At 42.0% G+C, this 288,127-nt stretch overlaps 16 protein-coding genes and 1 long non-coding RNA gene across 23 annotated transcripts in view; 8 read left to right on the top strand and 9 right to left on the bottom strand.

Annotated features, from left to right (window-relative positions):
* LOC112576490 (BTB/POZ domain-containing protein kctd15-like) overlaps positions 1-2,686 on the bottom strand; it is an 18,579-nt gene extending 15,893 nt beyond the window's left edge. Inside the window, exon 1 of the mRNA XM_025258958.1 lies at positions 2,501-2,686. The gene's annotated coding sequence lies outside the window, so the exon portion shown is untranslated. The remainder of the gene's footprint in view (positions 1-2,500) is intronic.
* A 21,523-nt stretch (positions 2,687-24,209) lies between these two features.
* On the bottom strand, positions 24,210-35,387 carry LOC112553152 (small nuclear ribonucleoprotein-associated protein B'-like). The gene is made up of 5 exons (XM_025220181.1): positions 35,233-35,387; positions 33,937-34,200; positions 29,155-29,386; positions 26,874-26,978; positions 24,210-24,585 (listed from the first exon to the last, which is right to left on the bottom strand). The coding sequence occupies exons 1-5, from the start codon at positions 35,233-35,235 to the stop codon at positions 24,548-24,550; spliced, it is 642 nt and encodes a 213-aa protein (XP_025075966.1). The 5' UTR covers positions 35,236-35,387; the 3' UTR covers positions 24,210-24,547.
* Positions 35,388-45,236: 9,849 nt separating this feature from the next.
* LOC112553255 (somatostatin receptor type 3-like) lies at positions 45,237-96,450 on the top strand. The gene is made up of 2 exons (XM_025220355.1): positions 45,237-45,309; positions 94,186-96,450. The coding sequence occupies exon 2, from the start codon at positions 94,201-94,203 to the stop codon at positions 95,278-95,280; it is 1,080 nt and encodes a 359-aa protein (XP_025076140.1). The 5' UTR covers positions 45,237-45,309; positions 94,186-94,200; the 3' UTR covers positions 95,281-96,450.
* LOC112553256 lies at positions 63,297-70,743 on the bottom strand. The gene is made up of 3 exons (XR_003096998.1): positions 69,315-70,743; positions 69,157-69,231; positions 63,297-63,560 (listed from the first exon to the last, which is right to left on the bottom strand). It is a non-coding gene; the product is annotated as an uncharacterized LOC112553256 (long non-coding RNA).
* LOC112577287 (uncharacterized protein F54H12.2-like) lies at positions 71,901-73,365 on the bottom strand. Its single transcript, XM_025260337.1, has 2 exons — positions 72,272-73,365; positions 71,901-72,117 (listed from the first exon to the last, which is right to left on the bottom strand). Exons 1-2 carry the CDS (start codon positions 73,363-73,365, stop codon positions 71,901-71,903), a joined length of 1,311 nt encoding a protein of 436 aa, XP_025116122.1.
* Positions 96,451-101,352: 4,902 nt separating the features above from the next.
* LOC112577285 lies at positions 101,353-141,710 on the top strand. Its single transcript, XM_025260336.1, is given in 9 exon segments — positions 101,353-101,881; positions 110,704-111,414; positions 128,958-129,213; positions 137,087-137,184; positions 138,082-138,144; positions 138,146-138,199; positions 139,287-139,363; positions 139,621-139,707; positions 139,895-141,710. Coding segments are annotated over 8 exon segments (1,428 nt in total). The 5' UTR covers positions 101,353-101,881; positions 110,704-110,718; the 3' UTR covers positions 139,992-141,710.
* Positions 139,527-154,042, bottom strand: LOC112553466 (cysteine desulfurase, mitochondrial-like). 2 transcript variants are annotated; one of them, XR_003097055.1, is made up of 13 exons: positions 153,812-154,042; positions 153,042-153,130; positions 151,426-151,542; positions 151,089-151,226; positions 150,718-150,816; positions 150,380-150,473; positions 148,666-148,800; positions 145,236-145,393; positions 144,926-145,031; positions 144,592-144,673; positions 144,017-144,100; positions 142,980-143,130; positions 139,527-142,814 (listed from the first exon to the last, which is right to left on the bottom strand). XR_003097055.1 is itself a non-coding variant. In XM_025220686.1 (13 exons), exons 1-13 carry the CDS (start codon positions 153,921-153,923, stop codon positions 142,751-142,753), a joined length of 1,368 nt encoding a protein of 455 aa, XP_025076471.1. In that variant the 5' UTR covers positions 153,924-154,042; the 3' UTR covers positions 139,527-142,750. The 2 variants fall into 2 exon arrangements, 1 of the variants encoding a protein (XP_025076471.1); XM_025220686.1 differs by having other exon boundaries at positions 142,980-143,069.
* A 65-nt stretch (positions 154,043-154,107) lies between these two features.
* Positions 154,108-160,918, top strand: LOC112553467 (GMP reductase 2-like). Of its 2 annotated transcripts, none has more exons than XM_025220687.1 (7): positions 154,108-154,238; positions 154,765-154,884; positions 155,713-155,796; positions 157,049-157,222; positions 157,537-157,725; positions 157,910-158,112; positions 158,393-160,918. In XM_025220687.1, exons 1-7 carry the CDS (start codon positions 154,152-154,154, stop codon positions 158,589-158,591), a joined length of 1,056 nt encoding a protein of 351 aa, XP_025076472.1. In that variant the 5' UTR covers positions 154,108-154,151; the 3' UTR covers positions 158,592-160,918. The 2 variants fall into 2 exon arrangements, with proteins under 2 accessions (XP_025076472.1, XP_025076473.1); XM_025220688.1 differs by lacking the exon at positions 154,108-154,238 and adding an exon at positions 154,331-154,490.
* Positions 160,919-161,398: 480 nt separating this feature from the next.
* Positions 161,399-182,964, bottom strand: LOC112553464 (rhophilin-1-like). Of its 2 annotated transcripts, XM_025220684.1 has the most exons (15): positions 182,348-182,947; positions 175,185-175,300; positions 173,915-174,043; positions 172,650-172,725; positions 172,157-172,359; positions 171,092-171,200; positions 170,311-170,460; positions 170,006-170,101; positions 168,026-168,182; positions 167,719-167,838; positions 167,417-167,537; positions 166,761-166,911; positions 166,281-166,430; positions 165,814-165,998; positions 161,399-165,513 (listed from the first exon to the last, which is right to left on the bottom strand). In XM_025220684.1, exons 1-15 carry the CDS (start codon positions 182,408-182,410, stop codon positions 165,333-165,335), a joined length of 2,007 nt encoding a protein of 668 aa, XP_025076469.1. In that variant the 5' UTR covers positions 182,411-182,947; the 3' UTR covers positions 161,399-165,332. The 2 variants fall into 2 exon arrangements, with proteins under 2 accessions (XP_025076469.1, XP_025076470.1); XM_025220685.1 differs by lacking the exon at positions 161,399-165,513 and having other exon boundaries at positions 165,857-165,998; positions 166,281-166,447; positions 182,348-182,964.
* Positions 182,965-184,751: 1,787 nt separating this feature from the next.
* LOC112576609 (zinc finger protein 883-like) lies at positions 184,752-187,693 on the bottom strand. Its single transcript, XM_025259190.1, has one exon. The coding sequence runs from the start codon at positions 187,206-187,208 to the stop codon at positions 185,340-185,342; it is 1,869 nt and encodes a 622-aa protein (XP_025114975.1). The 5' UTR covers positions 187,209-187,693; the 3' UTR covers positions 184,752-185,339.
* Positions 187,694-188,283: 590 nt separating this feature from the next.
* On the top strand, positions 188,284-206,918 carry LOC112576610 (type 1 phosphatidylinositol 4,5-bisphosphate 4-phosphatase-like). Of its 2 annotated transcripts, none has more exons than XM_025259191.1 (8): positions 188,284-188,421; positions 193,270-193,451; positions 194,797-194,903; positions 195,458-195,557; positions 198,170-198,219; positions 201,124-201,214; positions 202,260-202,314; positions 202,648-206,918. In XM_025259191.1, the coding sequence occupies exons 1-8, from the start codon at positions 188,331-188,333 to the stop codon at positions 202,731-202,733; spliced, it is 762 nt and encodes a 253-aa protein (XP_025114976.1). In that variant the 5' UTR covers positions 188,284-188,330; the 3' UTR covers positions 202,734-206,918. The 2 variants fall into 2 exon arrangements, with proteins under 2 accessions (XP_025114976.1, XP_025114978.1); XM_025259193.1 differs by lacking the exon at positions 188,284-188,421 and adding an exon at positions 191,664-192,433.
* A 2,289-nt stretch (positions 206,919-209,207) lies between these two features.
* LOC112576980 (NEDD8-activating enzyme E1 regulatory subunit-like) lies at positions 209,208-238,127 on the top strand. Of its 2 annotated transcripts, XM_025259888.1 has the most exons (20): positions 209,208-209,311; positions 210,928-211,031; positions 211,646-211,706; positions 212,405-212,435; positions 218,418-218,489; positions 219,050-219,129; positions 219,541-219,650; positions 219,955-220,064; positions 220,436-220,498; positions 221,177-221,240; positions 221,438-221,529; positions 223,433-223,492; positions 224,930-224,990; positions 225,972-226,120; positions 226,579-226,620; positions 228,595-228,634; positions 229,337-229,423; positions 230,183-230,322; positions 235,834-235,904; positions 236,861-238,127. In XM_025259888.1, the coding sequence occupies exons 1-20, from the start codon at positions 209,253-209,255 to the stop codon at positions 237,018-237,020; spliced, it is 1,656 nt and encodes a 551-aa protein (XP_025115673.1). In that variant the 5' UTR covers positions 209,208-209,252; the 3' UTR covers positions 237,021-238,127. The 2 variants fall into 2 exon arrangements, with proteins under 2 accessions (XP_025115673.1, XP_025115674.1); XM_025259889.1 differs by lacking the exon at positions 226,579-226,620.
* A 742-nt stretch (positions 238,128-238,869) lies between these two features.
* LOC112576749 (zinc finger protein 58-like) lies at positions 238,870-245,803 on the top strand. The gene is made up of 2 exons (XM_025259426.1): positions 238,870-242,972; positions 243,822-245,803. The coding sequence occupies exon 2, from the start codon at positions 243,842-243,844 to the stop codon at positions 245,630-245,632; it is 1,791 nt and encodes a 596-aa protein (XP_025115211.1). The 5' UTR covers positions 238,870-242,972; positions 243,822-243,841; the 3' UTR covers positions 245,633-245,803.
* A 185-nt stretch (positions 245,804-245,988) lies between these two features.
* LOC112576748 (sodium-dependent phosphate transport protein 2B-like) lies at positions 245,989-258,702 on the bottom strand. Of its 2 annotated transcripts, none has more exons than XM_025259425.1 (9): positions 258,541-258,702; positions 258,068-258,251; positions 254,053-254,181; positions 253,231-253,374; positions 251,375-251,505; positions 250,643-250,819; positions 249,766-249,902; positions 249,404-249,534; positions 245,989-246,931 (listed from the first exon to the last, which is right to left on the bottom strand). In XM_025259425.1, exons 2-9 carry the CDS (start codon positions 258,240-258,242, stop codon positions 246,066-246,068), a joined length of 1,890 nt encoding a protein of 629 aa, XP_025115210.1. In that variant the 5' UTR covers positions 258,243-258,251; positions 258,541-258,702; the 3' UTR covers positions 245,989-246,065. The 2 variants fall into 2 exon arrangements, with proteins under 2 accessions (XP_025115210.1, XP_025115209.1); XM_025259424.1 differs by lacking the exon at positions 258,541-258,702 and adding an exon at positions 258,463-258,481.
* Positions 258,703-264,324: 5,622 nt separating this feature from the next.
* On the top strand, positions 264,325-271,024 carry LOC112553437 (rhophilin-2-like). Its single transcript, XM_025220648.1, has 5 exons — positions 264,325-264,544; positions 264,720-264,876; positions 265,064-265,183; positions 265,365-265,485; positions 270,737-271,024. The coding sequence occupies exons 2-5, from the start codon at positions 264,753-264,755 to the stop codon at positions 270,792-270,794; spliced, it is 423 nt and encodes a 140-aa protein (XP_025076433.1). The 5' UTR covers positions 264,325-264,544; positions 264,720-264,752; the 3' UTR covers positions 270,795-271,024.
* On the bottom strand, positions 268,904-271,504 carry LOC112553436. Its single transcript, XM_025220647.1, has 2 exons — positions 271,155-271,504; positions 268,904-269,975 (listed from the first exon to the last, which is right to left on the bottom strand). Exons 1-2 carry the CDS (start codon positions 271,498-271,500, stop codon positions 269,722-269,724), a joined length of 600 nt encoding a protein of 199 aa, XP_025076432.1. The 5' UTR covers positions 271,501-271,504; the 3' UTR covers positions 268,904-269,721.
* A 3,239-nt stretch (positions 271,505-274,743) lies between these two features.
* Positions 274,744-278,623, top strand: LOC112577283 (uncharacterized protein K02A2.6-like). The gene is made up of 2 exons (XM_025260335.1): positions 274,744-275,254; positions 275,388-278,623. The coding sequence occupies exons 1-2, from the start codon at positions 274,744-274,746 to the stop codon at positions 278,621-278,623; spliced, it is 3,747 nt and encodes a 1,248-aa protein (XP_025116120.1).
* The last annotated feature ends 9,504 nt before the right edge of the window (positions 278,624-288,127 follow it).

The following is a 288,127-nucleotide window of genomic DNA, read 5'->3' as shown; positions in this document are numbered from 1 at the left end:
GTGGTGTCAGTGTGTGTGAGGGTGTGTGTTGTTTGTGAGGTGTGTGGGTTAGTGTGTGTTGTAGTGTGTGTGTGAGTGTAGGGTGTGTGTTAGTGTGTGTTAGTGTGTTTAGTGTGTGTGTGTGTGAGTGGTGTGTGTGTGTGTGTTGTGTGTGTGTGTTAGTGTGTGTGTGAGGTGTTAGTGTTAGTGGTTGGTGTGTTGTGTTTTTGTGTTGAATTGTGTGTGTGTGTAGTTGTGTTGTGTGTGTGAGTGTGTGTGTGTCTGGTTGTGGTGTGATGTGGTTTGTGTTGTGTGTGTGTGGTTGAGTGTGTGGTGTGTGTTTGTGTGTTTTTAGTGTGTGTGTCCTGTGAGTGTGGTTGTTGTAGTGTGTGTAGTGTGTGTGAGGGTGGTGTGTGTTAGTGTGTAGTGTAGTGAGGTGTGTGTGATGTTGGTTGTGTGTGTGTGTGTGAGGTGTGTGGTGTGTGTGTGTGTTAGTGTGAGGCTGTAGTGTAGGGTGTGTTGAGTGGGTGTGGGCTGTGGTGTGAGTTGTAGGTGTGTGTGAGTGTTGTGTGTGTTAGTGTGTGTGTGTGATGTGTGTGTGTGAGGTGGTGTGTGTGTGTGTGATGTGTGAGTGTGTGTGTTGTGTGTGTGTTAGTGGTGTGTGTGTGTGTGTTAGTGTGTTGGTGTGTGGTGTGTGAGTGTGTGTTGTGTTAGTGTGTTGTGTGTGTGTGTGTTGTAGTGTGTGTGAGGGGGTTGTGTGTGTTAGTGTGATGTGTGTGTGTTGTGTGTGTTGTGTAGTGTGTGTGTTGTGTGTGTGTGTGTGAGTGTGGTGTGTGTGTGTTAGTGTGTGTGTGTGTGAGGGTGTGTTGTGTGTGAGTATGTGTGTGTGTGTGTGTTAGTGTGTGTGTTAGTGTGTGTGTGTGTGTTAGTGTGAGTGTGTGTGTGTGTGTGTGTGTTATTGTGTGTGTGTGTGTGTGTGTGTGTTGTGTGTGTGAGTGTGTGGTGTGTGTTGTGTGTGAGGGTGTGTGTGTGTGGTGTGGTGTGTGTTGTGTGTGTAGTGTGTGTGTGAGGTTGTGTGTTGTGTGTGTTAGTGTGTGTGTGAGTGTGTGTGTGTGTGTTAGTGTGGTGTGTTGTGTGTGTGTTAGGGGTGTGTGTGTGTGTGTGTTAGTGTTGAGTGTGCTTGTAGTGTGTGTGAGGGTGTGTGTGTTAGTGTGTGTTAGTGTGTGTGAGGTGTGTGTGTGTGGTGTGTGTGTGTCGTGTGTTAGGTGTGTGTGTGAGTTAGTGTGTGTGTGTTAGTGTGTGTGTGTGAGGGTGTGTGTGAGGGCGTGTGTGTGTGTGTGTGAGGGGTGTGTGTGTGTGTGTGTGTGTGTGTGTGTGTGTGTCGTGTGTGTGTGTGTGTGAGTGGTGTGTGTGTGTGGTGTGTGTGTGTGTTAGTGTGTGTGTGTGAGGGTGTGTGTGTGTGTGTGTGTGTGGTGTGTGTGTGATGTGTTAGTGTGTGTGTGTGAGTGTGTGTGTGTGTGTGTTAGTTGTGTGTGTTCAGTTGTGTGTGTGTGTGTGTGTGTGTCAGTGTGTGAGTGTGGTGTGTGTGTGAGTGTGTAGTGTGTGTGTTTAGTGTGTGTGTGTGTGTGTGTGTAGTGTGTGTGGTGTGTTGTGTGTGTGTGTGGCTGTGTGTTCTGGTGTGTGTGTGTGTGTGTCAGTGTGTGTGTGTTGTGTGTGTGTGTGAGGGTGTGTGTGTGAGGGTGTGTGTGTGTGTGTGTGAGTGTGTGTGTTAGTGTGTGGTGTCAGGTGTGTGTGTGTGTCAGTGTGTGTGTGTGTGTGTGTGTCAGTGTGTGTGTAGTGTCGTGTGTGTGTGTCAGTGTGTGTGTCAGTGGTGTGTGTGTGTAGTCAGTGTGTGTTAGTGTGTGTGTGTGTGTGTGTCAGTGTGTAGGGTTGTGTGTTGTAGTGTGTGTGCTGTGTGTGTGTGTTAGTGTGTATGTCAGTGTGTATGTTAGTGTGTATGTCAGTGTGTGTGTCAGTGTGTGTGTGTGTGTATGTCAGTGTATGTGTCTGTGTGTGTGTGTGTGTCAGTGTGTGTGTTAGTGTGTTAGAGAAGTAAGAGCAGCCAAGTGTGACAAACATTGAGGGGATCAAACCGTTACTGTTGGACTGTAGGGTGACACCACCGCTGTGGCCGCGGCTCACTCACGCTCTGCAGGGGCCAGCACTCACTCACTCACAGTCGCCACTCACTGCAGCCACTGCACACAGACTGACATCTAGCAGCTCTTGACTCGCACACACACACAGACACACAGACATACTGACTGACAGCTCTTGACTCGCACACACAGACACACGCACACACAGTCTCCCTGTGTCAACCCAGTTGGTGTTCAACTTGTAGAAGTTGACGACTGTCACCCAGGCAACACATTTTCAGGGTTAGCCGAGTGGAGTGGAGGAGGTGTGAGTGGAGTGGAGGAGGTGTGAGTGGAGTGGAGGAGGTGTGAGTGGAGTGGAGGAGGTGTGACCGAGTGTTTACCTGTGCAAGGGAGACAATGCTGCAGGTAGTTATCAAAAGCTTCAAAGGGCCGACAGTGTTGCCGCTCGTACTGTCCGTGGTGTGTGGCAGGCGGCCTCAGACCACACCACACCCGTCCTCCGCCACCTCCACTGGCTGTCAGTCCCCCACTCTCATTGATGACAGGATGGTCACCCCGTGCTACCCTGGAGGTCACCACCCTGTCCCTGTAGCAAGACAGACCGTTGAGCAAGACTCGATGTTGAAGTGAGGCATGCGAAGAGAAAGTACTGAACCTTACAAGAAATAAAATACTACAAAGTTACATTTAACAGTTGAGAAACAAATGAAACTTTTAGGTTCAAATTATTATAGCTTGCAAGTGATGTGGATAGTGGACTATTTTTGTTTGATATCACTGCGCGAGTGGGTGTTTGATCGTCTGCTAAACAGTAGCTACACGTCAAATTTAAATAAAAATAACATGAAAAAAGCTAGACAATGTGTGCATCAAGCTTTATTATTGGTTTTGATAAAAATAATACAGCGATAATGTCTGCTAATCCATTCAGCAACACTAGACGATCCATACATGAGCACACCTCGCTTCAACGGCGAGTCTCGCTCAACGGTCTGTCTTGCTAACCCAGCATTTACCTGTAGGAGCTCCTGACACCTGGCCACCCGAGTCGGTGTCCGTGGTGTGAATGTCTTGTCCTCCTGTCTGTGGTGTGAATGTCTTGTCCTCCTGTCCGTGGTGTGATTGTCTTGTCTTCCTGTCCGTGGTGTGATTGTCTTGTCCTCCTGTCTGTGGTGTGATTGTCTTGTCCTCCTGTCCGTGGTGTGATTGTCTTGTCCTCCTGTCTGTGGTGTGAATGTCTTGTCCTCCTGTCCGTGGTGTGATTGTCTTGTCCTCCTGTCCGTGGTGTGATTGTCTTGTCCTCCTGTCTGTTGTGTGAATGTCTTGTCCTCCTGTCCGTGGTGTGATTGTCTTGTCCTCCTGTCTGTGGTGTGATTGTCTTGTCCTCCTGTCCGTGGTGTGATTGTCTTGTCCTCCTGTCTGTGGTGTGATTGTCTTGTCCTCCTGTCTGTGGTGTGAATGTCTTGTCCTCCTGCCTGTGCCAGCATCGCATGGCAACAAGTCGCCAGACCTTTCTTCTCCTCGCGTCCAACTGTTTGGAATTTCTCACCTTTCTCTTCCAACTGTGTTCCGAGCGTTCAAATCCCGCCCCAGGATCCATCTCCTCCACAAATCTCTGGCGTGATCAGGTGCTGTTCCCCTCACTCCTCAGTTCGTCATCTTCATCCACACTCAGGCTTCACCTTTGCCGTGGTGCCGTCCGTTAGCTGACTCCTGCGTCTCTGTTGTACGATTGACTCTCGTGTTTGTGTGTGAACTGTGTGATGTAGTTGACTGACTCTTGTGTTTGTGTGTGAACTGTGTGATGTATGTGGTTGACTGACTCTAGTGTTTGTGTGTGAACAGTGTGTGATGTAGCTGACTGTCGGATGTTCACAGCGCCTTTAAGGACTAGCTGAGTATGAGTGTTTACGCTCTCTGAAAACACTGAAAACGAAAACAATTCAAACTTTGAAGTAAACAAGCTGTACAAATGTAAAATGCAAGCCGTTTCGCACGGAAGTGTTCGTCTGCTGCTCGGCGTCTCGGAGAATCTCGCGCATGCGCGGTGATTGATGACGCGTACTGAAGGGAAACAAGCAGCCTATCGCGAGACTCACAAATGAACTTACATTTCCTCCAATAACAATTAATGAATACTTTAAAGTATTGCTGGACAAGAACAGTAGAGAGCGAGGCGAAAGACGTGGAAACCACGTGGGCCCAACTCTGGGGCTGCCCTCTACAGGGTCTGCTGACGGTGATGTTGTGGCCCCTATGCTCCTCGTGGAGTGACAAGAACTCAACTAAGCTAACTTCAATTATTGCCTATTGTATTATCTCCAGGCATTTTGGGGCGGCTATGCCTTTCAGTGATAAGCAAGCCACCAGTGATTAGCAAGCCACCAGTGATAAGCAAGCCACCAGTGATAGGCAAGCCACCAGTGATAAACAAGCCACCAGTGAAAAGACAAGCCACCAGTGATAAGACAAGCCACCAGTGATTATCATGCCACCAGTGATTAGCAAGCCACCAGTGATTAGCAAGCCACCAGTGATTAGCAAGCCACCAGTGATTAGCAAGCCACCAGTGATTAGCAAGCCACCAACAAGCTGCTGGTGAACTTCAGTGGAAGGTCACAATGCACGTGCAACAAAAGGTGTCCCAGTTGCCAAGTCAGTTAAAGATCCAACAAGATGTCAGACAATTATTTTGTACTAGCTTATGTTTTCAAGGAAATGAGGCAAATAATTAAAATTTTGTAACAATTTGCATTACACAATCAGGTCCACTTCGAGATTTATCTTCATTTATCAATCGTATTTTTGGCTGCTAATGTTTTAACTGCTGGTCACAGTTTCTCATTTCATAGGAAGCTAGCATCACTGACTGCTGTGTAAATTTGTAAGTAGGGAGAGTATATTCATTCCTTTAGGTATAATGAAAAGAGCTTTCATTATTGTAATCTTTATTCCAGGCCAGTGTTCAGTTTAGATTATGTCCATATGGCAAGATACCTCTACAATCTACATGGTTAAACCTGAGTGCCTCATAATTATTCAAAACACTTGGCTGACTTGCATTGTGTTTCTCTCACAGACTACATCAGTGAACTAATGGAGGAAGTGCATTTCTGTGACACCATGGCAACATGACACCAGGCAGAGTATGTGGCATGGGTCCCACCTCCACAAAGCCAGACTGCGCAGAATGTGCAGACAGAACAACTGTTGCATGCCAGCCCCAAGAAGGAACTGGAGGGAAACCCTTTCTTCATAGACCTACGGACAGTGAATTGTTTCTGATCCCTGTATGCACCTCTCTGCATCTGACATTTGATTTTTTAACTGATTTTCCAAACTGTTTACTTTTCCAGTTTGTGTTCTTAGTGATGTTAATTTGTTAAAGAATGAAAAAAGCATTTGTTATATAAGTTTTCTTGTATTAAATATGAGTTTCAAATCTTTTTAGCTCTTAATTTCATTTGACTTGCAAAGTTAATCATCTACAGCACACTAAGCAAAGGTTTTCTTCACTACAAGCCACCTACCCACACACACAGTTTAACAAACACTTCACAGCATGCCAATTTGCTAAATAAATAAAATTAAAAGGAGAGACATATATGTAAATTTAAAAGTTAGGAATGTAAGACAATTGTGTAGGGACTAACACAGTCACACATAACATGGGCTACTGCATAAAGTAGAATGAAAACAAAACCGGAAACAAGTGTTGTGAGCCTGAGGGACAGAAATTAGAACAGTTGTCAGGAGCACGAGTTTCAAGAAGCAAAGTTCGGATACCGATGTAAACAACAAATTATTTTTGATGTGCCTTTTGTTTACCTTTCTGTTTGTGTCTCTGGTGTGTCGTCGGTCGTCTCTGTTGGACACTAAGGGCTCGTCCCCCTGGGGCTGGCCATGTGTTGTATCAGGGACATGATGAACAAGTCAGCACTCCAGTCACCCAGGATGACGTCAGGAGAGCCACATCCGGTCAGCAAGTCGCGCATGACCGGTGTTTGCATGGCGGCCTCTCCACGCATAGAGAAGTAGCGACTCAGCGTGGGTTTCGCGCATAAAACACACTTGTAGTGACAACCATGGTAACCGTCGGTGTCAGGCAGGTAAACAGTCACAGTCTATCACGACATTGAGTCAGTGACTGTAGTGTGGAGCTGGCTGTGAACACCGAGCACACTGACTGGTGTGTAGTGTGTAGTGTGTAGTGTGAACACCGAGCACACTGACTGGTGTGTAGTGTGTAGTGTGTAGTGTGAACACCGAGCACACTGACTGGTGTGTAGTGTGAACACCGAGCAACTGACTGCTGTGTAGTGTGTAGTGTGAATACCGAGTACATTGTAGTGTGTAGTGTGGAACACCGAGCACTGACTGTGTGTGTAGTGTGTAGTGTGAACACCGAGTACATTGTAGTGTGTAGTGTGAACACCGAGCACACTGACTGGTGTGTAGTGTGTAGTGTGAACACCGAGTACTGTAGTGTGAACACCGACACATTGTAGTATGTAGTGTGAACACCGAGTACATTGTAGTGTGTAGTGTGAACACCGAGTACATTGTAGTGTGTAGTGTGAATACCGAGCACACTGACTGGTGTGTACTGTGTGGTGTGAATACCGAGCACACTGACTGGTGTGTAGTGTGTAGTGTGTAGTGTGAACACCGAGCACACTGACTGGTGTGTAGTGTGTAGTGTGTAGTGTGAACACCGAGCACACTGACTGCTGTGTAGTGTGTAGTGTGAACACCGAGCACACTGACTGGTGTGTAGTGTGTAGTGTGAATACCGAGTACATTGTAGTATGTAGTGTGAACACCGAGCACACTGACTGGTGTGTGTAGTGTGTAGTGTGAACACCGAGTACATTGTAGTGTGTAGTGTGAACACCGAGCACACTGACTGGTGTGTAGTGTGTAGTGTGTAGTGTGAATACCGAGCACACTGACTGGTGTGTAGTGTGTAGTGTGAATACCGAGCACACTGACTGGTGTGTAGTGTGTAGTGTGAATACCCAGCACACTGACTGGTGTGTAGTGTGTAGTGTGAACACCGAGCACACTGACTGGTGTGTAGTGTGTAGTGTGTAGTGTGAACACCGAGCACACTGACTGGTGTGTAGTGTGTAGTGTGAACACCGAGCACACTGACTGGTGTGTAGTGTGTAGTGTGTAGTGTGAATACCGAGCACACTGACTGGTGTGTAGTGTGTAGTGTGAACACGAGTACATTGTAGTGTAGTGTGAACACCGAGCACACTGACTGGTGTGTAGTGTGTAGTGTGTAGTGTGAACACCGAGTACATTGTAGTGTGTAGTGTGAACACCGAGCACACTGACTGGTGTGTGTAGTGTGTAGTGTGAACACCGAGTACATTGTAGTGTGTAGTGTGAACACCGAGCACACTGACTGGTGTGTAGTGTGTAGTGTGTAGTGTGAATACCCAGCACACTGACTGGTGTGTAGTGTGTAGTGTGAATACCGAGCACACTGACTGGTGTGTAGTGTGTAGTGTGAATACCGAGCACACTGACTGGTGTGTAGTGTGTAGTGTGAATACCGAGCACACTGACTGGTGTGTAGTGTGTAGTGTGTAGTGGGAACACCGAGCACACTGACTGGTGTGTAGTGTGTAGTGTGTAGTGTGAACACCGAGCACACTGACTGGTGTGTAGTGTGTAGTGTGTAGTGTGAATACCGAGCACATTGTTGTGTGTAGTGTGTAGTGTGAATACCCAGCACACTGACTGCTGTGTAGTGTGTAGTGTGAACACCGAGCACACTGACTGGTGTGTAGTGTGTAGTGTGAATACCGAGCAACTGACTGCTGTGTTGTGTGTAGTGTGAATACCGAGCACATTGTTGTGTGTAGTGTGAATACCGAGCACACTGACTGGTGTGTAGTGTGTAGTGTGAATACCGAGCACACTGACTGGTGTGTAGTGTGTAGTGTGTAGTGTGAATACCGAGCACATTGTTGTGTGTAGTGTGAATACCGAGCACATTGTTGTGTGTAGTGTGAACACCGAGCACACTGACTGGTGTGTAGTGTGTAGTGTGAACACCGAGTACATTGTAGTATGTAGTGTGAACACCGAGCACACTGACTGGTGTGTAGTGTGTAGTGTGTAGTGTGAACACCGAGTACATTGTAGTGTGTAGTGTGAACACCGAGCACACTGACTGGTGTGTAGTGTGTAGTGTGAATACCGAGTACATTGTAGTATGTAGTGTGAACACCGAGCACACTGACTGGTGTGTAGTGTGTAGTGTGAACACCGAGTACATTGTAGTATGTAGTGTGAACACCGAGCACACTGACTGGTGTGTAGTGTGTAGTGTGTAGTGTGAACACCGAGTACATTGTAGTGTGTAGTGTGAACACCGAGCACACTGACTGGTGTGTAGTGTGTAGTGTGTAGTGTGAATACCCAGCACACTGACTGGTGTGTAGTGTGTAGTGTGAATACCGAGCACACTGACTGGTGTGTAGTGTGTAGTGTGAATACCGAGCACACTGACTGGTGTGTAGTGTGTAGTGTGAATACCGAGCACACTGACTGGTGTGTAGTGTGTAGTGTGTAGTGTGAACACCGAGCACATTGTTGTGTGTAGTGTGTAGTGTGAATACCCAGCACACTGACTGCTGTGTAGTGTGAACACCCAGCACAGTTCATTCTGCGTGTGACGCGAGCTGTCACTGCACCTCTAAGGAATGGACAAGAGACAAGAGACAAGAGACAAGAGACAAGAGACCAGAGACAGAGACAAGAGACAAGAGACAAGAGACCAGCTGCCATTCCTGCCGATGGCGAAGCAAAGCAAAGTAGTCGTGTTGGACGTGAGCAAATCACTAGAACACAGTAGAGATGCTCCAGACCCTCAGTAGGTGTCACTGCGCGCGTGCATGGAGGGGACAAGTCCACGTCACCTTACAAGCGCAGTTACCCTCGCCATGTCGCCGACTGCTCTTAGAGAACGTCGTGGTTGTCATGGAAACCGGCAACAGTCATCGCCTTCCTTGTTATTGCTCACTATAACACACACACACACCTGCTGTCGCCAACTTTGGGAGTGGGGTGGGGTTGACCTGTCCCCCTATGACCACCCGACATTGAGTGACGTCACAGTGTCCCTGGTCTTGTGAGGGATTCTGGGATGCTGCAGCGAGCAGACGAGACAGCAAGAGAGAGAGAGAGGGAGGGGATCCGTCCCCCTCCACAAAGAGAGTGAAGAAGACGAGAAATGAAAGAAAAGGCCATGGTTTATATCTTCTTCACATTTTAATTGTAAAAAATGAGCTGAAAACTTGAAATGAAGTCGGTGACAGTGGATTTGCTGTTGCCTGTCGTCTTGGCGGCCAGCAGGTGGTTGGTAGAGCGCGAAGCTAATGTATATTACAAGGGAAGCGCGACATTTCGGGTGCAAGCATCGCCAGCCCACGTGACTCGCTGCCCCCGGGGTATGCGCGACTGGGTGTACAGTCAGTCAATAGCCCGCCAAATCGCCTGTGTCCTCACTCACTCCCAAATTTTTCTTCTTCCCCTCCTCACAGTTGCCTCAGGCCAGCCTCGTGCTTAATTTTTTTCTGCCGAGAAAAGAGGAAAAAGGCTTTTCTCTTGGGTGGGGGGCAGGAGGAGTGTGTGTGAGGGGGGAAGGGCAAGGCGCGAGACACATTTCGGAGAGCAAGATGGAAGGGGAAGGAGAGGGAATGCAGAGTTGGAGGGGTTTGATATTTTCCCCACGTGCCTTGTGATCAATCAGAAGCACCGGCTGCGTGTAGCCCGGGGCTGCGAGATGCCCGGATATTGAAGGGCCCCCAAGCCATTGGGAATAGGGAGGGCAAAGGCGGTTTTTTCTTTTGGCCTGGGGCTGACAGATGCCCGGATATTGAAGGTGCTGCAAGCCACTGGCAATGTGCTGGGTGAGGGTGAATTCGAGGTATTTGGACAGGACAACCTGTCAGCCTCGTGCACAGTGTGGACGACCACCCGGCGGTGTTAGCCGGCCACTAGACCTGGACAGTCGGGTGGACCGCGGCTCGTCAAACGTGTGAAGATGTGTGACATACACATTTACAACACGCCTGTACAACATCGGAAACACACACTCATTTCACACACGCTTAGTGAAACCTTTGAACACACACCAAAGCCCGCCTTTAAACGACCTTTACAACAGATTTTTGAACTGCTCGTGAAACATGTTTGTGACACGCATTGGAAACAGTCTGCAGGCTTCCTGGACCGCAGCGTCTGCAGACCGACAAAGTGGAGGGAACTGGGGGACACCATCTTCAAGCTCAGGGCAGACCTCACCGTCCTCACCCTTCATATTGTACAGCAGCCTTCGTGCCACAAGGTCTTCTGCTTTCTCAAATGATCATACATCAATTATTGACATTATTACAAATTTCATTCCTTTTGGTCGCGAAGGAGAAGGAGTGCCGTCCGTTGTAGTTACGGGTCCTGGACCACCCTGACAGTCTCACTGTTGCCAAGAATGGCAGTTCGTACCCACCCTGAGATCTGCTGAATGAAGGGACAAACACACTCTTCTTTTTTCTGTTCATCAGCGCATTCATCCTCTCCACCCGGACTGACAGGATGTGGCCCGAACCTCTCAGTCGCTACAGTAGTGGTGTGCTGAAGGTGTGCTCACGGTCCAGCACGTGCACAACTTTCACACAAATCCCTCATTGAGCTCAGTGCAGGGAACGCAGACAGAAGTCTCGTGAGGTCACGTTGATACACACAGACACCTTATTTACATACCAACCCCTCCCCCAGCCGAGGTGTTGACAGCTTCAGTGTACAACGCTGACGTCAGAGCTGTTGTTGTCTGTAGGCGGGTATCCTGACAACGGCGAGGTCTGGGTACTCATCGGCATTTCGGGAAACTTGTTCTAATCCTGTGACCAGTCGTTGAATAAATAGATAAATAAATAACTAAATAGAGAGATGGTTGTGACTTGAGTGCTGGCAGAAGTCAACTGCACTGACTACAAGAGAGAGTGGTAGAAGTGGTCAGCTGAGCAATGTGTGTGGTGACGTCAGAGCTTCTTGTGCAGCATAGTTCAAGGGTCAAAAGTGTCTTGTCGCGTTGCCTGCTTGTAGCAGGATCATCAGACAGGAAATGCAGACCTGAGTGGACATGAAGTGACCCGTGAAGGGACATGGACGAGAGGCACAAGCACGGCGTCGGTCGGACCGTTCACGGGGCTCAGCAGTCGAGTGAGATGTAACCCCCTGGTAACCATGGCTACACTACAACCATCCTACAGGCAAGCATGCGAGAGACAGGGGGCAAAGGGCGAGCGCGCGACCAGAGACAGGAAGTGAGTCTAAGACGAGGCTCTTTGTCGTCACCAGGTGTCGCAGTCAGTCCCTCCCTTTCCACTCCACATCCCACCCCCCATGCTACCCCCAAGCTGCAGAGTAAGAAGAGGGTGAGCGTGGCCGGCGGGTGGGCCGCGTGGACAGAGATATTGAATGACCAATTTCCAAGAATGATCAGCAAAGTGTGGGCACACCGAGACTGGCGGCTGTGGTAGCGCTCTTCATTATCATCACAAAAATACAAGGAAGCCGACTTGTTAGTCCTCCTTCCTCCCCCTCGGGAGACAGTGGCCGACAGATCGTGTTTGATCTACGCAAACCCATTAAGAGGCTTGAGAAGGTGATGGCCACGAGCTAGCAGTCAGGTGGCCATTTATTTCGGGTCGTCCTCGCCAGGCGCAACTTACCGGGGATAGCGAGTCGCTCATCTTTTTTCTTCTTCTTCTCTAAATTCACTCATTAAAACAGCTGGGCTAAAATAAATGCATGCTCTAATTTCAGCCCTGCGGATCACCGTCGGAAATGATCACACCACCCCTCCCCCACCCTCCCCCATCCTCCGCTCAACCCCCTGGCGCCTTCCTTGAGTGGAGAGTAGCTCCAGGGCCTGTAATCACGGAGACCCTCTCCCCCCGAATCTTGCAACGACTGCAAGCAGATGAGGCTGAGGGCAGAGGTCACGGGCACCCGATCTCAAGTCCTGCGTCGCTCCTTACAAATGGAGGTACGTGTCGGCTGTCACCGGGCTGACTGACCTTTGACACGCGGTGTGGGCCTCCTGTCTCACACACGGGCCTCCCGTCCCCCACACGGGCCTCCCGTCCCCAACACGGGCCTCCTGTCCCCAACACGGGCCTCCTGTCCCACACATGCCTTGCATGACAATGTTACAAGAACTCCTCGCATTTTCCTCCCATTCATTCTTACTTCCCTTGCTAGTCTTGCGCTGCTCGCCCCTTGAAGGAGTTGTCGCTGTTGCCATGGATATGCTGTTCTCGCCGTTTCCCGGACGCAACAGAGGCACGAGGTGTGACACGCACGTGCTACAGACTCGCCAGGTGTCCTTCCCTCAGTGTCGTGTGTCGTGTAGAGCTGTGGTCGCGTGATGTTGTCGTTGTTTTGCCGGGAGAAACAGTAGGAGGTGCGATGCTCACAGGTGGACACACCTGTAGGTCAGCCAATCAGAGGTTAGCGGGGAATTCAAACTGTTTGTTAGAGACCAGCTTCAACGGCTTGCCTTTATTTCAGGTATCGGTGTATCGGTAGATATGGGCGAAATAAACCTCACCTGTAAATGTCAGCCTTCAAAACCCTTCGTTAATTAATTATCCGCTAGGATGTGCACAATCAACAGTGTACTACGTCACGCCAACAGTGTATTACGTCACGCTAACCGTGTACTACGTCACGCTAACAGTGTACTACGTCACGTTGGTGCACTATTCACAAGATTGCCCGCAGTCCACACCAATCAGAGAGAGAGTTCAAGTTATCCGGACGCTGTAGATAACATGTTCACAGCCTCAGGCTCAACGGAACTGGTGACATTCACAGGTGTGATCACACACCAGCCTGCAGGTGAGCCTACTGACCACCCACATGTAAATACTAGGAGACAACACTCACAGCACTTCATCAGAAACTTGTCTCACCCCCATCTCTGTCTCTCTATAGAAAGCACAAGGAGTGAGTTGGAAGCCGCAAGGACTTTCCTGTCTTTGTTTAGCACCAGAGGGAAATGGCGTGTGCCCCCCTTCACCCTCCCCTATGCCCCCACTCACTCGGATGTGCGCACAGCTACCCCGGCGTGTAGTCGGGTGGGAGTCTGTAGGCTGCGGTCCTACCCCGCACACCCCTCTTGTTTTCCTCCCGTCTCCTCCTCTCACTCCTGTGTCTTTGTAGAAACGAGCCCTTAGTGTCACGTGACAAACTCTACATGCACGTTACTGCACTATCCATGTTACTTACAGACAGTCCGCTACTATCCCCACTACTATCCGGAGTAGTGTCCACGCCACTTGACTGTCTACATGACTGTACTACCCACAGAAGTGTCCACGTCACTTTACTATCCACATCCTGTAGTATTCACGTCACTCTATCCGTAGGTTGCTGTCCACACTACTATCCACGTTACTGTCTGCACTGCTGTCTAGATGATGTTACACACTGGTACATAACGCATTACATTACTGTTCACGTTACTGCACTCTCTACGTTACTTTCCGCGTTACGTTACGTTACGTTACGTTAGTAGGCGCATTATTACCCACTTTATTTTATTATCCACTATTGTAATAGTAATATTACTGTCCACGTTACGTTACTAGGCACATTATTGCCCACCTCATTGTAATAGTAATATTACTGTCCACGTTGCTAGACCCAGTACCTTATAATCCACACTACTTATCCGCATTTACTTCAACATTGCTTTGCTCTCCACTTCTGTTATCCACTGTACCTTACTATCCGCACTGCTATCCACATTATTGTACAATCCATGCTGTTAGCAACGTTGCTATCGCCGTTACATTGTGATGCACATTACTATCCACATAGCATTACTATCCACGTTGCTATCAATGCTGCTGTAAGCGGCTGTCAGTCTCGGCGCTGCTACCTTCATTCCTCTCCACATTAATTTACTATCAGCACGACTATCCACTTTGATAGCTATTACATATCTATCCACGTCACTTTGCTCAAGTTGCTACTTACATTACTGTCTCCGCTACTTTATTATCCGCATTACCATCTACAGTCTACACTACCATCCACATTACACGTTTTCATCAGTATAACTACTCGGCCATTTTGATTTGACACGAAACTGGAAAGCAGCTTGCGGTGAAAAAAACTTGGAAATGTTTTTAAATTGATGTGATTTGTTTTTGGTTGTTGTTGTTGTTGGTGATGGTGGTGGTGGGGGGTGGTGCTGGTGGTGGGGGTGGGGGTGGGGGGTAAAGGCTGCTGTGGTGCGTGGAAGACACGAGCGGGTAGAGACAGAGACAGCGAGGCTGATGCAGCTGCTTGAATCCCCTAGAGACAGATGGCAGGGGTGATAACTCTGGAGACCATCGGAGCCGGTTTCCGGGCAGCAGCTTCATCAACGTGTGCCTGTGGGCAGTTACCTAATCCTCCCGATGCCAGCCCCGCCATCATTATCACCAGCAGCGACCGGCGGCTAATGGTGGCGGCCGCCGCCTCCGGAAACACAGCCTCGCGCCAAGCGAGTTCCGGCAAAAAGCACAGCTGCAGCCACGTGACCACAGACAGCCTCAAGAGCCAGGTAAGACGGCAACAGTGCACGTCACATTGTAGACAGGCACGTCACATCGCCACACACAGGCACGTCACATTGTCACACTAGTAGGCATGTGTCTTGTAGATATGTGACATGTAGACATGTGACTTGTAGATATGTGACATGTAGACATGTGACTTGTAGACATGTGTCTTGTAGACTCCTGTGTGTCTACTGTGTGACAGGAAGGATAGTGCTTGCTACTCCTGTGTGTCTATTGTGTGACAGGAAGGATAGTGCTTGCTACTCCTGTGTGTCTACTGTGTGACAGGAAGGGTAGTGCTTGCTACTCCTGTGTGTCTACTGTGTGACAGGAAGGGTAGTGCTTGCTACTCCTGTGTGTCTACTGTGTGACAGGAAGGATAGTGCTTGCTACTCCTGTGGTGTCTACTGTGTGACAGGAAGGGTAGTGCTTGCTACTCCGTTGTCTACTGTGTGACAGGAAGGGTAGTGCTTGCTACTCCTGTGTCTATTGTGTGACAGGAAGGGTAGTGCTTGCTACTCCTGTGTGTCTACTGTGTGACAGGAAGGATAGTGCTTGCTACTCCTGTGTGTCTACTGTGTGACAGGAAGGGTAGTGCTTGCTACTCCTGTGTCTATTCTGTGACAGGAAGGATAGTGCTTGCTACTCCTGTGTGTCTACTGTGTGACAGGAAGGGTAGTGCTTGCTACTCCTGTGTGTCTACTGTGTGACAGGAAGGATAGTGCTTGCTACTCCTGTGTGTCTACTGTGTGACAGGAAGGATAGTGCTTGCTACTCCTGTGTGTCTACTGTGTGACAGGAAGGATAGTGCTTGCTACTCCTGTGTGTCTACTGTGTGACAGGAAGGGTAGTGCTGGCTAACATGAGCAATTTCAAGATAGGTTTAACTCTTAGAATGTGAGAACTTGAGCATTCAAATCCCAGTGAATCTCCCCAGTTTTTCTGGCAAAGCAGCGCCCGGTAATCGTGGTAACATCACACGGCGATTGTTATTGTTATTTAGAAAAGATGTTTGTCAGGCTGCAGTCGCACTGTCTTCAGTGGGCGACGTGTTGACTATCTGTCACTAGACCAGTGCTGTTTGTAACAACCATCCATCGTCTACCCTTCATTTGTAAGCCACCCTCCCCATTATTCAGGGTGGTCGGGTGACGTAGCGGTTAGCGCATGTCACTAGTACAGAGAGGATTGGTTGTCGTGGGTTCAGGTCTCGTCTCGGGCACTAGACTGTTTTTGCATGCTTGAGGCGGTGTTGACGGGGCTGACTGCTTTGCTGACATAGAGGTCTAGCTGCTGACTCGGCGTAAAACACGCAGGTCGCCCTCACACCCTTTGTTTACACAGGTGATGATGACAGGTAAACATACAACTACCTCCACACAAGCCAGGCTGCACTCTCCACAGCTGTTAGCTTTGGTGCCTTGTAGGCTAGTGTCGGCAGTCGGCAAGCGATGTTCTGTCTACGACATCATCTAACGTCTGTCTCAAACATCGTCAGCACTTTCACGGTTAGCACGTGCTCCTCCTCATGCATAGTCTCCCCTGTGTCTGGAAATTACAGAGAGAGAGAGCGTGAGTGAGTGAGAGAGAGTGTGCGAGAGAGAGAGAGAGAGCGTGCGAGAGAGTGAGAGAGAGTAAGAGTGAGTGAGAGTGAGAGGTGAGAGAGAATTTTGCACATGAACAGTTGCGTGTTTGGGAAAGGCGAATGAGAGGGCGAGGGGCTACTTGAGGAATATGTGGGAAACAATGCTTGCTTAGTAATCGATGATGATGATGATGATGATGACGACGACGACGACGACAATGAGGACGACGACGATGATGATGTTTCTGCATCGCACGATTCCCATATAGACTCAACACACTTTACAAGTGTGATACACACCAATGCCACAAGCGTGCAACACACACACACACACTAACGCACACGCACTCACTCACGCACACACACACGTACTCACTCACATTCACACACTCACACACACACTCACGCATGCACTCACACACACACTCACACACGCACACATTTAATGCACATCTGTAGTCACACACACACACAGCAGTACAGAGGCGACATATTCACGTGCTCATCGCTAGAACGAAGGAGTATTTAAGAAACAGCGAGAAGAGAAGAGACAAGGGCCAGAGCTGTCACGTGACGCCGCCATTAGCGTGACGTGTCGGTGACCAGTCCAGTGTCGGACAGACTGGACTTCCATGGAAACGGTCTTTCCGCCTGCAACACACACACATAGCTATGTAGACAGAGAGAGACTTACACAGCCACTGGCTGAAGATGATCTCGTCTGTTGCTACAAGGTGCAGTGGTCTCAGACGAGAAAAAAACAAACAACGAAGACGGCGATGTTGTCAGCAGCCCATCAACATGGCGGCCTCAGTTTCTGGAAGACAAAAAGTGAAAGACGGCCTGGCACTAAGTCAGCCTTCGTGGAGCAAAAACTAGAAAGTAAAAAGTGTGAGGTTGGGGGGATGGGTGTGTGGACAGGAGCATTGTGACTGGCGATGCTAGAAATCAAGGGTGACATTACAGTCCGCTGATGACAGCAGCATGTCACACAAGTGTAGGCAAAAACGCGCTCTTGCTTGTGGCGACACCTTCAAAGGGAAGGGAGAATTGTTAGTGTAATATTCTCACTGAAAGACAGGAGACGCCGCCTATAGTATAGATTTTTACACCCAGCCTACCCCCGGGCCAAAGTGTCCATTAAATTCAAGTGACGTCACCAACGGTTTTTGCCCGCCTGAAGATGGCCGCAGGGCAAAGAATGGAGATGGATCGCCTCGACAATAGACTCCTCTCTGCCTCGCAACTTTTTTCTCTCTTTTTTTTTTTCCGGCGGAGCCAACAAGGAAAAATAATCATGGACCGCATTCATGCATAATTATCGCCAAGATGCAGAAACGTACATTCGCTGGCAAGACCCCGCCCAGCAGACGGAGGCTGTAAACAACAGAAATAAACTAGTAAACACAGGTGACCGTCGGGTGGACAACAACCACGAGTCTTGGATCGTCAGCAGATTGTAGATGACTACAGGCAAGACTGATGCTCCCTCCACATCTCCCCCACTGCAGGCTGTCCTGACACCAGCCACAGACACCACTGACACTCGCACAGCATCCTGCTGCCACCCACCAGGCATCCTCCATGTCATGTCTACACTAAAGGCGTTCACGTGACATTGGCACAAACAACTGAAGGTGTTGACATGACATTGGCAAAAACAACTGAAGGTGTTGACATGACATTGACAAAAACAACCAAAGGTGTTGACATCCTCGCGAGTACGTTCCAGCTTCCAGGTGTGTTGTATCTGACACTGACACGTGTGCAAGGTGTGCTGTATCCTGACACTGACACGTGTTCAAGGTGTGCTGTATCTGACGCTCACAGGTGTGCAAGGTGTGCTGTATCTGACGCTCACACGTGTGCAAGGTGTGTTGTATCTGACACTGACACGTGTGCAAGGTGTGCTGTATCAGACGCTCACACGTGTGCAAGGTGTGTTGTATCTGACACTGACACGTGTGCAAGGTGTGCTGTATCAGACGCTCACAGGTGTGCAAGGTGTGCTGTATCTGACGCTCACAGGTGTGCAAGGTGTGCTGTATCTGACGCTCACAGGTGTTCAAGGTGTGCTATATCTGACACTGACACGTGTTCAAGGTGTGCTGTATCTGACGCTCACACGTGTGCAAGGTGTGCTGTATCTGACACTGACACGTGTTCAAGGTGTGCTGTATCTGACACTGACACGTGTTCAAGGTGTGCTGTATCTGACACTGACACGTGTTCAAGGTGTGCTGTATCTGACGCTCACAGGTGTGCAAGGTGTGCTGTATCTGACGCTCACACGTGTGCAAGGTGTGCTGTATCTGACACTGACACGTGTGCAAGGTGTGCTGTATCTGACACTGACACGTGTTCAAGGTGTGCTGTATCTGACGCTCACAGGTGTGCAAGGTGTGCTGTATCTGACGCTCACAGGTGTGTTGGTGTGCAAGGTGTGCTGTATCTGACACTGACGCTCACAGGTGTGCAAGGTGTGCTGTATCTGACGTCACACGTGTGGGTGTGCTGTATCTGACACTGACACGTGTTCAAGGTGTGCTGTATCTGACGCTCACAGGTGTGCAAGGTGTGCTGTATCTGACGCTCATAGGTGTTCAAGGTGTGCTGTATCTGACTCTCACAGGTGTGCAAGGTGTGCTGTATCTGACGCTCACACGTGTTCAAGGTGTGCTGTATCTGACGCTCACAGGTGTTCAAGGTGTGCTGTATCTGACGCTCACACGTGTTCAAGGTGTGCTGTATCTGACGCTCACAGGTGTTCAAGGTGTGCTGTATCTGACACTGACACGTGTTCAAGGTGTGCTGTATCTGACGCTCACAGGTGTGCAAGGTGTGCTGTATCTGACACTGACACGTGTTCAAGGTGTGCTGTATCTGACGCTCACAGGTGTGCAAGGTGTGCTGTATCTGACGCTCACAGGTGTGCAAGGTGTGCTGTATCTGACGCTCACAGGTGTGCAAGGTGTGCTGTATCTGACGCTCACACGTGTTCAAGGTGTGCTGTATCTGACGCTCACAGGTGTTCAAGGTGTGCTGTATCTGACACTGACACGTGTTCAAGGTGTGCTGTATCTGATGCTCACAGGTGTGCAAGGTGTGCTGTATCTGACGCTCACAGGTGTTCAAGGTGTGCTGTATCTGACTCTCACAGGTGTGCAAGGTGTGCTGTATCTGACGCTCACACGTGTTCAAGGTGTGCTGTATCTGACGCTCACAGGTGTTCAAGGTGTGCTGTATCTGACGCTCACACGTGTGCAAGGTGTGTTGTATCTGACACTGACACGTGTGCAAGGTGTGCTGTATCTGACGCTCACACGTGTGCAAGGTGTGCTGTATCTGACACTGACACGTGTGCAAGGTGTGCTGTATCTGACACTGACACGTGTTCAAGGTGTGCTGTATCTGACGCTCACAGGTGTGCAAGGTGTGCTGTATCTGACGCTCACAGGTGTGCAAGGTGTGCTGTATCTGACGCTCACAGGTGTGCAAGGTGTGCTGTATCTGATGCTCACAGGTGTGCAAGGTGTGCTGTATCTGACGCTCACACGTGTTCAAGGTGTGCTGTATCTGACGCTCACAGGTGTTCAAGGTGTGCTGTATCTGACGCTCACAGGTGTGCAAGGTGTGCTGTATCTGCTGTATCTGACGTTCACAGACTGACCATCGAGTGCCTTATGATCGTTGGAGCAGCAGAAAGATCACACTGACAGCTTCCAACTTCCAAACGGATTTTACATCTACCTCTGTTACCGGGGATTTCATTATCATTTTCTGCATTCCATTGAAGTTTATTTCTTGTGAAAGTTGTAAACCCTTTTCTCAAATGCACCTTCCTGCACACATAAAAAGCACACAGCAAATTGTAAGATCGAGATTTTGAAGACATCGTTAGGATTCCTAGTGTCAGCAGATAAGATAAAAAGACATCCCAGCAATCCTGGAAGCAGATGTAACAGTCAAAGGTCAAAGTTTTGACAAGCAATAAAAACAAACCAACGTTTATGCCTTTTAAAACTTCTTCTCAAGTTTTTATTTCAATCACAAATAAAGAGAGTTTTGTAGGCTGAAAGATGCACCCAGCTGGTCCGAGTTATAAACAGAATCTGGGTACAGCATGCACCATAGTGCTTTGACTCAAGAATAGAAAGAAAAACAACTTCCAGTAACATTTTGTCTAACCTGTAAGGGTTGCATACAATAATAAGTCCATACACGTTACATTTTTTGCAGCTTAAATATGAATGTTTTGTTCAGACCTTAAAAACATCAAGTAATGTGCACCCCCAAAACAACATACATAATGTATTGCTACACAGGGAACTTGCTGTTACCATGGTAACTGTATGTGTGTACTTGCACTTTGTCACAAATAAAATAAGGCAATGTATCCACTGCAGCTGTGTCAGGGCTGACAACTGTATCAGTTGCAGAATATGGAGCAGACAGGAGGAGATTAAAACAGAGAGCACTGAGAACAATTAAAATGTTTTACTGGTGAGTATTTTTAACCAAAGCTCACTGTTTCTGACTAGCCTTACTAATGTTGGATGCTGTATATCCAACACATATTGTTCCATCTGTGCTTTGCCAAGATACCTGCTTCCTCATGTTTTAGCATCCACACCTGTTTTGCTTCCTGTGTGCCATGGCACTGTGCGACTGTCACTTCAGCAGCATCCAGCTTGGAAACACAGTTGTGTATGGTACCCTTCTGGAATATTCTCAGCTTACAATGTCTGGCCTCCTACATTTACCTCTTGGAAGACCATTGCTGCATTTGCTAAACCTAGATGGACATTCTGTAAACTTCCATCAGTCTGTGTTCTACTGGTATACGTCTTCAGCAAACTGTAATCAGTAAAGTTTGTAAATACTGGTTTGGTGGCCATGCTTATAAAAGAAAAAAGAGCATTTTTGTTTTGGCCATCATAGGGAATATCCTTTCAGAAGAGCACCACCTGCCAGTCCTGTGGTTTCTATACCACTGTACCGCTTGCTTGCTATGAATAGCAACACCGTGTTGAGTTTGTGTTATCAATACTGTTTTTAAAGCAATTCCTCCCACTTCTTTCCCCCGCTTACATCAGAAACATTTGTTTTTATTTCTTTTACTTTATCCACCACTGCTTTGCCATCTTCCTTCAAACATGGGCTTCTATGTCGCTCACGCTTTAGTGTGCCACCCTGTATATCAAGAGACTGTATTTAGTGTGTCACCATGACTGTATATCAAGAGACTGTATTTAGTGTGTCACCATGACTGTATATCAAGAGACTGTAATTAGTGTGTCACCATAACTGTATATCAAGAGACTGTATTTAGTGTCACCCTGACTGTATATCAAGAGACTGTATTTAGTGTGTCACCATAACTGTATATCAAGAGACTGTATTTAGTGTCACCATGACTGTATATCAAGAGACTGTATTTAGTGTGTCACCATGACTGTATATCATTAGACTGTATTTAGTGTGTCACCCTGACTGTATATCAAGAGACTGTATTTAGTGTGTCACCATAACTGTATATCAAGAGACTGTAATTAGTGTGTCACCCTGACTGTATATCAAGAGACTGTATTTAGTGTCACCATGACTGTAATTAGTGTGTCACCATAACTGTATATCAAGAGACTGTATTTAGTGTGTCACCCTGACTGTATATCAAGAGACTGTATTTAGTGTCACCATGACTGTATATCAAGAGACTGTATTTAGTGTGTCACCATGACTGTATATCAAGAGACTGTATTTAGTGTCACAATGACTGTATATCAAGAGACTGTATTTAGTGTCACCATGACTGTATATCAAGAGACTGTATTTAGTGTCACCATGACTGTATACCAAGAGACTGTAATTAGTGTGTCACCATGACTGTATACCAAGAGACTGTATTTAGTGTCACCATGACTGTATATCAAGAGACTGTAATTAGTGTGTCACCATGACTGTATATCAAGAGACTGTAATTAGTGTGTCACCCTGACTGTATATCAAGAGACTGTATTTAGTGTGTCACCATGACTGTATATCAAGAGACTGTATTTAGTGCCACCCTGTATATCAAGTGTCACTCTGTTTATCAAGAGACTGTATTTAGTGTGCCACCCTGTATATCAAGAGACTGTATTTTGTGTCACCCTGTTTATCAAGAGACTGTATTTAGTGTGTCACCCTGTTTATCAAGAGACTGTATTTAGTGTGCCACCCTGTATATCAAGAGACTGTATTTTGTGTCACCCTGTTTATCAAGACTATTTAGTGTCACCCTGTATATCAAGAGACTGTATTTAGTGTGCCACCCTGTATATCAAGAGACTGTATTTTGTGTCACCCTGTTTATCAAGACTATTTAGTGTCACCCTGTATATCAAGAGACTGTATTTAGTGTGCCACCCTGTATATCAAGAGACTGTATTTTGTGTCACCCTGTTTATCAAGACTGTATTTAGTGTCACCCTGTTTATCAAGAGACTGTATTTAGTGTGCCACCCTGTATATCAAGAGACTGTATTTAGTGTCACCCTGTATATCAAGAGACTGTATTTTGTGTCACCCTGTTTATCAAGACTGTATTTTGTGTCACCCTGTTTATCAAGACTGTATTTAGTGTCACCCTGTATATCAAGAGACTGTATTTTGTGTCACCCTGTTTATCAAGACAAGGCGGGGGATGGGTGGCCTACACGTGACTGTTGTGGCAAAGGGTCAACACGTACAACTGGGGTCATTGTTGTTTTTCTTGCAATCCCCACTTGTTTTGTCTCCCACCGTCGTGTGGGAGCACGCTGACTAGACCAGAGGTCACGTGAACAAGCGCGTTGCTGTGGGAGTTGTGTGTGTTGGGGGAGGTTGTGGGGCCTGTCTTGGTGGCCTTGGGCATCATGGCAATGACAGTGGCCTTGTGCTCGGGCCCTTCCCCAGTGCGCTGGAGGCTGAGTGACCGCGGGTACAGCGACCAGTGACCGCGGGTACGGTGCCACTCCCCTACCCTCACCACGACTCGCTAATTCGAGCCACACTCCGGGACGTGGCGGTGATGCCCTGGGGTCGACCCACACGCCCAGTGGTGCAGAGACAGGAGCCACAAAGGGGAGGGTGTGTGCTCGGTCGGCATCTCGCACACCACACTCCACCCACCCACGCAAAGTTTTCATTTCAGTCGGCTGGAAAAAAGCAGGATTAACAGACTGAAGTTCGTTTACAGTGTAGACAACACGTGAGGCGACGTGTAATAAGGCTAACACACGACACGCTGGAAATAACCATCGGTCAGTATGCTGTTGCTTCACTACAAGTTGAAAACGATCAACAGGTCAGATGTTTGCTAGGACTGACCACCTGAGAGCAGGTGGCGTGTAGTCTTCCCCTGCCAACACCGCTAGTCACAGTTCACACACCACGTGGTCTGTGCTGGACACGCGCGACTCCATCTTGTTCACAAACCCTGTGGAAGAAAACATTTAAAATAAAAGTACAAGAAGTTGCCACCCAACCCATCCGCAAAAATAAATTGTCTCGGCTGTAGCAGACCGGCGCGGCGACGTAGAAATGACGTGTCACTTGCCCAGCAAGTCCTGCACCTAGTCCAGGTGTGGTATCATCGGGCCCTCCTCTCACCTGTGTGCAAAAAGTCTCTACAAACCACAGGTGTCCACACAGTAGGAACGAGAGGTGTGCACGTTGTTGGCCGTCTTTACCAGCGGACTACACACTGTAGATGCCACAGTGAACTCTACAGCGAGTTCTACACGATCGTCTCACAACACTCACACTTCTCTACTCCTGCCTCTCCAGAAACCACACGTCACACCACCACCACCACCACTCACACCGTAGAAAAGAGGTGAAAACAACCGGGAGTAAACATCTCTCTTTAATATAAACATTGAAGGTGTAGGAAAAAACGTAGATTTTAATGACAAAAACTGCAGGCGATGTGAACAAAGTGATGACAATGGAAATGTGGAGTCGATGAAGTCACAAGCTGTCCCCCTCCCCTCCCTGCTTGCTGCCCAACAGTGAGTTCAGTGTCAGCAACACCCGATCAGCAAGACCGCAGGGCGAACAAGGGCGAGTCCGGCAGCCGATACAGTTTAGTCGGCACCAAGCTCCTCGCCTCCTCCAGCCGCCCTCCTCGTCAAGCGCGACTCTCACGGTCAGACAGGGGTGAGGTGATGAGTGAGATGAGGTCACGTCTACATGGGTGGCGGCCCACGCATGCCTGGTGGCATTCCTGGCAAGACACAAACACAACATCAAGTCCTGGAGAGTCAACTATCATCAACAATGGTTTCAACAGGCGATCACGATGACGCGGGGTGAACATCACGTGGGATGTGCTGTTGGCTAACAAGGCTAAGATGCAGGACAGGAGGACACTACGTGACTACACCATGATGCACATCATAGGAAGCGCGTGTTTGGCGGCACAACGCACCAACAACACAAGTGCCGCCAGAAAGGTCCAAGGCTGCACGCTGTGCTCACCTAGCGGACACCCGACACCTCCCCTCTCCACGCACCCCGTCACAGCGGCTCCCTGCCCCTAGGGTAAGCAGGCCCCACGCGGCAGCAGCAAGAGGAAAGAAGAGGAGACCGGAGGTAAATGGAAGATTGCCGGACGGGCTTGGGCTGGTAATAACAGGCAGCTAGCTATCTGGCCATTATGCCTCTTCACCGCGGCTAACAACACCTGCCCTGGGCCCGCGGCCCACCCACCCCTTCCCCGCGCTCTCGCATACACCCGGCCCCCTCAGGGCACACGGGACAAGCGCGAGGAGGGTAGCGGGGGAGGTGGGAGGTAGCTGTGTTATTACAAGGACCGAGGGCGCCCTCAGGCGGTGAAGCTGTGCGGATCAATACCCGCCTGATGAAAGCATAATCGCGCGCCCAGCCACAGCCCGCGGGGTAGGGACAGCGGGCAGCGGCAGGAGAGGACTTATTAGGGAAACAGCGCCACCTCCCTATCCCCAGGCTGCGCTCTGTAGTCTCCACCCCTTCCCCCCAAAAAACCCCTACACTTCCTAGAGTCTACCTACAGCACACACTTATGCAAGCCTACCCTTCTCCGACAACCAAAACTTTTTTGAGCCACAGCAGCCTCTCTCTCGGCCAAACTTCCAGCAGACATTCAGCAAAAATTCATACTATCTCTAAAGGAAAGGTGTCGGAGACACATTTGCATACCCACAACTACGACTGTTCCCTAACCTTTTATTTTTTAAGGTCTCGGAGGAGCGAGGTGACTCCCTTTTCTTGGGGCCAGCTTTAGATCAGGGCGGTGCCCATCTTCATTCCCTTGCTGCCTCACCTTCCCCGACCCTCTCTGGAGTCAGGTACCCATTCCTGACAGATGGGTGAACTGGGTCGTTAGCTTACACCAAATGGATATGGAATGAGCCTATCAGTTCGTATGCCAACGCTCTAACCATCCAGTAGGCAAAAAAAATAAAGCAACACCCCTACCCTTCTAAGGAAAAAATTTCACCCTCTTTCATTCCCTTTCTACAGTCATACATCAATCTCATTAAACATCTTAATTTATTCTCTGAAACTACCTAACAAGAGTAATGAGGCAATAATTTGACCAATGAAGGGGGTGGAAGAAACCAGTCTACAGTACCATCCAATAGGGCAAAACCTCACTGTGCGCATTTCCAATGCATAAAGACATAAGAATAATAAAAGCAAAATTTGTAAAGCGTATACTCACACTCATAAGGAGTGTGACTATGTGTCATTTTATAAATTGTTACATTAAGATTATACAATGTATATTGTCTTTGCCAATTTCAGCTCTTAAATTCAATGTTGCATATGCAGGTCTAGCCAAAACATCCCCAGCCAAACCGACCTGACTCCTCTCAAATACAATCTAAGCTATAAACAAAGCCAGAAAGCAAATTAAATAAAGAAAACCCCAACCAACAAAAGCCAAAAAAAAAAAAAAAAAAAAAAAGCCAAACAAACCAAGGGTGGTCTGATAGATAAGCACCAGCCACAGAAATAATAATTTTTTCAACCGGAAACTGTTTTCCAAAATCATTGTGAACCATAGCCCATTAAAAATTGAGAACAAAGAAATACGCATATTTGATATGTGCATTCGGTTCTCAATGCTTTTATAAAACTACTTTTAACCCCCTCCCCTCAGATTTGATCCCAAATCAAGTCTGACTGTTCTTGCCCAAACACATCAGGATCGGCAGCTGCTGTTTTGTCTTTTTACACCAGCATTCTTTTCTGTCATCTGATAAAATCTTTAGAACTGTACAGTTACATAACAGTTATCTGGTTTTTACAACTTTTATTTTTACTTAACACTTAGGGAAAGTCATTGAAAGCAAATACCTAACCCACAATGACTCGTGTATTATCCCAAAATCAATGGTTTGAGAAGTTTATCACCAGCGAACAAAGCAAGTGTTATACGTTGGGCCATGACCAAAGCAGGCATAAGTCAGTGAATATAGCAAGTGTTTATTGTGAGCAAGGACCAAAAACCTATCAGATAATACTCACCTCTCATCATACCAGGCATAGGTCCCCGAGGGGGCATAACTCCTCTGCCACCCGGCCCAGGAGGTCGCACACCACCCATCATCATTGGAGGTCCCCGCGGAGGTCCTAGACAACACAATATCATATAACAAAGCTACCATCACAGCTGAAAGCAGCACAGGGTTCCCAGGGACAGGGATGGTGCCGAGTAAGGACCTTATAAGGACCTTTCATGCATTCGTAAGGACCTAAGTGACAGTCATCAATGCTTAAGTTTTTCTCTTGTATGGTCGGAAAGATGTATTATTTATGAATCTGTGGTCTTCTCTATGTTCTCAAATACATGTATTTCTAGTAATAAATAATCAAAGAGTTAATTTTGATGCCTGTCTTCCACATTTAGATTAGATAACTTAAAAAGTGTCCTTAGCGCGCTGATAACATACACCGTTAATGTTCCAAGTTTTCTAGAAATCTAAGTAATAATAATTGCAAAACCTGAAAGCCATTCTTTGGTGTAATACAAAAGTCAGTTCATGTCTCTCTCTCGCACACACACTCTAACGGGAAGAGAGAGAGAGAGAAATAGAGCTATGCACAGTAGTACTAGAAGATCAAGGTTCAAGAAAGAGTAAGTTTCTAAAGACCTTTTGAAAAAAGAGTGTTTTTTGCGAGTACGGAAGGGCAACTAGTGTTGTACAGATGTGTAGACCAAACATGCGGCGAAAAATTGTCGGTATTTTGTGCCAAAGTCGACTCCGAAAATAAATTTGTGGTAATATTTTATCGATATAAGGACTTGTAAGGGTCACAGAGAAAATGTAAGGACCTGTATGAGAATTTGTAAGGACCGCATGGCAAATATAAGGACTTATAAGGCCTTATGGCGAAAATTCAATATGTAAGGACTTATAAGGACCTTGTAAGGACCTGGGAACCCTGCAGCACTTAAATGTAAAACTGACAAGTATTTAAATCGTATCCAAATAAGAAATAGTTTACAGAAACAATACTTTACAAGTATTGCAAACAGCACTGAAATGTAACATTAGCTATGAGTATTTAAATGCATCCAAATAAGAAATACTTCTTCAATCCTGTGTTTTGGAGAGATCAAATTACAGGCCACTGTTCTTAATATCACATTAACTTAAAAATCCTTAATAAATAGTGCAGTTGTACAACATGCTAGCTACAGCATCAGGCCTTCAAAACTCTTAAGGGAGAGAAATCATATTCAACAATTTTAAAACCCATAACTGGTTACCTCCCTTTAGATGTGACTAACAGTTATCCCTTGACTGATGGAAGAAAACGAGATGAGGGGTGGGGGTGGGGAACTGGTGTTTTACTCTAAGCCAGCAACTAAGGCTATAGCATGGTAAGAGATGAGATGAAAAATGTTCCACTTTCCTCTGTTACATGTACAAAAAAACACCATCTAACACAACAAAACACTGATTAGTTTTAACTAATCACCCTCTTACTCATTGTTTGCCTTTGATACAAATTGCAAAACATATTTTGCACCTCAAAAAAAGGTGTCTGATACAGAACAAGTAATTCACTAAGGAAAGCACAAATCTGCTATTATTTCATCTACTACCAATGAAAAGTGATGGGACTGAACACTTAGAATGGTAGTGGTGGCCCAAAGTACAATGTGCTCCAATATTCACACCTATTAATCTACAACAAAAACCAACTATCATTGACACACGGTTTTAAAGCACATTAAAAAAAATATTTCAGTGGTATGATCTGCAATAAAATATAGTTTTTGTTTTATTGGACTAAATTCATATGAAAAATGATAACTGTATGGAATGTAGAGAGTTCCTGTCCTAAATTGGGATACAAGGCAGAAATAAACAAATATATTCGTGCAAATATAAAAGCATAAAGTGCCAACCAATGAAATATTTTACTACAATATAAATTATAGTACCTACTGTTGTCTTTTAGGCTGTCAACGTACAAACCCATGTCAAATCAAACAACCAGCAAAAACATATCTCTTGACCAACAGACACATTTTTTTACTTTCAAATGTAACTAAATTCCTGATTGGTTGACTAGTTTAGCCCTTTAACTCATTCAATACAGACTAATCAACACCACGAAGCAGTAGCTATTTGCAGGTGTGAATTCTATAGGAAGAGTTAAGGCAAGTAATCAGTAGTAAAACAATCACAGAAAAAAAGCTGACAGTTTCTTCCCTCATATATTCATTTATTTACACACATGAAAGAAACCCAGTGCTTACTCTCTCTTTAAGAACAAAGTACAGAAAAAGTCTTACCTCCCATAGGGGGCATGCCTCGAGGCATGGCAGGTCTTGCTGGTGCAGACACTGTAGCACGACCTGCTGGAGTCATCATCTGTTGCGATGGACCACCCACACCTCGCACCGGACCTTGTAAGCCTGGAGCACCAGCACCCATTCCAGCACCTGCTGGCACACCACGACCAGCTGCTCGCCCCATACCTGAGCCCCCTGCTGTTCCCGCAAGAGGCACACGTGCTATTCCCTCCTGCACAACAGTAGTTTACAAATATACAGGTGACCACACTGATTTATATGACAATTTAACACATACAAGATACTGGTCTATGCACATACTTTTCTCCACAGCCTGCAGCAAGACTTTTAACAAATCTCCCACTACTGCGAAAGACTAGGTAATGTGACTGGACACAGACTTGTGTGCACCACTAGTAACTTCCACTAAAACACAAGCCAAACAACAGTCAAAAATCCGCTAAGCCAGAATTTAAAGTCTGAGGTCCACTTCAACAAGTGAAAATCTAGGCTTAAAAGCTTGTTCCACTGTAAGTTGATAAATGTAATACAAAAATAAATCTGAGTAGGTAAAATGAAATATTGACATTTTCATTAAAAAAGTACAAGTATTTTAAAAACAAAGAACACCTTAAGACATATTCTATACTTATTGGCTTTTTTGTGAAACCTGATAATCTAAGGATCGACACATTGATTTTGTGGTATCTCAAAGTGTTTTAGTGATATCTGCAGTCAAATATGATACCCTCAAGAAAACACAAAAAGGAAATAAATTTTCAATTACCAATAGCAGCCACAAAAATTCCTAAACCAAAAAAATCAATATGCTATCATATAGCTTATTCGTCTGTACACAAGATTACAAATTTTTATTATTTTAGCATAAGCCTGCCTAGAGATAACCACCTTAATCTGCCTTGATGAGAAACTGCATTAAGAAAAGTTTTTCCAAGGCATTTAACATGTAGTATATATATATCATTAAAATTGTGTATATAATAGTAGGTAATATACAATTCCACTAAAGCAAAAAGTTTCACAAAATATAGGTAGTAATCATAATTATTACCATGACATCGAAAGACCATTTAAGGTATGAAAAAAAATGGGCGTGCACTGCTTCATCCACTGCATTAACACTATTTCACTTTAACTGTATGCAAAATCGCATAATTCAATTGTTATCAAAATCTTAACAAAGGCTGACATTTTAAATTTTTATTTAAAATTTTTAAATTCAATGCATTACCTAAAATAGACTACCACTTTACACCTGATGTAAAGATGCCATTGTTATTTATTTCCATGTCATCAGTACCAAGTGTTTACAGTAAACAAACCACAAACAGAAAACTTTTATAACCTGAATACATCCTGCCGAATAAATTGGCGATAAAAAAATGGTTCAGAAACCAATGTCATAAATAAAAGCTCATGTTGTGTATGTGGCTGGAGGAAACTAAACCAAAATAATCTGTATGCTAATGAAAACAATCACGTTGCCATCTTTTAATATCTGCATTATTACAATTTAAGGCCAGACACCGGTCGAAAAATTGTCAAAAATTTTTCATTTTGGCCATTTTCAGATTACTTCATACTGTCAAAGTTCATATTTTGTTCTATTCACTCGCCAAGTGGTTTTTCATAGAATAATCTAGAAATATGTCTATTTTGTCAATGAAAACATCTACTTCTATCCTATTTACTTTTCCCGAGCGCAGAATTAGCGAGAATAGAGAATGTTTGAGACATAGCAACACACCTCGCCACGTGGGCAACTGTGTCACATCGTATATCGGTCGAAAGGTCATGACATGAATTTTCAAACAAAGGCTGAGTCAAAACCCTTAGAAGGCCCCAAGCTATGATACAAGCTCTTTTCTAGACGACACAAAGGGTCGGAAACTTCCTTATATGGACGCATGCGTAACATACTTTGCATATAGCCAATCAGAATTCACTAATGCCGACCTAGACGGGGTCATAGGGCACACGAACACGCTTCGGCTGTGCTCGGGTATCCCACAAGGCAACTGTCATGGCCTCCGGATGTATAAACAAATGGAGACAGCAAGTCAAAGCTAGTTCTGGGATATTTTCTTTTCTAAGACATTAACGTTGATATTAAATGTTTATTGTGCCTGTCAGACGCTCATTTCTTCTCACAATACCACGTGCAAAAAAATAAAAACCACGTGGACATTCTTAGACCGTCGAAGCAGCTAAAAAAAGTAACTTAGTGAACCGAATTCGGCTGTCGAAATCACCATCAGTCATGTGGTAAGCGAGCTGAAAATAAAGCGAAGTTTTCATTTCTGCTGCAAATCTCGGTAGTAATCAGGACTAGATGCAAACATTTACACATTTGAGTCAATTTGCAATGCTAGTTATTTATGTACTTTGTCAGGAATGTAGGGAAACAGAGCTTACATCATTTGCACAGAAAACAAAGGTTGGGTGGGGGTTGGATGGTCTTACTCCAACCAAATGTAACAAACAGAATGTGAAGACAATTATGTATAGCATTCCCAACAAACAATGAAAACTGCTATCTAGTCAAGTTTGTAGCCATTCAGTGTCTAGAGAGCACATCATTGTCAGCCCCCTAAAAGGCCAGACAGCTATAGTGCTTTTCCCAGAAATCTTTGACAGAAAATAAGATACCCCCTAGCCACAAAAATCAACCATCTTTAATCCATGTGACTACAGAGGTAATTCATAAAATAATCCTAGCATACAGAGGAACAGAACATGAGCAGCTGCTTAAATTCTGGTGCACCAGTGATGTATCTCTAGATTTCATGAATAGGTTATTCTTATTCCTATTTGTCCCCAGTGGAGCATAGGGCTGCAAGAATTGGTTATACTCCCCTATAAGCTTTTGAAATAATTTCTTTAATTGATGTTCATCCCATCACCCTGCAACTGAAGGCTAAGAAAGATGAGAGTGTTTCCTACTAATGCTGCTACTTCAGTAGATGCTCGCAAAAATTGGAAGCAATATGCGACATCATCACTAAATGTTAGAGAGCAAAAGACCAAAGATGGCAAAAACCATGAAGCTAGTGGACACTGAACTTCTATATAACTAACTAAACCTATAACTGTGTTGCTCAATGTTTGCAAACACCATTGTTTTTATTACTGTGTACTTCTCTGAAGCCTAGTCAGCAGTTGGGTACACAACACAACCATGTTGACTTTTCTAAAAGTGAATAAAATAATTAATTTTATTAGTAATGTTAAAGTTATATGTAGTAACACATTGAAAGATGGTTATACTTTTCATTCAGCAGGTAAATTACATGAAAGGCTTAGATAAAACAAAGTTACTAAGCTTGATATTTCTGCTCGCGCTTTTTCCGTTCATTGTTTTTGTTACAGTTTGTTTACTTAAAATCCCTATAACTTTATATTGACATGTGATACAGGCCTAAAATTTGAATGAAGTTTTCTTCATACATATGTAAACATTTCAGTGAGAGCTTTTTAAAAAATATTTAGTGGTTTAGTAGTTACTAAGCTTTCACTTTGTTTTCCTTCGCCTTTTCAGTTTCTTGTTTTAGTAAGCTTGTTTAGTTGAAATAACTTTATATTGGCATGTGATACAGGCCTAAAATTGGGTTGAAGTTTTCTTTATTCATATTTAAACATTTCTATGAGAGCTTTAAAAAAAATATTGAGTAGTTTAGAAGTTACTAAGCTTTCAGTTTTTCTTTCCGCGATTTCTCAGTTTCTTGTTTTGGTTAGAGACTGTTTACTTCAAAAGCTAACTCCTTCTTTTTGACAAGAGATATAGATCTGCAATTTGGTTGAGCTTTTCTTCATACAAATTTAAACATTTCTATGATAGATTTTTAAAAATTACTTAGTAGTTTGGTAGTTATACCGTTTTACATCAAAATTTCTTAAAATTTAACACACTTTTTTACAAAAAAAAAAATTATAAAAAAAACTAAGAGGAATTCGCAAATTCTTTATCATAGAAATGTAGATCTGTCTTTTAGGTAACTATTTCAAAAAGAATTTTGAGTCTACTCACAAAATTGAAGAAGTTTTTAGCTTTTAAAATTGTTTGTTTTGGCGCCATTTTGGATTGTTTCCATGGCAACCGATAGCGCGACGAGTGCAGTAAAACCAGTTTTTGAAACTTCATTCAAGGGCTAAATAGCTGATACAAAAAAATCCGCGCTATCCCGTGAAACAAAAAAAATTTTTTTTCGACCGGTGTCTAACCTTAAACCTTTGAAAAAAAGTTTTTCAACAAGAGATAAGATTTTACTTTCTTAAAATCATCAGAATCCATTATGACTTCACATTGTGATTTTGCTTTGGCATGTGCTACTTCTCAGCACTCTTTTTATTAATTATATAATTGGTGCATTTTGATTTTGGGACTTCGAGGAATATTCCCATCAAAGACTTATTATTTTCATTTACGAATCAGAGAAAGTTTGTTAAACTCTGTGTCCATCACTACCGAGTTCGAGAAAATCAAACTTTAGCCATTTTGCTGATGATAGGTGGGAATGAACTGATCAGATCACTTTTGAAAATTTTAACAAGAAATTACCAAATAAGCCAAGAGCAATGACCAACTCAAGGACGACCCGGGAAAGATAAAAATAGCCCAAGCCTTTTATTCATATATCAAGTTAGGGGAGAGAAAGCAGATTATAATGACGAACATCTTTCTTTTCTCTCTGCTAGCTGCTTCCCTTTATATCTTGACCCTTGATGTTTCACTTATAAAAATGTCAACTGTTAGTAACAAACCTCTGCTGAGGGTGGTCCTTCCACTGTCATAGAAACTAAATGCTCTCCTCGAAGCAAGACCAAGCCTAAGACTCTTTTCTCTTCCCTCTCACCACTCTTAGCTGTCTTGGGCTTTATCTTACGGAACTCATCACAGTCCCCAAGAATAAGGTTCATGTGTTTGTCAAATGCTTTGAAGGTTCCAATAAATGTCCGTCCATCCTGCAGTGTGCACCTCATCCTATAGTTGATGTGCTGCAGCATCTTAGAGCTGCGTCCGACCGTCTGCAGCAAAAGAGATTAAGTTAATGAATGCATGCAGCAGAAAGTATACGAGATGTATACCAATACTATCCTCCTCACTGTAAATACACATAGTAACAGTGAGTACACACCAATCAAAGACAAGATTATACAAATCACATTTCTTCCAGAACATATTTACCCTGATCCCTATCCTAATTCAATTATTGATAAAGCCATAATTAGGATTCTACAATAATTTCAGGGTTAGAATTACAATGTAATGGATGTTATGTTTCATTTGCAAGAAATCTCCTTTTCCACACTTCATCTAAATCATTGCCTTTAAAAAAAACCATCACATCTAAAGTTGCTGTAAGAATCAGGTGGAAACAAACCTGCATTCAGTTTTAACTTGCTGGTCACTGGTGATTCTAACCTTTATAGCATTATGGTAAAGATTAGGTGTTTTATATTTTAAATATTGTATTTTATGTGTTATGCATCTGTACAACAGAATGAGAAAATAAACTAAAAAAAAAGTTAGGTGCCAATGTTGTTCTAATAATTATCAGTTATAGTATAAACAAATTGTCTTCTGAAAGTTATGGCTTCATCTTGATATTGTTTAGGAGGGTGAGTGGCTGATAAAAATGAGTGATGAGATTTATTGTAATGGTGAAAGGGTGAGTTGCATTGGGAAAAATAAAATGTCACATAACCGCATTGATGTGGTGTGAAATGAATAGTCGGTGACCTAGGTCCTAGGACCTGCGTACAGCCAATACAGACAGCAACGGCTTTTATTGTCCAACGCTTGTGATCCCAACTGCCAAAAATATTCTCATTCATAGTCACAGCAGTGTGTGAGCCCATTCAGTGCTTCAGCTTCATCAGTCAAGACCGTGTGTGCACATTTGTGTGAGGGAGCCAAACTGAGGCGCCAAGTCGCTGTGGGCTCACACTCGCTGTCAGCAAGGCTCTATTTTTAAAAACAACAGAACTGAAACTAGCCACTCGTCAGAACAAGAAAAGCGATGTTTACGATCAAATTTGCTTTATATATGAGCTTACCATTTTTGCTGCGTGGATGTAAAATCTATCGATAAAATATTTCCAGATAGACCATCGGCTTTGTTGATTATTTATAACGTCAGCCCTACGCTTTCTCACCACCGGAAGTAGCCGGCAAGACGGGACTCAAGGGCCGTAACTAACCACGCGCCGCCTTCCCTCCCCTTGTCGGGGCAGCTCATCAGACGTGTTTGTGATTAACTCACTGCTTTCAGTGCTGAATGCGCGCTGACAACAACAACAGAACAATCACCACATCGACAGTGTGAAATATAACATTCTAGTATTCTATATGAGATACTTATATACAGAGATGATCACAGATTTCTATGCTTAGACCGTGCATTCAGCACCAACGCCATGACAAATCCTGCTGACTATAAAGCACTCTATCATTAAAACCGTTATTTAAAATAAGCTTCATTATTTAAAAGATATTCAGACCAGGACCCAACTGCTGCATTTTAGTGTTACACTGTTCTTCTCAGAGTTGTCGGTAAGCTTGTGTGTGCCTTTATGGAGAGTGGATCTACTGAGCACGGAGCCATATATGATTACCTGTGTTAATGTCTGTGTGAGCACAGAATTATATTCCAACAATAAACATCCGAGTAGGTCATCTAAATTTGTACAGATTTTCAAACATACATAATAGACAATGAATTTGTGTTTCTTTTTTGGCATAAAAATTCGGCGTTTTATTTCGTTTTTGTCTGAAAATGTAAACTGCGTCGTGTAAGATATTTAGCAAAGAATTATCTCTCACCCGTTAGTATAACGTTCACCCTTTGTTTGCTAACCATAGGCTAACGTACATCACTTGTTTGATTGAATGATTATTATAATATTTCTGACATTTTTGTCCTGTTGCTATTGTGCCTTTTTCATATTTGCACACATGAGTGCGTGTGCCAGTGAGTCAGTGTGTATGTTGGGTGGGTTGATGGGGAGGGGAGAGGTGGAACTCTGTTCACAAGAATCATGGGGGCGAGTATGCTTCCATCTATGCTCCGTGTGTGTGTGTGGCAGAAGACGAGAGGTAGGAAAACAAATGGAGGAGCGTGTAAAGGAAGGTTTTTGTGTATAGACAGCAAATAAAGACAGGTAAAGATTGATTTGTGCATGTTGTCAGTGATGTTTCACCGGTCTCAAATAACATCTTCAAGTAAAAACGCTTGTCGAACGAAAATTGTATGAAGAGGCTTGTACACCAAGACCGAATGTCTGCTATCTGATTCTGACGAAACATAATTTTTCTGCAAATATATATATATATTTTTAGAATGCAAGTTTCCTTGCACTTAGCTCTGTTTTGCTGAGTTCTCTGAAGATGTTTGTATTTCTACAATGTTTTGAGTAGACCCACGTACAAATAATTTGTGTTATCTAGAACTCATGCTCACATTTGGAGAAAATCATCGAGCATCATCACTGTCTGCTTGTCGTCTCCCTTCTCAACTGAACACCAAGGCTTCGGTCTCTTGTAGGCAGTACATCGGACCGTGGACACCACAGTTCTGTATCGACTATGTGTTGCTAATGTCATGGGACACTGACGAGAACACGCTCAGCATCAGTCAAGTCTAGCCTCATACCCTGGGACAATCCACATGACATCCTAACTCAGCCAGTACTTAGTGGCGGTCTACATCTTGAACTGTGTCATCAAGCCTGTCGTCGTCGTTATCGGCCTGCCGTCCAATGTCATCAACTGTGTGGTGTTCTGGCGCGAGGGACTAGGGGACCGCATGAACGTCTGTCTCTTTGCCTTGTCCGTGGCTGACTTTTGTGTGATAACCATCTCAGCGGCTATTAGCCTAAGCTATTACTTGGAAAGGCTCGATCCTGCTACTTGGAATGGTCTTTACACTTACTTTCAAGCCTTCGTATCTGGAGTGGGTCGGGGGTTCCGCACTGCCTCTGGATGTATCACCACGGTGATAGCCGTGGAGCGCTGTCTGTGTGTCGTGTTCCCCCTCAAGGCGGCCTCTGATCCGCACCCGCACCATGGCGGTGATGATGGTCTTCATCCTTTGTTTCTCTCAGCTGGCCTTTTTCACAATTCCCGCAAGAGCTGCTGTACTTCAAGTTAATGACAGCTCGGTAAAGTTTGCAATAGCCGATTCTCAACTGTTCATGAGCAATCAAGCCTTTTTTAAAATTGTAGAAAACATTGTGATGATGAATGTCATCCCCATCGCCACATTCGTTGTCGTTGCCGTGTGCACCGCCCTGACGGTGGTCAAGCTGAGGGCCGCCATGACCTGGCGGAAGACGACCAGCTGCAGCAGTGAGGGAGGTCAAGGGCAGCACACGGCACTGACCAAGATGCTGGTGCTGGTGTGCTGTGTCTACATCCTCACCACCATCCCCTGGCTCATCTTCTACCTCGCGACATTGACGGAGAATGAGTTTTCTGCGGCGGGGCGATATTATAATTTATACATGAACTCTATGGTCACAGTCTTTAACTTCCCTTATGTCAACAGCTCCCTCAGTGCCTTCGTCTACTTTAACAGGTCAACACGATTCCGAAAATACATCTTAGTTTTATTTTGCAGCTCTTGTCACTGCAGCCAAACGGAAACTAGAGACCGCCTGTCAACAACAACAGAAGGGAGAAGGAACGGGAAAGCAACACGAGGCTGATAAAGTACCAGAGCTTGTCTTGTTAAATTGTCGGCTGGCTTTCTCAAGGTGTGACCAATCCAGCCCCACTTCCGCTTCTTGATGTCTTGGCTGGCAGGTTTTTGGTTGGTTCTCTCCCACAGGTCTGTATTGGAGATCTTCTCGGGCCATCTGATGTTGAGGATGCGGCGCAGACAGTTATTGATGAAGGTCTGTATCTTGTTGGTGATGGCTTTTGTCACCCGCCATGTCTCAGATCCACACAGAAGGACTGACTTTACATTTGTGTTAAAGAAGCGGATCTTGGTGTGTAAAGACAAAGCCTTGAAGTTCCAGATAGGTTACAAGGGTGTGGAATGCAAGCCTGGCTTTGTTTATTCGGCTTCTGACATCTTCATCTGTACCTCCGTCTTTGCTGCTGACTATGCTGCCAAGTTAGGTGAAACGGTCAGACTCTGTAATACATTCTCCATGTAGTTGTAGTGGGGCTTCTTTCTTTGTGTTGACCCGCATCACCTCCGTCTTCTTGATGTTGATGGTCAGGCCAGTCATTGCTGCTTCTTCTGCGAGCCGAGTGAGCTTTGTCTGTGCTTGTTGTTGCTTGTGGGACAACAGGCTGATGTTATCCACAAAGTCAAGATCCTCAAGCTGCCTGGCGAAGGTCCACTGAACGCCCGTGTTGCTGTTAGAGGTTGTTCTTCTCATGATCCAGGCTATGTCGATCAGGAAGATTGTCGGTGAGAACAGACAACCTTGCCTCACTCCAGTCCTCACTGCGAAGGGGTCAGACAGCTTTCCCTTGTGTATCACCCGGCATGTCGAGTTCTCATACAACTGCTGGATGATGGCAATGAACTTTGGTGGAAATCCGTAGTGCTGCATCCGTTTCCAGATGGTTTCTCTGTCTATGGAGTCAAAGGCCTTCTCAAAATCTACAAAGGTTATGTAAAGTGGTGACTGCCATTCGATGGACTGTTCGATAATAATTCGTAGAGTAGCGATTTAGTCGGTACATGATTTTCCTCCGAAAGCCTGCCTGTTCTTGCCTCAGTCTCTTGTCTAGGGCATTCTTCAGTCTCTCCAGGATGATTCTGGTCAGCACCTTGCTAGGAGTTAACCCATCCCACTCCTTGTGCCAGCTTTGACGAGATGGTCTCTGTCAAGGGAATGAGATCGCTGCTGTTTGTACTGATGTTTCTTGAAGCCTCTCTCCTCAGCCATTATCTTGACAGACCCTCCCTAGTGTAGAATCCAAGGGTGAGTGTCACGGACCAGTCCGTGCCTCCAGTGTTTCTTCACCTGAGTATGGTAGAAGGAGGTGGAGGAGAGCAGGGTGGAGTAGCCCGCCCTGTGTGTCGCCCCTCTGCCATGTAATTGTCAACAGTGTAAGAGAGGACGGATGGAAGGTTGAGGGCGTGATTGTCCTGTTATAGTTGGAAATCGTGGGTCTCTGGACACCACGTGTATTTCGGGCACCACGTGAGTTGTGGACCTCGTGAGCGAGGCATGAAGTGCTCACCCTGAGTGGGGTGTGACAGGAGTATATATAGACGAGAGTTGAAAGCCTAAGGGGGGCGATCTTTGGATTAACACAGACGGTGTGTAAACGTGAAGAAGCTGTTGTGGAAGTTGCTAGCGGGAGCAAGGTGTGTCGTGAGACAAGAAACGAGTGGGACCAGAGAGTCTCGCTGCAGTCTCCAAGAAGCTCTGCGATTGTCTGCGGAGAAGTGAACTCTACTGCTGTGTGCGGGGAGTGAGGCGCCGGGCTCGAGACGGCTAGAGGTTGGACAGCCGGAGTCGGTGCGACGACGACGACGACGACACCTGCAACTGGAAGGATGGTGGCCCGAGTAGAGGAACCCCCCCCCCCCATCATCCCAAACAGCTAGAGAAGGCCTGTCTTCAGCATCTCTACTGCTGAGTGCGGGGAGCGGGGACAAGAGCCGCCGAGAGGAAGTCAGCAGAGACCTGACTACACTGAAGTAGATGCCGAAGGACTGATGCACCATCGTCACCCACGTGGAGGGAACAGCGAGTCATTCATACTCCTTTGAAGAATGATGAGGGTAAGAGCCCATGTTTGAACTGTTTAAGAAGACAGAGAAACTGTGAGAAGCGAACTTGTAGAGCGGGACATTAGTAGTAAGTAGTGGTGCATGTGCACCCTTAGTCCTGGATTTGTGTTGCCGAATATTGGTGCACGTGGACCTTTCGTGTGATTTGAAAGGTGCTCTTTAAGACGTATCTTCACCAGTGCCTTGTTATTGACAGATTGTCGTAGCTACCAGTGGATTTAAGTTAACAATAGTGGAAACTGCTGTTTTCATGTGCATGCTTGTTTATGTGTTTATGTGTATTAGTAAAAGAAATGTCCCAACCTGAAGTGATCTCTTGTCGTTTTCCGTAAAGAATGCGTCAGGTCAGGTGGTGACAGTGTTTGTACAACCTGCAAGTGTTGTCAACAAGCAAATGTGACTTTTCTTCACGCTCTGATGCCATGGAGATGTGTTGTATAGGGTCATGTGACACATGTGCTGACCAGACCCAAAGTCGGACTTAATCAGTTTTATCTTAATATTGAATTTTAGTCACGAAGACCTGAAAATGGCGATAGATGTGTTTGGTTTATTAATACATCTTGAAAATACATTCTGCTGGCAGGGTTAGTGAGCTGTGACAGGTCTGGTATTGTGTCGTGTGTGTGCGTGTCTTGTGTGTGTCGTGTGTGTGTGTCTGTGTGTGTCATGTGTGTGTCATGTGTGTGTCATGTGTGTCATGTGTGTGTCGTGTGTGTGTCATGTGTGTGTGCGTCGTGTGTGTGTCATGTGTGTCATGCGTGTGTCATGTGTGTGTCGTGTGTGTGTCACGTGTGTCATGTGTGTGTCGTGTGTCATGCATGTGTCGTGTGTCGTGTGTCACGTGTGTGTCGTGTGTGTGTCGTGTGTGTGTCGTGTGTGTGTCTGTGTGTGTCATGTGTGTCATGTGTGTCTGTCATGTGTGTGTCATGTATGTGTCGTGTGTATGTCTGTGTGTGTCATGTGTGTCTGTCATGTGTGTGTCATGTGTGTGTCATGTGTGTGTTGTGTCACTGACAGGTGACCGGGTGTGTTGTTAGTCTGACCACAGTGGTGTCTGCCTGAGTCCGCGATGCAGTTGTGTGCGTCCATGTCTCTTGTGTGTCCTCTCATTCTTTCTCTAAATAACCTGCAAAGTATCCAGTCTCGTGTAAGATGCTAAGACACACACGCGGCGATGGTTTAAAAGTGTTTAAATAAAAAAAGACATTGGAAAATAATTGTTTTACACACGAGGTATCCAACGCGACCTCAAGAGTCCGTGGAGCATCTGACGATGGCTTTGGGAAGGTCGGATCGATCGCTCTTTAAATTTCAAGTTCGTTCTTCGCTAGAGACATCGGAAATCTTTGCTAAAGTAGATGCATTTCCATCCCAGAAAGACATTTTTGAAATGATCTGAGAAATATTGAAAGATGAGAGTTACACATCTCGTCTTCCTACCTCTGATGATGCTGACTTTTCTTTGTCTGTTTGACATCCTCTCCATCGAGTTTCTAGTCGTCAGGCTCGTTTGCGGACACATGTCTTGTGTTTTCTTCCCCACAGGCTGGTGCTGGAGACCTTCACAGGCCATCTTCTTCCCAGACAATGGCGTAGACATCGGTTGGCCACTGGTGGTGATTAGGAAAAAGAAGACAATGCTACCAGTAAGACACTATCAAGACATTGCTACAACAAGATACCATCAAGACATTAATAATATCGAGGTACTATCCAGACATTAATAATATCGAGGTACTATCAAGACATTAATAATATCGAGGTACTATCAAGACATTAATAATATCGAGGTACTATCAAGACATTAATAATATCGAGGTACTATCCAGACATTAATAATATCGAGGTACTATCAAGACATTAATAATATCGAGGTACTATCAAGACATTAATAATATCGAGGTACTATCCAAGACATTAATAATATCGAGGTACTATCAAGACATTAATAATATCGAGGTACTATCCAGACATTAATAATATCGAGGTACTATCCAGACATTAATAATATCGAGGTACCATCCAGACATTAATAATATCGAGGTACTATCAAGACATTAATAATATCGAGGTACCATCAAGACATCAACACTATCAAGATACCATCCAGACACCATGGTGGTGTGGTGTGGTCAGCATGTTAGCACGTGCAGCAGTTATGAGCACTTCCGCCTCATGAGGTGTGGTGAGGTGAGGTGTGGTGAGGTGAGGTGAGGTGAGGTGAGGTGAGGTGAGGTGAGGTGAGGTGAGGTGAGGTGAGGTGAGGTGAGGTGAGGTGAGGTGAGGTGAGGTGAGGTGAGGTGAGGTGAGGTGAGGTGAGGTGAGGTGAGGTGAGGTGAGGTGAGGTGAGGTGAAGTGAGGTGAGGTGAGGTGAGGTGAGGTGAGGTGAGGTGAGGTGAGGTGAGGTGAGGTGAGGTGAGGTGAGGTGAGGTGTGCAGTGGTGTTAGTTGCGATAATGGTGGTAGTGACAGTGGTGACAGTGGTAGAGGCAAGTAGAGCTAGCATGTGGTAAATCCCATTCAAGCCCGAATGTTATCAAATAACAACACAGTGTTTAGCATCTCGTCTTTGAAGGAAATCGTTGATAATTAGCGACTTCTCCTTCACCTCAACCTGACTATTATCACAGATGTACTGTTTGTTTCCGCATCGACTGTGACGACGACGTGAGGTGGGCTGGGATGTGAGTCCTACCATCACAAGGCTGTCATCAAGGCTGATGTAATTACAGTCAAACCAATGAAGTGTCGATATTTTTGTAGAAAATGTCAACATTACTGTGAAAAGTAGGTGGCGCCTAACGACATTTGAAGTGAGACTAAAGGAGTAAAAATGTGTGAGAGAGAGAGAAAGAGAGAAAGAGAAAGAGAGAAAGAGAAAGAGAGAAGAGAGAGAGAGAGAGAGAGAGAGAGAGAGAGAGAGAGAGAGAGAAATAGTTGTTCAGGCTAACACACTCCCACAACTCTTCCTAACCTGAGATAAAACCCTCCACACCTGCATGTGACATTGTAATACAAACAGAAGACAACAACGGCTCTCTGTCTTTTTGCCGTTTTCCAGTCTGGAGAGACTTTGTCCTGCTACTCTCGTCTGTCCATCGTCTCTATCTTGGTCCTGCTACTCTCGTCTGTCCATCGTCTCTATCTTGGTCCTGCTACTCTCGTCTGTCCATCGTCTCTATCTTTGTCCTGCTACTCTCGTCTGTCCATCGTCTCTATCTTTGTCCTGCTACTCTCGTCTGTCCATCGTCTCTATCTTGGTCCTGCTACTCTCGTCTGTCCATCGTCTCTATCTTTGTCCTGCTACTCTCGTCTGTCCATCGTCTCTATCTTTGTCCTGCTACTCCCGTCTGTCCATCGTCTCTGTGTCAGGCGATGGCGGTGAGCTGTGGGTGTATGGTCAGTCCGCCCAGTCAGACGGTGCGACTAATGCGTGCATCACAAAGTGACGGTTGAATGAAGAGTAACACAGACACGGACACGTGTGTGTAGAGGTGTGACCGACACAAAGTACACACGCAGCCATCAACATGTGGACAACTGTCAGGGCACGGCCGTCACTTGCAATGGAAGGAAATGAAAGACCTGTGGGAGTTATTAGAACGATTTGTGAATAGCCGATGTGTTCTCACAGGGTTAGTCTGTAATTTGTGTTTGCAGTCATTAATGTGTAATTACATAATGCCCTCGCTTGCCGTCATTAATGTGTAATTACATGAAACGTTGCGGAGGACACACCTGAAGGTTTTGGAGGCTGTGGGAGGTTACCTGTAATCACACTTTCCTCATAATTATGTCGGGTAGTTTCCACCCACACACCCGGTTGCCCGTGCTTGTCTGTGCGTGCGTGAGATCATGGGCGTGTGCTGCCCACGTGTGTAAATAACAACATGCACGTGGCCATGTGGTTCGCTGTGCGTGCGTGCGTGAAAGCCAGGGCGTGTCCACGATGGTGGAGCACAAGACCGAGATAGGAGAAAGATGAATGAAGTCTGCTATTGACCGACAACTCTTGCTGCTATAAAAGGGAGATAAATTGTGTGAGGAGGTCACTGTGGTAGTTGACTTCAGTAATACATGCAGCAGGTAAATATTTGTTTGTATGTCAGGTAGGTCACTGTGGTAGTCGACTTCAATAATACATGTAGCAGGTAAATGTTTGTATGTCAGGTAGGTCACTGTGGTAGTTGACTTCAGTAACAGCAGGTAAATATTTCTGTCAGGTAGGTGAGGTCACTGTGGTAGTTGACTAACAGCAGGTAAATATTTCTGTCAGGTAGGTCACTGTGGTAGTTGACTTCAGTAACAGCAGGTAAATATTTCTGTCAGGTAGGTCACTGTGGTAGTTGACTTCAGTAACAGCAGGTAAATATTTCTGTCAGGTAGGTCACTGTGGTAGTTGACTTCAGTAACAGCAGGTAAATATTTCTGTCAGGTAGGTCACTGTGGTAGTTGACTTCAGTAACAGCAGGTAAATATTTCTGTCAGGTAGGTGAGGTCACTGTGGTAGTTGACTAACAGCAGATAAATATTTCTGTCAGGTAGGTGAGGTCACTGTGGTAGTTGACTAACAGCAGGTAAATATTTTCTGTCAGGTTAGGTGAGGTCACTGTGGTAGTTGACTAACAGCAGGTAAATATTTCTGTCAGGTAGGTGAGGTCACTGTGGTAGTTGACTAACAGCAGGTAAATATTTCTGTCAGGTAGGTGAGGTCACTGTGGTAGTTGACTAACAGCAGATAAATATTTGTCAGGTAGGTGAGGTCACTGTGGTAGTTGACTAACAGCAGGTAAATATTTCTGTCAGGTAGGTGAGGTCACTGTGGTAGTTGACTAACAGCAGGTAAATATTTCTGTCAGGTAGGTGAGGTCACTGTGGTAGTTGACTAACAGCAGGTAAATATTTCTGTCAGGTAGGTGAGGTCACTGTGGTAGTTGACTAACAGCAGATAAATATTTCTGTCAGGTAGGTGAGGTCACTGTGGTAGTTGACTAACAGCAGGTAAATATTTCTGTCAGGTAGGTGAGGTCATTGTGGTAGTTGACTAACAGCAGGTAAATATTTCTGTCAGGTAGGTGAGGTCACTGTGGTAGTTGACTTCAGTAACAGCAGGTAAATATTTCTGTCAGGTAGGTGAGGTCACTGTGGTAGTTGACTAACAGCAGGTAAATATTTCTGTCAGGTAGGTGAGGTCATTGTGGTAGTTGACTAACAGCAGGTAAATATTTCTGTCAGGTAGGTGAGGTCACTGTGGTAGTTGACTAACAGCAGGTAAATATTTCTCTCAGGTAGATGAGGGCCTTTTCTTCACGAATGTCGACTCCAAGGAACTTACCGTCTTCATAGCTTTCAAACAACTAGCTTTCATTGAAGTAAGAACTCTTGTACTTACTCAAACATCTTTCTGATTGTACAGTGTACTGTACAGTGTACTGTAGTCTTGTGACACGTGTACTGTACAGTGTACTGTAGTCTTGTGACACGTGTACTGTACAATGTACTGTAGTCTTGTGACACGTGTACTATACAGTGTACTGTAGTCTTGTGACACGTGTACTGTACAGTGTACTGTAGTCTTGTGACACGTGTACTGTACAGTGTACTGTAGTCTTGTGACACATGTACTGTAAATGTACTGTAGTCTTGTGACACGTGTACTGTAAATGTACTGTAGTCTTGTGACACGTGTACTGTAAATGTACTGTAGTCTTGTGACACGTGTACTGTAAATGTACTGTAGTCTTGTGACACGTGTACTGTAAATGTACTGTAGTCTTGTGACACGTGTACTGTACAATGTACTGTAGTCTTGTGACATGTGTACTGTAAATGTACTGTAGTCTTGTGACACGTGTACTGTAAATGTACTGTAGTCTTGTGACACGTGTACTGTACAATGTACTGTAGTCTTGTGACACGTGTACTGTAAATGTACTGTAGTCTTGTGACACGTGTACTGTAAATGTACTGTAGTCTTGTGACACGTGTACTGTAAATGTACAGTAGTCTTGTGACACGTGTACTGTACAATGTACTGTAGTCTTGTGACACGTGTACTGTAAATGTACTGTAGTCTTGTGACACGTGTACTGTACAATGTACTGTAGTCTTGTGACACGTGTACTGTACAGTTTACTGTAGTCTTGTGACACGTGTACTGTAAATATACTGTAGTCTTGTGACATGTGTACTGTACAATGTACTGTAGTCTTGTGACACGTGTACTGTACAATGTACTGTAGTCTTGTGACATGTGTACTGTACAATGTACTGTAGTCTTGTGACACGTGTACTGTACAGTGTACTGTAGTCTTGTGACACGTGTACTGTACAGTGTACTGTAGTCTTGTGACACGTGTACTGTACAGTGTACTGTAGTCTTGTGACACGTGTACTGTACAGTGTACTGTAGTCTTGTGACACATGTACTGTAAATGTACTGTAGTCTTGTGACACGTGTACTGTAAATGTACTGTAGTCTTGTGACACGTGTACTGTAAATGTACTGTAGTCTTGTGACACGTGTACTGTACAATGTACTGTAGTCTTGTGACACGTGTACTGTAAATGTACTGTAGTCTTGTGACACGTGTACTGTAAATGTACTGTAGTCTTGTGACACGTGTACTGTACAGTGTACTGTAGTCTTGTGACACGTGTACTGTACAATGTACTGTAGTCTTGTGACACGTGTACTGTAAATGTACTGTAGTCTTGTGACACGTGTACTGTAAATGTACTGTAGTCTTGTGACAAGTGTACTATACAATGTAATGTAGTCTTGTGACACGTGTACTGTAAATGTACTGTAGTCTTGTGACATGTGTACTGTACAGTGTACTGTAGTCTTGTGACACGTGTACTGTAAATGTACTGTAGTCTTGTGACACGTGTACTGTAAATGTACTGTAGTCTTGTGACACGTGTACTGTAAATGTACTGTAGTCTTGTGACAAGTGTACTGTACAGTGTACTGTAGTCTTGTGACATATGTACTGTACAGTGTACTGTAGTCTTGTGACACGTGTAATGTACAGTGTACTGTGGTCTTGTGACACGTGTACTGTACAGTGTACTTAGTCTTGTGACACGTGTAATGTATAGTGTACTGCGACAGCTGTAATGTAATGTGTACTGTGGTCTTGTGACACGTGATGCTGGTGGTTGATAACATGCTGATGGTGCTGGTGATACCCTAACCCTACTTACCCCGTCCTGCAGGCTGTCATTACCTGGCGATTTGTTCCCTTTCCGTTGTTGATGAGGGAAACCACGCGCGACTGTCAGTCTTCCATTTCCCTCGTACAAAGGCTAATGTACACAGACGACTGTGGAGACGACTTCAGTCTGTCAGCAGACAGACAGAGAAGTGCAACCCTCCTCTAGAGACTGACAGACATTCTAACGCACGTGGAATGGAGACCAGCACTGACAAGAGTCAAGTCACTGCCACTGATGACAGGAAGGCTGACATGATGACATGTACGCCTGACAAAGGTCAACAGCTGTAAGTACTCGTGTCACCCTGTCTGCACCATCACAACACAACAGAGTCTATGGCTGGACAGGGTCTGGTGCAGCCATAGCATCAGGTTCGCTGACTACTACATCTACAAGCTCTGCGTAGTACTCCTCCTGCTCTAGGATGTGACAGGTGAACTCTACTTACCGATTCAGGCACTAGAGAAGAAGTGTTTTGCAGAGGCTGCTCTGGATCGAGAAGATAAAACCAAAGATGTTGTAGGAAGGACGGTTGCCACTCGTAGGACACCAGCAACCGCCGCTTGCAACATTCAGGCGATGTCAGCAGGTGTGGTGTGGCCACGTGACCCGGCAAGGAACTTTGCTGAAGACTACCCTTCAAGACAACTTGCAAGAACTGGCTTCCGAAGGTGAAGGGGTGGACCTGCTGACTATCTGCCATCACAGGTCTTTCGGTAGACGTATGTTTGTCTCTGCCACCCCAGCTGACACATGCATCATTGTAGGCTTGTAGTCAGCAGTCTAAAGAGGAGACTTATCATCAGCATTTACTTTTTTTGGAGAAGGCCTTCGGCGCCATCCTCTTGTTACCTGAGGTCGCATTTCTTCAGCGCAGGTATCTTTAGTCGTCGTTTTCCTCCTGATGTCTGTGTCGCCTAGTGAGTAAGTGACATTGATAAATACTCTCTTTTTCGTGTGACAAGCTGATGTTTTGTCTGTTGTAGGTATTTCTTAGCTGATATCAACGCTTTTGTGTGAGTATGCAACAACCGTATGTATATCCATATACAGTGATACCTCGGTTCTCGAACATAATTCGTTCCGGGAAGACGGTCGAGAACCAAATTGTTCGAGAACCGAAGCAATGAAACCCATAGGAAATAATGGAAACTGGATTAATTCGTTCCAAGTCCCAGAAAATGCCTATTTACTGGCCTAATTTGTATATAATATGTAGAAAAACATGAGTCTCAACAAGAAATAAGAAATAAAAGTGTATTTATTAAAACAAAACAAAAAATAAAATGTACTGTACAGTACAGTAAATTGTGTTTCATTTACTGTACCTGTACCAAACTTTATGGCAGGAGGGAATGAATGTGGAGGGAGGAGGGAAGGGGGATGGTTATTGTTTTGAAGGGGAGTCCTCTTCAATAAAACCAGAGGGTAACTGCTCTTCGGGTGTTTCTGTTCTCTGTATCTTTTGTTGAGGAGAATCAGAATCTTGCTCTGCAGTTGCTTGTCTGATTTCTTTACGGAAGAATTTGTCAATTGTTTGCTGTTTTTTTCTCCTTTGCAAAATTTTGCGGAAAGTGGACATAACATTGTCATTAAAAATGTTAACTGCTCTATTTGGTACCACTTTATCAGGGTGATGTTGTTCAACACAATTTGCGATTTCTGCCCATTTTGCACACATTTCATGACTCTCTCTCTCTCTGCACTCACACTGATGACGCAAGCAAGGCGCGCTGGCAGAATGAACGCCATTCGGCTCAACTCGGCTCATCTCGGACTTTCGGATGTTCGAGTTCCAAATATTTGTTCGGATTCCAAGACAAAATTTTCTCGAATTTCCTGGTCGAATACCGATTTGGTCGAAAGTCAAGGCGTTCGAGAACCGAGGTATCACTGTATACTCTCTGTTATACTCATCTTTGCTGTTTATCGTCCTGTCAGGAGATGTGTTGACGGAAGTGGTAGCGCCTCGTCTCAGTGGATACCGAGTTTTCACAGGTGCTTTTCCTAGAAGTCTTAGTCTATGCCAAAAGCCAGACCTGTCCATGAGGGCAGCTGCGTGCAACAGGGAGATGGCCCCCAATCAGAGGAGAGGACGAGGCGGCCGGTCTCAGAGTTGAGACAGGTACGGTGGGGCAAGGACGGGAAGAATATGGGGGCCTGGTGTGGCCATCTTGTAAACACACAGACAGCCAAGCTCCAGGGCTCCGGTGCATAGGCGGTCTTAACTCGAGTTAAGACCGCAGTTAAGCCAAGCACGCTGTCTTAACCTAAGACGCCTGCTAAGCGCGGTGCATGGGCGGTCTCAACTCGCTAAGCAAGCGGTCTTAGTCTTAAAATTTAAGACTGGTCCCCCCCAGGCTTAACTCCTTGCTTAGCCGCGACACGCTGCTTACGCATGACCGTACGGCGGCTTTCGTAGTAACAGTGGCGCTTGATCGTGTTGTTTACTGAGTTGCCCTGCGTATACCATTGACAGATACAGATTTTTCACTACTTCAGCGATCCATCAAATCAATTTGAAATGTATGACGTCGATTTGTTTCATCGTTTTCGATTCCGTCGAGCGAACATAACAGTGGAAAGTGATTTCGACCATCATTTTCAACGAAAAGGCAGATCTATTCCGCCTTTGCTGCAGGTAAGACCATAGTCACCACCACTACATAAATATATAATTAATAAGTGTAATTGACAGCATTACGTTAAAAATATTTAATAATGTTAGCATGACTTCAAAATATAATTACATAACAAAACAATGGCGTATAACTTAAGACGGTGTTGACGACAGTGGGTGATGTTTGTTGTTATTATTGCTGCTCTCAGGTAAACATGAGACCACAAAACCAATATATTTTTGGAAAGGATAAAACTTGAACTTTGCAATAAAAGTAATGAAAATTTTCTACTTTCACTCTGGTGACAGCAATAATCCAAGAAAATTCACAGTTTGCTATACTTGGCTCATATGAGCAGAGGCACAATTCTGGCCCATCCACTGTGCTCCAAGTATTGTTTTAGAGTATTATTAACCTTAACATTATTAAAAAATTGATGTCATTGTATTTAAGTAAAACAACACAGAATAAAGTAGCAGAGCACCCAGAAACTCCGATATAGTTTGATTTAATACATGTTTATCAATTTGACAGGCAGTTCCTTGCAGTATGTCTCAAGATGTAAGCATGTGGCTCAAGAGGTAAATAATCATAATAGGTTAATGTTCACATCGTCCTTTTTAACTAAAAATGGACAGTTTCGTTGAGATGTGAGTACTAAAATATATAAATCATTGGGGTCAATAATGTTTCCTATGTCTTTTGCAGGTGATGGTGGCATTACAATTTTATGCAACAAGGCATAATGCAAGTTGTAGTGGCTGACACTTTTGGCATTGACATGGGATGAATATTGGAGACAGTGGCTACCCGCTGACTGATTGGCTTAGTATCCCCTTTTTTAAAATGCATACACTAGAGCCAAGGAAAAGCTCAACTGTGCCCACAGCTCAACAAGTGACACCATTGAGAGAACCAATGATGTTCTCAAAAATTGGTTCCATTTTCTTTTGGGACAACTACGGTAAGTACTGTCTTTGCTTTGTCAGGGTTAAAATGCACAAGTTTTGCTTGTGGGCTGGTTAGTATGTGTCTTTACTCCATGTTGTAATATATTGCACCCTTTTGTTTGCATCATGGTTTAGAAATACATAAACTCCTCCCCTTTAATATCCAGTGCTCCAGAATATATTGTGTGACTTCAGATACATCCCTGCCAAAGCAGCAAAAATCATCAGGTGTTCCATTGTGCTGTCATAATTTCTAACTGAATGGTCACAACATTTATTATTCAATTTGACTTTGGCTGAATAGCAGCTTCCGCCTCAACCAGTTGGTGAACACTTTGAGCAGCCGGCATTACCAATTCATTTTCCATCTGTTTTTCCATGTAGTATTTGTTACCTCAGCCTGTGCCAGATTTATTTTGATTTCCATCAATTGCGATTCTTTTTTAACACGATCAAGTTCACTGTCCAGGAGATACAAAGTTTTTCTTTCTGTAATTTTTGTTGTGGATTCTTTTGTATGATCAGGTATTTTGTTTTCTTCAGATGACTCAGTTGACGGATGGAATACTGGCTGCTTGGTACATCACCTGCTTGTTATCTTGCTTGTTATTCTTTGTGATGAAAAGTAACTATAAAAAGCAGTAATGTTGATATTTACTACATGCTGCTAGTGGGATTGTGAAGGACATGTTTTTCTCTTTAGAGTTAATATTTAGCACTTTTCACTGGACCCAGGTATAGCTATTTCAGAACTTTATAACATGCAACTGGTAAAGAATGTAGACACTGCACTTCCATGTCACTCAGAAGCTGAATCAGTGTCTACTGGAATCTAAACTGTAGAACACTGGTACTGTAACATGTATTAGACTTGTAGTGAACTGGTTAAATGTCCAAATTGACTGTGGATGTACAGACAAACCTGCTGTGTACCTCCCAAATTATGTCCATAGTCTATGTTTGGCACTTGAATTAAATAATTTATAATTTTAAGCCAGCTTTGGAAGTAAAGTACAAAAAATATTGGCGCTTTTCCTTAATATTTATGTTTTGTTCAAACTTACCATCAGGAATATCTATGTGATATAAAGTACATTTTTAAAATTTCCCATTGAAAACATCGTCTGAAATGTTCAATTCCTTCTTGCTTGTTATGCAAAAATAATACATTCTGCATATACTTCTAACAAAAGCATTTCCATTATTGAATTAGAAAGATGGAACTGGGGTGTTCTACATAAGTACACTATTGCACCTCCTACATATGTCAATATTATTTTATTACTCTCCCCTATCATAAAAGATCTTCTGGAGGAACAGCCTAATGATTCACCACTGTCAGAAAAACTAAATGAGAAATGTACCTAGTCATTTAAAATAAAATGTATTTCGAGATGGAAAAATTTTATTTTCTAAACCGGCTGTTGTGTGCTGACTATCGCGCGGCCTTTGCATTTGCATTTCTTATCTCGGTATCTAGATCTTTTTTCTGCGGATGACACACGACGTGGTAAAAATAAGTCTACACAGGTAACAAAATGACTAACCTTCGATGTTTATGCGTCCATCAGTTGTCTGCAATCATCTAAAATAGTTTTATCACTTTCTCCGTTTATCACTGTGTTTCTGGTGGTTGCCCCCGCGTTGTGGATGTTTTTGACGACTGCGAGATGAAATTGTGAAGATTTTTAAAATTGTTCATTTCTTTCTTTATTTCATCTTTTTCTTTTTCTGGTAAAGCCTCTTCTTCTCCCTGGTAACCTCCTCGATTAAGACTAATAGTTCGCTGTCGCACATCTCTACTTCGTTTCAACCATGGTATGCAGACGAATTTCGCGGCTCGGCTCAGCACCATCGCTGTAGCGCAGTTTTCATTGGTGGAATATACGGTTGGCAAGGCCGCTCCCGGACGAATTTATTTATATCGCTGACCTCGACCGCCGCGCTGACCTGACCCGGTTCTCAGCTAAGCAAGGGGCTGAGCTCGCTCATGCAACAGGCTTGAGACCGCGAACTTAGCCAAGACGAAAAGCGAGTTAAGCAAGGCATCTTAAGACGAAAAGTTAAGACCGCCTATGCACCGGAGCCGGGCCGGGGTTAGCAGGTCCACCTTTGGAACAATATGTTACATAATATTTGCTTTGTTCAGACCCAACCGGGGAAAGGAGGTGATACAACGGGAAACCAATGAAACCGTTAGGTGTGCGTTGTGAGGGACATCAAGATAAGGTACAGGCTTCCTCTCTCAGTCTCTACCTGTGGTTATGTATTTCTTACCTGTGTATTATGAATGTTCTTATCTGTGTACTACGCATGTGTCTACCTGTGTTTTATGTATTTTCTATATTTGTATTACCCTGTTGCATTTTTTCTATCTATTATGTATTTTCTATCTGTATTATGTATTTTTATCGTATTTGTGTTATTTTCTATCATGTATTATGTCTATCTATCTGTGTATATGTTCTATCTGTGTATTATGTATTTTCTATCTGTTTTATCTTTGTTTATAGTATTTTCTATCATTATGTATTTCTTCTCTATCTGTGTATAGTATATTATTTTCTATCTGTGTTATTATGTATTTTCTATCTGTGTATCATGTTTCTATCTGTGTATGTATTTTCTATCTGTGTATTATGTATTTTCTATCTGTGTATTTTCTATCTGTGTTTCTATCTGTGTATTATGTATTTTCTATCTGTGTATTATGTTTCTATCTGTGTATATATGTATTTCTATCTGTGTATTATGTTTCTATCTGTTGTATTATGTATTTTCTATCTGTGTATTATGTATTTTTCTATCTGTATGTATGTTTCTATCTGTGTATTATGTATTTCTATCTGTGTATCTATGTATTTTCTATCTGTGTATATCATGTATATTTTTCTATCTGTGTATTATGTGTATTATTTTCTATCTGGTTATTATTTTTTTGTGTGTTATTTTATCTGTGTATTATGTCTATTAGTGTATTTTCTATCTGTGTATTTATGTTTCTTATCTGTGTGTATTATGTATTTTCTATCTGTGTATTATGTATTTTTCTATCTGTGTATATGTATTTTCTATGTGTGTATTTGTTTCTATCTGTGTATTATGTTTCTATCTGTGTATTATGTATTTTTCTATCTGTGTAGTTATGTTCTATCTGCTTTATGTATTCTATCTGTGTATTGTATTATGTCATTTATGTTTTTCTAATCTGTGTGTTTTCTATCTGTGTTTATGTATTTCTATCTATCTGTATTATGTATTATGTATTCATCTGTGTATAATCTATCTGTGTATATATGTATTTTCATCTTGTGTGTATTTTCTATTGTGTATTATCCCCTGTGGGACCCCGGGGTATGCTTGCCTTAGCAAGCATTCAAGAATAGGTCCTGCCATCCGCAGCAGGATGTCGTAAGAGGCGACTAAGGTGGACACCTCACCTAGAGGTAAATAGGTTGTGGTAGGGCTAACAACCACACATGTAAAAAAAAATCCTGTTTACAGAAACTAAAACCAGAGAACTCGTCACAGATGGCGAAGGTAATGAGAGCACACCAGGAGACTGGACTAATGACGGACGACAGCCAAACCCGAAAGGGAGCTGGCGCCCGACAGCGGATTTACTGAAGCCGAGGCAGAAGTTGAGGGTGGGGTGCTGGAACGTCCAGACCTTGTACCAGACTGGCAGGATGCTCCAATTAGTCAAGGAGTTTGACAACTACAAGCTTGGACATAGCTGGGAGTCAGTGAGGTCAGATGGACCGGCACGGGAAGAGGAGACTAGCGTCAGGACATACCATCTTGTTCTCAGGAAGATCAGACGCTCAGCACTCTGAAGGAGTAGCTCTACTCCTCAACAAGAAAACGGAAAGGCACTGCTGGAATGGAAGCTTATGGGACCCAGGCTTTGAGAGCAAGATTCCATTCCAAGTACACCAAGCTGACAGTGCTAGCCTGCTATGCACCAACAATGACTCTGAGGCAGAAGACAAGGATGCTTTTTACGATCAGCTCCAGGCAGCCTCAGAAAGCGTTCCAGCCCACGACATGTTGCTCATCATCGGCGATCTCAATGCCAAGGTGGGAAGGGACAACACCTGCAGGGAGCATGTCATGGGCAAACATGGAATCGGAAAGCATCAGATGACAACGGAGAGAGACTGGCAGACTTTTGGTGAAGAAAACAACCTACTGATTGGAGGCACACTCTTCCCACACAAAGACATCCACAAGGCAACATGGACATCACCAGATGGGATCACAAAGAACCAGATAGACCATGTCATCATCAACCGAAAATGGAGGAGCTCACTTCAAGATGTTAGAGCTACAGAGGAGCAGACATTGCAGTGACCACACTCTTGTGATAGCCACAGTTTCTCTGAAGCTGCGTCGATCACGAGGAAAACAGGCACGTCAGCAGAGAGTGGACTCCGGCAAACTGAAAAATCCAGCCACCGAAAGGGCCTTTGCTATGGAAGTAAAGAACAGGTTCCAGGCACTAGGAGACCAACAAGAGATGACCTTAGACGACTTCAATCGAGTCTTACAGGAATCAGGAGAGAAAAATACTGGGCTTCCAACGGAAAAAGAAAGAACAGTGGATTAGAGAAGAGACATGGAGGAAGATAGAAGAGAGAAAGTCAGCCAAACAAAGAATCAAACAGCACCAGATCTGAAGCCTGAAGGAACAACACAGACAAAGATATGCAAAACTGAACAAAGAGGTAAAGAGGATGACAAGAACCGAAAAGATATCACATAGAGAAACTGGCAGATGAAGCAGAAAATGCAGCAAGTAAAAATGACCTGAAAGACACTGTACAAGATAAACAAACAGCATAAACAACGGGTTTAAGAACAGTGATGTGCCAGTGAAAGACGTGAACGGTAATGTCGTCGAGGGAGAGGCAGGAAAACTACAGCGCTGGAGGAACATTTTGAGTCGGTTCTGAACAGACCAGATCCCCTCAGCTTGCAGACATCCAGCAGCAGCTATAGACCTTGACATCTGCACAGACCCACCAGCCTGGAAGAAGTGACAGCAGCAGTCAAGACAATGGAAGAGCGGCAAAGCACCAGGGCAGATGGAATAAACAGCAGAGATGTTGAAAGCAGACGTGAATGTGACACAGCTCCCAAGCTGACTGAAATCTTCAGGCAAATTTGGGGAATCAGGGCAGGTCCCTGTTGCGTGGAAGACAGGGCTTCATCTTCAAGTTACCAAGAAAGGAGATCTTGGAGACTGCAATAAATTGGAGGGGCATTACACTTCTTTCCCTCACCAGCAAGGTCTTCAGCAAGATTTGTTTTGTCAAGACGGACGGCAACTCTGAGAAAGACCTCGACCACAGCAAGCATGGGATTTCGCCCTGGGCGATCCTGCTGTCCGAACACATCTTCATTCTGCGACAGATTCTGGAGCAGAGCAACGAATGGAACACACCGCTGTACATCAATTTCATCGACCTGGAGAAGGCTTTTGACAGCATCCACCGCGAGTCTTATGGAAGATCCTGAGGCATTACGGAGGTCCGCCTGCAAAACTTGTTCAGGTCATTGCAATGCGCTGTACAGCGATAGTCAAATCCCAGGTTGTCTGTGACACGGAGCTCACAGACCCCTTCAACGTCAGTACCGGGGTGAAGCAGGGCTGCATTCTGTCGCCGTTCCTCTTCATCCTGGCCATGGACTGGATCATGAAGACTTCCACCGACACCGAGAGGAGAGGGCTCAAGATGGACCATGACTATGACAGCAACAACAACGCTGGAAGACTTGGACTTTGCTGATTGACATTGCCCTGCTGTCACACCGCCACCAAGACATGCAGGAAAAAACAAAGCGCTTCTCAGAAACAGCTGGAAAACCTTGGCTTGAAGGTCAGCAAAAAAAGACTAAACAGATTATGAGAGTGAACGCCAGAGTCCAAGACAGCATCAAACTAAATGGAGAAGAGATTGAGAAGTTGACAGTTCACCTATCTTGGTCCAAAATGTCAAACACTGGGGGATGCGGAGGTGGAAGATTCGAGCCGACTGGCGAAAGCCAGTCAGGCCCTTTGCCTCACTCAGGAGCACATGGGAAGGCAAAAAAAACATCAGCCAGAAGATCAAGCTGAGAATCTTCAAGTCAAATGTGATCAGCACCCTCCTTTACGGATCAGAATCTTGGAAGATGACCAAAAACCATCCAGTAACAAGCTTGACGTTCTTCCAAAACAGATGCCTCAGGCGCATACTAACAATCTTTTGGCAAACACCATCACCAACGAAGAACTCCACCGAAGAAGTGAAGCCGAGTCCATCACCAGGGCAGGTTCAACGAAGGCGTTGCGATGGATGGACAATGGTGCTCCGCCAGCAGACAGCAGACCTTTCCAGAGTCGCCCTACGAGGACTCCAGACGCCGAAGAAAACGAGGCCGCCCAAAGGAAACTTGGAAGAAGAACAGTGGAAAGGAGATGAAGGAAAGGGCTGGACATGGGGTCACCTAGAGCGGGTTCCAGCCGACGACATCGGTGGCGGACTCTGGTTGAGGCCTTATTGCAACCTGATGCAATCTGTGTTCAAGGAGTTTATGATCTTGTTATTACGATTTCTATCTGTGGATCTGTGTCTTTATGTTCTATCTTTTATTATGTATTTTCTATCTGTGTATTATTATCTAAGTGTGTTATTATGTTTTATCTGTATGTATTATGTATTTCTATTTTTGTTATTGTATTTTTTATCTGTGTAATGTATTTCTGTATTCTGTGTTATTTGTATTTTCTATCTGCTGTATTATGTTTCTATCTATCTGTGTATTTGTATATTATGTTTCTTATTTCTGTATTATGTTTCTATCTAGTGTATGTATGTTTCTATCTGTGTATTATGCTTCTATCTGTGTATTATGTATTTTCTATCTGTTATTATGTTTCTATCTGTGTATTTATGTAATTTCTATCTGTGTCATGTTTCATTGTGTATTAGTATTTTCTATTCTGTGTATTTATGTTTTCTATCTGTTATTATGTTTCTATCTTGTATTATGTATTTTCATATCTGTATTATTAGTCTATGTTTCTATCTGTGTATATTATTTTCTATCTGTTATATATGTCTTTTCTATCTGTGTATTATGTATGTATTTCTATCTGTTATTATTGTTTCTATCTGTGTATTATGTTTCTATCTGTGATATGTATTGTTTCTATTGTGTATTATGTTTCTATCTGTGTATTATGATTTCTATCTGTGTGTATTTCTATTGTGTTTATGTAATTATTATTCTATCTGTATTATTGTTTCATCTGTTGTATTATGTTTCTATCTGTGTATGTATTTTCTATCTGTGTATTATGTGTTTCTATCTGTGTATTATGTATTTTCTATCTGTGTATTATGTATTTTCTATCTGATGTATTATTCTATCTGTGTATTTATCTGTATTGTCTGTGTTTATTCTATCTGTGTATTATGTATTTTCTATCTGTATTTGTTTTATCTGGTATTATGATTTCTGATCTGTATTATGTAAGATTATATTTCTATTCGTGCTATTAATGTATTTCTATCTATGTATTATGTATTTTTCTATCTGTGTATTATGTATTTCTATCTGTGTATTATTGTTTCTATCTGTGTATTATTCTATTGACTATCTGATTGTATTATGTATTCTTTTCTCTATTTTAATCTGTGTTATGTATTTTTCTATCTCTTGTTATTATGTATTTCTATCTGTGTATTATGTTTCTATCTTTTCTATCTGTGTCTTATGTGTTCTATCTGTGTATCTATTTTCTATCTTATTATGTCTATCTGTGTATTTGATCTGATTTATTATGTCTATCTGTGTATTTGTATTTTCTATCTGGTATCATTTGTGTATTATGAGGAGATTTTTATCTGTTTTTTTCTATCTTGTATGTATTTTCTATCTGTGTATTATGTATTTTCTATCTGTGTATTATGTTTCTATCTGTGTGTATTATGTATTTTCTATTGTGTATTATTATTTCTATCTTGTTATATTATGTATTTTCTATCTTGTGATTATGTATTTTCTATCTATGTATTTCTATCTGTGCCTATATGTATTTATCTGTGTGTATTCTATTGGTATTATGTATTTCTATCTGTGTATATTATTCTAAATCTGTGTATATGTATTTTCTATCTGTGTATTGTTTCTAATCTGTGTATTATGTATTTTCTATCTGTGTATTATTCTATCTTGTATTATGTATTTTCTATCTTGTGTGTTATAATTCTAGTATGTTTCTTATCTGTGTATGTATTTCTCTATCCTGTATGTTATTTTCTATCTGTGTATATGTAACTCTATGTTTCTATCTGCTGGTTTATGTGATTCTATTTTCTTGTGCTATTATGTATTTTCTATCTTGCTGAGTTTATTTGTTCTTCTTCTGTGATTGATTGTTCAATATCTGTTGTATTATTGTTTCTATCTGAGTATTAGCTATTTTCTATCTGTGGTATTTTCTATCTGTGTATTGTTATTTTCTGTGATTATGGTATCTATTCTGTATTTTTCTGTGTATTATGTTTCTATCTTGTTATTATGTCCTAATCTGTGTATGTATTTCTATGTATTATTATTTTCTATCTGTCATGTATATAAATATGTATGTATTTTCTATTCTGTGTATTATTATTTTCTATCTGTGTATTAGTTATTATATCTATCTAGTGTTATGTATCTGAGTGTATTTCTGGTATTATGTTTCTGATGTTTTCATATCTGTTGTATGCTACTTTCTGTCTGTGTATTATGTATTTTCTATCTGTGTATTCTAATCTGTGTATTATGTATTTCTATCTTGTGTTATTTCTATTCTTTTATTATGATTATTTTTCTATCTTGTTTTGTGTATTTATTTCTGGTATTATGTATCATGTGTATTTCCTATTGTTTATGTATTATCTGGTGTATTATGTTATTTTCTATTCTGTGTGTATTATGTTTCTATCTGTGTATTATGTATTTTTATCTGTGTATTAATGATATTTTCCTATCTGTGTATGTTTTTGTATTAATTTTCTATCTGTTGTATTTTCATTGTTGTATTTTTATCTGTGTATTTTTCTATCTGTGTATTATGTATTATGTTATCTGTTTATATGCCTGCTAATGTGGACGCGTAGGTGACGAAGCTTTGTCAAGGCTTGGACCCTTTAAAAAAAACAATAGTCGTTGTTGTTGTCTTGCAGGCGTTAGGTGTGATCATGAACAAACACAAAGGTCTGTGAAGTGTGACTAAGAAAGCCTTCTACTGTGGAACTATCCAAACGATTCTTCTCACTCGCAGCCAGTAAACTGTTGACAGGAATACATCCTTCAACTATATCATTCAAGCCTGTCACCTCGCTGTCGGCTGCCCCACCAATGTCATCAGACTGTGTGTGTGTTCTGGCGCAGGGACTTGGGGACCGCATGAGACGTCTGTCTCTTTGCTCTGTCCGTGGTGGGACCTCTGTATGATAAAGTCTGTCCGCCGTTCAGTATAACTATTACATGGAGCAGAGCGATCTTGCCAGATACGATGGCATTTACTCTACTGTCAAATCTACCTGTCTGGGTCGGTCACGGGTTTCGAACTGCCTCTGGCTTCATCACCATCGTCATAGCCGTGGAAGCGCTGTGTTGTCACCCTTTCCCCCTCAAGGCGAGCCTCTTTGATCAGCACTCCGCACCATGCGGGTTCACATGGCTGTCATTGCCGGTGACTCCCAGATGGCCATTTTTCCACGGTTCCCCTACGGCTCAACGTAGTTCGAGTGACCAACCAGCACCACAACGGGTAGGAATTAATCAGCTCTGATATGTACCTCCAAAATCAAACTTTTCTTCACAATCTTCGAAAAAACATTTATCAATGAATGAACGTAGTGCCGCTAGCGGACATTTATTATCATCTGCGTGGGCACCGCCCTGACGGTGGTCAGCTGAAGAGGCGCCATGACCTGCGGAAGACGACCAGCTGCAGCAGTGAGGGAGGTCAAGGGCAGCAGATACGGCACTGTGACCAAGATGCTGGTGCTGAGTTGCTGTGTCTACATCCTCACCACCATCCCCTGGGTCATCTTTCTACCTCGCAACTTTGACTGGGGCCTGAGTTTTATTTCAAATCTATTATTATTATACATGACCTCATCGTCACGGTGTACTAACATCCCCTACATCAACAGCTCTGTGGGCTTCTTTGTCTACTTTAGCAGGGTCCACGCGGTTTTTCGACAAGATGTGAACACCTGTGGTCGTTGGTGCAAAAGCACAGGTAGCGCGGCGACAGGAGCGGACACTGTTTGTAAGACACTCACCCGACCTGTAGAAAACTTCTTTACTCAAAGTTTTGTGGCAACAACAGGAAGCATGCTTTGGTCAGGCGGTGGTGAGGAGCCCATCTCTTGTTGACACGATTTACTTGTGACCGATGAACGCAGCTTAATCACTTACAAGGCCTTCAAACGCTCGACTGACTTATGTCCCTTGCACTTGAAATAACGGATCGTCGCGGTTTGCACTTGTACCTGACTTATGTCCCTTGCACTTGAAATAACGGATCGTCACGGTTTGCACTTGTCCCTGACTTATGTCCCTTGCACTAGAAATAACGGATCGTCGCGGTTTGCACTTGTACCTGACTTATGTCCCTTGCAAGTGAAATAACGGATTGTCACGGTTTCACTTGTCCCTGCAGTAAGTCCCACTGCACAGCAATGAATAGGAACTGCACGACTTGACACAGAGGCCGCCATCTTGTTCCTCTAGTGATGTCAACATCGACACACGATGACAGGCTTGATGATAGGTTTGCCGTGTGCTGTATGTGTGACTCGTGTTGTCAGTGGTCAGTTATGTCAGGTGAGGTGAGGTGTGAGGTGACGTGTGAGGTGAGGTGAGATGTGTGCAGTGTGAGGTGAGGTGAGGTGTGAGGTGAGGTGTGAGGTGACGTGTGAGGTGAGGTGAGATGTGTGAAGGTGAGGTGAGTGTGAGGTGACGTGTGAGGTGAGGTGAGATGTGTGAGGTGTGAGATGAGGTGTGATTTGAGGTGTGAGGTGAGGTGTGAGGTGAGGTGTGAGGTGAGGTAACGTGTGAGGCCGTGACTAGCCTTCACTGAGTGGTGTTGTCAGTGGTCCATTGTGTGAGGTGTGATGTGAGGTGTGAGGTGAGGTGTGAGGCCGTGCCTTGCCTTGACTGAATGATGTTTTTCACGAGTGACAACAGCCATCTACAGCTTCCTTCCTTTTTCTTCACACTGTTTCTTTCTTTACTTTTTTCACTCCTTCTGTAGGTCTTGTGTCATCTGTGGCCGTGCGTTTCATGAGGTTGACCTCTTTCTTTCCCTTTGGTCTGTCTGAAAAACGGAATGGTTTATTCTGTAAATGGTACCACTCACACCACACCACTACACTACACTACACACCACTACACTACACATCACTACACTACACACCACTACACACTACACACTACACTACACCACTACACTACACACACACACACTACACTACACACTACACTACACTACACACCACTACACACACAACTACACAACTACAACTACACACCACACACTACACTACACCACTACCACTATACCACTACACACTACACATACCACACCAACTACACACACACCACTACACACCACTACACACACTACACTACACACCACTACACACACACACACCACTACACACCACTACACTACACTACACTACACACACTACACTACACACTACACTACACACACACCACTAACACACTACACTACAACCACACACACCACTACACTACACACCACTACACTACCACTACACTACACACCACTACACTACACTAACACACCACACACTACAACCTCTACACTACACTACACTACACACCACTACACTACACACTACACTACACTACACTACACTACACTACACACCACACACTACACTACACTACACACACACACCACTACACTACACACCTACACACCACTACACACACTACACCACACACCACCACTAACACTACCCACTACACTACACTCACACACTACACACTAACTACACCTCTACACTACACTACACTAACAAACACATACCACTACACTACTACACCTCTACAACTACACACCACTACAACTACACACCACACACCACTACACTACACACCACACACCACTACACTACACACACCACACCCACACTACACTACACACTACACACCACTACACACCACACCACCACTACACTAACACACTACACTACACTACACTACACACCACTACACTACACACCTCTACACTACACTACACTACACTACAAAACACACCACTACACTACACACCTCTACACTACACACCACTACACTACACACCACTACACTACACACCACTACACACTACACACCACTACACACCACACACCACTACACTACAGTATGTTCTACCGGCGTGTAAGCGGCTCCGGCCTGAGATTGTGGTGTACTTAATTCATACTTAGATGTCTGTCTGTCTCTCTGTCTGTCTGTCTGTCTGTCTTTCTTCTCTCTGTCTCTCAGTACACGCGCGCGTTCCTTTTGTGTGTGTGTGAGCGAGAGATGTCGGGTGGGTGGGTGAGGATTGTGAGGTGGAATGATTTATTTAGTCTTACTTACCCATGTTTGAGCCAGCGTGATTGTCTTGATTACTAACCTGACCTCCTGAGTATCCTGCATCAAGTATCCTGAGCCAGTGGGATATCCGTGATTATCAGCCTCGTCTCTTGTCGTGTCTGTCGTCCAGTGGGAGGCCAGCTATGGCGGCGAGGCGGTCTTTACACACAACTGTAAACAACAAACAAAGTCAGTAGGGTGGAGGCAGGTGTCACGTGGTACTGACATGTCGGCCTGAGTGTCCGTCAGTGCCCACTTGGCACACACACAAACACATCGCTAGACTTTTATTCTGAGCCCGCCTTCAGGTCACAGGTCATCGGTCAAAGCTCGGGACATTTTGCACTCACATCAATCTGTTCCTGTTATGACAGACTAATAATCCATTTATTTTAATGATTATATAAATCAGGCGAGTATTTATTTTTGAAAAACGACTTAAAACTAAATTAGTAAATTAGTAATCAGTAATTCTTAATTCGGATTGTTTGGTTTAAGTTGAAGCCCGTGACAACGAACGTAGGACTGACTTCACGAAGAAAGGAATTATTTATTTGGTACTTAATTTATATTACTGTACTATAAGCTGTCGTGGTCATAATTAATATAATGTGCCGTAAGCTGTTCATGTTGTCTGAAGCCAATGACATGGCTGAGGCCTGACACAACTGTCGACAGTGTATCGTGTCACTGTACATGTCAGTTGTCAGGTGGCACACGTGTAGTTACTTCAGTTTGACGCTTTGGCAGCAAGAAATAACATCAAAGCTTCCCACCTGTACAGGTGCATGCCTCCAAAATGCCAATATATTAAAAAGTTGGTCGTGTGTATTAACCATGTAGAAACATAGTCTGTAGACACAGAGTGTGGATGAGAGCATGAACAGCGCACTACTGATCATCGTGACACCAGGTAGCAGGTAGCACCATGTAGAAATATCTGTAGTGACAGATTGCTTGCTTGAGACTGGCGACTTGTACCTGGACACATGATTTAGCATTTCCCACCTATCTATATACTTCAGCTAATTGCTTGCGAACACTAACCACCAGCAAATAATTCTACACGCCTTGTCACCACCATGTCACCACCATTACAACATAACAAGAGGCTACAGAATCTGTAGAACAGACTGGACAGCAAAAGCAACAATTTGAGTTGGCCGTTACCTTGTGTATGAATGTTACAAGACCATGGCCAATATTCTACCAATTACTGCAAATAATCCAGCAAAGCGTCCATGGCACACAAGATGCAAATAACGAGAGTGCTACACACACTTTCATCACCGAGAAATTAAACAGTAATTAGCATTATCGTGAATAGGACTCAGTATAATGTCTCTCCAAGTTCTCGTAGTCAACATACTGGCACTGTTAATTATTGCCCCCTAGTTGTTGTTTTTGGAAAGGGAGGGCCGCCACCTCGCGGTGACTTGGCACTGTCAGGATGGCGATCTTGGTGAGTGGTGAGTGAAGGCAGGGTAGGAGTAGTATAGGCATGTTGTTTTCATGCCCCATTTGGGGAGCCGTTTTGGGGAGCCATGACGTCACAGCCGCCGGAAGTCGCATGGGGGCGGCCATCTTGTCGACCATCTTGCCGGAAGTGGCATGTAGGCGTCCATTTTGATGAGGTCATATCCGCGGCTGCTATCTTGTCGGCCATCTTGCCGGAAGTCCCTGTGGGTGCGGCCATCTTGATGAGGTCATATCCGAGGCGACCATCTTATCAGCCATCTTGCCGGAAGTGGCATGGAGGTAGCCATCTTGATGAGGCCATATCCGTGGCGGCCATTTTGTCATACCCCCTCATCTTGTCATACCCGAGTGATTGTTGCTGAGAACCCCACCCTTGTTTTTGTATTTGTGGAAAATGTATTGAAAGAGCCCGTTTCGTCAAAGCTTAGAAAAGTATAAACTTTAATAAACTTTGTCCACCAGTCGCCACGAGGAGGCAGGGCTTTTGTTTGACTGGCAAAAAATGTGTTTGACGCACAAAGAACAAGAAAAACTTTTATCACAGCTTTGAAGATATCGCAGTCTAAACGGGAGCAGCAGTCTCAAATATCTAATGGTACGGTAGTCACCCCATCGTCAAGGACCTTTCGCTTGATGTACAGATAGGACAATGAGTTTCGGTGTTGTTGGTAGGTAATCATAGATTTACCATCAGTTTTAAAACCGGTGTTGCATCCACCGCTGGCTTGCTGTGTCTGTAAAACCTGTTTGAAATGGCTGTGGTCAAGTTGATTTTGGTGTTTGTTTAGCCCCTTGGTGCTGAGTTTTTGCGTGTCACCGAAACAAATGTAAGTTTTGCTGCAGAGAGCCACGATGCCATCGCCTGTGTACTCGGTTTTAAACAAGCTCGGCGTGCGTTTGTCGTTGGAGACAGGCAGGACAGGCAGAGGGGTCCCAGGGTTTGTGGTTCGTTTTGCTGTGCACAAAGTCTTGGTGATGTTGGTCGCATGCTTGTCCCGGGAACCATTGCGTGTATTCTTGAAAAAACCGTTGTTGCAATTTGGGACGGACGGCATCTTCGAAGCGAGGTGCAGCCAAAGCCATGTAGAGCGAGTCCGTGTCCATCTCGCACAGCTGAAAGTTGCTGCGGTCTACGTACTTGTCCACGCAGTCGTAGTAAAACTGAAACATTCTCAGCTTGGCGTACTGGTAGACGAAATAGCCAATTTGCAAGGGGAGACCCCAGTTGATGTTCTTTTTGGCCATCTCTACCTCGTACAAGTCTTCCGTCAGTTTTTGAAAGCGACTGTCGTTTATCAGTTTTTCGCAGTCAGAGTCACCGACGTAGTAAATGTCGCAGTGCCTGGCGATGTTGGTCAGCGTCTTGCCGTAAGCACTGTTGCCTAACAGTTTGAACGTTTCGCTCAGAATGTTTTTGGACGGATCACTGTCTCCTTGGCGTCGCGCGCTGGTGACCATGTCGCCAAAGGCCTTAAAGCAAGGTTTGGGTTGGTATTCTATCACCAGGTACACGGCAGTGACTTTGAGACCATTGTCAAGATACCATTTCAACAAAGGGGTCGCTAGTAAAACTTTGTTGCCGACATAGCTGCCGATGAGCGTTTTTGTGGAACCGGTCAACAGTTTATATTTTTCCGCGTACGCTCGCATGAAAGGACCAATGTCGGAGCGCGTGACGTGAATGTTTTTGAAGATGGGCGTCATCTCGCTAAACCGCTCGCGCAACGCCTCGGGGACGTGAAGGTCGCACTGCACCAGGCCAAACAGCGTTTCGTCTTTTACGGCGGCTAAAATGTCGTTTTCGGTGGGATATCGTTTGGAACTGTAGGAGGGTAGCTTTTTACAGCGTATAACGGTGGAGATTTGGGGGTTGGTCTTTTTTTGTCTTTCCCAATCGCACTCCCACATTTCCTGCACAGCAACACCGACGACGTTTTGTAAGTACGCGGTGATCTCGCGCGTTTTTTCCCGCAACTCGACGAGTGGCTTTTTGTTAAACGGGTTGATGGCACGACCGCGCGTGAGGGAGCAGTTTTCGTGTCCGTGAAAAAGACAGCCGTGAAACTGATAGACGGTCTGCTTTTCCGAATGCCACCCATCGACGCGAATTCGCCTTTTCCCTAACTGTTTTTCTTTGGAATTGAATTTATGACGAATGTGAATGTTTTTACAAAACATGACCCACTCTAACCACTCGCGACTCTTTTGACCGTACACGTCTCTTTTTTCTCCCTTGAAATTATTCTCTTTTTTACGGATGATCGGGTGTTCCGTTGGCATGTTTTGGCATAAAGCCCAGAGATACAAGGCGTTGGCATCGAAGCCCTCAATGCTTTGTACGGGTTTGCTGAGGTTGTTGCGAATAAATGTCTGAGATTTCTCGTGATGGCGGTGAAAAATGATGGAGGGACCGCCTGTGATGTTGTCGCGAAGCAGCGAGCGGATGTCTTTCGTTTTGTCATCAAAAAGAGAAAAGTAGACGTCGGAAGGCAGAGTTTTGAAGAGATAGCGCAGTGTGATGCCGGGAGCCGAGATGGCGTCTTTCGCCATGTCTACACCGAGAGTAGCGTAGAACGTGATCTGCTTGTCGAGCGCTTGCAGAAAAGGCACAACGTCGAGGTTGTTGTACCACATCAGAAAATCTGGCAGACGTCATGTTGCGAGTCTCCCAGACCTGTTGACAGTAGGCGTACTGCTCGTCTGTGATGTTGCTCTGTTTGAGGGTCGAATAAAACGCGGCGTGGGGAGGGAGTTGCTGTTCTTGTAGTGTGTCGAGAGAGGTGACGTATTCGTAGGGGAAGAAACCTTTTTGCTCTGTGACGTTGTAGGCAGCCAAGTACTTTGCGTAACTAAATCCCGGCGCGAGAAAATTGACGACGTCTACAAATTTCAGCTTTTGGGTGCAAATGCACAAAAATGCATTGTGACGCTTCACCACAAACTTAAAAGGGTTTTTTGTCTCGTCAGCATCGTCATCGTCTGCTTCTTTTTCGCAAAGGACAAACCGGTGAACGAGGTAGGGTTTGATGACGTTGATGTCATATTTCCCCGAGTTGAACCCTATCACCGGTAGCTGACGCAAGTAGTCGTCGAATCGGGCTTTGAGGGCGGCGGTGGGAATTTGAATACTGTCAGGAGTTGTTTTGTTGTTGTTCGACAGCATCTAGCTCTGTAAGCACGTCACTAAATCGCTCGCATAATAAAAGATAAGACCGGTCCGAAATTTTTTCTAGATGATCGACCATGCGATCGATCAAGTTTTGAGAGTCGCCGTCGCTGACGAAACAAACCGGCGACTCAAAATCCGGAACGTTTTCATCAAACTGAAAGACGTCGATATTTACTTTAAATTTATCTTCTAAACTCGGCAGATCTAGCAGGGTCACTCCTGGAAAGTCAGAAAAAGAAGCAGACGAGGACCATTGGTTGAACAGTTCTCGCGCAGGGATCTGTAACGTGTGTACGTTGGCGCCACGGTGTAATGCGAGGGCTCTAAAAAATTAAAGATTGTCACGGTACGCCTGTCTGTTGTTTTGGTCTGTTTGAAGTGTATGCAGGCTTTTGTTATTTTGTATGTATTCGGGTAAAGCATCATCTGTACAACAACCGATAGGAAAGTCGGCGATGGGATTGACATAAAAGGAGGTGGACATGATGGCCTCCACCGCAACCTTACTGTCGGGACGTTCGTTTTGGGCGTGCTCCAACGCGTCGTGGTCTTGAACTTGATTTACAAAGTCCAAAAAATCTTGTTTGTTAGAAATCAGACGGGGGCTTTTTAGTGCTCTGTGGTTGTTGGCAGAGGCGTGAAAAAACGATAACTCATTTGAAGTTTTATTTTTTAACAAAAAGGAGTGGGAAAAATTAATTTTAAAACGCTTTTTTTTAGAATGAAAAAGATCCACGAGACGTTGTCTCCATAGGGGAGTGGCATTGGGAGCCCAAAAAAACGTAAACACCGACTGATGTTTCCCGTACCGTTTATGTGTTTTGACTGCGCTCCAGTTTTTGCGATACACTGTTCAACATCAGGGGGTAACTGTGATAAAAGCTCATCTTCTTCTAACCGACCCTGCGCCTGGGTTTTTTGCTTTTTAGGTGGTGGAGGCGGAGGAGCCGTCAAATCATCTTTTTCTAACCGACCCTGCGCCTGGGGTTTTTGCTTTTTAGGCGGAGGAGACGTCAAAGTAGCCGAAGGCTGAAGGTGGTGAACCTTTTGCACATGGCGGCCAAGATGTTCTTTGCGTGAAAAGGTTCGAGAACACAAAGAACAAGGAAAACCTTTTACCTTTTCGTGTATCGCTTTGACATGACGATTCAGGTTCCTGACCGCCGTAAATTTCAAACCGCATATACGGCAAATCTGAAAACAAACAAACAAAAAATCCATCATGCATACTCATTTTTAAAATATTTAGAAAAAAACCCACTTAGGTGTCAACTTACGTTTTCCATGGTTGCTGAGTGAGAGAGGTGTTAAATAAAAGTGATTTGCTTCTCGAATGAATGGATCGAGATAGTCTAAGTGACTAAATAGGATGCTAAAGGCGAGCTGATTGGTGGTTCGCCAAAGGCAGCTTTATGTGCTTTGTGATTGACGTGGTAAAAAGCTGAATGACAGATGAGTGCCAGAGGGGACATCATACAGCGGTAATTAACGTGTCATCTGGGTAGCATCAGCAGTCTGTCAGCATCATTGACCTACATTAATCTTAAAGAGGTGAACGACCGCTACTGCCAGCGTGGTACCATTCACACCAAGAGAGTTGTGAGGACTAGTGTTGGGTTGGAGGTTGTTTTTATTTTAGCCTTCTTCGTCAAAAGCTCACTCCCAAAAAAAAAAAAATTCAAAGTGAGCCTTTGTCCAGCAGTCACCACGTGGAGGTGAGGCTAAATCGACTGCCAAAAAAAAAAAAACAAAAAAAAACAAACAAACAAAAAAAAAAACAAAATAATAAAAAAAAATAATAAATAAATAAAATAAATAAAAAAGGGGTAGCAGAGGGAGGAGGCTAGAAGTCGAAGGGTTCGTCGAAAATCTTTTCTAGTTGGTCTTGAGTGAGACCATCAAACTCTTCGGAGGAGGAGGAGGGGAAAAACAGCTTTCTTTTTACTTTGTTTGTCTTTTTTTCCTCCTCCTCTTCTGGCTCTAGCCGCCTCTTTCGTTGTGGTGGTGCCACCACCGCCGACGACGTAGAAGGTTGCGGCGAATCAAGTAAAAAAACATCATCGTCGCTTTCTTCTTCTTCCGCCTCACTTAAAACGATAACGGTTGTTGACTGGGCGACGTGTTGCTTTTCAGCCTCGAGGAGCTGGTCTCTTATAAAGGGAAAGACTTCCCCAGCCAAAAATTTGCTGTTCATCTTCCCTAAAATTGTTTCCAAGTGAATATCTACCGCCTCCTCAAACGTCATGGATATGCACGGGTACTGGTGCTGCGATGGGTGATTGGTGATGCACCCGTTACAGTATTTCGCTATGGCCTCGTTGACCCTTTTGATGAGACTTTGGAGAAAACTTGGATTAGACATTTTTTTTTCCCTTGCTATGCGTTGGAAAATCAACAGGGACTAGAAAAGCTGTAAAGTCGGTATATATACTATAGTCGAAACCCCCAAGTTTGTTCGGGACTGGCTGAGGGTCAAAGAGGCGTGGTTTACATGCTGAATGACAGATGAGTGACAGAGGGGACAGCGGTCTGCCAGCATAATCGGCCAACATTAATTTTTACACCTCATCACAGTTGATCTTAATGGCGGTAATTAACGTGTCATCTAGGTAGCATCAGCAGTCTGCCAGCATCATTGGCCTACATTAATCTTACAAAGGTGAACGACCGCTAGTGGTTTGACTGCACTCCTCTCACAGACCAACATTTATCCATCATACACACACACACACACAGACACACTAAAAACTGTTGTAACATTTAAGACATCGTTTTATTCAACAAGCAGTCTAAAAAAGAAAAAAAAATTGTGGTACGCTTGTACATTCGGTAAAAAGTTTTTTTCTGCTTAGCTTACTGTTTTTACACGTCTCTGTTTTGTCGATCGGGTTTACACACACACACAAAAGTTTTTCATATTGTGTCGTCGTTGCGAGGCTTTTTTTCCCGGACAAGGTTGCGGCGAGCGAGACTTTTGGAGCACACACAAAAGTTTTTTTTTTTACACTGTTGGGTCATCTGGAAAAAGCGCATCGTCGTCTTTTTCTTCTTCGTCGTTGTCGACGCGAAGCTTCTTGGGTCGTTTTGTCTCACCAAGGTTTTCTGTCTGCCTGCGATAGTCGGTGGTCAGTTTTTTGTGGACCCTCAGCAAATTTTGAAATTGCTGCGCATCCATCGCTACTCCCTTTTGGGTGGGCAAACGTCGTCCCTCTTTGCCGTTGATAGGAGCCGTGTAGTGTCGAACGTGAATTTTGACGATGCCTTTCCACGTACGCACAGAAGCAAAGACGTCTTTGCCGAGCGGATACATCGTTGAAGAAGCATTCTGGTCAACAGGAGCCATGGTGGATGTGTGGTGTACAGACGTGCAAAAGACGGGTTTTTTTATAGCGGCTTGGAGAGGGTTGGTGAGTGACGTAGGTGTCGAACCATTCTGTAAACGAGGCGATCATTGGTCCGGAGGTTTATGGCGTGAAACGGGGCTAAGAGCCTGTGGAGACTTGCACCGCGACTTTTCATCATCACAAAATATAGCACATACAGTCCGCAGGCTGAACTCGTCAAGTCTTGTAACAGACGATCGTTGTAACGACTTCGGATGCTGTGAGTTTCGATAAAGTGGTTGATGTCACGATGACGTGGAGGAAGACCAAAACTGTCAAAGTACTCGGCTTTACCAAGTCCGTCAAACCACACGGCTACCCAGTGTTCTCCCCTTTTAGAGGCTGTGTCGGTGTTGATGATGAAGACACTTGGACGGCGAGGAGAGAGGTGAGTTGGCAATTTGTTTCTAGGGTACACACCTTTAAACACTCGTCTAGCATGAATGTCCGAGCCTAAGATGGCTGCAATCTCACGCGTGTTCATGCTGAAAAATCTGTCAGCACCTGACGACTGCGGTCAATTCCAATCATGCTGTCGAGTTCACCAAAGACAATCACATGAACAGGGTTGGCTAAGGGGTCGCTAAATTTTAGCTCCAGTCGCAGCGCACCGCTCTTGACCAGCTCAAACTGGTCTCCGTCCACCAAACTGGGTGACAAGTCAAACGCGTAGAGGGTGTAGCCCAGCGCAAAGTCCCTGAAGCAAAAAAGGCAAAACGTGTAGCGCGCACTCACAGACACACACACACACACACACACACACACACACACACACACACACACACACACACACACACACACACAGAGTCACACTCACACACACACACAGAGTCACACACACACACACATACCTGTATTCGATGTAATTGCCCGAATCTCGTCCTGTATGACCGGTAGCCGTCATCAACCCATGATAAGCTCTGACGTGGTGTTGATTTTCAAAGTCGGGCATCAGCTGTTTGGCAGGCACTTGACGTCCATCCATGTACAGACAAACAAAGGACAGGTTGTGTGTTTTAAAGTTGAACGGGTTCGCCTTCAATTTTCCATTAAAGGCGGCGGTATCCACTAGACCGATGATGATGCGCGTGGGAGATTGACTGAGAAACAGGTTGTCTTGAACGTGTGACAGTTGTCCTCCTGGAATAGAAAAAGTCTTTTGCACCACCCTTTTCATGGGGTACTTGGCCGTTCCCTTTTCTAACGCCTTTTCGTGTGCGAGCGACACTGCAGGGTTGAGTTTGGCCTTGCGGACAAACAGAGAAGCGTGTGTGATGGTGCTGCGATATCCTCCGTCTTCATTGTGAGCTATCAAGTTAAAAGCAGCTTTAGACGGGATCAGTCTGATCTTGACGTCCACCCCTGGTAGCATGTAGCGTTCCTGATGCATAATGTCTGCGTGGAGACGACCCATCATGTCTATTTCCTTGCTTTTAGCACTCATGTCTCGCCGAATCTTGAGGCCAGCATTTGCGTCTCCCTGCGTATCATCTAGGTGGTTGGCTGAATCTCTGTAGTAAAGGGCAGCCGTCAGATGTCCTCTCTTGGCATCAGAACCAAAGTTTAGCGTCGCCTCCAGGTAAGCTCTGTACGGGTACGTGTTGTCGCTAGATGTGATGAGAGTGTCGTTTAAACTAATGTCGACTTGAGAAAACAGACTGTGCAACCAGTAGTTGATGGGAGCGACGTCTTTACCGTCGGCCAAATCTGACCCATCAGCCTCGGTGACTTTGGCTCTGACGTGCAAAAAGGTGTTGCTGAGGTCCAAGTAGTCTTCTGTGGCGCCGTTGATAGAAAATTCGATGGGAGCTCCTGACGAGATGGCACTTAGCGGGTAATACTCTACAAAAGAACCTTCCTCGACAGCCGTTTGCGTAGGAGGGACGGAAAACAAGTCTAGTCCGGAATGTACGCTCTCGCAAGATTTAGGGTGGATGAGAGCCATGTTAACCAAAGATGTCTGCCCTACTGCTCGTCGTCGTCTTTTTCTTCTTTTCAACACGTCGTCGGTGAAATGTCGGTTTTATACGTTTTCGGGCAGGTTCGCCAGGGGGCGCACCAGATCCTGATATTGCACTGACTGCTTGGTTAAACAGACGCTTGCCTGCTTCTTTCCCTCGTTCTTGTATCGCCGTCTTAAAATTTTGACCAGACATCATGTCCTGGGCAACCTGAACGCCGGTGTGTAGACCTTCTTTCAACAAAGCTTTTCCTCCTCTTTTGACAAGCGGAACAATCATGCCTCCGACGCTGCTCAACAGACTCCCGAGTCCTCTTCCTCGCATGTGACGCCCACCGGCAAACACAGACAAGCCATGTCCGACCTGAGAGCAGTAGTAGTCCTCGTAGATGTTAGGATTGCTATGATACGGTGTGTAACGTACCATCCTCCTAGAAGTGGGTCCTCCGACGAAAATGAAGCGTCACGATGGTACTTCCGCTGCTAAATGAAAACTCTTTCCCCGTGTCTGTCGTTAAAAGGATTTCCACCGAATTAAAATTTGACCGGCTGAGTGTGATGTAGTGAGGTTTTTCAAAGATATAATGCACGACGTCTTGCGTCTTGTCGGTCATGGGCACTATGCGCAGAAGCGGGGCCATGACGTCACCCACGGCGCGCGGACTGACCAGGTCGCAGTAGATGTAGGCACTCTTAAAATTTTCGTTGAGATCCACATTCGTTGTCGAATAATAGTCTCCTTTTCCTAAAAACGTGTTTGTTGAAAATCCCAACACTCGCTGTAGCGCTGGACTCAGCCGAATCATCGTATTTTCCTCGTACAGCTTGATGTGCGTGCTCTTGGAGGCACGTTCGTACTCGATCCACAGGCGTTTTTCTTTGTTCGAAGGGTCCGAAGCACGATGAAAGCTTTTCTGACAAACAGTGTTGAAAAACCGCACAAAATACTCGCTCGAATCGTACAGTCCACCTGGAATTTCGACTCGTTTCTTATCTGGTGACCTCTCTCTGGCTCTTATTTCATTTTCAGAAGGCAGATGAGTAATAAATTCGATCCAAAAATCTCCCTTGGCCACTTTGAGGTACGAATTGGGAAGTTGAATTTCTGATAGTCCTACCTCAAAGTCTCGCTCCAAGTCGATGGTCTGCGGAAGTTTAGTAAAATAGTGACTAGCAGAGTTGTCTGGATAATATTCCATCGAGCTGTTGCTGGGTAGGGTGAGATAAAACATGTTGTTTTTAGTGGTTGAAAACAGCAGGAGGCGGAGGGTCGATAGCAGGGTTGGGAAGCACGTATCCGAGACAGCTACTGAGCAAAGCCACCCACAAATTGTCCGCTCCGTGTCCACGTGTCAGATTAAAGAGCGAGACGCCGACCACGACATAAATAAGGATCATTTGGCAAAAAAATACAATTTCTCTTCGAGGAATTCGACGTCCCATGATGCGCCACAAGCCAGTCGGTGGTCGTGGTGGTGATGGTGGTTGTGGTGGTGGTGGTGGTTGTGGTGGTGGTGTTGTTGTGCCTTCCATCAGTACCGGGTGAGCGACGACTGCGGAATCCAAGAATTAAATGAGGCATCGTAACCGTACCATTTGACTAAATACTCCTTTCTTCCTCCTGCCCCCACACGCTGCTTTAAAATCTCCTCGATTCGATACGCGTCTTTTGCACCGACCTTTTGTAGTTCTTGGCTGTAAAACGTTCCGCGCAGTTCGTCCCCGTGGTCATCTTTTAAGACATAGGTGGTGGGTTCGGAATCATAGATGCGACTGATGGTAAAGAGTTCCTCTGTCCATGCCGGGAGGTAACCTTTTTTAAAATTTGACCTCGCCTTGCTGATTCGTACGCGGTCTCCTGGTGTCAACGGTTTTGTCAGACGCTGCTGCTGCTGCTGCTGCTGCTGCTGCTGCTGCTGCTGCTGCTGCTGGTCACCGTACAACGTCTGCCACACGTCTTCCTGGTTATCGACATCGACTTCTACAGGTGCTCTTTTGATGCTGCGATGATAGGAGCGATTGTAGGCCTGTACAAACGGCGTTAAAACGTCCTTGTATCTGAGAGTGTTTTTTCGGGTAAAATATCGCCATAGCTTTTCTTTCAAACTGCGATTAAAGCGCTCCACAACGGCAGCTTTGATGTCTTCGTTTTCAGTCACAAAAAAGTCAACGTGAGCTTCTGTTAAAAATTTTTGAAACGTTCGATTTAAAAACTCGGTTCCTTTGTCCGTTTGCAGCTTTCTGGGTTTGCGACCCTTAGAAAAATGCGTCGAAAAGCATCCACCATCGTAGGACCTGTCTTGTTTTTGAGCGGTTCCACCCAGGCAAACTTGCTAAAAACGTCGATGCACGTCAAAAGATAGGCATAGCCATCGTTGTGCTGCTTTAGTCTTTGCACGTCGATCAAATCTGCTTGCCATTGGTGATCGATTCCACCTACGATGATACGCCGGCGTACAAAAGAGCGACGACTGGGTTTGTGCAAGGTGTACGTGTCTTGATGACTCAGCCATTCTTTGACGACCGTTGGTTTTAACTTGGTGACGCGCGCTAAGCCCGCAACACCTCCAAAAGCACCCGGTTGCCGTGGTGTGTAATAGTGTTGTGCCAGTTTACCCATCGCTTACAACGTTTCCCAGGTCGGATGTTCTACATGTCTCACCGGTTCCTCTTTTTCGGTAATAAACTTCCACCGGTCAGGATGGCCGACCAAGTCTTGAGAAACATTCATTCGACGCAGAGCTTTGGCAAAAGTTTCCCAGCCTCGCGGGCTTCTAGCACGTTTTCGTTTTCTGAGAACATCATTCACTAAATCTACGAGGTTGGAGTTTTTGACGGTCTGTCCTTCATACAAAATTTCACCCCGCTCGTTCCAAGTGAGCTCTGGGTTTCGTTTAAAGTGCTGCAACAGTCGCTCGGCCTTTTTCTTCATCGATTTTGGGACGCTTCCCAAGACCTCTGCCTCTACGGGATCTTCTTGCACAACCGGTGGTGGTGGTAGTGGTGGTGACGGTGGTGGTGGTGGTGGTGGCAGTGGTGATGGTGGTGGTGATGGTGTCATTGGTTCTTGCCGTCTCACATCAACCATCCCTAAGGGTCTGTTTCTGTACTGTCCAAACCTGCTCAAAAACCGCCACAACGTTTGCTGATAGAGATTTGCTTTGTCGTGTAAACTGAGATCCGTTCGCTCCAAAATATCGCGCATCTGTGCATCCATGTCTGTCAAACTTTGACCCATGGCATCCAAAACGGGTGGTGGTGGTGGTGGTATCATTCGGGGATCCATCAAAATCAGTTTTTTGGTGTGTTCCATGATTATTCGTTAGAGGTAAACGCTCCCACCAGTCCTCCCAAGGCGGCCAAAATGGGTTTTAAAAGAAAAGAAAGAAAACCTGCTTTTTGAAGAATCTGCTTTCGGCGTTTCACAGAAGTATTCCTGCGTGCCAGGAGCCGCAAGTCCTCTTTGTACTTGCACAGTCGCTTTTTCTGAGCCGGAGTGAGATGAACATGTCCTTTTAAAACGTTAAGAGAACACTCGCTGATGGCCTTGATCAAGTCGGGGGAGGCTCCTTTCAGCACTTCTTTGATGACCTTTGGTTTAGCACCGCACAACAGCTTGAGCATCGACATATTTCGCTCGATTCGTGCCGACATGTTTATTTTTGAACGTACACCACTTGTTGCTCCGGTGGAAAAATGTTTGTTCTTAAGCGTAGATGATCCGGTGTTTCCTGTCGCAGACCAAACAGCAAATAACCATGAGGCGCCGATGTCGCGTCCTTAAAACTCTCCTGCACATATTTAAGTTTTCCAGGGTACATCTGTTTGGCGAGGTGGGTGATCTGAGAAGCGTCCCTGGGGTTTTTAAAGACGACCAGATAATGACTGTTTAAACTGATGGTCCTCTGCTCTTTGTTCTTTCCAAACAGGTTTTGCACGATATACATGATGCTCAAGTTGCGATGATGAGAACCTTTGGTAAATAGCTTAGTCACACGTTGGTCGTTGCTCAGCAGTTGACACTCCACCTGGACCGCTACAGCATTTTGGATAAATTTCAGTCGGCGTACAGACCCAAGCACAGCTGTGAGACAGCCTTCTGTCTTATGAACGATCTTCTGTGCAGGGCGGATGCAGGGAAAGTGACTCTTGTGGTCCTCCTTGACCTGAGTGCGGCCTTCGATGTCATTGATCACACCACTCTACTAACTCGTCTCCAGATGGAGGTGGGCATTGGTGGTTCCGCCTTGCAGTGGTTCCATTCCTACCTCAGTGATCGCACACAAAGGGTGATGGTCAATCAAGCTTCTTCAGTGACAGTTCCACTGCTGTGCGGTGTCCCGCAGGGCTCTGTTTTGGGCCCTGTTCTATTTTCTATTTACACATCTCAGCTTGGTCCTCTCATTGAGAAGCATAATGTGAACCGTAAGATGTTTGCAGATGACACCGAACTCTATTTTTCATTTAGTACTGACAGTGAGTCGGTGCGTGAGGCAGCTTGTGCTGTAGAAGATTGTTGTTTAGAGGTCAAGTCATGGATGCTGAGGAATAAACTCAAGCTTAATGATGAGAAGACAGAGGCGATGCTATGTGGTTCCAAGCTTAGCCTTAGCAAAGTCTCTCTCGACTCCATCCAAGTGGGTCAAGCTAGAATCCCCCTCTCCAGCTCCGTACGGAACCTTGGACTCTATGTCGACAATCTTCTCACTATGTCTGATCATGTCAGTTCTGTAGTCAAGGCATGTTATTTCCATATCCGCACTCTTGGACGACTCCGACCCAGTCTTAATAAGAAGACTGCAAATGCAGTTGCTGTGTCCCTCATCGGTTCTACTTTAGACTATGCCAACAGCTGCCTCTGGGGGATTTCAAAGAGCGAGTTGTCGAGGCTACAGCGAGTGCAGAATACGGCTGCGAGGATAGTTGCAGGAAAGAAAACAACTGACCATATTACTCCTGTACTTCGTGACCTACATTGGCTTCCTGTGGAGAAGCGAATTGAGCATAAATTGTTAACCTTAACCTATGGCTGTCTTCACGACCTTGCGCCTGTCTATCTGCAAGAACTCATTCGCTGTTACCAACCTCAGCGGAACCTTCGTTCAGCAGCACACTTCAGACTTGAACGACCGAGTGTTCAGTCAGGGAATGCTAATAAGAAGACTGCGGGTTTCAGATCCTTCTCCAATGTAGCCCCGCTTTTGTGGAACTCGCTTCCCCTCTCGACCAAGGAGTCTGATAGTATTGCATCTTTCAAGAAAAATCTTAAGACTCACTTGTTTAAACTTTTTTGAAGTTTTCATTTGACCTGCAGTTTGGTGGCTGCTGGGATCACCGCGCATTGAGCGCATCTTTGTGATGCGGATACTAGCGCGCTATAAAACTACATCATCATCATCATCATCTGTTTCGCTCATCAAGTCATCGATGATGATCAATCGGTGCTTATCACCTCTCCAATCGTTTACGTTAGGTAACCCTTCTACAAACGTCACTCCCTCTAAGCGTTGATATCCCTCTTGCCATTCGCCGTAACACCACACCACCTCATCAGGGGGAGGAGTCATCATATCTTTCACATGATTTAAAAAGCGAACCACAAAACACGTTTTTCCGCTGCCGGTAGGCCCCGCTACGACGCACGTGAAAGGATGCTTCCACCTCGGATCCATCAGTGCGGTAATAAAACAAACACGCGACACTTTATCGACCCGCCACCGCTCACCCAGGGGCGAGTCACTCTCGGTATGGGGAGGTGTTTGGGGGGGGGGGATGACAAGATGACCACCTCCATGCCACTTCTGGCAAGATGGCCGCCACGGATATGACCTCATCAAGATGGCCGCCTCCATGCCACTTCCGGCAATATGGTCGACAAGATGGCCGCCACGGATATGACCTCATCAAGATGGCCGGACCCACAGGGACTTCCGGCAAGATGGCCGAGCCCATGCGACTTCCGGCGGCTGTGACGTCATGGCTCCCCTTCCGGCTCCCCAAATAGGGGGTGAAAACAACATGCCTATACTACTGGTAGGTGTCGTCTGATTATCCCCCCTTTTAGTTTCCATGCTTGTACTCTCAGTTATCTGCTCTACTTTTCATATTAAACATACTTGTACTCTTTATTGTCTCCCCTAGTTCTCATATTGAACATATTGTCCTCCTAATTATCTCCCCTAGTTCTCATATTCGACTGGATGCAGTAAACTCACATCATTCACGCGTTTGTCAGTGGTACTGAGTATACTCACAACAACACCAACTGTGGTCATGTTGTGATGGCGGTTGATCATTATCCCCAAGTCCACGGTTTGTCCAAATCATCGTACTTAGTGGAACTTCTCCTTTCGTCTCCATCACTGTGGCTGCTTGGAGTACTCTGCTCTAAACCATGTTTACTTTTCATGTTTATTTACCTGTCATAAGAGAAAAATCTATCAATCAGAACAAATCGAACAAACAGCATTACCTTTTCTTATTCCTTTTGGTACCTCGGTGATACATAAACCATCACAAGACACCTCCGTCTTTGTCAGCAGCAAATGCAGTTATTTTATTCTGATTTAGTTTCTGATCCTTTAGTTCTCTCTCTCTCCTGACCTTCACTATGTTTGCTGTGGCTGACCACCACCAGTTGTCCACTGGAGGGCGACAGTGGGTGGTGCCTGTGGTTTCATGGTGCCCACATGCCCTCGCCATGGACATCTTCGTGTTTGCACTGTGGCTTGTGGCTGTCATGTCAGCAGCTGGCTCTTGTCACCATTTCTTCATTAGTAACTAAGTGCAAGGCCGGAATAGCACACTGACCATCGTGGGTGGTCTCCGAAGGGACGCAGGACTTTCCGCAATAACTTAAGTAACTCAGCTACTACAGCGTGCACTCGTGGACAAGGAAGTAGTCTGAGAGAGAGAGAGTGAGTGACAGACAGACAGGACGAACGAGCAAGGCAGTCACGTGGTGGCTGGCACCAACGCACATCTAGCGACGTCTCTCGCGTTAGTTTGGTCCGCACTGTAAGTTATACACTGACACTAAACACTTGACACTGTATACAGTACATTATACACTGACACTGTACACTTGACACTGACACTGTATACCGTACATTATACACTGACACTAAACACTTGACACTGTATACCGTACATTATACACTGACACTATACACTCGACACTATATACAGTACATTATACACTGACACTGTACACTCGACACTGACACTGTATACCGTACATTATACACTGACACTGTACACTCGACACTGACACTGTACACTTGACACTGACACTGTACACTCGACACTGACACTGTATACCGTACATTATACACTGACACTGTACACTCGACATTGACACTGTACACTTGACACTGACACTGTATACAGTATACTATATACTGACACTGTACACTCGACACTGACACTGTATACAGTACATTATACACTGACACTGTACACTCGACACTGACACTGTACATTCGACACTGACACTGTACACTCGACACTGACACTGTATACAGTACATTATACACTAACACTGTGACTCCATACTGACACTGTACACTCGACATTGACACTGTACACTTGACACTGACACTGTATACAGTATACTATATACTGACACTGTACACTCGATACTGACACTGTATACAGTACATTATACACTGACACTGTACATTCGACACTGACACTGTACACTCGACACTGACACTGTATACAGTACATTATACACTAACACTGTGACTCCATACTGACACTGTACACTCGACACTGTATACCGTATATTATACACTGACACTGTACACTCGACACTGACACTGTATACAGTACATTATACACTAACACTGTGACTCCATACTGACACTGTACACTCGACACTGACACTGTATACAGTACATTATACACTAACACTGTGACTCCATACTGACACTGTACACTCGACACTGTATACCGTATATTATACACTGACACTGTACACTCGACACTGACACTGTATACAGTACATTATACACTAACACTGTGACTCCATACTGACACTGTACACTCGACACTGACACTGTATACCGTACATTATACACTGACACTGTGACTCCATACTGACACTGTACACTCGACACTGACACTGTATACCGTACATTATACACGGACACTGTACACTCGATACTGACACTGTACACTTGACACTGACACTGTATACCGTACATTCGACACTGACACTGTACACTCGACACTGACACTGTACACTTGACACTGACACTGTATACCGTACATTATCCACTGACACTGTACACTCGACACTGACACTGTACACTATACACTGACATTATACACTGACACTGTACACTGACACTGTGCGCTTGACACTGACACTGTATACCGTACATTATAAACTGACACTATACACTATACACTGACATTATACACTGACACTGTACACTGACACTGTACACTATACACTGACATTATACACTGACACTGTACACTGACACTGTACACTGACACTGTGCACTTGACACTGACACTGTATACCGTACATTATAAACTGACACTGTACACTCGACACTGACACTGTATACCGTACATTATACACTGACACTATACACTATCTAGTAGTCCGTACAGACACTGTACATCGTACATTATACACACTGTACACCGTATAGTATACTCTGACACTATACACACTATAGTAGTCTATACAGACACTGTACACTATATACTGACAACTGTACACTCGATACTGACACTGTACACTATACACTGACACTATACACTCTATAGTAGTCCTTACAGACACTTACATCGTACATTATACACACTGTACACCGTATAGTATACACTGACATTGTATACTCGATACTGACACTACACATCGTATAGTATACACTGACACTATAAACTCTATAGTAGTCCGTACAGACACTGTACATCGTACATTATACACACTGTACACCGTATAGTATATACTGACACTATACACTCTATAGTAGTCCGTACAGACACTGTACATCGTACATTATACACACTGTACACCGTATAGTATATACTGACACTATACACTCTATAGTAGTCCGTACAGACACTGTACATCGTACATTATACACACTGTACACCGTGTAGTATACACTGACATTGTATACTCGATACTGACACTACACATCGTATAGTATACACTGACACTATACACTATATAGTAGTCCTTACAGACACTGTACATCGTGCATTACACACACTGTACACCGTATAGTATACACTGACATTGTATACTCGATACTGACACTACACATCGTATAGTATACACTGACACTATACACTATATAGTAGTCCTTACAGACACTGTACATCGTGCATTGTACACACTGTACACCGTGTAGTATACACTGACACTATACACTCTATAGTAGTCTATACAGACACTGTACATCGTACATTATACACACTGTACACCGTATAGTATACACTGACACTATTCACTCTATAGTAGTCCGTACAGACACTGTACACTATATACTAACAACTGTACACCGTATAGTAAACACTGACACTATACACTCTATAGTAGTCCGTACAGACACTGTACACTATATACTAACAACTGTACACAGTATAGTATACACTGACACTATACACTCTATAGTAGTCCGTACAGACACTGTACACCGTACATTATACACACTGTACACAGTATAGTATACACTGACACTATACACTCTATAGTAGTCTGTACAGACACTGTACACTATATACTAACAACTGTACACCGTATAGTATACACTGGCACTATACACTCTATAGTAGTCTGTACAGACACTGTACACTATATACTAACAATTGTACACCGTATAGTATACACTGACACTATACACTCTATAGTAGTCCGTACAGACACTGTACACTATATACTAACAATTGTACACCGTATAGTATACACTGACACTATACACTCTATAGTAGTCCGTACAGACACTGTACACCGTACATTATACACACTGTACACTGTGCACTGTATACAGGACACTCTATAGTCTATACTGAAACTACATTGTAAGTCTTTACTCACGTGGTATACTTGTTAGGAAGAGGCAGGCAGGGATTATCGCCCTTTACCCGTGTGTGAGTGTCTTTAGTTGCGTCGTGGTTTCGCGTCAGAACCCGACGTCATATTGTGACGCAAGTTTAGATTCTACGTAGGGAGAAAATTATTTGGAAGACAGCAGACGGCTGGGAGCAGTGACGAGAGGCGGACGGAGTGTGTGGAGTGTTGGCTTTGCATGTTGTGTGTCCATCCCACAGAATGCATTGGTGATCGTGGACTAGGTGTCTGCCAAGACAGCACTTACCTCTTTAAGAACCGGAAGGTGTGAGTGGTTCACCTCAGAGTTTTGTTCGTGGACATCAGCCAGGTGTTGCCGAGACGGCACTTTTAATTTGTGGACCAGGGAAATGGAGGATGTTACCAGTCCAGGACGTTTTATCTCTGGTTTCTCAGACGATAACTTCAGGCAGTGCGGTGTGAGTAACTAAGACTTTAGCGAACTATTCGAAAACAATCGTCAACTTTGATTTACAGGCCGCGGCGTGAAAGACATTCCTACTTGATATATATATACACGTAGTTCGCAGTAACGCAGTGACGTGTGTGTGTTTAATGTTGAGTTATATAAAAATATTCGTTGTGATAATAATCTCTGTGATTTATGAAGGAAAGAACACGTGTGGGGGGACGTGTGTAGACAGTGAGCGCGAGTAGTGTGAAATTGTGAATTGAGGGCGTCCCTGACAATACTGTCCACTCTATTCTGACACTGTACACTAGATACTATAAAGGTATATAAGACTCTATAATGAATGTACGTTCTATATTGACATGGCATATAGCACATTCTATACTGACACTGTCATTCTATGCTGACATGGTATACAGTACACTCTATACTGACACCTTTACTCTAAACCAGACCTGGGCAAAGGCCGGCCCGCCTCCTGTGTCTGACCGGCCCGCCCGCCATTATATATACTATACATACAGTATTGGGTAAAACTGAGTTAACTGTATCAGTCCGGCCCTCTAAAACCATCCCAATGTCTCATGCGGCCCCTTGGGAACATTAATTGCCCTCCCCTGCTCTAGACTGACATGGTATGTAGTACACTTTATACTGACACTGTCTTTCTATGGTGACATGGTATACAGTACACTCTATACTAATTTTATACTGACACGCTATATAGTACACTCCATACTGACTGTACACGGTCTATATACTGACACTGGACACTGACACTCACCTTGGTGGCGCTCATACTTGTCAACGAAATTCAAAAGTAACGAATTATTAAGGAAAATAAATAAGCAAGCAAGCAAACAAACAAACAAACAAACAAACAAACAAACAAACAAACAAACAAACAAAAAAACAAACAAACAAAAGCATCAAAGTCGGTGTTAATACGAGCGAGGCACTTGAAGTTATCGTGGATGTGAATACTAAAGTGTCTGTCACTGTACAAAGTGTATTTCAGGAAGAAGAGTATTCACTGCAAGCTCTCTCTCTCTCTCTTGTAAATGTTACTCCAGACCAAAGCGGAGGTGTACACCCCCCCCCCCCCGTGTGTACACTTTTCTGTGTTGGTATGTTGTTCGACACTCGCTTCATCTTATTTTGTTTGAACTATTTTGATGTTATTTACCAACACCATGTTGACTTTACTACTTTTGCGGACCTTATTTCAACTTTTATGTTTTAATACACTCATTGGTTCTTGGTTAATCTGATGAGATCATCGTCATCCTCTAAAGCTCACATTCGCACTTGTCTGATTTGGGTGACATTTGAAATTAAATGACGACCTGTGGACAAGATGACATGACAGGACATCAGCCTTGTCACTGAGGCTGGTAACCGAACACAGGATGAGGCTTGAGACACGAGTCCCCCTGTGAAACCTATTAAAGTATTACAGATCTCGATGTGTTGAATACTGTTTACATCTGTAAAGCAACAAACGGATGAATTAAATAACCGATAAAACAAATGAAAAACGATGTACAACTGAAGCGTTCATAACAATGCCGTGATAGTCTTCATGCCAATTATCAAAAAGCTCATGCTTAGATACTTATAAAAACTGTCTGACATCTTGCACCACCTGAATTTCCTACACGTAGCCAATAAAAGAAAACATCAGACACCCATGTTCTTTGGATATGTAGATGTCTATTCAACAACATATGGTGTGATGTAGACTTTGCTGGGATGGGAAGGACCTGGAGCCAGTAACAAATGCATGAACACTTACAGTATATCGCTCCATTCTGCCGGTGTATGAAAACGGACGCTTGAAAGCAAATAAATGAACACTTTCCACAATATTTCACTCCACCCCCCAGTCTCCATACCTCAGCCCCGTATGTTAACGAATTCCAATGACTTTTTTCAGCATGACAGGCAACATCCTGAAGAGTAAGAGAAACGCTCTGAACAAAATCGCTCCAAGATATTTGTACATATTTACAACTTTCTCCTCCTCCCTTCTAAGTGCAATTTCTCCCTCTTTGATAAGTAAGTGGCACTGCGGAACAAGACAAGTGTTGACCTGTCCACATACATGCATTGGGTCTTGGTGAGACAACCAAGCAACACCTACTATATATATATACAACACCTACTATATATATATACAACACCTACTATATATACAACACCTACTATATATACAACACCTACTACACAAAGCTCCACTTCATGGGCGCCTACAAAGCACACAGCAAGATTGCATTCCATGTCCATTGTGCATCTTGACTATATTACTGCATAATATTAAATACTACATCAACATAAATATGTTTGCTTTATTAGTACATCTGGAAAATATATTCTGTTACAGGGTCAGTGAGTTGTGGCAGGTCTCGTATTATCTCGTGTGTGTGTGTCATGTGTGTGTCATGTGTGTGTCATGTGTGTGTCATGTGTGTGTTGTGTCACTGACAGGTGACCGGGTGTGTTGTTAGTCTGACCACAGTGGTGTCTGCCTGAGTCCGCGATGCAGTTGTGTGCGTCCATGTCTCTTGTGTGTCCTCTCATTCTTTCTCTAAATAAACTGCAAAGTATCCAGTCTCGTGTAAGATGCTAAGATACACACGCGGCGATGTTTTAAAAGTGTTTAAAATAAAAAGACATTGGAAATAAATTGCTTTACACACGAGTATCCAACGCGACCTCAAGAGTCCGTGGAGCATCTGACGATGGCTTTGGGAAGGTCGGATTGATCGCTCTTTAAATTTCAAGTTCGTTCTTCGCTAGAGACATCGGAAATTCTTTGCTAAAGTAGATGCATTTCCATCCCAGAAAGACATTTTGAAATGATTTGAGAAAATATTGAAAGATGAGAGTTTACACATCTCGTCTTCCTACCTCTGATGATGCTGACTTTTCTTTGTCTGTTGACATCCTCTCCATCGAGTTTCTAGTCGTCAGGCTCGTTTGCGGACACATGTCTTGTGTTTTCTTCCCCACAGGCTGGTGCTGGAGACCTTCACAGGCCATCTTCTTCCCAGACAATGGCGTAGACATCGGTTGGCCACTGGTGGTGATTAGAAAAAAGAAGACAATGCTACCAGTAAGACACTATCAAGACATTGCTACAACAAGATACCATCAAGACATTAATAATATCGAGGTACTATCAAGACATTAATAATATCGAGGTACCATCCAGACATTAATAATATCGAGGTACTATCCAGACATTAATAATATCGAGGTACTATCAAGATTAATAATATCGAGGTACCATCCAGACATTAATAATATCGAGGTACTATCCAGACATTAATAATATCGAGGTACTATCCAGACATTAATAATATCGAGGTACCATCCAGACATTAATAATATCGAGGTACCATCCAGACATTAATAATATCGAGGTACTATCCAGACATTAATAATATATACGAGGACATTATAATATCGAGGTACCATCCAGACATTCAAGAATAATATCGAGGTACTATCACATTAATAATATCGAGGTACTATCAAGACATTAATAATATCGAGGTACTATCAAGACATTAATAATATCGAGGTACCATCAAGACATCAACACTATCCAGATACCATCCAGACACCATGGTGGTGTGGTGTGGTCAGCATGTTAGCACGTGCAGCAGTTATGAGCACTTCCGCCTCATGAGGTGTGGTGAGGTGAGGTGAGGTGAAGTGAGGTGAAGTGAGGTGAGGTGAGGTGAAGTGAGGTGAAGTGAGGTGTGGTGAGGTGAGGTGAGGTGAAGTGAGGTGAAGTGAGGTGAGGTGAGGTGAGGTGAGGTGTGCAGTGGTGTTAGTTGCGATGGTGGTGGTAGTGACAGTGGTGACAGTGGTAGAGGCAAGTAGAGCTAGCATGTGGTAAATCCATTCAAGCCCGAATGTTATCAAATAACAACACAGTGTTTAGCATCTCGCTTTGAAGGAAATCGTTGATAATTAGCGACTTCTCCTTCACCTCAACCTGACTATTATCACAGATGTACTGTTTGTTTCCGCATCGACTGTGACGACGACGCGAGGTGGGCTGGGATGCGAGTCCTACCATCACAAGGCTGTCATCAAGGCTGATGTAATTACAGTCAAACCAATGAAGTGTCGATATTTTTGTAGAAAATGTCAACATTACTGTGAAAAGTAGGTGGCGCCTAACGACATTTGAAGTGAGACTAAAGGAATAAAAATGTGTGTGTGAGAGAGAGAGAAAGAGAGAGAGAGAGAGAGAAATAGTTGTTCAGGCAACAACACTCCACAACTCTTCCTAACCTGAGATAAAACCTCCACCTGCATGTGACATTGTAATACAAACAGAAGACAACAACGGCTCTCTGTCTTTGCCGTTTATCCGCAGTCTGGAGAGCTTTGTCTGCTATCTCGTCCTGCTCTCGCTGTCCATCGTCCTATCTTTTGTCCTGCTACTCTCGTCTGTCCATCGTCTCTATCTTTGTCCTGCTACTCCCGTCTGTCCATCGTCTCTGTGTCAGGCGATGGCGGTGAGCTGTGGTGTATGGTCAGTCCGCCAGTCAGACGGTGCGACTAATGCGTGCATCACAAAGTGACGGTTGAATGAAGAGTAACACAGACACGGACACGTGTGTGTAGAGGTGTGACCGACACAAAGTACACACGCCAGCCATCAACATGTGGACAACTGTCAGGGCACGGCCGTCACTTGCAATGGGAGGAAATGAAAGACCTGTGGGAGTTATTAGAACGATTTGTGAATAGCCGATGTGTTCTCACAGGGTTAGTCTGTAATTTGTGTTTGCAGTCATTAATGTGTAATTACATAATGCCCTCGCTAGCAGCTAGTTGCAAATGAAAAGTTGCGGAGGACACACCTGAAGGTTTTGGAGGCTGTGGGAGGTTACCTGTAATCACACTTTCCTCATAATTATGTCGGTAGTTTCCAACCCACACACCCGGTTGCCCGTGCTTGTCTGTGCGTGCGTGAGATCATGGGCGTGTGCTGCCCACGTGTGTAAATAACAACATGCACGTGGCCATGTGGTTCGCTGTGCGTGCGTGCGTGAAAGCCAGGGCGTGTCCACGATGGTGGAGCACAAGACCGAGATAGGAGAAAGATGAATGAAGTCTGCTATTGACCGACAACTCTTGCTGCTATAAAAGGGAGATAAATTGTGTGAGGAGGTCACTGTGGTAGTTGACTTCAGTAATACATGCAGCAGGTAAATATTTGTTTGTATGTCAGGTAGGTCACTGTGGTAGTCGACTTCAATAATACATGTAGCAGGTAAATATTTGTATGTCAGGTAGGTCACTGTGGTAGTTGACTTCAGTAACAGCAGGTAAATATTTGTTTCTATGTCAGGTAGTCTTGTGACACGTGTACTATATGTAGTCTTGTGACGTGTACTGTACAATGTATGTAGTCTTGTGACACGTGTACTGTACAATGTACTGTAGTCTTGTGACACGTGTACTGTACAGTGTACTGTAGTCTTGTGACACGTGTACTGTACAGTGTACTGTAGTCTTGTGACACGTGTAATGTATAGTGTACTGTGACAGCTGCAATGTAATGTGTACTGTAGTCTTGTGACATGTGTACTGTACAATGTACTGTAGTCTTGTGACACGTGTACTGTACAGTGTACTGTAGTCTTGTGACACGTGTACTGTACAGTGTACTGTAGTCTTGTGACACGTGTACTGTACAGTGTACTGTAGTCTTGTGACACGTGTACTGTACAATGTACTGTAGTCTTGTGACACGTGTACTGTACAGTGTACTGTAGTCTTGTGACATGTGTACTGTACAATGTACTGTAGTCTTGTGACACGTGTAATGTATAGTGTACTGTGACAGCTGCAATGTAATGTGTACTGTAGTCTTGAGACATATGTACTGTACAATGTACTGTAGTCTTATGACACGTGTAATGTATAGTGTACTGTGACAACTGCAATGTATAGTATACTGTAGTCTTGTGACACGTGTACTGTACAATGTACTGTAGTCTTGTGACACATGTACTGTACAGTGTACTGTAGTCTTGTGACACGTGTAATGTATAGTGTACTGTAGTCTTGTGACACGTGTACTATACAATGTACTGTAGTCTTGTGACACGTGTACTGTAAATGCAGAGGCGGCGTTAGGAACCGTTAAGAACACGCGGGGCCTGGGGCCGACCATCCGCGCGGGGCCGGGGTCATGGAGTACGTGTATCAACATCCCTATTGATATGATGCCGGAAGCACTGATTAATATACAGTTAGATAGGCTGGATGGATTTCGCGAAATAACCACGAATTTAGTGTTTTAACTGTTCTTAACCTTTCCCACCGTTTGTGACAGTAGTGGTTTTTTCTTAAAGCGAAATAATATGGTGACGATAACTGAATAAACTGCTTGTTATTATTGTCGGGTTTAAAGTTAAGACATGGTTTCAATAATTTGCTTAATTAGAACTTAGAAGTGTTTTCTGAACGTCAATTTTTTTGTCACAACTTGTTTAACACAGCTAGCAATAAGTCAGAAAGATGACCTCGGGGCTGAAGCGCGGGGCCCCTTCGAGAGCGGGGCCTGGGGCGGCCGCCCCATTTGCCACCCCCTAACGCCGCCTCTGTGTAAATGTACTGTAGTCTTGTGACATGTGTACTGTACAATGTACTGTAGTCTTGTGACAGATGTACTGTACAATGTACTGTAGTCTTGTGACACGTGTACTGTACAGTGTACTGTAGTCTTGTGACACGTGTACTGTACAATGTACTGTAGTCTTGTGACATGTGTACTGTACAATGTACTGTAGTCTTGTGACAGATGTACTGTACAATGTACTGTAGTCTTGTGACACGTGTACTGTACAATGTACTGTAGTCTTGTGACATGTGTACTGTACAATGTACTGTAGTCTTGTGACAGATGTACTGTACAATGTACTGTAGTCTTGTGACACGTGTACTGTACAGTGTACTGTAGTCTTGTGACACGTGTACTGTAAATGTACTGTAGTCTTGTGACATGTGTACTGTACAATGTACTGTAGTCTTGTGACACGTGTACTGTACAATGTACTGTAGTCTTGTGACACGTGTACTGTAGTCATGTGACACGTGTACTGTACAGTGTACTGTAGTCTTGTGACACGTGTACTGTACAGTGTACTGTAGTCTTGTGACATGTGTACTGTACAGTGTACTTAGTCTTGTGGCACGTGTACTGTAGTCATGTGACATGTGTACTGTACAATGTACTGTAGTCTTATGACATATGTACTGTAAATGTACTGTAGTCATGTGACATGTGTACTGTACAATGTACTGTAGTCTTATGACATATGTACTGTAAATGTACTGTAGTCTTATGACATATGTACTGTAAATGTACTGTAGTCTTGTGACATGTGTACTGTACAGTGTACTGTAGTCTTGTGACATGTGTACTGTACAGTGTACTGTGTCTTGTGACATGTGTACTGTACAGTGTACTTAGTCTTGTGACATGTGTACTGTACAGTGTACTTAGTCTTGTGACACGTGTAATGTATAGTGTACTGCGACAGCTGTAATGTAATGTGTACTGTGGTCTTGTGACACGTGATGCTGGTGGTTGATAACATGCTGATGGTGCTGGTGATACCCTAACCTACTTACCCGTCCTGCAGGCTGTCATTACCTGGCGATTTGTTCCCTTTCCGTTGTTTTGATGAGGGAAACCACGCGCGACTGTCAGTCTTCCATTTCCCTCGTACAAAGGCTAATGTACACAGACGACTGTGGAGACGACTTCAGTCTGTCAGCAGACAGACAGAGAAGTGCAACCCTCCTCTAGAGACTGACAGACATTCTAACGCACGTGGAATGGAGACCAGCACTGACAAGAGTCAAGTCACTGCCACTGATGACAGGAAGGCTGACATGATGACATGTACGCCTGACAAAGGTCAACAGCTGTAAGTACTCGTGTCACCCTGTCTGCACCATCACAACACAACAGAGTCTATGGCTGGACAGGTCTGGTGCAGCCATAGCATCAGGTTCGCTGACTACTACATCTACAAGCTCTGCGTAGTACTCCTCCTGCTCTAGGATGTGACAGGTGAACTCTACTTACCGATTCAGGCACTAGAGAAGAAGTGTTTTGCAGAGGCTGCTCTGGATCGAGAAGATAAAACCAAAGATGTTGTAGGAAGGACGGTTGCCACTCGTAGGACACCAGCAACCGCCGCTTGCAACATTCAGGCGATGTCAGCAGGTGTGGTGTGGCCACGTGACCCGGCAAGGAACTTTGCTGAAGACTACCCTTCAAGACAACTTGCAAGAACTGGCTTCCGAAGGTGAAGGGGTGGACCTGCTGACTATCTGCCAGCACAGGTCTTTCGGTAGACGTATGTTTGTCTCTGCCACCCCAGCTGACACATGCATCATTGTAGGCTTGTAGTCAGCAGTCTAAAGAGGAGACTTATCATCAGCATTTACTTTTTTTGGAGAAGGCCTTCGGCGCCATCCTCTTGTTACCTGAGGTCGCATTTCTTCAGCGCAGGTATCTTTAGTCGTCGTTTTCCTCCTGATGTCTGTGTCGCCTAGTGAGTAAGTGACATTGATAAATACTCTCTTTTTCGTGTGACAAGCTGATGTTTTGTGTGTTGTAGGTATTTCTTAGCTGATATCAACGCTTTTGTGTGAGTATGCAACAACCGTATGTATATCCATATATACTCTCTGTTATACTCATCTTTGCTGTTTATCGTCCTGTCAGGAGATGTGTTGACGGAAGTGGTAGCGCCTCGTCTCAGTGGATACCGAGTTTTCACAGGTGCTTTTCCTAGAAGTCTTAGTCTATGCCAAAAGCCAGACCTGTCCCTGAGGGCAGCTGCGTGCAACAGGGAGATGGCCCCCAATCAGAGGAGAGGACGAGGGCGGCCCGGTCTCAGTAGTTGAGACAGGTACGGTGGGGCAAGGACGGGAAGACTATGGGGGCCTGGTGCGCCCATCTTGTAAACACACAGACAGCCAAGCTCCAGGGGCCGGGGTTAGCAGGTCCACCTTTGGAACAATATGTTACATAATATTTGCTTTGTTCAGACCCAACCGGGGAAAGGAGGTGATACAACGGGAAACCAATGAAACCGTTAGGTGTGCGTTGTGAGGGACATCAAGATAAGGTACAGGCTTCCTCTCTCAGTCTCTACCTGTGGTTATGTATTTCTTACCTGTGTATCATGTTTCTATCTGTGTATTATGTATTTTCCATCTGTGTATTATGTTTCTATCTGTGTATTATGTATTTTCCATCTGTGTATTATGTTTCTATCTGTGTATTATGTATTTTCTATCTGTGTATTATGTATTTTCTATCTGTGTATTATGTATTTTCCATCTGTGTATTATGTTTCTATCTGTGTATTATGTATTTTCTATCTGTGTATTATGTTTCTATCTGTGTATTATGTATTTTCCATCTGTGTATTATGTTTCAATCTGTGTATTATGTATTTTCAATCTGTGTATTATGTATTTTCCATCTGTGTATTTTGTTTCTATCTGTGTATTATGTTTCAATATGTGTATTATGTATTTTCTATCTGTGTATTATGTATTTTCTATCTGTGTATTACATTTCTGTCTGTGTATTATGTATTTTCTATCTGTGTATTACATTTCTGTCTGTGTATTATGTATTTTCTATCTGTGTATTACATTTCTGTCTGTGTATTATGTATTTTCTATCTGTGTATTATGTATTTTCTATCTGTGTATTATGTTTCTATCTGTGTATTATGTTTCTATCTGTGTATTATGTTTCTATCTGTGTATTATGTTTCTATCTGTGTATTATGTATTTTCTATCTGTGTATTATGTTTCTATCTGTGTATTATGTATTTTCTATCTGTGTATTATGTTTCTATCTGTGTATTACATTTCTGTCTGTGTATTATGTATTTTCTATCTGTGTATTATGTATTTTCTATCTGTGTATTATGTATTTTCTATCTGTGTATTATGTATTTTCTATCTGTGTATTATGTATTTTCTATCTGTGTATTATGTATTTTCTATCTGTGTATTATGTATTTTCTATCTGTGTATTATGTATTTTCTATCTGTGTATTATGTATTTTCTATCTGTGTATTATGTTTCTATCTGTGTATTATGTATTTTCTATCTGTGTATTATGTATTTTCTATCTGTGTATTATGTATGTTTCGCCTGCTAATGTGAAGCGTGACGAGCTTTGTCAAAGGCTTGGACCCTTTAAAATAGTCGTTGTTGTTGTCTTGCAGGCGTTAGGTGTGATCATGAACAACACAAAGTCTGTGAGTGTGACTGAAAGCCTTCTACTGTGGAACTATCCAAACGATCTTCTCACTCGCAGCCAGTACCTGCTGGCGGTCTACATCCTCAACTATATCATCAAGCCTGTCATCCTCGCTGTCGGCCTGCCCACCAATGTCATCAACTGTGTGGTGTTCTGGCGCCAGGGACTTGGGGACCGCATGAACGTCTGTCTCTTTGCTCTGTCCGTGGTGGACCTCTGTATGATCAGTCTGTCCACCCTGTTCAGTATAACCTATTACATGGAGCAGAGCGATCTTGCCAGATACGATGGCATTTACTCCTACTGTCAAATCTACCTGTCTGGGGTCGGTCACGGGTTTCGAACTGCCTCTGGCTTCATCACCATCGTCATAGCCGTGGAGCGCTGTCTGTGTGTCACCTTCCCCCTCAAGGCGGCCTCTTTGATCAGCACTCGCACCATGCGGGTCACCATGGCTGTCATTGGCGGTGTTTCCCAGATGGCATTTGTCACGGTTCCCCTACGGCTCAACGTAGTTCGAGTGACCAACAGCACCACAACGGTAGGAATTATCAGCTCTGATATGTTCCTCAAAAATCAAGTTTTCTTCACAATCTTCGAAAACATGATCATGATGAATGTAGTGCCGCTAGCGACATTTATTATCATCTGCGTGTGCACCGCCCTGACGGTGGTCAAGCTGAGGGCCGCCTTTACCTGGCGGAAGACGACCAGCTGCAGCAGTGAGGGAGGTCAAGGGCAGCACACGGCACTGACCAAGATGCTGGTGCTGGTGTGCTGTGTCTACATCCTCACCACCATCCCCTGGGTCATCTTCTACCTCGCCACCTTGACTTGGCCTGAGTTCTTTTTCGCGAGCAAATTTTATTATTTATACATGACCTCCATCGTCACGGTGTTTTACTTTCCCTACATCAACAGCTCTGTGGGCTTCTTTGTCTACTTTAGCAGGTCCACGCGGTTTCGACAAGATGTGAACACCTGTGGTCGTTGGTGCAAAGCACAGGTAGGCGGCGGACAGGAGGCGGACACTGTTTGTAAGACACTCACCGACCTGTAGAAACTTTCTTTACTCAAAGTTTTGTGGCAACAACAGGAAGCATGCTTTGGTCAGGGCGGTGGTGAGGAGCCCATCTCTTGTTGACACCAACTACTTGTGACCGATGAACGCAGCTTAATCACTTACAAGGCCTTCAAACGCTCGACTGACTTATGTCCCTTGCACTTGAAATAACGGATCGTCGCGGTTTGCACTTGTCCCTGACTTATGTCCCTTGCACTAGAAATAACGGATTGTCACGGTTTGCACTTGTCCCTGCAGTAAGTCCCACTGCACAGCAATGAATAGGAACTGCACGACTTGACACAGACGCCGCCATCTTGTTCCTCTAGTGATGTCAACGACATCGACACAGGATGACAGGCTTGATGATAGGTTTGCCGTGTGCTGTATGTGGGACTCGTGTTGTCAGTGGTCCACTATGTCAGGTGAGGTGAGGTGAAGTGAGGTGAGGTGAGGTGAGGTGTGAGGCCGTGCCTTGCCTTGACTGAATGATGTTTTTCACGAGTGACAACAGCCATCTACAGCTTCCTTCCTTTTTCTTCACGTTATTTCTTTCTTTACTGTTTTCGCTCCTTCTGTAGGTCTTGTGTCATCTGTGTGTTTGTGAGGTTGACCTCTTTCTTATTTAGTCATGTTTGAGCCAGTGTCATTTTCTTGATTATTAACCTTACCTCCTGAAAGTGTCATGAGCCAGTGAGATATCCGTGATTATCAGCCTCGTCTCTTGTCGTGTCTGTCGTCCAGTTGGATGCCAGCTATGGCGGCGAGGCGGTCTTTACACACAACTGTAAACAACAAACAAAGTCAGTAGGGTGGAGGCAGGTGTCACGTGGTACTGACATGTCCGCCTTCGTGTCCGTCAGTGCCCACTTGGCACACACACAAACACATCGCTAGACTTTTATTCTGAGCCCGCCTTCAGGTCACAGGTCATCGGTCAAACCTGTTTGGAAGCTCGCGACATTTTGCACTCACATCAATCTGTTCCTTTGATGACAGACTAATAATCCATTTATTTTGATGATTTCATAAATCAGGCGAGTATTTATTTTTGAAAAACGACTTAAAACTAAATTAGTAAATTAGTAATCAGTAATTCTTAATTCGGATTGTTTGGTTTAAGTTGAAGCCCGTGACAACGAACGTACGACTGACTTCACGAAGAAAGGAATTATTTATTTGGTACTTAATTTATATTACTGTACTATAAGCTGTAAGCGGCCCGGTGGCGCAACGGTTAGCGCTGTTAGCGCCTGTCACCAATACAGTGAAGGTTGGCTGCCCTGAGTTCATTTCTCGTCTCGGGCACGCTGTTCTTTCTCTGCAAGTGGCATCTGTTTACAGGGCTGGCCGCCCTCCGCCAAGGACGGTCCCAAGCCCGGCTGAAAAAGGAGGAGGGTTGGGCGTGGGGCCAGCACCCCCACCCCGTAAAACAAATCCTTGCTACCGAAACATCGACAACAGTTAAGACTGTAGTCGATGGCCTATGCCCCAGGAGGGGTGAAAGGGCCTAAAAAAAAACAAAAAAAAAACTATAAGCTGTCGTGGTCATAATTAATATAATGTGCCGTAAGCTGTTCATGTTGTCTGAAGCCAATGACATGGCAGAGGCCTGACACAACTGTCGACAGTGTATCGTGTCACTGTACATGTCAGTTGTCAGGTGGCACACGTGTAGTTACTTCAGTTCGACGCTTTGGCAGCAAGAAATAACATCAAAGCTTCCCACCTGTACAGGTGCATGCCTCCAAAATGCCAATATATTAAAAAGTTGGTCGTGTGTATTAACCATGTAGAAACATAGTCTGTAGACACAGAGTGTGGATGAGAGCATGAACAGCGCACTACTGATCATCGTGACACCAGGTAGCAGGTAGCACCATGTAGAAATATCTGTAGTGACAGATTGCTTGCTTGAGACTGGCGACTTGTACCTGGACACATGTTTTAGCATTTCCCACCTATCTATATACTTCAGCTAATTGCTTGCGAACACTAACCACCAGCAAATAATTCTACACGCCTTGTCACCACAATGTCACTACCAAAAGAACATAACAAGAGGCTACAGAATCTGTAGAACAGACTGGACAGCGACAGGAATAATCTGAGTTGGCCGTTACCTTGTATATGAATGTTACAAGACCCTGGTCAGTGTTCTACCAATTACTGCAAATAATCCAGCAAAGCGTCCATCGCACACAAGATAAAAATAACAGGAGTGGTACACACACTTTCATCACCGAGAAATTAAACAGTAATTAGCATTATCGTGAATAGGACTCAGTATAATGTCTCTCCAAGTTCTCGTATTCAACATACTAGGACCGGTAGTTATTCCCCCCTAGTTGTTGTTTTTGGAAAGGGAGGGCCGCCACCTCGCGGTGACTTGGCACTGTCAGGATGGCGATCTTGGTGAGTGGTGAGTGAAGGCAGGGTAGGTGTCGTCTGATTATCCCCCCTTTTAGTTTTCATACTTGCACTCTCAGTTATCTGCTCTACTTTTCATATTAAACATACTTGTACTCTTTATTGTCTCCCCTAGTTCTCATATTCAACATATTGTCCTCCTAATTATCTCCCCTAGTTCTCATATTCGACTGAGTCCAGTACACTCGCATCATTCACGCGTTTTGTCCACTTTGTATACTCACACACATCGCCGGCCGTGGTCATGTTGTGATGGCGGTGGATAACTATCCCCAAGTCCATTGTTTGTCCAAATCATCGTATTTACTGGAGCTTCTCCTTTCGTCTCCATCACTGTGGGTGCTTGGAGTACTCTGCTCGTATGTTTGCTGTGGCTGACCACCATCAGTTGTCCACTGGAGGGCTACAGTGGGTGGTGATGTGGCTTCATGGTGCCCACATGCCCTCGCCATGGACATCTTCGTGTTTGCACTGTGGCTTGTGGCTGTCACATGTCAGCAGCTGGCTCTTGTCACCATTTCTTCATTAGTAATTAAGTGCAAGGCCGGAATATCTTGACAATGTCCCTCAGACATTTGCTTTGGTAGGTCTCTAGTTTGATGTTTGCTGATGTCTTCCAGCATTCACTTCACAGAGTGAGACTGAAAAGACATTGTAGCTCTATGTATTGTTACTATTCGTGGGCTTTCTTCACACTTTATAGTCAGTCGTGATGGATTCTGTTAACTTATTATGCTAATTTCTTTAGGTTTCGCCTTTGTTTATTGAGTTCTAGTTTTGATGCCATTTGAGTAAGACTGTTGTGTTAGCAGGAAAGCATAACGATGTCACGTCTTCCGGTACCGAGTTCAGTAGGATTCCTCAACAGTCATCTTTTCTGTCTTTTGTTGCTTGTTTCAATAGCCAGTACATGGCCAGTAATAACAGGACTGGCGACAGAGTACCTCCCTATCTGACATCCGTGGTGATGTCGATGTTGTCTCGTAGCTTGCTGTTGCTACAAGGACCATGACAGTCTGTCTGCTGCTCTCACCACACTGACCATCGTGGGTGGTCTCCACAGGGACGCAGGACTTTCCGCAATAACCGAAGTAACTCAGCTACCACACCGCTGTCGTGGACAAGCAAGTAGTTTGAGAGAGCAGTCAATGAGCGAGAGTGAGTGACAGACAGACAGGACGAACGAGCAAGGCAGTCACGTGGTGGCTGGCACCAACGCACATCTAGCGACGTCTCTCGCGTTAGTTTGTTCCGCACTGTACACCGTACATTGTACACTGACACTGTACACTCCATACTGACACTGTATGACACTCTATACTAATTTGTACATTATACACTGACACGGTAACTCTCTATTGAAAATTGTACACTCGATACTGACACTGTAGACTCTATACAGACACTGTACACTCTCTACAGACAAGGTAGACCCTATACAGACATTGTAGACTCTATATTCACATTGTAGATTCTATACAGACACTGTAGACTCTATACTGACACTGTAAACCGTATAGTATACACTGACATTGTAGACTCTATACAGACACTGTAGGCTCTATACAGACACTGTAGACTCTATACTGACACTGTAAACCGTATAGTATACACTGACACTGTAGACTCTATACTGACACTGTCAACCGTATAGTATACACTGACACTGTAGACTCTATACAGACACTGTAGACTCTATATTGACATTGTAGACTCTATACAGACACTGTAGACTCTATACTGACACTGTAAACCGTATAGTATACACTGACACTGTAGACTCTATACAGACACTGTACACTCTACACAGACACTGTAGACTCTATACTGACACTGTAAACCGTATAGTATACACTGACACTGTAGACTCTATACAGACACTGTACACTCTATACAGACACTGTAGACTCTATTCAGACACTGTAGACTCTATATTGACACTGTAGACTCTATATTGACACTGTAGACTCTATACTGACACTGTAAACCGTATAGTATACACTGACACTGTAGACTCTATACAGACACTGTAGACTCTATACAGACACTGTAAACCGTATAGTATACACTGACACTGTAGACTCTATACAGACACTGTAGACTCTATATTGACACTGTAGACTCTATACAGACACTGTACACTCTATACTGACACTGTAGACCCTATACAGACATTGTAGACTCTATATTCACACTGTAGACTCTATACAGACACTGTAGACTCTATACTGACACTGTGAACCGTATAGTATACACTGACACTGTAGACTCTATACAGACACTGTAGACTCTATACTGACACTGTGAACCGTATAGTATACACAGACACTGTAGACTCTATACAGACACTGTAGACTCTATACAGACACTGTAGACTCTATACTGACACTGTAAACCGTATAGTATACACTGACACTGTAGACTCTATACAGACACTGTAGACTCTATACAGACACTGTAAACCGTATAGTATACACTGACACTGTAGACTCTATACAGACACTGTAGACTCTATATTGACACTGTAGACTCTATACTGACACTGTCAACCGTATAGTATACACTGACACTGTAGACTCTATATTGACACTGTAGACTCTATACTGACACTGTCAACCGAATAGTATACACTGACACTGTAGACTCTATACAGACACTGTAGACTCTATACAGACACTGTAAACCGTATAGTATACACTGACACTGTAGACTCTATACAGACACTGTAGACTCTATATTGACACTGTAGACTCTATACTGACACTGTCAACCGTATAGTATACACTGACACTGTAGACTCTATATTGACATTGTAGACTCTATACAGACACTGTAGACTCTATACTGACACTGTCAACCGAATAGTATACACTGACACTGTAGACTCTATACAGACACTGTAGACTCTATATTGACATTGTAGACTCTATACAGACACTGTAGACTCTATACTGACACTGTAAACCGTATAGTATACACTGACACTGTAGACTCTATACAGACACTGTAGACTCTATACAGACACTGTAGACTCTATATTGACACTGTACACTCTACACAGACACTGTACACCGTATAGTATACACTGACACTGTAGACTCTATACAGACACTGTAGACTCTATATTGACACTGTAGACTCTATACAGACACTGTACACTCTATACAGACACTGTAGACTCTATATTGACACTGTAGACTCTATACAGACACTGCACACTCTATACAGACACTGTAGACTCTATATTGACACTGTACACTCTACACAGACACCGTAGACTCTATATTGACACTGTACACTCTACACAGACACTGTACACTCTATACTGACATTGTACACCGTATAGTATACACTGACACTGTAGACTGTGACTTTATACTGACACTGTAGACTCTATATTGACACTGTAGACTCTATACAGACACTGTACACTCTATACAGACACTGTAGACTCTATTCAGACACTGTAGACTCTATATTGACACTGTACACTCTACACAGACACTGTAGACTCTATTCAGACACTGTACACTCTATACTGACACTGTAAACCGTATAGTATACACTGACATGTAGACTCTATACAGACACTGTAGACTCTATACAGACACTGTACACTCTATCTATACACACACTGTACACTCTATCTATACTGACACTGTACACTCTCTCTATACACACACTGTACATCATACATTCTACACACTGTACACTGTATACAGTACACTCTATACTGAAACTACGTTGTAACTCGCTACTGACACGGTATTCAGGGTTATCGCCCTTACCAGTGTGTGTCAGAACGTGACGTCATATTGTGACGCAAATTTAGATTGTACGTAGAGTGAAAATTATTTGGAAGACAGCAGACGGCTGTGAGAAGTGACGACAGGCGGACGGAGTGTGTGGAGTGTTGGCTTTGGATCTTGTGTGTTGATCCCAGAGAATATATTTGTGTCGTCGACTAGGTGTCAGCCAAGTCAGCGTTTGCGTCTATTAAGAACTGGAACGTGTGATTAGAGTGGTTCCTCTAAGAGTTTTGTTCGTGGACATCGTGAAGTGTTGCCGAGACGACACTTTTCATTTCTACACCAGGGACAAGGAGGATGTTACCAGTCCAGGACGTTTTATCTCTGGTTTCTCAGACGACAACTTCCGGCAGTGCGGTGTGAGTAACTAAGACTTTAGCGAACTATTCGAAAACAATCGTCAACTTTGATTTACAGGCCGCGGCGTGAAAGACACACAGATTATATATATATAGTTGGCAGTGACGTGTGTGTGTGCTTAATGTTGAATTATATAAAAATATTCGTTGCCCACGACAAATCTCTGTGATTTATGATTGACAGAACACGTGAGGGACGTGTGTATACAGTGAGTGCGAGTAGTGTGAACTTGAGGATTGAACGCGTCCCTGACACTACTGTACTCCATACTGACACCTAATTCTATACTGACATGGTATACGGTACTCTATACTGACACTGTCCACTATATACTAGACAGGTATATAAGACTCTATAATGAATGTACGTTCTATATTGAAATGGCATATAGCACACTCTATACTGACACTGTCATTCTATACTGACATGTATACAGTACGCTCTATACTGACACTGTCATTCTAAACTGACATGGTATACAGTACACTCTATACTGACACTGTCATTCTAAACTGACATGGTATGTAGTACACTTTATACTGACACTGTCTTTCTATGGTGACATGGTATACAGTACACTCTATACTAATTTTATACTGACACGCTATATAGTACACTCCATACTGACTGTACACGGTCTATATACTGACACTGGACACTGACACTCACCTTGGTGGCGCTCATACTTGTCAACGAAATTCAGAAGTAACGAATTATTCAGGAAAACAAACAAACAAACAAACAAACAAACAAACAAACAAACAAACAAATAAAACCGTCAAAGTCGGTGTTAATACGAGCGAGGCACTTGAAGTTATCGTGGATGTGAATACTAAAGTGTCTGTCACTGTACAAAGTGTATTTCAGGAAGAAGAGTATTCACTGCAAGCTCTCTCTCTCTCTCTCTTGTAAATGTTACTCCAGACCAAAGCGAAGTGTACACCTCCGTGTGTAGACGTCTGTGTTGGTATGTTGTTCGACACTCGCTTCATCTTATTTTGTTTGAACTATTTTGATGTTATGTACCAACACCATGTTGACTTTACTACTTTTGCGGACCTTATTTCAACTTTTATGTTTTAATACACTCATTGGTTCTTGGTTAATCTGATGAGATCATCGTCATCCTCTAAGCTCACATTCGCACTTGTCTGATTTGGGTGACATTTTGAAATTAAATGACGACCTGTGGACAAGATGACATGACAGGACATCAGCCTTGTCACTGAGGCTGGTAACCGAACACAGGATGAGGCTTGAGACACGAGTCCCCCTGTGAAAACCTATTAAAGTATTACAGATCTCGATGTGTTGAATACTGTTTACATCTGTAAAGCAACAAACGGATGAATTAAATAACCGATAAAACAAATGAAAAACGATGTACAACTGAAGCGTTCATAACAATGCCGTGATAGTCTTCATGCCAATTATCAAAAAGCTCATGCTTAGATACTTATAAAAACTGTCTGACATCTTGCACCACCTGAATTTCCTACACGTAGCCAATAAAAGAAAACATCAGACACCCATGTTCTTTGGATATGTAGATGTCTATTCAACAACATATGGTGTGATCCATGTAGACTTTGCTGGAACCGGAAGGACCTGGAGCCAGTAACAAATACATAAACACTTACATTAACATGAACACTGACAGTATATCGCTCCATGCAGCCGGTGTATGAAGACTGACGCTTGAAAGCAAATAAAAGAACACTTTCAATAATATTTCAGTCCACCCCCAGTCTCCATACCTCAGCCCCGTATGTTAAGGTGGGTAATGTTTGGTCATGTAATAGTTTCAAAACACTGCTTACAATTCCAATGACTTTTGTCGCCACGACAGGCAACATCCTTAAGAGTAGGAGAAACGTGCTGAGCAAGATATTTGTACATATTTACAACTTTCTCCTCCTCCCTTCTAAGTGCCATTTCTCCCTCTTTGATAAGTAAGTGGCACTGCGGAACAAGACAAGTGTTGACCTGTCCACATACATGCATTGGGTCTTGGTGAGACAACCAAGCAACACCTACTATATATATACAACACCTACTATATATATATATACAACACCTACTACATACACAGCACCTACTATGTACACAACACCTACTATATACACAACACCTACTACATACACAACACCTACTACATACACAACACCTACTATGTACACAACACCTACTACATACACAACACCTACTACATACACAACACCTACTACATATACAACACCTACTACATACACAACACCTACTACATACACAACACCTACTACATACACAACACCTACTACATACACAACACCTACTACATACACAACACCTACTACATACACAACACCTACTACATACACAACACCTACTACATACACAACACCTACTACATACACAACACCTACTACACAAAGCCTACAGTTCATGGCATCCTACAAAGCACAAAGCAAGATTGCATTCCATGTGCATTGAGCATCTTGACTATAGAACTCATAATGTTGAATAATAATGAACATAAATATGTTTGGTTTATTAATACATCTTGAAAATATATTCTGTTACAGGTGTAGTGAGATGTGGCAGGTCTTGTATTGTCTCGTGTGTGTGTGTCATGTGTGTGTCATGTGTGTCTTATGTCACTGACAGGTGACCGGGTGTGTTGTTAGTCTGACCACAGTGGTGTCTGCCTGAGTCCGCGATGCAGTTGTGTGCGTCCATGTCTCTTGTGTGTCCTCTCATTCTTTCTCTAAATAAACTGCAAAGTATCCAGTCTCGTGTAAGATGCTAAGACACACATGGGGCGATGTTTTAAAAGTGTTTAAATAAAAAAAGACATTGGAAAATAATTGTTTTACACACGAGGTATCCAACGCGACCTCAAGAGTCCGTGGAGCATCTGACGATGGCTTTGGGAAGGTCGGATTGATCGCTCTTTAAATTTCAAGTTCGTTCTTCGCTAGAGACATCGGAAATCTTTGCTAAAGTAGATGCATTTCCATCCCAGAAAGACATTTTTGAAATGATCTGAGAAATATTGAAAGATGAGAGTTACACATCTCGTCTTCCTACCTCTGATGATGCTGACTTTTCTTTGTCTGTTTGACATCCTCTCCATCGAGTTTCTAGTCGTCAGGCTCGTTTGCGGACACATGTCTTGTGTTTTCTTCCCCACAGGCTGGTGCTGGAGACCTTTACCATCTTTACCATCCCAGAATATGGTGTAGACATCGGATGGTAAAGGTCTGCAGCTTGTTGGTGTTTGTCCCTCTCCGAACAGGACTGCCATGCGCTTATGCTTGTCCCCGAATGTTTTGAAATAGTTGATGGGGATAAGTGATATTGAGGAGACTAAAGACAAGTGTTGTGCTGATGGTTAAGATCGACCGTGATATAGCCTTAGTTGCTGGCTATGTAGGTGTGATATAGCCTTAGTTGTTGTGATATAGCGTTAGTTGTTGTGATATAGCGTTAGTTGCTGTGATATAGCCTTAGTTGTTGTGATATAGCCTTAGTTGTTATGATATAGCCTTAGTTTCTGTGATACAGCCTTAGTTGCTGGCTATGTTGGTGTGATATAGCCTTAGTTGTTGTGATTGCGATCCTATGCTCAACTGGGGGTGATCAGGAAAAAAGAAGACTATGCTACCAATAAGACTACATCAAGACATTGCTACGCCAAGATACCATCCAGACATGAATACCACCAAGATACCATCCAGACATGAATACCACCAAAATACCCTCCAGACATGAATGCCACCAAGATACCATCCAGACACGAATACCCTCCAGACATGAATACCACCAAGATACCATCCAGACATGAATACCACCAAAATACCATCCAGACATGAATGCCACCAAGATACCATCCAGACATGAATACCACCAAGATACCATCCAGACATGAATACCACCAAGATACCATCCAGACACGAATACCCTCCAGACATGAATACCACCAAGATACCATCCAGACACGAATACCCTCCAGACATGAATACCACCAAGATACCCTCCAGACACCATGGTGGTGTGGTGTGGTGTGGTGTGGTCAGCATGTTAGCACGTGCACGTGTGCAGCAGCTCTGAGCACTTCCGCCTCATCAGGTGAGGTGAGGTGTGCAGTGGTGTTAGTTGCGATGGTGGTGGTAGTGACAGTGGTGACAGTGGTAGAGGCAAGTAGAGCTAGCATGTGGTAAATCCCATTCAAGCCCGAATGTTATCAAATAACAACACAGTGTTTAGCATCTCGTCTTTGAAGGAAATCGTTGATAATTAGCGACTTCTCCTTCACCTCAACCTGACTATTATCACAGATGTACTGTTTGTTTCCGCATCGACTGTGACGACGACGCGAGGTGGGCTGGGATGTGAGTCCTACCATCACAAGGCTGTCATCAAGGCTGATGTAATTACAGTCAAACCAATGAAGTGTCGATATTTTTGTAGAAAATGTCAACATTACTGTGAAAAGTAGGTGGCGCCTAACGACACTTGAAGTGAGACTAAAGGAGTAAAAATGTGTGAGAGAGAGAGAAAGAGAGAAAGAGAGAAAGAGAGAGAGAGAGAGAGAGAGAGAGAAATAGTTGTTCAGGCTAACACACTCCCACAACTCTTCCTAACCTGAGATAAAACCCTCCACACCTCCATGTGACATTGTAGCACAAGCAGACGACAACAACGACTCTCTGTCTTTTTGCCGTTTTCCAGTCTGGAGAGACTAGAGATGGAGGACAGCCCCACCCTCTGAATGCAGGTCACGTGGTGGTCCTGTTAGCTGGTGAAGAAACTGTCGGCTGTTGGTACTCGATGTACTCAAGGATTTGCAAGCCTGTAGGCGTGTTTTCTTAAGATGATTTCAATCTCATTCTGTCCTTTCATTTTTTCCTTCTTCCCTTTATTTTCCTGCCACTCTCGTCTGTCCATCCCCTCTCCTTCTCGTGCTACTCTCGTCTGTCCATCCCCTCTCCTTCTCGTGCTACTCTCGTCCGTCCATTCTCTCTCCTTCTCATGCTACTCTCGTCTTTCCATCCTCTCTCCTTCTCATGTTACTCTCGTCTGTCCATCCTCTCTCCTTCTCATGTTACTCTCGTCTTTCCATCCTCTCTCCTTCTCATGCTACTCTCGTCTTTCCATCCTCTCTCCTTCTCATGCTACTCTCGTCTTTCCATCCTCTCTATCTTTGTTCTACTACTCTCGTCTGTCCATCGTCTCTATCTTGGTCCTGCTACTCTCGTCTGTCCATCGTCTCTATCTTGGTCCTGCTACTCTCGTCTGTCCATCGTCTCTATCTTTGTCCTGCTACTCTCGTCTGTCCATCGTCTCTATCTTTGTCCTGCTACTCTCGTCTGTCCATCGTCTCTATCTTGGTCCTGCTACTCTCGTCTGTCCATCGTCTCTATCTTTGTCCTGCTACTCTCGTCTGTCTATCGTCTCTATCTTTGTCCTGCTACTCTCGTCTGTCCATCGTCTCTATCTTTGTCCTGCTACTCTCGTCTGTCCATCGTCTCTATCTTTGTCCTGCTACTCTCGTCTGTCCATCGTCTCTATCTTTGTCCTGCTACTCCCGTCTGTCCATCGTCTCTGTGTCAGGCGATGGCGGTGAGCTGTGGGTGTATGGTCAGTCCGCCCAGTCAGACGGTGCGACTAATGCGTGCATCACAAAGTGACGGTTGAATGAAGAGTAACACAGACACGGACACGTGTGTGTAGAGGTGTGACCGACACAAAGTACACACGCCAGCCATCAACATGTGGACAACTGTCAGGGCACGGCCGTCACTTGCAATGGAAGGAAATGAAAGACCTGTGGGAGTTATTAGAACGATTTGTGAATAGCCGATGTGTTCTCACAGGGTTAGTCTGTAATTTGTGTTTGCAGTCATTAATGTGTAATTACATAATGCCCTCGCTTGCCGTCATTAATGTGTAATTACATGAAACGTTGCGGAGGACACACCTGAAGGTTTTGGAGGCTGTGGGAGGTTACCTGTAATCACACTTTCCTCATAATTATGTCGGGTAGTTTCCACCCACACACCCGGTTGCCCGTGCTTGTCTGTGCGTGCGTGAGATCATGGGCGTGTGCTGCCCACGTGTGTAAATAACAACATGCACGTGGCCATGTGGTTCGCTGTGCGTGCGTGCGTGAAAGCCAGGGCGTGTCCACGATGGTGGAGCACAAGACGGAGATAGGAGAAAGATGAATGAAGTCTGCTATTGACCGACAACTCTTGCTGCTATAAAAGGGAGATAAATTGTGTGAGGAGGTCATTGTGGTAGTTGACTTCAGTAATACATGTAGCAGGTAAATATTTGTTTGTATGTCAGGTAGGTCACTGTGGTAGTTGACATCAATAATACATGTAGCAGGTAAATGTTTGTATGTCAGGTAGGTCACTGTGGTAGTTGACTTCAGTAACAGCAGGTAAATATTTGTTTCTATGTCAGGTAGTCTTGTGACACGTGTACTATACAGTGTAATGTAGTCTTGTGACACGTGTACTGTACAATGTACTGTAGTCTTGTGACACGTGTACTGTACAGTGTACTGTAGTCTTGTGACACAGTGTACTGTAGTCATGTGACATGTGCACGGTATAGTGTACGTAGTCTTGTGACATGTGTACTGTAGTCTTGTGACAAGTGTACTGTACAGTGTACTGTAGTCTTGTGACACGTGTACTGTACAGTGTACTGTAGTCTTGTGACACGTGTACTGTACAGTGTACTGTAGTCTTGTGACACAGTGTACTGTAGTCATGTGACATGTGCACTGTACAGTGTACGTAGTCTTGTGACATGTGTACTGTAGTCTTCGTCATTGTGTACTGTACAGTGTACTGTAGTCTTGTGACACGTGTACTGTAAATGTACTGTAGTCTTGTGACACGTGTACTGTACAGTGTACTGTAGTCTTGTGACACGTGTACTGTACAGTGTACTGTAGTCTTGTGACACGTGTACTGTACAGTGTGCTGTAGTCTTGTGACACGTGTACTATACAATGTACTGTAGTCTTGTGACACGTGTACTGTAAATGTACTGTAGTCTTGTGACACGTGTACTATAGGATACTGATGGTGCTGGTGACGTTCCGCTGCTTTATGTGTTACGCACTTTAAAACCTGTATCTGCTTGTGCTGTATAACGAGGGGGGGGGGTCTTGTGGCATCAGTTAGACGGGGGGGGGCTTCTTAGACTTGATTGGAAGGTGGCTTTGGAGTTCTGACATTATCCGGGGCTTTCTTTCGGCGGAAGGTGCCACTAGTGACAAGCATGGAGGGTACTTTGACTTGGCTTGTAGAACTTATTTGTCTCCCAGTGAGCAAATATTCAAACTGACCTTTGAGGCCGTTGTCTTGGAGGCACTGTGAGCAGCCGTGTGTCCGTGACTGACGCATGAACTTAGAGTACACGTCCATGACTGACTCACCAACTTGTAGTACACGTCCATGACTGACTCACCAACTTAGAGTACACGTCCATGACTGACTCACCAACTTGTAGTACACGTCCATGACTGACTCACCAACTTGTAGTACACGTCCATGACTGACTCACCAACTTAGAGTACACGTCCGTGACTGACTCACCAACTTGTAGTACACGTCCATGACTGACTCACCAACTTAGAGTACACGTCCATGACTGACTCACCAACTTAGAGTACACGTCCATGACTGACTCACCAACTTGTAGTACACGTCCATGACTGACTCACCAACTTGTAGTACACGTCCATGACTGACGCGCGTGCAGACGTCTGACGGCATCAACGCGTTCCGCTCTTTGCCCTCGGAGCAAAGAAAGCCCTAAACCGAAATATTTGTGTCCGGTGCCATGGTGGCACGCAGCGTCCTGACTGTTGACATGTTGTTGTGACTGTCGTAGCCTGTGCTGACATCGCTAGTGTCACTCCCCAAACCGGAAGCTACGTACTGACTAGCCGAGTACTTCGCTGAGCGCAAATGGTCGAGTAGTACAAGTCCGTTGTATGACCACGAGTAATGAGTTGTAGTCAGCCATACTGTTTCCGGTATGACCACGAGTAGAGTCCCGGTGTAATGGGTTGTAGTCAGCCAACGGTTTCCGGTATGACCACGAGTGGTGTCCGGCGTCTGACGTCTCCGGGTGACGTCACACTAAGAACAATCATAAGGAGAGGCAGTTAAAGATGGCTGGACACCAACTGTCTTCAATCTTCTCTGTGACGTCACATGAAGCCAAACGTTTCCATTGTTCGTCTCAGCTACAGCTGCACATCAACAGTCCACACTTTCTGTCACCTTCGTGTTGTGTTCGGGTTGTGAGGGTCAGTGTGAGGGTCAGAGTGAGGGTCAGTGAGAGGGTCAGTGAGAGGATCAGTGAGAAGATCAGTGAGTGTAGGACAAAGACTGTCCTTCAAGGTAGTCGACGCCCCGGTGGTGAGAGGAAGAACTACCTTAGGAAGGTGGAGTGGACTGGTGGTCCCGTGCAGGACCTGCTCTCACCACAACTCTGCGTGTCGGACCTTGTCAGCTGTCGTGTCTATCCATGTGCTCCCCCAAAGTACCTGTCCAGTCACGGGAGGGACTGGCCCCTTATGTTATCTGTAGAGGAAAGCTGCTGACTGCCCCCTAGAACTGCTGGTAGATGTATGTCTGTCTTCATGGCACCAGCGATCTGGAACACGCTTTTCTCGCAACTGAGCCAAGCATCATCATTGTCTGCCTTTAAGCACCGTCTAGAGACGCACGTGTACCATGAAGGCTTTCATTGTCGTCGTCGTCATCATCATCGTCGTCGTCATCATCGTCATTAATTTTGTCTCTTGCAGACAGTAGCTGTGACCATGAACAACACAAGCTGTGAGTCAGCCCAGTGTGACTTTCTACCCGGGGTCCATCCACACGAAATCCTCACTCGCAGCCAGTACTTGATGGCCAACTTCATCTTGACCTGTTTCATCATGCCTGTCATCATCGTTATCGGCCTGCCCACCAACATCATCAACTGTGTGGTGTTCTGGCGCCAGGGACTTGGGGACCGCATGAACGTCTGTCTCTTTGCTCTGTCGTTGGTTGACCTGAGCATGGTAAGTGTCCCCACCCTCTACAGCATCGCCTACTACACGGAGCAGAGCGATCCTGTCACTCACGCTGGTCTGTCGTGGTACTTCCAAGTCTACATGTCTGGGGTCGGTCACGGGTTTCGAACTGCCTCTGGCTTCATCACCATCGTCATAGCCGTGGAGCGCTGTCTGTGTGTCACCTTCCCCCTCAAGGCGGCCTCTTTGATCAGCACTCGCACCATGGCGACGACTGTGCTTTTAATTGCTGTGCTTACTCAGGTGGCGTTCTTGACAATACCCATGACAATGAGGGTGGAAGTAGTTCAGGTGAGTAACAGCACGATAATAGGAATCGGTGACTCTGATTTCTACCGCGAAAATCAAGTTTTCTTCACAATCTTCGAAAACATGATCATGTTAAATGTAGTGCCGCTAGCGACATTTATTATCATCTGCGTGTGCACCGCCCTGACGGTGGTCAAGCTGAGGGCCGCCATGACCTGGCGGAAGACGACCAGCTGCAGCAGTGAGGGAGGTCAAGGGCAGCACACGGCACTGACCAAGATGCTGGTGCTGGTGTGCTGTGTCTACATCCTCACCGCCATCCCCTGGCTCATCTTCTACCTCGTGTTCTTGACCTGGCACGACTCGTTTTTCGAAGAAGAATACTATTATTTAAACGCAACATTGTACGCAGCGATCTTTTACTGTCCGTACATAAATAGTTCCATGGGCTTCTTTGTCTACGTCAACAGGTCCACACGCTTCCGGAAAGATGTTTTCACCATGTTTAACACTTGCTGCAAAGTGCAGCTGACAGGTGAGAAAAACACAGTTTGCAGGACACTCGGCGACATTTAGACTGGCCAGCGTGAAGGGAATGTTAGTGTCTGGATGAAGGGAATGTTAGTGTCTGGATGAAGGGAATGTTAGTGTCTGAATGAAGGGAATTTTAGTGTCTGGATGAAGGGAATGTTAGTGTCCGGATGAAGGGAATGTTAGTGTCCGGATGAAGGGAATGTTAGTGTCCGGATGAAGGGAATGTTAGTGTCCGGATGAAGGGAATGTTAGTGTCCGGATGAAGGAAATGTTAGTGTCTGGATGAAGGGAATGTTAGTGTCCGGATGAAGGGAAATTTACTGTCCAGCATAAAGTGACAAGGAAGAACGCATGAGTGAGGGCATCAATTAATGACGGAAGATAATCGGATGTTAATGAACTTGAACTTCAAAGAGCAATCAAATGAAGTGCTTTGAGTGACGTACCTTGACCTTCTGATCCACAACAGTTCTACCTGTCTGACTCCTCCATATTTTACTTCTCTATGTCTCACTCCTTCATGTCTTTCATGCCTAACTCCTTCATGTCTGACTCAATACCTGTGAACACAATGTTTCTAAAGGATTAGGTACTGAACAGTCCATGTGAACACAATGTGTCTGAGGGATTAGGTACTGAACAGTCCATGTGAACACAATGTGTCTGAGGGATTAGGTACTGAACAGTCCATGTGAACACAATGTGTCTGAGGGATTAGGTACTAACAATAAATGTGAACACAATGTGTCTGAGGGATTAGGTACTAACAATAAATGTGAACACAATGTGTCTGAGGGATTAGGTACTAACAATAAATGTGAACACAATGTGTCTGAGGGATTAGGTACTAACAATAAATGTGAACACAATATGTCTTAGGGATTAGGTACTAACAATAAATGTGAACACAATATGTCTTAGGGATTAGGTACTAACAATAAATGTGAACACAATGTGTCTGAGGGATTAGGTACTAACAATAAATGTGAACACAATGTGTCTGAGGGATTAGGTACTAACAATAAATGTGAACACAATGTGTCTGAGGGATTAGGAACTGAACAGTCCATGTGAACGTAATGTGTATCGTCTGGGGTTGTGGCTGCTGAAAGTGGAATGAATGGCAGTCTTGCCATGAGCATGAGAAGACATTTAATGATGCTAATTTGACGACGACGACGACGACGACGACGCTTTATTTTCTAGTCAAGTAATCGGCTTTCAGGACATTGACATGACAGCAAAGCACTGAACTGAGTATGTGGTCGATGAGCTGGAAGTGAAGTCTAGTCATCATTACAAACGGTGGCCATGTTGTTACAATTCACAATAAAGGAATTCTAGAAGGTGTTGCAGGCAGACAGTCTTAACATTGTTCTTCCGGCCTGACGCTAAGGTTACACTGGAGTGGACAAGCTACGAGTGAACCTTCAGGAACAGACTATGTTTGGTGTTGCTGAGGGTTCCTGTTCATAGACTATGTGTGAGAGTAAAGGACATGAGCGGCATGCCGTTACACACGGTTCAGCTACACGTCATTTTCACGAGGTTGTAGGTCACACGTGCTATTCCCGAGGGCAGGTTAGCTTACATGTGAGGGTACAGGTTATATCTGAGGAGTGTGTACACACCAGTGCTACCTTCTTTTCTTCCTCATTTGAAAACTTTAAAAAATGCTAATTGTGTAAGTGTAAGCAAAGTCGACTAGTCTGAGGAATTTATGAGCAGCACTGACTGGTGTAGCGATTGTTTACAGCAAAACCAATCTGCTGCAGTGAGCACAATTATGTATGTGTCATTACTGAAGATATGGAAGGTAAGGAGACGTTTCGAGCACAGCTATGTATGTGTTATTACTGGTGGTATGGGAGGTAATGACATGTGTAATATTACTGAAGATATGGGAGGTAATGACGTGTGTAATATTACTGGTGGTATGGGAGGTAATGATGTGTGTAATATTACTGAAGATATGGGAGGTAATGATGTGTGTAATATTACTGAAGACATGGAGGTAATTAAGTGTGTAATATTACTGAAGATATGGGAAGTAATTATGTGTGCGATATCACTGAGGATATGGGAGGTAATGATGTGTGTAATATTACTGAAGATATGGGAGGTAATTAAGTGTGTAATATTACTGAAGATATGGGAGGTAATTATGTGTGTAATATTACTGAAGATATGGGAGGTAATTATGTGTGCAATATCGCTGAAGATATAAAGGTAAGAAGAGGTTTCGAGCAGGTAGGTAGCGGCCTGAGCTGTAGATAATTGTTGTTTGTTGTTTGCAGCCAGTTGCTTCGCGGAGTTGTGTGGTATGTACAGTCGCTAGTATTTCCGTAATGAAAAGTTAATGGCGGACGATGACCTGTGCACACAGATGACACAGTTCAGCCTCCATTGACACTGTGACTCCGGAAGATGTGGCCACTGACTGCCACTGACTGCCACTGACTGCCACTGTGGCTGGCAGACTGCTGTGTACAGCAACAGGCAAAAGCTTCTTCAGTGCAGTGGTGGGCGTGGCCAGACGGGGGGGGGGGTGGTCCTTCTGTCGGAAGGATAAGGTCTTGGTGGATGTGAAAACAAGTCTTTTAAAATAGTTGTGCAACACCTGATGTAAGGCAATGTCACAACAGAAAGAAGACAGGACCACGGAAATACAAGTAGCGCTAACCCTCGCTTTTCTTATTGCCCGAGGACTTGTGACTTGTAGAATCATAAAACGTGACACTTGTAGAATGAGAGGACTTGTGACACTTGTAGAATGAGGGGACGTGACACGTAGAATGAGAGGACTTGTGACACTTGTAGAATGAGGGGACGTGACATGTAGAATGAGAGGACTTGTGACAAATTATACATTCTGTAAGTGGGTTATTTTCTGCCTCGCGACCTGGAGATGGCAGAATTTCTGTTCGCGAGCAAATACTATTAGTTGTATATGACCTCCATGGTCACGTGTTTGACCTCCCCGATATCAACAGCTCTGTAGGTTTCGTTGTCTACTTTAGCAGGTCCACGCGGTGTGGACAAGATGGTGTCAACACGTGGTCGTTGGCGTTTGTAAGACACTCACCGACCTGTAGAAACTTTCTTTACTCAAAGTTTTGTGGCAACAACAGGAAGCATGCTTTGGTCAGGGCGGTGGTGAGGAGCCCATCTCTTGTTGACACCAACTACTTGTGACCGATGAACGCAGCTTAATCACTTAGAAGGTCTTCAAACGCTCGACTGACTTATGTCCCTTGCACTAGAAATAACGGATCGTCGCGGTTTGCACTTGTACCTGACTTATGTCCCTTGCACTAGAAATAACGGATTGTCACGGTTTGTACTTGTACCTGACTTATGTCCCTTGCACTTGAAATAACGGATTGTCACGGTTTGTACTTGTACCTGACTTATGTCCCTTGCACTAGAAATAACGGATTGTCACGGTTTGTACTTGTACCTGACTTATGTCCCTTGCACTTGAAATAACGGATTGTCACGGTTTGTACTTGTACCTGACTTATGTCCCTTGCACTAGAAATAACGGATTGTCACGGTTTGCACTTGTCCCTGCAGTAAGTCCCACTGCACAGCAATGAATAGGAACTGCACGACTTGACACAGACGCCGCCATCTTGTTCCTCTAGTGATGTCAACGACATCGACACACGATGACAGGTTTGATGATAGGTTTGCCGTGTGCTGTATGTGTGACTCGTGTTGTCAGTGGTCAGTTATGTCAGGTGAGGTGAGGTGAAGTGAGGTGAGGTGAGGTGAGGTGAGATGTGTGAGGTGAGGTGTGAGGTGAGGTGAGGTGTGAGGTGAGGTGAGGTTAGGTGAGGTGAGGTGTGATGCCGTGCCTTGCCTTGACTGAATGATGTTTTTCACGAGTGACAACAGCCATCTACAGCTTCTTTCCTTTTTCTTCACGTTATTTCTTTCTTTACTGTTTTCACTCCTTCTGTAGGTCTTGTGTCATCTGTGTCCGTCTCCCTGTGTGTTTGTGAGCGTGCGCGAGCTGGAGAAATGGTTTATTATTAACTCTTGAGATAAGTGTGTATGAGCCAGTGAGATATCCTTGATTATCAGCCTCGTCTCTTGTCGTGTCTGTCGTCCAGTTGGATGCCAGCTATGGCGGCGAGGCGGTCTTTACACACAACTGTAAACAACAAACAAAGTCAGGGTTAGGGTTAGGTAAAGTTACTTAGCATTGTATGTCATGATACTGTTTCTCATTTAGATGAAAGTCCAAATACAACTGAAATGTTGATGACATACCGCCACCCACTGTTAGTATACATGCAACATACAATATGAGGGTAGACGTGGACCAAATGGCATCTGTACAATTGAAAATGACACGTGTATGAACATAGACAGTAGAGTAGTCGTCAGAGTTTGTAAAGGTCTGTGTGACCATGTGCATCACGTGAGGTATAGAGACCAGTGTCAGAATCTTGTCTTGTTATTATTATCTATGATATACAGCCACCCTATGTTACGTAACCAACAGCTTTTGATGTTGATATGGGCCAGATGGCCTCCTAGAAACGGAATAAAATGTATTATTATTATTATTATTATTATTATTATTATTATTATTATTATTATTATTATTATTATTATTATTATTATTATTATTATTTAACGAACAAAGTCAGTAGGGTGGAGACACGTGTCACGTGGTACTGACATGTCCGCCTTAGTGTCCGTCAGTGCCCACTTGGCACACACACAAACACATCGCTAGACTTTTATTCTGAGCCCGCCTTCAGGTCACAGGTCATCGGTCAAACCTGTTTGGAAGATCCAGGACATGGCGGACAAGACGAGAGGTGATAACCTTTGACATGAGGACCTTGGTAGCACCTGTCACGTGGTGTAACACCGCACTGGCACTGCACAGATGACTGGGCGGCAACCCTCTGTAGTATATTCTCTGTCTGTCGTCAGCACATACATGTCTGTGTCACATCAGTCTACTCCTTGTCGGACAGACGAGTGATCACTTTCTTCTACTGACTCCATGTACAGGCGAGTAGACATCCTTGTCTCTGCCTGCGAACCAAATTAGTAATTAGTAATTAGTTATTCTTAATTCTTAATTCTATCATTAGTTATTCTTAATTCTATAATTGCAATGCTTGCCTCCGGTGCCAAAGTTACAGCCGTTGACAACGAACATACATCACTGACTTCACGAAGAGTTTCAGACAGATCTTTCGTTTATTTTGTATTGAACCTTAATATCCTAGTGGTGTGTGGTTTGATACTGTAAATAATGATACTGTTCTGTTTGATACTGTAATTAATATTACAGTTGTGTGTGGTTAGATACTGTAATTAATATTACAGTTGTGTGTGGTTAGATACTGTAATGATTGTTACTGTTCTGTTAGATACTGTAATTAATATTACAGTTCTGTGTGGTTAGATACTGTAATGATTGTTACTGTTCTGTTAGATACTGTAATTAATATTACAGTTGTGTGTGGTTAGATACTGTAATGATTGTTACTGTTCTGTTAGATACTGTAATTAATATTACAGTTCTGTTTGATATACTGTAATTAATATTCGTTTCTGTGTGGTTAGATACTGTAAATAATGATACTGTTCTGTTTGATACTGTAATTAATATTACAGTTGTGTGTGGTTAGATACTGTAATGATTGTTACTGTTCTGTTAGATACTGTAATTAATATTACAGTTCTGTGTGGTTAGATACTGTAATGATTGTTACTGTTCTGTTTGATACTGTAATTAATATTACAGTTGTGTGTGGTTAGATACTGTAATGATTGTTACTGTTCTGTTAGATACTGTAATTAATATTACAGTTCTGTGTGGTTAGATACTGTAATGATTGTTACTGTTCTGTTTGATACTGTAATTAATATTACAGTTGTGTGTGGTTAGATACTGTAATGATTGTTACTGTTCTGTTAGATACTGTAATTAATATTACAGTTGTGTGTGGTTAGATACTGTAATGATTGTTACTGTTCTGTTTGATACTGTAATTAATATTACAGTTGTGTGTGGTTAGATACTGTAATGATTGTTACTGTTCTGTTAGATACTGTAATTAATATTACAGTTCTGTGTGGTTAGATACTGTAATGATTGTTACTGTTCTGTTTGATACTGTAATTAATATTACAGTTCTGTGTGGTTAGATACTGTAATTAATATTACAGTTGTGTGTGGTTAGATACTGTAATGATTGTTACTGTTCTGTTTGATACTGTAATTAATATTACAGTTGTGTGTGGTTAGATACTGTAATTAATATTACAGTTGTGTGTGGTTAGATACTGTAATGATTGTTACTGTTCTGTTAGATACTGTAATTAATATTACAGTTCTGTGTGGTTAGATACTGTAATGATTGTTACTGTTCTGTTAGATACTGTAATTAATATTACAGTTGTGTGTGGTTAGATACTGTAATGATTGTTACTGTTCTGTTAGATACTGTAATTAATATTACAGTTCTGTTTGATATACTGTAATTAATATTCGTTTCTGTGTGGTTAGATACTGTAAATAATGATACTGTTCTGTTTGATACTGTAATTAATATTACAGTTCTGTGTGGTTAGATACTGTAATGATTGTTACTGTTCTGTTAGATACTGTAATTAATATTACAGTTGTGTGTGGTTAGATACTGTAATGATTGTTACTGTTCTGTTAGATACTGTAATTAATATTACAGTTCTGTTTGATATACTGTAATTAATATTCGTTTCTGTGTGGTTAGATACTGTAAATAATGATACTGTTCTGTTTGATACTGTAATTAATATTACAGTTCTGTGTGGTTAGATACTGTAATTAATATTACAGTTGTGTGTGGTTAGATACTGTAATGATTGTTACTGTTCTGTTTGATACTGTAATTAATATTACAGTTCTGTGTGGTTTGATACTGTAAATAATGATACTGTTCTGTTAGATACTGTAATTAATATTACAGTTCTGTGTGGTGAGATACTGTAATGATTGTTACTGTTCTGTTTGATACTGTAATTAATATTACAGTTCTGTGTGGTTTGATACTGTAAATAATGATACTGTTCTGTTTGATACTGTAATTAATATTACAGTTGTGTGTGGTTAGATACTGTAATTAATATTACAGTTGTGTGTGGTTAGATACTGTAATGATTGTTACTGTTCTGTTAGATACTGTAATTAATATTACAGTTCTGTGTGGTTAGATACTGTAATGATTGTTACTGTTCTGTTAGATACTGTAATTAATATTACAGTTGTGTGTGGTTAGATACTGTAATGATTGTTACTGTTCTGTTAGATACTGTAATTAATATTACAGTTCTGTTTGATATACTGTAATTAATATTCGTTTCTGTGTGGTTAAATACTGTAAATAATGATACTGTTCTGTTTGATACTGTAATTAATATTACAGTTGTGTGTGGTTAGATACTGTAATTAATATTACAGTTCTGTGTGGTTAGATACTGTAATGATTGTTACTGTTCTGTTAGATACTGTAATTAATATTACAGTTCTGTGTGGTTAGATACTGTAATGATTGTTACTGTTCTGTTAGATACTGTAATTAATATTACAGTTGTGTGTGGTTAGATACTGTAATGATTGTTACTGTTCTGTTTGATACTGTAATTAATATTACAGTTGTGTGTGGTTAGATACTGTAATGATTGTTACTGTTCTGTTAGATACTGTAATTAATATTACAGTTCTGTGTGGTTAGATACTGTAATGATTGTTACTGTTCTGTTTGATACTGTAATTAATATTACAGTTCTGTGTGGTTAGATACTGTAATTAATATTACAGTTGTGTGTGGTTAGATACTGTAATGATTGTTACTGTTCTGTTTGATACTGTAATTAATATTACAGTTCTGTGTGGTTTGATACTGTAAATAATGATACTGTTCTGTTTGATATACTGTAATTAATATTACAGTTCTGTGTGGTTAGATACTGTAATGATTGTTACTGTTCTGTTTGATACTGTAATTAATATTACAGTTCTGTGTGGTTTGATACTGTAAATAATGATACTGTTCTGTTTGATATACTGTAATTAATATTACAGTTCTGTGTGGTTAGATACTGTAAATAATGATACTGTTCTGTTTGATATACTGTAATTAATATTACAGTTCTGTGTGGTTTGATACTGTAAATAATGATACTGTTCTGTTTGATATACTGTAATTAATATTACAGTTGTGTGTGGTTAGATACTGTAATGATTGTTACTGTTCTGTTTGATACTGTAATTAATATTACAGTTCTGTGTGGTTAGATACTGTAATTAATATTACAGTTGTGTGTGGTTAGATACTGTAATTATTGTTACTGTTCTGTTTGATACTGTAATTAATATTACAGTTCTGTTTGATATACTGTAATTAATATTACAGTTCTGTGTGGTTAGATACTGTAATTATTGTTACTGTTCTGTTTGATACTGTAATTAATATTACAGTTCTGTTTGATACTGTAATTATTGTTACTGTTCTGTTTGATACTGTAATTAATATTACAGTTCTGTTTGATATACTGTAATTAATATTACAGTTCTGTGTGGTTAGACACTGTAATTAATATTACTGTTCTGTAATGTTTGATATACTGTAATTATTGTTACTGTTCTGTAATGTTTGATATACTGTAATCATTGTTACTGTAATGTTTGATATACTGTAATTATTGTTACTGTTCTGTACGGTTTGATAGTATTATTTAATAATACTATTCTGCACGGTTTATACTATAATTAGTATTACTGTTCTGTACGGTTTATACTATAATTAATATTGCTATTCTGTACGGTTTATACTATAATTAATATTGCTATTCTGTACGGTTTATACTATAATTAATATTGCTATTCTGTACGGTTTATACTATAATTAATATTACTATTCTGTACGGTTTATACTATAATTAATATTACTGTTCTGTACGGTTTATACTATAATTAATATTACTGTTCTGTACGGTTTACACTATAATAAATATTACTGGGCTGTAAGCTGTTCATGGTGTCATACACCAGTGACTAGGCCGAGGCCTGACACCACTGTCGAGGTGTCTTGTGTCACCTGTTGATGTCAGTTGTCAGATGGCACACCTGTAGTTAATTAGCAGGTGAACTAATAAAGCAGGGTTAGCTATGGAGTTCGTCCTTTGACCTTCTGGGGCAAGCTGCACAACTGTTGTAAACAAACAAAGAAATATTTCACTAACAGTTCTCAGGCCCTTGAGGTGCTGGCACGAGTCCGTCAGATGAACTTGCTGACCCCTGACCCGACTGTTAGACCAGTGCCACAAACACTTTTCTTAATTAAAGCAGTTTTAGTTCCAAACATTTTATAATCGTGTTGCTCACTGTGTTTCTAGTAAACTGATAATCCAAACACATTTCCTGCCTGACAGTGTTTCAACTTAGCGTGTCAGCTAAGGTCATGGTCGCTACTTCCGGTCCTTTCGGTCAGGCTGCTGAGGAAGCTCAGCCATGTGCATCAGGGTCAAACGGTGAATAATTGCGTGGCTTGATGCAGTCAAGGCCTTTGATGGTGGAGTGACTGCTGTCCACAGCTGGGTTCAGCTGTCAGGGCAGGGTGTCCACACTCGACACCTACAACACTTACAGAAAATATCCTCAGCGACCGGAAGCAAACGTCAGGCAAGGCTCGGGGCCAGGAGGGACCACACAGATATGTGACAACGAGAAGTAGGGAAGTATTTAGGGAAGTATTGACAGGCAGATCACTAGTCACGGTACAGAACAGCTGAAGCAAAGACAAATTAGAAAAAAGGCAGACAGATGGACAGACACATAGGCATGCAGATACACTTGATACACAGATACACCTTGTGACTGAAAAGAAAGGATAGAGAGAGAGGGACAGCATAACAGACGGACGGACGGAAGGACGGACAGACATTTTAGAAATTAATCCATAACATTACCTTAATTTTTATCGTAAAAGAGAGAATAAATACACACAGAGATAAAGAATGAGAAAACAGAAATACGGAAGAGAGAGAGAGAGGGATAAAGGGCTTCAAAGCTCCAAGATGAAAAACTTGCAAGTTGACACATGTCACTACACAACTACTGTCACACCTTGTGACTGAAAAGAAAGGAGAGAGAGGGGAGCAGTACAGCTGTCACTACACAACTACTGTCACGCCAGGGGAGCAGTACAGATGTCACTACTGACACTACACAACTACTGTCACGCCAGGGGAGCAGTACAGATGTCACTACTGACACTACACAACTACTGTCACACCAGGGGAGCAGTACAGATGTCACGACACAGGTACTGGTAACATCAAAGAAGTGTTCCGGTCCACTGCCCAGGAGGGTTTAGGAAGGTCGGGCAAGAAAACCCTGGTGGGTGGAAGGGCGAGTCGGGGTGTCATGGAGGAGGTTCTCGACCTTCGCGACTGACGAGGGCCTGAAGAGGGAGAAGGGGGGGGGGAGGAAGACATAGAGAGAGGGAGAGAGATAGAAATAGAAGAAAAACAGACAAGACAGAAAGACAAATAGATCAAGAATAAACAGTCAACAAAAGAGGAGCAGATGTGAGAGAGACAGAGACAGAGAGACAATAACAGAGTGGGAGGGATGAGAGAGACTGAAAAAGAGACAGAAGAAGGTGTGAGAAGCAAAACAGAAAGGAAGGTGTAAGAGAGACTGAGATAGACAAAAACAGAGACAGTTGTGTGAGAGATGGAGGAGAACAGATGCTGTAAGAGAGAAAGATAAAGACAAGAACACAGAGATGAGAGAGACAGAGAAACGACAGAGACAGAGACGGGAAAACAGAAAGAGCAAAGACAGACGAGAGAGAGAGATAAGACGAGAGACAGAGATAAAAAAGAGAGACAAGACAAAGGTGAGAGAAAGATAGACAAGAAGAGAGATGACAAGAAGAGAGAAGTGAGAAAGAGAGAGACAGAGAGAGGTCAGTGAGTGCACTGATGGACTGATGTCTGTACGCCGAGACTCACTCTTGGCCTCTTGCGAAGTGATCCGCTGTTAGTCTCGGCGAGCCGTAACAAAGAATGTGAATAAACCGGAAGCTTTGTCGTCTCGTGCCTCGTTTTAGTAGTTAACTGGAAACAATCATCTGCCAGCAGTGCAGGGACATTGGTTGGTGGTGTGACTGAGGCATGAGTGAGTCGTGACTAGAGTGAGACAGAGACGTGACAGGAGTGAGTCGTGACTGGAGTGAGACAGAGACGTGACATGAGTGAGTCGTGACTAGAGTGAGACAGAGACGTGACATGAGTGAGTCGTGACTGGAGTGAGACAGAGACGTGACATGAGTGAGTCGTGACTAGAGTGAGACAGAGACGTGACATGAGTGAGTCGTGACTAGAGTGAGACAGAGACGTGACATGATGAGTCGTGACTAAGTGAGACAGAGACGTGAGTCGTGACTAGAGTGAGACAGAGACGTGACATGAGTGAGTCTTCACTAGAGTGAGACAGAGACGTGACATGAGTGAGTCGTGACTAGAGTGAGACAGAGACGTGACATGAGTGAGTCGTGACTGAGTGAGACAGAGACGTGACTGAGTGAGTCGTGACTAGAGTGAGACAGAGACGTGACATGAGTGAGTCGACTAGAGTAGAGTGAGTCGTGATGAGTGAGACAGAGACGTGACATGAGTGAGTCGTGGAGTGAGACAGAGACGTGACATGAGTGAGTCGTGACTAGAGTGAGACAGAGACGTGACATGAGTGAGTCGTGACTAGAGTGAGACAGAGACGTGACATGAGTGAGTCGTGACTAGAGTGAGACAGAGACGTGACATGAGTGAGTCGTGACTAGAGTGAGACAGAGACGTGACATGAGTGAGTCGTGACTAGAGTGAGACAGAGACGTGACATGAGTGAGTCGTGACTAGAGTGAGACAGAGACGTGACATGAGTGAGTCGTGACTAGAGTGAGACAGAGACGTGACATGAGTGAGTCGTGACTAGAGTGAGACAGAGACGTGACATGAGTGAGTCGTGACTAGAGTGAGACAGAGACGTGACATGGGTGAGTCGTGACTAGAGTGAGACAGAGACGTGACATGAGTGAGTCGTGACTAGAGTGAGACAGAGACGTGACATGAGTGAGTCGTGACTAGAGTGAGACAGAGACGTGACAGGAGTGAGTCGTGACTAGAGTGAGACAGAGACGTGACATGAGTGAGTCGTGACTAGAGTGAGACAGAGACGTGACATGGGTGAGTCGTGACTAGAGAGACAGAGACGTGACATGGGTGAGTCGTGACTAGAGTGAGACAGAGACGTGACATGAGTGAGTCGTGACTAGAGTGAGACAGAGACGTGACAGAGTGAGTCGTGACTAGAGTGAGACAGAGACGTGACATGAGTGAGTCGTGACTAGAGTGAGACAGAGACGTGACATGAGTGAGTCGTGACTAGAGTGAGACAGAGACGTGACATGAGTGAGTCGTGACTAGAGTGACAGAGACGTGACAGGAGTGAGTCGTGACTAGAGTGAGACAGAGACGTGACATGAGTGAGTCGTGACTAGAGTGAGACAGAGACGTGACAGGAGTGAGTCGTGACTAGAGTGAGACAGAGACGTGACATGAGTGAGTCGTGACTAGAGTGAGACAGAGACGTGACATGAGTGAGTCGTGACTAGAGTGAGACAGAGACGTGACTGACTGAGTGAGTCGTGACTAGAGTGAGACAGAGACGTGACAGGAGTGAGTCGTGACTAGAGTGAGACAGAGACGTGACATGAGTGAGTCGTGACTAGAGTGAGACAGAGACGTGACAATGAGTGAGTCGTGAAGTAGACGGTGAGTTAGAGACGTGAGTAGGGCGAGACTGAGGCATGAGTGAGTCGTGACTAGAGTGAGACAGAGACGTGACATGAGTGAGTCGTGACTAGAGTGAGACAGAGACGTGACATGAGTGAGTCGTGACTAGAGTGAGACAGAGACGTGAGTAGGGCGAGACTGAGGCATGAGTGAGTCGTGACTAGAGTGAGACAGAGACGTGATATGAGTGAGTCGTGACTAGAGTGAGACAGAGACGTGACATGAGTGAGTCGTGACTAGAGTTAGACAGAGACGTGACATGAGTGAGTCGTGACTAGAGTGAGACAGAGACGTGAGTAGGGCGAGACCGAGACACGAGGGAGCGGCCAGTAAGTTAGTTGGTGTCCAGTGGTGAGATCATCCCACTGTAGACGACTCTGTGACAACGTTGGCCTGTGGCTGACCGTCGGACATCTTGTTTACAACATGTTTGTTTGTTTGTTTGTTTTGGTGAACGTGAACATCAGTCAATGGATGAATAAAGGTTTCAGGCGATAATATGATAATACTGGCCTGCTGTGTGTTGTTGTTGTTGACATGTTTTGTGTGTTTCAATGCGTCAGTTACGTCATCGCCGACGAAAATCCATGAGCGGTGGAGGTTGCGTCACGCGTGACGTCAAATCTATTCACTCCAGCGAGTTTCCAACATCCGGGGTCACTGCATGAGACTCTCACGTGACGAAGTTCTACAAGGTCCGCACACAACGTGTTTGTCAACATGTTCCTGTAAACAATTTAATGTCATCTCAAGTGATGCTCACCGTCGTCAAGGCGCTGTGTTCCCAAAATGGCGGAAACTTGCATCATCGAGATCATCGCTCTTGTCGCCTAGACGACGGCAGTCGTGCGCAACAACTGCTGGTCCCAACGATAATTTTGTTAAACACACTCTCACACACACACACAGACACACATACAGACACTCACACACACACACAGACACACAGACACACATACACACACACACACACGCTGACACACACACACACCATGCATTATTGTGAGTGAATGGAAGTTGAGGTTGTTGTTTATTGTGACTACCTGTGTGACTACCTGTCTGTCTGTTGGTGAGGTCTTGTAGTTAAACTGTCTGTCTGTCTGTCTGTGTCACCTGCACTCTACAGTGCCTTTCAGACGAGGAATATAAATAAAATCAAAACACAGACAACAATTTAAAATTTGAAAATATAATATAATTTAAAAATCAAAAGAGAAACACAACACAAAACAATTCCTAATTTCCCAACCTCACAGTTCTAACACACGTTTCTTCCAAAGTTTCAAAAGTATTCACTCTTCTTGCACAGTTCCTCTCAAAGTCTCACTTGAAACGACACAACGTGTCCGCTTGTAAGATACACCATATATCCACATGAAAAGTACACAAAGTTTCCACTTCTTCTTGAAGTTATATCCCAAAGAAAATCCACAAGAAAATCCACAAGTAAATCCAAAAGTAAAACCTGGAGAGAAGAACAAAACCATTCTTTAGATAAATGTAAATTCACTCTTAGCTACTTCAAACCATGTTCATGAAGTATACACAAATAGATCGCACTCATCCAATACAGAAATACACATTCACCGAAAAAATCAACTAAGATTCACACTCACCTCAACAGGTTCAATGCTAACAAAAGTACAAACGAGTCTGGTAACTTCAAGTCAGTTCAGGACTTGTACAACACAAGTCTGGTCTGATCTGGTCAGGACTTGATACAAGTCAGGACAGTCTGGTCAGGACTTGTCACAACAATCTGGTCAGGATTTGTACAACAACACACAGTCCGTCAAGACTGGTTACAAAACAAAAACCGTCCGCTCCTCCGGACCACTGACAACACCAAAGAGACTGTCCCTTCTCCCCGCTCCCGTCAAGGAAAAACCCCAATCAAACCACACACATCGAAAACACTATCACACTCTTTCCTTTGTTCGAACTAATCAACAAACAACCTATCAACAGAACTTAATTACACAAAGACCGGCCAGCCATCCCTGTATGGCGCGGCACGCCTCAGGCTGTTGACACTGACAGCCCACTAATAGGTGTTTTACCACCTTCCCTTTCCAATTACTTCTCCCTATCCCCTTCCTAACTAAATAAAAAAAAAAAATATTTAAACAAAATACACAGCAGGTTTGTGACAGTCTGTCTGTCTGTCTGTTTGTTGGTGAGGTCTTGCAGTTCTGTGTTAATGCCTGTTAACAGATCTCTGACGTCTGTAGACGCACACAGAAACAGACACAACACACACACACACACACACAAACACAAACACACACACACACACACACACACACACACACAACACACACACACACACACACACACAACACACACACACACACACAAACACACACACACACACAACACACAGACACACAAAACACACACACACAAACACACACACAGACACGCACAAACACACAACACACACAACACACACACACAAACACACACACACACAGAACACACACACACACACAGACACGCACAACACACACACACACACACAGACACGCACAAAACACACACACACAAACACACACACAGACACACACACGCACAAAAAACACACACACACAAACACACACACAGACACACACACGCACAAAAACACACACACACACACACACACACAAAACACACACACACACACACAGACACGCACAAAAACACACACACACAAACACACACACAGACACACACACGCACAAAAACACACACACACACACTACTAGAAGTTCACGCGCTGCCGACAGTAAAGCTCTCTAACAAGGGGAGCTCACCTGTCCTCACTGCGCCCCCACTCACCCCACTCACCCACTACGTACTCACTGTTTGCTCACAGCTCAGGCGGCGTGCACGTGCAGCTACTCCACTGTGTGGGACAAGTGCACCGACAGTCAATACAGCGCTCGGCACACTGCTGCTGGTGCTTAGCAGCTTTGTTTACTTCACTGAAGTTGTTTACTTTACTGCATTTGTTTACTTCACTGAAGTACGCAGTAGGCTGCACGCGGTATTGCCACGTGTTAAGTAGCATCCTTCTTTTATCTTTACTGCCACTGTGGAGTGTGTGTGTTTGCGTGTATGTTTGTGTGTTTATTTGTGTATGTGTGTGCGTGTTTGTGTGTGCGTGTTGGTGTGTCTTTTGTGTATGTGTGTGTGTGTTTCGCAATAACTGTCGACAGTAAACTCGAGTGACACAAGACAAATAGGAGGAGGACCTCGCTGTTATAAATGTTGCAGGAAATGTTTGCTGCCAGTAGGCGTGACAGTATGCGATGTATATATATATCTCAATGTCTATATATATATATCGATATTTCTGTGGCCTCACACATTCCCAACGTCTGCCTCTTGAAGTCCTAGTGCCCTTGAATTGAAGAAAAGATAAAATAAGAAAGAGCAGATGAGGATGAAGAAGTCCGCGGAGACATACAGTACACGTGTCAGCGTGCAGCACGTGCGGCGTCTCCAACACGCGCTGCTTTGAATCATTTCATGTCATTTGATGATCGACTCACAGATGTGATGTGAGAGGTTTGTCGTTCTCTCACCTTCTCACTGCCTGCAGTCAGTCACACGCACACTCACCTCCAGGGTGTCCACCATCAGCGGACACCATGAACAACTTCAGCGCTGTCCCAGCAGCGCCTGGCCTCATACCCTGGGACAATCCACACGACATCCTAACTCGCAGCCAGTACTTAGTGGCGGTCTACATCTTGAACTGTGTCATCAAGCCTGTCGTCGTCGTTATCGGCCTGCCCACCAACGTCATCAACTGTGTGGTGTTCTGGCGCCAGGGACTTGGGGACCGCATGAACGTCTGTCTCTTGGCTCTGTCCGTGGCCGACCTCGGCCTCATCACCATGTGTGCGATCTTCGGGATGACATATTACATCGAGAGGGTTGACCCGGTCACGTGGGATGGCCTTTACGCTTTCTTTCAAGCTTACTTAACCGGAGTGGGTCAGGGGTTCCGCACTGCCTCTGGATGTATCACCACGGTGATAGCCGTGGAGCGCTGTCTGTGTGTCGTGTTCCCCCTCAAGGCGGCCTCTTTGATCCGCACCCGCACCATGGCGGTGATGATGGTCTTCATCCTTTGTTTCTCTCAGGCGGCCCTTTTCACGATGCCCGCGCGATTTGTAGTACTTCGAGTTAATAATACCTCGGCAAAGTTCGGACTTGTCAGTTCTGAGTTGTTTATGAACAATCAAATTTTCTTTACAGTTCTAGAAAACATTGTGATGATGAATGTCATCCCCATCGCCACATTCGTTGTCGTTGCCGTGTGCACCGCCCTGACGGTGGTCAAGCTGAGGGCCGCCATGACCTGGCGGAAGACGACCAGCTGCAGCAGTGAGGGAGGTCAAGGGCAGCACACGGCACTGACCAAGATGCTGGTGCTGGTGTGCTGTGTCTACATCCTCACCACCATCCCCTGGGTCATCTTCTACCTCGCGAACGTCACAGTGCACGAGTTTTCTCTGGTGGGCCAGTACTACAATTTATACATGACCTCCATCGTCACGGTCTATTACTTCCCTTATATCAATAGCTCCCTCAGTTTTTTCGTTTTCTTTGGCAGATCCACCCGCTTCCAAAAACACGTTTTACGTTTGTGTTGCGATTTGTCTAAGTTTCAATCGGCAAAAGGACGGACAACAGCTGCTGTGGGTTAGACGCTGTATCAGATGTCACGTGGTTAGTGTCACGTGGTTAGACACTGTATCAGATGTCACGTGGTTAGTGTCACGTGGTTAGACACTGTATCAGATGTCACGTGGTTAGTGTCACGTGGTTAGACGCTGTATCAGATGTCACGTGGTTAGACACTGTATCAGATGTCACGTGGTTAGTGTCACGTGGTTAGACGCTGTATCAGATGTCACGTGGTTAGACACTGTATCAGATGTCACGTGGTTAGTGTCGCGTGGTTAGACACTGTATCAGATGTCACGTGGTTAGTGTCACGTCGTTAGACACTGTATCAGATGTCACGTGGTTAGTGTCACGTGGTTAGACGCTGTATCAGATGTCACGTGGTTAGACGCTATACTGAGACGCGCACTCTCTGTCTCTCACACACAGACTTCTGTTTCTCTCTCTCAGGTAATTAACTGTCAGGTGTAGAGCAAAGACAACGAAATGGATGTTGATAACGACAGGTATAACTGTCTACTTATTATGTCACATGAGCATAAGTATGACTAATTATTATGTCATATAACACCTTAAACAACTTTAGTTTCATGAGTACGAGCTTGATGATGTTTATTGTAGCAAAGAAAGGAAATGTAAACATTCACCTGTTGTAAACTGCCAATCGGTGTCAAGAAAACAGACGAGGCGCCCTCTGATGGCGGACAGTCTAAGAGCAGCCGCCATGTACACAAGTAAGAAAGATTTTACTGAATTCCTCAGGGAGTTGGTGCAGGTCATGTCCTTTATACACAACCAAGCAACATTATCTTCTCGCTCGCTGCTCTCATTATCTTCTCGCTCGCTGCTCTCACAATGCTGATACTTTATTTTCTGAGATGATAATGGACTTTCGGACTACATACTACATACTCATGTTAGGACAAAGAGGAGTTGTGTTCCAGGCGATGAATACTAGAAATAATTAACACTTATCACAATGTAGAAACCGACTGTCAACATGTATTTTCATCTTTCAACATCATAGATGTTGGTGGCGGTATGAATGTAGAACTCAAACTTTATGTGGCATGTTGAATATTTCAAACTATTTGACAGTCAAGCAGGCAGCTAGGTATTGGTGAGACCTGCACTGTGATGTTGAAGGCTGATAACAATCATATCGAAGACGTTGTTTGTCATACAATGTATCAGGTTGAAGTTAAGAAATGTAGAAGGATCCATAGTCAACATGGCCGCCAGCCGTTATTTTTAATGAATAGATGCTAAAGTAGTTCTAACTTAACTTATCGCAGAAACATTGACTCACGGAGGACAATAAATGTCGGTAACAAGACGGTTAGACCACTTTAGGGTATGCTAGACCTCTACCGGTGTGGGATTTAACTTGTCCCAAGATGCTTGTGGAATATTTGGTAATGAGAAGTAGTATTGATGAAATTGAAGACTTTCTGTGTTCTGCTGAAAGTTAAGATCGACTGTGATCTGTGGCAACGACAGTGACGATGATGGCCTGTTCTTCTACTTGTCTTGGATCGGGTGGACACGCCTGTCTCTACACTCTGCTGTACTTACAAATAGAATGGTATAGATGGACTGAAAGACAGACATTGAGATGGTTCACACGCCAAACGCTTTGCTTTTCTGTTTCTGAGAGCTGATTGAATACACAAGAACTGAAAGACAGAGAGACGATTTACAATAAATTAGCTCTTGAACTATTTGAAATTTCTCGCTAGAGTGTACCGGTTGACGGAGGGACCTCGCTAAAGGCCGCAGGTGACACGGCTAACCCCTGAGGGAGATCTTGAGAGGCTAGACCCTCGACAGTGTCCCGAATGACGGTCTTACACAGTGTCGTCCCGGGTGACATGGGTGACGTGGATAACGTGGGTGACACGTATAACATGGATGCCATAGATGACATGGATGAATCAGATCAGCTTGCGCTGCTTGACTGCTACGTTAAGAGGTTCCTTGTGTCCCTTGAGGGTAGAGACCGCGCTCCTTGCTAAGGCATCGGTCTTGTGCTTGTATGTAAGGGAATGTTCACGAGGTGGGAGACTGGTCTTGTGCTTGTATGCAAAACGTTTTTCTTGTTGCTATTCACCCCCAGTGGAGCATAGGGCCGCAACCACACCCCGCCATCGGACCCTGTTCTGGGCGTCCCTCTCCAGTTGGGACCAGGTCATGCCAGCTATCTCTGCCTCTCTGTGGACTGATCGTCTCCACGTCTGTCTGGGTCTCCCAACCCTGCGCCTCCCCTGTTGGTTCCAGCCCAGAGCTTGTCTTGTTAAACTGTCGGCTGGCTTTCATAAGGTGTGACCGATCCAGCCCCACTTCCGCTTCCTGATGTCTTGGCTGGCAGGTGTTTGGTTGGTTCTCTCCCACAGGTCTGTATTGGAGATCTTCTCAGGCCATCTGATGTTGATGATGTGGCGCAGACATCTGTTGACGAATGTCTTTAACTTGTTGGTGATGGTATTCGTCACTCGCCATGTCTCAGATCCCTACAGAAGGACTGACTTTACACTTATCTTAAAGATGCGGATCTTGGTGTGTAGAGATAATGCAAGAGATTGCTGATGGGATATGTAAGGGACTGGTCTTGGGAGCAGTTTTCTTAAGAACACGGAGAGAGAAAGTGATAGCATGAGAAAGACAAAAGAAAAGGGGATACTAGAGAAAGACATAATGAGGTTAATAGAGTTGCATCGAGGTTAATAGAGAAAAACATGAAGAAAATATGACTGTGAGCAACAGATATAAGCAATAAATATACGGGTATAGGATGAAAGAGTTCATTTGCTGTCCTACCTGAGCTGATTTACTTCTCTCGTATAGGGTTCTGATGTTCCAGGTCTCTATCCTGGTTTTTGTCTTGGCCGTGAGAAGATGTGGCGAGCTGGCTTCCCGAGGGCTTTCACCAGCATACGTCACAGGCCCTGGTGGAGGGATCTTCCCGTCCAGGCTCTCGTTGTCCTTGTGGTGGATTTCTTTCTGTAACAGGGGTTGTTTTACAGGTGGGGTTGCTAGCCACGACCAACCCTTCTCCGTCATCCGGGCTTGGGACCGACAGGTTACCCGGGGGGTTTCCAAGCGGAGTTGAAAGATTACGAAGACTTTAGAATACAACACACAGACGCACACACATACACACTCTACATACTACAGACTGCCGGCATTCTCCTTTATTTTGTGTTTACTTGGACAACCATTTTAGCCACGTGATCGGGACTACAATGCATCGGAGGTTGGTGGTGGTGGTGGTGGTGGTGGTGGTGGTGAGAGTGGTGGTGAGAGTGGCGACAGTGGTAGAGGAAACTAGAGAAAGCAGTAGTGGTAAGTTCTTGTCAAAGAACATGTTTAGCAAATACCTACACAGCGTCAATCGTGCTATCAAATAACTACATAGTGTTTTACAAGTAAAATCTTGTCTTAAAAGGAAATAATTAATAATTAATTACTTCTCCTTCACATCGCCTTGTTATTATCAAACGATTTACTTTTCCTTTCACATCAATTATTATTATTACACGAGGACGGCTGGGATGTAATTCAGTTGCTACTGATTGTGATCAACGCTCATAAAATACCAATAAAAAAAATTAAAAAACAATTTTTTTACTTATTGAACTCAAAATTTTCTGTGGAGAGTGACTGATACTTCATGGCAAAGACTCAGTTAAAGAATTCTGAAAGAACAGAAATAGGTGTTTAAAAAATAAACAGTCGTTGGCTAAAACACTCCGAAATTTTTATTTTACTACCAGAGGGTGGGGAAGTAGTAGTTAGGAAGTTCTGAAACGAGGGGGGACGAAGGAGGGATTGAAGGCGCTGCCCTAGGGCTACATGGGGAAATCCGTGTTCATCATCAATCGTATACTGATGACACGCAGCTGCACAGCTCCACGACCCCCACTAGTCTCACTCTTCTGTCAGCACCATACAAGTCTGTCTTCATGTAGCCAAAGACTGGGTGGTGTCAAAAATACTGAAGGAGGATAAAGCGGAAACCCTCCAACGCTCGAGAAGAGGAAATCACTCATCGCTCGTCAGTCCACCCAATCACACCAAGGTGGAAACAACCAGCATTCCTTGCTGTCATCCGTCAGGAACCTGGCATTCATTGTCACTGCAGACATGACATTTGATGGACAAGTGACAGCTGTCTGTCAGTCTATCTGCCTATAATGACAAGTTACAGCTGTCTGTCAGTCTGTCTATTATGATAGACAAGTTACAGCTGTCAGTCTGTCTATTATGATAGACAAGTTACAGCTGTCTGTCAGTCTGTCTGCCTATAATGACAAGTTACAGCTGTCTGTCAGTCTGTCTATTATGATAGACAAGTTACAGCTGTCAGTCTGTCTGCCTATAATGACAAGTTACAGCTGTCAGTCTGTCTATTATGATAAACAAGTGACAGCTGTCAGTCTGTCTATTATGATAGACAAGTTACAGCTGTCTGCCAGTCTGTCTATTATGATAGACAAGTTACAGCTGTCTGCCAGTCTGTCTATTATAATAGACAAGTTACAGCTGTCAGACTGTCTGCCTATAATGACAAGTGTCAGCTGTCAGTCTGTCTATTATGATAAACAAGTGACAGCTGTCAGTCTGTCTATTATGATAGACAAGTTACAGCTGTCTGCCAGTCTGCCTATTATGATAAACAAGTGACAGCTGCCTGTCAGTCTGTCTGCCTATAATGACAAGTCACAGCTGTCTGTCAGTCTGTCTATTATGATAGACAAGTTACAGCTGCCTGTCAGTCTGTCTGCCTATAATGACAAGTTACAGCTGTCTGTCTGTCTATTATGCTAGACAAGTTACAGCTGTCAGTCTGTTATGATAGACAAGTTACAGCTGTCTGTCAGTCTGCCTATCATGATAAACAAGTGACAGCTGTCAGTCTGTCAGTCTATTATGCTAGACAAGTTACAGCTGTCAGTCTATTATGATAGACAAGTTACAGCTGTCTGCCAGTCTGCCTATTATGATAAACAAGTGACAGCTGTCAGTCTGTCTATTATGATAAACAAGTTACAGCTGTCAGTCTGTCTGTCTATTATGATAAACAAGTGACAGCTGTCAGTCTGTCTGTCTATTATGATAAACAAGTGACAGCTGTCAGTCTGTCTATTATGATAGACAAGTTACAGCTGTCTATCAGTCTGTCTATTATGATAAACAAGTGACAGCTGTCCGTCTGTTTATTATGATAGACAAGTTACAGCTGTCTATCAGTCTGCCTATTATGATAAACAAGTGACAGCTGTCTGTCAGTCTGTGTATTATGAGCTACGTATGATCAGCGCCATCTGTCACCTTTTCTCTGAAATAAGGATGTGGGACAGGTTGGCAGGCAGTTAACCGCTAGTATTCCTGCCTCCTGCTCCTCCCAACCGAATCACAGACTACCACGGGCTGGACCATAGACCAACATGGCTTCTTGCTGAACAAGCTTTTAACCCTAAAACACTGGTGTCAAACAGGGATGAATTCTGTCCCCGTACTATTCCTACTGGCCATGGACTGGCTCATGAAACAAACAACAAAATACAAGAAAGAGGAATTTGTTGGACACTGACATGTGTACTGGAGGGCAGATTATGCTGATGACATTGTTATGTTCTTCAGACAGCGGAAAGATGCGAAGGAAAAGATCAACAATCGGAGCAAAAATGCATAAAAATATGATTTAAAATAAACACAGGCAAAACAAAAGAAATGAGACAGAATGCAAGTCAAGAGAACCCACCAGAACTGATAACAAAGAAGTAGAGGAGACTGAAGAATTGACATACCTTGGCAGTGTAGTAACAACAGATGGAGATACAGAACAGGATGTGAAGAACTGACTCATCAAGCACATCAAGCATTTTCCATGCTAGAAGAAATTTAGCAGTCAAGGCTCTAAGGAACAGAAAATGAAGAATCTACAGAAGCAATGTCTTTTCAGTCTCACTCTGTGAAGTGAATGCTGGAAGACATCAGCAAACATCAAACTAGAGACCTACCAAAGCAAATGTCTGAGGGACATTGTCAAGATATTCCGGCCTTGCACTTAATTACTAATGAAGAAATGGTGACAAGAGCCAGCTGCTGACATGTGACAGCCACAAGCCACAGGTCAAACACGAAGATGTCCATGGTGAGGGCATGTGGGCACCATGAAGCCACATCACCACCCACTGTAGCCCTCCAGTGGACAACTGATGGTGGTCAGCCACAGCAAACACAGCGAAGGTCAATACAAACTGTTGTGGAGCAGCAGGCCTCAACTTTCTGGATTGACAAAAATGGAAGTTTGTAGTGGATGTGTAATGTACCGCCTTAGGCACGAAGGGGAGTAAGTAAGTAAATACAAACTTGCGATTATTCCCCCTTCCCCCACGACGATCTATAGCCGTGACAATCATCAGTCACCCGAGTAACATTCTGTGCAAAATCATACAAAAGAGACAGCAAGTCAGAAGAAAAGATGACGACTTGTGTGATTTCAACAAAAATAAAAATGACAGAACTTTATATTTGTTAGAGTCAGACACATTTGTCTGCACCTGTTAAACCGACAAAACAATGATAAAACACGATAAGATAAAAAAATATGATCGAACCAAATGCCTTGAGAGTTGTGTTTGTTTCTTGAAATGCCTGGATGCTGCACAACCTATTTGTCTACAGAAAAACAAGTATTCATTATAATTTGTTTCCTCATTATAGTTGACTGTTTTTAGTCTTGCTTTCTAGTCAAAATAATAAAAATAATAATAACTCTTGACTCAGTTGTGCCTGATATTTACTGGAGCAGTCCTACCACGAGTGATGACAGCAACTATTCAAGGGCCGGCTGACATTTTTATCTGTGTTTGTTTTTCATTTGAAATCCTCCTCAAGTCTACCTGCTCATTACCTGCTCATCTACCTGGCGCTGAAGCGGGCTTTGTAGCCTGGCTTGTCACATCCACACCCACTGCTACAGGGCAAGCAGCCAATGTCGGCAACCTGCACGTGCACGCGCTTGTGTGTGTGCACATGTGTCCGTGTGTTCGTGCAACTGTGTATGTGTGCAAACGTGTTTGTGCATATGTGTGTTCGTGCGAGTGTTTGTGCGTGTGTGTATGTGTGTATATATGTGTGCGCACGTGAGTGTGGAAATACTACTCAGGCACAGCTTATTTGATCCCACACAGCTGTGACTGCCACATGAACTGTGACTGCCGCATGAACTACAGCTGTGACTGCCGCATGCACTACAGCTGTGACTGCTGCATGAACTGTGACTGCTGCATGAACTGTGACTGCCGCATGCACTACAGCTGTGACTGCTGCATGAACTGGGACTGCCGCATGAACTACAGCTGTGACTGCCGCATGCACTACAGCTGACTGCCGCATGCACTACAGCTGTGACTGCCGCATGAACTACAGCTGTGACTGCCACTTCAACTGCAAACAAAGTGTTATACACAGTGTCCCGAGACAAGATGTGAACCCTGACTTTCTCCCTGCAGTGGTGGCAAGCGAGTGATTGAACCTCTACACTAGCGGGCGCCCCTAACGTACATCACGAGATCCTGCATCAGATGACGGGTGCGCGCACGTCGCCATGGTGACAGCGTCCTGCTGGCTGGCCAGGTAAAAGCTCGGGCCGCTAACAATCCGATGAGCGGTGGGCCCTCGGTCGTCCATTGTAGTCGTGTGTGGAATGGCGTCTGACAAGAGCGAGCTGCGACAGAGGCTGCTGACAGAACCTGGCGATGAAGACCAGCGCAGAAGGGTGAGCAGGTGACAGGGCCACCCTACACAGGCAAAGTGTTTTTGGCCCGCAAGAAGAAACCCGACCCATGGTACATACGAGTGCTGGAGGTCAGATTATTTCTTCATTCTTCAGTTTTGTTTTTCTAAACGAAATTTGTACGCGGTCTGCAAAGAAAAATGTAAACTGTAAATACACGTTTTATCCAGTTGGAAGTTAGACGACTTTGTGAAGAAATGTGTTCAGTAGATTTTTAACAGATTCTGATTGGATAAAAGCTTGGAGTCAGCTTGACATAGAAGTTTGTTTCTTTACTCTGTGTTTTAGTTGGAAATGTATCAGATGCAATGTTTGCTCACATCAATTTTAGAAGCTAGCAACGGACAAAATAGTTTAATGAACATCCGTAGAATTGGCTTTGTCAACGTCCTTGTTGAGCTGTTCCAGCAAAGTGGAGATGAGAAGTCTTTGTGCTCTGTACCAAAAAGTCTAGGAAGACAAAGAATCAATCATGAGCCTTACCCCTCTGTGGAACAGTTATCGGAAGAACAGGCAAGAACACAGTTGAACCAGGAACAGGGTCTAGCACTACCATAACATCAGGCTTATACCAAGTACTTCGTTCATATTAGTCCTGCTTTTGTGATGTTAAATACTGGGTCAAAAACATCCCTTTTGGGGAAGGTCTCTCATGCTGGTTCTTCAAGGCATTTCAAGGAAGAGATCTGTCTATTCCTAACACTAATCGAGTCTTATGCCTGCATGTGCACGCACACCCCTAAACTGAAAGGTAAAAATGATGACAAAGAGCAAGACTTGAATTCTTTAATACTAAGACCCACAAGAATCGACAGTTGTGGTAGATTACATACTACCTTATCTGCTTCACTACAAAGTAAACATGGTTGAAACTCTTTTTTCAAGCCTTCTTGAAGAAGTTCTACATGTTGCAGTAATACTTTCCATAAAGTGAATGGGCTGATGTGTACTGTCCTATTTTCAGGCAGTTGTCATTGTGTGGGGCTGTGGCAGCAGCACTGTACTGCTACTACTACTTTGAATATGTTCATTTTTCATGTCACTCATGGTTATGCCCACCTGGGATACTCAGAGGCCCAGCATCAGGTGGACAGCGTTACTGCATGGTCAGTACCTGTGCCTTTCTCTCAGTATTTGAAATGACTCAAGTGCTGTAATTCTCAACAGAAATTGATATTTAGACATGTTACACATCACTTTATACCTTCATGTTTATAGACCTACATTTCAGACCTACACCTCATAGTGAAGCCGGTCAAAGTTAAATAAAGCATTAAACATCATGAACTGAGAAAGAAATAAAGAAGATACAACATAGAATGTGTTAACTAAAGTTAATATAACGACATTTAATACTGTTTTCATGAGTTATCACAACTACTTTGATGTGTAACAAAACAGAGAATGTCTATAATCCTACAATGTTTAAAAAAAAATCATTCAATAGAGGCTGATGTGTGTAATAAATCATCTGCCCCATCAGAGCTCAATAAGTAAAAACACTTCAAAGTGAATTTCCCAAATGGCTTGCTTAGTCAAAGAAGAGTGGAATGAGACTGAACCAATAGGCTGGCAAACTGACCTTTTGATACCAAGACTACTGGTAGAGATTGGTAGTAAAGAAGGAGTCCTTTCAGTAATAAGAACAAAATCTACTATATCTGATCCATTAATCTACATCTTCAATTTTTGGAAGATTACCAATTGCAGAATCCCAATCCTTACCAGAAAGATTTTCGCCTTTTTTTTAGGTTGGACAATTACAAGGCCTGGATTACAAATGCCTAATGATTCTTTTCACTATACAAGTGTTGGTAAACAGCTTACAGGGAGGTACCAGTAGCCACGTAAATTATCTGATTTAGTGCTTACCTCTATTCTTGTATAACGGCAGTTGAAACACCAATCCCCGACAGCCAAAAAATGTAAATGAATAGCCAACAGATTTCCTGCTTACCACTAAACAGTTTTTAAAGGAAGGTGTGCAGCAGTCCAAGACAGCAAAATACAGGCTATTGTGCCTCTTCACTCTAGGATTGGAATGAACCAGCTTCCAAGAGTAGTAGTAAGTCCTTACGTGCGGGTATACTGAATGCCTCAGTTCTTCTGCAGTGAAGTTTCTTTGGTAAACAGTTGAAATTGAACTATTTGTTCATCAGCCGGTGGCTTGCAGCTGTTGACAAATTATTTTGCATGCATTACAGGTGTTGGTGTAGAGAAACATGCAGACAAGGCCATGGAGTGGTTCAGGTGAGCTTATAGACTATTTTTAAACCATCTTGGGGAAGCTTTTCTTTTCAGCCTTTGCAGTTCCCCCTTTTTCTTATAGATTTGTGAAAGCTAGTATGAATAATGTGATGAATGAACCACACCTCACTCTGAAAATAGAGTATTACACACTGGACAAATCAAAGATGTTGTCATACAGATTTATTGTCACCTAAAAGTTTTGACATTTTGGGATCTGACAATTTATAAAAAATCATAACCTCAGGCATGGTTTGCAGGAAAGCTGCTGACCAGGGACATCCACATGCTGCTTATAATTTGGCTATTGGTCACTTGAAAGGCTACCAGACTGACCTTAAGCCAGGGTTAGTGCCTTGACACCTTTGTTTTAACCTTTTACAAAAGGTAAGTCCTCAGCAGGTGTGACTCCAACGTAAGCATGGTAAGCAAGAGGGTATAATGACAAAATGATTAAGACCCTATAAGATCAGTGTTTCAATTTAACTGTCTGGACACAATGATTACATTCTATACTTCTGTTTCTATCCCCAGAGAGTCACACCGCCTGATCCACCATGCTGCCTCTAAGGGAGTGAAAGAAGCACACCATGTTCTCAACAATGTTTGCACGCTTGGACACTGTGTCTAAAGAAATGCACCATGTTCTCAATAATACTTGCATACTTACATATTGTGTGTAATATATATATATCAATAACATATCATTTCCGAGTGGAATTCTGCACATGGTGTCAAACTTTTGTACTTGATAAAGTGTCCTAAGCAATGAGGAGCTAAAAAAAGCTAACCAAAAAGTACATATCATTTGATGCCTCAGTCAAACTGAATAATCAGACCTTTATTGGCTGATTAAACTGCAGCAATTTCAAACTTATTAAACCATAAGACAATAACTTTTATAGACTGAACTGGAGTGTAGAGAAATAACAATGGCTCATAATGAAAAGAAAGCTGACGACACGTTACCAAAAACAAAAAACTATTTTCAACTTAATTCTATTATCTCTATTGCTGAAAATGTGCTGGTCTTTAGTTTTTCATGAAGGAATAAACCTGACTCTATCCATGTAGAACACATCTACACTCATTTATCGATTGTTTACCATATCAAAATCCTATGGCATACCTTAACACTCACTGACTGCACTAAAACTCTGAAAGAGAATTCATGCAATTACATCGCTGTGACAGCATTCCTCTGCTGGTTATATTCCTCTACATGTACTACAGTGCAAACAGACCACTGTTGATATTATCTATCCCTAAAACAAATATTTGTTTTATATGTGATAACTAGCACACTTTTAACTATTACACTGATTTTTCACAAATCTAAGATACTAAGATACACACTTTAATGTTTTGCACTTGTTCATTGGTTGTTAGTGTTTGCTGTTGAAAACTCCACACTTAGTAAATTTTTGAGTTAATAAAAATAATGACAACATTGTTGGTTATCTTGTTCACGCCATACCATACCATGCTAACAGTACAGATTTTGATAGCCTCCTTTTCATAAGTGAAATAAAAAGCTCCTGAATAACACAATCAAATTGAATACTGAGAGTTAGCAAGAAAAAAAGAAAAGTGTGGAATGAATTACTAAAGTTTAGTAATCAGCCTTTGTTTACTGAAGATTTCCTTTATTATAGCTCACAACCAAACACACAACTCTTGCTATATTTAAGAAAATAAGCCTGGAATTTGAACATTTAAAAATAATAAAAAAATGTTGAGCATGTACCAATTTTTAAATATTTGGAGCACTTCTTGATTTCTGTGCAAAACAAGACCAACAAAACATTATAGCATCTTTTTCTTGCAATTTCTTCCAGCACCATCCATACATTCACTAGGACACTTCAAGGAATTATACAATCACCTTTTTACTCACATCATACACATCAGCCCATGGGCTTCAAAATATAACACAAATAAGCCCATAGACTTTAAAACATTTCTATCATTTTCATCAGTTCTCTGATGACTGCCTTCATGGGGTGCATCTCTCATAATGAAGCTTCTGAATACTAACCTAATATAGACCCATTTGTCACTTGGTGCGAAAACAATTATTTAGAATTGAATGTGAGTAATGAAACAGTATTGAATGTCATCAGGAAAAGACTGACAGTACAGCAGGTTACCATCAACAATGGACCAATGAAAATTGCTTTTCAGTTCAAATACTTAGGGGTTGTGAAAGGTGATAAACTAAACTGTCTTAGTTTTCATACTAATACTGTATGCATGTGTGAATATGGGTGTGGATTTTGTGGAATAAATGTGAGACTGCCACTGCATTGTAATGATGATGCCTGCTGACTACACATAAGAAAAAAAAAAAGAGAAGAGGGATAGAAAATGAAAATACAGATTTACTGATCTATTACAATTACTTATTAGCTTTACTAAAACTGCTACTTACAAGAACTCCCACCCCACACAGACACAAAATGAGACATCTCCTTCACATGCTGAGGATCTAATGCTACATAAAAAGGCAAAAAGGAAAATGAAAAAGAAAATAATAAAAAAACAGCCCCAAAAATACACATTTGATGGTACCAGGAGTTAACTTTGAGAAGACACCAACCAGCATTGGCACAGTATTTTGGTAAACATTTTGTATCAATACAAATTCACAAAAGGTCTCAGCAAGAAATATAAAATGTATCTTATGCTACAGTATCAGGTACCTTGTGAAATAGTTTCACTGAATGTCATGTTTTGTAAGAGTATTCTCTCTTGACCCTGTACTGTCATCAAACAAAAAAATTAAGTGTAAGACAACAAAGACGCTGCTAAGTACAAGATTTCAAACTTTCATTCTTGCATTGTACTTTAAATGTACTAATGAGTTGTAATGGCCAGCGATAAGTTAATTTAGCTTACTCAGAATTAACATTTTGGGTGAGGGTGTATTACTTCAGTAATATTTAAACTCTAGTACTGTTAAATGACTCAAAAAAGTATCATGAAATCCAAAAGATCAAAACAATTGGTTTGTGTTACTATTTATGAGTGCAGAAGTGAAGAAAAATAATGTTCAAGGTTTCAGAGTATCATCACTAGGTATATAACCCTAACTCATAACAACATAGTTAACCAATGTCAACATTATGGTCAACCCTAACCCATTTCAAGGTCCTATTTTGGAAGCTACCAAGTTGTGTAAGTAAGCTTATTCTCATTCCCACATAAACCCTCTCCAGCACATGGTTCCACATGGCAAGACAGCAAGAAAAGTGTTGAATTAAAAAATTCCTAATGTTGTAGAGTCTCTAACAATTGTGAGCAGCACCATAACAGGTCCTACAACTCCATAATCACATGCAGCTCCTCCAACTGCTGCTCATCTTGTGAAGTCTGCTCACTCCTGTCTGTCTAGTGCTGAGTCCACTTGATAGTCTTCAGATCTACTCCTTCCTGCACCATTTCCCACAAGGGACTGGAAAGCAGCAGCAACATGTAATACTGTAAGAATAACTGCCAGAATTTACTGTAAGAGTAACTACCAGAGTTCACTGTAAAAACAACTATTAGAGTTTACTGTAAGAATAAATAACTGCCAGAATTTAATGTACGAATATATAACTGCTAGAGTTTCACCCACCTCATCTCCCTCAACCGCTTGACATGCTGGATGCATTTTTCTGCTGTGTAATCAATCTCTTCTTCTGTGGTGAAGCGTCCAATGCCAAATCTTGGTGTCACCAGATAATAGCATCATCAGCATAAGTACATAATCCCTCTGAGTCCTTACACTTGATGTTTTTAACAAGTGAACGAGATCCACAGGTGATATATGGTAAGATTTACTTTGTGCTTTACAGCTTTGTATTACAGTCACAAGACTTTAGCAACACAAATACAGCAAAACCTGCAATGTAAGGATACTCTCCATTCTACTAAAAACTGCCTTCCAAGACAAGTGTCTTCCTGTTTAATGTTTCATCATTTTTGAAGTCAGGAATAGTATAGTTAAGACAGTTATGGGAGAGTGTAAGAGCAATTTTATAACTCATCCAAGTGTAGCAGTGTACATGCAGTTTATCCATTAAAGGTGTATATGCTATTATTCAGAGATGCATAAATGTATCACAAAAATGTAACAGATGCTACAAGTTAAAAAGATATTGGTTCAAATGGAAGGTTTTATTTATTATTTATTTTTTGTAAGTCTGGAATAACTCTTTGTGGAAGGAAAATTAGAGTTGCAAAACCCTTTAGGTTTCTTCACACATTTCTCGCATGTATATGATACCTATGTATGACAACTGAAAAAAAAAAGTGTTCTCAGGCCATCACAAACAATGTTGACCAATACTATTACACTATTTGACTATTTACCATGAAACTAAAGCAAACTGTCCATTCACAACAGATAAAGGACAAATTTTTCTCTCTAAAATTACTGTATCCACAACCTGCTTATGTCTGCAAATAAAAGGTCATTTTGTATTGACAATCAATCTATGCAGCCTAAAAGTGTCTCAAAAGAGAAGGTGTAAGTCAGAAGGTCCAAATATGGCAGGCTTTACTGAATTATAAAGTTTTAAACTGTTTCCTTTTATCAGAAAGCTGCAAACTGCCTTATAAAAACATTTCTATACCACCTTGCATTAATTTAAAACAAAAAACTTAGTGTACCTAATGGAAGAGTGAGCCAAGTCTTCATCGGCCCCAATAGCACGCAGCACGTACGATGGCTCCAGTGAAGCTGAGGTGCAGGCACTGTACATATTGCAGATTTTAAGAAAGTAGGAATCCCTAATTGTTCAGGTGCTTGACTCATGATCCATGACAACAGTGCAAAGTCTAACATCAATGCTTTCTTTGGTTCCCTCATTGTGGTTTTCTACAGCAGTGTTTCTTGGAATGCAACTCTTTACAGACATTATTTTGATTTGTAGGTTTTATAATTTGATAATTATTTCAAAGCACTCTTTTAAATGACAGATGAAATATTTTCAATATCAATGAAAGATTAATTTCCATGTTAATGTATTTAAAGATTCACATATGTTGCACACATTAATAGATGAAACTCTATTTTCTCTTTCTTAAAAAATATCTCATCGTTTGTAAACTTTTTCATTATCTCTTTTTTTGGGGTGGGGTGGGGGCACAATATAAAAGTTGTGTAGGATAAAATGCCACAAAAAGCTTGACAATTATATTTCTCGACCGTAGCATACTTCACATGTTGTATTGAATTTTCTCACCTTCCAGATGATAAAGCCACATCTTTGAGTGCCATCAGCAGACTTTCACCCTCCACATATGCAAATGACAGATTTACACAACCTGGCTCACAAAAAGACAAAAGAAATAATGACCAACTATAAGAAGAGACACTCTAACCGTCTAACGTGTATTGTAATTGTTTCACTATTTGCAGAATATAGTTAAAGCAGTAACTTTCCATTGCTGACATCAACTGAAAAACACTAGCTTATTAATGTTATGCAAAGAAAAAGACAGAAAATGGGTACAAATCTGAGCTCTGTAAATGTTAGTGTTTACCTGGAAATTTACACCTGCTTACAAATGATTTACCTGGATACATATGGTCTTGGTCCCCATTACGCACAACATGGGAGCACTCAGCCATGATGCGGTCAACAAGTCGCTTTGACATCTGGGAAATGCGCTTGGCATCATACTGTAAAATGAACATTTTAACAAATGGGAGATGTGTTTGGCATTAAACTGTAAAATGAACATTTTGTTCTTAACAGTTCCGCCCCCCTTTTTTTTTTTAGATCTGATTGAGCAAGTTTTTTTTTAATATAAATTATCCTTTCCCTTCTGAACAAGATACTGATGACTTTTTCATACAACTGTCAAACTTCCTAACCCAACTCACATCCATCTCTTTTGCAGCCAGGTGACATGCGGCACCCAGTCCCACTACAAGAGGTGTAGGTACTGTGCCACTGCGCACTCCCCTCTCCTGACCACCTCCACTCTGTATAGCTTCCACCCGCACACGAGGTCTTCGCCGAACGTACAATGCTCCTACACCTGATATTTAAAAAAAAAATCAACACTGCAAACCTTCTAAAGTGAGAAATCAAATGAGTGCATGCTTAAATCATTTCCAGCAGTCCACAAGTAGTAAAATAATTTTGTGTTAATTTTGTAAGCCGAATTAGGGGAGATAGGTAACTACTGCTCCTAGACTCAAAAGCTATAAGTTACTTCCCCTAATTCGGCCTGTGAAAAGGTAGTGAAGTTGGATGAGAACAAAAGAATTGATAAATGCTGCCATGCAGAACCATGCGTGTGAATGTTTGCTGTTAAACTTCCCGTGGCTGTCAAACAACGAAAAAAAAATTTGATAAACCCTGGCATGCAGAATGTGTGTGGAAAGAGACTGTGGCCCCTCAGTCAGATGCTAGATTAACAATAGTCATACTGATGATGCTCGACCCTTTGGCAAGAGAGAGAACACAGATGGGTGAAACCGCATCGCAAAGAAAAATACACCTGCAGCAGCACAGGCAAAAGTGCAAGAGAAAATTATCGTCTGAGACTTAAGCCCAGAAGTGTTTGTGATTTGAGAACAACAACAAAATAAGAGACTAAAACGATTAAAATAAATTAGTAAATTAAAAAAAAACCTTTATTTAAAATGTACTGAAAAGGGTTAAAATAATTGTTTTCCTTAGGTCTTGTGATTTTATTTAAAACAACTTAAAATATAAAAGTGTGAGGGGCACTCTTGGAACACCCTGAGGTCCCACACACTCTTATCTTGTAACGAAAATCCTGAGACCTAAGGAAAAAAATTTATTTTACCAATTTTTGTACAATTAAAACAAAATATGTTTTAAATATATTTTTACATATTTTTTTTACAGATACAATCAAAACGAGAGGGGAAAAAAATCAAACGAGTAGACTCTTTTGCCCTTTCTTCCATCCTCTAGCACAGTGGTTCTCAAAGTTTTTCGGACCGCGGACCACTTTACTTAAGTAAAAGCTATGGCGGACCACCAAGGCTTAAGTAAAAAAACATGGCGGACCACCAAGGCCTAAAAATCAGTCTGTACTATGAATTTCAAATTTAAATTGCCGCATTTGTTTCATTACAATTCAAAACTAAATGTCCTTCTGTGACAGTAGTATAGTAAAAAGTTGACATAAAACTATGTACCTCGTTATTTGTAATTAAAATGTTAATGCGAGGAATGCATCACTTTAAACATCACTTTGCTGACATATGACGACTGTCAGCCGCGGACCACCTGACTTATGCCCGCGGACCACTAGTGGTCCATGGACCACACTTTGAGAAACACTGCTCTAGCACCTTCCAGCATCTGACATGAGGGGAGATTCAAATAATTAAAGAATCTCTATTTCACAATTGTTGTGTCTTCTTCTTTCTATTCACTCCCAGTGGAGCATAGGGCTGCAACTACACCCCGCCATCAGATCTGGTTCTGGGCGTCCCTCTCCAGTTGGGACCAGGTCATGCCAGCTGCCTCCGCCTTGCTGTGGACCAATATCCTCCACATCTGTCTGTGTCTCCCAACCCTGCGGCTCCCCTGTGGGTTCCAGCCCAGAGCTTGTCTTGTTAAATTGTCGGCCGGCTTTCACGAGGTGTGATCGATCCAGCTCCACTTCCGCTTCTTGATGTCTTGGCTGGCAGGTTTTTGGTTGGCTCTCTCCAACAGGTCTGTATTGGAGATCTTCTCGGGCCATCTGATGTTGAGGATGTGACACAGACGAATGTCTGAGTCTTGTTGGTGATGGTGTTTGTCACACGCCATGTCTCAGATCCATACAGAAGGACTGACTTTACATTTGTGTTGAAGATGCCGATCTTAGTGTGTAGAGATAATGCCTTGGAGTTCCAGATAGGTCGCAGGCTGTGAAATGTAAGCCTGGCTTTATTTATTCGCCTTCTTACATCTTCATCTCCTCCTTTGCTGACTATGCTGCCAAGGTAAGTGAAACGGTCAGTCTCTGTAATACATTCCCCATGTAGTTGGAATGGGGCTTCTTGCTTGCTGTTGACCCACATTACCTCTGTCTTCATGATGGTGATTGTCAGTCCAGTCATCGCTGCTGCTTCTGCGAGCCGTGAACTTTTCTGTGCATGTTGTTGCTTGTGGGACAACAGGCTGATGTCATCTGCAAAGTCGGGGAATGGACAACAGCGCTATCCCATGCCAATTGCTGCACTGTGTCAGGTCACCTTTTTGGGGTAGCTTTACTAGGTAACCAAGCTTCCAGTCTGCTGGAACTTGCTCCTGCTCCCAAATTTTCTACAGCAGGGGGTGTAGCATCTCCCCTGTGGCTGTTGGGTCTGCATTGAGTGCCTCTGCAGGAATGCCATCTGGGCCTGCCGCCTTGCCAGAATTCAAGGACTTGATGGCCTTGATGATTTCTTCCTTGGTTGGTGGGTTGGTGTTCACTTGGAGCTGCTCTGCATCTGCAGCAATCTCACAAAGTGGTTGTTGGTGGTGGTCAGTTCAGTATTTCTTCAAAGTATTCTGCCCAGCGAGATCTTTGTTCTGTATCCCCGGTAATTACGCTGCCATTCTTATTCTTTACTGGCCTGCATGCATTGGTGTTTTTCCTTCCTGACAGAATTCCTGTAATGTCTTATAGTATCTCTGTGTTATTTAGCCCGGCTGCTTGTTCTGCCTCTTCTGCCACACAGTGTGCGAGCTGTCTCTTGTCAGCTCTTGCACTCTTCTTCACTTCTCGGTTCATCTCCCAGTACTTTGCCCTGAGCTCTTGGTCCGGTGGCGCAACGGTTAGCACCTGTCACCAATACAGTGAAGGTTGGCTGCCCTGAGTTCATTTCTCGTCTCGGGCACGCTGTTCTTTCTCTGCACGTGGCATCTGCTTGCCGTAATATAGCCTCAGTTGCTGACACGGCGTAAAACACCAATTCCCCCCCTGAGCTCTTCTTTTTCCTGCTGGTTTTGACATTGGTTGACTTTCTACTTTTCTACTTCAGCTCTTTCTTTTCCTTTATCTTTTGCCAGGTCCCTAAAGTCAGCCATTCCTTGTGCTGTTTTTCTTTCTTGTTGTGTGGACTTCTGATTTTTTAACTCTTGATATCAAACAGAAATGCCCTTAGCGCACTTTCCCTTTATATACCTTAACTCTAAAAGTGCTTGCATGAACAAGACTTTATCTAAAGATTGGTATATTAAATGATTTCAACAGAACTAGATGTTCAACACCTACAGAATTCCATGTAACTGAATTCTTGAAAGTAATGGCAAGGAAGTGCAGAAAAGATTCAACAAGAGCTAGTATCAAGAAAGCCTCACCTTTAGGCCCATAGAGCTTGTGGCCACTAATGGACATGAGGTCAATGTTCATGGCATTGACATCAATGGGCAGCTTTCCTACTGCCTGCGCAGCATCGGTGTGGAGAAACACATTTTTGGAACGACACAGTTTTCCTGTACAGACATATTTCAAACTCTTTACATTTGACAGTTACAACTGTCACATAAATTATGCCAGTCTGTTGCATAAGCACACAGATAATGACGCAGCATTAACACATCATTTAGGTTGCAGCAGTTCCCTAGTAACAGACACTGAACCCTATAAAAGAGCCCGAAACACGGTGTTTTTTAATTGCTTTTTTAGTACATAATATCACCTTTTTTTTTTTTTTGACAAAGTGAAAACAGTACCATTGGAAAATTTAATGCTGAGCACCACTTATAAAGATTATGTAATGTCTTCACAAATAACAGCGCTCAGTGCTCGTGAAAGAGGCAGCAACGATCGACGGAGTGACATCAGGATTCCCAGACGCCAAGATCATCAGAGGGCCCTCCATGTGGCAGGAGACTTTTGTGTGAAGAGATAAGTGGCGAGTGTGTGCCAAACGAGCCTGTGTGGTGTGTGTAGTAAAGGTAGTGACTGGTGATACCTGGCTTAGCCATGAGTAGTTTTAACGGGACTCTTAGAGAACAAGCCATAATTGGAATTTGAAGTACTCTATCTTTTGTAAATTGATGTGTAACAACTCTTGAGTATTAATTTGCAATTTAGTGTAAGTGTTATGCGTACACAGTAAATATCAACATGAGATGGTAGAAGGATCTAGAGCAGGGGTGGGCAATTAATTTTCCCAAGGGGCCGGATGAGAAACTGGAATGGTTCTAGAGGGCCGGATGAGAAACTGGGATGGTTCTAGAGGGCCAGACTAATATAGTTAACTCAGTGTTACCCAATACTGTATACATAGTATATTTACTGGTGGGCGGCCAGCGGGCGGGCCGGTCAGAGACAGGAGGCGGGCCGGATCCGGCCCGCGGGCCGGCGTTTGCCCAGGTCTGATCTAGAGTGTAATTAGCCCGAGGCAACGGCAATTGCAACCTTCTGACTATTTTTTGAGTACTCATTCCCTGGAGTTCGCGACACAGGTGTTTCTAACAATATGTTAATTCCACATTTTTGCGCCTAGTAAATTAGAGAATTATTAAGCTTTAGGGCTATGGATACAAACAATGTGGACACCAGTAAACCTAGAAAAATTGAGTACAAAGTATTTGCCGTTGTCTGTAGATTTTGTCATTTTGGAGATGCAATAGTGCATTACTTTTGTTTTTAAAGCCCTCAAATATGCTCAAGGTGAAATGACATAGGCAATGATCTCATTTGTCTGAACTAGGAGCAACCTTTAGTTGCAAAATGTTGTCATTGTTACTTTCACTTGTCATTAAAAAAATGTCAAGTTTGCTGGGAAGAAATTCTCAAAATGTGATGAAAACAAACTTCACGCCTTTGAAGTAGTGTATCTCTGCTTCTAGCAATGATAGAACCTTCCTTGTTTACCTTGTGCTTATGTACACATCACAGAAAAACACATTTCAAAGTGATATACAGGAAGTACAATTTTGACTGCCGCTACCTACATCATTTAGACATATCAAATATCTATATATTATATTCAAACAGTAATTTTCTTCTTGGACTTACATAAAGATCATAAAATAAATGGATGAATACATTTGATATACAAACCTATTTCTTCAATAGGCTGCCGCACACCAATCTCATTGTTGACCAACATTATGGATACCAGGGATGTGTCTGGTCGCAGTACCTTCTCCAAGTCCTTCGAAATGTTATCAGTATGCATGTAAGTCTCACCTCGCCCATTCTCCACCCCAATCAGACACATACACACAATTTTAAAAAATCATACTCTAACTTAAAAAGTAAAAAATTTACACTGCGAAGGCACAATAAATACATGTGACATAATAAATTCTTAATGTTTGAACAAAAATCTTTCTCTTCTAACAACTCTGCTGTGCATTACTTTAAGCGGATTCTTCAAAAATAACTAAGTGGCCAACCTTGACATCAACAAGACCATTCTTCTGCACTGGTAAATATGTCACATCAAAACCTTCAGCTTGCAGAGCACGGCATGAGTCCAAGACACATTTGTGCTCCTGGAAATTTTTAAATAGACCAAGAAACTTTATCGTGTGTTCTTTTTCCTCAACATCATTTTTCTTGCATTAAGTTTATCATGTAATGTTCACAATAATTATAATGTAACATTAACAAAAATGAAAAAACATGCATAGTTCCACAGAATGATATGTCAAGGAAAGAAGAACTGACATAAAATATTAAAGAAGCTTTTACAAATAGGTTTACTTTCTTTTTTTTTTTTGCTCTATGAGTTAAAGAAACATAATATGATGAAATATTTTCTTACTATCTGGGTAGTGACAACATGTTTTTTCTTAATCTTGTAGAAATGTGCCACTCCCTTGACTGCTATGTTGTTAGACTCTGTGGCACCACTGGTGAACACAATCTCTTTAGGATCTGCTTTGATTAAGTCAGCAACATGCTGAATCCAATAAAAAAGAAACTTAAGTTTGAAAATTTGCATACAAGTAAAAAAATGATTAATGTGAATATGCAAATAAATGGACATTTATGCATTCTACACACATACATTAATGTGTACATGCACACAAACGTGTCCGCTTCATCAATAGGCAACTATGTGTATGTACTGTGTCCTCTTTGTTAACAGATTATTTTACCTTTCGAGCCAGTTCCACAGCAGCTTCACTCTCCCACCCATAGGCATGAGTTCGTGAATGAGGATTTCCATAATAAGTGACCATATATGGCAACATCCTATCCAGAACTCTTGGATCCTTTAAGGACACACATTAAATGTTATATGAGAAACACTGGAAACACCAAGAAACTAGTTTTCCTATTAATTAAAATGTCTCAATTTAAAGAATAACTATTAATGGCTTAAAATTTTTTTTTAATGTATTCATGTGGGTCAGTGGCCCACCCGACTGTAGACCAAGACTATCAGACCATAATCTATCTTGCTTAGTTTGGTCAATGTTCAAGTTTTCTTCACCTCTGAATGTGTGTGCATGTGCAGTCTGCTGCATGAGTCTGGATATGATTAAACATGTACACATGAACAGGCAGGCAGACACACCACACTTTAAAAAAAGAGTGTATTCTGGATCATATGCTATTTAATGGGGAAAAAAAAGTCAATCTATAAGATGACTTAAACTGATACCAACTTTCTGATTAATGTTACATCCAAATTTTTGGTTGCAAAATAATCTTTTACTTACAATTGCATCTAAAACATACCTTCAGGATGATTTATGAAGGCAGACATGTTAGCACTCTTTTGTGAAAGACAACAAACTTTTCTCAGTGACTTAAGTGGACAGTTGGTAGTTGGACATTGGACAGAAAAAGTGCAGGGCTTCTGCTAAGGCTAAATTCTTTGGGGTCCCAGGGACCCCTTCTTCAGATTTTTAAGGGGTTCCTGTTCTTTGCCCAACTTTGGAGGGGACCCCATTGACGAAAATTGAAGGGGTCCTCCGAACTTTTACTGCGTACTGTACGCAATTTTTTGCGTAAGCAGAAGCCCTGAAGTGTCAACCAATGTTGCAGTAGTGTCCAAAGTTTAGCGACTGACACATATGACAAGAAGTATCAAAAGATATTTCAATGGTGTTAGCTGTTTTGTCAACTAGCCAGTGTGACCTTCATTTATAGCTCGCAATCTGTGAGAGACCTAGCAATCTGTGGAAAGACAGAGCTTAGGACTTGCCTTGGCTGTGTCCTACCTTTGAAAAAGCAGGCTGTGAATATCACTGGCTTCATTTGTCTGTAAGGATTTGTTTAAATTCAACTAGTAATACAACCGGTCTCAACACAATTCACACCAGGAGAGGTAAATTCTGTTTTGCAATGGCATATTCCATTTTTCATACTGAGATTGTTGGCCTGACTACTTCCAGAATGATTGCCATATCAAAGCATGCAGTAGTCACTCTTAATCCTCTTCTCATGCCAATATTCTCGTCAGCTTTCATGCACAGCAGTTCAGATATATCACTTGACAGCACAACTCAACAGTAGCCCAGCCTACTTGAATCACCTCAGACCTCTGTTTTAGACCTGATTTTAAGTAAACAATTAGTTTGCTTCCCCGAAACATTGTTTCAGCATGATTCAGAACGTCAGAAAGCCCAACTTACCATTTGACTTAAGTCAATTTAAATTTCTAAAATGAAGGCAACTGACTACATGCTTGCAAGATTTAACATCCTTTCTTCATACAGTGAAAAAAAAACAAAAAAACGGTGACATTATTGCTATATCTAATCACCAAAGGAGTTGTTGCTTGGGCATCCATGTACAGAGGTCGCATGTCTTTGGGAGGCATGTCCTTACGAGGTGCGACTTGAGGAACAGTGGCTGCACACAGATCACGTAGTCCGTAAGTGCATATAGCATGCCTGACTGAACGAATGATATGAATAAATTATGAATTAATATGAATGATATAACTTAACTGACAAAGTACTAGGAGGATGACGAAAATGCAGTTCAGACACATTTCGTTGCAGTCTGCAATGCCAACGCATTTTTTAAAAAATATATAAAGAAATATAAGGTATTGAAATTTCATTGACCATTTGACGGAGATCCAACTACCATGATAATGTATCTTTACTCCTAACTGTGTGTGTTAAATGTCTGTATGAGTATGTATGCCTGCCCTTGTGAGCAAAAGAAAAATTTCTGTCTTGGGTCTCCTCGACAGACAATAAAGTCTGATTTGATTTGATTTGATATCTAACAGCTCACAATCCGTTCAATAACTCTGTCCATACTCTGTACACGTTTTATCCATGGCAGTGCATAGAGGCTACTACTTTTTTAAAATTATCCTTTTAACTTAATGCTAGGCAGATTTTTTTCCCCAGCTGAAGACGGAACATGACTGAACTATGAGAGATGAAGTAAATGACCAAAATCAGAAACTAATAAAAAAATATCTTAGCAGGTATGAAATATTAGCGCTATTTAGTTTAAACTCTCAGACGTCGAGCTTTTTTTTTTTTTTTTTTAAGTCTATAACTTAACAATAATAACCTGTGCTTGCAGCGGCATGGTTAACACGATTCCTTGCACAGATGTCTTGAAGGAAAACACGCGCCGCGCCAAATGTCCGGCTACACGGCTTACTAACAGAACTAAACATCATGGTGATCTTCTGCGCGGCTAACTACGTCAGCTTATTAAGAGAACAAACATCGTGGATCTTGTGGACCAACGACATTCGCAGACCGACAACTCTTGTCTTCCGCGCTCAGAGTAGCTTCCCTTCCGGCGTCTACTTGCTTGTATTCGCCGGCTGCCAGATATTTCATATAGTTTTAACCTCTTCAGGGGCTTTCTGAATTTGCTTTTCCGCTCTATCTTCAGTGAAAGGATGCCACGAATCGACAGTGATATTAAACTTGATTTCAAGGATGTTTTGGTACGACCAAAACGAAGTACCATTCGAAGCCGGTCGGATGTAAGCAAGATGGACTTGAAGATGTCCTTCATGTGCAACTTTTGAGCTTATGCAAAAATCAAGATATTTTCCCACACACCTTTAACGTATCGTAAACTTCACAATAGCAGCTTTGCCCATTAGAAGTTTCAGATGATTAGTCGGGCTGGTGATCTTTGGCAAACATGTTTTTGACACGCTTCGTATGGCAGATAAATAGTATCAGAGTAACTACAATAAAGAAATATCGTGACTGCCTTACATTAGTCATTTGTGAGTGTTAAAACTAGTTCCCTCATCATATATTGTGTGCCTTTTGTTTTTGTATCATAGCTCAGTATGGCATGTTTAGATCTAATGTATTCAACTAACTGATCGAATTATCTGGGGTTATAATGTGATTTCTTAACCATAACACATGAAACTAATTTTATAAACTTTTGTTTAACTGTTTTTATATTAACTGACCTTTTTTGATATTGTATTTTACTATGTTTAGCTGTTTTCAATAAAGAACAGTTCTAGAGTGTTCACACATTGTTCACAGGTTGACTTAACAAGGTCCTTCACATTCCGAAACTCAGGTCAGTCCTACACTGGCATCCCTGTTATGGCTGCCAACATGGACACGGTGGGCACCTTTGAAATGGCCAGAGAGTTGTCACGGGTTAGTAATCTATTTTAACCTAATATATGCAGATAACCAGCAGCAAATATACAGTATACAAAATGTGCAAGTAGTTATAGATAGCACTATCTAAAGCAAAAGTTGAAATTTTGAAGAAGCTGCCATGATATTGAGCATGAGGGTTTAGATGAAATGGGTCCTGAAATTTTAAACCACATGCATGCTAAAGTTTTGTTTTTTAAATAAATCCTTTCAGAAAACCTACGTGAAACATTTAAAAATAGTAACATGAAAACAAATCTCGCAACAGGCTGTACATATGCTGTTCAGAAATTAATGGGAGATTCCTGCCTTTTTGGACTTTAGAAACAAAACTGAGTGCAATATTTCTTGTTCTTTAAAAGTTAAAGGTGGTTACTCTAACTCTTTCAGTTGTTTGGGAGTCATGTGTTATGGAAACCACTCTTCTAAGGGTCAGCTTTCTTTGTGAGGGTGGTGGCAATTTCTCTTTCTGTGTTACCTTCCCTAACCCTTTGTCAGGTACCCTTTACTGACAGCTGGATCAACTGAGGGAGGTTTGTTGGGCCTGACGGATATCGAACCCCTTGTAGAGTCAGGTACGCTTTACTGGCAGCTGGATCAGCTAGGAGAGGTTTGCTGTGTCTGGTGGAAATCGAACTGACATACCTCCAGGTTATACACCAGCACTCAGGTCAATGAGAACTCTTCATAGTAATAACAATAATAGCTTCAGCTTTTGTAGTAACCCTTGATGTATGTATGTGTGTATTTGTGCACATCTATCCATGCATATGTGTGTGTGTATCATACAGTTATGAAATAATCATTTGCTGCTGTTTTTTTCAGTTTAAAGTGTTTACTGCTATCCACAAGCACTATTCTGTAGATGCCTGGAAGGAGTTTGCTGCTCAGAACAAAGAGAGTATAAAGGTTTGGCTGCAGCATTTTCTGCACTTCATGCTACTCTCTTTGTATTAAATCATTTTGTACACATTACAATATACACATTATGTATTCAAACATTTTGTACACATTACACTACTCTATGTATTCATACATTTTTTACACATCACACAACTCTCTATGCATTCATACATTGTGTACGCATACTACTCACTGTGTACTTATACATTTCTACATATGCTACTCTCTATGTATTCATACATTTTCTGCATAGGGTACTCTTAGTGTATTCATCCATTGTCTACACGTCAGGCTACTCTTTATGTATTCATCAACCCATCTACACATCATGCTATTCTCAATGTATTCATACATTTTGTACACATCACACTACTCTCTATATAATAATCGACTCATCTACACATCATACTATACACCCGCATGCTAAGCTCATATAAACAGGTTGAAGGTAACCCTGAGTAAGTCCTTAAAAATATATCTACATAGGGAAAAACTGCATGACGGGTGCTTGACCATCGGCACTAGAACCAAACTATTAAAAAAATAAAAAAAAAAGCAGCATAAGCTTATTACCTTAAATTAAATAAAAGCCTAGGATATAGATATATGGTAACAAAGAGGATCTGGTAACCTGGACAATTCACCACCACTGCGGACTTGGCAGGCCTCCAGGACATCATAAGCGCAGCACCTAAAATGGTAAAAGGCACCAGTAGACAACTCCTACGGCAACCATGAATGGCAACCCTTCTCCCTTCCCTTCCCATCTTACCACCGGTTCCCCCCTTTTCCAAACTCTTCCCCTCTCCTAAACTCCCTTACCCCCTCCCCCACAGTGTGAAATCGCCTTACGGTGGAAGCACTTTCCCTTTTCAAACACAACAACAACAACAACATCATACTATTCTCTATGTATTCATAATTGTCTACATGTCATGTTACTCTCTATGTATTTACATAGTTTGTACACATGCTACTCTCTATGTGTTATTTTGTGGTTTACCACCATTATTATTGTATAATGTTAAATTTGAGTGAGAAGGATGGAATGCAACAAATAAAACATTTTCCAAATATTTTTGCAAAACCTAAATTTTATCATAAAAATGCAAGAAGTTTTACAAATTGTTCTCATTAAGAAAGGGTATTTGTACCAACTGTTCTCATTAAGAAAGGATATTTGTACCAACTGTTCTCATTAAGAAAGGATATTTGTACCAAGTGCTCACATAAAGAAAAGGTATTTTTGATGTGGCAGTATGTAGCAGCCAGTTCTGGCATTGGTGAAGGAGATCTGAGCAAGCTGAAGTACATCTTGGAAGCAGTGCCAGAAGTAATGTACATTTGCATTGATGTTGCCAATGGTTACTCAGAGCATTTTGTTCAGTTTGTACGGGATGCTCGCAAGATGTTCCCTTCCCATACCATTTTGGTAAGTTATGTGGCATTTGGTTAGAAAAAACAAAACTTGTTTAATTCTGTTCGATATCATTCATCAAGCATATGAAAAGATTTGGGATGCTAAAAAGAAGAGACTTGATTTTAAATTACTGCAAGAGTGATTGTTTTGCACAGGGTAGCTATGTACAAGAAGCTATAGAAGGTTTTGGGAGAGGAGTAGAAAGTGTTTCCTTTCAAATGTTTTTTTCTAGTTGTAGTTGCTTAAAGGTCTCCTTATAACAGATGTCCACAAAATTATTGTTTTTCCATTTAGGTGTTTTTTCCGCAATCTGTATCCATTTTCAGGCTGGCAATGTTGTTACTGGAGAAATGGTAGAGGAGCTGATTTTGTCAGGTGCTGATGTAATCAAAGTTGGAATTGGCCCAGGATCTGTCTGCACCACCCGCAGAAAGACAGGTGTGGGATACCCACAGTTAAGTGCTGTCATTGAGTGTGCTGATGCAGCACATGGCTTAGGGGGACATATTATTTCTGTAAGTATGCTAAACATTTTACAATAAAGAATTATCCCTTCTTTTCCTTGTTAAACGTGTTTTACTATAAATAGTTGTCCTTTTTCTCCCCTTGATAAACATGCTTTGTGATAGAGAGTTGTCATTTTTGACAATAGAACAAGTTATTTTATATTCATTGCTTTTGTTTTGTTTTTTTCCTCAGGATGGAGGCTGCACATGCCCAGGAGATGTGGCCAAGGCATTTGGGGCAGGCGCTGACTTTGTCATGCTAGGCGGCATGTTTGCAGGACATACAGAGTCAGGTGGCGAGGTTATTGAGCGAAATGGCAAAAAGTTCAAGCTCTTCTATGGAATGAGTTCTGCCATGGCTATGGAGAAGCATGCTGGAGGTGTTGCAGATTACAGGTCAGTGTAGATCTTCACGTGTCTGTGTGTATTACAGGTCAGTGTGTACATCCCCATGTGTCTGTGTATTACATGTTAGTGTGTACATCCCCATATGTCTGTGTGTGCATTACAGGTCAGTGTGTTTATCTGTGTGTGTGCACACGTATTACAGGTCATTGTGTGCATCTCCATGTGTCTATATGTATGCATTTATGCATGTCCCCTAGCATGGATACTGCCATGGGAAATAAGGAGATGAATTTTGCTTTTAAGATCTTTTCGGTCTGTTCCCTGGCAGGGCTTCTGAAGGGAAGACAGTGGAGATAGAGTATCGTGGCGATGTAGAGAAGACCATTCAAGACATCCTAGGTGGAATTCGGTCCACATGCACGTACGTAGGTGCCTCTAAGTTGAAAGAGCTCAGTCGCCGAACCACCTTTATCCGTGTGACACAGCAGCTGAATGAGGTTTTCACCCCAAACACCACTGGAAACTGAGAGCCACCCCTCACACATGGCAGTGTTTTATTGGTAACTCTACAATGCATTGCTGCATCCTTTTGAAATTCTGTAACTGTTCCCGTGGTATTAGCTTTGTTTTGTGTCTGTCTCAAATGACTTGTGCAAGCAGATTTTAGTGATATGATCCAGTAATATCCTGAGGATTGGCTCTTAACTTTCAAGTGCTTATCCTGGTGTTTCGTATAGTTTTGCCTGGGTTCTTTTTTCTTTTTTTCTAGTGGAGTCCTCCTGCTCCTTCTTCCCCCTCCCCCCCAACCCTTCAGTTTGCTTGTTTCTATTTTTCACTTTGTACAAAAATATTACAATTTGTTGATTGTTCCATGATTCTTTAGAATACATGTAGCAGTAATGCTGTTATCTCTTAAACCTAGTCATGTAGCTTTAAGTGCAAACGGTAAAAAGAAATAGGTGCTTTGTAATGTAGTTTATTCTTGGACATGTAAGGACACCATTATAAAGGATTGCAGCTTGGCATCCCATTGCAAGGGAGATCAGAACAAATAAAAACTGTCTGGCTTGCATCACTGTTTTAAAGAAACCATGTCCAGCAATGATTATGCTGGATATAAGCATTTTAACTATTAGAAATGCTTTTTTTTTCTTTTGGTGCTTCAGTGATATTAATTATCTTAAGAGAGAAACCTACCCGTGTAACGTAAGCATTTTGGGTGAAAATATAAATTGTGTCTGGTGAATGTTGTGAACATTTGTCATTCACCATAGACATAATACAGTAAACTGTGACTACAAATTCCAGAGATTTTTTAATTGTAATACATGGCTGCTTGTTGTGTCAGTCCAAGATATTTCATTATCATGTAGTGAAATTGACATTTTTGAAACCATATTGCAATTCTTCATTAATTCAGTTAATGAATTACATTAATGACATGCCTAACCATGTGTGAAGGCATATAAACATCAGGAAGCCAATACATACACTTCATTTAAATTAAGTGAATTGCTTCATAATGGAAAATGGCTTTAAATAAAAGTTTGGTTTATTTTACTGTTTAGTTTTGCACTAAGTGTTCTAAAATCATATACATGCCTTATGTTGTCTTCTAGAAAAATTTAAGACCTGTGATTATCAAAGTGAAGCTATCTCTCAAATGGTGTGGCTTAGATTTTAGAACAAAGGTGAGGAGTGGAGGAAATTACCTTGAGCTGTACATTTCATGGCTCATGGTCTACGGTATGTGCTTTGCTGTTATTTATGCTGCTTTTACCTTATTTCTGCGAATATTATGTGGTAGTCTTTTACAAGTTTGTCAACTGGTTTATATTTAACTACTGGTTTTCCACAAAACAATTTGCTAAAGTTTTTGCGTAACTTGTTAAGGGTTTTAAAATTACGTTTTATTTACTAGACTTTTGAGAGTATTTGAAATAATAGGTGTGTTGGAAATCTTACTTTACTATGAAATTGTTCCCCTGAAAAAGATCAAATGTAAACCAATGTTTTGCACATGTTACTACCCTTACTGATCAACCTCTGTCCTGTAAAAAAAATTTCCATTAGGGATTTCCTTTAAGAGGAACACATCTTTTAAATATTTTATGATTTGTGTTTCTGCATGCAAATGTGTACCATGGCCATGTAGTTGGTGCACTCAGCTTTCATGAACAAACTTGTTTTCTCCAGCTGTGACTGGAGAATTCCATTTTTTCAAGGATGTGTATAGGTGGATTGCTGTCTGTCTGCCAAGACTAACGCTTAGCCTCTTACGAAGTGATCCGCTGTTAGTCTTGGGGAGCCTAAACAATGAATGCGACTAAACTGTAAGCTATGTTGTCTAATGCCTCGTTTTAGTAGTAAATCTGAAATGTGAATAAACTGGAAGCTATGTGGTCTAATGCCTTGTTTTAGCAGTTACATGTAACTGGAAAAAATCGTCTGCCAGCAGTCCAGGGATATTAGTTTGTGATTTTTTTCACCAGGGTGGTCTGATATTCCAATAAACTGTTTCTCAAAAAGACAGTGTAGATTGTATTACGTCTAAATGTGACAGCTTGACTACCTTTCTGTGATTACTTTTACTAAATTTTGAAGATCAAAAGTCAGGCATTCTTCTGAAAAACATCACAGTCTATGGATTGTATACCGTCTTTCAAATTAATACCCTGTGTAAACTGCATTCCTCTGAAAGGGCATTTGTTGCTGTGAAAGCTGCTTTATTTAATCTATTTAGTCTTGATATGAAAATGTCATTTGTACATGCAAAGATAGATTACCTATTACCAGTTGAGGCTAAAGGCTTAGTGTGATTTTATTGCGAGAGAAATAAATATATTGAAAATTTCTGGTGTTTCTGCTCAAAGATCTAACTGGGTTTTCTCAGCAATGTACAATGTTTTGGAACAGTTTGACATTGATGAAAATGAATTTAAAGCTATGCTACAAATACAATAGATGATTCCTGATTGCATGTATCTGGAATTAGCAGCTTTGGCCTGTCTTGTGATGCAATATATTTCATTTTTTTTCAGGAAATCATCTAGTTAATGTCATGTTGCTGTATACTTTTGACATGTTATCAATGTTCCTTGTTTATATTACTGATGTACATATGGCTTGGGAATGTGATCCCGGCTCATTTTATGGGGGTTTTCATCGGATATGAAACAAATTTAACATTTTGCAGGGCAGATCAATTAGGAAAATACTACAATTTGATGAGACCTTTTAAGTGATCCTAATTGCTGATCAGGAATCTTAAGCTAAATCTATGATGTTTACATGCAAGTTACAAGAACAAGCACACATGATGGAACACATGATCACAAGGTTTGACTGGTATTTTATTACTTAAATAAAGGTGGCATGGACCATCTTGTATAAAAAGAGTTTAAACATAAAGCCTGTGGCATGTGCATGTCAACATAACCTGATGGGCATGTAAGGTAATGACCAGACAGAATGATGACAGACAAGCCTGCTCTTTGGCAGATAGTTTCACTGAAGTTAAGATATTTCACATCAACAGCATATAAAACATTGCAATTTTAAAGTGTAAAAGATAGATGAATATTATAGCGTATGTAATACTAGTACCTAACAGTTTATGCTTATAGTTGAGTCAAGACTACAAACATGCATGCCTTTAATACTGCTCCTAGGCAAAAGACAGTCACAAACAGACATAAAAATGAGTAAATGCACTAATTAGAATTGCTCCAGTAAGTAATGATGGGATAAAATAGCTAGAGTGGCTGGCAATGCATACTGATGCCATGGCTGCTTAAGTCTTGTGTTCTAACAGGTGTGGGGAAGAAGATGGAAAGCCCTTTATTTGACCAAGGATGATCCACTGCTTGAGAACAAATCTTTCAACTTCAAGATCATACCCCTATGGACATCAGCAGATACACATGTATCCAAAAACATCTACATAAATGACTGTCTCAATGTTAAACTAACCAATGATCGTCTCAATGTTAAACTAAGCATGGTGGATTTATTCATTTCACAAAGAATTCAGGGCACAATTAATGGATACAACATAAGGCAAGGATTTCCTGAATTTATATGGACATAGGCAGAGGTTTAAAACTAGCCAGACATCCAAAAACATAATAACCATTTCCAGATCTGGCTAAATACTGTTCATATCTACTGGAAATTTCATTTTGAATATACCAAAAACTTATACAATTAGGCAGCAAACTTCCCAGTATTCTTCACATGGCAGTAAAACATTTAAAATCCTTGGTATTGTATAGCATTCTGGAAGATCACTTTCAAACCAAAAGTGTTTTAGTTTGACACAAATCCAAGTAGTAAGTCAGGTACACTGTCAGCAAAGTTTAGAGTAAACCCAAATGCCTAATCCTTACAACAAAGAAAAACTGAAGCAACACACAGCTCAAAGTAACATAATATTCTTGTCATTCTGCTCACAATTAGCGGCACCGATTCAGTGTTGATGCAAGCATGGTAATAAAACAACAGCTGCTAAACGAAATCAGGAATAAATCTCCTAATTTTCTAATTAAACAAAACTTTCATACATAAAAGTGCAGTCATATCTAATGAAAAATGAATACTTTTAAAACCCTGATAACTGTATTTTGAATGCTAGCCTAGTATATAAAATCTGTTGCTTCCAACAATTCAAATTATGGCAATGTATCACAAAGTAAGGAGATTAAAGTAACCAACTTTCAGTAATACCTCAATGCATCTCACACCTCACAACATACACGTTATCTGATGGGAAAGATCTCTGATAGGAATGACATTGTTAGGCTAAGCAACTGTTGAAAACTAACAGCTGCGATGAGCAGGCAACAAATAGTTTCTTGATAGAAAGGTACAGTAGCAACTTTATTCCCTACACCATCCATATGCTACATACTAAGCTGTTTGTCAGCCAGCGTGTGCATGCATATATTTATAAAAGCATTTGGTTGTGCATGTATGCATATGTGTGTAAGGTAGGTTTATGTGTGTGTACAAGACATTTCATGTAATATATAAGGGTTAGTGTGTGAGCGTGTAATGAGTAATAAGCTGTGACAGTGATGGTAATTTGCTCTGTCAATCCTCATTTATAAGTATGAAGATTTACCCCATGCAATTCTGACATAATAAAAGCTGTCTTGCCTACTCCTAGAGAGGCATTCATGACAATCATAACAAAGTATTTTATTGTTATCAATGCTTGTTATAAGTAATACTTTTCTTTTAAAAAAGCCACAAAAAAATCATTTAGCCACTAAAGCCTGTGGTAAGATGCTCTAAAAGTTTTTTGCCAAGCTGAATAGATATATCTGCATTGACAAGTATGTAAATGAATCAAAAACTGTTGCAATATACAAGGCAACACGCTGACTAAGAACAACATAAATCAGGTGTTTCTTTAGGTTTTTAAAAATCTGCCACACAGCTATTGATCTTAATTTTGTGCTTACAGTCACTATGAAGATAACTGAAGACCCAAGAGGTCAGACGCAGTATGATAAACTGCAGAAAGATAGTCAAAAAAGCTAGCCTGAGTGTCCAGTTTGTCTGTTGAGGGCAATACAGATAGATCAATGAAAATACTGTCTTCAGGAGAGTCACTTATCTCCACCCCTTGGGAACCCTGTCTTTTTTAAATCAGTGGGTTAGTAACTAGCATGTCAACTTCAGATCACAATGAAACAATTTTTGAGGCTTATGTGAAACCTACTTGTGTCAGACATGTTTTCAAGCACGCTTTGAAAAGCTTTTACTCCCAACCCTCACATCACAGAAACAAATCTTAATATCCACATACTGTAGAAATGTTCACAAAAATAACAGTGGTCAAAGAGGAAACATGTTAAACCAGCAACCACAACCACAACCACCTAACAGCACTTATTAACACCAATTTCCAGTGAAAACCCATCTCAGATACTGAGGTAACTGAAAGACTTTATCTGTGCATCTTTTCACATTTTTTCTGTGCTGTGATACAATTCTTAAAACTTATTTCTGCATTTTAAATTTTTTGTCATATCTCTTGTTTATCTGAAAATAAAGTGTTAACATTTATATTTAAGACCTTCACGCTACCCTCAAACAAAAAAAGGATTTTATTTTTACACCTATGATATAGTATCTGTTTTCCAAGCTCTTACCCTTGTTATAAATGTTAGAGTATACAGTAGCACTTCTATTATTTTTAAGGATGGTAACCTTTTTAATCAATATACCAAATCAGGGACAGCAAATTTTTCATCTAATGTTATGGCAAAATAACTAATGATATGCCCTGCAGTTCTTACATTCAGAATCAGCAAAATTTCTATCCACCTCCTCCACACAAGACTGATATTGCTGGCTTCAGTGACTTGCAAGATATACTGGTGCCTACGCAAAGAGTAAAACAATGCATGGCGCACTGCACAAAACATTGTTTGAACTGCTTCACTTAAAATATTGCATTAAAATTTTACAGCTGCATCAAGAAAATAGCAACTTTTGGAAAGGAAGATAAACTCTCAAAAAAATATGATTTACAATATTGTGGAAAGTATTGTTCAGCAGGCACAGCAAACAACACCCTGTCATTCCCCTCTCAAACAAAAAGTTATTTGGGATATTCTCCCCTGAGTCCTTGTCACCCATCTGTGAGTTTTCCATATACATCTTTATGACAAATTAAATGAACTTGATGAGTATGCTTGGCGCAGGGGATGAATATACATCACACAAGACATCAGCACAAAGCCCAAGTCATTAATATTTAAAAACAGGTGGGAACACGCATTTCTTGGAAGACCAAAGGCCTGCAATTTCTCTCTTTAACACAGCAAATAAACAACTTAGAAAAAAAAACCTGCCAATCTGCAGTAAAATATCACAAGATATCAGTAAAATCAGGCGCATTCAGCTGTAAGATCACCATCATTCATCTGCAAGATCTGACAAGCATACACCACCAGGCTGCAAGTGCAAGACTGGCTCAGCCAAGATAGTTTAGTTTGGCCTTAATTTAATACCATTTTCCTCTGATGTGTAATATATAAATGTTTTACTCGCTGTTGAGAGTCAGCCCTACATGTAGCAACCACCTTGTAGTTTGTATTCATTTCTGTTGCTCTTTGAAGTCTGAATCCACAACTGTCTGAGAATCCACAACATTCAGCCGAAGTTTTGCATTGCACAGCACATGGTCAAATTCTCACTCATCACACGAAGCAAACCAAACTTCTAGCATCTCTTGCCCATCCATTCCACTAGCAGCTTTATCGAGAGACTGTGTCCACATCGGTATCTTCAGGTGATGTTTTAGATTGTTCTGCTTTATCACGTGAAGAATTCCGTCGGAATATCCAAGGAGCACTAATTCGGCTCCGGCTGCTGCGGTCACTTGAAGTGCTGTCCCTTCGACTGCGTGCCTTCTCATTCACTGGAGAGGTTGGTAGGCTGAGGAGATGAAAGCTCAAATATTGAAAGACATGTATAAGTACTTAAAAAAAATAAAAAAATAAAAAAATAAATTTGCAAGGCTGACCACATACAAAACACAAGATCAAGGATGCTGCTGAAAGAGTAAAATGAAGCATAACCCTGATCAGGAAACTATGCAGTCTCCTAGCATATTAAGAGTGTCCAATGTTTACTAGATTTAAGAACAAAGACTACTGCTACTTTCTATCTCCAGGCTATATTTTCTGGTGATTCAGTATGACTTCACAGTCAGTGTGGGTGAACATCAGCAGTTACCTGACTGTAGAGAAAGGTCGTGTCAGTGACATGTCAGGCAAATTGATTTCCATGGGTGTAATGAGCACAAGGCGTAACTCTGTCCCTGCTTGCCGCACCAGCTGCACCACTTCTTCATGGCGAGCCCACTTGGTGTCCACTGTTGCTACTCCTACCACAAAATCACCAACACGAATTCCACTCTGCTGAAGAAACAAAATGAGAGGCCAGGCAATTTTAATCACCACATGAATCAAACGTCACATTTTGTGTCTGCTTTAGTTATGAATGTAAGTACTGAAAACATTATATGTTAGAAAACAAAATAACGCTTTAACTGCATAAATTTCTGAATTTTGATGACTATAGCTAAATATGAAAATTCTGTTAACGCAGTACTTTCCTCCTAAAACCATTTTTATCAGCATAATACAAATAAAACTAATAATGCAAATAAGCCTGTTCGCAGATAAATAAAATAAACTCACTCCTGCTACACTTTCTGGTTCTAGGTCTGCCACAATAACAGGTGAGTCCCCTCGTACACTAAAGCCGAAGCCTTCTGATGGTGACCGCTGTAACACCACCGTACGTGGCGGTGACCATTGGTTACGAGAATTGAAAATGGCAATAGGTCCCTGGCAGCAGTAAAGTACTTCACATAAGAATGAGATAGGGAAAAAATATGCAATGAGGAAATGAGCAAAGGAAGATTATATATTCATTGTCTTCTCATGATTTCATGTTCAATGTATTAATAAGTGATATAAAAGGTATCACTCCTTGGGTAGGTCTTTAAAATAGTGGGTGATTCAAAGCAAAGAAATGGAATAAAGCTTCCTTATAAGAAAGAAAAATTCTTCTTCTAGAGACAATAATGACATTCTCTTTCTGCAAGCAGCTTAGCTGCTGGATGGCACCTCCTAATGTTTAAAATTTCATGCTATATGCTATTTACAAAAACCTACCAATTTCCAAAAGATGTCAGTGGTTTTAGATTTTGAAAAGTCTGGGGCAACTGGCACAGTATCATGCTCTGTCCTGCCAAAAATCCTTGGGGCTGTCAGGAGCTGAGTGAAGTCATCTTCTTCTTCAAGACCTGAAAACTTCTGTATGGACCTGCCAGACACAAACACATCAGCAGGGCATGGTAACATAAGGATTTGTGTCAAGACAGTCCTAAAAGTTGGGTCCTTAAGTAAGCTAATCTTGTATTCATATACATGTATCTTATAAATTATGTGGGTCATTAAGCTACTCCCATAATCGTGCACATGTACCTTATAAATTCTCCTGTATTCATATACATGTACTTAATAAATTATGTGAGTCATCAGGTGAGCTAATCCTGTATTTGTATATATGTACCTTATAAATTATTCTGTATTTATATACATGTACTGTATAAATTATCCTGTATTTGTATATATGTAAACACATCTTCCCCCACATCCATAATTGAAGACACACCCACACATAATTACAGCCATGATCATATTAATAAACAGGTATGGCGACAAAAACCAGACAACTCAGATAGCTCAATTTTAAAAACAAATTTTAGTGAACATTTTTACAAGTGAAGTACAATATCCTGCCATCATGAAAAGAAAACAGAGCTTACCTTGCGTGTACTTTTTGTAGAATATCACGAAATGTGTCAATCTTTCGCATTTGCTTACAAAGGTCATGAACTCTTAGCGCCTCTTCGTGGCTTAGAACTGCCTCGCGTAAGTGCGCTTTTCCTGTCAGGTAAAAACAGAGAAAACATAAGTAAACTGTTTAAAATCCTACAGTGCAAACTGTTCATCTGCTACATCTGGACATTGTTAGTCAAAAGCCAGTAGTGTAAAGGTATTATTGAATACAGAAATTAAATAAGGTTCTGTGGTCTGTGACACTATAAAGCAGTCAAACATCCGATACCTAAAATTTTCCGCTCTTCTTCAGACTGAGGTATTTGCAATCCATTGTTTTCATCTTGTGACTCTGTCCCCAGATACAGACTCTCAAACATTGCTTGCAACTTGTCCATATCTTCACTGTCTGAAACAACCATTTAATATATTGTTAGCAACAGCTTATACAATGCCAGATTCTCAGTCGCATCATCCTTACACAAAAGGTATCTTTCCTTGCCTGTTTCATTTAGTTTGGAATCTAAAATGATGTCGATTGCAAGTGATAACATTTATTTTATCTCTTCCAGACAAAAAAGCACATTAACCCTTACCTGTCTGTTCTAGTAGTGCCATGGCAACATAGAAATGTGCACAACCTTTGTAGAAATAGTGTTTTGTCTGAGCCATTGTTATCCAGGGGAAGGGCAGGTAGCTCTTCACCACTTCTGAAGACATCTTGCGATGCGTGTCACGATATTTCTCTGACACCTAGAGGCAGCATAAAGAGGATGAGGTTAATATGAGATACAATCAGAAACTCCTTTATCCCAGATGACAATTAGTAGCAGCTCTGCACAGATGCAAGGGTTAGAACCACACAGCACAACATTAAAAATAACATCTGACATCATACTCGCCACACAAGACAGGCCCTTATACACTCACACTTCAGACTTGCATATGATCACAATTCATTCCACACGGTAGCACTCAGAGGTCATACAGCAGAGACAACAGCTTTAAATTGTCGGTCCTGCATACACAGACTGAATCAGTGGCGTGACAGAAGTTAACGGAACTTTCCGATAGGGTATGTTTCACAGCAAAGAAGAATTGCAGACGTTTTGAAAATGTCAGCCTATTACACTGAATCTGAAAGTCATTCTGAGGTGTTCCAATAACTTGTTTAAGCAGTATACAACACAATTCAAACTGTTTTTGTCCTTGAATGGCAAATTATTGTAATAACACATGAATGAGAAGGACAGCACACTCTGAATATGAGATTTGTAGGACAGATAACAAATCTCCGGGAAACCGAGAAAGACTTCAGCTTCTAGAGAAGAGGCGGTCTTGCACCTTCTTCGTGATAGCTTGAGTGTTGGTATCATTGCAAAGTCTACCATCAAAGATGATGCCCACATAATTAAGTGTGTCCACAAAGTCCACCTCATAATGGAAGACATTTATGGGACTTGATGAAAAATTCCAATGGAAATTAAAGAACCTCTTTGGTTTTACGGGCATTAAGATTTAACAAACTGTCACTGTGACAAGCAACAAATTTATCCAAGGCTGTGCCATGGATGTCTACAGGCCTGCCAAGAAGAGAGAACACTGCAGTGTCATCAGAGAATTTGACAAAGTGTTGTTATGTTTACTACTGGTACACAGGGTAAACAAAAGCAGGGATAAAAAAGCACACAGTGCATGCTGTGATGGAGTCAGAAAAATCCACTGACAAGACCTCTCTGCTGCATATTAGCCAGAAAGTGAATAATCCATGACACCAGCCTGGTCAAGGGAAAATATGTCAAGGAGTGTTCTAGATGGAAGATACAGCAAACAGCAATATTGCATGGGCTAATAGCATCTCAAGGTGTGTATACAGAGTATGAAGGATAAACAGTTTGGTATCATCAACACCTCTCTTGGTCTGGTAAGCTAATTGCGGTAGATTAAGACATTTTTCAGTGCCATTCAGAATCAGTGCTGTAATGATTTTCTCCAGTACTTTCATGGTAACAATGTCAAGGTCAATGGCTTATAGAATCTTTCTTTGAAAGTGGTGCAGATAAGATTAACTATAAATCCAGTTATTGCTGAAACAGGTATTGGAAAATGATTCCAAGTTGATTTCCATACATAATATTCACTATAAATACACCAAGACATGGAGCCTAATCTTGGAACCTTTTATTTTGAATAAAAGTTTATAAATTGATATGCATGATATTTACTCAGATGATCTGAGGCACTGGGATAGAGATCTGTAAGCATATGGAATGGTTCAAGTGTGGTCTTATACTGAGTAGCATACTAGTTGTAGCTCTTTCTACTGTAAGTTGTGATCTTATAACACTCCACTCAGCTCAAGACACAAGTATAAATAAAAATACTAAACATTATTGTTTAACAACAATTATAATTTAAATTTAATTTTAGATTCACAACCACTACTGTAAGACTATTTATATAGCAAAAACAAGTTAGATAATGCACAAACAACATGAAGTGCTTAGCAAAGTGAAGCATTGGTGTTACAGACAACCACTATTATAAGATTATTTATCATAGTAAAAACAAGTTACCATGGCAGCTTCTCTGGCCAGACGAGCGTTTACAAGGACACCCTCTTTGCCCCATGTCATAAGCTTTTCTTCCAGCACACATTCCTGGGCTTGGGACTAGACCCATGGAAAAACAAAGTCACTTGCTGAATTATTACTTTACATCCCACTTCATAGAACAGAACACATTACAACAAACACTTATTGCTTCTACTTTAAGATGACTGACATAGTGAACTCGGCAGCATGTTGTCAACTCACCAATGCTTGGTCAACTCATCAATAAACATTATGTCAACTGGCAAGTAAGAGTGATGTCAACTCACCAGTAAGAGTGAGGTCAACATGCTCAAAGTTTCTGACTGCATGTCCATGCTGGGAGCATTGCGGAAGTGACTTTCCAGATAGCGAAAAGCACCTGCTGCCCGCTCAAAATCTTCACAAGCTGTCACCACCCCATTCCTCTTTGTACGGTCCTGCACATGGCATATATGCTAACATCCAGCCTGAGCAAACCACCTTCTTTACACATTCACACATTCTACTAGCATTCTAATAATCAATGGCTTTACTGACCTAATAATCAATTACTTTAATTACTAAATTACTGCATTTTAATATCTTTACTGACCCATATTGTCATAATAGCTTGACTGGTCCACATTTTAATAATAGTTTAACTGACCCACATTCTTTACATTAATTTTTATTTTACATTAACATTTCTCTTGCCATTAACAAACACATGGAGGAAAGGGGAGGGAATCAGTGTTTTATGCTGTGCCAGCAACTAAGACTACATCACGGCAAGGATGCCAGTCCTGTAAACAGATGCCATACGCAGAGAAAGAACAGTGTGCCCAATATGAGAGCTGAACTCAAGACAGCCACCCTCACTGTATTGATGACAGATGCTAACCGTTGCGCCATCAGACCACCCGTACAAACATATGGGTACAGTACACACTGGCAGCTTCCTTTGATAAAACAATGATGTAGTCTTTTTACTAAAGCCTGGCTTTTTTCATAACTTTTTCTGCTTAATCTCTCTCTATTTACCACCAACCACAGTCATAAAACAGTGTCAGACAAGATTATTGTCCTTACCTGCTTGCAGGCTAGCTGTGTATAAAGTGCTCCAACATTGAACAAAATGCTTCCTTTTTCAAAACCAATTGCTTTTTGAATGCTAGGTACGCCTGTTAAAGAATCATACCTGAAAGATTAAATACGCAGTCATTAAGCTTTATTTCTCTTGCATGCTCTATCACATGTGCCTGGTACAAGCACAATGGAATTAGACTGACTTGATAATATTTGTGTATAGCAGTGATGCCCAACCTTTTTCGGCCTGCCGGCCATATGCATTTCGGAGAGCAGTGTCGCGGGCCACTTCACCGCAAAAATACAAAAAAGAAAAAAACATAGAATAGAACAGATACCATTTTTATTAGGAGCAAGTTGTACTTACCATTAATTATGTACTAATTAATGAGATATTTGAAGTTGTCTTGTTAAAATAAAAGTTAGAAATTGTCTGAAAATACATTTTAATCGAGGTACCCCAAGGCGATCCATCCTGTTTTCCACAGGAAAATGACGAAATTCAAACGCTGTTTCGGTATTGCTTCCTTATCAGAACCCCATTGTTTTATACCTTGCTAGAAAGCCCGGAGTCTGTATTTTCAATCTGTTTAACGACTGATTCAAATATTAATCAATCAAAAGATCACTAATCCCCTGTGGAATGCGGTGTCCCTCGTTCTCAAACACTGGTTTCCTCCCAAGACGAAAATCTAGAATGAAATCCATCGAAAGATTGAGAGACGCCCCTACGTAGGGATTAATACTTCTTCTTCCATTTTTTTGGTTTTTTTTTTTTCTCTTAGGTTTTCTTTATTACTAACATGCCGATTTCCTTTACTGTGGGCAGAAGCTTTGCGGGGCGGACGGCACCGTGTCGCGGGCCGGATATGGCCCGCAGGCCGTAGGTTGGGCATCCCTGGTGTATAGCATTGTATACCTTACATCCAACATAGTGCACAACTTATGTTCATGAATATTCTCGTATAACTTACAAACATAGTAATATGTATTCTGCACATAACTATCTTTTATAACGAAGAAAACAAGAACTCATTATGGAGTATATCTATCATACATGTGTCATACCAGTGAAAATATAAAGGCAGTGGGCGTTCTGGGTGGAAGAAGCGCTTCTCAACATAATAAAGCTGATTGAAATAATCAATTAGCAACTCAATGCCAGTGTAAGTGCGCTCTGGTGTTCGGATTGCCTGACGCACTTGTGTCAGTTCACTGATCTCACTCAGATATTTCTCTGGATCCTCGCTGTAATGCTCCATTATGACATCCTATTGACAGATCACAATAATCATTTGAAAATATAATTTTACATATGTCTCTACCTTTCAACATTTAACCAATATACTGCCAATATGATAACATACTACTAACTTGCTACAGTCACCTAGAGAACACCTGGTCACAGAGCATAGCTCTATAGTTTTCATTGAGACCCTATAGTTTAAAAAATAAAAAGGCACAAACTTCTTGGTGATCTATCTTATGTTACTGTTACAAATATAGTTTGAAAATTCTGTTGTGGTGTTTGCAAACAGTTTAAACTATTTGGTTAGCTCACCTTCAATGGTTGGCTGAAATCCAAATCCTTTGTCTCTTTCAGTCCCAAAGGGATCATGGGAGTGTACTTGACACAACTGTACAGACATACATCCACACACAAATACCCCACACACACATCCATACCATTACCATGTGTAAGTAAAACACAGTGATGTCCCTTCAGCTTACTAACTTGAGTAGGGGTAGCTCTGTGTATTTGTGATTTTTATTTTGACTTGCTGCAAGTTTCATAGCTATAACTTGAAGCATGCTTCTTCATCATCATGCTGAGCTGCTTGTCTGTGCTCTTTTGGGTTTTGATCTATCACCTTATCGACTGCCAGCCTCCTCTGTCTACAGCCGTAACAGTTTCTTTGTCTAATTCATCTGTAAGAAGGTCACACAGTCACCATAGTGTGCTCTATCCTCTCTGCTTTGCGCTTTGCCATCATGTAAATCCTACCAACCTATGTATGATACATGTATATCTATGGACAGCACTGCTGTGAGTATAAATTAATCTGCTTTTATCTCAAATTAATACTGACTCTGTAGATCTAAACTCCCTTCCTATGGTTTGTAACTCATTATGGTTTTGCAAAAAGGCATTCTGCAGATTAACCCTATGAGGAGCAAAATAATTATTACAATACAACTTTATTGATCTACAAGGGCAATTCCAGATACTGCACGTACTAGTAATATATAGAGATAATGCATACATACACATGTTGAAATAATTTATCTCTCTCACACACACTCCCAGCAACAGTAGATACAACTGGTGACCTTAGGTCACCTCAGGCTAGTACAAAATCAAAGCCAGTAGAGTTGATCAAGTAAATGGCACATGGAATGAATAAACTGCAGTGACAATTGGCATCTATGTAGTCTATTCTAGGACTGGATTAGTGGTGTGGGCATTAGTAGGAACATTCACAGCCTTGATTACTTTTTATTATTATTATAATAATTATTTGTAAAGTGCTATGAGCTCACCCTTTGGGCTGGGATATAGCGCTATGTGTATACTTTATTAGTAGTAGTAGTAAAACCAGATGTTTGCTTCTGACATAAAATTTAAAAGAATTTAGATGACAAAATCAGATGTGGCAAATGATGATGTAAAACATTGGATAATGAGATGATGCATTGCAGATGATGGAATGAGGCATTACAGATAAATGGATGAGGCAGTACATATTAAAGCACCTAATGTGATGAGTCATTTGATATGATGCTCATCACACACTAGACAGAAAAACATACAAAAATACCACTTACTTGTCATGCTGATAAATGTGAACGGAGCTGTTCAGTTCACTCAGTTCCTCCTTCAAGAGTTGAATGTTGGAGTTGAAGAAAGATAATTCAACTGCCACTTGCTCCTTCAGCTTCTTGTTTCCTGTTGCTCTGTCATACAAAAATACACATAACTGAAAATGTGGTGGATAACAGTAGCGTTTAATACCTGTGCGAATGTGGTGAATGACAATAACTTTAACTCCTGTGTGAATGTGATGAAAGACATTAAACTTAACACCAAGAATACAGTGCGCTGAATGGCTACATAAAAATAAAACCAAACAACAAAAATTACAGAGAAAGAGATCAGGTTGTCTGAATGATCATATAATCACTGTATTACCCAAACCTTCTATTTCTGTGTTAGCAATCACACACAACAGAACAAGGATGTTACAATACCTGGTGGTCCCTTGCTCAGCAGTATGTTATTCTACTATTCTTCAGTTACACAAACTGTCATGTCTGACATTTCACTTGGTGCACCTCTGTTATTGCTGCTTTTCCCTACTACCCAATCAATTTCAGAAAAAAAAAGTCAAACTGTGCCAGCACTTTCACACTCAACAAAGGGAAGTAAAGGCCTGGCCATATCAAAACATGACAGTGAATTCAAGTGCTGATAACAAACTCTGACACCACATTGCAATAACTTGGGGTTTTTTTAAGGCATGGAAAAACTGGTGTAAATATTAACTTCTGATATTTCTGGGGCAATGTGAGAGGTCTAAGCATAGAGCGAGGGCATACAGTAGTGTATATGTATAGCACATGGAAGTGTGCTTATATATAGCATATAGTACTGTATATATTGTAAATAGTGTATATAGCATATAGTGTGTGTATATATATATAGCACATAGTAATGAGATGTTGCCATAACTGTATGCCAACTTTTTGGATGTTGCAAAAAATAAGCTTTGACCATTTTCCAAAATGCAGGTAAGATTTCTAATGTTCATTCTTCTAAATACAACATCTTTCATTGAGTGTTTGGCAGTTAATGGAAATTTTAGGAATGTAGATATGCTCTCACAACTTGTATTGAAATGATAGAAATATTCTAAACGACATAGGCTTTGACCAAAAACAAAAAAGTCACTGAAAACAAGCAATCAGCATTAGCAAATACACGCCATCACAACCGCTACTGTAAAGTTAATTGTATGACAATAAGGCATAACTAAGTGTCCAGTTAAATGCATGCCTCAATTGTAGCAATCATTGCCTAAATGCTGCTCATGCTTACCTGAAAAGATTTTCAGCACCTGTTCTCATGCGTAGTTCCTTATTGATTTGTTCATTCAGTTTGGCACGTCGAGACTGTAACTTGCCTCGGGCAGTCTGCACAAGCGGATCTGACCCCTGCAGAACAAAAAAGCAATGCTCTGTCTGATGTCAATACCTGTGCCTGAAGGCTGAACAAACATAGTGAGATGCCAGAAAAGTACACCTTGTATTTGTCACTTGCAATATATCATTTTGTGTTCTATATGATATTTGCAGTTTTACAATTTCATATATCAACTATATATCACTTTCATATATCAACTAAAGCCAGTTTAATATATCAATTCAGAAACTAAAAACTCTCTTAAGCAAGTCTCACTTGTCCTGACATGATTTATTACACCAATATCCCTCGTGGATTTATAGATCATGTTCCAATATACCTTACACTTGCACTATGTCCTTATCTAATGTGTGCAACATGCAGTTGTTGCCCTCAGTTTCATGTGCATGCATGTGACCTCAGCACATGTGTATGCTGTGACATGACCACTGCTTGTTAACAGCAGCCTGGGTTATCAGCATGTTCCATGTAGCTCCACCTTGTCCTCATGATGAGATTTGTAACACTTCACAACTCAGTGTTTCAGAGACAAAAGTGTGACCTGCTATAGCTGTACTAATCACACCATCAATATTTAGATAACGAAGGTACTAGTGGTGGTGATGATAGCAGCTGTAGAACATTCACTCTAAAGCCAGTGAATACAACAGCCAGAAATTGTAGATTAGTAACAAGAGTAACTTTTCTACCTACAGTACCTAGAACTGACTGAAAGAAATAATCATTTTCATAAGTGGATAAGGATACCCCATTTTATATTACTTTCAAGGTTAAAATTGAATGGAAGCCTCTGTTCTAATTTCTGTAGATTAGTCTACATCATATGCTTTCAACAAGCAATACAATTTGGCTGATTTGTAGATTTATGTTATCCTTTAATCCTGACCTGAACCATTCAAAGTGTTTTTGTGTCTAAATTTGATGTGCCTTACCACTTAGGATCATATTCTTAACTTTTTATCAGCAATCCACCCAAACCCTCAGTGTGAGAACTGGATAGCTGCATTATTTTAGTGGTTAAACCACTGGTGTCCAAATCTGTAAAAATCGGCCTCAAGAAAAGTGTTAACATCTTCATCCCCAATGACTGAAAAAGTTTGAGATAACCTTTACCTTACTTCACTGTTTATTATTCATAAGATTTTTCAGACTGTAAGTTCAAATTGTTGGGATTTCACTTCAGATATCTCCCCTTTTCCTGCAACCCGTGAACATATCAATGAGTATTACCTGGCATTTTATCAACCAGTTAAAAAAAAAAAAAAAAAGAGAATGCCTTGCACCAATGTGCCTGTAATATTCATTCCTGATGTCAAAAAACTGCTTTAATAGTCTCATGCTTTTACGCATGTAAATTTGATATTTGATTATCAGTAATGATGAAATATTTTTTTTTTTATATGCCAGTTTTATTAACAACTGTCTTATGTGCTGAGACCTCCAGCCACCAAAATACCCCACATGTTTATGTTTTCCAATTTATGACACTAAATCTTTTTTGAGTTCCCTTGCATGGTTTGTGGCTCTGTATGATATAAAATTCTTGCCCCATCTCATTTATAGAATGAAAATTATACCAGACAGCCAACAGCATGAATGCTCTGGTGTTAATATGAGTATAATTACTGTGCAAGCTATAACAAAGAAACAGATGAGAGAAACATGACAATGCAGATATTGTAATAGCTACTTCAAGACACTATTGAAAAAAAAAAGGCAGGGAGAAAAGGGAAAGAACTCTGTATGCATGAGCATTATAGATGCCATTTTGGACAGCAAGTGTTTAACCCTGACTGTGACCAAAACACCTGAGCTTTAGTATTTCTTCTGTACTGGATATCATAAAATTTTATCAAAATACTTTGTAACACATGCTTCCTGTTGATGTACCCAGTGAATAATGCTGCCTGTGCCACTGCTGAGCACAAGTCAGTCACTCTTCATTGACTACATGTACACATACAAATAAACATTACACATACAAAAATACATGTTACAGACTACATGTACATATGCAAATAAATGTTATATTAAAACAAATGGACATAAGTACCAAGAGATGAACAAAGATTTCAAACTGGGCCACACACGTATTTGTAAGGACAAAGGGGCTCCCCTCATTTTTTTTACAGGCACAAGAGGATATTTTCAGTTATCGCAAGGGGAATGATGCTTCAGCTTAAAAGGCATGCAACTGTTCTAAAGTGGGGCAGGAGGGTTTAAGGCAGGGGCTGGGACAAGGGCAGCAGGCTTTATCTCTGCATTACCAAGAGGGTTGTGGGAGAGGTAAGAAAGACATCAGCCTCAACAGTGCTACAAGCCAGCAGAACCTTAACAACTATGTATGGTGAAGTCAGGTAACTGAATCTACTTTGTGAAAACAGTTTCTTTTGAAAGAAATTGAAATAAAACACAAATATATATATATATAAAGTTATAACAGGGTTCCCAGGGACAGGGATGGTGCCAAGTAAGGACCTTATAAGGACCTTTCATGCATTCGTAAGGACCTAAGTGACAGTCATCAATGCTTAAGTTTTTCTCTTGTGTGGTCGGAAAGATGTATTATTTATGAATCTGTGGTCTTCTCTATGTTCTCAAATACATGTATTTCTAGTAATAAATAATCAAAGAGTTAATTTTGATGCCTGTCTTCCACATTTAGATTAGATAACTTAAAAAGTGTCCTTAGCGCGCTGATAACATACACCGTTAATGTTCCAAGTTTTCTAGAAATCTAAGTAATAATAATTGCAAAACCTGAAAGCCATTCTTTGGTGTAATACAAAAGTCAGTTCATGTGTCTCTCTCTCGCACACACACTCTAACGGGAAAAGAGAGAGAAATAGAGCTATGCACAGTAGTACTAGAAGATCAAGGTTCAAGAAAGAGTAAGTTTCTAAAGACCTTTTGAAAAAATAGTGTTTTTTGCGAATACGGAAGGGCAACTAGTGTTGTACAGATGTGTAGACCAAACATGCGGCGAAAAATCGTCGGTATTTTGCGCCAAAGTCGACTCCGAAAATAAATTTGTGGTAATATTTTATCGATATAAGGACTTGTAAGGATCACAGAGAAAATGCAAGGACCTGTGTGACAATTTGTAAGGACCGCATGGCAAATATAAGGACTTATAAAGCCTTACGGCAAAAATTCAATATGTAAGGACTTGTAAGGACCTTGTAAGGACATGGGAACCCTGTATAAATACTTATAGGCAGATAAGCTATAATAATAAATGTACATTTGTAATTCTCTACCATAAAAGTAGTGTCAACTAGTGTACACTGATCAAGTATATGAACAATATGGACAGTACAAATTGTACATGAACAATATGAACAGTAGAAATAGTACAACAAATAAAAACAATGAAAGTTAAAAATAATATGCAACAGCAGCCAGACAGAAAGTTCTAGCCTAAAACTCCAGATGCTCTAGAAACTGTGTTCAAAGGGCATATTTGAAAGACATCTGTGGCAAACTTTCACACACTCCCATCTAACCCAAACCTCCCACACATGCTCACATGGCTAACCCAAACCTCACACACATGTGCACCCACAAGATATGCTCTTATTATTAGTATTAATAAATAGTAGCCACCATGACCAACTAAGGTAGATTGCCATTGGATAGTTCTGATTGTGATTACGCTTGTAAACACTGAAATTATTACTGACTTAAAAAAGTCCTTATCTGTAGTATCTTGGTGTGCTGAACACAACTATGACCATGAACATTTTTATTGGCTCTCGTTTTGAAGATATTTGATGTAGTTCATTGTCTACCTCTCACCGTGTAAATGTATCCAGTAGGACTGTAGAAACATTCTAAATAAACCTAGAATGGCGTAATATTGCATCACATTGCATAATACAGTCATGCACACGTCATCCAGAGTTTATTGCATCATTTTCTGATCCAATGCAGCACTACTGCCAGGCGGCTGCTGAAGTAAGCTGACGTCAGTCAGCAGTGTACTATGTAGCCCTGTCAAAAAGGTTTAGCATTTAAACTATTTCAGACTTTGTGGGATGCAGTGTAAGCTATTGTTACATAAAACTATTATTATTCTATTCATTTAGTTACAATACACAACACTATTACATCCAAAGTGCGTTAATACCGGGGACAATTTTTGTTGTATTTGTGGGGAAGTGACATTTGCCAACCAGAAGAAAAGCATCACTTCTCAAGTGAAGAATGCAAATCATCTTTACTTCGATGCAAGACTGGCAACCAAGACAAGCCTTGGGCCCTGCATATATGCTGTGCTACATGTGACACACAGCTTTCACAGTGGGTGAATGGCAAAAGACCATCAATGCCATTTGCAGTCCCTGTGGTGTGGAGAGAGCCTAGCAACCACACAAATGACTGTTACTTTTGCTTGATTTCTCCTCTTTCCAGTCAGGATAATGAAGCAAAAGAATAGTCAAGAATAGTCTACCCCAACATTGCGGTCTGCATTGAGACCAGTTCCACATGGTAAGGGATTCCTATTAGAGAACCTTCAGCAGAATATTCTCTTGATTTTGCTGATGAGGACGAGGGTAAGCCAACCTGTTCTTTTCCTGGTCAGTCAACATGCAGTGGTCCAGATTTTCACTGTGATGCCTCATCAACCCCATGCAGAATAGTCCAGGAAGAACTAAATGGCCTGGTTTGTTATTTGGACTTATCCAAGAACAAGAACAAGGCAGACTGGCTAGGTTCAAGACTCTAGCAACGGAATCTTGTAGATAAAGATGTCACAATTACTTCATATCGACAGTTGGTGCCTTTCTTCAGAAAGGAAGGTAATCTGGTATTCTGTTGAAGTATACTGAAGGCCTCATGGCTGCTTTACTCATGACCCAAAAGAATGAGACTATTTAAAACTGCGTCTTTAGGCTGTGCCTAGTGTCTATTAACTTTCTCGGGAATGTCTCTAAAGATCCACTTCCTTCATTCCCATCTGGATTTCTTTCCCGACAACTTGTGGTATGGTTAATGACAAACATGGTGAACATTTTCATCAAGATATTAAAACAACGGAAAAAAGATAGCAGGAAAAATTTTTCACTACCATGCTGGCTGACTACTGTTGGAGACTCCCCAGAGATGCTTCCGAACAGCTGTACAAGAGACAGGCAAAGAAATCTAAGACGTAGTCCATGACTAGATTTTTTTACAGGTATTAGCCAGAGGTCAATTACTATGAGCATGCATTTCATGATGTATACAATAATTTTTTGCATTTGACAAAAAAACTAGAGCCAATCTTGCATTTTGACTATCATATTCATGTTGAGTACATAAAAACTGATAGCAAATGACTAATTTTATTTCAGTAACACAACTTTTGTAAAAATGTGTTGACCAGTGTACTGTAAGCCTGTAGCTTTTATTGAAATAAGTGAATTGAACACATTGATATCAAACAAAAACTTCATAAAAAAAATTACAAACTGACAGTATCCAACATCCTCCTAAAGCTGTTTCCACACATGCATAAATGTGGAAATTTTGTATGCCCATACTAATATGCACAAGATAGATCGTGTGTGTGTTTGTGAGACAGAGACAGGGAGAGATGCACATGTGTCTGTAAACAAAAGATTAGAATTAAGAGCTTAGGTCATGTTTCACCAGTTGTGATCAGCACTTGACAATGGACCAAACAAAACACACATATACTTCTGTCTGAAGGAACTACACTCTTAATATTGACTGGAAAATGCACCTGGACCAGTTATTTGTGATAGCTATGTACAAGAATATCAACATTAACCACATATCTCCATGCCCTGATTAAAAGATGCAAATATAAGTCGTCTGAGCATTGGTATGCACTTAACTTCATTTCAAAATAAAAACAATTCTTTACAAAATAAAGAATAGTCAATTTTATGTATAAAATCAACCCTGAGAAAGTCTTATCACAAGAGTCATGCAACTCTCCAGACTGAAAACTCTTGCATAGTATTATTGACAATACCATGTGTTGACTTTGACATACCTCATCAGCATTTGCATACCTCTGCATTTAAATTGTGGCATTCTGTAGTAAAGCCTAACAGCTACTTCTCACTTGCTGATAAAAGCAGATAATAAATGTTGATTTATAGAGCACCTTATCCTACCAACAATGGGAGATTCAATGAGCATACATTTAGTCGCACTAGCACACACTTATCAGTATACATTAAATGCGTCTTACAAATTTACTCACCATCATTCAAATCATAGCTAATTATTCAGTCTCTCTCACTCACACACAAGGAGGTTAATATTATAGTACCCCAAGAAAATCACTGAGAGTCAGTCATGTAAACAGGTGTCACATTCAGAGACAGGTATATGTCAGAATAGAGATACAAACAAACCCACGACACTCGATTCTCCCAGACATGGTGACAGGCGCTTTAGCCACTGCGGCACTTACTGTCCTAATCTAACCTTACATTGAAGGAGAATACCCAGTTGTTACTAATATATCTTTTGAACTTAAATGTGTTGTTGTTGTTTGGAATCACAATAATTGTAAATACTAAATCATACTTTTCCCATTCAAAATTGTGTCGGCATATGAACAAACGGGCACCGAGCTCTTCCTTACTTCACTGGAAAGTACCTAACCTATACATACAGAGCGGTCTGTAGGCCGCACATAAAACATGTATCCAGATGAGCAGATGTAAGGGCGTGACCTGTGACCAGTGTCCAATACTTTTGTTGTGGTTTTATTGGCACACAAACCGTAACAAGGCACACTAATGCCCCATGTAGAAAACACCAACTTGTCGGCTATCGCTTGTACCCCACGGGCCTTTGACGATTTGAGACTTCAAACCTCGACAAAAGTAACTACGCTCTGAACTTTAATGATATAAAGGTCAGATATGAACAAGGATGGGGTACACAGGCATCACTCCATCCTAAAAACTCTCTTTTCCCCCAACCACCTCCCTACAGCTCGCAGCGAGAGGTCTGACTTGTGGAGGAACAAGCCGTCAACACTTAGGCTGGCATTCCCGGCATAGCTCGTGGAATACTGACGCCACCATTCCTACCTTTCGCACATGTCGATCGTCGGTGGTGGCCGCGGCCACAACAGTCTTGTGGGGCGAAGTCATCTCGGAGAACGATGTACAGTCCAGTAAGTGGTCACAAGTATGTGTAGGGACTGGCAAACATCTCCCACCATGACTGACGACGCTGACAGTTGTGTTGCACACGGTGAACTCTCGTGCTGTGACGTCACCGGAGGTCAGGTTGAGGGCCAACCGCCGACCGTCTTACTTCATGTGACGTCACAGGGCGACAGTTAGTCGTACTCCGTGCTGCCGACGGCATCAAATATCTGTTATAACTTATATCATTGTTAACAGAGCTTGCACGATGGTGAGCACAATGCCACTGTCGTCAGCAGGATTGAAGTCAGCGGCCTTGTGGAATGCACAGAGGCGTAATCACTCTGTGTTCACTCATGCGTAAAGTGAACCGCTACCAACGCCCACAGGGGTGTGGCACAGGCGGCCTCGCCCACATTGCGTCTTGCTTCCGCAAGGTGAAAAGCAATGCTAGTCGTGCCTTTAGTAGTTAGCATTATTGTATCTTGTTTTTGTCACGCGCACTGAGCCTGCCTTAAACACTCATCCGCTAATTAATTATCCGCTAGCAAAGTACCTGTGCTCAACGAGCGCCGCTAACAGTGTACTACGTCACGCTAACTGTGTACTTCGTCACGTTGGTACACCATTCACAACATTGCTAGCCGTCAACACCAATCAGAGTGACAATTCATATCGTAGCGGATAATTAACGGATGGGTTTGTGGGGCTGAACTTTACAGGTTTATATCACCTATATCTACCGATATCTTAAAAAAAACAAAAAAACAAACGCAAACCATTCAGGTTGCTGTTTAATAATGGCAATGGCGCTATAGAAATCACCTCTATTATTATTAATGGATCTTTCTCCTCTGTAGTCAGCAGAATAGTAAATGTGACAAGAACCTTGTGATACTGAAATTTATGTGGTTTATTTCTGTTTATGAGTAGCGCTGAACGCATACAGGTAGACATATTTGCTTCAATGACCTGTGAATTTTATAAATACACACCAGTGTATATTGTCAGTGTGAGTTCATTGTCTATATCCCTTTAATTAAAGAAATAAAGCAAGCACAACAGCAGTAATGACACAAAAGTATATAGTTTATCTTATGTGACAGAGGTATAGCACACCACAAACAATGTTGTGGCAGAAAATCAAGTCATATACAATTCTAGAACTAAAAACAAATACTAAATATAATTGCAAAAACACTCTATTTTATTAAAGCCTTCATCAGAATATCGCTGATCCTATTTTCATTATTTTGGTGACTGTTGTGATAAGAGGTATCCAGTGAGGGTACATCCGGGGTTTTATGTAGTCAGTTCACTTTTGTGTTTGAGCTGTCCGGTAGCGCCATTTTGTTCATGTTTAATAAATACTGTTTCATCAAACTACAACAGTCTCTAGTGCTGGTTGGCTGTAGGGACGCAGCATGAGACAGTGACCTAGGCTGTACTTGAAAGACTTTCGATAAGAGATTCCTACTAATGTGATAACAAGACATCACTATGGCAATAACTGTATTATGCAAACTTTACATATGTACATGGATGTGCACAGGCAGCACCGACATCACTCACTTTTTAGACAATAATAGGAACACAGGGTATTATTTCTCAGCAAAAACAAAAAATTTACATAATGTTTCATAATAACTATTAGTCTTAAAAACACAGCAGACTATACTTTTTGAAACTGTACTGTAAATGATTACCTGCAAACATACATGAGGACAAGTAAACATGCATGCGCACACATGTACACACAGAGATATGAATACATCCATTCAATAATAATCATGTAAGATATACAACTGTATCTCTATGGAACAGTCTTGCTTAAAGCAACTCATTCATAACAAATTTGACGATTATCCTCTTTTTGTAAAAGATGAAAAAACTTAAAATTTTAATGTATACAAAATTTCCACTCATTTCTCTTATCTGGTTTAGTTTATTCCTTGTTACTCCTTGAGGAGCACAGGACTGCAACAACACCTTGTCAGCGGACCCGGTTTTGGGCAGCATCCCTCAGGTGGGCCCAGGTGGTTCCGATGTCCTTTGCCTCACTTTCTACTGTTCTTTTCCAAGTCTGCTTTGGTCTCCCAACTCTCTTCCCCTGAGGGTTCCAGTTAAGTGCCAGCCTATCAATGGTGTCAGCTGGTTAGTACAGGGTGTGTCCTATCCAGCCCCAACTGCGTTTTTTGATGTCTTGGCTAGTGGCATTCTGGTTGGTACTTTGCCACAGGCTGCTGTTGGAGATCTTTTCAGGCCACCTTATTCCCAGAATATGGCATAGGCATCGGTTGGTATAGGTCTGGAGCTTGTTGTTGATGGTGTTTGTCACTCTCCAGGTGTCAGAACCATACAGTATGACTCCTTCACATTGAAGATGCGGGTCTTACTGTTGAAGGATAATGCTCTGGAGTTCCAGATGGGGCATAGGCTGTTTAAAGGATGCCTGGCCTTGTTGATGTGGTTTCTGATGTCATCATCCACTTTACTGTCCTTGTTGATAATGCTCCCTAGATACACAAAGCGATCTGTTTCCAGGATATTCTCTCCTTAAAGTTGGATTGGAAGTTCCTACTTGCTGTTGATTCTCATCTTATCTGGATTCAGCTGTAATTTTGAGAGAACTGGGAGCAAAAGACTTTTTAAAAACTATTCCCCGTCCCCTCCCTATTTTTTTCTACAAAATGCCCCTTTTTTTAATATAAAAATGCGTACATAGACTAACTCTAGAAAATGTTACAAAACTTTCCCTCATGTTTTCCTTAGTTGGGTTAATGAACCATTCATAAAAAGTATGCTTTCAACTTCACACAAATGACATAATTAAAACACATTTATCATACTTGGCAACGCTTCAGTGTTTTTGTAGATCACAGAAGAAAGCACTTCCAGTTCTATTGTTCAGAAACAATTTTACAACATTGCTTCAGCCATCTAACACTGTGTCTGGGTGCATTTTCTTTATGTGGTTCCTCAGGTGCAGTGAACGAGTCAGTCCCTTCCCACAGATATTACAGGTAAATGCTAGTTCTGGCCTGTGGCCCCTCATATGAGTGGTAAGGGCACTTTTCAACTTAAAGGTTTTGTTACATACATCACACTGGAATGGCTTTGCAGTTGAATGAACAGAAAGATGTTTTTGCATGTTGGACTTGTATGTAAATTTCCTGCAACAAATATCACATTCAAACTTTGGCTCTTGGTGTTGCATCATGTGAACCTTCAGATACTCTCTGGTGGTGAATCTTTTACCACATGATGAGCAAGAGAAAGCTTTGATGCCTGTATGTAGTTTGAGGTGAACCTTTAAGCCATTTGGTGTCTTAAATGAAGCACTGCACAAATTACATGGAAACATGAGCTTTGAGCTATGTTGTGGGCATTGGTTTGTGGCACTGGATTCTGCAGAACCCTGTGACAGATTACGGCACACCTGGCAGTCTGCACTGTCTGCTGTAGTAACATCTCTCACCAGTGATAGCGCATAAGGACCAGCTTGATGGCGGTCAAATAAATGATGATTGAGCACCCACTTAGCAGAGAATGATTTGGCACACATGCTGCAATTAAAAATTTTCTCTTCTATCTTAGAGTGTTCAACAGTTTTATGAGCATACAATGATGTCACTCGAACAAACCCTTTGCCACATTCTTCACAGAAATAGCGCTTAATGCCAAAGTGTGCATCCAGGTGAGGTCTAAGAGCCCCTCTAAACTTGAATTTCTTTCCACATATATGGCACACAACATTCTGGGCATTGTGGGCATGTGCCTTATGTGCATTATATTCCTTGTGACATGAGAAGGTCTCACCACAGAATTCACACTCATGTGGCTTCTCAACTTTGTGCTTCATTCGCATGTGTAATGTCTTGCCTGTCCATGAGCTGAACTGTTTGGAACAGATCTTGCATGACACTGTTAGCTTTTCTTTGTGCCATTTCCTGTTATGCTCTATCAGGTAACTGACCGATGTGTAAGTCTTCTGACACTCTTTGCATGAAAAATTCTTCTTTCTTTGTAGCTTGAGCTCTTCTTGCACATTTGCATCCTCAGAACTGACTGAGTTAGATAACACTTCACAAGGACTGCTCTCTCTTAGTGCATGATGACTTCCTCTTGAACGGCATTTGATATTCTGTTGCTGGACACTTCCTCTTAATCTTTTTACACAATTATTTGGTTTGGTGGCAGCTGAGCTTGCAAGCATTGTTTTTGAATGCTTGGAAATCTTGGTCTTGCATGATAAACCTGTTTTCTTTTTTTCAGGGAAAGATTTCGAGACAGATCTCAGTGAATACAATGCTGAACGTTCTGAGCTCTTGGTTTCTGCACATACTGCCTTTGAAAAACCAGACTGTAGTGGAAAGTAAAATGTGTTGCGGGGCTGTTCTAGAGAGATTATCTGTGGCAACTTCTTAATCACTGTCTGTTGTAAGAGCTGAGATGTCTTTTGAGTGTTTAGGCATATGACTTCTGATACACAATCTGGTGAACTCTCTTCGGTCTCAGCAAATCTCTCTACAGCCTTTAAGTTGAATGCATTATTCTTGTAACTCTGATGCAATACACTAGAAAAGTGAGTCAACAACACACTCAAAACTTTTCCAAAAATAAGACCCTGAAAAAAGGCAAGTGACATCATATCATGATGGGAGCTAACAAAAAAATTAGTCTGAGGATCAACTATTTTCTTTGCAGCTGATGGATCATCAGTCATTTGTTCACATCCTGAAACTGAACAGCAAACAACCTGCTTCATCCTTCCATTTTCTAACTCTTCGGGTAAATCCATAATCACTGTAGAACTTCAACATTACTTTCACAAATAGTCAAGCTCAGTTTCTTGGAGAAGGTAGTTTAATGATGCTGTAAAGCATTCCTTGAACTCCATCCATTTTTACCAATACTTGCAGGCTTTTAAAATTATGCCAAATGAAAACAAGTCATGTGGGTCTTCGTATCCCCAACTAGTATACGCTCTTTCCTCACTTCCGATCGAACCACGGACGTAGAATGGTGTGTCATGTAGCATTTAATGAACAGCAGACGACATTCACGTGTAACATTTTGATGTACACAGCTTGATAAAAATAAAGCTGAATAGATTAAAATAAGATATTATCTTTATCCACACTAATTCTATATTTCTGGACGACTGATCTAAAATATCAATGCAATTTCACCGACTGTTTTATGCTTCCTAAGCCGACTTTTCGCTGTAACTGCAAGCCTGCCATATAAACATCCGGGTATCGGAGGTCTTGCGGCAGTTTGGAACTCTTTTACGACGGAGTCGATAAATGTGTGCAATCGTCGGCTGCTTGTGATTGTTTTATTAGATTTGATTGTGTTGAAACTGCTCTATACGCCAACAGCTAAAAAACAAACCTGCATAATTTATGATAAGACAAATGCTTATCACCTCACTGAGCAAACGAGATAACAAATGAGACATACCTTTAGGTGTTAGTAACTAGATTTTGAATGTGTAATCTGGGGCCGTATTCATCAAGCAAGAGAGAGAAGTGGGATGGGAAGAAATGAGAAAAATTGTCGGATGTGGAAATCAAGGAAAACACCTCTATCCAGACCTCTTTACCCAATGGATAAAGCAACATCCACGGAGTCTATATGCCACTTTATTTCTCGAGAAACCGAAACGCTTGCCCTTTATTTAACCATGAGATTGAACTTACCTTTGCTTAGTGTGCTATCATAAGATAGCATACAGATTTAGTTATTGCAGTATTTTCTTGTTGAGGTCTTTATCTTTCTATATAAAACACTACTTTTTCTTATAAAAACTTATTATTAATAGTAATATTGGTGTAGTGCCAAATAATAGCGCAACACGTAAATGTTATCAGGTCATGTGACTGTCCTCGTGGTCACATGATCAATTGGGTAACGAAAGATGGCGGATGAGGAAGAGAGGACACCATTGCTGGCTGGGATAACTAGTTCAGCTGCTCCACCTCCATATTCTCCTACAAGTGATAGTTATGGTGAGTAAAATACAAGGAGAAATTTGCAATAGTGAATTGCAAAGAAAAAAAATGGTGAAAATCTTGAACGATGACATGGGCAAAGCGCTGCCATTTCTTGTTGATTTCTTGCGAACTATAAACACAAAACTGTAAACATAGTAACATGATGAGGACAGTCTGATTTCATTAAAGGTTTGCTGCCGGCTTCATGTCAGGAAACAACTTAAAACAACTTGTGAAAAAAAAACTGAGCTAAAACATTCAGTGAGAACTTATATGTACATAATCTTTATACTAGTACATTAATGTGTATAGATCTTGGCAACGTTTGCTTTTCAGGTAAACTACCCCAGAATATGCTTAACCGATTTTGAGTTGATAGTTATCTTTATATATAGTTGTCCATCATGCCTGTAAAGTCCCAATATTGATGTGACACTGTAGTTAAGATACCAGATTTGGTAATGAAATTACCATTAGTATCCATGTAGAAAGACCACATTACCAATGAGGTGGTACAAAGAGCATTAGGCAGATAACTGGGGCCTGTGAAAGTACCAGGTGAACAGACTAGTGGATAGCAAATCTATAAACTTTACCACAAATTGCATGCTGTGTATAAGCTTTACCAATGTCATGTGGTAATCTTAATGGGGAAGTAACAATTGCCCCAATTATGGTCTAGGGTGGGTTGTTTACTAGCCAGAGACCTATTACATAAGAAAGGGGGGATATATGTGCCAGTGTAGAGGTGTAGTATGAGGCATGAGCACAGAGGTGTTATAGGTGGGAGACAGCCCTAAGTGGTTATAGTAAGCCAAGCGCAGCCAGTCAATTGTAAGGCCAGGTTGACGGGGAGTGGGGGTTAGTCACCTGTCCACCATGCCACAGCAGGTGGAGCAGAGTGTCATTAGGGGGGGGGGGTCATTCTCTTGTTAAGTTTGGCTACTTGATTGGTTGATGAGTGAGTGACCAATGGCATTCCTCAGATGTGTTGTTGCGAATGTGCAAAGTAAAATAGGAAACAGAGAACCAGCAGGACACTTCTCGCCACGACATTAGAGCAACTGGTCAGCAGTCAAAGCAACTTCAGCATCTCTAAGGCCAACTTCACTTTTACCTCAAGACCTAGTCTTAAGCCAAGAGGGCAAGACTCGGGAGGAAGGACTCTTGGGTTAGAGAACCTTGAGCAAGGGGGCGAGTCAGTGACAAGAAACTGTCAGAACTGCATGCTGTCGCCGTGGAAAGTAAAGGGCTATGTGACCAGGACTTGCACTATCTGTGAGAGGTAGACATTTGATGTCAGGGCCACCAGTAGTCATCGTTCTCAAAGGAGGAGAACGTCTGTTAGATTCTCCCACACTCCAAAAAACCAGAGAACTTTGCATAAAGGTCCTGTTTGTTTAGCAGCTGTAAGTGGCATATAATTTTTCGAAGACACTGTGTATGCCCTTGGATAGGGACAAGGCTCGACTCTGACATGGTTGGCAGATTGAGTGGAAACACACTTTTGAGGGAAAGTCATCAAAGTGCTGTGACTGCTGGCTGGACTATTGGTTGCCACCAAACTACTGCTGTTGACCCTCTTATACAAGAACAGATTAACATCAGAGCTAAGTTATGCGCATGTGAGAGTGTAAGGTGACCAGACGTTTCGGGGGCGAAAGCGGGACGCGTGCTGATGATGGTGTCGTCACCGTCAAAAAACGCCGAAAAAAGTGATTTTTAAAGACAATCGGGACATTTGATGGACTTGCCAGAAAGCCAGAAAGCGGGACATTGGGGGTCCCGCCCGATATTCAGGCGGGACACGAGGTCAAAATCGGGACTGTCCCGCCTAAAGCGGGACGTCTGGTCACCTTAGAGAGTGAATGGTTGCTTAGAGAGAGGTAACAGCACTAGAATAGTGGAAGTATGCTTAGCACTGAAAACACTGGGGCTCTCCCTAGACGAGCATTTTATTGTATGTATTTGCATGTTTTTTCTATGTTAAATAAATCTGTTAGTTTTAGATGTTACATCAAATGTTGTGTTCAGGAAACAGCAGGGGTGGGGGCTCATGACCTGCATAGTAAACTAGCTGATCAACGTGTGAGTATTGTACGTAGAGTTTCCCTGCAACTTATGTTGACATGGGTAGTGAGAATTAAAGTTAACTATCACCATGTGCCTGGTTCCCTGGGGCCAGTGTTCATGTTTCAACTTAAAAACCAGGAATGCTGCAATGACCAACAAATACAGACTATGGGACAGCAAATGTATAAGCTTTACCAACAAGCATATGCTGTGTGTGAGCTTTACCAACAGGTACAGACTGTTGGACAGTAAATGTATCAGCTTTACTACCAACTACAGGCTGAACAGACTATAGGAAGCAAATGTGTAAGCTTTACCACCTTCATCACCCCATCAAACTGCATTTTCTTGCTGACCAAAATGGAAAGAAGGATCCAAGCATTCAAAACAAAATGCTTAAGGAGACTCCATATCTATTACAAAGAATACAAGTCCAACAAATTTGTTCAAATCACCCTTGTGGGGCCTCCGTAGACCCTACTTGCCAGAGTGAAATGGCACAAGCTGGTCTGATTCAGCGATATCACCTGGCTTGACAATCTCTTGAAAATGTTCTTCCAGTGATCAGTAGAGGGCAAGAACTGCGACGTTAGACTATAGAAAAACTAGGGGTGAACATGAAGGAATGGACTAACTACTCCATGCAAGAAATGCTTGCTACTGCCCAGGACTGACCCAGATGGCAAGCCATGGCTGCTGCTGCCTCTAGTCTCGTCGCCCCGACAACAGCAGGCCAGTTCTGTGGATGGGCCAGCTTGCTTCAGGATTGGCTGGTACTGATGAAGGGATAGATAATGATGATTTGCATTATTGTATTGTACATTCATGTCAGAGCTAGTGGTTCATGCACCTGTTCCATTCTTCATCATAGCAAAATACATGTGTCACATAATATATGTGTCCGTGCCACCGTTTTTTCACGAACTTGTATTACTGGACAGCTGGCAGATGATTTTTTCCAGTTAACTGCTAAAACAAGGCATTCGACGTCAAAGCTTCCGGTTTATTCACATTCTTTTTTAGGCTCGCCGAGACTAACAGCGGATCACTTCGCAAGAGGCAATGCGTTGCTCTTAGCAGACAGCAATCCACTTAAACACATCCATTTTTTTTTTTTTTAAAGATTATTTTAACCCCTTTGCGACTTACGGACTGCAGGTGTATGTTGAATGTATGGGAGAATGAATGAGAATGTCGGAGGGGAAAGGGTTAACCGTGAGACGAAGTGTTTGGTGAACCCAGCTCAGCAGTAGATTTTTGTCGGGAACGAGGTAGAAAATGTACTTGGGTCCGGAATACCGAAGGAAGAAGACGTGCTTGGGTCACGACATGCAAATCTCCCGAGCTGATAATACAGAGTAGACCTATAGTGACCATTGACGCTGGATGCGGCGCGGTACTGACGCCTAGACCGCTAGACGAGGTGTGGCATCTTTTTCTGTTATTGCTTATGGAATTGTAATAGAACTCACGTAGGTTTTAAAGATGGTAACACTAACATATGAGAGGAAGATGTGTGGATTTGAGAATATCGTTTAGAATAGTAGTATAGTGTAACCTCGAGTTACAGGTTTTAATTGTATGGACTGAAAGAACTGGAGTCATTCTGGATGAGGAAGAATCGCCTCCCAGGACCATTCCTTGATCGCCTTTGGTCCAACACCCAGCAGTAAGTGGGCTAGGAGCACCGTTATCTCCGTGACGTCACCGCGGAGTACCTCGGTAACCTCCTCACCGACACGACCAGTGTGTACTGTACGGCCTTCGCGTGTCGTCAGCCGCCGATATCGAGTTACCCCCAGCGACCACAGAATCTCTTAGCCCACCCACTTCCCGGGGCAAGGATCAACTGGTGGTTTCTACAGGAAGTGTATTGTGTTACATGTATTAGGATTGTATAGTTGGGCAGGAGATGTGGAGGGCGACACCCTAATAGCGATCGAGATGATGAACCGTGAGTAACGTACACGATGGTCGCTAGGGCGGTTATAAGACAGATAATTGAACCGAAACATTAGAAGTGGAACCATATTGCTAAACAGTAGGAAAAGAGTGCGAGGAGTGTATAATCTTCATACTTTGTAAGATGTGACTATGTGTTGAGATTGATCATGGGTCGGTGGGGAGTACCCCGGATGTAAAGATCGTTTAGATGTTCGTAGGTGTAGCCTTTAGAACGCGCGCTGTGTTGAGGCGAATTGTTATGAATAAGTATTTGTCTTGTAGTCTATAAAGACAACTTGACACTTGACAACGAAATGAACATGATGTGGGCACCCTCAGGCAATCGTTTTATTGTGTGTTGAAAGAACGTGCATTTGTCTGGTGCGAGTGTGTTGTTGAGCTGCCCAAGTCGTGACAGCCTTCCTTCTTCCAGTTACTGCATTAGGGTCCCTACTTACTGCTAGCTTCTTTATAATTATAATAGATTTTTGAACCATTAGGATTTAACTGAAGACTTCCCACTTACCAGTACATGTAGTTTATAATCTTAACAGACTTTGGGCTATAGTTAAGTCTTTGAAATCTGCTGTCTTCATCTCTTTTGTTTGTTGGGTGATGGTGGGAGGGAATGAAAACCTTATGCTGTTTGATGCCTAGGCAATTGAATACGTCTTGTGATACTGAAGCCCCACAAAAGAACACTTCGTACACAGTTCTTGGTTATGCTGGTTGTGTTTTCAGCTATTGTTTGCTTACAGAAGGTAAGCTAATGTTGAAAAGTCTTACTTGTGAATATAAAAATCACTTTATGTAAGTAATGATGCACTTGTTTGAATGTCATTGCAGCATCACCAAGCAGTGAAGCATCAGTACCAGCTGTTGAACCAGATGAACTACCCCCACCATATACAGCCACCCCACAGGGGGGCATACCCATGATCAACTGTCGTGTGTGTCAAGCCATGATAAACATTGAGGGCAAGCAGCACTTACATGTGGTCAAGTGTTCTGTGTGTCAAGAAGCCACGGTGATTCATATAGTTAGGCCTTCCACAATTTGCCTTGTGCACATGTATTTGGCCCTTAAAAATCTTATTCTGACCAGCGAAACCTGAAGATCAAGGCAAAAATTAGCACAGTTAGATCAAAATAAATATTAAGCAGCTGACAACTTTTCTGTAGCTGGAAAATCTAAATCTTCAAATTAATTGAAAAGGTAGATAAATGTTTAAAAAAGGTATGTTTGATGCTGGGCCACTTAACCGTTTTCGATTTAAAAAAAAATCTTTCATAACTGACATTCTTATACCATAAGCATGTTTTCATCCACAAAAATGCTTTCACCACTTCTGTCTTCAGCAGACAGTTTAATTAGCACAGTGTTTGCAAAGTACTAAGATTGCTTTATTTTTATGCTAGTTTTATTCGGTGTACTCTAACATAAGAAGAATCCATGCTGTAAGATAGGTGGAGAAAGAATGTCGTTAAAGGGAATGGCAAGGGATGAAACAAATGATGGATACTCTAATTTTTTTAAATATTTTCACCGATTTTCTTGGGCTGATAAAGAATTACTTTCTTAACTATTGTTTCTAAAACAGCTCCAGGGAGGTTTGTGAAGGCTGGAATTTTTGTACACTCTTTCATGAGGGAATACAGGCTGCTGATATTTTATGATACAGTTGTACCTATTTCACATTAAAAGTTTTGAACAATGTTGGGACACTGTTAACCATTTTCGCAACTGGCCATCATAACCATGATTTATAGCTTGCAACATTGCAAAAAGCATGGAAAGCTTGCTGTCTGTTGACAGGCAGAGCTTAGTTAAGGATGTCAACAGACTTGTCTTGGTTGCCTTGTACCTTAAAAACAAACAAAAAAGCAAGGAACCTATGAGGCATTGGCTTCATGTGTTTGCAAGGACCTATAGAAAGATTCTACTTTCAATATAACCAGACAAGTGTTTGCCTGTTTGTTTACTTTTTTATGACTATGATTTTGTTCCAAATTTTATGGCATGATCTCCAAGTCTAGGGTGGCAGTATTGTGTATGACAACTGCACTAATGAAACTGAAAGCAAACACATGCATCCTCATAAACTGGTTAGAGCTGTGTTCCAGAGCTACCTTATTCAAACCCACACTTTTTAACTTAAACAATTTAGCACATCATTCTCACTATTTTAGTGCTATTTTCTAGTTGACTGGCTGATCCTTTAGCCTTTAAGGTTGGCAGATTCGGGCAGAAATCTGAAACAAAAGCCCTATTTGTATGTCAAATTAATAACCCTAACCTCAGCCTTTAATTGCGTTCAGCACATTAGCAAAATAGTTTCCAAACAACATTTTCTCACACTTTTTCCTGCTCAGCCTATTAAAGCCCCACCTCCAGGCAAGAAGTATGTACGATGTCCATGCAACTGCCTTCTGGTATGTCGCAGCACAGCCCAGCGCATAGCATGCCCACGGCCAAACTGGTGAGTTTGTTGCATTATCATGCATCCCTTTAGGACTGCCTGATATCAGAGAGTTAAATGCTTCATTTCTTATAGTTAAAAAGAATCAACACAAAGTTAGAACAGTGCCCATTCATGTCTTTGCTGAGAAGATCATGATATTTATGAGCAGATGCTTAAAAATTGCCTTAATAGTTTTAATAAGCTATTACCTTTTAGAACTAAAAGTGCTGCAAATATAGCTATAGGATTGGCAACACTGTTTCTGTTATCTAAGACCTACTATGAAAGAAAACATCATACAGTGTGATTGCTAGCAATAAAGGGTATGGAAATGATTTATTCTTCAGCATAATTGTTTGTTTTGTTCAGTATACACATGTTTATTTATGCACATCTTTGTATACACGCGCAAATTAATTTGTAAGGGCAGAGGTGTAGACAGATATATGAGAGAATATTTTTGTGCTTGTTAAGCACCAGGAGATAATAATCCTTCACCACCAAAATAAGTACTCATTAAGAAATAAAGCTCATCAGAATAAAATAATTGAGATTTTTTATGTGTGTTGCAGTCAGCGTGTTATAAATGTGGGCACACCGCATTTGACATCAACTGTGCAGTCACCAAACTCCCAGCAGGTGAAGTGTGCGTATTGCCATCAGATGTTTCTCGTAAGCACATTTTTCTGCTTTCATTTTAAATGTACTGACAAACAACTGTACACTCCCACCAACCTGAAATTATTTAAAAAAAATGCGAAGCTGGAATTATTTTTAAAAAAGTTTACTGAGACCAACAAAAGAACTACTTAGTTTCAGACCATAATGCCAACAAAGATACTGAAAGCTTCACCAATGCAATCTTAACCCTAACCCTAATTCAAATTTAGAGTCATCAAAGACAACAATCATCAAAGGCAGATGGCAAGATTACCGTACTAACTGGAGTTCTGAACTCAACACCCTATACAGCAACTTTATCAAAGCCAATGACCTTCCGATAAGCACAGAAGACCAGTTTGCCGTCCTACTTTAAGACATCGAGAACTCTTTCCAAGAGAAGATGTCACCTGTGCATTTGACGAGGTCTGGATTCATGTCTGCATACATGGAGCAGAAGACAAAGCCACCCAGCAGCATCTTTATCTCATTTACAGATGGAGAACCCATATCCATCCTAGCTTTGGGAGAAGTGCCGTGCTCCAGCTTCAAAGCATAAGTCCTTACGATTTCAGAAGCAGCAGTTCCTTTCTGTCAGTGGAAGAATCCCAGGCTGCATCTTCAGAGGCAGCAAGGGAACTCTCCAATCTCTTGACAATGGATCCTGAGCCTTAAAGATGATGATGATGATGATGATGATGATGATGATGTAGTTTTATAACGTGCCAGTTTCCGCATCACAGAGATACGCTCAATGCGCAGTGGTCCACACTGTCAGTAACAGCACCAACAAATATCTGGTGAGCTCCAGTTCATGTTGGCCTTCCAGACAATGAGATTGCAAATCACCTGGCCAAAGAAGGCAACCAGCAACTCATCCAGCACATCCCAGCAGCCTTAGGGAGGTCAAGACACTTCTCCAGAACATAGAGGAGAGTGGATCACTCGGAATGGCAGGTACCATGCTTGCCTGGATTCCATTGAGCAGCGAGACAGAGACCACAGGATGGGTCCAGTGTGAGTGTGGCCAGTTTGCACACAGAATGGCAGAAGGGGAAGAACAAGCAGCTGGGCAAAATACCACAATGAGACTATACAAAATTACAAAAATTCTGTCAGGAAGGAAAAACACCAATGCATGCAGGCAGGTAAAGAATAAGAATGGCAGCGCCATTACTGAGGATGCAGAACAAAGATTTTGCTGGGCAGAACATTTTGAAGAAATCCTGAACCAGCCACCACCAACAACCCTTTTGGACATTACCAAAGTAAACACAAACCCACCAACCAAGGCAGAAATCGTCAAAGCCATCAAGTCTTTGAATGGTGGCAAGGCAGCAGACCCAGATGGCATTTCAAGGCAGACCCAACAGCCACAGAGGAAATGCTGCACCCCCTGCTGCAGAAAATTTGGGAGCAGGAGCAAGCTCCAGCAGACTGGAATCTTGGCTATCTAGGAAAGCTACCCAAGAAAGACAACCTGACCGAGTGCAGCAACTTGTGCGGGATTACGCAATTGTCCGTTGCCAGCGAGGTGGCATTTGTGGATTTTGAGAAGGCTTTTGACTTTGTAGACAGGGAAACCATCTAGAAGTTGACGCAGCACTATGTATTTCCACCAAAGTTCATTGCCATCATCTAGCAGCTGCATGAGGACTCGACATGCCAGGTGATCCACAACAGGATTGGAGTGAGGCAAGGTTGTATGGTCTTGCCGACAATCTTCCTAATCGCCTTGGACTGGATCATGAGAAGAACAACCTCTAACAACAACACAGGTGTTCAGGGGACATTAGCCGTGCAACTTGAGGATCTTGACTTAGGGATGATACCAGCCTGTTGGTTTTTCTTCAGTGGTTGTGCTGTGTCATTTCTTACAATAGACGTCTTCCTCCACTAACGGCCTCTGTCTCCTGTTCTTGAAAACAATCTGGCGATTTCTCTGTGATTGTAAAATTATCCTGATGATCTTACTGCTAGAATTTGGCTAGTTTTCAGTGATTGTTTTTGAGACCAGCATTCATTATTATTATGTTTGTGTTTTTCTTTTTAGTAAAGTGCTTTGAGCCCACCTTTAATGGTGGGGAAAAGTGCTTTATAAATAAGCATATTATTATTATTAAACTCATCATGCAGGGCTGCTCTATTCACAAGGGAGAGTGTCAGAAGCTATGGCTGAAGTGGGGTGGGGATGTGGGTAACCTTTGTGCCTAACTCTGGGGAAGTAACACCTGCTGCTGTGCTGTGGAAGAGGATACGACTGCACAAATGTTAAACAGAGAAGAAAAATTCATATATATACTGACAGATTAGTTGCCAGTTATGCAACATGCCACCTGTTTAGTAACTTCCAGGTGCGATTGATTTACATACAAGGTACTGTCTGCTGAAACAACAGGACAAATGTCCCAAGGTTTTTATCTGACACTTTTGGCAGTATTGTCAGACACCTCAACACTTTGGATCTAAGAAAGTCTTACATAGATGTCTGCTTGAAGATGGTTTAGATGATGTGTTGATAACTTGATGTGCCATAAGTATTTTTATATGCCAGAAGATTAGAAATATTAAATTTTAGTGTTCTGTTGTGAGTGCTGAGCTATAGGCCTTTTCTTGGTGTGCAGTTCAGTGTGGTCGCAAGAGCACTTGCCAGATGCCCTCACTGTAGAAAGGTGTAAGTAGCTGATTTTAAAGCTGCTGCTGCTACAAAGATCTATTACTACAAAGCTTTGTGAAATATTTGTATATGTCTGCTTATTGTCTTAACGAACAGAATTGAAAGCTGAGGATTTACCATCTTTTCCATATTCATATTTTATTAAAGCTTTCTCTAATGCGTATTGTTTAATCAAAGGAAAGTAATGATCCTTGTATTTGATGTTTTTATTAGCATCTATTATTAGAGACTTGTCAGAGTGCACAATTATTTTTCAAATGGTAAAGGATACTAATTTATACATGTTAAAATCATGTAAGAAAGCTTCTAATTGTGTACAATTGCAGGGTGATTAGATTAGATTATTGCCCGTTATGCTGGTCGGCACGTAGGGCAGCGACAAAGGTCCTCCACTTTTGCCTGTCCTGGGCTAGCTTCCCCACAGTACCCCAGCTGAGGTTTAGGGTCTTCATGTCTGCCTCCACAGTTTGGCGCCAGGTGATCTTGGGCCGGCCTCGCTTGCGTTTTCCTTCTGGCGTCCAGTGTAAGGCAGTTTTTGTGATGGAGTTGCTCCCGCCTCGGAGGACGTGACCAATCCAGCGCCATCGCTTCTTCATCAGGATGGTGGCCATACTCTCCTGCCCGCACTGGGCAAGTAGTTCTTCGTTGGAGATTGTCCTTGGCCAGAAGATGCCCAGGATTCTTTGCAGGCTTTTGGTGTGGAAGACTGACAGTTTGTTGAGGTCGCTGTTAGTCATTCGCCAGCACTCCGAGCCATACAGTAGAGTGGACATGACCAGACTCTGGTAAATTCTCAGCTTGGTATTGATGCTGTACTGTGTCGACTTCCAGATGTTGCGTAGGCTACAAAAGATGCCCCTGCCTTTGCTCAGTCTGCTCTGGATGTCACGGCCTGCTCCTCCATCTTGCGTGACCACACTGCCCAAGTAGGTGAAGCTTTCAACCATCGGCAGGTCTTCTCCCTCTATGCTGATCGGTGTTGTATTGATGGTGTTCAGGGTCATCACTTCTGTCTTTATCCGGCTGATGTGCAGTCCGACCTGCTGCGCAAAAGTGTGCAGGCGAGTCGTCTTCTCCTGCATGTGCCTGTGGGTGTGTGACAGCAGGGCCAGGTCGTCGGCAAAGTCTAGGTCTTCTAAGTTCGTGGAGAGTGTCCATCGTATGCCCCTTGGTTCATCTTCCGTTGTATGGCGCGTTACCCAGTCAATGACAAGGTTAAAGAGCAGGGAAGATATCACGCAGCCCTGTCTCACTCCAGTCCCGACCTCAAAGTAGATGTCACTGTTTCCAACACAGCATGAAAAGTTCGCATAGAAGCTTTTGATCAGCAGTACAATTTCCATTGGTATTCCGTATGCTCTCAGGATGTGCCAAAGGCTCTCTCTATGGATGCTGTCAAAAGCCTTCTGGAAATCTACGAAGTTAATATAAAGCTGCCTCTGCCACTCTGTGCACTGTTCTATGATGTTCTATGCGAATATCTGGTCGGTTAATTGCAGGGTGGGGCTGGTCTAAATACAAAATTGTTCTGGCCTTATGTGTGTGATAAAATAAAGGGTTAGGTGAGAAGTCTCATTTATGTCAGATATTTTATAATAAATTTGACATCTTCTTCTTGTTCCTAATCACCCCCAGTGGAGCATAGGTCTGCAACTACAATAAATTTGACATAGTAGAGCTAATATTTCATCTTTACTTGTTATCATATATCATTGATGCAGAAATTGATGGTGATGCAGCTTCTTGACATCAGAGATAAAGGATCCTGACAATAAACATATATTAAAACATTAACTCAGGACTTCTGCTAAGGCTAAATTCTTTGGGGTCCCAGGGACCCCTTCTTCAGATTTTTAAGGGGTCCCTGTTCTTTGCCCAAATTTGAAGGGGACCCCATTGACGAAAATTGAAGGGGTCCTCCGAACTATTAATGCGTACTGTATGCATTTTTTTTGCATAAGCAGAAGCCCTGTTAACTCATTCGCAATGCAGTGATGTGTTGGAGCTACTTACCCTGGAATTCACAAAAATAACCCATTTTTTGAAAACTACTTAAAAAAATATAACAGATTCATAAGAAGTATACAAAATAAGCAGAAACCAACTGCTCCTACCTAAATTCATGCTGAAAGTGTACTGTTTTGCAAGTCCAGAAGGAAGAATGTCATATGGAATTTTGAAAAAGTTTTCTGCCAGTAGCCTTGTACTGCTTGTACCAGTTCTGCTGAATTTGTAAAATTTTCATCAAATCTTCAAATTAATGAATTACCTGAAAATGAAGGCTCGTCGATTCTACTGCCTTCTTGATTTTCATTTTCATTGGGTAAACCTTATCATGTCTAAGAAGTCACAAGCTATTTTAACTGTGCAGTACTTGGTGTGTACAGTTCTGCTTGACGCCATTTTTGCAGTAAAAGGGGGGATGGGATGGGAAATTACAAAAAGTTTTTACAAAAGTAATTTCTGTTTATGGTCTAAGGAAGATGACTGTGTTTGGAAATGGTTCATTTAGTGTGTTGATTTTATTTACATTTCTTATTAATGATAATTTTTAAAAATAACAGCACACATGTGAAGGCATTCTGTAAGCACTGAGCTTAAGCAATCTATGCATGAAGGTATTAGAATGAGTTAACACAAATACTTTTTTCTAAAGATCCCTAATAGTTTTGAATAGGTCCGAAAGAAATCATATTACATTTTTGTGAAAGTTGTGCAGTCTTTTAAACCATCAGTACCTTTTACCTTAATTCTTGTCTGACTTAGGTTTATGTTTTAGCTTGTGAATTGTCTCTAGTCATATGTTATACAAATAATTGTGAACAGAACATATTTCTGTTAATTTCCTTGTATACTCAGGATCTGCTACATTATCATTCCCAAGATTTCTTGCATTCACAGGTCATCAGTTGGTTACAATTCTGTCCGTGTGCGAGGCATCATCTGTCTGGTGCTTGGACTGGCCTTAATTAGTGCTGGCATTGGGGTCACGGTGAGTTGCTTTGTCAGTTATAATCATTTCTGTGCCTTCATTCATTAACTCCTTGTCTAGCATAAGCACAGAGTAAATCCTAGACACTACATATTTAAGCATTCAGCAATTAGATTTGTTAGGAAATGTCATGCACTTAAACAGTCTAACAAAGACAGAGGGGTGGGTCATAATTATCCTCATCCAAAGAGTAAATTTCATCAGAAATTATCATCATGCTGCTTAACTATATGGCTGGGTTGTCAGAATATCTGTGTTTTGCTAGGTTGTCTAAAGTTGACAAGCCTGATTATGGAGGTTAACAGTTATTTCATAAATAGAAATGAAAGAGATATACTTGAATTACAGAATGTTAAATGAATTGTTTACTATGGAATGTTACTCTAAAACTTTGCCTCTGTCTGTCTACATTTATTCAGACTGTAATTTCATTCTTTAAAAAAAGCAACTTCCTGGTTAATAGGGGTAGACAAGAAAAGATTGTAGACTTTGCCTTGGTGAAAATGTTTGAGAGGCTAACCCTAACCCTTATATCTTTCAATGTAACAAGTTGTAAATGTAAAAATGTCATACTTTCTTACTACATTAAATATGGGAATGCCTGTAAGTTACAAAAATTTTTCTCCATAAAACTATGAAAGTGTTGTTTAATCTGGCCAGTTTCCACCTGTTGGAAACAAGTGAGAAAGGAAAAAGAGATGTAGAGTTTGAGAAGTTATTACTATGACACTAGGTATGATGCTGAAGAAGATAGTACTTCTTTAATACTAGGTATGATACTGCCATGATATTACTATGATACTGACATGAAGATGATGTTAATGGTGTGATGCTAAGTATGATTAATTGCTACTATGATAATGACAACTATTGATGGTGGGGAGGAGTGAAGACAGGGTTATGCTGACACGGCATTGTTTTTTTAAATTTTTTTTTATATAAATTTTTTTATATTCTCATTGGAGTGATGAAAAATACTCTTGGAGTTTTTTTGGGTTTTTTTTTGTGTGGCATATTTCATAACATCATTAACTTTTGTGTACAGGTTGGAACTTATGAAATGGCCAAATCAAATGGTGGGATCTATGTTGTTTGGATTGGTGAGTTACAGGCAATGTTGATATCAACTTGATGCAATAAAATACTGAATAATTGCTCTCAAGAACATTTGTAAACACAAATTGGGATTCATTTTAGCTTAAAATATAATTTTTTTTCATTCTAGGGAGGTGCAAAAATTCTTATTTTGGAGAGCAAGATCATAACATTTGAAAACAAAAGTGGGAAGTGGAAAGCAATGTCAATCAGCCTATGTTTATGTGTTGGTGGGTGCATATGCATGCAATTCTTGTAGTTTGCATGCACCATGCCTCTTTAGGTACAGGGAAGACGATTTGCTGAACCTGCTTGATTGTGTTGGTCTTTGCTTTCAGGTGCATTCATCTCCGGGCTCATTTTTGTGATCAGATCAATCTTCTACATGATGATTAGGACCAGTACTGTAGTGTCATCTCACTGAAGGTCCTCTCATATCTTACCAAAAGTTTCATCCTTACCATGAGGTTGCTGTCCCACTAAGTTCAACAGATGAAATACTCCAACTACCCGCCTCCCCTACCACATGCTTTCTGTGTGCAGGCTTACTAAAATATCTTCAAAAACAAAAGACTCTTTTTTTTGTAAATTGAAACTCTGTCAGTTTTTCAATAGACTGAGTAGAAAATATGAATCTTCTTTGCATTCAGTAGGTCAAACAAGAAATAACTGGAAGTGTAGAGAATACATACTCAGATGTGAACCTTTGGTATGCATTGAGAGATTTTCATATCTGGTGTGACTGTCCTAAATTCAAAATAAATTTTACATCCAGGTTGTTTTTACCCATGAACTTGTCTGAAAGCTTGTGGCTGGTACCATATATTCACAAAATGGATCTTGGAAAAAGTATATTGAAAATAAAGCATGCCAAAGTTTAAAACACAGGAGTGCAATATAGTTTTCTCCCCCAAAACTGTATTTCCTTACAGGTGCTTGGTATTTATTTGCATAAAAAGTTGCCATTATAATGTGGGTATTTTATTTAAAAATGTGTTCCCAACAAGAAGAGATTTTTTTTGTATGAAAGGCTAAACATTCCACTTTTGGGGGTTTAACATTGGCATTGTAGTTTTTGCTGAAGGGCATTCCTTTACCATAAACTGTGAAATGATGAAGCAATTTACATATACTTTTGCACTTTAGAGCAGTTTGTCAAAATAATTTTTGCCAGAATGATAAAAGCCAGTAGTTACATGTTTTGTTGTAGATAACTTCTAAACTATATGAGAGTTAAAGAAAAAGGCAAAAGAAGACAAAAATACTTGTGCACGTGTGTGTGCTTTCTGTTAAGGCATGTTGATTGAGAATTTGTAACAAAGGCTTTCCTGATTTCTGTCTACTAAACAGCTGTGAAACTTTTTTGCAAACAGTTTTGTAACTGTAGCTGTTGTCTTTACATTATTTTTGGTTGTTTATGCTGCTGAGAATAGACATTATGTGCATAAAAATTTGCAATCTTAGTCTCTTTATACTTTCTGTTAGGGAAGTGGCACAGTTAATTAACTCGGATGACTAGTATCTGCACCATGCATAATGATCATTTAGAAGTTGCCTAGCAGGTACTGTGTTTACTTATTCAGTCACTTACACCATTTAGAAAATAAGACAAGCCACCCACCATTCATTCATGGCAAACAACAGTCAGGCAAAGCTAGACAATAGGAGAAGAAAGGAGGATTCAGGGTTTATAGCAGAAATGTTTACTTCCATTCTGCAAGAATTTTGTTTTTGTATGAAGATTTTCTGTTCTTTCTTTGGGTGCTTTATTTCTGTTTAACAAGGCATATGTGTTTGGATTGAGATGGGTGTTGCTGTCATGAGTAAGTGGACTGACACCTTAATTGAAAGAGAGTCCTTTTTTCATAAATTATTATAATCTGATATCATAAAAACATATCTGCATTATGTCAATTTTTGCAAATATTGCCTTTCAAAAAAGAAATCTTTTGTGCTATATATGTCTTGGAAGTTCTGTTTTAAATGTTTCACTTATTTCGTTATTAATATACATGTTTATGATTTTATGACTTAACCTCTGCTGTTCAAATGACTGTGAGTTACCCCGAAATTCCCTTTTATTATTTTTTTTCTTGTTTATTATTTATATATTTGTCATGCTATCAGGGTTTCTTTTAGACACCTAGTGCATATCATGACTACCAGTATTGCTCTTATGATGTTAAAGCCCTCGTTTTGGTGAGGAGGGGGAGCTTGGGGGTAGAGGTTGGAGCAGTCCTTTTACTTTTAGCCTTTTTGAAAATATTTGTTGGAGTTGCTTAGTTCTTTTTTATTATTCTTGTGAATTTTGGCAAGGCTGTCAACAAAATGTGATGTCAACTAATCACCAAAGACTGAAAAACTATGTCGAACCCACCAATTTTCTCAGGTTCAAAAAGAAGTTTGCTTGCTACTTAAATTTTAAGATTTTTTTACAAATATTTTTTAGAGTAAGAACAAAAACCAGAATCAAAACATTTTGCTGCAGCATTGTTATTACCTTTTTCTGGACTCTTGCTTGATAGCTTATCTCCTGTGTTGTTCCCCTTGTTGCAGCCATGTGGCACCTTGACCTGAATATCTGTACTCACAGTTGATCATGAAGTTCTCGCTGTTTTTTTTTTTTGTTTTTTTTTTAAAAAACAAGGTTTGTTTTATCAAATGGGATTGTCAACAGGATTGCAGGTGACTGTTAAACGGATTGATGGAGAAAACTTAAATCGTGAGTTGTATTAACCAGGCAGTTACAACATGCGACTATTCTTGCACATTACTGTAGTTTCATCGATTGTGATGAAATGTGGACAGTCATGCCTAGCGCTTTTAACCCTTCTTTGACGGTGGGGAAAAGTGCTATACAAATCAACATATTATTATTATTAAATGGCGTTGGATCTTTTAATAATTTTTCTATACACAACTACAAGATTCTGTTTGCCGCTATTAAGACATTAAACCTGACATTTTTACGAATGAGTGACCATAAAGATTGTTAGGCTTTTGCAGTCTATACAGGTCTTGAAAGGCTGCTTAACATAGAACAAAAAATAAAACTTCAAAATTGTCTCCAAATGAACATTCCTTGAATCATTTGTGGCATATGTCATATCACTGTGCCTGTGTTTTCTGAGTTCATCAGAATTAAATGCTACGTTTGCTATTGCACAAATCTGTAGTTTGTGGTTCAATGTGGATACACCCAACAGTTTTCACTGAGAACATGAGATACTGTGGTTTCATTTATTAAGGAGAAAGATTGTCTTACCAGCATAGCTTTTCATTTGATTTTAAAAGGGAATGTGTAAGCATGGATAATGCATTTTGTGTGCTTTTAAAATTTAATTATATTTGTGATAAATGAATTCAAACAGAAATAAGCTGCATGTTTCATATTCTGTGTGAATGCATCCACACTTGAAAAACTCAACAACTCTTTTCATAGTGAGTACTGTTTTAAAATTTATTGATGGCTAAACTGAAAGAATATGCCTATATTGAAAATATTTTAAAATTAGAGTATACATTCATTTATTCATCTCTTGACTGATACCAATTAACAAATGACTTTTCTGGTCCACCCATACTGGTTGTTGTGGCAACAACTGGATAGCTGCAGCAGCTGACAAGGCTTGCCACACATCCTGTCTTGAGCAGCAGCTAGTAGGTCTTGCATGGTATGGCCAGTCCAAAGTGTCTACAATTTTGATAATGGGCATCTCCTATCAGGAGAGTTTTATCACATGCAGGACCAACAGATTGGGGCTGTCCTTTATCCTGTGTGAATGTTGATCGTATGTAAGTTTGACAGGACTGTGAAGGTCTTCCTGGGGTATGTATATGTGATGGTATTGTTGTTTGTTGTGCTTCTGTTTTCTTATAGAGCTGCTACTGATTGCACTTGTGATATATAAAGTCTTATCATTGTGTTAGTTTGGCATTTTTTTCTCTGCCTCTGCATGTGAAGGATGGTCTTATGAGGAGTGTTGTCAGATGAGTTGGGCAGTCCAGACCAGCTTGTGCTTGTCAAGAAGCAACAGTCAAAGATCCATTCATCTGTGTGCCTGGCTGGTCTGTAGCCAGTTTCTTTTGTTGGCAGTTCCTCAGTGGTGATGTTGAGGCAATTCTTGATTACTTTCAGCATGATTTTCCTTAGGCTTATGGTTCTGTAGTTTTGGCAGCTTACTGTTTCCTTTCTTGGGAAGGGGTATCAAGTGATTGCATCCATTCTTAGCATTCCTAAATTCTCTGGCAATTTACCATTGCATGTAGGAGTATGAAAATGTCTTGTTAAACACAGTTTGCATTGACTAGTCAAGAAACAACATTAAAGTTTTAGTGGCAAGTTATCATAATGAGGTTTCTTCATTTTCGTGGGTTTTAATAATTGTATATTGGTAAAGCTTTTTTAATCTCAAAGATGATTTGTGCAATAACATCAGTGGTTTTTGTCTCAGCTGCAAAATCGTGATTCTTAAGAAAAAAAAAGGTTGTGTGCAACAATACTTTAATCTAGCACACTTTCTGTGTTGTTTTGGAATTTTGTTTACCATACATTTTGGACTTTTCTTGTTAATTTGTTAATTTGAATAAAATAAAATGTTTCCCTTTTCCTGACTTCACTCAGTATGTGGTGTGGTATTTGTATGTGTGCCCTTAACAACACACTATTTAATCTTTGTCGATATCTTCTGATCATCCTGTTTTATTGTAGGTTGGATTAAAAAAATTTTTTTTGTTTTGTCAACACTTAAGAACACAAATGTTCAATCATGATCCAACTTTGTCACCTTTTCATCATTAAGAAGAATTGTATTACACTTTTCTGAAAATGTGTTCACTATAATCTTTGTAATGTTTTTTGTATCTATTTGACCTATGAAACAACCACAAATACAGATTACATAATAATGATAATTGCAAAATTTGTTAAAGTGCATACTCACACTCATAAAGAGTATGCTCTTCATGCTTAAGAACAAGAACGAAACATGGACAGCATACGAGGGACAGCATATGAGGGACAGGAAAACAAATAACTATGAACTATAAAAGAATAAACAACCGTACTAAACAAAGAATAAAATCAAATACAGAAAACACAAAGAGGAACCAAACAACAAGAACAAGAGCTGAGAGTAACATATTGCAAAAGGAAGGATGTGACAAAGGACTAGCATTATGGGAAAGGCTGTTGAGAGCAATGTTTAAGGAAGAAGTTCGTTTTCACTGAACGTGTAAAGGATTCAATAGAGGGTAGGTGGCGGATATGGAGAATTAAGGGAACTGCTGCACAATAACCAAAAGTTCTATGGCCATATGTTGTTATTTATCCTTTTTTCTTGTGCTCACTATTGCTGCTCTTAAGTAATACATTTATCTCTTAGCACATTTACTACAATGTACTGTACTTTCCCTGATTTTAAAGACATCAGTTTTTCAATTTTTTTTCCCCCATTCTTTAGTTATTTGTGTATTACTTTTTGTTTGTGTTTTTTGGTTACTAGACTACCTAAGGACTTTAAAGTTTGCAATATAGTGTTGATTATGGACAATGTTTAGTAAACTCATTAACACTATACTTGTTGAGAGGTGTAATGTAATCCTTAAATAAAATATTCAGTTCAGTGTACACCTTCGATTTATGAGTCGAATCTTTCTTGTCAATGTACAACAGTTTATGAGACAAATCTTTCTTGTCTATTGAAAATTTTTCCTAATTTGGTATGACTAAATCAGGTGTGTGGTTTGTGTTGTTCTTGTGTCACCAGTTGTGCAGGACTGTGAGTGTTGTCATTCTGAGTTTAACTGTTAGTGTTGTTTGACCAACTGCATTATCAAGATTTTGTCCATCAAATTATTTGAAACAGTGTTGAAATACTTCACTGGCTGACCTGTGGCCAAATGGTACATGCATGGGTGATTGTGCATCATTCTATCTAACTTTTCTTAAACGGTATTTTCCACCATCATGAAGTTTGCACATTTTGCCAAACTTTCATGTCCATAGGATAAACTTGTTGCTAAAAACCATGGTTAGGGTTAGGTTAGGCTCCATGACTAGAGATAGTAGTCCATCTTTCAAAGTAAGTTGAATTTCCTTAAAAAACCTTGGGATTTAACAGATATGGCATATTGTGTGAGGCATAAAAATACATAATGATCACTGGGTTTCAGCGAAATTCTGTATGGTGTCTTCAACTTCTTTAAGCCTTGAAAAAATAATTTTGTGATTTTCCAGCATATGAAATTAGGCCCATTTATTATTCAATATCAATTTATATCTCACCATCTATTGGCTGTTATCTACTGTTCATCATTACTGGTCTTCGCAGAAAGTGTGATCTATATCTTATTATATGTAAGCCTTTATTATGAGCTTGAGGGTACATGTTTGTCATCTAGCAGCCATCTTCAACAAAAAAGATGTACCAAAGGAAATCTTCATTTTGTTTTTTCAATATTAAACATTTAACATTCATTGTGGTACAAAGTTAAAATATGTTTAATATAAATCGCACGACATAACGATATGCAAACAATAAATGAATAATTTGTATGTAAACTCCGAAACAAATAACACTAAATGGTTTTCGAGTGAATAACCTTTTAAAACATGTCTGGTCAGGACTTACCACAATCCCAGCATGGGAAAGGAGTTAATTCAGAGTGAACAACACTTTGAATAAGTGAAACAGTTTAGTCTGGATGTAGGAGGGGCAACGCCAAGACACGAAGCTGTTTAGTAAAACAAATAAAATCTCAAGTAAGTTGAATCTCAAAACATCACAGACAGGAAACATATGAAGAACTGAGCACATCAATAAACGTCTTAAAGTTAAAAACGGTGGGTTAAGCAAGGTGTAAGATACGTTTTTACCGTTGACGTGCAAGTCAACAGTTTGTGGACAGTTACCCTACGCGGAGAGTAGCGTCCCTTGTCAAGATGGCCGACGCTAGTCGATCGACGATGGACAAGAACAACAAATATGACCGGCAGCTACGGTACCTTGGCTACCTTCTCTTTCTTTGTTTTTAAGTATAGTCACTAAATAAAAATTATTATTAAAAGAAAGATCTTATTTGAATAAAAAGAAAAAAATAAATGCGTACCAAAAGTTGATTAAAATATTCGCCTATCCCGGTGCTTGTTTTCCATAACAAATTTATGTTATGCAGTCTATAGTGTCACCTGCACTCTACAGTGCCTTTCAGACGAGGAAAATAAATAAATACAACGACAGCAATTTAAATTTTAAAATAAATATAATTTGAAGTAAAAGAAAACGCAAATCAAATCCCCAATTTCCCAACCCACAGTCCGAACACTTCCACTGTCGCAACACATCTAATGTTCCTTCCGACTATTCAGTTCCGCCCCTCCAAAGTCTCCAGTTGAAAATGACACCAAGTCTCCATTTGAATATAACACAAAGTTTCCACTTCTAAGTAACACAAATATATCCACTTGAAAGTAACACAAAGTTTCCACTGACACCGATGCTCTTCCTGACATTATTTGTAATTCAGCGCTGGTCGGTGAACACCAGGCAGATATGATGAATAAGCGGAGATCAAACAACAAAAGTGAAAAAAAAACCCACACAAAAAAAAAAAAATCCTTAAGAGAAAAAATGACCAGTCTTTAAACAAATGGCAAGTTCAAAACTTAACTAACTTTAACCATATCCATAAAATATACACAAATATATCACTCTCATCCAATACAGAAATGTCCCCATTCTTCAAACTTTAAACACAGACTCACCGAAAATCAACAAAAATACACACTCACCGAAAAATCAACAAAGATACACGCCAAAAAAAATCAACAAAGATACACACTCACCTCAACAGGTTCAATGTTACACTACGATACAAATCCGGTGACTTCTAAGTCTGTTCAGGACTTGTTACATAACATACAAATCTGATCAAGATTTGTACCTAGTCCAGTCAGGACTACAACACCCAAGTCCATTCAAGACTTGTTACAAAAGAAAAACATCCGCTCCAGACGCACTGATAACACCAAGTAGACTGCCACTTCTCCTCGCTCTGGTCAAGGAAAAAGTCACACCACAAACATCCAAAACACCACAACACTCTTTCCTTTGTTCTTTGAACAAAAACAACCTATCAACACCAGTTGATTCAAACAAAGACCGCCTACAGCCGCAGTAATTGGTGTCTTTCACACCTCCCCCTTCCAGTTACTTTTCCCTGTCCTCTTCCAGGCTAAAAGAAAACATTAAAAAAAAAAAAAAATAGCGCAGCAGGTTTGTGACATATAGACTAATTGTTTACCTTTACATGGTGTTAATAAATGGAGAAAATAAATCAACCTAAAAGAACTGTACATACCTGAGGTTTCTTCTTTAAATATTGCTGTCTCTCTTTTTAAAATATTAGAAAATGCAACATTAAAATTGTGAGTTTCATTTTTCTCCTTAATGGCAGAAGGAGAGACACAAATACGTAAGACAACTTTTTGTACGAGACAAGGAATAACATCAGCACAAATTCTCATTCCAATTTTTTAAATCTTGCTATTTTTCTGGTATTTGAGTTGTATCTGTGTGACTGGGGGAACATTATCACAAGCTTATGTACAATTGCAGACTCTGGGGAGACCATGGACAGTCTGCACTGGAGGCAGCCAAGGTGTGCCTCATCAATGCAACAGCTACAGGCACAGAGATCTTAAAAAATCTCGTTCTTCCAGGTACACCCACCAGGGAGAGGGATTCTGGCTGACGACTGTGACTTTGACCATAAATTACTGTTACAAGTTGACTTAACCAAACATGAGTTGACTCATCCACTACCCAGAGTTGACCACCTTGGCAAAAGTTGCTTGTTGAGTAGTGAGCATGATCAGCGCATGCTTGCCAAATAATACACATTGGTCAGGTGCTAATTTATTCAATAATAAAAAAAACCCTAACATTTATTTAGATTACAGATTTTTCTAGCTCACATCTTTTAATGGTCATTAACCAATTAATTTCTTGGCAGTTTTAAACTTAAGTTGCACAGTAGCTGAGCTGAGTCTGCAAAGAGTCAAGATGGCTTTACTGTTATTTATAGCTTTTTTAAAGAATGAGAATAAAATTGGATTTGTACTCAAAGCATGTCTACAGTCAGATTCTGTTTTGTTGATGTGCTAGCACTGTGCTGTTATATGGATGTGTTAGCACCAGGTTTTTATATAGATGTCCTAGCACCATGCTTTTATATAGATGTGCTAGCACCATACTTTTATTTAGAATTAGAAACTACATGCAGTTCTTGTCATTCAACGTGTAGAAGAAAAAGAAATATTGTGCCTCATTCCAGGAATTGGCTCTTTCACTGTTGTGGATGGGAAAAAAGTGCAGGCAGAAGATGTCGGAAACAAGTAAGAGATCTCTTTACATATAAAACCCAAGGATGATAATCATACACCTAAAGCAGTTATATTACATCACAGCCCTGTGTGTATTACATTCAAACCAGATTTAAGTAACCTTTGAATATTGTGTATGATAAATCATGACTTGTTGCATACTAGTCACAGCTTACTGTTAATATGAGAATGTCATACTGTTGATGTTGTTTCTTGATGAGAATTATGGGGACATCTTTATTTCCATACAGTATGTTAATGCCATTGGAGCATTGATGATCAGATCATCAGGCCTTGAAGTCTGACGCTGAATGAACATTTTATGATGTCTTCAAAATACTTATATATATAGTATCATATTAATCTATCTATTAAAATTGATGTTAAAATATTGATTAATTTATTTCTAGTATCAGGACAAAATATGTTTTCCTCTCATTTTTTTTCTTATATAGGTCAATAATACATCACAGCAGTAGATCAGAAAACATTTAAATCATTCAGAAATCCATTATTATTATAATTATTTGTGTGTTTTTCTTTTTAGTTGAGTGATTTGAGTGCACCTTTAATGTTTTGTGGAACAGTTCAGAGGTGAACATGCCTTACCACAATGTTGAAATGTTAAATTTCTTGTTTTATCCAAGTGCATATTTATCAGCAGTGCCATTCATGACAATTAACATGTCGTCATGATGTTTTTTTTGCAGCTTCTTTCTTTCAGCTGATTCAGTTGGAAAGGTGAGTAGTGCCATGTCAGTGTCATCATGCTGATGTGACTAACCTATGAACTGTAGGTTCCAGTTTCTTCAGTCTATTTTACTATCATGACAGTTGTTTTAGTTTCATAGTTGAGCATTACAAGTATAAAATAGAAATAAAGATGTTATTTGGAGAAGTCACTCTGTTTCTTTGCCAATTGTTCCTGTTTGTATTTTGATAAACTTCTGCTGTCCATGTTCACATTAATTGTTTTCATCTCAGTAGACTTAAATGAATACCATTATTAACAGGAAAAACATTTATTGCTCTGAGTACTTCTAAGCTTTTTTCAGTGGTCTACATTAGATTAATAGAATTTTAGAATACCTGGAAAAAAATGATATGGATGCATATTACACTCATTTGTGGTGGAGTATGCATGTGTAGAGGGCCGGTAGGCCAGCGTTGTTGTTAGTTTTGGCGGGATCTGCTAGGGCATGGTGAGAGATGGCAAATAGCGGTGATTGGCTAGGGTAAAACGGCGTATGGTTCCGACCGTATCAGAGCATCGCAAAAGTTTACCCCTCCCCAGAGGTATATAAGGGCAGAGCTGAGACGAAGAGATCAGAGTCGGCGGAGACAGCGCGCACAGCTACACGACAAAGAAGAGACAGCTCCGACCTCTAGCGCCTCGGGCGATCGACGCAGCCGTGACCATTGTACGAGAATAAAGGGTCGCACACCTGCTGACTGTTCCTGGCTTTTTGGTTCGAGTGTTGAACTGTTGTTGTCACCATACAACCCCCACCTTACCACTCGGTTACATCTTTGGCGCTGCGAGCAGGATCAGTGTCAGCAGGTGAAATATGGCTGCAGAGGGCGACAGTACAGCAGAGGCTGTACGAACGTGTCATTTGGTCCGTCTTCAGAAGTTTGCCGGAGGGCCAAGTGTCGACGAGTTTGAAAGAGAGGTGGAGATAGCTCTTGCCCTAAGCCCGATGCCTGAGAGTGCCGCGTGTGTTTATATTCTGAACGCGCTGGAGGGACCTGCCAGACGACGAGTTCTGATGTTCCCTCATGACATGATAAACACGCCGGAAAAGATATTGGATGTGTTGAGAGAGGCATACGGCGAGCGGAGAGATGTTATAGACATTATCGCCAGTTTTTATAACCGCCGACAGCAGAGTGAGGAGTTGGTCATCGAATATGCTGCGACACTGAGAAATTTACAGGCGAAAGCAAATCGCCTGATGAGCGACGCCATATCCAGTACACACCTAGAGACACGCTTTGTGAAAGGACTTAAACACAGCCAGGTCCGACGTGAAACATCCAGACAGCTGGCCGACCATGGGTCTTCTTTTGCCGATCTCCTTAAAGGCCGAAGTTTTCCTATCTGAAGGAAGTGAGTGGTATCTCCCGTGCGAGGGAAGGTAGGAGTACACGCGGTGCGGACTGCTAGCGGCCAGTCGTCTTAAATTACTACCCGTACATCCAGGGCCGCCGAGAGCCAGCCCGGGCCCCGGGACAGACGACCTCTCCGGGCCCCTTGTACTTGTAATCGTAAATTATTTTCCCAGTATATAATGTATGTTTACAATTAGAATCTCAATATCTACACTTCATTCAGTGTCACGACCGGTAGTCGGACATTGCGCATTCTTTACGAAGAACGACAAGAGATCACTTCAGATTGAGACGTTCTGTTATTTATTATACACCAAAAAGAAAAAATACTAAAAAAAAAACATAAATTGTAATACAAGAATTTCCAGCAGGTCAAATTAAACCATACAGCACAAGTTCACTGTTATCCGTTCTAAATCAGAATGTATACATCCTAGGTTGGTTCAACACCGACACTACGGCAGCGCGCAGGCTGCTACAACAGTTCTCATACATATGTCCGTTTCAATCCACATCTAACGATACGTCTCTCCGAGTACCTTTCTAGCCACCAACAATGTCCGTGTGCTCATAAATGTTCATCAAACACATACACACAGTCCGTGTGCTCATAAAAGTTCATCAAACACAAACACACAGTCCGTGTAAACCGTCTTATTCTCCCTCTAACGTTGACGGTGGAGATAAACAATGGGGGTACGACCTTCCCCCCCCCTCTCTCTCTGGAGGTCAACTCAAAAGGCAAAGTCTTACTTTGAGTTGTCGGCACCAGCGAACAATCAAATCGTCAGTGTCCTCAACACTCCATTGCACGACTTTTTCAAGACGACAGCGACGGCCCTCCACGCGGTCGGTGTGTCGTCGTCGTTGTCAAGTACGAGAGTGTAGCCCCTTGCTCAACACTCCCCAGCTGTGATGAGATGCTGCCCGCCTATAGTCGTCGACTCGGGTTGTTCTTCTCTGGAACTTCTCAGCTCGGCGATGTCCACCGCTCCCAGTAGCAGATTCGGCGAGGAACCTTCAGCAGCAGTTCTATTGAAGTTGCGATCCCCAAAACACAGCAACAGCAGCGGCTCCGTAGCAAACACGGTACAGCAAGTCCGTCATCAATACACTCCACTCACAATTAACACAATTAACAGCCGCCGCTGTATCAATCAGCTTCTCGATCGCTGGATGGCTCTCTCCCCCCTCAACTCGCTGCTCGATACTTCCTCTTGTTACTCGTTTCTCCCCCCCCCCCCGACCGACGCTACTGTCCGCCTTAAATCTTCCCCCCAGTCCCCTAGACCAGGTGTCGCATTCTTTCCGCCGCACGTGAGGTCCGAAAGTCACGTGGGGTTCACGACCTCTATATCCGTCAACTAATTACGCCGTTGACTGTCCATCGCAGAGGGGCAACACACACACACAGGGCTGGCTACGCCACCCCGCTCCCCCCTCCATTTCCTTTCACCAAACTCAGGCGCAATTGCCACAAAAAAAACAAAAACAAAGGAGGCACGGACTGTTAAAAGACACAAGTTGTGAAATTCCACGCAGTGCTCGATTATTATACTGTATGGTAGTGTGGGACATCGCAGTTAGTGGGGATGGAACCTAGCACGCACACAGGGAGGGTGGAGGCTGGCGATGTGGGGGTGGTGGTCGTGGGCGGGTGACAGCGGAAGAGCGGGATGGGGTCAACTAGCGACAGGATGCAGGTGTGCGGATGTGGTTGGGAGGGGTGGAGGAAGAAGAGGTGAGGGGGAGAATGAGAGGAGACAGCTAGCGAAGCCGACGATTCTTGAGAGCTTAGGACTGACAAGTAACTTGAGCAAATAAAGCCGTTTTTACGAACCCTCGCTACTAAGCCACTTTTGCTCGGTCCCGGTAGGTGGCATAGTAGCGAGATTTGACTGTAGTGTCATACAATAATCACCTTTTAAAAACTGCCTAGGGCTAAGACGTATCTCTCTCCTAATCTCGTTAGTACCTCTTCTAATTGTCATCTGTCTATCCCAACACTGTGGTATCACATAGCCCTTTTGTACTAAGCTCACTGACGTGCAAGGAAATGTTCTCTATGTAAGTGATTTATACTTCTACATGTAAAGAGGAAGAACCAAAGAAGTAAATGCCTAAACAAGTCTTCATCGAGTGTCGTTAATAACCTCATTAAAAAAGTGTTTGCTGCGACGAACAGCAGAGCACATCAGTTATCATTTTTATCAACTTACATAACAAACACGCAGCACCTATCGAAAGTCCCTTCCTATATTATTCCTTTAGCAAAACCGCACGCGCGCGCGCGCACACACACACATTTTGAATTTATCCAACTTTTTACGAAGCATAAACTCGGTCGACTTCAACCGCCATCAGTCACTAGCCGTTAAAATACCTGCTCAGTTTTAGAAGACAAAGCAACTGTTTTAAAGACTAGTTAGCTAGTAAGTGTTAATACTTTTAATATTTAAGGAGATTAGAAGGTTTTGTAAAAATGACAGAAAAATATAAATGTTTAGCATATTTTAGCTGAATCGTAATGGTTCATAGAACAAAGTTATACAGTACTAATATTGTCATTTTACCTGCTGACTAAAAACTTGTAACCAACATGTCAAATGGCTACGTAGTGTGGGCTGTCGTACCAGAAATAACACAGAGATTGAATTCCGCACTGAAGTTTTTTATTCAGTTTTGCTCAGCGTCTGGCCTAACTGCTCTCTCTCAAATTCACAAAAGCTGCCATCCCACTGTCAGTCCTACTATTTCTTCTCCCTACCCTCGAACATTCTAGCCCTTCTTCGCAGACATTTTACTTTGAACATTACTACATTGTTGAACATCATTTCCTCCCTCGCACAAAGACATTCTACCTTTTACATTGCTGCCGTGCTGAACATTCTAGAATATAGATGCAAATCTACAACCCAAAGACATTATACTTCGTACACTACTAGAGTGCTACAAACCTAATGAGCTTTTCTCACAAACTTCATTATTGTCAGTCAATTTGAGACGCTAGTCACTCTCATTGACACTGATGTTCCTGCCTTGTCAAATGCTATTTGCCAATAAACAGAAAATCATAGAAGCATAAATAAAAAACTAGTGTACTTACCATAATAACAAAGTGCAGCGTATCTCGGCTTTTCGAGTCTAGAAGACAGCGTGCGACAGGCAGGAGAGTGAGTGTGAAATTAAGTGACTATTGCTATCTCTAAGGTCCAACTGTCCAAGCTTTCTTTGGTCCAATGACTCCGATCGAAAGGGATGGTCAAACACACGGCGACTTTACCGCTGACTCGTCTATCTCATAAAAATGTCAGTCTACACCTCCACTTGCTCCAAACCCCGACCATTTAATTCCCAGTCCATTCCGTGGAGTCTTCCAGAAACTATCACACCCCCACCCCCTTTCCCTTTTGTCGTGTTGTCAGCAACAATGCATTACGGCTCACGATGGCCGGCATGGGTGGAAGTTGCTGTCATCTTAGTCACTGGCCTCTAAACTAAAACATAATTTGCCTCTACCTTGATTGTGGGGTTCAAGACATGGAGAAATTTAATGAAAACGTGGACAAACTAACACTTATGTCATAACTCATAACACATCTGTAAACTTTTCTTTTCTTCCATTCTTCATCGTGAAACAAATATACGTTACACGAAGCTCCTTTAAAAACACATTCAAATATATGTGATAATTCGAAAAGCAAATGTCGCAGCCACCGCAAAACTCAATATACAGCATCATATATGACAGCTTCCTTGAGCAAAAGAACCACCGTGATCAATTTATAAACCTAATATTTGCGGGACAGCAGTTTTTAAAATGTTTTGCAATAATGTGTTCTATTTTGCTGGCTGCGATAGTATTACAGGATAATATAGTGTCATTGTATCAAGGATCTACTGTGTAGACTAATGTAGTTGTTTGTTTGGTGAAGGAGATACGGTTAAGGAAAGTCTCAGTGTTGCTTAGTAACTACGAAAAACAGCATCCTTGATGTCTCTCGCTTACAGGCTGCAGCGCCAGGGGCGGGCCCCCACCATGTCGGTTCACAGAGTGGCCAGTGCACACATCAGTAACTTACCTGCCTGATCTCCACTGTTCATTCCGATTTGCTTGCAGGGCCCGCCCCCTCCTCCATTCCCCCCCTCCCGTAGTGGCACCTGTAGCCAGCAATCTCATGGCACGAACGTTCTTCAGGGCGGTTCACACGCGATAAAATCTTTGGTGTCCAGCGGCCGTCACCTCTTGGCTTGTCCAGCGAGAATATGATACCCGCTGACTACACTTCTCACGACAGGCCCCACTACCCCGAAATTGTATTCTACAGACTTGAAACTCAACTTCTGCATGTGTAATGCTTGAGTGTTCTGTCCTTAGACCTTTCTTTAAAAGAAAAAGAAAAGGAGAAGAAGAAAAAAAAATCCACTGACCAAGGCCGGGCCCCCTTGACAACCGCGGGCCCGGGTACACCAGACCCCCTGTCCCCCCCTCTCGTCAGGCCTGCGTACATCGAGTGTTGAACTGTTGTTGTCACCATACAACCCCCACCTTACCACTCGGTTACATCTTGTCTAGCTGTTCCTACTGTCTTGTTCAACTCCATGTTTCAGTCACGTGCCCAAGTGGCTACAGAACTGCTGGGGGAGCTGAATGAGGATGTGTCCGGAAACTTTGTGGATGAGGTAAATAGCCAATTTGGGATCTTTTAACTAAATTTCTAATGGTAGTAGCATCTCTAACCAAGCTTATACATTTATTTAGTTTGCTATCTCAAAAATGTTCTTTTGAAAGTAGTGTGATAGGAATAGCACGAAGTTTTCTTTTAATCTCTGAAGGGATTTTGCATTGTTATAAGGCTGAGGATTTTGTTTGACACTTTTCTGAGCTACTTAATTCTTCTTGTTGATTTTATATTTTCTTGCTAAAGAAGCATTCTTCCCTGTGCTGCTGTCAAGGTTTTATTTGGTTTTGAGGAATAATCAAAAACCTTGGTTTCCTTTTGTGTCGTTGATCTATGCTCATTGTCACAATACTTATCTTTAAGGATCAAGATGAAAGATTAGTAAAGTGCACATTAACATGTGCATGCATGTGGACATATATATTTGCATGCTTGTCACTATGTCTCTGTAGATACTTGTTCATGTACCAGTAATGGTGGCTGTTTGTAAATAAATGTGCAATTTTCAGTGACTGATAATTTTGATAAAAATTAATTGTTGGTTTTCATTATTCTGTTCAGAGTGCTGAGACGCTTCTAGAGAATAATCCTGACTTCTTTGGTGCCTTTTCTTTGGTTATAGCCACAAACCTTAATGAAAAGTAAGTCACAGTTCCTTTACTGGGTTATTGGTACAAGTTGCTTTGAGAACAGGTCACAGTGCACGTTTTACCCTTACTTCTAGCTTTGATGATTCTTAATTAAAAGTCATGTTTAGAGTTTTTACTCTTGGCAGTTGTCATGAATTTTTATGAAGGGTTCTTCACAGCTCTTTGCACATAATGAATCTTCCTGATGAGTAAATTAGTGTCTTATTCATTATTAGATGCTAAACTACAAATGAATGTCTGATATGCTGAAATCACACATGAAAACATAAAATGATGTTAAGAAAGGATGTCATTTTAATGGTAATGTTCTTGAAGTATATATTTGATATTTTGTTTATTACCAGTTATCAAAACAAGGAACTTGATAATTTATCATGGTTGCACTCTTTACAATGTGTTCAGAATTTTGCTGCAGCTGGGAGAAGTACTGTGGGAGAGAAATATTCCTCTTCTTGTGTGTCGGTGTTATGGTTTTATTGGCTACCTTCGTCTTGTAGTCCGTGAACATACAAGTACGCTTGAGCCTTCTCAGTTGATTAGTGAAATGAGTTTTCTTTTAAATTTTTTTTCGAGAGACTTTGATAACAACACTAGCTCTGATATTTGATAATATTTGTTTTGCTTGCCACCTAAAGTGATTATCCTCAGTTTTTTATTGCAATATTAGTTAATAACTGAAAAAAAGGACTGAAACTGTTTATAATTTTAGTGTCTGTTACAATCTGACTGAAAATGATGCGAACACTATGGGGAGATATATATATGACTCAGTTAATCCTGTAATCTGGGTCAGCTGATTGTCTTGTGATGTGACAGTTGTAGAATCACATCCAGACAATGCGCATGAAGACCTGAGGCTTGACCGACCATTCCCTACTTTGCAGAGGTTTTGTGATTCTTTCGACTTGCAGACAATGAGCAAAAAGGTACAGAGCATTGCCATCTTTTGTTAAGAGATAGAAGCTTGATATCACAGTTTTTCTGGTGGCAGATACAGAGAATACAGAAACAGAATACAAAAATATAGTACATAGTACAGAAATACAATACTCAGTACAGAAAAACAGTTTTTAGGGAGCACAGAAATACAATATATAGTATGGAAATACAGCACACAGTGCATAAATACAGTACACAGATAATACCGAAATATAGTGCATAGTACAGAAATGCAGCACATAGTACAGAAAACAGTAAATAGAACAGAAAACAGTAAATAATACAGAAATATGATACATAAAACCAGGCACTTGGCTGTGAGAGCTTTGAGATATACATGTGTGTGTTCTGTTTGCAGGATCACAGTCACACTCCCTGGCTGCTGATTCTATACAAATACCTGCAAGAATGGAAGGAAAAGGTGAGTGATGTTGTTATAGGAGAGATCTGTAGCATGTACATAACCATCATCATTGTCATTAGTCAGTGTGATCTTGACTTATTATGTTCACATATTCTACACTTTGTTCTGTAGTCATTTATTAAGAACTTTTTTCCCCAGAAAGTAAAAGAATATTTTTTCTAAGAAGTTAAAGAATGCTAAGGGATATATAAGTCATGATCAAAGATCTTGTCAAATTCTTACCCAGGAAGTATAAAGTCTGGGAATTGTCATGCAAATTTTAGAGCATTCCAATCCTTTCAGACAAGATTTTTCCAGAAGCCCATGACCAGCATGCTCTGTCCAATATTAACATTTTCTCTCATAGTTTGGTTGTGTGTATTAGTAGAGATACATTTTACAGTTCTTTATTTTTATTCAAAGTTAGGAGGACATGAAATAGTATACGTGTCTTTCTTATAGTAAAATTTTCCTGTCACAGAAATTACTTCTAGACAAAATAATCTTTTGTTACTTATTCCTGCTATTTTCCTGATTAAACCTGATGGAGGAATTAATCCCTTCATTATATGTTGTTTAAAGAAGATCTTGTTACTTGTACATATCATGAAAGCCTGATTTATGAAGTTTACTCATGAAGCAGTTCAAATAAATGATGAAGTCTTAAAATATGGTGGTCTGATATTTCTGATGCAGCATGATGGGAAGATACCTAGTTGCTATCAAGAAAAGAACCAGCTCAAAGAAATAATTAGAAAAGGTGATTTTTTTCCCATCCTTTTTTTAGGCTTGAATTAACAGTAAATCAGTGATTTTATGTGCTTTTAATGTCCGTAAAGCATCATTTCATAATTCTGTTTAATTTAAGGCATTCTTAGTGTACAGTATAACAGGCAGCATGATGGATTTTTTTTTTAAGCATTGAGACGAACATTGTTTCCCGTACTTTTTAAACAGGGGTGTGGCTTAGTGAAGAAGGAGTGCCTCAGGAAGAAGAGAATTTTGAAGAAGCCATAAAGAATGTAAATTCTGCCCTGGTTCCTACAAAAGTGAGAATAAAAATTACCATTCTTAAGAGTGTTCAAAGTTTTAGTCCTTCTTTTCTTAGATCTAAAACATTCTTGATTTTCTTGTTAAACATTGAGTTGGCAAATTAAGTTAGCTGTTGGCAGATACTATTTTTTCTAAATGTTATGCAGCTGTTATGAATATATCTTTATTCTGTTTTATAGAAGATAATACTCATTACATTTATGCTTCCTTTGTAAGTACTTTAAGAGCGCCTCTCAAGTCTTTATTTTTAGCCACAGATTTTCTTATATTGATCATAAATGTATCATCTTTATTTGTTTTTTTTAAATTGGCATTATCTTGTGTATATCATTTTTGTGGTTATAAATATATCATCCTTATTCACTTTGTTTATTAGCATTATCTTGTGTATATCATTCTTTTCTTTGTTACCAAATGACTTGACTGTTAGGAGATACAACTGCTCTTTAACCAAAATAATTATTGGCTCTAGTCATTGTGGTCAGCGTCCTTTGCCACAAGATGCCCCACTGATTCTACACAGATCTGATTCCAGATGCCTTCACTCTAGACCTATTACAATAAGCTTTACAAAAGAAAGTTGACCAGTCTTTTCATTTGGTTTATGGGATATGCTACACATGTATTTTTTGCTTTCATCAGGCTCTTTAGCCTGCCTGCCTGCCTACAGCCTTGACTCCTTGGCTTGTCAGTTATTTGCCTGGGGTGTTCATTGGGATAAGACAAAAGGAACATCTAATGACACCCACAGACCCCAGTTAACTACAGTATACAGTCATTCCCCCGTCCCAGTTGCGGAGGAGGGATAGCTGTGATCTTTGAAACATCTCTTATGAGTCCCCTTGCATTTAGCACTGATCTGGCGTTTGTAAACTCATCATTTGAATTTGTGAATGCAAGACTTTCATTGCCAGACAGACTTATGTGTTTATATAGACCACCACCCAACACCACAAACAAATTGACTGACAACATATTTCTGTCAGAAATTCATGATCCACTTGACCACTACAGCATACTCAGTGTGATATGTGATCGTAGGTGACTTCAGTGTCTGTTTTGATGAAAAACCCATCTGTATACCACAGAGATCATGGACCTGCTCGATATCCTCCAGCTTATCCAGTCAGTCACTGAGCCCACTCACATACAAAATCATATCCTGGATTGGGTGGTGCATAGACCTGTTGATCATGTCATACGCATAGTTACTGTCTCAAATGTGCTCTCTTCACATCATTATTTTGTGCGGTTTGATCTGTCAGCCAGTCGCCCAGCACTGACAACAGTGTTTTGCACTCTGAGCTGTCTTTGTGACAGCTTTTCTATGTTCCGTAACGACTTGGGAAACAAACTGTCAATTTGCCCCTCAATCTCACCATGCTGGAAGCCCATACTCCTGATGTGCATACCCAAGTTCAACCCAACAAACACGCGCCTTCAAATATGCACCATGGTACCCCAGCCCATGCTCCTGCTGTGCGTACCCAGGTTCACCCCAACAAACACTCGCCGTGGTACCCCAGCATTCGTGTTGAGCTGCGGAGCCCTCCTAGTAGTTGGGTGGTCTGGTAAAGTTAGTGAAGAGAGGAAACTTTCCTTGTAAATTATCTTTCTTTGATACTTATCAGACTTCCTGATGTGAATGTCCTCCCAGCCTTCCCTGCATGGAGGGTTGAGGAAAAGACTGCAGAACTATTTTGCAGAGCTTATTATAGTGGTCTAGGGCTGAAGCACCTGGGTTCAGTGGGCCTCTGGCAGTAGAAGGACCAAGGGTAATAATCCATAACAAGTAGTTGTAGCTCCTAAGAAATAGGTTGTCTGGTAAAAAAAAAGTTTCTTATTCATGTAGACGTCACATGAAGGGATTTTCTTGTTTATAAGAGAATAACTTTTCAGATCCCAGCTGAAGTGCAAGCACTATTCACAGATGATTGTTGTCTGAACCTTCATCATGAGGTATGTAATTCATGAAAAGTTTTGCTGGACCACAAGAGAACCATCTTTTATTTATTTAGTTTAATGCTATTTTCTTAATCAACTTTCCTATAAAAGGATTCTTAAAGCAAATGCTGTAATTTTTTTTTAAAGAAGTGTATGTCTGTAAAGTTATTCTGACAGTTAATACCCGTGAAGCAGTTCTTATGGCATGTGCTATGTAGACCAGGGGTGGACAAAGTATAGCCCCTGCACATATTTGGACCAGCCCATCTGCCAAAATGTAAGGTGCACTAGTTTATTGGGTTTCTTTTTTTAAAACCTATGTTCATTTTATTGAATGCGACTTGTCATTGGAAACCGGCAACACGTAACAGTCAAATACAGACATAACAATGCATCTGATGTAGTTGTGAGAGAGCGGTGGGGGTGGCAACATGTTGTGCAACATGACTACAGTCAAATCTCGCTACTATGCCACCTACCGGGACCGAGCAAAAGTGGCATAGTAGTGAGACTGGCATAGTAGCGAGGGTTCGTAAAAATGGCTTTATTTGTTCAAGTTACCCTTCAGTCCAAAGCAGGGGTGGGCAATTAATTTTCCCAAGGGGCCGCATGAGAAATTGGGATGGTTTTAGAGGGCCGGACTAATATAGTTAACTCAGTTTTACCCAATATGTATAGTATATATACTGGCGGGCGGGCTGGTCAGAGACAGGAGGCCTTTGCCCAGGTCTGGTCCAAAGCTCTCAAGAATCGTCGGCTTCACTAGCTGTCTCCTCTCATTCTCCCCCTCACTTCTTCATCCTCCACCAATCCCAACCACATCCGCGCACCTGCATCCTGTCGCTAGTCGACCCCCTCACACCTTCCCTCTGTCACGTGGCTGTCACCCAGCCAGCGACCACCACATTGCCAGCCTCCACCCTCCCTGTGTGCGTGCTATATATATATGTTCCATCCACCTAACTGCGATGTCCCACACTACCATACAGTATAATAATCGAGCACTGCGCGGAATTTCACAACTTGTGTCTTTTAACAGTCACACAAAAGTGGCATAGTAGCGAGAGTAGGGGGTGGCATAGTAAATTTTTTTTTACTTTGAATTTATAGTCGGGACCGAGCAAAAGTGGCATAATACCGAGAGTGGCATAGTAGCGGGGTGGCATAGTAGCGAGATTTGACTGTATTCATTTTGTTTCAATGTTGTCTGACCACCGTTTAACAGTGTTTTGACACAAATTTGTAATCGGTAGAGTGGCACGTGAGAAGAAAACTTTGCCCAACTCTGGTGTAGACAACGAGACTGTCTTTTTTTGTTTTGTATCCTAATTATTTTTTTCGGATAGTACGTACCCTGTGTTGTAAGGAAGCATACCTGCATAGTAGTTATGCTCAATATCTTATAGCTTTCAGTTTTTAAGTTTGCTTTCATTGCTACCATTGTCATTTCAGAGCAAACCTTTCTGGATAATGTGCCACGCCCTTAAAGATTTTGTTGAGAATGAAGGAGAGGGTAAGTTTTAAAAAGAATATTCCTGAAGATGCTCAAAGCTTTCTATTTATAGACATAATCAACATGCTATGATACATTGGACTATAATTTTCGTGGATTGAAAAAAACCCAGATAGATCTGCTGTTATGCTTCTTATTGCATTAGACAAAATTACATGTGAAGATTCCCTGAAAACAGGCCCGTTCTTAGGTGTAGGGCATGTGCAGGGCCCTCAATCCCATGGTTTTAATGAAAAGTGCAGGGCCCCTGATGACTATCAAAAGAGCGGGACACTAAGCAGATGCCTTGCATGCCTGCCCCTAAGCACGGACCTGCCTGTAAAAGCATGCCTTTGATACACTATAATGTTAGATGTCTTTTGCCATTGTAAACACTGCCTTGCTGTTTTAAATAAGTTCATTCGTTATCATTTGAGAATTTGTTTCACAACAGAAAAACTATAGATGGAATAAAAAGACCATTATAATTAAGCATGCAAAATTGTTTTGATGAAGCCAAACTTCTCTAGGTTTGAGCTTACCTTTCTGAAAGTCATTGTGATGGTCCCATAATTTTGAAAACTCATCCATGAACTTGTAACAGTTTTCTTTTCTTTTGAGAATGTGCTTACCTGTTAAAAGACCTGACACTGACCTGACACGTGCTTTCTTTTAAAGGTAGAAAGTGACCTCTAGAGCATTCTGATGACTGAGCATTGACAGCCTAGTAAAATAAGAGATTGTTGTATTAGCTTGTGTAGTAATATGTTCCCATTTAGCTTTAAGGCTAAATATTGATAATATTCTGCAGTCACTTGAGATGATGTCCTGGTCTTTTGTTTTCTTATATTCCTTTGGAAAAACATCTCCTCCACCCTTTTTTTCTTTCTGTCTGCTCCCTTCCTTTCACCTTCACTCACCGCCCTCTGTTCTTGTGCTTTTTTTGTGTGTCTGTCATCTGTTTAACCAGCTGTTCACCAAGGTTGGTTTGTTGTAATTTAGGGTGCCTACCAGTTAGAGGAACCATTCCAGATATGACCTCTGACTCTGACCGTTACATCAAGTTGCAAACTGTTTACCGAGAACAAGCTGCAGCAGATGTTGAACTGGTCACAAGAAGAGTTCACACATTACTACAAGAACTGGGAAGGGTAGGCTGCCAGAACTGGTCTTTCCATATTCATTTGTTCTTTTGTCATAAAGTCTTATGTTGTCCTTTTTTTTAATATGTAAATTTTCTTTACTGTTGAAAGCTGTGTGTCAGATGTAATTTGATTACTGTTAACTATTTAACTGTATTTCATGGACAAAATGTGACATGATGAAAGTGGTATTTGTCCATTCAAGTTATTTTGGTAATTTTTGAAACGATAGCGTTTGATGTAAATTTCATTATGTGAAAGAACTTATTCAAATAGTTGATGTGGTACTGTAAAGTGTTAAGCTATATTTGCTCTCATTATTGACACTACAACATATTTGTTCTTTGGTGCTAAAAGTGCTAAAAGCAGATTTTTTTCCTGTCCCCTGCCACCTTATTTTTTGTCTTTTTCTTTTTTTTTTAACTCATGCAAAGTGCAGATAACTCCAGCCTTTTTGTTACTTGTAGGACGAGCCAGTCAGGGTGGAGCCCAAAGCCGACTTGTCTACTGTTTCGTATTCTCTTCCTTCTTTCTGTCAGGCATTTATTGCCATGCACCTTTTCTGCTCTGTTTGCAGTCTTTGCTTTATATTCTTATTTATATGATCCCAAAGGCTTTTTTTGTGGTGGCATTAGCTGATTCCACTGATTGTATTTGTTAAAAATTGACAACTAACAGTGGCCACATTGTGTTTTGCACAGTAGAGCCTGTAGATTGTGTCAACAAAGTGGTCTAAAGTTTATGAGGCCTTCAGACTTTGTCCGGCTGTGAATTAATAGATGTTGCAGTTGCTGAGATAAGGCTAAATGTTGTTCTCTGGTCATTGGATCACATGTCTTATACCACTGACTTCCTTGTCCTTGGCTGAGGCATATCCAAGACTAAGGATATAGAGGAAATAAATAGTGGGAAGAAAATTTCCCTAGACTTAAAATTATTATTATTTAGAAGTATTTTGGGTTTGAATAATAGCAACTTTTCAATAATGCTTGTGACTCTGATTGTAATGCAGAAATGGAAAATGAATGGTGCACACTTTTGAATAAGATATCCACATCTTACATGTATGCAAGATTAAAAGAATTTGAGATAAAAGGGGATTTTCATTGACTATTAAAGCTTATGTTTTGCTTTATGAAGTAGGCAATGGAAAGCTATTTACTAAATGATTATTATGTTCCATTTTCTGCCATTTATCTTGTTAACATGCCTGAGTAGTTTAGGATGCACATGGGACTTAGTAGGCATGGCTTGGCTGTTTCACAGAATTTCTGCCAAATGCTGAAGCCAGGAACAGAAAGTCAGTATTGTGAGTCTTTAGTGATGAATGTGATCAACAGGCTTTGCTGTAGTGGCTAGGTAAAGACCTTACCGTTGACAGATGTTTCTGCTAAATACTTTTTTTTTTCACTAATGTCAGAGCTGAGCATGAATTGCTTATCTGTTAGGAAAATTACTTTAGCAAAAACCTTGTGATAGCAAATGATGAGTTCTGGAAATAAGGCAGAAATGAAATCATTAAGTACATGCAGAACAGCATAAATGAAGTCATTAAGTACATGCAGAACAAGAGAAACCAAATCATTTAAGTACACCTCAAACAGCTGAAAAGTGAGGAAAATGAATAGGTGCACAGTTTTGCAATGTTTTACGCATGTTTCTGGGAAAAATGTTTCATAGTATTTGCTCCTTATGGCAGCTTTCTCAGTTCTATCTTTGATTTATACAAACCTGTCAACGTTTGTTCATAAAAAAAGATATGAGACTTGGCTAATGTTAGTGACCTATTGCATGGCTTCTCTGTCAGTCTGGCACTAACTCCACCCTCTATCCTTAAGCTACTTTTGTCCTTGACAATACCTATAAAAAGTCTTATAGTATCACCTTTCATCCAAATTAAAACACAATGATATGATAGAAAGATTATTTTGCACATATATTAAATATTGTATATACTTGCTCTGTCAGATTTGTTGAGATGTAAAATAGTATATTTTGTCATTATGCATGAGATGGAGTTGATTAAGTAGGTTTGGGGTTTCTAGCACTTTTTCTGTAAATGCTTAAAATAGACAGGTGGGTCGGGGTGAAACATTAGTTCTAACCTGTAAGCTGTTGGCATTTATTGTTGGCATTAACCCTTGTGCTAATTGCTAGAGAATGTGATACATTTTTTCAGCTACTGCTAGCTTGCTTGCTTGCTGTTTACTGTATTTGGGATGCTACTTACATCATAGAAGATGCACTAGGATGCATCATTGTGGGCAGTCATGAATCACAGTCCTCCTTCAATCACTAGTAGCTTGCCTTTCTTCACATTTCAAGTATTGTTCAAGTTACAGCTTCTCTGTAACTGTAACAGCAAAACATAAATAAATTCTGACACACAGCGCCTTTGACTAGCGAAATGTCATGTAGATGTCTGCAGTTCTTCCCTTCATGAACTCACAGTTTATTTTTGGCACATTTGGATTTTTTTTCAGATGGCTACATCAGTTACAAACAGTGAAATAAAAACATTCTGTAAGTACAATGCCCTCTTGTATTCTTTTGTTGTTTCTAGCCTTAACCTTTTTTTGCTAGCCTGAATGTTAATATTAGGCTTACAACGGCTAAATGCCTTGGTAGTCTTTTTAAATGCAGAGATTCTACCATTGTCATAGCTGATATTTGTTAGAAAGGCTCAGTATTTTTCATTCCCATATAATAATTGAAATTGCTATTAAATGAATCAAGGCAAGATGTTGAATGTACATCTGAAGAATTGGATAGCCTAGTGGTTAAGAGCAATGGCATGCAAAGACGGGCACATTAGCTGGCTTGATACCTGTGTACTTCTCTTTACATAACCCAGACCCAGAAACAAATTTGATACTAGTGTCACACAATGTACTTATCCTCCTATCTGTAACCCTAACCCAGCTGTGGATACCAATTTGATAACAGTGTCATACAATGTACCTGTCTTCCTAACTTTAACCCATCTGTTAATACCAGTGTGGCACAATGTATTTGTCCCCATATCTGTAACCCTGACCCAGCTGTTAATTGGTAGCAGAGTGTAGAGGCTTGTGGAAGGTAACACAACAAGGAAGAGGAGATAGCCACAGGCTATGGACCTTAGGTAAATAAGAGCTCAAATACCTCACTCCCTTGTGACTCTTCATAACCTTATGGTCAAAGAACTACCTCTACCTTTTTCATACATTTTTTTGTGATTTATAGGTCGTAATGCCTCTTTCCTTCGAGTTGTTCGATGTCGAAGTCTAGCTGAGGAGTATAACAACAGCACTGCCAGGACAGAAGAACTTGGTAAGGGTTAAGATGGACAGTCTTTTGAGTTGGTTTTGTTTAAATAATGCAGCAAAAGGTAAGGTTAACATGGATAGTCTTTCAAGCTGTTTTTCTTTTATCAGAAATGCAGAGACAAAAATAATTTCTATAGATGATCACAGTGAAATTTTAACACATTGAGGCAGAAAAAGATAAGAATTTGAACACATAATCAAACTTTCTTTTTGTTCTTTGTTGTTTACATGTAGAGCAGAAAGTAGTGTTTGGAAAAAAAGTTATCTAGGTCCTAATTTACAAAAATAAAGGTTGAGAAATGTTTTACATAGTGACAAAAGGTGGAAATAATCTCTTCTTGTTATAGATTTATGTAAGATTAAGCTCTGTGTGGTGTGATTTTATGCTTTTTTTATTTTATCTGAAATCTCTGCTATAAATATGTAAATGTTGCTTATTTAAGATTTATTTTTGTAACAGTTGTTATTTGGACCTCTTTCTTCCTTTTTCTTTCCTTTGTCGAGCATACTTAGAGCTGCTGCCAAATTACTGTTCTGATGGTTAATTCATTGGATATTTGGATGCTTAAAGATCGTGTTGATGTCTCAGGGTGTGTGAAAATGTCTCACTTATTGATGAAAGTTAAACATTCATGCATGGAAGCCAGAAGTTGGATTTATTTTTCATTTTATACCTTTGGTGTCAAAAGGGAAGGGTCGTCTGGTGTCAAAAGGAAAAGTCATTTCGTGTCAAAAGGGACAGGTCGTTTTGTGTTTTGTGCAGGTCAACATCTGGAGAGTGAAGAAGGTGATGATGTCTTGTTTTACATCCTGCTGCGAGCTGTGGACCGCTTCTATGAAAAATACAGCCGATTCCCAGGGGTTGACAATGACAATGTGGAACCTGATATTCCACTATTAAAGGTAGGCCAGCTATTTGATTATCTTTTTCCCCAGTCTGATGTTATTTTTGGTTCATATGAGGAATATTTGTTTTTTTGTTTTTGTAAGCTTAAGGCCAGACAGAACTCGGATTTGATGAAATTGTAATTTTTAGCCTTTTTGAGATTATGGCATATTATGGACATTTGATATGTCCTTTATCCATTCTCCAAGTGGTTTTTCATCTCTAGCTGAGTGTAGAATTAGTGAAAATAGAGATGGTCTGGGACATAGCCTTTTAAAAAACTGGGTCACATCGCGTACCATCAGAGAGAGCATTTATTCGCCTTTCAAACAAAGACCATTTCAAGGCCAATAGAAATTTCCCATGCTGTGATTCCCGCTCTTTTCTAGATAGAATAAAGGGTAAGAAAATTTCTAATTCGGACAAATTTACTTTGTCCAGAATGTAAGGAAACAGGGCTTTTTGCAGTATTTGCACAGTTTTTTAATGGGTCGTTTAATTTTTTAATTTAGTCACAATATTATCATGCACATAAACTATTAACTTTGATGGTGATTCCACTGCATATAAGTCAAACCTGTGCCTTTATAGAGAAAAAAGATTGTCTCATGCAGACACATATCTGGCCACAGTCCTAGACACAAAGAAACAAAAGTTGGAAGGGGGTGGTGTGGGTTGGGTTGTCTTATTCAACCCAAATATAACAAACAGAAATTTTGCAGACTGGCGATTATGCATAATATTCCTAACAAATAAAATGAAGAATGCTATCTAGTCAAGTTTGTAGCATTCAGTATCTAGAGACCACAGCACTGTCAGCCCCCTAAAAGGCCAGACTGCTGGAGCCTTTCCCAGAAGTCTTTGGCAGAAAATAAGAACCACCTAGCTGCAAAAATCTACTCCGCCTGGAAACCACTCGGGTAACCTGCCGGTCCCAAGCCCAGATGAAGGAGGAGGGTTGGGGGTGGGACTAGCAACCCCACCCTGTACAAAAAATAAAACGCTAGAGAAACCGCAAGCATACTAACGGGAGCCTGGAAGATCCCTCTTTGGAGGGGCTTATGACGCGTGCTGGTGAAAGCCCTCGGGAAGCCAGCTCGCCGACCCATCTTCTCACGGCCAAGGCAAAAACCAGGATAGGGACCTGGAACATCAGAACCCTATACAAGAGAGGCAAATCAGCTCAGATAGCATATGAAATGAAGAACTATAACATCAAGCTCCTTGGCCTGTGCGAGACATGGTGGAATGGCAACAGTCAGACCTGACTTTCATCAGGGGAGACTATCATCTGCTCGGGACATGAAGACCCTGACCATGACTACACACTAGGAGTTGCTGTACTGATGACACCAGAGGCTGCAAGATCACTAATAGCATGGGAACCAGTTTCCCCATGACTCATGTCAGCCAGGTTCAACTCCAAAGGGAGAAAGATCACCATCATCCAGTGCTATGCACCTACCAACGCAGCTAAAGAAGAGGAAAAAGAAGACTTTTACAACTCCCTACAAGCACTGGTTGTTCGTACTCCAAAACGAGACCTAAAGATCATAATGGGCAACATGAATGCCAAAGTTGGAAATGACAACACACACAAAGGACACATAATGGGAAAGCATGGTGTGGGCAACTGCAATGAAAATGGTGAGCTGCTCACAGACTTCTGCCTGTTCAATGACCTTGTAATTGGAGGCACAGTTTTTCCACACAAAACCATTCACAAGACCACCTGGACTTCACTAGATGGACATACAGAAAACCAGATCGATCACATCACCATTAATCCCAGTTTAGAAGGAGTCTGCTGTATGTCAGAGTAAAGCAAGGCGCAGATGCAGCCACAGACCACCACCTGCTTGTGGCAACCATGAAGATAAAGCTGAGGTCATGACACATCAGACAGACCGCACCACAAATTCAACGTGCAGTTTCCTAGAGACTGTAGAAAGCAAAAAAAGTTCAACTGCAAAGTTAAAAACAGGTTTGTGGCCTGGAAGGACTCATGGAAGAAACAGTGGCCAACCACTGGACAGGATTCCAAGAGACCTGGAAGACTGCCTGCACATACGTTCTGGGAAAAAAAAGGAAAACAGAACAAGGCATGGCTGACTCTAAAGACCTGGATAAAGATAGAGGAAAGAAAAGAGCTGAAGCAGAAGATCAACAAATGTCAAGACCAGCAGGAAAAAGAGGAGCTCAGAGCAAAATATTGGGATATAAACAGAGAAGTGAAGAAGAGTGCAAGGGACGACAAGAGACAGTTTGCACACTGTGTGGCAGAAGAGGCAGAACAAGCAGCGGGGTAAAATAACACAAAGAGCCTATGCGAAATTACAAGAATTCTGTCAGGAAGGAAAAACACTAATGCGTGCAGACCAATAAGGAATAAGAATGGCAGTATCATCACCGGGTATGCAGAACAAAGATCTCGCTGGATGGAACATTTTGGATGAAATACTTAACCGACCACCAACAGCCACTTTGGACATTGCCCCAACTGCCGAACAGCTCCAAGTAAATACCAACCTGCCAACAAAGGCAGAAATCATCGAAGCCATCAAATCCTTGAATTCTGGCAAGGTGGCAGGCCCAGATGGCATTCCTGCAGAGGCACTCAAGGCAGACCCAACAACCGCAGCAGAGATGCTACACCTCCTGCTGAAGAAAATTTGGGAACAGGAACAAGTTCCAGCAGACTGGAAGCTTGGCTACCTAGTAAAGCTACCCAAAAAAGGCAACCTGACACAGTGCAGCAATTGGCGAGGGATTACGCTGTTGTCCATTCCTAGCAAGGTGCTGACCAGAATCATCATGGAGAGACTGAAGAATGCCCTAGACAAGAGACTGAGGCAAGAACAGGCAGGCTTTCGGAGGAAAATCATGCACAGACCAAATCGCTACTCTACGAAATATTATATTATCGAACAGTCCATCGAATGACAGTTGCCACCATACATAACTTTTGTGGATTTTGAGAAGGCCTTTGACTCCATAGACAGGGAAACCATCTGGAAACTGATGCAGCACTACTGATTTCCACCAAAGTTCATTGCCATCATCCAGCAGCTGTATGAGGATTCGACATGCCGGGTGATACACAAGGGAAAGCTGACTGACCCCTTCGCAGTGAGGACTGGGGTGAGGCAAGGTTGTATGCTCTCACCGACAATCTTCCTGATCGTCATAGACTGTATCATGAGAAGAACAACCTCTAACAGCAACACGGGCGTTCAGTGGACCTTTGCCAGGCAACTTGACGATCTTGACTTTGCGGAAGACATCAGCCTGTTGTCCCACAAGCAACAACACACACAGACAAAGCTCACTCGGCTCACAGAAGAAGCAGCAATGACTGGCCTGACCATCAACATCAAGAAGACAGAGGTAATGCGAGTCAACAACAAGCAAGAAGCCCCACTCCAACTACATGGAGAATGTATTTCAGAGTCTGACCGTTTCACCTACCTCGGCAGTATAGTCAGCAATGATGGAGGTACAGATGAAGATGTAAGAAGCCGAATAAAGACAGGCTTGCATTCCACACCCTACAACCTATCTGGAACTCCAAGCCTTTATCTTTACACACCAAGATCTGCATCTTTAATACAAATGTAAAGTCCGTCCTTCTGTATGGATCTGAGACATGGCGTGTGACAAACACCATCACCAACAAGACTCAGACATTCGTCTGCGCCACATCCTCAACATCAGGCCCGAGAAGATCTCCAATACAGACCTGTTGGAGAGAGCCAACCAAAAACCTGCCAGCCAAGACATCAAGAAGCGGAAGTGGGGCTGGATCCGTCACACCTTACAAAAGCCAGCCAGCAATTTAACGAGACAAGTTCTGGGCTGGAACCCACAGGGAATGCGCGGGGTTGGAAGACCCAGAGAGACGTGGAGGAGATCAGTCCACAGAGAGGCAGAGACAGCTGGCATGACATGGTCCCAACTGGAAAGGGACGCCCAGAACCGGGTCCGATGGCGGGGCCCTATGCTCCACTGGGGGCGAATAGGAACAAGAAGAAGCTGCAAAAATCACCCTTTTTAACCTGTCTGACTACAGAGGTAATTCATAAAATATGGGTTTGTCACAGGCACTCACATATACTTAGATGCCTGGACATTTGTGCATTCTTTTCTTGACATCTGCATCTTTTGCAGGCCTGTGTACATTTAATGATATGAACTAAATTTATGCTACAGTAACAAAAACAAAAATAAACAGTAAATGTAGAAAATGATTTATCAGTATGCATACATCAGTCAGTCCTTACTACTATGATCTCTAACTAGTGTAAACGCAGTCCTGAAAGAATGTTCCTAAACATAAGAATAATAGAGTTTAAAGTCTGGCACAAGGTCAGTGTTAACACTGCTTACACTGATGACTAATCGGACCATACTCTTAATTTCAGTCATTAGATATTGTTGTTCCTCTGTACCAGCTATAATCTAAGAGACAGTCTCTGGGGACTAATGTTCCAGAATCCATATATGTATATCTTCCACCCTTTACCCCCAAATTATCTTAAACTATAGATGCCTCCACTCAGGGATAGATGGCACAACACAAATCAGCGCTGCCTCTTGGGGCCGAGCAACTACACTCTCTTCCTTTTAGATGTTGTCTCTAGGCCAGTGGTTCTCAAAGTGTGAGCCGCAGACCACTTATGTGCCGCACGCATGTCAGGTGGTCCGCAGCTGACTGTCATCATATGTCAGCAAAGTGATGTTTAAACCTCCAGATATGCTAATTAGTCCAGCATTGATTTCACATGAGTTTTAATTTTATCGATGCCCAACAGTTATTTGGCACAAAATGCTGGTTTACCAACTAAGTCTTGATGTCATAGCACAAGCATTGTGTCATTTAACCTTGTCATCCATTACCCTTAGTAACGCAGTGCACATCCTTATTTTTAATTGTTATGTGTACTTTGTGAAGAATGTAATTTGATGTAAACTTATTACTATACTACTGTCACAAAATTAGTTTTAAATTGTAATGAAAAAAATTCGGTAATTTAAATTGGAAATTCAGGGTACACAGTGATTTTAGGCCTTGGTGGCCCACCATATTTTGTACTCAGTAAAATGGTCCGTGGTGCCAAATACTTTGAGAACTGCTCTAGGGGACAGATGTTACATAGACTGGTGCTGCCTCTTGGGGACAAGCGACCACACTTTCCTGGCCAAATACTCCAGGATACAAATGAACTGCGCCTATAACAGTTACAAAAGAGAACAGCAAAAAGAAATTACTCTTACATATCTTTTAAAGAATACATGAAAAATGTAACATACAAACAAAAAATTCCAAAATAAAAAAAAATATGAAAACCACACCTTTCTCAGAAGACACAGCCTTCACTCCCCTACACATAGTGTCCCTCCACTTGTCATGTCTCCTTGGGAAGTGAAGGGCTGGCCAGTGACAAACCAAAAAACAAAACCGTTAGTCTTGCAACAGGTGCAGTTCTATACATAATGACACAGGAATTTATGCATTTCTTTGTCTGCAGACTTGCCTTAGTAAGCAGCTACAGGACTGGGGACTTGCTGGTACTGTGAAAGATGATTATGTGCATGAGATGTAAGTAGACTGTAAATCAGTGTTGCAGTGATGATAAAGAACTACATGTATGTAGCACATTTCCCACTAAGTACCAGGCCAGATGCACATTACAAAAGCAGTTCAACTATAATGAATTATATAAATACAATATAATGAAATTACTTAAAAATTAGATGCAAATAGCATGCATACAACCCAACACATATCAGCATGAGAATCAAATCATTTTGTACAAATCATTTTGGGTGGCCCAGTGGCACAACAGTTAGTGTCTGTCACCAATGCAGTGAAGGTGGCTGTCCTGGGTTCAGCTCTCGTCTTGGGCATGTTCTTTCTTTGCATGTGGCATCTGTTTACAGGGCTGACTGCCTTGCCATCATATAATCTTAGTTGCTGGCTCGGCGTAAAACACCAATTCCCCTCGTCTCTTATGTGCACACACAAGCATACAAATAGTCAACACAAAACAATGCAAAGACTCAAGTATAGCTCATGCTGTTATTAACTACACACTGAGTATAGAGGTGCAAGCATATTGCTGTATTATTATTATTTGTGGATGTGGACCTTGTAATGACTATGCATTTATGCCAGATGTAGCTGCCAACTACATTAAAATCCAATTTTTACTATAGCAGTTATAATTGGACTAAATTGGCTTGGATTTATGTTGGCATTCTGCATCTCTGTAGCATGTTTTGTCATCAACTGCTTTTGTTTTCTGTAAACTGTCTGAAGTGCACAGTGGAAGTGCTTGACTCCTGATGTACTGTCCCTGTTATTTCTGGCCATTAGCGAGGCCTTCATTTAATGTATGTGCTAGCCAGAAGACAATGTGGCACTTGTGCTTTTGACAAGCTATATTCTCAACCATAATTAGTTGACAACATTTTGCCTATTTTTCATTTGTTCTGCAATAGGTAACATAATTGACAGTGGTATGTAAAAGGAAATGAAGATTTGTTTTATTTCAGGTGCCGTTATGGAGCATCTGAACTCCATACAATTGCTGCCTACATGGGTGGAGTAGTGGCTCAGGAGGCCATTAAAATTCTTACAGCTCAGTTTGTACCAATTAACAATACGTATATCTATAATGGATTTCAGCAAATGTCCACCACAATATGTCTGTGACCATGACTGCAGTCTTGATCATCTTCATTACCTGTGATAAGATTATCACCAAAAGCAGCACTAGCATTATATGTAGGTCTCCATGAATGATACCATCTTTGTATACCTGTTTCCTTGACATAATAATCTTCATTGCATGTGCAGTCAAAATAAACAAGCCTAGAAAGACTTTGACCTTATTGTGGAGGTCAGTTGCAATGAAGTTTTATGTTACTTCATAATTGTTAAACATTTGTAGAAACAGATACAATAAGTTAGGCTGCGAGTTCCATGCAGGAAAATGCACTTGCCATTGGTGATTTCAATCTGGTAACTGCTCAGCCATTGCTTGCTAGAGTACAGCAGCTAGCCGCCTGCAGGTGAAACCAATAATTGAAGAGTGCTGCATCATCTCTGATGGTTGTTACAAAGATAATGTATTCATTTTGCAGTGAACGAAGGAATCATTAACTGTGCATGGATCACTTTGGGGTTCCTCTCACATTCACAGAAAACTTGACACGAGTTTTAATGCAGTTGTTTTGAATAAAATTTCAGCATTATCCTTTTTTCTAAATGTAAAAGCAAAATATAACGCTGTGTTGCTGATGGTCAATGAACAAAACAGTTCATCAGCACCACTATCATATTGTATAGCTACATATATGTATATGTACAAAGAATCATCGATGTGTTTTATTGTAGGCCCATTTGCAAATGCAACAGAATCAAAATGACTTCTTATCATCTTAAAATTTGCCTGAGTACAGGGTCAGAGATTTCAACATTAACTAAATTTTGCATTGAACATAAAAAAATCATTTATGCCTCTTAAGTCTTATCAGTTCTTTTTCAGGTTCCTTCAGGAAACAAATTTATATTTAGAGTATCTGCCTTTTAATGAATCTGCCACAAAAACTTTTGGTAAAATCATTTCACAAAACCATGAAAAGCTTATGACAGCTTATATTCAAATATGTTTGAGTTTTTTTAAATGAAAAATGTTTGAAATGCCATGAACATTTTCTTGAGTTATTGACTTCAAGCAATGTATTATCTGGCTGAACAAGAGAATTTGTATTACGATGTGTTAACTGTTTGTAAGGCTAATAAAACCTTTGTCTTTTAGTTGAGCGTTAAAGGCTTATCTATAATTCAGCTTGTAACCATTGAGCTTAGACCAATCTGCTATACCTATACACAGTTTAGATTTTTTGTGTGTAGAGTATAGGTGGTGGGAGAGGAGTATGTACATGTTTCAAAACTATATAACACATGCACATTACAATTTTGGAATCGCCATATATATATATGTGTGTGTTTCACTAGTAAATATTGTCACTTCTGAATGAGCTGTAACGCCAACTTGTGAGGTTTGAAAGGTTGATGTCATCACCTGAGGGACTTCCCTTAGTTTGTGAATAATCGGAAGCTACAAGGCCCAGACATTTTTAGCTCGTTCAAAAATACAACTGTGCCTTAATGTTAAATGTTGAAAATAAAGTAGCATTTTTTATTACTAAAAGTCTCTTTGTGCTAGCTCTGTTAGTTGACAAAATACAAAACTACATCAGTTGTTTACTACAGGTGATGGATGAGCCACCTGTACTGAAATCACAATCAATTCTTTAACAAGGCCTTTGCATCGTGGGCCCTCTGTAAACTCATATTCATTAGTTTCACTTTATATATACAGCGTCAGGCCGTGCTTAGGGGCAGGCGGACGAGGCATCTGCCTAGGGCCCCGCGCTTCAAGGGGCCCCGCGCTTTTGATTGTAACCTATTGACGAACGTTACAAATAAATTAATCGTAGGCTTATGTTGTAATGTGTATGCAGCGTGCTGTCAATGATAAAAGACGAGATATCCCTGAGGAAAAAAGTGACTTTAGATCCCAACTAAAACCGTGTGATTGTGGCGTGAGGGCCCCGCACATGCCCTTTGCCTCGGGCCCTGCGGGGGCTAAGAACAGGCCTGTGCAGCGTATATATAACATCTATACATGCCACATTTTATATTATGATATGAATATCTTACACATATATAGTATCCATCTTATCAAATCAAATCAAATCAAAACAAACTTTATCGTCTGTCGAGGATACCCAGGACAGAAATTTTTCTTCGCTCACAAGGGCAGGCATACATACACACACAGACATTTAACACACAGTTAGGAGTAAAGATACAAGTAGTTTGGATCTTCGTCAAATGGTAATGAAATTCCAATACTTAAAATTTCTGTGTATATTAAATATATTAATTGTGTATATATTAAATTATGTGGAGTAATGTGTCATGACTGATTTTATAATATGGGCTGGATTCCTAAAATCGGAAAACTGAATTTTAGGTGTAGATTGAGCTCTGTATATTCTATGTTCTTGTTCTGCTACTTTTAACAAACATCGATAATCAACACGAACTTAATATAGCATCATTTGTAGTTCATTACAGTCTATACTGTCATATAAAAATCAAGGGTGTAAACACAGTCACAAACTGACCCCTGACTTTAAACCTACTATAATTAAAACTGACCCATGGATTTAATAAATTTAAGTTGCATTGGTGGATACACATTTAAAATATTCTAATCTTCAAAACAATAGCAGCTAAGTAAATGTATATAAAAAATATAAAGAATGCTACAAGTACCAATTTTCTCTAGGAAAAAAATAGTACTGATAAAGAGCTTAATGTGAGGGAAAAAAAATCATAAGCCTAATCAAAATCAATGGTTTATTCTAACCGCAGGATTAATAAAATTGGGAACTAAATTGTAGACTTCTTTCCAAACACCTTTTAACATTTCCTAGACAGCTACTTTCACCAAGAGAAAAGCTAATTTGTGCTGACAGCAAACTCAGCAGTACGCAGGGAGCATTTGGTATTAGGATTTTTACATAGATGACCTGTGTGTGATCAGGTAAATCCCAATATTACAAAAGTGTGATCACACAAGGCTCACTGCGAAGGGCAAAACAACTGCCTACAGTGTCCACAGGAAGTGATATATGATTGGTGCAGCATGCATTACAAATAGAATGAAAAAAGTTTTACCATCTCTTATCAATGAGGATCATTTTGAGTTTATCAGTGGAAGATATCTTGGGGATAATATCAGACTGATATATGACCTGATTGAACATTTAAATGTAAATAAACAGCCTGGTTTAATAATATACCTGGACTTTGAAAAGGCCTTCGATAGAATTAGTTGGAGTTTTATGCTTGATTTTCTACATTCCTTCGGCTTTAGCCCCCTTTTCTGTAAACGGATTTTTATATAAATATCAAATCAAGTGTATCAGTGAATGGCACATTATCAGCATGGTTCCAAATTAGAAAAAGATGCTGGCAGGGGACCCCATCTCATCTTATTTAATCATTCTGTGCGTAGAAATTCTAGCTATTATGATCAGGAAAAACAAATATATAAAAGGTATAAATCCACAAGTCTGAAAGTAAAATAGTACAATATACATATGATACAGAACTAATCTTGGAAGATGACACTGTCTTTTGAAGAAACTATGAGCACGTTAGATATATTTGGAAAGACATCCGGATTAGCACTAAACACAGAAAAATTAAGTGCAATATGGATGGGGAGCAAAACAAGTTCACCGATAAAGCTCTTACCACATTTACAGATGCAGTGGAATCCAGAAAAATTTTTAATTCTTGGCCTTTAGTTTACAAATAACCTAAAAGACTGTATAAAATTAAACTATGATAGCAAGCATGCTGAAATTAGAAAGCTGTACAAAATATGGTTAAAGAGACAGCTAACTCCATTAGGGAGAGTAGCAATACTTAAGTCCTTAATCTTGTAAAAATTAGTACACCTGTGGTTACTGCTATTTAACCCTCCAGAGTATATACTATAAATGGAATACAGAAATTGATCATTTGGTTTGTTCGGAAAGGAAAAAAAAAAGATAAAATTAACAGAAAAATATCCATTACAAATATCTATGCTGAGGGCATGGGCATGCCCGATGTTAGAACTTATATGAATGCATTAAAATTATCATGGTCACGTAAAATAAAGAAAACCCATCACAGCTGGGAAAAAATCTTATGTCCTCACATAAAATAATATATTATTTAGACAAATCTGGCCCTGCAGTTTGCCACTTTATAAATGCAAACAGCTTCTGTACAAATGTATTAAAAGCTTACAGGATATTTGGAGAGAGTATAGTTTAGTCCTTGTTACTCCACAAGGAACATAGGGCTGCTGGAGAGAGTATAGTGTGTGAAAAACATGAAGAAATTTTGTCAGAACCTATCTTTTGTAATGACACAATTACGATTGCAAATAAGCCAATTCTATATCGGAAATAAAAAAATAATATAAAAGATATTAAATTAAAATGGCTTAAAATTAAAGTGATACATAGAACTCTGGGGAAAAAAATAATCTTATTTCACATGGGTGATGATGTCTGTGGCTTTGGTAGAGATGAAAAAGTAAATACTCAGCATATATTTTGGAACTGTAAATATGTTAAGGATTTTTGGTGAAACTTACAAAATTGTATATTAGACAAATGTACTAATGCTCCAAAGATAACTATCAGAGAAGATCTTGTCCTTTTTTGGATGCAGTAATAACTTTGAGACAAATGTTGTACTTGATTTAATTTTACTGCTTGCAAAAACATACATATATTTTTGTAGATTTAGAAAAGCCATACCCCAGCTAGAATCCTTTATTCAAATATTGAAACACACATATATACAATTGAAAAATTTAATGCATGTAAGCAAAATAAATGAAGAAAAGTTTGCTAAACAGTGGCTACCACATAAACAACTTGTTAACTAGACATAAATACTAATTATATATATTAAATGATTTTATGATTTCTTAAAACTATGTCTTGATATTTGGTACATTATTAGTGTTGTGCCATTAGCCTATGGCACAAGGGATCCTAGGCGCCTGCTGTGATGTTTGTGCTTGATTTGTGTGAGATGTGAAAAGAACACATACTTTGTTGTGTAAGATTTTATATTGTTGGCTTGTTTGGCAGATGAATGTATTCTCTTAAAATGACTGTTACCTTATGTGCATGTTTGTTTTATATTGTAAAACATTGTATTTTATAAGTTGTGTATCTGTGAGATAATAAATGTTAAAATAACTTTTCTCTTGCCTTTTTTAAACTTACTGTTTGGCAATTTATAACACAACAATGATCTTTTTTCGCCTTTGTCTTTACGCTTATGTGTCTCGGTAAAAACAGCTGAATGGCTCGCCCCTCCCAATACGAACAGCGCTGAATAATTGACGAAATACCCTGAAATCGGCCAGCCAAAAAAAAATGTAATCCTGTCAATGTAGATTGTTCCACATGGGCCATGTATTTTTCACTGAAAAAATATTACGAAAACAGTTTTGCAATGTTCACAAATACGATGCCGTGTGACTGAAAGCAGACAGCCGCGTTGTCTACTCCAAGGGCAAGTCACTCTCGCTGACACTAATCTTACGAGCTTCGCTGGCAGGAGATTTCTACAGACTCCTCGCATTATGAGAGAACTGCAAGATTAGTTATACCACACATCTCTTTGCCTGTAAACAATTGCAGGATATATTATAAAAGACAAGTACACGTTCTCTCGCATCACGGACGTGTACAAGTTGGTCTCGAACCCAAGTTTCTGTGCGGAAAGTTTGTAATCGTGCTATAGGGAAGTATTAACTCCCGATGATGGCGTCGAACCACGAACTGGTAAATACACGTCCATGGTCGAACGCAGTGGCTCGGTTTGTTGGACGCAATTGCTTCCCACGGTGAAATGTATTGTGGCCGCAAAGAACATTGTCAAGACCAAGTAGGGGGAAAGCGTGTTGTCAGAATCCGTTTTGCTTGGCATAGTGACAGTGTGTCTAGGTGTCAAGTGTCTGATCGTCCTCGCTCACGGTGTGGGCTGACTCGCAGAAAACGACGTCTGCATGTAAGTGAGGAGGCTCCACCACCACCACCACGGGTGGTTTTGTTCCGTGTCTGTTAAAGCATTATTTTGAACGTCAACATCGCCATAAGGCAGACATTTTAACAACCGTTTTACTCTGAGAATCTGGGATAATAGTGACAATAAGCAGAGAATAAAATTACATTTGCTGGTAGGCTAATCCGTGGAGAGGGATGTCTTTACGCTAAAGACAGAACAAGGAAGACAATACAATGCACAAATACAGAATTTTACTTTCAAAGTACAGAACATACTCATACACGTCTAATCTGTTAGGTTATGAAACTTTTACAGCATGCATTCTGACGGCATGAACACCCAGCATTACTGTGTTTTATGATGAAAATTTCAATGCTAATACAGTTTAGTTAATAATAAACTTTAAAAAAAATTTAACCCCATGTGTAGACAGTCATTCACAAGATTCTACATCTGTGTGTGATATGTCGCCATATCCTAGGCTGCACCATAAGGTCCACAGGAGGGTTCATGTTGATGTTTATCTTAGGTTCATCTCCAGGGAGTCATGGACCAAAAAAAAAAAAACTTCAATACTTCTATAATTACCCTAGAACTTCCTAATGAATCAAGAAATGACACTTTTAAAAAAACGTGGCTTTGTACAACTACCCATTAATGGGTTAAGAATAACCAATTGAACTTCCTAAAATTATAGTGTGAATGGTGGTTTTTTTGTTAAATCGACATTCTTGTATGCATATACAGCAGTTAGATTTAATTTTTATAAATTGTAATGTGAACTGTGTATTTCTCATAAGTTCATTCTGACAATGTGAAATGCTCCAAATTTTTTTTTGTTTATTTCCACAGATCACGCTGAGAAAAGAAGGATGTCAGGCAAATCAAAGCAAAGTGGCTATTGTGCCACGTGCAGCATATGTGGCAGACTACTTAAGAACTCGACATTATCACTCCACAAACAGTCATGTGCCCCACTGTGCAGTCATAGATGTGAGCAGTTAATGAGTGTTACTGCAGCATTCCTACAAGGTGTTGTCATTGGTAGAAGTCTTTGTGCATTGTTTGGACATCAATCCTGTTTTTATGACTATCATTGTGATACTGATGCAGTTGAAGATGACAATTTTGCAAACCAAGATGATAGAGAGCTGGTGCATGATGAAATAGAAAAAAGTTGCTGTGCACTCTTTCATATAAGGGAGAATACTGAGTCCATTGCAGAAGGCACTAATCCTAAAAACAGTTGTACTTTACCAGTTGATGATGATGTAGACTCATCATCAATGTTTTTAAAGAGAAAAAATGTTGGCTTTGAAAATGTTTCTTCACGAGCAAAGAAGAAAGCTGGTCTAGCTTTGATTCAGAATAAAAAACCCAGAGGAAAGAAAGTTAAGACAGACGAAAGTCCAAAAATGAGGAGAGGAAATAAAGGAGCCAACAGTAAAATTTGTCCAGCAGACAGTTCCCAATGCTTTCAAAATGCAGAGCAATTTTCAAATAAAAAAGAGTGCAGTGAATGTGGTGCTTCTTTCAAAAACGATAGAGGGTTGCATCACCACATAGCTATGAAGCATAGAGGAATTTCTGCAGATGTAAAGAAAAGATCAAACCTCTCTTGCAAAGAGTGTGGCAAGACGTACAGCAACTATGAAGCTCACTGCAAGAAGTGGCATTCTGAAAAATCGACTGTCTTCTGTAGATTGTGTTCAAAGCCCTTCAAGAGCTGGACAGGAAGAACACTGCATATGCGCGTTGTTCACAAAGTGGAAAAACCCCAGGAGTGCGAGGTATGTGGTGAGAGGTTCTCCTGCCATAGAGAGTATCAGCACCACAAAGCCCACCACCACATGCACAAGTCCGTCTGCCACATCTGTGGCAAGAAGTTTAAATTCAAAAATGCTCTGAAACTACATCTGGATGCTCATGCTGGCATCAAGCGCCACTTCTGTGAGGTTTGTGGAAAAGGTTTTGTTCGGATTACAACTTTGTGCTCCCATAGGGCTGTAGTGCATCCAACTAATAAAGAGAAGTATTTCCAGTGTGACAAGTGTCCTGAGACATTCTCCACCAAATGGGTTTTAAACAAGCATCTCCTCAGCAAACATGCATGTGGTACACTGTTAAAAAGCATAGAGAAAAACTGCCTGCCTGTTTCAGATGATTCAAACTGCCAAGCATGCAAGGATGCTGTGGTGGGTTCATCTCAATGCCCAGCACATTCCAAACAGGGAAATTTTGTGTGTAAAGTCTGTAACATGTCCTACAGTTCTGTTATTCAGTATCTTCAGCACATGAAGCAGAATCATGAAGACAAAATATTCCAATGCCAGAGCTGCGGAAAGACCTTCTCTTCGCTTCAGTATTTAAAAGCTCATATGAAGCAGCACCAAGAACCTCGATTTGCTTGTGACGTTTGTGGTAAAAAGTTCACGTACAAGTGCAATCTAAATGCACACCGCAGCTCCCATTATTCTGAGAAGCCATTCCAGTGCAATGTTTGTATGAAGTCCTTTAGATTGAAGTTTCTTCTGAAATGCCATATGAGATGCCACAACCAAGAGTTACAGTACATTTGTCCAATTTGTGGCAAGGGTTTTACACGACAGCAAAATGTGAAAAGACACATTCATCAGATGCACTCTGATCAAGAAGCAGTTTAACATTCCACAAGATTTTAGATGATCACTGTCAGATAATATATCACATTTCTGTTCTTACCAAAGCTCTTAATGACTTTGGATCTCTTTTTCTCTCACTTCTGTGTTGTTTTTTGTGGTCATGTGACTGTGTGTGCCTAGCAATGTTTTGATGCTGTATTAAAAACATCAGCAGAAAGTGCAAACTGAATGTCTCTATGTAAACAGTCGTCTTTCTCCTCTCCCAGCGGCATGTTTGTGTCAAAAATAATTTTAAATGAAACAAATCAAGGTTTTACGGTAAAAAGATTTGTATGCTGAAAATTTTAAAAGTCTTGTTAATGATATCTTTACTATTACAGTTTTAATTCAGAAATGCGTTGTGGTTTAGCGACATAATTTAATGTGGGTTGGTCTAGGGAAAATCACGTGCTTATAGGGCTGCCTACTTCCACCATTAACAACCATCGTCATCATTGTCTTCCTCATCATCAGCCACCCGAGGGCGATAACAACTAGCAACATCATCACTGCATCCGAAACACGACTGCAGGGCTTGGTCTATGGACTCCAGGGAATGTAGACACCGTGGGAGGAAGTCCCAAGTGCGCAGACGCGGCGGTAACCAGTTCTTCCGCTTGACCTGCAAGACGTTGATGATGGAGGTAACAAGAAAGAGCACGAGCAGCGGCCCGCCGATGCCGGCCAGGTACTGCCAGCCGGCCAGCGACAGCGCGAACACGCTTGCCGGGAAAATGACGAACATGAAGACGAGGTAGAAAATGGAGATCCAGCGGTACCTGGCCGTCTTGCGACCCAGCAGCTTGGCAAGGGGAATGGGCCATCGCATGAAGGGCACTGGGTAGAAGAGCACCACACCCGACACGTTAAAGAAGAGATGGCACAGGGCCAGCTGCATGGCGTCGCGCGTGAAGCGACCCCGGGTGGAGAGGGCGGCGAGGATGCCGGTGACAGTGGTGCCAATGTTGGAGCCGAGAGTCAGCGGGTACATGCGCTCCACGCTGATGATACCCATACCAACTAGCGGTGTCAGCGTGGAGGTGAAGACGGAGCTGCTCTGGATGACGAGGGTCATACCCACACCCACCAGCAGTGCGATGTACCCGGTGAAGTAGGCGGCGCGCCCCGGCAGGTCGGTGTTGAGCGTCTTGCTGATGACGGTCGCCACCTGGCCTTGCAGCAAGGAGCTCAGAACCTTGACGATAGCGAAGAGGGAGAGGAAGATGACAAGTAGCGAAAGGGCCAGCAGCACGCCCCCTACCGTGCTGTCATTCCAGTCGGTCAGCGCCATCAGGTGGCGGCCTGGCAACAAGACACACCAACGGCATCACACGGTTAGTCAACGCCTTCAAGCTGACATCATTAATGAATGAGCTGAGGTTTGAGATACATCAATGAGAAGAAGAAACTGAAGAGGAATAATTATTAGACTTTAAGGACTCTTCTTTTCTGTATTGCTTTTTTTCTTTCTTATTTCTCTCTGTGCTATTCGTATATTGTTCCTTGGCTTCGAGGGGGGCTGTTCTTTTCCGGTTGGAGTTCCGAACCTGACGGCGGAGGCTTCAAAAAGCACTTTTATCTTTAAGGGGAGAATTATGGGAGAATTGGGGCTTCGTGTGTCTGTAAAATACGTTCACCATTTTGTTTGTTCAATAATTTTCGATGTTGCGTCTTATTTCTATCTCGTCCGAAAGTATCGAGATGCACGTGACCCAGATCCTTACATCTTTGACACCTTAGCAAGATCCATGTATCATCGATAGCAAATAAGAATAATAATAAAAGCTTGCTGATATCGCGCTGTATCCCGGCTTTATAGATGGGCTCAAGGCCCGACCCCATAGTCAGGCTCAAGGCGCTTCGAAAATGAAAGTGGGTGGAGTGACGTATGTGTGTACAGACTGTGTACTCCAGGTCAAAGGACAGCGTGTATACACATCAGGAACATGACACATAGCATACAACACAAACATCACAATATCATACATCTAAACATCACATGTATCATACAATGAATATCACACATATACATCATCTGAACATCACAATATCACACAACATATGAACATCACACATATCACACAACATCTAAACATCACACGTATCACACAACTTCTGAATATCACACATATACTGCATTGTTGACTATATTGCACTGTTGACTCTTTTACAAGAACATAAGAAAGATCATGGTAATGCCTTAACTGACTTTGTACAGTGGTGCGATGAGAACTTTCTTGAGTTAAATGTAGACAAAACAAAGGAATTGAATATAGATTGTAGGTTAATCAAAGAGGATTTTGTTGCTGCCAGTGTGATACATAGCAAACCTGTTGAAAACCTCCTTCAGGTACCTGGGAACTGTTTTTGATTGCCAGCTTAAATGGACTGTAAACACTGAACACATTGTCACACGTGGCCAGCAAAGAATGTACCTTTTGCGGAAGTTAGTTTTTCAGTTAGTCAAGCAATTTTAGGTCGTTTTTACCAGTCGTTTATTGAGTCTTTTATCCTTTTCACTTGTATGCTGGTTTGGCAATCTATCTGTTCATGATAGAAATAGTTTGAATAGCATTATTCACATCTGTTCCAAGATAATTGGTATTAAACAGAGGGACTTGACTTCCTTCTGTGATCAACAATTAATTAGGAAAGCTTCCCGCATTCTGTCCATACCTGAACATGTGCTAGCGGCAGAATTTGTTTTATTAAACTCAGGTAAGCGCCATGCCATGCCAGTATGTAAGAGCAATAGGCACCTGAAATCTTTTGTGCCATCAGCAGTCCAGCTACTCAATCACAGATGAACTGTCAGCGGTGTGTGTGTGTAGGTGTGCATGGGAAAGTCTTGTCTATATCTCTCATTGCTCAAATATCTCTATTCTACTGCATTGTAATTGTAATGACTTTAAAAAAATTATATATATATTGAAAACAGGTCACACCTCCCATTTAAATTACACATTGGGACAAATCAAGTTGGTTGTTGCTGTTAGATACATCACCTGAACATCACAATATCATACACCATCTGAACATCACAATATCATACACCATCTGAACATCACAATATCATACAAATCTAAACATCACAATATCATACAACATCTAAACATCACAATATCATACAAATCTGAACATCACAATACCATACAACACCTGAACATCACAATATCATACACCATCTGAACATCACAATATCATACAAATCTAAACATCACAATATCATACAACATCTAAACATCACAATATCATACAAATCTGAACATCACAATACCATACAACACCTGAACATCACAATATCATATAATGTCTGAATATCACACATACACACCATCTGAACATCACAATATCATACAAATCTGAACATCACAATATCATACAACACCTGAACATCACAATATCATACAACATCTAAACATCACTCATATCATATAATGTCTGAATATGACACATATACATCACCTGAACATCACAATATCATACAACACCTGAACATCACAATATCATACAACACCTGAACATCACAATATCATACAACACCTGAACATCACAATATCATACAACTTGTAAAGTGCAGACATCACAACCTGCAGGCCTCATGGGGTGGGGAGGGGACTATGCAGCTATGACAGTGCGAGGCCAGTGACACGTGACACAATGTCATCAAGCGTTATCAACAGTGCAACGATATGCCTCTGTAAACAACACAATGTGACAGATGTGACCATGTGACAATATGAGGGTGTTTCTATGCACCGCCATGACACTTACATCGCTCTCCTGCCGTGGTGATGTTGATAACCGCGGTGGTGTTCCAGCTGATGGCGAAGACCGCGTGCTCCGGGTAGTCGGCGGCGATACAGGCGTTGTGGAACACGGAGCCCTGCTCTTGCTCCGAGCATCTGCGCAACACAAACACACGACCCACACACACGCGCTCGCATATATATATATCTTTATTATACATGCATCTACAATACATATAAATGCGTCCATTAACACACACACGCACACACCTGACACCTGGTACAGGGACAAAAGACACAATGGTGGCTCGAACAGGAAGAGCCGAGACACAACCCGCCGAGGGCTGTATTTTACTTTACAAACTCCCTCATTCATTGGTCCCTCACCTGATGTCCACAGGGTTGAAGTGGACGGTGGTGTGGTTAACGGCCAGGGTCTGGCGGTTGCACCAGCGGCTGAGCACCGTATCTGTTGATGTCAGGTTTTTCTCTATGGCAATGTCCGTTATGGCGTCACGATTCACCTGTGGAGTAGAACACGCACGTGATCCATTGGCTTAGTGCGTGCTTGAACTACGTGCTGAGTTGACAACATGGTGAGTTTACTACATCCTGAGATGACAACATGGTGAGTGTACTACATCCTGAGATGACAACATGGTGAGTGTACTACATCCTGAGATGACAACATGGTGAGTGTAATACGTCCTGAGTTGACAACACGGTGAGTGTACTACATCCTGAGATGACAACATGGTGAGTGTACTACGTCCTGAGTTGACAACATGGTGAGTTTACTACATCCTGAGATGACAACATGGTGAGTGTACTACATCCTGAGTTGACAACACGGTGAGTGTACTACGTCCTAAGTTGACAACATGGTGAGTGTACTACGTCCTGAGTTGACAACATGGTGAGTGTACTACGTCCTAAGTTGACAACATGGTGAGTGTACTACGTCCTAAGTTGACAACATGGTGAGTGTACTACGTCCAGTGAGTGTTTAAACTACATTAAGGTGACCAGACGTTTCGGGGGCGAAAGCGGGACACGTGCCGATGATGGTGTCGTCACCATCAAAAAACGCCGAAAAAAAGTGATTTTTAAAGACAACCCGGACATTTGATGGACTTGCCAGAAAGCCAGAAAGCGGGACATTGGGCGTCCTGCCCGATGAGCAGGCGGGACACGAGGTCAAAAGCGGGACGTCTGGTCACCTTAACTACATCCTACTCAACCGAAGACATTGTGAAAGATGAACCTGAACGATCATTTTGATGAAGGGGTTGGTAATGGCAGTCAGTATCTCCTTTTCGTGATCGTCTCCCCCCATGTTCATGAAGTTGACGATGGAAGCTGTCAGATGATACAGGTAGTGAGAAGCGACCTCTAGTGGCAGAAGGACCAGCACAGCCAGCCAGTTGAACATGTCGTGTACCTGTACAGCAATGACTTGATTACATGACACGTGACATACCCTGAATTACAACTCCACAATCATAGACACTTCACACTACAATTATCAGACAAGACGACAGATACACTAAGGCTAGTAATAAATAGTGCAGTAGACCATAATAGATAAGTTACAAACAGATCGTGTTAGATACACAAAATACCATGGCTAGAAGAAATAGTAGAATATAAACAGACAATGGGAGATACCTTGAGTACATTAGTGACAATAATAAATTATAAACAGACAATGGGAGATACCTCGAGTACATTAGCGGTAATAATAAATTATAAACAGACAATGGAAGATACCACGAGTACATTAGCGGTAATAATAAATTATAGACAGACAATGGGAGATACCACGAGTACATTAGCGGTAATAATAACAGATAATAGGACCTACGGCAAGACTTTGCAGCGTGATTGCACTGGTGCCAGGCTGCAGGACAAGGACATCACCTGATCATCAACCTGACTTTGGGGTTGTGGGTGGTAAACAAACATAAGTCAAGAAAAGGCGGGTCAAGACACTGACCGTGGCCCCAGCAAAAGCTCGTCGGAAATTGTCCCTGTGTCCGGCCTGAGCCAAGGCCACGATGGTGTTGGTGATGGAGGTGCCGATGTTGGTGCCCATGATGATGGGGATACCCGTCTTGAGAGGAATGACTGTCAACACAGGGTTCATCGTGATCAGTCCACCATCGACAACTGCGAGGGAGGCAAAACTGAATGACTGTTATGACATGATGAAGGCATGACGTATTTAGGCTGTCAACCCTGATGTCATTTTCTCACACCTGTATACTGCTCTATTTCTGTTCGTTCTTACACCTGTATACTGCTCTATTTCTGTTCGTTTTCATACCTGTACACTGCTCTATTTCTGTTCGTTTTCATACCTGTACACTGCTCTATTTCTGTTCGTTCTCACACCTGTATACTGCTCTATTTCTGTTCGTTCTCACACCTGTATACTGCTCTATTTCTGTTCGTTTTCATACCTGTACACTGCTCTATTTCTGTTCGTTCTCACACCTGTATACTGCTCTATTTCTGTTCGTTCTCACACCTGTATACTGCTCTATTTCTGTTCGTTCTTACACCTGTATACTGCTCTATTTCTGTTCGTTTTCATACCTGTATACTGCTCTATTTCTGTTCGTTTTCATACCTGTATACTGCTCTATTTCTGTTCGTTCTCACACCTGTATATTGCTCTATTTCTGTTCGTTCTCACACCTGTATATTGCTCTATTTCTGTTCGTTTTCATACCTGTATACTGCTCTATTTCTGTTCGTTCTCACACCTGTATACTGCTCTATTTCTGTTCGTTCTCACACCTGTATACTGCTCTTTTTTTGTTCGTTCTCACACCTGTATACTGCTCTATTTCTGTTCGTTTTCACACCTGTACACTGCTCTATTTCTGTTCGTTTTCATACCTGTATACTGCTCTATTTCTGTTCGTTCTTACACCTGTATACTGCTCTATTTCTGTTCGTTTTCATACCTGTATACTGCTCTATTTCTGTTCGTTCTCACACCTGTATACTGCTCTATTTCTGTTCGTTCTCACACCTGTATACTGCTCTATTTCTGTTCGTTCTCACACCTGTATACTGCTCTATTTCTGTTCGTTCTCACACCTGTATACTGCTCTATTTCTGTTCGTTTCTCACACCTGTATACTGCTCTATTTCTGTTCGTTCTCACACCTGTATACTGCTCTATTTCTGTTCGTTCTCACACCTGTATACTGCTCTATTTCTGTTCGTTCTCACACCTGTATACTGCTCTATTTCTGTTCGTTCTCACACCTGTATACTGCTCTATTTCTGTTCGTTCTCACATCTGTATACTGCTCTATTTCTGTTCGTTCTCACACCTGTATACTGCTCTATTTCTGTTCGTTCTTACACCTGTATACTGCTCTATTTCTGTTCGTTCTCACACCTGTATACTGCTCTATTTCTGTTCGTTCTCACACCTATATACTGCTCTATTTCTGTTCGTTCTCACACCTGTATACTGCTCTATTTTACACCTGTATGAACTACTTTTGGGTTTTGCTAATGCATCCTTCCTTTTGTCCCCATTTCCCCACCAACTCCTCGTGCGACTCGCCAACTCGTGTTGAGTGTCCAGGAAGTGTTGTTGTGTTTACACTAACATGGGGCAGACAGTTGTGATTGTTGTTGTTTTGTTGTGTGAATCGTGTGACATTAGGTCCCACAGTCAGCAGCGCTGTGTAAGGAAGGGGAGGATACTAGCCTTCAACACATGAGTACCACAGAGTAACTGGCCTCGTCATCGAGTCTACAACACAGTTGGTGACGTCAGCAGCCTGTTACACGGTGGGAGGGGCTTAGAGTGGAGGTTGTTGTCGTTACCTTCCGAGGCGACGAGAGCCACGACGATGGAGGTCGCTGTGGAGGAGCTCTGCAGCAGGACGGTGGCCAGCACCCCGATCATCAGGCCGGCCACAGGGTTGGACAGCACCTGGCTGTTACGGAATGTCTCACCGGCGGCGCGTCCTGCCAACCGTCACACTTGTTAGTGTCGTCAGCTGACGTCATGTCCGTTATGTCCTGTGTCGTCAGCTAAGATCATGTGTGTTTGTGTCGTTAGCTAACATCATGTGTGTTAGTGTCGTCAGCTAACATCATGTGTGTTAGTGTCGTCAGCTAGCATCATGTGTGTTAGTGTCGTCAGCTAACATAATGTGTGCTAGTCATGTGTGTTAGTGTCGTCAGCTATCATCATGTGTGTTATTGTCATGTGTGTTAGTGTCGTTAGCTAACATCATGTGTGTTAGTGTCGTTAGCTAACATCATGTGTGTTAGTGTCGTCAGCTAACATCATGTGTGTTAGTGTCGTTAGCTAACATGATGTGTGTTAGTTTGCAAGATGACGTTGAGCCTGTTAGTGTCGGGACACGACCCTGGACACAAGTGGTTCCAGCTTCAAATCTTCAAGACTGGCCTACAGTGACCTTCAAGGTTCACTCAAGCGCGCGACGAGTACGCCGTTGTTGTTTTTATCATCACTACTGCCAGCTTCCCATCAACATCTTTGTTACTCTTTTATTTTACATCTTCGTCACTATTTTGTGATCTGGTTAGAAATTCCCACAGTTATTATTATTATTATTATTATTATTATTATTATTATTATTATTATTATTATTATTATTATTATTGCCTGTGACTCACCGCCCACCAGCTTGAAGGCGCTCTCAAGCAAACCCAGCGAACAAATGAAGAAGTAGAGAGCGATCATCAGGCCCAGCACCCGGCCGGCCACTTTGCTGATCCTTTTGCACTTGCCGATGGGACTCAGTCCTGAAAGCAAGCAGACGAGACGAGGCTTCCATAATTGTGTGACGGCGCCACCAGGAGACTTCCGCTACAAAAGCTTCTGTACTTTACCCAGCAGTCCTTTCGGGCTAAAGGCTGTTTGCCGTGTCTCCACAAATCTCTGCACCACTTCCACTTTAAAATGAAAACTGTTGAGACATCTACTGTCATCAGTGTCATCACTGACAACACACAAAAACCACAACTACATACAGTCCATCCACTGCTAACCGTTACACCTGCCCGCTGTGGTGACGTCATGACCACTCACATCGCGACTTTGGACAATTCGCGAGAGAAATTAGACCACGCAGAGTTACTTCGCATGTTCTGGGACAAGCATTGTGTGTAGTACAGTGGAACCTCGGTTAACGAACACAATCCGTTCTGGAAAGCTGTTCGTTATCCGAAATGTTCGTTATCCGAAACAATTTTTTTCATAAGAAATAAAGGAAATAGATTTAATTGGTTCCCAGCCCCTGTTGACTCGCTAATATTTGAAAGTTACAGGCTATATATATATAGGTATTTGTTTTACTGAGAACAGTTATAATGCGATATAAATGGAGTTAAATAAACATAAAAACATTAACGAAAGCATTTAAACACAAGAAAACATTTAGTAAACATCAGAAAACTTGCCGTTTTGATGGCGTGGGTGGATGGAGGGGTGGGGAAAGGGGTGAAATTACTGCTTGGGTTCCCCCTCCATGAGCACGTGACATTATAAAATCGGGGGTGACTTCCCTTTTCTGTCGCTTTGAGGTTAAAGGAAAAAACTTGTCCAGTGTCTGTTGCTTCTGACTTTTTTGGAAAACTCTTGGGTAATACGACATCACATATCATTGAACATGTTTAGGCTCCTATTGCCTGTCGCACTGTTAGGGAAAGACTTTTCTACAGACTTTGTTGGGAGCCATGATTGAGGATTATCTTATTAAGATAAAGCACAAAAATCACTAAAAATAAGAAGGATGCTCCTTCTGCCTTTTTTTGTAAAACTCTTCGGTAATACGACATCACATATACGACAGACGCATGCCACCTTCATACTTTGTAATCATTTCCTTTTGCAATTCATTTGTTGGCCGCTTCCTTGTCATTACCTCACTACTATTAATTGCTCTTAATCTTCTTTGGAGCCATTATTATGGATTATCTTATTAAAATAAAGCACAAAAATCACTAAATAAGAAGGATGCGCATAGATAAGGAACGACTGATCGTAACTGTGTCTCGAGCGCGAATGATGACATGCTGGTCGGTCACGTGTAGTTCACGTGGCTGTTCGTTATCCGAAATTTTGTTCGCTATCCGAGACAAACTTTTAACGAAATTTTTGTTCGTTATCCGAAATATTCGCTCTCAGAAGCGTTCACTAACCGAGGTTCCACTGTAGTAGTATGTTCATTGAGTCTAGTACTAGTATGTTCATTGTCTCTAGTACTAGTATGTTCATCGATTTCACTGTCTAGTACTAGTATGTTCATTGTCTCTAGTACTAGTATGTTCATTGTCTCTAGTACTAGTATGTTCATTGTCTCTAGTACTAGTATGTTCATCGAGTCTAGTACTAGTATGTTCATTGTCTCTAGTACTAGTATGTTCATTGTCTCTAGTACTAGTATGTTCATCAATTTTACTGTCTAGTACTAGTATGTTCATTGTCTCTAGTACTAGTATGTTCATTGTCTCTAGTACTAGTATGTTCATTGTCTCTAGTACTAGTATGTTCATTGTCTCCAGTACTAGTATGTTCATTGTCTCTAGTACTAGTATGTTCATTGTCTCTAGTACTAGTATGTTCATCGATTTTACTGTCTAGTACTAGTATGTTCATTGTCTCTAGTACTAGTATGTTCATTGTCTGTAGTACTAGTATGTTCATTGTCTCCAGTACTAGTATGTTCATTGTCTCTAGTACTAGTATGTTCATCGAGTCTAGTACTTAGTATGTTCATTGTCTCTAGTACTAGTATGTTCATTGTCTAGTACTAGTATGTTCATTGTCTCTAGTATGTTCATCGTCTAGTACTAGTATGTTCATTGTCTCTAGTACTAGTATGTTCATTGTCTCTAGTACTAGTATGTTCATTGTCTCTAGTACTAGTATGTTCATCGATTTCACTGTCTAGTACTAGTATGTTCATTGTCTCTAGTACTAGTATGTTCATCGAGTCTAGTACTAGTATGTTCATCGTATGTTCATTGTCTCTAGTACTAGTATGTTCATTGTCTCTAGTACTAGTATGTTCATTGTCTCTAGTACTAGTATGTTCATTGTCTCTAGTACTAGTATGTTCATGTCTTAGTACTAGTATGTTCACTGTCTCTAGTACTAGTATGTTCATTGTCTCTAGTACTAGTATGTTCATTGTCTCTAGTACTAGTATGTTCATCGATTTCACTGTCTAGTACTAGTATGTTCATTGTCTCTAGTACTAGTATTCATCGAGTCTAGTACTAGTATGTTCATTGTCTCTAGTACTAGTATGTTCATTGTCTCTAGTACTAGTATGTTCATCGATTTTTTCTCTAGTACTAGTATGTTTCATTGTCTCTAGTACTAGTATGTTCATTGTCTAGTACTAGTATAGTTATGTGTCTATGTAGTACTAGTATGTTCATTGTCTCTAGTACTAGTATGTCCATTGTCTGTAGTACTAGTATGTTCATTGTCTCTAGTACTAGTATGTCCATTGTCTGTAGTACTAGTATGTCCATTGTCTCTAGTACTAGTATGTTTAAGGTGACCAGACGTCCCGCTTTAGGCGGGACAGTCCCGCTTTTGACCTCGTGTCCCGCCTGCTCATCGGGCAGGACGCCCAATGTCCCGCTTTCTGGCTTTCTGGCAAGTCCATCAAATGTCCCAGTTGTCTTTAAAAATCACTTTTTTCGGCGTTCTTTGACGGTGACGACACCATCATCGGCCCGTGTCCCGCTTTCGCCCCCGAAACGTCTGGTCACCTTAAGTATGTTCATTGTCTCTAGTACTAGTATGTTCATTGTCTCTAATACTAGTATGTTCATCGATTTTACTGTCTAGTACTAGTATGTTCATTGTCTCTAGTACTAGTATGTTCATCGATTTCACTGTCTAGTACTAGTATGTTCATTGTCTCTAGTACTAGTATGTTCATCGATTTTACTGTCTAGTACTAGTAACTTCATTCCTTTCACGGAAACAATCATGGTAGAGAGATGCCATTCTAGGTATCCCGAAAGACTTGAACACGAACAAGTGAAGTTTACACCATTTTCTAGACCGTATCATGATAGAGAGAAATGTCTCAGATGAATAAAACTAAATAGCATCACATCAGGTGTGTAAAATTATCAACTGTTGTGCCAAGAACAGTTGTAACTGTCAATAACTATTTAGTGCATTGTCGTAGTTCAGGCCAGCATCACTGACTGCTCAATAATGGGAAGCTGTGGTTCTTCACTTTAAAAGCATGATTTATTATTAGCAACTGTTTCGATTCACAGTAAAAATTCCTCACTTTCCCTGCCTTACACCTCATGGGCTTCCTTAATTGCGGTGGGTCCACCTGTCATGTGAACTGGATGTTGCACTGACCGACTAAAGCTTGCATCACATCTAGCCCGAATGTCAGCCTCGCCAGCTCTACAGCCTCCAAAAAGTTTCACATCATGAACGTATATTTTTTAAAATAAGAAAAGCTGTGCGCCCTTTGGTGCAATCGTAATGAGATGTGAACAGAATAAAAATGATCGTCAAAGTCTGGTAGACACACGAGGTTCACTGGTAACCATGTTTGTCTCAGACTACACCGATACACCGACAGTCCAGGAACCTGCCAACCCCACAAAATGCAAGGACAGCGAAGATGGAAACATCGTTGCCTACCCTTCCAAACTTTGGACTGTTTGACGGCCATCGGGATGGCGGGAGGTTGAGAGGCCAGGTCCACATCGCCATTTTGATGACTGTTCCTGCTGGTTTCCTGGAGGACAGTCGTGTTCAGCAGCATTCTCGTCGTCTCCTCTCTGACAGTCGCGTGAATGTGTTTCGTCAACGCCATCTCTCGGTCCTCAGGAATTCAAACAATCAGAGAGAACAACAACAACAACAACAACAACAACAACAACAACAACAACAACAACAACAACATAAGATCATCGCGATGCGCGGAGGAATGACAATTACTATTAGTATTGAACTAATAAGATGTTAAAGATTTGATAACGACGAGAGACAGCGCATGAGTTTCATTCATCATGATGCTATTTCAAAAAAACAACTTCAATGTCCATTGTCCATTGATTCATCGTTGCATTCACCAGCTCCCAGGTGGAGATGTAAGGCTCACTTTCACTTACTTGGGAGCTTGTGAACACGTTGTGAGAGCGATCTTATTTGAGATTCTAGTGTCGAGGTGGTCGTGGCTGCTACAAAGCTCGTCAGCCGCAGTCTCCAGCATCAGCTGCTGCTGAGAATGCGATCGCTGGCGGCAACAAGTCACCTCCACTGCTTAAAAACCCGAGGACCGGTACCCAGAGTACGTGTAGGTCACGTGGCAGAGTACGTGTAGGTCACGTGGCATGCTGGCGTACCGGGCACTGCCAGGACTGCGTGATGCTGCAAGCGGTATGCGCATGGACAGACGCAGAAGGTGCCGACATGTCGACAAGGCTTGTGCTGATTAGTGCGGAGGACTGAGAGAAAGCATATTAACCCTGACTTACACAAGAAGGTTTCTCGGGTCCAGCTGTTCCAGTTTTTTTTCGGAACATGTGTTCACGGGGATTCAACAAAGGAATAGAAGCTGTAGCTCGCTGATCATGAAGATAAAGATGGTAGACGATGTTAAAATATCATATGTATGTATCACATGTACCATACTATTTATCACAGCAGCTGTACTCCAACACGAACATAAAGACGGTAGACTGTGATATAAACACACTCACAGAACGTGAACAGGACGCGGTAGACAGGACACACCCTCCATTAACATGGTACACGGGAAAGGTAAAAGGTGAGCGAGAGTGCAGATGCAATGACTAATCATACCCCATTCAAAGAAAGGAAAAGCAGTCATCCAATTCCACACTACCAAGAAGCATACACGAAGTCAAGGTCATGCTACAAGTAATCGAAGACCCAACACCACCGCTGAGGAACTGCCAGAGAAGGAAGCTGACCACACCAGACTACACATCAACAACACCAGCAACATGTCATCCACATCGCCTCCCTGGCGGGAGGGTCTGTTCTTTCTCACGTCTGTCTTGTTCGTGCATCTACGTTTCCTCTTGGTGTGTGTGTATTTACTACTCATCTGGTTGTTATTTTCTTGTATGCATCTGGTCGTTTTCATTTTGCCCTCACAGCGACTTCCCACCATGGACTGCCTGCCTCCTTTATCTCGCCATAACGGTTTCTTTTTGCAGTTGGGCGGTGAGAAGGTTACACAGCCGACAGTGTGCTGTATCCTTTGCTTTTCGACTATTATTCGCTTAATTTGGAGTTGTTACATAAATGCAGTAGATATCTATCTTCTATCATTTTCTGCTGGAGATTATCACCGTCTTCGACAACTTTTTAAACAGTAAAACTAAAGCGTTTGGTTTTGCGCCTCATGAGGAATGAGAAGCAGCTGAAGGTCTTGAAACTTCTCTATCATTGGATTCGAGCTTCTCCTCCAACGGCTTGTGAACTCTGGTGTTCCAAACAGACATTCTGCAGGCAACCCAATGAGCAGCTTTTGGCTACATATCTTTCACCTCATGTGCCATTCTATGTTATGTTATGTGCGTCCGTGTGTCTGTACGTCTTGTTCTGTAAAGCGCCATGAGCCTGTCCATATGACCGGGATATGGCGCTGAATAAGTTCACTGCATTATTATTATTTGTTTATTATTGATAGCTTTAGATGTGGCACACTGTGGCATGCCGTGGCACGTGGTGCAAAAAAAAAAAAATAAAAAATAAAATAAATAAATAAAATAAAAAACAACAACAAAGAGGACCTCCTTCAAGACATCGCAGAACTTTATAAGAACTCGAAGAGCGCAGCACTACTCAGATTCTAGGTTCTAGTGGATGCTTGCTGAAGGTGCCCCCATCACCTGAACTGTGGACATGCAAGAAGCTCTTCAGAATCATCATACTTGTTTTCTACTTCAACTCCTATGCAGCATGCCCTTTTCTGAAGGCACGGATGTGATGGCGGACATCAAGAAACTGCCCTCATAGACTCACAGATATTTTGAATGTAATGGACACCAGCACTGATAAGAGCAAGACGACCTTAAATGAGCAACGCAGCCACATAAATCTTCACGAACGGGGTACAGCTCGGGGACAGAACAGCTTCATGTACTCGGGAGCCAACTTTTCTAAAGGTACCGGCTCTACGGTGAACACATGCATCACGATCTCGACAGCGACCGTGGCCAAGCTGGTGCAGCAGTACCATCCGGTTTTGTCGACAGTACAGTCTGTACAGGTCCAAAGTATGATGGCAGACGTGATCTCAACCTACCGATAAGGAAAGGAGAATCGAGGTAATCGAGAACAAGTGCCTGAGGAAGCTGATCCAAATACCCTGCATGGAAAGCGAGACCAATGACTGTACTGAGAACGGTCGCCACAGTTGTAGGACACAATCAACCCATTCTCGCCACAGTCCAGCTGGTCTGGTCATGTGACTCGACACGACACTTTGTCTTAAACTGTTCGTCAGGGTACCATTGAGAGGAGTCCATGCCGAGATGGACAAAGAACTAATTACAAAAAGGTGACTGAGTGGACGGGTCGTTCTACTTAGTTTCGTGTTTGCCTCGGCTTCGCCTGTAAAACAAAAAGCGAAGAACAAGGATGTGCCCTTGTGTAATATCAGCATCACTGATGAATATTATCACGGCTTCATGATGTGAGCTTTTCTAGCCTGCTGGGGCTACAGCCGTGAGTCCCTGCAGGACACGTCCATTGACCTGTTTGTTTCCAAATAAAAACCAGGCCGACTACTCACAGCCTCCGGTTTGTAGACAGGTTGAAATTTGTTCAAGGCTTTTACGAAATTGTCATCCTATGTTTCTTTGTCTTTTTGTTTGGTCTTCGCTAGCTTTTACGGTCATGGGGCAAGTGGCGCGCAGTGAGGTCAGCGGTGTGAGGTTAATTATACAAATGTTGATGTTGGTGGCGATGGCGTTAGAAGTCACGTGCCGTGTGACGGCATAACGGTGGCTCATTACACCGCACGTCAAGCGTTGATATGTTAAGGTGCATGTCTCGCAAGCTTGTAAAACCAGCGAATGTTCAAGATTTCCGTGAAGCTAATAAATGGCAAAAGGAATATTTTTGCTAGAAATTTTTTAGAACCTGCAAAAATGCCATTTCCACTGACTTTAAGCAGAAATATGTGGATAGCGAATTCCAAGAAAGGAAAGTAAATAATTGTGAGCCTCCACGTTTTGTGCTACAGGCCCCGAAAGGTGATAGGGGTCAGTTTTGTGCAGTTTTTGTTTAAAAATGGATTCCTTAGTTATTAAAGTATCAGGAAAAAGATAAAAGTTCGAAATTGACTTAAAATACGTTTTAATCGAGGTGCCATACTACGATCCGTACCGATTTCTGTTAAAAATGACAAAATTCAACCGCTGTTTCGCTACTGTTTCCCTGTCACAACCCCATCTAGTTATACCTTGCCAGAAAGCACGCAGTCTGTATGTTCAACTTCTTTAAAGCTCACTCTCCCTCCCCCAACACACACACACATCTGCTTATATCTATATATAGCTCCATACGCACTCATATCAGCATGTATATTTATAGAATATTTATATATTTATCTAATACCCCCGACATACTCAATCATATCTGTATATTTATATAATGCTCCACACACACACACAGCTGCCTCCTATATGCCCTGAGCTCATGACACCGGAAAAGGCGAATAACACCCTTGGTCCAGCGCATGCGCGTCTCCGGAGATCTGTTCCCGGGCCTGAGTTGGCTATCCAGAGCTTTAACGTCTCTGGCCAATCGCAATGCTTGAACACAGTTGGCTCCCTTTGACCTCCACATTGTAAACAATGGCCATGTGGTCGGAGGAGAACTGTGTGCTCATGACTTCTCTTTGGGAGAATTATCCGTGTCTGTTCGACACTGCACACCCCGATTACACGAACAGATATAAGGCTAGAATACCTTCACAGAAATCGCTCGTGTTGTGGGCAATGGCATGACAGGTAACAATTTAAAAGTGGAAGATGACATTCGCAAAAAGCGTCTACACTCTCGTGAGTCTTCCGAAGATATTTCCTTTAGAAGACATGACTACGCCCCCAAGCGACTCCTTCGCGTTACCCTCTCCCTCGCCCACATCGTTATTTCTTTCTTCTTCTCTCTCTCCGCTACATTATGCAATCTCACTATCGCAGCCGCAGTTGCTTCCAACAGTATCTCGTCGTCGATGTCGTCTGCAATATTGTTGACTTCCCATAATGCACTGCTGACCTCTGAGTGCTACCATGGACGTAGATGGACGTAGATAGGTGGACTGATGTCTGTATGCCGAGACTCACTGTCGGCCTCTTGCGAAGTGATCCGCGGTCAGTCTCGGCGAGCCTCTGGCCGGTCGTACTTCCGGAATAGCAGCGCGAAAATGGAATTTAACGAGACGTTTGATATCAACAATATAATTACCGTAACTGTATTGCTTGTTTGCACGTTTAACCAAACTCGTAGCTATTTAGAACACAAAAGTATTTGCTTCACTAGTCGGAAATCTTTCGTATGAAATAATAAATAAGATATGAATTGCATTTAAACTTCTAGGTCTAGAATCATGAAGTGTTCGCATATATATGGTTCACCTCGGTCTCTCGCTTTTATATAAAATCGGTTATTTCGTTGTTCTAGGCCTATTCATCTACAGCGAGCTTTTAAAAACAATATGAAGAATATTTAATCAATACACTTCTCAAGTAATTTAATGAATGACGCGATTATTAATAACTAAATTTATTTTTTTTAATGGGCATATCCTTGGCTATGTGAAAATTGTCGCCTTGTAGTCGCGAACTATAACATGAACAGGATAAACAAGAGCAAGAGGTAAATAAGATCAGTGCCTTTTTTAATGCATTCTTCTTCCAAGTGCCTTGAACAAATCTTGGCTGTCAATAGATTGAAACTTGTGTCTGCTCTAGCGGCCTGTAGCATGAATGAGAGCCGCTCGCCACTTGTCTTGATCTGTCGATATTCCTGCTCGCGAAAGCGGAAAAAAATTTACACCGAACGATTTGATACTTGCAGTTACATTCTACCAGCAGCAGTATCAACCGCCTTTTGTGCGTTTTTTTATTGTTGTTACTCTTGCAGATTTTGCTGACATAGCCATTGAAGTAATTCGCTAAACCATGGTAGGCTTAACCAGAAGTTCTGAGGTCCCGAGCCTCGTTCTAGCAGTTAAGTGAAAAAAATCGTCTGCGAGCTGTCCTGGGGATCTACGTTCATGGTGCTACCGTGTGGATTGAATTGTGATCACAAGTCTGAAGTGTGAGTATAAGGACCTGTCTTGTGTGGCGAGTATGATGTCAGATGATATTTTTAATGTTGTATGTCTGTGTTGCGTGTCACGTGTTGTGTATTGTGTTTTGTATGTTTTAAGTCGTGAAACGCGAATACGACATTACAATCAGTGCTGATATCAGATATGTTATGTCAGCAACACCAGCAACACCAGCCGCTTAACCACCTGCAAGTTCACAGAGTGCACATGGAGGAGAGGCGGCCACATGCGATGTAAAGGACGATGTTGACGACTGAGTGCACTCCCCACGTTGTCAGAGACACGTCATCAGCAGGTGGTGTCGGCAAAAAGCGTCTACACGTTCTCTCCTGAATCTTCCGAAGATATTTCCTTTAGAAGACATGACTATGCTCCTAAGCGACTCCTGCGCGTTCCCCACCCCCTCACCCACATTTTTTTCTTTCTTCTTCTCCCTCTCCGCTACATTATGCAATATCACTATCGTAGTCGCAGTGGCTTCCAAAAGTATCTCGTCGTCGATGTCGTCTGCCATATTGTTGACTTCCCATAATGCGCTGCGCGGATGACGTCAGCTCTGAAAACACCTGTGTGGCCTAGATATGTGAGAATGGGACGATGATGCTAAGCTGCCTGGTGTGGAAGTTTTTGTACAAGAACATCGCAGCGTGAGAATAGGAAAGTTCCGTGAACTTCTGTCTCGCCACTGATTCTGTCTCTGTATGCAAGACCGACAACCTAAAGCTGTTGTCTCTGCGGTACGACCTCTGACCTCTGAGTGCTACCGTGAGGATTGAATTGTGATCACACAAGTCTGAAGTGTGAGTATAAGGACCTGTCTTGTGTGGCGAGTATGATGTCTGATGATATTTTTAATGTTGTGCTGTGTGGTTCTAACCCTTGCATCTGTGCAGAGCTGCTACTAATTGTCATCTGGGATAAAGGAGTTTCTGATTGTATCTCATATTAACCTCATCCTCTTTATGCTGCCTCTAGGTGTCAGAGAAATATCGTGACACGCATCGCAAGATGTCTTCAGAAGTGGCGAAGAGCTACCTGCCCTTCCCCTGGATGACAATGGCTCAGACAAAACACTATTTCTACAAAGGCTGTGCACATTTCTATGTTGCCATGGCACTACTAGAACAGAAAGGTAAGGGTTAATGTGCTTTTTTGTCTGGAAGAGATAAAATAAATGTTAGCACTTGCAATTGACATCATTTTAGATTCCAAACTAAATGAAACAGGCAAGGAAAGATACTTTTTGTGTAAGGATGATGCGATTGAGAATCTGGCATTGTATAAGCTGTTGCTAACAACATATTAAATGGTTGTTTCAGACAGTGAAGATATGGACAAGTTGCTAGCAGTGTTTGAGAGTTTGTATCTGGGGACAGAGTCACAAGATGAAAACAATGGATTGCAAACACCTCAGTCTGAAGAAGAGCGGAAAATTTTAGGTATCGGATGTTTGACTGCTTTATAGTGTCACAGACCACAGAACCATATTTAATTTCTTTATTCAATCATACCTTTACACTACTGGCTTTTGACTAACAATGTCCAGATGTAGCAGATTAACAGTTTGCCCTGTAGGAGTTTAAACAGTTCACTTATGTTGTCTCTGTTTCTACCTGACAGGAAAAGTCCACTTACAGGAGGCAGTTCAAAGCCACGAAGAGGGGCTAAGAGTTCATGACCTTTGTAAGCAAATGCGAAAGACTGACACATTTCATGATATTCTACAAAAAGTACACGCAAGGTAAGCTCTGTTTTCTTTTCTTGATGGCAGGATATTGTACTTCACTTGTAAAAATGTTCACTAAAATTTGTTTTTAAAATTGAGCTATCTGAGTTGTCTGGTTTTTGTTGTTTACTTCACATAAGAATGAGATAGGGAAAAAAATATACAATGAAGAAGTGAATAAAGGAAGATTACATATTCATTGTCTTCTAGCAATTTCATGTTCAATGTATTAATAAGTGATATAAGAGGTATCACTCCTTGGGTAGGTCTTTAAAATAGTGGGCGATTCAAAGCAAAGAAATGCAACAAAGCTTCTTTATAAGAAAGAACAATTCTTCTTCTAGAGACAGCAATGACATTCTCTTTCTGCAATCAGCTTAGCTGCTGGATGGCATCTCCTAATGTTTGAAATTTCATGCTATATGCTATTTACAAAACAGCGAGTTACACATGTATACATTACACATCAGAAGAAAATGGTATTGAGGCCAAACTAAACTATCTTGGCTGAGCCAGCCTTGCACTTGCAGCCTGGTGGTGTATGCTTGTCAGATCTTGCAGATGAATGATGGTGATCTTACTGCTGAATGCGCCTAATTTTACTGATATCTTGTGATATTTTACTGCAGATTGGCAGGTTTTTTTTGTAAGTTGTTTATTTGCTGTGTTAAAGAGAGAAATTGCAGGCCTTTGGTCTTCCAAGAAATGCGTGTTCCCACCTGTTTTTAAATATTAATAACTTGGGCTTTGTGCTGATGTCTTGTGTGATGTATATTCATCCCCTGCACCAAGCATACTCATCAAGTTCATTTAACTTGTCATAAAGATGTATATGGAAAACTCACAGGGACTCAGGGGAGAATATCCCAAATAACTTTTTGTTTGAGAGGGGAATGACAGGGTGTTGTTTGCTGTGCCTGCTGAACAATACTTTCCACAATATTGTGAATCTTATTTTTTGAGAGTTTATCTTCCTTGCAAAAGTTGCTATTTTCTTGATGCAGCTGTAAAATTTTAATGCAATATTTTCAAGGGAAGCAGTTCAAACAATGTTTTGTGCAGTGCGCCATGCATTGTTTTACTCTTTGCATAGGCACCAGTATATCTTGCAAGTCACTGAAGCCAGCAATATCAGTCTTGTGTGGAGGAGGTAGATAGAAATTTTGCTGATTCTGAATGTAAGAACTGCAGGGCATTTCATTAGTTATTTTGCCATAACTAATTTGATGTCTAATCCAGAGACATCTAATCCTCTTCATGCATCAGGTTGCACATAAGGCCTCAACCAGAGTCCGCCACTGAAGTCGATCGGCTGAAACCCGCTCCAGGTGACCCCATGTCCAGCCCTTTCCTTTCATCTCCCTTTCCACTGTTCTTCTCCAAGTTTCCTGTGGGCGGCCTCGTTTTCTTCGGCCGTCTGGAGTCCATCGTAGGGCGACTGTGGAGAGGTCTGCTGTCTGCTAGAGGAGCACATGTCCAATCCATCGCCAACGCCTTCGTTGAACCTGCGTGGTGATGGTGATGGTGATGGACTCGGTTTCAGGTCTTCGGTGGAGTTCTTCGTTGGTGATGGTGTTTGGCCAAAAGATGTTAAGTATGGGCCTGAGGCATCTGTTTTGGAAGAATTCAAGCTTGTTACTGATGGTTTTGGTCATCTTCCATGATTCTGATCCGTAAAGGAGGGTAGTGATCACATTTGACTTGAAGATTCTCAGCTTGATCTTCTGGCTGATGTTTTTTGCCTTCCATGTGCTCCTGAGTGAGGCGAAGGCGTGGCTGGCTTTGGCCAGTGGGGCTCCAGTCTCCACCTCTGCATCCCCAGTGTTTGACATTTTGGACCCAAGATAGGTGAAACTGTCAACTTCCTCAATCTCTTCTCCATTTAGTTGGATGCTGTCTTGGACTCTGGCGTTCACTCTCATACTTTTCGTTTTCGTTTCGCTGGCCTTCAAGCCAAGGTTTCCAGCTGTTTCTGAGAAGGCATTTGTTCTTTCCTGTATGTCTTGGTGGCGATGTGACAGCAGGGCAATATCATCAGCAAAGTCCAAGTCTTCCAGCGTTGTTGTTGCTGTCATAGTCATGGTCCATCGGATCCCTCTCCTCTCACTGTCGGTGGAAGTCTTCATGATCCAGTCCATGGCCAGGATGAAGAGGAACGGCGACAGAATGCAGCCCTGCTTCACCCCAGTACTGACGTTGAAGGGGTCTGTGAGCTCCGTGTCACAGACAACCTGGGTAAATCCAACACCCATGTACATCAAATTCCATACACAATCTCACAACTACCCCTAGAGGTGTCTGTCAAAAAATATGGCTACAAAATGGGAGGGATCGACCGATCACACATCAGTTTCAGGTAAACTCAGTAAACTAAGCCACTTCTCCAATACCTCCATTACTTCATTTACGGCCCAGTATACAGACTGTATTCCCTGAGAGTGAGTTTTCTGACTAGAACCTAAAAGATTTTGCATTTCCTGTCGGACACCATGCAACCTCGCCCTGTCCGACCTATTTCCACATGCACATCGGTGCATGAGATTTAACCTGTCCACCGGTCGGCGGATTCTGTCAGAGCGGAGTAGAGGTTGCTGCTCTTCACTGTCGCTCTTCCTGTACTATGGAGTATATCCACAACAACTTCCCATAAGATCAGTGGACTCACGTGTTCACTGATGGGTCAGCTGAACAAGCCGTGAGGAATGGTGGCGCCGGAATTTACATCCGGTACCCAGGAGGAAGAGAAGACCGTCTTTCTCTCGCAACCGGCCTCTACTCCACCAACTTCAAGGCTGAAGTAGTTGCCATTCAGACCGGTGCCACCCACGTTGAAAACAGTCCAGACACCTCCAACAACGTCGTCTTCTTTACGGACGCACTGTCTGTTCTGCAGGCCTTACAGACTGCCAGAGACAAGAAACTGAACGACCTGTCCACTGCTCTCTCCTCCTTATGCGGAGACTGCACAGTCGTCTTACAGTGGATTCCCTCCCACTGTGGGATTTTTGGCAACGAAGCCGCAGACACTCTTGCCAAGGAAGGATCCACAAAAGAGCAGCAAGACAGGTCCACCACCTACAGTGAAGTCAAAACCATCATCAAGGCCAAACAGCACAACAAGTGGCTGCAGCAGCACCCACGTTTCAACCGAAACGACCCATACTACCTGCTTACAAGAGCTGAGCAGGTCATTATTTTCAGGCTGAGGACAGGCCACAACCGTCTCAATTACCACCTTTACACCAAGCTCCGGATCGGCCAGACAGACCAGTGCCCGTGCCAGAGAGGCAGTCAGACAACAGCACATCTACTGCAAGAATGTCCTATGCACGAAGAACTCAGGCACCGCATTTGGACTGATGAGACGCCAGTATTGAGGAAGCTACACGGCAGCCTGGAGGACCTGCGGCGCACAGCATCATTTGTGCAGGAGGCAGGCGTGTCTATTTGAGTGAACGACGAAGAAGAAGAAGAAGACTGTCGCTCTCTGTTGTCTCCTCTCATTCATCTTCCTGCTCTACTCCCTCCTCCCGGTTTTCTGCAAGTACCGCGGCTGGAACAAACTCTGGTGCCTCTGGCCTCAACTCTAGGCCCACTTTGATGTCTGGAAATTGCACCGGTTCGTCGTCCTCACCATTTCCACAGTCGGGGGTGTGGCTGCTACCTCGTCTGCGCGCTGACTGGGGTTGTTTCTGGTGGTTCTTTCCTGGGCCAAGGGTGGTGCCCAGCCTAGTGCACCCACTGGGAGTAACAGATTCCGATGGAGTGTTCATTTTGGTCCAGAGCCGTCCTCTCGTTGGACCACATACACCGGTATATCGTTCAATATGTCCAGTACGACAAAAACTCCTTCCTCCCAGCGATCATCTACTTTGGATGTAATTCGTGGTCCCATGGTTTTCACCAGAACTCTGTCTCCCACTTCTAAAGTTGCTGCCAAAGCTCCTGCATCGTACCTTATCTTGTTCTTAAGAGAGGCCTTTTCCATTTGCTCTGTGGCCATTCTGTATGCACTACTGATGCTTTCTGTCAGGTCCTGCACATCCTGCCTGCAACTCTTCCCTTTTCGCTTCCCTATGTCCAGGCCAAATGCCAGGTCGACTGGCAGTCTTGGGTGCCGTCCGTAGAAGAGGTAGGAGGGTGAGAATCCCGTGCTGCTGTGTATGCACGAGTTGTAGGCGTGCACCACAGACTTCAGGTGTTTCCTTCAGTCTTTCTTCTGTTCAGTCTCTAAAGTTCGCAGCATACCGATCAGTATTCGGTTCCACCTTTCCACAGGGTTTCCGCAAGGGTGGTCAGCAGCTTCAGTGGGTGTGATGTCACGATGGTTGACATCGGCGCTTTCTGCGCATGCGTCCCACTGCGAACGCACCATTGGCAGCTCTGGATTTTCCGCTTGAGATCAGCCGCCATGAACGGCCAGAAAAAACGCATTCGTGCGTGTCGTATGGCATCGTCAAAGTGGGTGTGGTAGAGCTCGTCGTGCACACCTCTCATCGCCTCCTGTCTGTCACAAACCTGCTGAGATGTATTTTTTTAAATTTTTTTTTTTAATTAGTAAAAGTAATTGTCTGGGTGAGGTGGTAAAGACAGCTATCACTGAGGCTGTTAGTGTCAACAGCCTGAGGCGTGCCGCGCCATACGGGGATGGCTGGCCGGTCTTTGTTGTGCTGATAGGTTGTTTTGTTGATAGAACAAAAGAAAGATTGTTTTGTTGTTAGTTCGAACAAAGGAAAGAGTGTGGCAGTGTTTTCGATGTGTGTGGTTTGATTGGGGTTTTTCCTTGACGGGAGCGGGGAGAAGGGACAGTCTCTTTGGTGTTGTCAGTGGTCCGGAGCGGACGGTTTTTGTTTTGTAACCAGTCTTGACGGACTGTGTGTTGTTGTACAAATCCTGACCAGATTTGTATTGTGTGGTACAAGTCCTGACCAGACTTGTATTGTGTTGTACAAGTCCTGACCAGATTTGTATTGTGTTGTACAAATCCTGACCAGACTTGTGTTGTACAAGTCCTGAACCGACTTGAAGTTACCAGACTCGTTTGTACTTTTGTTAGCATTGAACCTGTTGAGGTGAGTGTGAATTTTTTGTTGATTTTCAGTGAGTGTGTATTTTTGATGATTTTTGGTGAGCCTATGTTTAATGTTGAAGAATGGGAAATTTCTGATGAGTGTGATATATTTGTGTATACTTCATGAACATGGTTTAAAATAGTTGAGAGTGAATTTGCATTTATCTAAAGAATGGTTTTGTTTTTTCTCTCCAGGTTTTTCTTTGGGATTTTCTTTTGGATTTCTTTTGTGTTTTATTTTACTTTTGGTTGATCTTCGTCTACTCGTCTTATCCGCCTGGGGTTCCTGACCAGCGCTGAGTTGGATATAACTTTAAGAAGTGGAAACTTTGTGTACTTTTCATGTGGATATATGGTGTATCTTACAAGCGGAAACGTTGTGCTGTTTCAAGTGAGACTTTGAGAGGAACTGTGCAAGAAGAGTGAATATTTTTGAAACTTTGGAAGAAACGTGTGTTCGAACTGTGGGGTTGGGAAATTAGGAATTGTTTTGTGTTGTGTTTCTCTTTTGATTTTTAAATTATATTATATTTTCAAATTTTAAATTGTTGTCTGTGTTTTGATTTTATTTATATTCCTCGTCTGAAAGGCACTGTAGAGTGCATGTGACAATGTCGCATGGAGCGGGGTACCACCATCTGCACGCGGGTTGATGTGGTGTCAGACACACGCCGGTAGAGCACACCATGTTCTAGCATCAGGCTCTTCCTCTCCCTGGCGTATATCCTGGTCTCTGGCCCCGTCACTGTCAGGTCAGTTCCTTCTGTGAGCGCTTGGCAGACAGCGGCTATGTGAGGGTCTTGCTGCTGTAACCTCCGCCAGTCGTCGACTGTCAGGGTGGCGAAGTCTTGCTCCCCGCCCTCCGGCTCTAAGATGCCGTTTGGAATGGTGTTTGGGTCCCCTACGACAGCTTCGACGGCTGGAGTGAAGTTGTCAGTGACGTCATTGTCACGTGACATGGGCGTGGTGTTCCGGGCTGTCTGCTGGATGAAATGTACTGGCCTTCCTGCGCTCTTAGCTGTCAGTATGCTCACAACAGCACTTCGATTTACAACTTGTGGATTGTCGTCTTGAAATTTCCTCGCTTTCTCCAGGAGGAACCCAACTTTCTCTAAGGTATCCCTGTATTCTTCATCTGCTTCTGGCGGGTCCTGTGGTCGCCTTGACAACCCGTCCGCATCTGTGTGTGTCGAGCCCTGTTTGTACACGAGGTCGAAGTCGTACAGTGACAGGGATGACAACCATCTGTGGCTAACTGCGTGTAACTTTGCATTCTTCAGCACATGGCAAAGCGGGTTGTTGTCGGTAACCACGGTGACGCGGGAGCCCAAGATGTAGTCGTGAAACTTCTCTGTCATGGCCCATTTCAGAGCAAGAAATTCTCGCTTGTGTGCGGGGTAGTTCACTTCTGTCTTGTTGAGCCCTCTGCTGGCGTATGCAATTATCTTGAGTTCGCCTTGTTGATGTTGGTACAGCACGGCTCCCAGGCCAGTGCCGCTGGCATCACAATGCAGGATGAAGGGCTGGGACTGGTCAGCGATGCCCAGCATCGGCTCTGCAGTCAGTGCTTTGATCAGGGACTCAAACGCACTTTGTTCTCGCTCTCCCCACAGGTGAGATATGTCTGATGACAGATTGAGTGCACCCGCCTTCTTAGCTGTTTTCTTGAGCTTATGTGGTACATATCCAACAGTAAGGTCGTTCAGAGGCTTGGCAATTTGCGCGAACTGGGGAACCCAGCGCCTATAAAATCCTGCAAACCCTAGGAACGCTTTAACATCCCGAACTGTTTTGGGGACAGGCCAACTGGTCAGAGCCTCGATCTTCTCAGGGTCTGGCCTAATACCTTCTGCGGAGATGAGGTATCCTAGGTGTCTGACCTCAGTGGTGGCAAAAATACATTTATCAGGGTCAAGTTTCAGCTTAAAACTGCGCATCCTCTCCAGAGCTCTAATTGTTCTATCTTCTAGTTGCTGGAGGTTAGTGCCATGTACTAAAATGTCATCCAGAAAAATTATCAACTCTGCCAAATTCATGTCACTCAAACAACAGTCCATCAACCGCTGAAAGGTCATGGGGGCGTTGACAAGGCCAAAGGGCAACCTCTGGAACTCGTACAGTCCGAACGGGGTGGTAAATGCAGAAATCTTCTTTGCTCGCTCGGACAGAGGTACCTGGTAATAGGCCTTCGACAAATCTAGGCTAGTGAAAACCTTGGCCCCACTCAATGTTTAAACCAGTTGTTCAATCTTTGGCAAGGCATAACTGTCTCTCACTGTCCGCGCGTTCACTCTCCTGTAATCTACACACATGCGCAGTGCCCCATTCTTCTCCTCACCACCACAATGATGATGCGAGCATCTATCAACTGTTGCACATGTTGTCTGACCTCCTCCAGGTCCTGTGGCGGTATAGGCCTCGGTCTTTTTGTAATCGACGGACCTGGAGTCAGTTCGATGTCATGCACAACATCTGTCATGTTCAAGTCGAACTCTTTTTCATTAAACACATCGCTAAATGTTAACAACTTCTTTGTGAATCTGTCTTCCCATGTTTGGTCGACGTACGCACCAAAACGGAACCTACCCGACAGTTCAGGAACATTGTTCTTATCTTCTTCTACGTGGTTGGCATTACAGTGAGTCCTGCCAGCGTCTTGTAAGTCGCAGTTCAAGTCTTGTAACACACTGGGAAGTGAATATTCACTCTGTATGGTGAACAGGTCAGCTATCACACTTTTCCTTCTGATAGTAACGGGTGAATCAGTGATGTTTAACAAAGTCACCCTAATCCGCGGAAGGGTGTTTGTTGACACCTTGCCACTCAGCACACACACACCGTCCGGTAACGCCTCCACTGTTGGCTCCTGGATCAGCACAGCGTCCTTGTTGATGTTTACACCGTGACGCACAATCCCTCGGACATCGGTCACCGAGCGGGGTGGCAGTGTTGTGTCCGGTGTCAACAGTCGTACCGGACACAGACGTCCATTTGGTGCACTAGTCGCCTCCCTGTAGGCGTGAGCGATCATGCCACACAGCGGTAGTCTTGTGGTGAAGTTCCGCCCCGCCATACGTTCGCACTGCCGGGCGTAGGCTCTCAGGATGTTGGTGCCGGCTATCACTGGCACACGTGACGAATACTCCGTGTCTGGACAGACCAGTAACACTGTGTCTACTTTACTGTCCACACCAACGACATCTTTAGGCAGCCACACCGACACACGCACAACACCAATATAGGGCACAGAATGACCGCCTGCTCCTATCACTTGCAGTGTAGAATCCAGGTTTCCAGCTGTCGATGTCGCATATTTCTGCGGAAAAAAGACTCCGACACAATAGACACCTGCGAGCCGCTGTCTATTAAACAGCGTGACGTCACGCCGTCGATGCGGATGGGTGATTCGCAGCTCGGTCCCACCAACGCCTCGAGATTTGTGTTTGGGTGGTTTTCGCGTGACGTCATCAGTTTCTGCGAGCTGCTTCAGCGGCCATATTGTTTCCCTACTATAGCAGTGGTTACAGAAGCTTGCTAGCAACTGTTCGGTTATCATGGTCGTCTGCGGTATAAAAGGATGCGGAAACAAGCCCTGCAGTAAACCGACTGTTCCTCTAGATCAGGGGTGGGCAATTAATTTTCCTAAGGGGCCGCATGAGAAATTGGGATGGTCTTAGAGGGCCGGACTAATATAGTTAACTCAGTTTTACCCAATACTGTATATATAGTATATATAATGGCGGGCGGGCCAGCGCGCGGGCCGGTCAGAGACAGGAGGGATCCGGCCCGCGGGCCGGCCTTTGCCCAGGTCTGCTCTAGATGTATCTTTTCATAGGATACCTGTCATGATAAGAGTTATCCCGGGGGGACATCCGGGGCTTTATGTTAGATTTTAGGAATGTCAAGGTTGGCGAGCAGCCATATTGTTTTGTAGTAGATTAAAGAGTTATCATCAAATTAACAGTGTCTGGTGTTGGTCGGCTGAGAGCTCGCAGCACGATACATGGTGTCAGAACTGGGATTATCATAATCTGGGATAATCTGGGATTATCATAATCACAGAGAATCAAGCGCCAGAACAATTCAATTTTTCCCAGCCAAACTTGTGGCATGAGTGGAAACAACGATTTCAGCGTTTCAGATGTGCATCAAAACTAGACAAAGACGATGAAGCAGTTCAGGTCAGTGCGTTGATCTACACTATGGGCAACGACGCAGAACGCATTCTCACGTCGTTTGGTCTGGATGCACGACAGCGGCAAGAATACGACACTGTTCTGGAAAAATTTGATGAGTACTTTGTGCCAAAACGCAATATCATCCATGAGCGTGCACGATTTCACGCCAGAAATCAGAAACCGGACGAAAGTATCGAAGAATACATTAGAGATTTATACGAGCTCGCTGCAAAGGCAGACGTAAGAGACAAAGATGAAGCTATCAGAGATCGCCTCGTGTTAGGGATCCTCGACAGAGACTTGTCCGAAAGATTACAATTAAAGGCAGATCTAACACTGCAAGACGCCATCTTGCAGGCAAGGCAATATGAGCAAGTGAAAGCACAGCTTTCTGACCAGCGTCGCACAAATGTGGACGCAGTGCAATTCAAGAAAAGTGCCTCTGGTGCTGCTCAGCAACTACATAGTCAGTGCAAAGGTGCAACTGGCAGTTCGCGCGGCTTCAGTGGTCGTCGTCGTGGTAGAGCAGAAAAGAGTGACTTTTGCATCGTCAGCAGTTAACGTGTCAAGCTGTACTCGTTGTGGCAGACGGCACGCTAGAACATGTGTGTGCCCAGCTCAGGGAAGGAAGTGTAACAAGTGTGGTAGGCTTGGACACTTTGCTACAGTGTTCAGAACAAAGTTAGTGCAGGCTCTTGAAGAAAAACGAGTAAAGGAACATTTTGTAGGGACTTTGTGCAGTGACAGTAGAGAACCACCGTGGACAACTGTATTACAGTTTGGCGGTTGTGATGTCAAGTTCAAAATTGACACAGGGGCAGATGTTTCTGTCATTTCATCTACACAGTACAAAAAGTTGTCACCATGTCCCAAGCTATTGAAGACCAATGTAGTGTTAAAGAGTGTAGGAGGAGTCCTGAAGTGTGATGGACAGTTCATTACTACAACAAGAATTCATGACCAGCTTCATGTACTGAAAGTGTTTGTTGTGCAAGCAATCACTGAAAATCTGCTTAGTAGAGAAGCACCTTCCAGAATAGGTTTAGTGAAGAGGATAGAGGCTGTCAATGCCTTATTTGGGAAACTTGACAAGACGCCTGTGCAGTGTCCTCCAGTCAAAATCATCTTGAAAGAAAACATTGAGCCATACAGTGTTCATGCAGCAAGGAGAATACCAATACCATTGCTGGACAAGGTCAAGGAAGAATTAAAAAGAATGCAGGAAACAGGGATTATAGAGGAAATAACAGAGCCAACAGATTGGTGCTCTCCCATTGTGCCAGTAATGAAGAAATCAGGTAGCATACGTATTTGTGTTGATTATAAGAAGCTCAATACCGCAGTGAAGCGGGAGAGGTATACCTTGCCAACACTGGAAGATATTTTACATAAGCTTTCTGAATCAGCAGTTTACAGCAAGCTGGATGCAACATCAGGTTTCTATCAGATTCCCCTTGATCCAGATTCTGCAAAACTTACTACATTCATCACTCCATGTGGGAGATATTTCTTCAAGAGATTACCATTTGGTATTTCATCAGCTCCAGAGATTTTTCAGAGGACCATGGAGACTATCCTAAAGGATGTACCCAACATAATTTGCTATTTTGATGATATCCTTGTTTATAGTGAGAATGAACAAGCTCACGAGAAACATCTTGAGAGAGTCATGAAGACACTTGCCAGTGCTAACCTGAAACTCAACTATGAGAAATGTGAGCTCAGGAAGCATGAGATTGAATTTTTGGGTCATAGAATCAGCAAGAATGGAATTTCACCAGACCCAGGAAAGGTTGAAGCAATAATCGCCATGCCAGATCCAACTAATGTACTCGAGTTGAGGAGGATGCTGGGCATGTACAACTTCTTAGGGCGGTATTTGCCAAGTCTGTCTACAGTACTTCAGCCGTTGACGCAACTGCTGGGGAAGGATCGAGAGTGGAGTTGGGGCTCAATGCAAGTCAAAGCAATGGCAGATGTGAAGAAACTGCTTACTTCAGCACCAACGCTAGCATTCTACGATCCGGCAAAGCTTACAATTGTCAGCTCAGATGCCAGTAGTTATGGCATTGGTGGCGTGTTGCTACAGCAGCATCCTGAAGGTATCAAAGCTGTGGCATATTGTTCAAGAACATTGACTGCTAGTGAATGCAGATATGCACAGATAGAGAAAGAAACACTGGCAGCAGTCTGGGCTTGTGAAAAGTTCAGCAGATACCTGATTGGTCTTGACAATGTTCGATTAGAGACTGATCACAAACCTATTGTGCCACTAATCAACAATCGTGACTTGCAAGATACTCCTATCAGATGCCAACGCATGTTGATGCGCCTCATGAGATTCAGTATCACCGTAGAGTATGTGCCAGGGAAGAAGCTTGTCATCGCAGATGCTCTATCCCGAAGTCCTCAGTTAACCACTGCTGAATCTGAAGTTATAACACTTTCAGAAGATGTTGAGGCATATTTGAGTAGTGTAGACATTTCGTGGTCATGTGCAGCTTCAGACAAGCGTCTGAAAGAGATTGCAGAAGAGACAAGAAAAGACAGACTGATTCAAGCAGCAATTCGCTACAGTAATGAAGGCTGGCCAAAATACATTACAGATGTAGAAGATAATCTTCGGGACTATTATGCAGTGCGCATGGAACTTAGTGTGCACCATGGTCTCCTTACCAGAGGAACACGCATTGTTGTGCCAGCACCACTTCATGATGATATCCTGAAGAGGATACATGAAGGTCATCAAGGAATCACTAAGTGCAGAGATAGAGCAAAGGCAGCAGTTTGGTGGCCAGGTATTAATGGCAGGATTAAAAGAATTGTTGAAGAATGCAGACATTGCCAGGAGAAGAAACCGACACAGAGCAAGGAACCTTTGATACCGACAGAATTACCACAGCGTGTATTCCAGAAGTGTGCAGCAGATTTGCTGGAATTCAAAGGACAATCATACCTTGTGTTTGTAGATTATTATTCGCGCTTTATTGATCTTGCGCACATCAAGATTAGTACATCAGCAGAAGTTATCAAACTTCTGAAGAGCATGTTTGCACGCCAAGGAATCCCAGAGATTCTTGTTACAGACAATGGAAGGCAATTCACATCTAGGGAGTTCCAGGAATTTGCAGTAAAGTGGGGATTTCAACATGTTACAACAAGTCCACACTACCCACAAGCTAATGGAGAGGCTGAAAGAGCAGTTCAAATTGCCAAAAAGATTCTGCAGCAAGATGAACCTGAATTAGCTCTATTGATATACAGAGACACTACTATTTCTGCTACAGGATATAGTCCAGCAGAATTAGCCTGTGGAAGAAAACTGAGAACCACATTACCTACATTGCCTGAGAACCTTGAGTCAAAGACATTTGATAAAACAGCTGTAACAGCGAGCGATGCAAAAGCAAAGCAGTCTTACAAGAACTGTTTTGACAAGCGTCATGGAGCGCGACCGCTTGACGAACTGCTTCCAGGCGACACAGTATTGCAGAAGCTAGATGGTGAGAAGCAATGGGGAAGACCAGCAGTCATTCTGCAGCAGTGTGCTCCAAGGTCGTACATTGTACAAACTCCAAGAGGTAGTTTTCGACGCAACAGACGTCATCTCAGAAGGTCAAGAAACTTCGAGCCGGAGCAGTCCAGTTCCAGACCCAGTCCTGTCCAAAATGACTTTTCCCTGTATACTTCCCAAGTCCCAGTGACAGGTGAACCAGAGACAGCGCTTCATGTCAGCGATCCGATTCAGTGTCCAGAATCGTCGTCTAGTAAAGGTGGTCCTGCTACAGAAGCCAGACATAGTGCTACTCCAGTTCCAGGAGATTCCCATCCCAGTAGCAGCTCTACACCTAGAATGACTCGTAGCGGCAGAATAATCACCCTGCCCGCACGTTATAAAGACTGATTATGTATTGAACATTGATTAGAGAATAAACATTCTCCCCATCAAGTGAAGTATCTCAAGGGAGGGGAGATGTCATGATAAGAGTTATCCCGGGGGGACATCCGGGGCTTTATGTTAGATTTTAGGAATGTCAAGGTTGGCGAGCAGCCATATTGTTTTGTAGTAGATTAAAGAGTTATCATCAAATTAACAGTGTCTGGTGTTGGTCGGCTGAGAGCTCGCAGCACGATACAATACCCAAAATTATTTTGAAGCAAGGTGACGAAACAAGAAAACTTACAGAAGAACGACGTCGTCTGCTTTACCGACAGGATATTACAACAAAAGAGAAGTGGAACAAAATACTTATCTGTTCGAAACACTTTGTTGGCGGTAAGAAACCAGACGCTTTCCAAATTGCTAAAGTATTTAACGTTGTTCTGCATGTTGTACACATTGCGATAAATATTGTCTTCAGTGTAGGTTGGTGACAGTTCACGTGATTTGAGTGAACATCAAAACAAGACTTGCATTATGCATGACCATGACTAATAAACTATAGCTATACAGAGAGAGGATAACAAATGTTATTTCTACTCCATTATTTTTCTTTTTAGACGTGTATTTGGTTTATTTTGTTTCAGTGCTGATTATTATTATTTTTTGTAGCCAATGTCACAAAGATGTAATTCATGGGTTCTTTTATTCTTGTGTCTAGGAAAGCCAGCATATGTGAATTTCCGGAACAGCCCTTCCTGGCTTCCCACTCTACACTTGGGACATGAGCGATCAAGTACTTGCTCAGAAGCTGAGACTTCGAAAACAGGTATTTGAGGCTTGTGTCTCGCAAAAGAGGCAATGCATCTGTCCCTACTCTACATACTGCAAGCAAGAAGCGAAAATCAATCAGCAGTGAGACAAGCCAGGAAGAACAATTGTGTGAAAGTGATTTTGGTTGCTCAAGTGCTTGCGAAGAAAGTTTACATGGTGGCATAGAAGATTCATGTTCAAATGATCAGAACACTCAAACAGATTTTGGTTGCTCAAGTGCTTGCAAAGAAAGTTTACATGGTGACATAGAAGATTCATGTTCAAATGATCAGAACACTCAAACAGATTTGACTGGACTAAATATAGATGCAATCATGCAGGACTCTGAGACCAGACTTCTTGATTCAGTTAAAAACAGACAACATTGTTCTATTTATGAAAGACAGGTGTATGTTGAAGATGAAGCTAAAGTTCCATTCTACACAGGACTTCCTTCATTGGCAGTAATGGACCTTATTTTCAGAAAGGTAGAGCCATACATGTCTAGTCAAACACAGTCACTGTCCAAAGAGCAAGAGTTTTTGCTGTGTTTAATTAAGATCAGGCTGAACTACCAATTCCAGGATATAGGGTATCAGCTGAAAGTATCCGTGTCAACTGTGCAAAGGAGTTTTCATAGAACTCTTGATGTACTTGTGGCACGGTTGTCTTTTTTGTTGCACTGGCCTTCAAGAGAAGCTCTGAAACTGTCTATGCCTATGTGCTTTAGAGAAAACTTTAAAGATAAAGTTGCTGTTATTGTTGACTGTTTTGAACTTGAAGCACAGAAACCCTCGGGCCAAACCAATCAGATTCAAGTTTATTCCAACTATAAAAAATATCATTCTGCCAAATATCTGATTGGGATCGCACCACAAGGTTCAGTCAGCTACATTTCAGATGCATTTGGTGGCAGGGCTTCAGACAAACGCATCATTGAAAATACTTCTTTGTTGTCCAACTTGTTACCAGGAGATGTAATTATGGCCGACAGAGGTTTCAACATTGAAGATGAATTTCTTTTTTATCAAGCTAAATTGATAATTCCAGATTTTACCCATGGGAAAAAGCAACTTCACCCACTACAAGTTGAAAATTCGAGAAAAATAGCCTCTGTACGAATTCATGTTGAGAGAGTTATAGGCTTTGTTCGCAGAAAGTTTGGCATTTTGCAGTCTAAAGTGCCTATTGACCTGATGGCAACAAAGCCTGGTGATGATAATCCAGTCACAGACAAAATAGTTCGGCTTTGTTGCTGCATTGTAAATTTACATAAATCCATAGTGCCTATTGAGTAGCTATAGTGCAATTTTTTAGTTTGAAATCAGCATTTATTTTCAGAATGCATGCTTGCAATCTGTGTATGTTTACATTACCAGAGAAGTTATTCTCAAATATAAAATGCACAATTACCTTACTGTAGTTCTTTTTCTTTCGCACTTTATTTATAATAGCATGACGATATCCAACTGATCAGATAAGTTACTTGGTAAGTTGATGTGAAACTGTGAACAATATAGAATTTGTTCTTTGCTGGAGATGTCATGCTTTGTATGTTGTTGATCAAAATATTTGCTGTTGACAGAATATTGTTAATATGTTTTGCTTATTAACAGGATACTCAAACATGTATAATTGAATCAAATGTTATTGTCATTTGAATGCAAATGCCGTTTGCTTGCTCGGAAGCTAATTCAGAGCAATATTGATGCCAGAGCTTCTTTGTGGATTTTAGATTACCTAACCAATAGTTCTTCTTAGTAATCCATATCAGTGATGTTATTTAGATTGGGATGTTGATATGTTCCTTCTTACCCTGTAATGATTTTTTTATGTTATGTTCTGTCAGCAGACACAAAAGCTTTCTGAAAAGGATTAATAAATATGCATTTGAATGTGTTTGATGTTAAAAAAAGAAAGAAAGAAAAGGTGTGACTGGACAGGGAGAGAGCGGCCAGCGAGGAGAGATTGGGGTAGAAAGCAATGAGTGAGAGGTGAAACTGGACACTTAATGAAGGGGAGGAGGTTTGTTTCTTATTGAAGGGAGAAGCCACTGTCGGGACAGTGTGTTTTAATAGGGAGAAGAGAAAAGGATTCGGAGAGAGGTGGACGCTTGTTTAAGAGTAGAGAGCCATTTGCTAGACAGTGTGCCTCACTAGTGTGTAAGAGATCGAGTACATTTTAGTTTGGAGGTTGTGTTAGTCGAAGTGTGATTGCCAAGACAGTGAGTTTTAATAGTAGATTCCATGGATTTTTGTGATTGTGCTAGAAGAGCCATTGCCAAGACAGTGTGCTTCATAGTGTGTAGAAGATTCAGTGGAGATATGTGATTGTGTTAGAAGAACCATTGCCAAGACAGTGAGTTTGAATAGTGTGCAAGGAGTTCGGTGCACTTGGTAGATGTGTTACACCAGTGATGCCCAACCTTTTTCGGCCTGCGGGCCATATCCATTTCGGACAGCCGTGTCGCGGGCCATATCCGTTTCGGACAGCCGTGTCGCGGGCCACTTCACCGCAAAAATATAAAAAGGAAAAAAAATAGAGCAGATACCATTTTTTATTAGAAACAAGTTGTACTTACCATTAATTATGTAGTAATTAGTGGGATATTTGAAGTTGTTTTCCCGAAACCAACTTCTGAATGTCCGGCCTCATCGTAGAGACACCAAGTCGGAGAACTGAATCGAAATGTTCGTCCATCGAAAAAAAGATTGGGAAACGCCCCTACGTGGGGATAAATACTTCTTCTTCCTTTTTTTCGTTTTTTTTAAGGTCTTCTTTTATTACTAACATGCCGATTTCCTGCACTGTGGGCAGAAGTTTCGCGGGCCGGATGGCACCGTAGGTTGTGCATCCCTGTGTTAGACGAAAGGAAGAGCCATTGTGATAGTGACTGTGTTTCCATAGTTAGGTTTAAAAAAAAAAAATTAATAAACGTGTGCAGACTCGTACAGGCTTTGTTTTTTTTGTTTTTTTTTTTTTCAGAGAAAGAACACGCAATTGTCTGACTCCGTTGGTGTGCTCGAGAGAGTGAGAACGAGAGACGCTAGCGGTGTCGTGACACAAGCCGATATAGAGTCACTGAAGAAACGCGAAGCGTTAGGGATACAAGATGGCGGACAGTGCCTTGTTGCTAACGTGTGTATCACGTGGGTGAAAACGACCCATTCCGCGAGCACCACTCGACTGGACAGCGTCACATGTCGTCTGGAAGAGGAGTTTCTCACCGCCACATGCACTCTCGACCCTGTGACACTGGCTGACACTACCGTGATATTTTCTGGTAACCATTTCTGTGATTCTGTGAACGCGCGGTGATTGTAACAGGTGCGTTCAGGGTCGTTGTCAGGGTACCACACAGTTCTACAGTTTGCTGCGGAGGAATATCCAGCACTGCACTATTTAGCCGAACTGGCCGTAGGTCTAACAGGCCCTGTTCGATGGTACTGGCGGCGATTGAAAGGAGATGATGTTTTCTCACCTTCTCTGCGGGGGTCTCACGGTCACCCTCTCGGACCAGCACTCGCCCCTCCGTGGTGGTCCCTTTCACTTCGGGGAGGCCCTGTTTCTTTCGCCACTCGTTGTCCTCCTCCTCCGTTCTCGCTCCCTCTGCACCACCATTCACCGGATTGTTGCACACACGATAGAAGTGCCCCTCCTCCCCGCACTTGAAACAGTACTTGCTTCTTCTCACCTTACAAACCGGTCTGTCATGTTGTACGTGGGTGACACGCACCTCTGTACGTGCTTTGATGTCTCTCTCGCCCCTCTCACTTGATGAATCACATTTTGAAATTAAACTCTCAATCTGCCGCACATGGCGGTATAACTCAGGGAAGGTGGGCCTACTTTTCCCAGGAATTCCAAATTTGCTTCGAATCTCCACGGCGACCATCGGTTCGGAGATTCCCTTGGAGAATATATAATACAGCCTGCGATGGCATTCCTCCTCCGCCAGGCCTCCTCATGCTTTTAGCTCCGACATCTTTGTGGAGAGTTGCAGAAGGAACTGTGACAGGCACTGCCCTATGGTCGGTCTTGTCTGGCACAATTCAATGTACATGTCGTCTGCACTTCGTATCTCTCCAAACAGCGCCTGCAAGTCTGCAACAACTCGCTGACGGCGCCATACTGTTTGTCTTTGGTGTGGAGATGTGCCGCCCCCTTCAGACTTCGTCTCAGGAACCCGACCTTCTCCTCCATCAGCGCATCGTCTTGTACTTCGAGCGCCTGCACTTTCCACTGCTCGAAGGTGACCTCTTGGGGCGATGTAGGTGGAAGTCCTGTAAATGTTTTTAATTCCGGGAGAGGAACGGGCGGTAGTAATTGCACTTGTATCGGTCTCGTTGTTTTGTTTCTTTACATGTTCCGACCGGAGCTCTTCCAACTGGCGGCGAAGTTCTTCAACCATGCTATCTTGGTCTGGTGCTCCGGTGCTGGTTGTGTTGTAGTCCGCCATGGTGTTCTGCCGAGTGACTAAAGTTGCTCTAGTACAACAAGCCCCACATTGGACGCCAGAAATGTAGCCAACACGTCAGTAACTGAGGGCTACGTAGACTGGGGGGGGGAGGGTATTAGTGTTTTACGCCGTGTCAGCAACTGTGGCTACATCACGACAAGCAGCCAGCCCTGTAAACAGATGCCACGTGCTGAGAAAGAACAGCGTGCCCGAGCTTCTGCTTACGCGTACAGTATGCATTAAAAGTTCGGAGGACCCCTTCAATTTGGGCGAAGAACAGGGACCCCTTAAAAATCTGAAGAAGGGGTCCCTGGGACCCCAAAGAATTTAGCCTTAGCAGAAGCCCTGCCGTGCCCGAGATGAGAAATGAACTGAGGACAGCCAACATTCACTGTATTCGTGACAGGCGCTAACCGTTGCGCCACCGGACCGCTACGTAGAGTGGGCTACTCGTACAGGAATAACAACAAAGATGGAATTTCGGCAACTGTAGTTTTTACTCAGTGTTTCACTCGGCGGCTGGCCTGCGCTCCCTCCAATCTTACCTTCAAATCGTAAAAGGTCCGTCGCCACTGTAAAGCTCCACTACTTATACAGTCGAATTTTCCAGAACCATGCACCCCGCCTTGTCTCGTCATTGTTTGCCTAAAAGCCTCACTCAACTTCGTAACTTTTGATGTAACAATGACCCTGTAGCCACGGGTGGGCAGTTCAAGGCCGGGTACTACGTGCACAGCCGACGTGGGAAAGCGACAACGTGGGCCGTTCAACGCCGACTCTCTACAAACAAATACATAACTCACCACACTACTAGAGTGCTACAGAACTAAAGATAGAAGTAAAGATAGAAACCACCACCAGTTGGTGCAACTTACCTTGTCGTGGTGTGGTGGCTTGCGTGCCTTGCTGATCCACAGAGCTATGTCGGCTGGAGCTAGCCTTGCTCTCCTGGCAGCTTTAACCATGCCGAACAGGTCTGTGGGGAGAGGCCAGACTAAAGTGTTGCACCCTAACTAGATGTAAAGATAGATTTAAAGATAGAAATAAAGATAGAATTAATATAGAACTAAAGATAGAATTAAAGATAGAATTAAAGATAGAATTAATATAGAACTAAAGATAGAATTAAAGATAGAATTAAAGATAGAATTAATATAGAATTAAAGATAGAATTAAAGATAGAATTAATATAGAATTAAAGATAGAATTAAAGATAGAATTAATATAGAACTAAAGATAGAATTAAAGATAGAATTAAAGATAGAATTAATATAGAATTAAAGATAGAATTAAAGATAGAATTAAAGATAGAATTAATATAGAATTAAAATAGAATTAAAGATAGAATTAATATAGAATTAAAGATAGAATTAAAGATAGAATTAATATAGAACTAAAGATAGAATTAAAGATAGAATTAATATAGAATTAAAGATAGAAATTAAAGATAGAATTAAAGATAGAATTAATATAGAATTAAAGATAGAATTAAAGATAGAATTAATATAGAACTAAAGATAGAATTAAAGATAGAATTAAAGATAGAATTAATATAGAATTAAAGATAGAATTAAAGATAGAATTAAAGATAGAATTAATATAGAACTAAAGATAGAATTAAAGATAGAATATAGAATTAATATAGAATTAAAGATAGAATTAAATAGAACTAGAATTAAAGATAGAATTAATATAGAACTAAAGATAGAATTAAAGATAGAATTAAAGATAGAATTAAAGATAGAACTAATATAGAATTAAAGATAGAATTAATATAGAATTAAAGATAGAACTAAAGATAGAATTAATATAGAACTAAAGATAGAATTAAAGATAGTATTAATATAGAACTAAAGATAGAATTAAAGATAGAACTAAAGATAGAATTAAATATAGAATTAAGATAGAACTAAAGATAGAATTAAAGATAGAATTAAATAGAAATAAACTAGATGTAAAGTTAGGGCCACCACCAGTTGGTGCAACTTACCTTGTCGTGGTGTGGTGGCTTGCGTGCCTTGCTGATCCACAGAGCTATGTCGGCGGGAGCTAGCCTTGCTCTCCTGGCAGCTTTAACCATGCCGAACAGGTCTGCGGGGAGAGGCCAGACTAAAGTGTTGCACCCTAACTAGATGTAAAGATAGATTTAAAGATAGAAATAAAGATAGAATTAAAGATAGAATTAATATAGAACTAAAGATAGAATTAAAGATAGAACTAAAGATAGAATTAATATAGAATTAAAGATAGAACTAAAGATAGAATTAAAGATAGAATTAATATAGAACTAAAGATAGAATTAAAGATAGAATTAATATAGAATTAAAGATAGAATAAAGATAGAATTAAAGATAGAATTAAAGCTAGAATTAAAGATAGAATTAATATAGAATTAAAGATAGAATTAATATAGTACTAAAGATAGAATTAAAGATAGAATTAATATAGAACTAAAGATAGAATTAAAGATAGAATTAAAGATAGAAATAATATAGAATTAAAGATAGAACTAAAGATAGAATTAAAGATAGAATTAATATAGAATTAAAGATAGAACTAAAGATAGAATTAATATAGAACTAAAGATAGAATTAAAGATAGTATTAATATAGAACTAAAGATAGAATTAAAGATAGAACTAAAGATAGAATTAATATAGAACTAATATAGAATTAAAGATAGAACTAAAGATAGCATTAAAGATAGAATTAAATAGAAATAAACTAGATGTAAAGTTAGGGCCACCACCAGTTGGTGCAACTTACCTTGTCGTGGTGTGGTGGCTTGCGTGCCTTGCTGATCCACAGAGCTATGTCGGCGGGAGCTAGCCTTGCTCTCCTGGCAGCTTTAACCATGCCGAACAGGTCTGAGGGGAGAGGCCAGACTAAAGTGTTGCACCCTAAAACAAACTGCTTTCACAAAGTGGATTCAGTTACTGACTTCACCATACATAGTTGTTAAGGTGCTGCTGGCTTGTAGCACTGTTGTGGCTGATGTCTTTCTTACCTCCCAGAACCCTCCTGGTAATTCAGAAATAAAGCCTGCTGCCCCTGCCCCTGCTCCTGCCTTAAACCCTCCTGCCCCACTTTACAACAGTTGTATGCCTTTTAAGCTGAAGCATCATTCCCCTTGTGGTAACTGAAAATACTCTCCTGTACCTGTGAAAAAATGAGGGAAGCCTTTGTGTCCTTACAAATACATGTGTGACCCAATTTTAAACCTCTAAGCTTGTCGCCGCCATTTTGATAACAGGTCCCGACATGTGGGCGTGGCGTGTGACAGCAGTTGTAATGTATGTGGCAGGCTCTGACAGGTTCAGATTTGTGGGGATGACGTCTGACAGCAGGCTCAAACCTGTTGGTGTGACGTCAGGGCAGGCAAGGACCTGTTGGTGTGACGTCAGGGCAGGCAAGGACCTGTTGGTGTGACGTCAGGGCAGGCAAGGACCTGTTGGTGTGACGTCAGGGCAGGCAAGGACCTGTTGGTGTGACGTCAGAGCAGGCAAGGACCTGTTGGTGTGACGTCAGGGCAGGCAAGGACCTGTTGGTGTGACGTCAGGGCAGGCAAGGACCTGTTGGTGTGACGTCAGGGCAGGCAAGGACCTGTTGGTGTGACGTCAGAGCAGGCAAGGAGATGCCAGGCAGTGAGCCTGCTGTGAGAAGAGGCCTTTGGGAGATGAGACAAGCGCCGTAACTTGTGGTAATTGCGGGGCCTGACGATGGTCTCGGTGCACGCCGTCAATTATCCGCGTGTTAATTTCTGCAAGCCCACCCTCCCTGCCCCCTGCTGTACCCACCACCCTGCCCCCTTACCCTGCCCCACACTCAGTCTGGCATGGGTGCTGCCTGCTGGGTACCAAACACAGTTGTCTGCCGTGTGATGCTGTCCGTGCACTTGTCGGTGGAAGGTCGGCAGTTTCCCCTCGGACATACTGTACGCTTGTCTGCTTGTCATCCAACAAACACGTTCGTCCCATAATCTGTTTATCAGGTGGGTGGGGGGTCCACTGAGAGGAGCTCGAATCGCCACAAGGGTATCGAAGAAGCGAACATCGGGGTTAGGTTGCCACTTCTCCAGCCACTCAGCTCTCCGCTTTCTCTTGTTATCCATGCGCACTCATATACCAACACATGCACAAGCGTGCAATCACACATGCGCACTCCGACGTGAAGACACGTGCACGCACAGACAGACTGCAAGTCCGTTAATTGCTGGCTGCTGGCCCCACCCGCATATACCTCTCGGCCCTCCGCTCT

The sequence above is a fragment of the Pomacea canaliculata genome, linkage group LG12 (assembly GCF_003073045.1).
Source record: "Pomacea canaliculata isolate SZHN2017 linkage group LG12, ASM307304v1, whole genome shotgun sequence".
Taxonomy (NCBI): domain Eukaryota; kingdom Metazoa; phylum Mollusca; class Gastropoda; order Architaenioglossa; family Ampullariidae; genus Pomacea; species Pomacea canaliculata.
Note: the sequence above shows the minus strand (reverse complement) of the source record. Positions and strands in the feature narration are given on the sequence as shown.

Excerpts from the sequence above, each read along its gene's own strand:
- LOC112553466 (XM_025220686.1), bottom strand. The coding sequence starts at position 153,923 with ATGATGTTTAGTTCTGTTAGTAAGCCGTGTAGCCGGACATTTGGCGCG. Across the intron at positions 150,817-151,088 it reads ATGTTGTCACTACCCAGATA|GAGCACAAATGTGTCTTGGA; the intron begins GTAAGAAAATAT and ends AAAAATTTCCAG. Across the intron at positions 145,394-148,665 it reads CAAGCTCTATGGGCCTAAAG|GTGTAGGAGCATTGTACGTT; the intron begins GTGAGGCTTTCT and ends TTTAAATATCAG.
- LOC112553255 (XM_025220355.1), top strand. The coding sequence starts at position 94,201 with ATGAACAACACAAAGTCTGTGAGTGTGACTGAAAGCCTTCTACTGTGG.
- LOC112576749 (XM_025259426.1), top strand. The coding sequence starts at position 243,842 with ATGTCAGGCAAATCAAAGCAAAGTGGCTATTGTGCCACGTGCAGCATA.
- LOC112576980 (XM_025259888.1), top strand. The coding sequence starts at position 209,253 with ATGGCCGACGCTAGTCGATCGACGATGGACAAGAACAACAAATATGAC. Across the intron at positions 219,651-219,954 it reads TGTAGTCCGTGAACATACAA|TTGTAGAATCACATCCAGAC; the intron begins GTACGCTTGAGC and ends GTGATGTGACAG. Across the intron at positions 226,621-228,594 it reads CCAAAGCCGACTTGTCTACT|ATGGCTACATCAGTTACAAA; the intron begins GTTTCGTATTCT and ends ATTTTTTTTCAG.
- LOC112553467 (XM_025220687.1), top strand. The coding sequence starts at position 154,152 with ATGCCACGAATCGACAGTGATATTAAACTTGATTTCAAGGATGTTTTG. Across the intron at positions 155,797-157,048 it reads AGAACAAAGAGAGTATAAAG|TATGTAGCAGCCAGTTCTGG; the intron begins GTTTGGCTGCAG and ends TTGATGTGGCAG. Across the intron at positions 157,726-157,909 it reads TAGGGGGACATATTATTTCT|GATGGAGGCTGCACATGCCC; the intron begins GTAAGTATGCTA and ends TTTTTTCCTCAG.
- LOC112576610 (XM_025259191.1), top strand. The coding sequence starts at position 188,331 with ATGGCGGATGAGGAAGAGAGGACACCATTGCTGGCTGGGATAACTAGT. Across the intron at positions 194,904-195,457 it reads GCATGCCCACGGCCAAACTG|TCAGCGTGTTATAAATGTGG; the intron begins GTGAGTTTGTTG and ends TGTGTGTTGCAG. Across the intron at positions 198,220-201,123 it reads TGCCCTCACTGTAGAAAGGT|GTCATCAGTTGGTTACAATT; the intron begins GTAAGTAGCTGA and ends TTGCATTCACAG.
- LOC112577283 (XM_025260335.1), top strand. The coding sequence starts at position 274,744 with ATGGGCAACGACGCAGAACGCATTCTCACGTCGTTTGGTCTGGATGCA. Across the intron at positions 275,255-275,387 it reads TCGTGGTAGAGCAGAAAAGA|TGTTCAGAACAAAGTTAGTG; the intron begins GTGACTTTTGCA and ends ACTTTGCTACAG.
- LOC112576609 (XM_025259190.1), bottom strand. The coding sequence starts at position 187,208 with ATGGATTTACCCGAAGAGTTAGAAAATGGAAGGATGAAGCAGGTTGTT.
- LOC112553436 (XM_025220647.1), bottom strand. The coding sequence starts at position 271,500 with ATGTCACGTGACAATGACGTCACTGACAACTTCACTCCAGCCGTCGAA. Across the intron at positions 269,976-271,154 it reads GGTACCCCGCTCCATGCGAC|AGGAGGCGATGAGAGGTGTG; the intron begins ATTGTCACATGC and ends TTTGTGACAGAC.
- LOC112553437 (XM_025220648.1), top strand. The coding sequence starts at position 264,753 with ATGTCTTCAGAAGTGGCGAAGAGCTACCTGCCCTTCCCCTGGATGACA. Across the intron at positions 264,877-265,063 it reads GGCACTACTAGAACAGAAAG|ACAGTGAAGATATGGACAAG; the intron begins GTAAGGGTTAAT and ends TGGTTGTTTCAG. Across the intron at positions 265,486-270,736 it reads CTACAAAAAGTACACGCAAG|GTTTTTCTTTGGGATTTTCT; the intron begins GTAAGCTCTGTT and ends TTTTCTCTCCAG.
- LOC112577287 (XM_025260337.1), bottom strand. The coding sequence starts at position 73,365 with ATGGCTCTCATCCACCCTAAATCTTGCGAGAGCGTACATTCCGGACTA. Across the intron at positions 72,118-72,271 it reads GGCAATTACATCGAATACAG|GGACTTTGCGCTGGGCTACA; the intron begins GTATGTGTGTGT and ends TTTTTGCTTCAG.
- LOC112553464 (XM_025220684.1), bottom strand. The coding sequence starts at position 182,410 with ATGACTTCGCCCCACAAGACTGTTGTGGCCGCGGCCACCACCGACGAT. Across the intron at positions 174,044-175,184 it reads GGTGCTGAAAATCTTTTCAG|AGCAACAGGAAACAAGAAGC; the intron begins GTAAGCATGAGC and ends TTTGTATGACAG. Across the intron at positions 168,183-170,005 it reads TGGCCAGAGAAGCTGCCATG|GTGTCAGAGAAATATCGTGA; the intron begins GTAACTTGTTTT and ends TGCTGCCTCTAG.
- LOC112553152 (XM_025220181.1), bottom strand. Across the intron at positions 29,387-33,936 it reads AAGGACCACCCTCAGCAGAG|GAGGGAATAGCACGTGTGCC; the intron begins GTTTGTTACTAA and ends ACTGTTGTGCAG. Across the intron at positions 24,586-26,873 it reads TATGCCTGGTATGATGAGAG|GAATGCCACCAGGCATGCGT; the intron begins GTGAGTATTATC and ends GTGTCTTGCCAG.
- LOC112576748 (XM_025259424.1), bottom strand. Across the intron at positions 254,182-258,067 it reads ACAGTCCAAAGTTTGGAAGG|GACTGAGTCCCATCGGCAAG; the intron begins GTAGGCAACGAT and ends GCTTGCTTTCAG. Across the intron at positions 250,820-251,374 it reads GAGCTTTTGCTGGGGCCACG|GTACACGACATGTTCAACTG; the intron begins GTCAGTGTCTTG and ends ATTGCTGTACAG.